At 38.7% G+C, this 288358-nt stretch overlaps 12 protein-coding genes across 21 annotated transcripts in view; 7 read left to right on the forward strand and 5 right to left on the reverse strand.

The window, feature by feature from the left end:
- LOC115412663 (helix-loop-helix protein 2-like) overlaps positions 1 to 1196 on the forward strand; it is a 3480-nt gene extending 2284 nt beyond the window's left edge. The window contains exon 2 of the mRNA XM_030125277.1: positions 1 to 1196. This exon is cut by the window's left edge and continues 562 nt beyond it. The gene's annotated coding sequence lies outside the window, so the exon portion shown is untranslated.
- A 4208-nt stretch (positions 1197 to 5404) lies between these two features.
- LOC115412662 (vang-like protein 1) lies at positions 5405 to 32527 on the forward strand. The gene is made up of 9 exons (XM_030125276.1): positions 5405 to 5602; positions 11338 to 11587; positions 13272 to 13437; positions 22039 to 22467; positions 24217 to 24392; positions 25032 to 25165; positions 26767 to 26923; positions 28038 to 28272; positions 29670 to 32527. The coding sequence occupies exons 2-9, from the start codon at positions 11517 to 11519 to the stop codon at positions 29928 to 29930; spliced, it is 1629 nt and encodes a 542-aa protein (XP_029981136.1). The 5' UTR covers positions 5405 to 5602; positions 11338 to 11516; the 3' UTR covers positions 29931 to 32527.
- Positions 32528 to 67422: 34895 nt separating this feature from the next.
- On the reverse strand, positions 67423 to 73053 carry casq2 (calsequestrin 2). Its single transcript, XM_030124983.1, is given in 11 exon segments — positions 67423 to 67969; positions 68066 to 68140; positions 69493 to 69593; positions 69708 to 69762; positions 69846 to 69891; positions 70058 to 70188; positions 70282 to 70355; positions 70837 to 70948; positions 71052 to 71174; positions 71273 to 71362; positions 72603 to 73053. Coding segments are annotated over 11 exon segments (1341 nt in total). The 5' UTR covers positions 72840 to 73053; the 3' UTR covers positions 67423 to 67672.
- A 2743-nt stretch (positions 73054 to 75796) lies between these two features.
- On the reverse strand, positions 75797 to 79729 carry LOC115411971 (potassium voltage-gated channel subfamily E member 2-like). The gene is made up of 2 exons (XM_030124277.1): positions 79703 to 79729; positions 75797 to 76240 (listed from the first exon to the last, which is right to left on the reverse strand). Exons 1-2 carry the CDS (start codon positions 79727 to 79729, stop codon positions 75908 to 75910), a joined length of 360 nt encoding a protein of 119 aa, XP_029980137.1. The 3' UTR covers positions 75797 to 75907.
- Positions 79730 to 94041: 14312 nt separating this feature from the next.
- On the reverse strand, positions 94042 to 100523 carry slc5a3b (solute carrier family 5 member 3b). 2 transcript variants are annotated; one of them, XM_030124006.1, is made up of 2 exons: positions 100122 to 100523; positions 94042 to 97839 (listed from the first exon to the last, which is right to left on the reverse strand). In XM_030124006.1, the coding sequence occupies exon 2, from the start codon at positions 97573 to 97575 to the stop codon at positions 95440 to 95442; it is 2136 nt and encodes a 711-aa protein (XP_029979866.1). In that variant the 5' UTR covers positions 97576 to 97839; positions 100122 to 100523; the 3' UTR covers positions 94042 to 95439. The 2 variants fall into 2 exon arrangements, with proteins under 2 accessions (XP_029979866.1, XP_029979865.1); XM_030124005.1 differs by having other exon boundaries at positions 100090 to 100523.
- A 15253-nt stretch (positions 100524 to 115776) lies between these two features.
- On the forward strand, positions 115777 to 145289 carry dop1b (DOP1 leucine zipper like protein B). 2 transcript variants are annotated; one of them, XM_030124003.1, is made up of 38 exons: positions 115777 to 116001; positions 119695 to 119868; positions 120584 to 120765; positions 120862 to 121032; positions 121662 to 121851; positions 122009 to 122107; positions 123049 to 123172; positions 123259 to 123368; positions 123601 to 123712; positions 124218 to 124338; positions 124477 to 124596; positions 124967 to 125075; positions 126130 to 126366; positions 127844 to 128154; positions 128968 to 129371; positions 130428 to 130699; positions 130782 to 130934; positions 131607 to 131707; positions 131932 to 132122; positions 132558 to 134139; positions 134735 to 134834; positions 134917 to 135108; positions 135219 to 135341; positions 135438 to 135572; positions 135680 to 135735; positions 135815 to 135919; positions 136136 to 136202; positions 136313 to 136481; positions 137340 to 137422; positions 137527 to 137636; positions 137736 to 137885; positions 141074 to 141135; positions 141298 to 141426; positions 141517 to 141653; positions 141731 to 141786; positions 141879 to 142016; positions 142129 to 142261; positions 144157 to 145289. In XM_030124003.1, the coding sequence occupies exons 2-38, from the start codon at positions 119731 to 119733 to the stop codon at positions 144400 to 144402; spliced, it is 6918 nt and encodes a 2305-aa protein (XP_029979863.1). In that variant the 5' UTR covers positions 115777 to 116001; positions 119695 to 119730; the 3' UTR covers positions 144403 to 145289. The 2 variants fall into 2 exon arrangements, with proteins under 2 accessions (XP_029979863.1, XP_029979864.1); XM_030124004.1 differs by having other exon boundaries at positions 136322 to 136481; positions 144157 to 144402.
- A 5705-nt stretch (positions 145290 to 150994) lies between these two features.
- morc3a (MORC family CW-type zinc finger 3a) lies at positions 150995 to 169840 on the forward strand. 3 transcript variants are annotated; one of them, XM_030124879.1, is made up of 19 exons: positions 150995 to 151038; positions 153347 to 153419; positions 154289 to 154421; positions 154565 to 154788; positions 155720 to 155876; positions 156632 to 156776; positions 156977 to 157105; positions 157282 to 157401; positions 157484 to 157581; positions 158559 to 158663; positions 158763 to 158891; positions 160102 to 160176; positions 164033 to 164075; positions 164269 to 164316; positions 164471 to 164591; positions 166153 to 166225; positions 166307 to 167381; positions 168517 to 168719; positions 168824 to 169840. In XM_030124879.1, the coding sequence occupies exons 1-19, from the start codon at positions 151000 to 151002 to the stop codon at positions 168966 to 168968; spliced, it is 3135 nt and encodes a 1044-aa protein (XP_029980739.1). In that variant the 5' UTR covers positions 150995 to 150999; the 3' UTR covers positions 168969 to 169840. The 3 variants fall into 3 exon arrangements, with proteins under 3 accessions (XP_029980739.1, XP_029980740.1, XP_029980741.1); XM_030124880.1 differs by having other exon boundaries at positions 166310 to 167381; XM_030124881.1 differs by lacking the exon at positions 164269 to 164316.
- Positions 169841 to 174585: 4745 nt separating this feature from the next.
- Positions 174586 to 189744, forward strand: chaf1b (chromatin assembly factor 1, subunit B). Its single transcript, XM_030124882.1, has 14 exons — positions 174586 to 174676; positions 175020 to 175163; positions 176842 to 176974; positions 177084 to 177204; positions 177535 to 177638; positions 177960 to 178056; positions 178219 to 178303; positions 178779 to 178872; positions 178980 to 179049; positions 179724 to 179815; positions 179926 to 180085; positions 182520 to 183047; positions 187516 to 187604; positions 189195 to 189744. The coding sequence occupies exons 2-14, from the start codon at positions 175038 to 175040 to the stop codon at positions 189293 to 189295; spliced, it is 1800 nt and encodes a 599-aa protein (XP_029980742.1). The 5' UTR covers positions 174586 to 174676; positions 175020 to 175037; the 3' UTR covers positions 189296 to 189744.
- Positions 189745 to 200766: 11022 nt separating this feature from the next.
- On the forward strand, positions 200767 to 213193 carry LOC115412199 (uncharacterized). Its single transcript, XM_030124551.1, has 7 exons — positions 200767 to 202206; positions 203114 to 203187; positions 203470 to 203698; positions 206467 to 208460; positions 209444 to 209656; positions 210588 to 210725; positions 212062 to 213193. The coding sequence occupies exons 1-6, from the start codon at positions 201861 to 201863 to the stop codon at positions 210690 to 210692; spliced, it is 2961 nt and encodes a 986-aa protein (XP_029980411.1). The 5' UTR covers positions 200767 to 201860; the 3' UTR covers positions 210693 to 210725; positions 212062 to 213193.
- Positions 213194 to 235920: 22727 nt separating this feature from the next.
- bcl9 (BCL9 transcription coactivator) lies at positions 235921 to 262433 on the forward strand. Of its 2 annotated transcripts, none has more exons than XM_030124201.1 (10): positions 235921 to 236077; positions 237934 to 238099; positions 250895 to 251394; positions 253521 to 253834; positions 254948 to 255055; positions 255201 to 255387; positions 256135 to 256231; positions 256341 to 258525; positions 259574 to 259846; positions 259995 to 262433. In XM_030124201.1, the coding sequence occupies exons 3-10, from the start codon at positions 251108 to 251110 to the stop codon at positions 261032 to 261034; spliced, it is 4491 nt and encodes a 1496-aa protein (XP_029980061.1). In that variant the 5' UTR covers positions 235921 to 236077; positions 237934 to 238099; positions 250895 to 251107; the 3' UTR covers positions 261035 to 262433. The 2 variants fall into 2 exon arrangements, with proteins under 2 accessions (XP_029980061.1, XP_029980060.1); XM_030124200.1 differs by lacking the exon at positions 235921 to 236077 and adding an exon at positions 236171 to 236461 and having other exon boundaries at positions 259995 to 261034.
- Positions 262434 to 262768: 335 nt separating this feature from the next.
- On the reverse strand, positions 262769 to 270124 carry acp6 (acid phosphatase 6, lysophosphatidic). 4 transcript variants are annotated; one of them, XM_030124215.1, is made up of 11 exons: positions 270033 to 270124; positions 269078 to 269303; positions 268794 to 268922; positions 266668 to 266798; positions 266420 to 266499; positions 265743 to 265830; positions 265422 to 265554; positions 264645 to 264745; positions 264455 to 264547; positions 264181 to 264346; positions 262769 to 264090 (listed from the first exon to the last, which is right to left on the reverse strand). In XM_030124215.1, exons 2-11 carry the CDS (start codon positions 269294 to 269296, stop codon positions 263956 to 263958), a joined length of 1275 nt encoding a protein of 424 aa, XP_029980075.1. In that variant the 5' UTR covers positions 269297 to 269303; positions 270033 to 270124; the 3' UTR covers positions 262769 to 263955. The 4 variants fall into 4 exon arrangements, with proteins under 4 accessions (XP_029980075.1, XP_029980077.1, XP_029980076.1 ...); XM_030124217.1 differs by having other exon boundaries at positions 269078 to 269298; positions 270033 to 270117; XM_030124216.1 differs by lacking the exon at positions 270033 to 270124 and adding an exon at positions 269610 to 270018.
- A 3122-nt stretch (positions 270125 to 273246) lies between these two features.
- gja5a (gap junction protein, alpha 5a) overlaps positions 273247 to 288358 on the reverse strand; it is a 16741-nt gene continuing 1629 nt past the window's right edge. Inside the window, exons 1-2 of one of the 2 annotated variants that reach the window (XM_030124222.1) lie at positions 279079 to 279339; positions 273247 to 274703 (exon numbers count right to left, since the gene is read on the reverse strand). In XM_030124222.1, coding sequence (XP_029980082.1) covers positions 273463 to 274614 — 1152 coding nt within the window. In that variant the 5' untranslated portion in view covers positions 274615 to 274703; positions 279079 to 279339 and the 3' untranslated portion in view covers positions 273247 to 273462. Of the gene's footprint in view, positions 274704 to 279078; positions 279340 to 288358 lie in introns of those variants that run through there. The other variant, XM_030124220.1, reaches the window with a different exon arrangement.

Here is a 288358-nt window from a genome sequence, read left to right on the forward strand (position 1 = left end):
AAGCAAGAATTGATTTTTTTTTTTTTTTTTTTTTTTTTTTTAGAGCTGTGGGCTTTATACTGCATCAAAGCTACAAAATCGTTGCAATGACCTTAAATGTGCAGTTTCTCCCCTTCATATATATTTGTGGGATTTTTTTTTTTTTTTTTGTCCTTTTGCACTATGTCCAGAGGAAATACTGGTCACAGTTATTCCTTCAGTACTTGCAATTCTCTTAGTTTTTTCCCTATAGATTAAAATCCAGATTAACTTTATTGATCCCCAGAGGGTAATCCACTTTCTTAATCAACTCAATAAGGGAAAAAAAAAGAATGAATGAGTCATTAGACTGAAGTGTTTAAAAAAATGTTTAATAGTGCCTCATTTATATCACATTTGAGACATTTGGTGAAAATAGAATAACAGACAACATTTATGCTCAAAAGACGGTGTTACATATTTGTATTTTAGACATGTTCTCTGCACTTATGTCAAATTTTATTCATATGTACTTTTGAGAAGCTAAGATGTTGGTAAATTTACAAGCACCAAATTAGTTAATCCATATGACTGAAGGTGTGTTTTCACAAGTGATTTGAAAGTTTTGACAAATCTGACTTCAAACTTTCACAATTTGGGCTCAATTATCTTTCAACAATTTATCTGTACAGGTCTCAAACCTTTACTGAAAAAAGTACATTTTACTTTCAGACCTCAAAACCATTTTTTCCTCTATACAAACTGCACTTTACTGTTTACATCCTTAATATTTGGCATGGGGTCAGAATAAAGTGCATCATATGATTTATATTTTAACCCAGATTGGTGGAATCTGTGGTGTTAGTCTACGTTTATTTATTTATTTACTCACTTACTTATTTACTTATATGATATATACATGTCAAATCCAGAGCTGTGAGCTTACAGTTTTAGTTGTTCTCTTTATGAATAAGACTGGGACACACAGAAATATACATGTGCATCCATATAACATTCAACAAGGTAGAAATACACAAGGGATATTGACCCTGTGAATGTGTTTTTACAAGTGTGATATGCATGGTGAATAACCAAATTGCTGTTTCCACCTACATTTTAGACCAGATTTAGATGTTATGGGTGAAGCATTGTGGTTAAGATTATATCATTTTTCCAGACTTTGTTTCATTAAAGGAGTGATATTTTGCTTTTTTTAATGGAATTATGCATTTTAAAACATTTCCCTGTGGTCTACATAAACTATAAATGCTATGGTTGGGTCTGAATTCTTCATTAATTCAACTCCACAGGTCCATCTTCAATCCTATTTCTGAGTAATGACACCAGAAAGGTAATTTTTAGCGCTGGCCCTTTAAATGCACATGACCCACTTCATGCCCCACCCCCTCCAGGTGATTGGCTGTGCTGCTTTGTCCAGTTCAACCAACAACTGAACATTTTGGGTAATCAGTTCAAAATTTGGACATAATTTCAGTATGGACTACAACCGCTGCTGCTGACAAACAGTTATAGCATACTAAGACAAATGTTCATCAGAAGTCTTGACCTTATATGTGCAAATGTCGTGGTGTAACTAGTTATAGACATAATAAATTAAGCAGGAATAAAAAAGAGTTGTAGAAATCCACTTGATTTTTGCCAAAATGAATATAAAGATAGCTTTGCAACACCTGGAGGGTTCAAATTCAAACTTTTTGAACTATTAGGGTCCAAATACACAAATAAATGTACCAATAAAAGTGGGTTTAGCAAAATAAAACATCCCTATCACCACTGTTTGAGATTGAAACAGATCTACCTTTTCTACATTGTAGTAAATGCCACAAACATGTGTTTTCTGTATTCCACTACATACAGCCCTGTATTTGTACTGAAGGCTGTTTTTTGTATGACAGTGGTTGTGTCCCTTCGCCTGCACCCTCCATTAGTCATAGACTGTCTGTGCTCCTTCTCTGGTCTCTTTATGTGTGTCTCTGTGGTGTAATGTGGCCCAGGGGGCTCATGGTATTGTTCATGTCCACTCCAGCAGTAAGAGTGACATCCCTTTGTCTACACACTGCACATTACACACACTGCACACTCGGGATACACACTGGGTATAATAGGTATGTTGGGGTCTTGAGGAGAGGAGGGCTAGCCTAACATCAAATTTTAAGAAAATGGGGCAGGACTGGAAAAGTTATAAAGAGCATACATAAATGGTTAATAATATTCGATTTCATTTTAGCCAATGTGGGTCAAAAATTCCAACTAGGCTAGAACTGTAGGCTATTAAAGTCTGTGAGCAGCTATGTCAAACATCATGAGACCACGGGGATATGACAAGACTCTAAGACTGAAATGTGTACGTTGGATTTCCAGGCATCGCAGTGGGTCTATAGGTTCATGACCCGTTTTTAAGGCCGTGAACCCTGAAAACATTTCCTTCAGATTAATAATGACCTGTCAAACAGAGACTGTTGTCAAGGAGCAACACTGCCCTCTGATGGCCCCACCCTCTGAGTTTCATACCGGAAAAATAAACTGTAAATACTTTATAGCTTGGTGGTCAGTGTCAACCTATACTTTGTGCCTTTTAGTTAAAAAACAGGCCTTTCCAGCAGACATCAGCCTTAATTTTCTCAAGTGATGTTATGAGAAGCTAAGTGGATCTTGGATTTTGATGCTTTTTTTTTTTTTTTTATTTCCAAGCTCAAATTTGCACTTTTTTGCTCAACATATTACACAATATTGTGTTTTACTGATATTGTCGTTGTTGTGTTCATGCAGTGAATAAATTCCCCAAATGCTTAAATATGTGACTTGTTATCACTATTAACACTTTGTAGTGTTATCTAGTGTTACTTGACTAAATGAGGGTCATGGGCAACAGCACAGCACGAGGGCAAATGACTCTAATGTGTTAAATCAGTTTTAAAAATTATTCATTTTCTGGTACCAGTTGAAGCACAGAACATCCTTAAACACAAAAAATAGTTGTTATCTAAAACTATGAGCGTATATAATAATGACTCATAATGAAAACCAAGCATATTACATTTCTTAAAGCTTGTACGTATTAAATTATTGCAAAAAATGATCTAATTTAGCATCAGTTTGACCAACACCAGGGATGTAAATACACCTGTGTACAAAGGGAAAACTTAAAACAGTACATTAAAAGTGATGTCATTTAATATACAGTACTGTGCAAAAGTGTTAAGTTATAATGACCACATATGCATTTCTCAGTTTCAGTACTAAGAAAAAAAAAATTAACAGCTTCTATAAACCAAAATGGTAGCATTTAGTGTGACCTCCCTTTGTGCTTAACATGGCTTTAACCCTTTTGCTCAGACAATATGATATTTATTGCATTAATTTTCTGGTGTTTTATACCTGATTTCATCAGCACATGTTAGATATTTATAACTATTTGTGCTGCTTCTTGTCATGGGGTCACATTAAATAGTGAGTTTAACTTTCAGAAGTGTGTCTTTCAAGGCTGTACACATATTTCCAGTATTTTCTGGCAGAAGAAAACACAATGAGAAATAAATATGTATGCTCATTTCAACCCTGCAAAACCAACAAAAAAGGCAACCAAAGCTTTTTGCACAGTACTATGTATGTCCTTGAGAAGACAAACTTAACTAGTAAAGGCTTATTCTACTTCAACTTAAAAAAAATACATCTACCTGTACAATTCAGCTGATTGTTTCTTAGTTATTTTCATCACATACAGATAAAGGAGTATTACCAGTTACTGTGTATGCTACTTTCCCTTTACTTTCTGAGTGCATTAGCCTAAATAACTAATCTGATTCAATTCATTTTAATAGACTGAATATGCTCCTGAGACCCAGGAAGATAAGAGTTTTGGCTTTTTTACATTCAAAACTGCCTTGATTGGAAACAGCATGATGCAACAGTTTTCCAGATACATTTTATCTTTTTTTAAAGAATGTCGTTTACTGTGGACAGTATTTTTTTTTTTAACCCTTTCATGCATTAATTATGAGAACCTTAGTCAATATTTTTTTTCTTGAGTGTTTTAATTCATCTTTAAGCATGAAAAAAACAATGCAAATAATTTTTTTCTTATGGACCTATTTTTCGTGGGGTCACAAGAGTCAGCTGGACACCATGCATTTCATTTTTGAAGCAAAGAAACATGTATTTAAAACTCATCATCAGAAAGTGATATACTGTGTGAAAACTATGAAATAAAAACACTTTTAATGCCGCTAATTGCTAAATCGCTAATGTTTTCTCACATTTTATCACACTCTAATATTAGTTATTACTCATTTCATGGAGATAATATCCTCCTGAGACCTAGGAATTTGACCGTTTTAGCTTTTTTACATTAAAAAATTGTCTTGATTGGAAACTGCATAATGCAACAGTTTTTTCAGATACATTTTTAAAATAATTTTTATTTATTTATAGATTTTTTAATGGAATGTCCTTTGTAATGCACAGCTTTTTTTTTTTTAAGTAAAACTGTCAAACTTCTGTCCTCTACAGAGGACAAAATGCATTGCTGGGTCTCAGATGGATATGCAAAAAAAAAAAAAAAGTTGTTTCAGAAAACTGTTAATTACAGTCTAATAACAATTAGCAACTGATTTACACTCAAACATGTTACTGCAGATCAGGTTTATCATGAGCAGCAAAGTTACAATAATTGTATGAACTGTAGTGTCTGGGAGGATGCATAAGCGTCCTCTGTGTTGGCTAGTCATAAGTGTTTGCTCCTGGAGGATTCTGTTGAGTTTCTGTAAATTTGCCTAAAATTTGATTTGATTTGATTTATCTCCCCTTTATGTGAAGCACTATGTAACATGTTGTTTTAAAAAGTGCTATATAAATAAAGCTTTACTTACTTACTTACTTACTTACTTACTTACTTACTTACTTACTTAATATGGAACTAAAACAATAACACCCATGAATATACAAGAGAACAGCTGTGGAATATCTGTCCACTATAGTGACCACTGTGCATGAAAGGGTTAAAGTAAAGCTGCGAAACTCTTGTCCACTAAAGAGGACAAAAATGCATTGCTGGTTCTCAGGAGGAAATGTCCCTGATGTGTTTGTGTGTTTCACTACAGTGCACACTGAGACCTATTATAACTGGGTGCAAAAAGTGCACACTAATTACCCTGTAATGACCTAAAATGTGCCTGTATTTGGTTGGTGTACACATGGCAGTGCAGTGACATCATCTGGCACTGAGACTGTGCTATAAACACACTGGTGTTCAGGAATTACTACGTCCTACAAAGCAGATTAAGTTGATTGTGTTACATTATTAGACATCTTTTTTTTTTTTTTTGCAGGATTTAACAAAGCAACATGAAACACCCTGTCTCTAAAACTGCAGACCACGACCTCTAGCGGGAGCCAAGTGGAAATACTCCTTTTCGTGCACTTGTGGGTGTATTGTACGTACCTCGGTGCCGCTTCCCTCTGTGGTCCTGCTCACCACAATGGCCAGGCTCGTCTGAAGGAGCCTCCTCTGTCAGTACCTCCCGTACAGACAGACGCGCCTTACAGCAGCAGCAGCAGGGGTGGAGGACTGACTGGCACCGAGACGCGCGTCTGAGACTATGACACACATCTGAAGGAAGCAAAGGTAGGTGGATGAATTTATAATCTCGATACAGTGCAGTGTTACATGGGGCTGTACCCTAGTGCCAAATGCCTGAGACACAACACCACACAGGAATTACTGATGAAGTTCAATGCTGGCGTCGTGGAAAATGGTTTCCTTCCCTTTTACGCACAAATGTAATCCATTTCTAGTTTGTATCCAGCATAACCTATATACTATTTAAGGTGTGATTTATTTAGAATTCAAACAGAATACACCAGATCAAGCTTGATTTGTAATTAATTCCAAAGAAAAAACAGCAGAATGCATGATTTCAGCCTCTATCCTTCATCCTCTATCCTCAATGGGGTGACTGAAACGAGATCTATTGTAACCGAAACTGCAGCTGTGTAATAGAGAAGTAACATCACTTGGTCTCGGAGACACAGAAGCGTATAAAATAAAATAAAATATGAGCTGTTTGAGATCCAGCTGCCTCTGAGATGTGATGCGATGTGGTGGTGTACATGTCGCCATCATCACCAGCTGTCTGGAGACACACACTGCGCACAGCTGGATGATGTATTTAATGAATGGAGCAGCCTCAAATGCCACCTCTGACTGTCTTATGTCTGTCAGTATCAGAGCATCACACGCCTGTATTATTTAACAGTACTGATAGGTCGTGTGCAGAGGGGCTGAAGTATGTGAACCTTATAATAGGTGAGTCACCCACCTAGAAGATATCACTCCATAATGTAAATTTTTAATCTAAAGGGGAGTGGAGTGGAAAAATGTTTTTTTTTTTTTTTTAATAAGATTTTCTCATATGGGATTAGAAATTGAGCTGCCTGCATTTTAGGCTTCAAATATAAAAGCAGCACATGTGAAAGTGTCAAGTATCTTTAGTAGGAATGTACTGAGGTGTCTCCTCCACAAACCTCTCAACACCTCACTCCCTCTCCCTCTACTTTTATTTAGTTCCACATGAGCGGATCAGAGTGGACTAAGTTTGCATTCCAGAGAACTGTGTCAGGTCTTAACTTTCTCCTTTTACTGTGTGTGTGTGTGTGTGTGTGTGTGTGTGTGTGTGGGTTTGTGAAAGAGCAGAAGGGTGGGAGTGGCTGAGACCCTATCCAGTCATCCGCAGGTCACAGGTTCGTTTTATCACACATATCTGGAAAAATGCCTCCAATGCCAAATATCACATGTCAGGTCAGGGGGGGTCATCGTTGGACAAGCCTCAGAGGGAAAGATGCTGAAAAGTAGTCGTACTAATGCCAAATTAAAACAGAAATTGTAGTGGTGAGTAGGGGTTGTTATGATTGATTGTCATATAAATGATTTTAAATAATGATTTAATTGTCTTCAGTTTATTTATTTGGTTTATTTGGTTTATTTGATAGGGACAGATACAAAAGACAGGTGTAACACAGCAATCCCACGCATGGATCATAGTGCTTATAGCAAAAGCTTATTTGCAGCATCGGTCCCTAGATGGGCTTTTACGAAAAGTTAAAATACAGAGAGGAATGGAGAGACAATGACCTTTTACATACAAAACTGTGGTATAGGACAGAAAATAATCAGGTTAAAGCAAAGAAACAGATAAACATTATACAAGCATTAAACATGAGTAAACATAAGTATTTGCATACATACCACACACTTAAATAAGAAAAAAGCTATTTGTCACCTTTGTTACACCAGAACACATAAATAAAAGCTCTATTTAGGGCAGATTTGATATAAATGACTTAAACATACACACCTGTAAGTGAAATGTGCAAGTAAATTACTGATTTCACATGTTCTGTTCAATAATTTGAGGATACCATGGCTTCAGCTTTAATGCCAGTTGCTGAACAACAGTTTTTTCAAAACCAGTTTCTCCTTTTGAATAAAGAATATCACAGTACAAGTTACATCTTAAATGTTCCATCTTAAATGCAGCGCGTTTTCTACACAAATGGAACCATACAGTCAAAAAAAACACATCTTAAGTCCGTCTGTTACCAGTAATAGAAATAAAAATGTCACATGATTGATGAAATGCATTAAAGCCATCCCATATTACATATACTGACACCAATGAGATTTCTTAGGTTTTGACATTTAGTATCAAATGATGCTGATCAATATTATTTATTGTTACTAGATTGTATCTAAGTGGTTCAGTCAGTGCTATTAAAGTATCCAATGCCCTGTGCTGCAAATAAAAGATACTTGAGATGAAGGAGGTGGAATATGTATGATAGGCAAATATCAGAAAAATGGTTCAGAAATAGTGATATTTCAGCTCTTTAATACAATTGAATGGAGACAGTCATCGTCATTAGGTTTTGAAATAATTACAATTGGCTCAAACAACTGGATTATGTAAGAATTGTCAGAAGTCCTTGGTTTGGTTTGTGACATAAAATGTTGGTGGTGCATGGGAAATTGGTGCATATTTGGTTGAGTTTGTGTGATCTGAAACAGTCAGTGGTGCAATAATATGCTAATCAGCAGCTGTTCCTCTGGGTTATCTGAAGTCCATGGAGGGATTGGAAATTGCTATCACTATAAATAACACTGGCACGTACTGTTACGCTTTGTTTCATGTCAGAGAGGTTTAACCTATCCTGCTAGTCTCTGTCAGTCATGCACATCTGTCTGCTCATTGCAATTTCTTTATCACTATCAAAAGATGGTCCTGTCTTGCACTGATATTATGTCTGTTGTGTATGCTGCTATGTGATCCTATATTGCTTTTTTCCTGTAAAACAAGTGCTAAAAGAGCTAAACCAGCATAGCAGACTGCCAGCTGCTGCATCTAACAGATTATGGCATAATGCCGGCCAGGCGCATGAAGAAAGGAAGCCATGAGGGCTAATGGGTGTGAGTGAGGGCACAGATGCCATGGTAACCAGGTCTCGGTATGTGCTGCAAATGAGGTATGAGGCTGATCTGGGCCATTTTGGGCACCGGCACTGCATCGGTCACTTTAATAGAATTCTAGATTTGACACCTCTGTCTCTGTCCATGCTTTGAATTCAGATGTCTTAAAGGGAAATGGCCGTGTAGAAGCAGAAGGATATTCTACTCCAATCTCATATTCTCATTTCTGTAATTAATTGGTGGATTGAACCAGAATGGTAATTGGTGTAATTTTTAAAAATGAATTCATAATACCACATCTTAACCCTGAGTCTGATCATTTGTAATTATAGTGGCACCTACTGTGCAGCAGCCAGAATCTACTAAACAAGCCCGTTAATGAGTGTTTGTTTTACATTAGTGTCACTTTCTGCCCTCGTGAATCTCTTCATGGTGCAACCAACCAGAACGATCTGCAGCGATGCAATTACGCTTCAGAGGAGAATTTCCTTCCTATCCGAAGTCTCTCAGAGAGGGCCACGGAATTTCTAGGATAGAGTGACTGTGAGAAGGCAGGCAGCCGCACGTCTGTGATGCACGCTGTTATTTCTGCATGCTTTATTCATAGTTATCTGTTGGTTTGTAACTGATAGTTTTTCTTACCCTGTGGCTGCGATTTTCTACATGGCCTGGTTCACTATGCCTCTTCATGCTCATCTCGTGGATGAGTGACTTCTCAGAAGGATCATCTTGGCCCACATACCACTGCCACGCGTTCAGAGATCAGCACTCAGGGGGTTAACAGCTTTTATTCAAATCACAGTCACATTCATTTAACCATTTGGTGTTGAAAGCCATTGTTTGCTCTTTGTGTCCTCATATTGTGCCGCCCCCACCCTCCCAAATACAGAAACACACACACAAGTGTATAAAACAAATTTACTCTCGGCGGGGGTGATTGATTATTGCAGCTAGATGAGGCCTCCTGCTGCTGTTTCCAAGGCAACAATGGACGCTCCAGATGTGGGTTAGAGATGAGAGATGACTTTGCTCTGTCAAAAATCCTGCTTGTGGTTAAAATTTGATGTTGCAACATCAGCTTTGATGCTGTGATGGGTATGTTCGAGCTATGTTCGAGTACATTATTTATTGAAGTCCTGCATGTATGCAGCACTGCCTTGTGCAAAAATAGATTTCCCCGCTTTAATGGCATATATGACTGCATGCATCACTGGATACTGACATAGATACAGTATTATAGCAGAAAAACACCTCGATGACAGAGTAGTTGATCATTATATAAGCCTGCACTATTATACAAATTTGAAGATCATATGTTCTGTATAATTCCAGAGCAATATCATTACGTAATTCCGATGCATTGTATGATAATCCTTAATACAAAGCTTATGTTGCCTTTTTCATACCAGCCATATAAAGGGTATTTCAAATTGAAGCAGAGAAAATATTAGAAGTCAGCAACATCTTTATGGAAATTAGCGATATTGCAGTGTTTAGTAGTAGCCATCATTTTCAGAGCATGATCTGCATACTACTATGTGGATTCAGAATGCTGAATGGGCTGTTTATATGCATCATTTGGTGGTGAGACAACAAATAGCCTGTAAATGATGTGTGGAGAATACATCCAGTTAGTAAAATGAGACTGGGATGAGGCTGGTGATAGGCAGGCGGTTGTCAGGACAACAGCTGGGAGATAGAGAGGGGAATAAGGCCTGAATGAGAGGTTATGCATGGTGGAGCACTAACTCATCCTCATATATTACAAAGCAGGCATTAGAGCACAGGAAGAGAGTCTGTCTGTCTGAATATACAACTCATAATGATTTAAGTGCAATTAATGAAGATGGATAGCAGCCGTAGTTTTACTCAGTATCTGAGATGGTAAGAGAGAAGACAATTTATCACATATACCACAGAATGAAACTCTTTTTAATAATTATCCCCCTCAGACCTGCTGCAGTTATTTGGTTTATTAATTAGTTTCTAGCTGTTGAATTAATTAGCAACTATTTTGATAATTGAATAATCCGTTTTAGAAAAGAGGTCAAAATTTTCATATTACAGCATCGTATTTTTTAATGTTTTCCCAGTTGTTTCCTCCTCTGTGACAGTAAAGTGAATATCTTTAGTGTGAACCAAACAAAATATTTTCATCTTGGGCTTTGGGAAACACTGGTTATCATTTTATAGACAAAACAGAAAGCAATTATTCAGGAAAATAAACAATAGATTAATTAACAATGAAAATATTCAGTAGTTGTACCCATTACCATTATTTGTGATTCTTGAGAGTATGAGAAAAGGCCTGGATGTTGCATCCAAAAGTGAATAAACACAGAAGCAGCTTCTTTTTTGCTCTTGGTGTGAGTCTCCTGGCTATCCAGTGTCATTGAAAAACCAGCCACTATTTAGTGTCACATATGACCTTTAAGCCATTTCATGCTGCATCTTTCAACAGCCTCAGTAGAAAAACCTCTATTGATGATTATCTGTTGTGTTCCCAGAAGGAGGGTGTGTATATAGATCTCCCAGTGTGTGATATGAAAAGACAGGTTCACTAAATTCAGAATAGACTCTAGGGACAGTGTGGATTATCCATCTGGATGACCTAGAGACAGGAGGAAACATTTCTCAGATGTGGACAGGAATAAACCTGCCTGGCCTATAAATTAATGATCAGATGCATCTATTTGTCCAATGCTTTTACAGGTCAGTTTACTACTTAGATTAAAAAAAGTGTTTTCGAGCAGTTACTGTACGTGGCGTGGTCGTTCTGCTTCCATTAGAACCTCAATTGTAGTTCTTTCTACCTAATGTATTATTTGTTAGTCATACAGTAAAAAGGAAGTACTGAAATAAACCTCTCTTGTTCACTCTATCTCTCCATCTCTCAGGTCAATGTGGCTACCAAAGAAGCTCTCTGGGATTGTTGTCAGTCGTCGTGGATTCCTGAGGCTTGTCTCTATAGCAACCCATTCCTCCTCCTGAGTACTGCTGCCAACTAACCCTGTCTGCCTCACCACCAGTCTCTCCTCGCCCCCCTGGCCAATCGCCGGCTCTGAACTACGTTGGAATGGACACTGAATCGACTCACTCGGGCTACTCCTACCACTCCAGCCGCTCCGGGAGGTCAAACCGCCATGGGTGTGTTTTACTTCTGTTTGTCCATTGCACCCTTCTCAGTTTGTTTCTCCTAAATCACATGCTGGATCCCTCACACACTGGTGCTTGCTGTGGTATTTCAAAACATACATTCAGTGCACATTGAGTTTATTATGTTTGTCCTCAGTATGTGCAGGCCTCATGTCGGTTTTAGCAAAATAAACACAATGAAAGACTAAGAGAGAGACGCACAGGGAACAAGTAAGAGATTGAGACAGGCAGAGCTGGTGGATTAGGGCCGTCACAGCTCAGTGACTCTAACCTATTTCAGTGATTGACTGCAAATAGGAGAATCGTTTTGATTCCCCTCCCATCCTTTTCTGACTCCTGGCTTTATCTGCAAGAATTATTCATTTCTCTTACATTGTATTGTGTGAAAGGTTGTGTTTGAGAGTCTGCTACAGGTTAGCTAACATGTTTGAGCTATTGTGGTAGCTTACTTGCTTTTTGAAAGAAATAAAGGCATCAAACAGTAGTGGTAAACGTTGAGAATATGCAGACTTTTGTCACATGCATATTTTTGTTAAGTCCATTAGAATTTAAGTCTATTTTAAATAATCAAGAAGATAGTCACCTTGGTCAATGTGATTGCTTTTGAATTTGCACTGCTATCATTTTTCAGCTTGGCCTCAATTAATCTCGATCTTTTATTGCATGCAACTAGATATTGTATTTATTTATTAAGTGTAGTGTATGAAAGTTTTTTTTATCTATTCTACCTTCAGCTGTGTCTGCTCTCTTTGCAAGATCACTTTTGAAAAATGATTTTCCTCAATGATTTTACCTGGTTGAATATAGGATATAATATAAAAGTGCTATAAGTAAACAGTCTATGTATGAAATAGTGACTGAAGGCTCAGGGAAAAGCAAAACATCTATATTCCTAACTATTTAACCTACACTACACAAATAAGAAAAAAAAAATTGTAACCCTCAAAATACAAGTTAAGTTTGTGGTGGTATTCTTCCATAACTTAACCCTAACAATGCAAATACATCTCCTTATAATCCTTTTTTTCAGCTTTATAATAATAAACTTAGTCTGGTTCAGTGGAATAACTCTGCAGGAGTGGGGGTGAATATTTCTATTCCGCGGTGGTGGGATTATCATCCTCCTTTCTTCTGCTATCTGTGCAGGATTTTACCCTGAAAGAGCAACAACTTCCAACCTGCAACTACACCCCAGAAATGACACATTTTGACAAGTTCAAGCCTCTATATATGGCGTTTTCATTTGTAGGGATTTAGTCATTTTAATAACATGATGCTTCCACATGTTCCACCAAAACAACTTCTTTCTTGACAGTATTATGCAAATGCACTTTCGCAGTATCCTGTGCTCAGTGCCACCCAAGAACTAGTCACCTTTTATCCCTATTCCACAGCTATAATGGAGGGTACCAGACCAATCTATGGGACTGGCACACTGCTAATGAAGTGTGGAGAAGTCTAGCAATGTGTGACTACACTACAGTAAACTTATAAATGCCTCTGAGATCATTCTTATTCCTCTATGTTGGAAAAACTGTCATATGTTACATGTCATATGAGAAGGTTTGGATTTTTTTTACTATTGAACAGACAAAATCTACAGAGCATAATCTGTTGCAGGCCTTACATTGATGCGTCTGTGTTTCCATTTTGCTCTTTTGCCCATTTTTTCCAGAGATCGAAGCCGTGAGCGACACAAGGCCAGTAGTAAAGACAGCAGCCGCTCAGAAAGGTCTGTCGTCATCAACCCCCCTGACACGCCTTCCCAGGAGTCCCCTGTTCACAATGGAGAACCTCTGCCTGGGGAACCCACACCAGCAGAACATGGAGAAGACACCCAGGTACTGATAAAAAAGTATACAACATTTATGAATATGTTGAAAAGGAGACACACTAGCTTTTCAACAGTCTCTGCATTAACAACACTCTCTTAATCTAAAATATTAGTTAACTCTTCATCATGACCTTATAAACTCTTCGTCACACAGCTGGCAGCCCATTGCCACAGCATAATAGCATAATAACAGTAGTGACGAGGGATCAAATAGGTCAAAGGATTAGCCTCCCTCTCGTAGGCCTGGATGGATTTGTAGAGTCTGTCTGTATGTATGTGTGTGTGTGTGGTGTAACTGTCATGACTGATAGCTTTGAAAGCAGTGCAAATTGGTAGCAGTCATTCTTAAAGCTGATTTTACTCTGCTCTGCAAGCAAAATAGGCATTAAGTAGTCACAGGAGGACAAAATGCTGTAATAATGCAGCTCTGTGGTAGAGTAAATGTAACTAAGTCAGTGTGGGAGGGATTAAAGATGCAGACAAACAGGGTGATTGAATGGAGAGGATCAAGTGCGTTTTGATAAAAACCAGAATGGATAAAAAAAAAAGAAGAAGAGGTTATTGATATTGTTCATCAGTGAAGACTTTGCCTTGGGGTTTTCAGCCTCTCTGACCTACTTGAACCCTAAAGCACACACCGGACACTTTTTCATTGTATTTATGCAATCGGTTTATGTGTGCAAGACCCAGAAAGACAAGTAGTGTGTATATACAAGTTGCAGCTAAAGCACAAGCAGCTACCAAAGTATGTCCTCCCCCAAAACTACTTTATTTAATGTCATTAGGATGTGGTAGACTTTCTGACGATTTCTGAGGTGTGACCTATTTTGCTGTATCTGCTCAGCATCCCCTTCTGGCATGGCAACCACATTCCACGCTGTCATGTGATTGTCAGCTTGTAGCCAGCGTCCATTGTGGGCAGTGTAAGGTAATCTGCCATTGTATTGCATTAGCCCTCCAGACAAACACGTCCAAATAGCACAGGAGCACTGGTATTACCACCACCAACACCAACACCACCACCACGTCCAGGCCAGCCAGTGCTTTTTGGAACGGCTGTAACACTAACAGTCTTTAGAGCAGAGCGACATTTTCACAGACTGAGATTAGCCTTAGCATGCAGCCAAACGCCACTTTGAGGAAAGCTGATATGAATAATCCTCCATGTTTACACGCATGCCTATGACATAAGGATACAGTCTTGGACAACAGCTTCTGTGCCTGTGTGTGTGAGTCAGAGAGAGTGAGCGCCAGTTCTGCTACTGAGACTGTCCATGCTGCTTTGTTAGACTAAGACGCTGTGAGTTTGTGCCAGAAGGCAGCAGCTTCAGTTTACTCCATATGTTAGCACTAGCAACACCAAAGCCTATCTGTGTATCACATGGACAGCACGCACACTCACAGTTTTTCATATGATGTAGCTGAAAAATGCATAGAGGCACAGATAAGCAAGACTATTGTGCATTTAATGACTAAAGCATGTAACCTACAGTACATACCCCAAGGTTTCTCAGAGTGTGTCTGCTGACCTTTAGAGGCCAGCGTTGCATTTTTTTTACACTATCTAATTGTGCATATTATGCCAGAATTGTTCTAATAAAGACACTGTCTTTGTTGCCAGCTGCCTCAGCCATGACCCTGTAACAAAATTTCGCTTTAAGCACCAGGTTGACCAGGGTGACTCCTGCTTAACTCTAGGTGTTGGTAACTATTATAACTGGGTGCTTCTATGAAACTGGGTTCATTTTGGCATCTGGCACTTAGCCAGTTTTTTTTAGACCCAATAATAAAAGAAAAATTGAGACATATTTTCCCCCAGGATGTACCTAATGATGACCTCAGATAAATGCAAAAAAAAAATTATGCTCTTGCTTTGAGCCATCCCAAAATTAATGAGTTTTTAATAAAATATTGGGGCTGAAAATAGGACTAAAATTGGGACAGGAAAAACTACCTAGGTGTCAGTGCATTTGATCCAGAAAACATGGCTTGAAATGGTCTTATATGCCACTACAAATGAAGGCACCATGTTAAATTTGTTGGTGCTAGTGGTTTTTCTAATCCAGATATGTTAGTTTTTTTATGAATTGGCTGTCTCATTCCAGGTTTTGCACTCAACCCACCGTGTCCACCCGCGTTACATGCGGAACCTGCCCATGTAAACACAAATAAGTCATAAGTGATTTTGCAACAGCAGTCACTTTTGTGAAACACTCTGCCTTGCATAAATGGTTCAATTCCCAAAATATACCTGTGAGCGAATAAAAAGATATTTTAAAAAATAGAAGCACGTAATTTTCATGTCTTTTTTACCAGGTTACATGCGGAATCTTGTATAAAAATAGTAGAAAATAATAGAAAAATGTGTTTTATCTGAAAAATAGTTTGTTTTTTTATCTCAGTAAATATTTATTTTTAAAATAGACCCAAAGTGCTTCCAAACTCGATTCATAACATTAGTCTACATCTGGTTTGAATTTTTAGCCCCCATGTCCTGTTTTTAGGGACCAGTTTCAGAAAAGCACCCAACTGAATACTACTACTACTGCTACTACTACTACTACTACTAATAATAATAATAATAATAATAATAATCTTGTAAAACATGCTTAAGTGCAATGTGCATTCCAGACTAGAGGATAAAACTGTAAAACAAAAAATCTGAACAAAATGAAAGCCCCATGTAACCACCCACCAGTGTTTGATCTGTTGATGCAGGTTGTAGTGACTAAAGTCAGCTGGCTCAGATGAAACACCACTCGTCCAAAAATCTTTGCCTGTGATCCTGTTGTAGTGTGCTGTGTATCCATTCTTTCATGTTTTACTTTATTAATAATCCGCAAAGACCTAAACAGCCACTGGTGACCAAAAATGTCTACTGATCTAAAATGCTTGATGACTTTTGATCACAGCATTGAAATTATTCAGGTAAAATGCATTGTCTCAGCTTTTCAGAAGTTCTACAATACTGATTCACTAATAAAATCCATGTAGTTTGACAAATAACGGTGGTGTAGATGCTTGGTTTTATGTTCAGTTAGTAATATATTTGGATTAAAAAATCACTTTTTCCTCTTCAGTTTTTTCTGTTTTGATGTGATAAGCTTTAACTTTACTTTGAGCTTTAATGAACATCTACATGATCAATAAATTAAATATGGGAAAATTCCTAATTTTCACTGAAAATGTTGTTTAGATTAGACTGTAAAAATAGAATAGAATAGAATAGAATAGAGCTATTGTCATTGTTATAATACAATTAGAAACAATTTAACAGCATCTTCCAATAAAATAAAATGCGAATCCATCATGCAATAAATAGACAGTTATAAACAGACAAAACAACAGTAAAAACTGTATATAAAACTGTGCAGTGAAGTAAGGTGTATGGAAATTTTTTATGGTAGAAGCTCCATACACTTCACTGTCTGTGGATACAAAAATAAAATATGATTGATGAATCCTGCCTTTAAGCATCAGAAAAGTGAAGAGTATACTTGATCCCTTGAAATTTGTTTGAGAGTAAATCTGAACTTTCTCTGTGTCTAAAAAAATATATACTTCATTTTTTATAAAAACTGGAAGTTTCATGCTGGAGTCATAAATTGCACAGTACTTTCCATCTTTGAACTCATTAACTTCATTAAAAAATAAAACATGCAGAGCCTATAGGCACTTGAAACTGATGCAGAACTAATTTGTCCTTGTCCCATAGCTGTTATTTTTAGCAACACTAATACCTTCAATGACACATTCACACACGTCTGGAAATGTCATTTTAACCTCCACCAGGCCAGTGAGGCATTGTGTCTAGTAGTTGGCAGACTGTTTCTTATGTTTGTATGTTTGTGTGTGTGAGCGGTGCTAATCAGTGTGTTTGTTATAGTGGAACAGGCCTAGCCATAATCCATATTCATCCTCTGCCAGATACCAGTACTGCCAAGCAGCCAGCAGCTTCAGTACGCCTCACAGTTTGGGTTCAAGTCTCCCTCTGTCTTTGCTCGACTCTATAGACAGATCAGGCCTGGTTACTGAACCATTCATCTCATGGATTATTCCACTGAGAGTTAATGGCTGGATTTAACAATGTATTAGCTCAGTCGGTGGTGAAACTGTTTTATCTCTTACTAAATAAGAATTCTTTGCCTTGGCATCTTAGAGGTTATTAAGAAGAAAGCAATTTTTACACTAAAAACCCCAAAGCTTGTTCAGAGTGTACATTATTGAGATGTGTGTAATACAGATTTGTTAATCTTGGAGTAGCTGAACAACAAAATTGTGTGTCACTTCAACATCTGCTTGGCAGAGGGACAGCCCCTTATTTCTCTGTTAAGTCTCAATTTGTTAAATCTCTGCTCTGCCAACTCCTGATTACTGTGTAGTGTAATGTTAGTGCCAAATTCATGATTAAGTTGCACATTATTTATGCAAATTCCTGTCTTCCTTTAGAGGTTTAATATGTATAATTTGCATGTGCTTGTGTGCTTATATGAAATTTGTGTCAGAATCATTCATTTATTGATGTATACTGACTCTATTTTCTAAGCGTGATGATCCTAGTTGCCTATAGAAATGATAGGCTGGAACTATTTGTTATTTTTCTGGTTGATTAATCTTTCAGTTAGAATCTCAATTGATCTTTTTGTCTAAACAAAAGTCAGAAAATGGAGGAAAAAAGCCCAAGATGTCATCTTTATAGCTTGTGTTTTCTCTACAACTCAAAGATACTCAGTTAAGTATCATAAAAGGGTAAAAAAAAATAAAAAATAAAAAAAAATTCACATTTAAGAAGATGAAATCAGACTTTTTTTTTTTTTTTCTTTAAAATTACTCAACCTGATTAGCAATTATCAAAATCGGGTTGGTTAGTTTATTGATCATTTGTTAAGTATCTGTAGAGGACTTTTTTCTATGAAAATATCATGCTCATTATGAAGTTCTTCAGTGACTTTTCTCTGCTCTTCTACAGCAGCCACATTGTACAACATTAGCTAGCATTAGCTTAGAAATACAGTTCATTAATGTCAACAAGTGACTCCATCCTAGCACAACACAGACTCCAACACAAACTTCACATAAGCACATAGATCCTAGATATCAAACCTTTGACAAGCAAATATAGCACATATTAAGTAGATAGTGTAATCAGTGTGTAGTGATGTGATATGGTTCATTCCCACTGTCCTAATTCTGTCATTTCTAGAAACTGAAACTCTTATTAGGGTTAAATCACTCTGTGCTATAGCCATCCATCCCCAAAACACTGAAAGAAAATCATCTGGGAATGAGGTGAAACCATGAGATGATTTAGTAACTACTACTACAAGACAATTAAATCAGTAATCAGCTATTTGCTACTAACTAGCAGCTATATCTACTAACATGCATCACTCACATTTCATTATTGTCTGATCAGGCTAATCATTATTTTCTAACTGTGCATACAAGTATATCAACTCCAGACAGTGTTTTATGCTGCAGGTTTGGATGAAAAAACATTACTTTGTTATGCACGAAGAGCCAATGATTTCACAAACATACATATCAGGATATTGCTCTCATTATTCCTGCTCACCGTCCTCTGTCACTGAATGAAATCTAGTCTTAACAGATCCTTCTCCTCTTGTCGGGGCCTCATAAAAACAATTGGTTTAACAGAAAAGGGCACAAAAGACGAGAGATGTGAGATTGATGTTGGTTCATTTAGCTGACCTCCAGTCCCTCACATCAGTCTGGCAGACGTATCCAGGATGCAACGCTGCATCTGCGGCCCCTACCATTTCTTTCCCTCCACTCATTTGCCTCAATCTCACATTAAACCCCCCCCCCCCCCTTTCCTCCCGTCCCCCCACTCTAATTTCCCCTCCCTCTTCTCCTAGTGCTCATTCATCTTCTGGCTCCTGTTGGCATCCTCTCCTCCAGCATGGCTGAATTAATTGAATGTGAGCATTAATAGAGGGTGAATCCCATATGCATGCAAAATTTCTCCTCATTGGAAATATTCAGTGTTAAATTTATTTTACATTCTGGAAATAGTACCAGGGTGCAGTTCTTGTGTTAAAATGTTCAGTGTATTTATGTCTCACATGCAGAAGGATACACATACCTGTATATTAAAGCTTATATGGCCTGTGTGTGGTGCTGTACAGTCTTTTTTAATGTATCTACACACATGTGGCACAACAAAGACTTATCTCTTGGGGACAATGAACAGCTAATGACACAAATTAATGACAGGCCTGCACACAAAAACATGCCTCTTTAGACTTGTCATTTATTTATTCTCCCATTGTCTCTTTGTTGGGAAGATTCATGCTTAAAATGACCCTGTCATCGATGAAGAAAAAAAAATAACTCTAATTTGCAATGATGGGTCTTCAGCTTTTGTTGTTATGATTCAGATGCAGTTTCGTGTGTGTAAATTCATGTGCCAATGTGTACTTCTTCCCGCCGATGTGAACGTTACTGCACATCCCCTCCTGTCATCCTATATTATGTGAGTGGGGCTTTGAAAGCCTGTCATAATGAGGCAAAACTCCCAGAAAAGCAAACATCTCTGAATAGCGCAAGGGATGTTTTGTTTGTGGTGCATAAAATCTGTGGCTCATGCAAAGACTGCAGTAAAGTAGGATAATGGCCGCATTGTTGTCTGTCTCAAGTCAGATTTAGAAGAATGCGCTTTATTTCCCCAGTGGAGCCCCCAGTGTATTTTCTGTTAAGTATATATTTCTCCAATATTTCCTTTTCTATACATACGCAATAGAGGTGAACGGAATATTATTTGTATAGTTTTTTAAACATATTCACGTCAACAGTCAGAGGTGAAAAAAGTACACAAATACATATACATACTTGGAGTATTGTAATATTCTATATTCTGGATTACTGAAAAAAAAACTATAAGTAAATGGTACCTTGTCAAATATTATATTCAGTAGCCAGAGAATGAGCTCGAAGCAGGAAAAGACATCACACAACTCCATTTTTAGCATCATTTCATTGTGTCACTGAGGGTTGATTTTAATATGATTTTATTTATGTTTAAGGCTCATATATTTAGCGCATATATATATATATATATATATATATATATATATATATATATATATATATATATATATATATATATATATATATATATATATATATATATATAAGATTACTTATGTGAGTGTTTTCATTCCTCATAGCCTTAGTGCAAGCTGGCTGAATGTTGCTAAAATAAATTAAAAACAATGTGTGGTAAAGCAGCTTTCTATTTTTCTGCACCACAGGTTTGGAATTAACTCCCACTACAAATTACCTGAACTTTAGTTGACAATTTTAACAAAGAGCATAGTTTACATGACCTTAGTTTATTTTAGCCTTTTCACACTATTTTTTATTTGGTAAATTTCTATCTTTCATTTTAAGATTTTTAATTCCAAAGCCCTTGTTTTTATTATCTGCAGATATGGCAGCATGATTTGGCTCCCTCACAGTACAGTTAAAAAGTAGGGTGAAAAACTTGGCTAAAACAGTGATGATGATGATGAAGATGATAGGGAGAAAGAATATTGCTCACTTCAATCCCTCCACGAAGAGGTTGTGGTCAGAAAAGCACAAAGACTCCAAAAGGATCCTTCACACGTCGCATATCATGAGTAAGAACTATTGCCCTCCGGCAAACGTTTAAGAGCCAGTAAATGCAAAAAAAAAAATCTGTTCAGGTTTTCCTTTGTCCCCACTTCTGTAACTCGACTTAACAGCTTAAGTCTGAGGTAATGATAGGTTTCTACTCTGGTGTTTTTATGTATTCTTTCACATTCCTAGTCTTCGTATTCTCTTATGTCCTGGATCTGTATATTTATGCATATTTATGTGATTCTATATTGTACATACAATCAAAATTGTACTTAAATTATTGTGTATATTTATGTGATTTTATACTGTCTCTTATGTTTAATGCCCACTGACATTGGGCTCAGATGACAGTGTTATGTTTGCATCATAACTGTATTATTTGTGATTACCATCATAACTGTAATATGGCAATATTACCCGGGACAAATTTCCCTGTTGGGATATACCTTAATAAGAACTTTGAGCTAAATTTTATCCATAAAATGTACTGTATGAATAAAGTTAATATTTGTACTATTATGAAAAAGTCTTGATAAAGTTAAATGTATGTGTAAAATGAAAATCTCGACCTTTGAAGGACATCTCTAGATAATTATAAGTTTCCTGTTAATCTAAAATGACAGTTATTTAAACATTCAAATTAGATGAAAAAATTCAGAAAATACGTATTAACTATCATTAGTACCAGTAATAATTTCATATAGTGTACAAATCAGTTTTCAATATAAGCAACTGAACTTAAAACATTATGATACACTAGCATTGACCTGTAGGGTTAGGGTTAGACCTTCCAGTATTATGATATAGATTTTTTCCTCTCTTTTTTGCTTGTTTTATCTCATTACATCCTTTATATCTTTATCCTCTTGTTGGTTCGTCTATGTTATCCTCTTACAGTTATCAAGATTTTATGTTTAGACATTTTATATGTTAAAATGTAGGAAGTTTGGGAATGATGAAAAAGTAAACTCTTTTCTCCTTGTAGGATGACAACTGGGGGGAAACTACCACAGCTGTGACCGGCACCTCAGAGCTCAGTATTTCCCAGGAGGAGGTGGTCGGTTTGGGGAAAGGGATCCAAGACCGGACCCAAGACTTTCGCCGTTACCTCCCCCTGGCCGTGGGCGTGTTTGTGGGGCTGCTGATGGTGGCCACGCCGCTGGTCTTCCTGCTTCTCCCCGCTGTAATGTGGCCGGACAGACTACAGGCTTGTGGCGCTGCTTGTGAAGGCCTCTTCCTCTCCATCGCGTTCAAGCTCCTCATCTTACTGCTGGCCATCTGGGCTCTGTTTCTTCGACCAGGCCGAGCCAGTCTGCCCAGAGTGTGTGTGTACCGTGCCTTTCTCACCACCCTCACACTCCTGCTCACCATGTCCTACTGGCTCTTCTATGGGGTTCGAATCCTGGATGCACAGGTGGGTTTAATAGATGGTGTCCTTTTTATGCATAAAAGAATTAAAGTTATACAGAATTGAAGTTTATACACATCCAAAAATAAGTCTGTAATTTAATATTTCTGATTTTAGCTTTAATTATAACACCCATTCACTGTGGTGTCACTTCAGTAAGCTAACTCCAGATCATAACATTGCCCCTACATGCTTCCACTGTAGGCACTAGGCATGATGGGTAATCACTTCATCTGCCTGTCCTCTCACTCTGATGTGCCCATCACTCTGAAGCAGGGTCAGTCTAGATTCATCAGATCACATGACCTTTTCCAGTGAAGCACACCCCAATCTTTGTGCTCTGTATTGAACTTATGACTGTTCAGGAAGTCCGAATCTCCTGACTGCATCAGTTAAAAGATTAAAGAACTTGCTGCAGCTTAAACATGCTGATCACTACGGTAATAATTAATAACTGATGGAAGGATCTTACATGTATGAATAGGTAAATCCAGGCTGTGTATTTACATATTTTAATAGTACTAATAAGTTTCAGAGGCTTATTTAACCACATTTTGCTTTGGAGTCGTTTAATTATCTGACATAATATGTATATATGATTAAATCTTTGAAAAGCACAGTTTAAAGTTTCATTATCTTGCAGTGAAAAGATCCAATTTCAACTTGTTTGTCTTATAAGCAAATTTAATCATTATTGATTTCTTAATTTGCAACATATTTGTGTAATGTTTTTAATATGGATTTACTGTTATTGGTGTTTATGTTGCGCAGACTGAAGTAATCCATTTTGCAACTTGAAATAATTTGCAGACAGTTGACTATGTTTTATTTCTAGTTGTTGTTGCATTGATCTGCCACTGTTGCCCCATAAAGTTGGAATAAAATACCTATACCTCTTTTCATGAAATGATTGAGACAATCCGATGTATTATTGATGGATAAAGTGTGACTGGGACTCATTGTACCTAGTCACAGGTGATTACGGATGCATGTAAATAGGAATAAAACGAGGGATATGTGAACAGAATATTATTGGTATAGTTTTTTTAAACATATTCACATCAACATTCAATAATACATATTTGTGTAATGTCTTTAACATAGATTTACTATTATTGGTGTTTATGTTGAACAGACTAAAGTAATCCATTTTGCAACTTGAAAGAATTTGCTGATGGTTGAGAATATTTTACTTCTGGTTAATATTGCATTGGTCTACTAATGTGCATTATACACTGTTGCCCCTTAAAGTTGGAACAAAACATCTTTAGCTCTTTTCATGAAATGATTCTTACAATGCCATGCATTATTGATGGATAAGGTATGACTCATTGGACCTAGTCACAGGTGATTATTGATGTGTGTAAATAGGAATTTTTTTAATTTATTTTTTCATTTTACCTTTATTTAGCCAGGAAGTCCCATTGAGATTAGGAATCTCTTTTACAAGGAAGACCTGGCCAAGGTAGCAGCTATATAAAGTCCAAAAAACATAAAACACATACATGATACACATAGAACAATAAAATGAGGGGTGTGTCTGAAAAAAACAGTTATTCCAACTTTATGGGCAACAGCATATAAGGAGGTGCAGATATTTTGCTCACTATTGTTCATTTTATTTTTCTTATTATATGTAATTTTCTTGGTTATGTTAAAAATGAAGCTCGCACCTCAATGTATTCTGGTCAAAACGAAGGTTAACTGAGTGAATGAATGTTTTTATTAATGAAACCTGTGATGCGGTCTCAACAGGATGAGGACTACCATGGTATTGTCCAGTTTGCCGTCTCCCTGGTGGACTCCCAGCTCTTCGTCCACTACCTGGCTGTGGTGCTGCTGGAGCTCCGCCACCTCCAGCCCTGCTACAGCGTATGCGTCATTCGTTCCACAGACGGAGAAACACGCCATTACAACATAGGACAGCTCAGGTATGCGTGCTCACTCCCTTTAGTTGCCTCCTCTTCGTGCTTTACATGCATATTTTCTGCAGAGGACTTTATATAAATCTATACATAAATCTATAAAACGACCTCTCACACACACAGTGGTTGCAGTCATTAAACTCTACCATGGTGAAGTATGCAAGTAATTGGAGGCTCATGTCCGGAGGGAACAAAGACAGTGGCAATAATTGAGTTACTCATCAGTCTTCTTGTCTAGTTGGCTCACGGCGTACTGTTCCAGGAGTTTGGGGGGTGGGGGGGTGGGAATGTGCCAAACACAGACAGTGGTCCTACGGCTGTCTTACTTTGTTTCTTTTCTGATCAAGTGTATGACTGTGACGGTGCTAAGAGACATCGGTGGTAATATGATAGTGGTTTGTGTGGCTAAAAAAACCTGGTGGCTCATAAATCCAGAATTTACTGGAAGGGAAAAACCCACAAAGCATGAGTTCCTTTGAATAAATCAAATTCAGCTTTATTATGGCTCTAAACAATGTGATGGGTGTTCATTGGATTCAGGTGCATTGTTCAGTTATTCAGTCTACTGCTGTAAATCATTCTTGATGTAAATTATATTCCTACTGTTTCTGATTTTTCTGTCTTCATCTCTCTCAACTAACACAGCATTCAGAGGGCTGCTCTGTCCATTTTGGAATATTACTACCGAGATTTTCCTCTGCATAACCCAGCACTCCTGTCTGCCTCAAAACACCGTGCTGCCAAACACCTGGCCGGGTTAAAGGTGTACAACGTAGATGGTCAGTCACGTCATTTAATCCAATCATGTCTCTTTTTGTAATATTACTTCCGGTGTCCTTCTCATTGTTCCTTCTGCTTCCCTTGAATTTCTCCTTTCTTGTTGTGATATTTTCCTCTCCATCTCCATTTCCTCCACGAGCAGCTTTTAAAAACAAACTCAGAGCATACCTTTTGGACAGTAAGTACAGATAAAAATCTTCTCCATCACGCTGCACAGCACTTTATCACAGGAAGCCATTAATCTCACGGTTCAGTTAACTCCGCTGCCTCCATCCCTGACATAATGTATATATTGTATCCCTGGCAAGCACTCTGCACTCATATACGAGTTAACTGTGCCTCTACAGTGCCCTTGATATATTGCCTCCTTGCACCCACTTACACCCGTGTTGCAACGCCACATATCGCACTCTGTCTTGCAGATAAAAGGTTCCTCGGCTCACCTCCCTGCATCACCGCACATCAATCCCAATGAAGCTCACAACAGATTTGATGATCTGTAACAGGGATGCAGTATGGGATATGCTGTCCTCATAGTACCTCCTTCCCACCCCCACCCCCTTTACTATCAAAGTGCAGCGGAAAGACCTCTAGGGGACTGTGGAATTTCAGTCCTTAAATAATTCATCAGCTCATTCCTCACATTCTCTCACATACCTCCTTCTTCCCGTTAAGCTTGTCTCCAGCTCAACTTGCTTTTTTCCCTCATTATTTATTTCATTTTTCACTTCAACCCCCACTCACCCTCCTCTGTCTTATTCGCAGTCATTCAATAGTCCGTCTTCTCATTACATGAATGTAGGCCAGGAACTCAAAGAGCCTACTGTCTATGCTATCGGTAGAATGCAATTACTGCTTTCTGTGCAAATGATTTGTTTAACAGGGTTTTGCATTAAGATTTCATCTATGTTTTATCACCTGCTTGCACACGCTCACACTATCTACAAACATATGCATATCAGATAATTAATATTAATCTAGATCCTTACCTGACCTGCAGGGTTTACTCTCTAATTGTGCTGATCTTCGTGAATATAGACCAGATCCTGCTCCTGCAAAGGCCCAAGAACTTTCAGTACAAGCTCCCATAGCTATGGATTTGACACAAACCAGTAAAGTCACACATCACATTAAAACTATGGCCTTTGAAGTGCAAAAAGATGAATATTTAATCCACCAACCAATAAAACTGTTTCTAAATCATGCTGTCTGAGGAGAAATGTAGATACTTCCAATGGAAATTACCTCTTTTCTGTGTGCTATAATTAACATTTTCTGTGACTGAGACACATGATCTGGCAGGATGCCCCAGATAAGTAATAAGAATATGAACAGTTATTCCAAGTCTTAAAACTTAAGGAAGTTAGAAGTGAGTAAATTGGATGAAATACTGACCAGTGTCACTGATTTACAGTGGTTTGTAGCAGTAGAATCATCGCAGTGATGTGCATGAACTGGACTCCCCTCTGACGTCCTCACGCCCTTCCATGATTCTGATTGAGATACAGCCCATTAATCAGAGTCTGGAAGGGGTCAGGGGCCACTTCCTCCAGATCCTGCTGATATTACCAATTTGCCTTTGTCTTGTCCCTGTGTTCAGCTGCAGCCCCGGGGAACACAGCAGGGGCACAGCCCAGTAATGGGAATCAGTCACGGGCAATGGTTGCAGCTGCCAACAAACGCAAAGACAGCGCCCATAATGAGCTGTACTACGAAGAGGCTGACTACGAGAGAAGAGTCCGCAAACGCAGAGCCAGGTGAGAAAATATACATACACAAATGTAATACATGAGCATACAGTGGTGGCCATAATTATTAGAACACTAGGTATATTTAAGAGATGTCAGCTGTTTTTGTTTATTATCTACAAAGTCATCATTATGCTCTATAAACCATGGAATAGATCCTTATATAATCATGCATGATATACTTATAAATGTAAATATTAAAGTTAAAACTGGACAAAAACAGTAGGGTTCACTTTATGATATAAAATCATGTTTTTAGGCAAAAACAGGTCAATATTTTCAGATCTGTCAGGTGTGCTAATAATTTTGGTCCCCACTGTATATTGAAAGTACATATCTGAACTATACGCACATTTTAAGTAAAAAAAATACATAAACCTTCTACAGGAATATGACTAGTCCATTTAACTTGAATGTGCGAGAACGGCTTCAAAAATTAATGAGGAGAAGCAGTTATTCAGAAAGAAATCAATTTATGTACATATGATTGTGAAGGAAAAGTGATTTTAATGAGCAACCACTGTAAACTAGTATCACTGTACCAAGTATCAATTATAAATTTAAATGAAGTTGTTGTTAGGCTTGTTTTGGTGTGACACTAAATTGTGCACCAACTAAATAATCCTCATTTATTTATTATCGGTTGTTGTCAGTAATGAAATGTGTGTACATCTTGTTTCATTTGTTTGTTTGTTGCACTTATGTTACTTATGGTTTTTAATTTATTGTTGGTTGTTGTCAGTGATCTTTGAATTCTTTGCTTGTTTTTTGTGGATTTCAATAGTTAATGAGGATCCTAAGAAAATAAATAAAATAAACAAAATATATGGTAAATTCATACATGTTATACTGTTAATCTTCATATGTTCATGGTATGTATGTATTAGAAAGCTTCCTCATGATATGGGTGATACAGATTACTAGTTATCCTCTTAAAAATGTAATCACATACATTCATCTACACACTTAGAATTGATGAAAATAGGGCAGCTACTGACTTAATGTCTGCACTTGTTCATTATTCATTGCAATCACTGTGCATTATTCATGTTCCATGTTGCTTAATGCCAGTCTATGGAGATGACAGTGAGCTAATCATCATGTGTAAACTACCTCTTATCAGGCTTGTGGTGGCTGTGGAGGAAGCATTCACTCATGTCCGGCGCATGAAGAAGGAGGATGAGCGTGCCACCCCGTCTGACATCATGGATGTGCGCGAAGCCGCTCTGGCTGTATTTCCTTCTATGGCGCGTGCCTTGCAGAAATACCTCCGAACCACTAGGAGGCAGCACTGCCATAGCATGGAGAGCATCCAGAAGCACCTGGCCTTCTGCCTGGTCAACAATATGAGCCCAAAGGTAACTATATACATTTACTCACTTTACTTTGTACTTAATAAATGCACTGCATACATACAAGTATTGTACTTTTACCTCCACTGCAGCTTTAGTTACTTTTTAGATTACAATTCTTCATCCCCTTCCTGCCCAAAAACCATGATCAGAAACACGTATCTGAAAATTTGATGATTCTGAAAGTGATAATTGAACAGTGAGGTATTATGATGATTCTCCCCCTTGTTAAGCTAAATAAACAATTAAAATCATTTTGGATTGGCTGGTACATATAGTCACAAAACTAAAAAATGGTTGTTTTTCTGAGTTCATGCAAAGCTGACTTTGTAGAAATAAAAGAAACAGTGTTTTCTTTGGACCACAACACTTGAAAACATATGATGATCTTATGGAATATGGGGCCTGAGAGTACATTAACCCTTTCATGCATGAATTATGAGAACCTTAATCAAGATTTTTTTTCCTGAGTGGTTTTATTCCTCTTTAGGCATGAAAAAAACAATATGATTGAAAATTTTCTTATGAACCTTTTTTTTTTCTGAGTTCTACTCAGCTGGACACCATGCGTTTAATTTTTGAAGCAAAGAAATATATATTTATTGACATACTGTGAGAAAACTATGAAATAAAAACATTTTTAATGCTGCTAATCAGATGTTTTCTCACATTTTAACATACTCTAATACTAGTCAGTGCTCACTTCATGGAGATATAATATGCAAAAAAACAAAAACAAAAAAAACCCTTTTTGTTTTAAAAAAAAAAATAAAATAATTACAGTCTAATAATAACAAGCAACCGATTTACAGTGAAACATGTTACTGCAGATCAGGTTTATCAAGAACAGCAAAGTTACAGAAATGGTATGAATTGCAGTGTATTATGGGATGGTGCATAAGCGTCCACTGTTTTGGCTGATACGGAACTAAAACAACAAACCTATGAATATACAAGGGAACAGCTGTAGAATAGCTGTCCACTTTTTATTTTTATTTATTTAATTACAAACTAATAATAATAATAATAATTAATAAATAAATAAATAAATAAATAAATAAATAAATTCTAAATAATAAAAAAAATAATAATAATAAAAACTGTCCACTGTAGTGACCACTATGTATGAAAGGGTTAAACTACCATCAGTATATAAAGTGGTTAAAATGAACTCAGCATTAAATATATACAGCAGTAAAATATAAACAGCATATTAATGCAGCAGTAAAATTAATCTAAATATATTGTATTTTACAGCAAAACACTAATGATAAGACCTTTTAAAAAAACATAACTTTTACTAAAGTGGAGTCTGAATCTGGGTCTGAATACTTCTTCCACAGTATAAAGAAGACAAACTACACACAACTTTTCAGTAACAGTGTGCGTTTGTGTGTCCCCAGGCCTTCCTCGAGGCCTACCTGTCCCCTGGTCCGACCCTGCAGTACGGCTCTGAGCGCTGGATGGCCGACCAGTGGACTTTAGTGAGCGAGGCGTCCGTCACCAGCGGCATTAAGCAGGGGACAGAGTTCCTCCTGCGGTGTCTTGACTTTAGCCTCGCGGTCACCGTCAAGGGCATCCCTTACATCCGCCTGACTGAGGAATACATCGACCCCAAGTCTCACAAGTTTATACTGCTGCTCCAGTCGGAAACCTCCGTTTAACACACCCACTGTGGACTTACAGGACTGTTACAAATATACGACGGATTTTTTCCAAAAAAAAAAAGCTTTTTGTACTGTTTTTTTATACCTATTTTGATGTTGTTTTGTCACTGACAGTATCTGAGTGTTTCTTTGTCTTTGTCCTGGGAGACATGAAGTACAACAAGCTTAAAGTAAAGGACAAAAAGCCGAGATAATATGCTTGGATTTCTCAGCCCTGACATTTCCAGAGCACAGTTCAGGTATTCCTCTATGCACTACAGACCTTCACTCAGTTTGTTCTTTCTTCTTTCATTTGCATGTGCCAGTGGGTGCCTGCTGGGGTTTTTAACTGAAAGACTTCATGATTTAGGAAATGAGTGGTTCAGGATGTGATGTACAAGTGTATTAACACGTTTAAGTTTGTGAGTCTGTGTGTACTGAACATCCGGGGTCTGTCTCAGCCTGTCTCCTCTTTTTTTTTTTTAAGTGTCATCTCGTTGACCTAAACATTTCCCAAAAGCCTTGTTGCAAAGTGATAAAAACTAAACCCTTTGCACCAAAACTGCCCCTTTTCACTCTTAGCAAGGATTATTTAACTCATTTATTACAAATGTATGTACAGTATTTATATGTGAATATACTTTATCATTTAATACTTTTTATATCAAAATGTGCATTTGCTTGAATGATTTTTGCAGCAGTGTAGTTTTTTTTTTTTTTACCTTGTCTGTGTGCGCTGTATTTGTGGAGATAACTGGACTGTAAATAGCAGAAAACTTTGCGTTTTAATTGTCAGACAAATCACTGTAATTCCTCAGACTGAATGCCAACCACAGGACTGCAGAATACAGATGTCATAGCCAACAAAAACATCATTATGTTTGTACAGTTCAGTGGGGTCAGTGCGCACTGATCTCCTTTTCAGCCAACAGTGAAAAAGACTGCACAGTTAGGTCATATCTGAAGGAGTTTTAGGATCAGGAGGTTGACTTTTACACAATGTAAAATGACAAAACTGTCAACTTTGAGCTGTTTCTTTTTAGAACATAAACCCCTTGATTTTTTTTTTTTACTTTAATTCCTTACAAATAAGGTCATGACATAAACTTATGCATAAAACTTCCAGATGAATCAGACAAAGCATAAAATAAGCAGTTCAGAACAAGTTATGGCCCACAGTAATTAAGTGTTGGAAGTTTCACAAAATGTAATGAAATTATTTAAATTTTGTTATTGCGGTGAGGGAGAATGGATCTTATCTTTTTCTTTATTTTGATCCACAACTTCTCATTCACTATATGGACAAAAATATTGGGACACAACGCATCTACATCTTGTAACACTTCCCATTCCAATTGACCTGAATGATTAAAAAAATTACATGTATATATGCATTTTTCCTAAGTTTAATGGTTGGTTTCCTGAGTGACAGTTGCAGAAACCAGATGGTTAGTTGTTGGTTAAAATGATTATTTATGGTCAGAACATGATAAATATCCCTCCACAAATATTTAGCAGTAGAACATAAACATATTTCATTAAAAAAAAGAGAAAATCAGTGTAGAATAGAATGAAGTAAAAACAACTATGAAGCATTTTGAAAGTGCAGATGACAATGTCACCAAAATTAATCCTAAGTACAAAATAAAAATACTTCTTTCAATGATATTCATTGCCATGTAAAGTTATATTATGACACTTATCATTACTGTGTTTAAATCCATTCTCCTTCCCAATACATTTGTTCATATAGTATGACATTAAGCAAATAAAACAACACTGAAATAATAATTTTTATGTCAGTTGATGTTTAACTAATAAACTACAAAGATCCCAGTTTGGATGTGACTGAAAGGTATCGACACAGAACTAAATATTTGCAGCCAGCATTTCATGAAATATTTATGTTGCAAAAAGTGGGCCTAATCTTTTTTGATTAGTTCTAAGAGTATTTGGTTAGATATAAAATACTTCAAATAAGAGCAGCTTTACTTAAATCCTGCAAGGATTCTGTGTCATGAAAAAAAATCTGTGTTGTAAATCAGTTCACTCAAGCCAGCAAATCTTTAAATAAGTGTTAAAACTCAGAGGTTAGTGTGAATTAACTCAACCATATGGTCAGTATTTCTGCATCAGTATTTCATGAATATCACTTTGCTGCCCCCTGTCTTTAAATATTGGAACAGAGACTTGATTTGACTATCACCGCCTGTGTATCTGTTCTTTTGTCGGTTTATATTTACAGCGTTACTATCGTCATTGGCAGTGCAGTTTGTTTGGGACTTAAAGAGCGCTGATGGTTGTAAATAGTTTTTCTTCTCAGCTACACATGTGCCTCAGTTATACATGTTTAGGATGTGCTCAGCATACATGTGCATTTTTAACCTTCACTGTGTGTATGTGTGTGAGAGAGAGACAGAGATGGGTGGGGAGGGGAGGGGGTCGTAGTGGGAAAAAAGAAAGAAAGTAAGAAAGGGAACATTTAGAAGAAAAAGTTCATTTCCCAGTGGTCATGAAGGCTGTATGTGGTTTTTTATTTTATTTTATTTTATACAGTCAAACATGTAAAATGAATGCGTCTGTGTCATTTGTACAAAATAAATATTTGTATTGACCTTAGTGAGTCATTGGTGTATTATAAAATTAGGTAAAGGTTATTCAATAGTACAGTAATAGTCAGAGTGGTTGTGAATTGTAATTAAACGGTATTTAACCCATAAAGACCCAAACAACCAAAAGCATCTACTGATCTAAAATGTTTAATAACTTCTAAATCAATAATCCCATCAATCCATGTAAATAATTGGTGTAAAATACAGTTTGTCATCTTTTCATGGTCATCAGATATGATCCATTTTGGACGTTCAGAGGCTCCGTAGTGAACATGGAAACAGCGTCATCTTCTACAACACTGATTCACCAGTAAAATCATGGAGTTAGATCAATGGCAGCGGATGGACGCACTGGGTTTATGTTCTGTTAATGATAGATTTTGCTGAAGAAGTCACTTTTTCTGCAGTTTTTTCTGTTTTGATACAATAACCCTCAACTTTAATCTGAGCTTTTATGAACATATACACAATCAGTGAAATAAATAAAGGAAAATGCATGATTTTCATTGGAAAAAAATGCTAAATACAGTGGATAATAGTGTAATAAACGGTAAAAAAAAAAAAAAATATATATATATATATATATATATATATATATATATATATATATATATATATATATATATATATATATATTTTTTTTTTTTTTTTTTTTTTTTTTTTTTTTTTTTTGGGAACAACCACAAAAGTAGCTCCGGGTCTTTATGGGTTAAATACTTAATGCAAGTTGAATATAAATTTCAGTAGAAAAGTTAAGTGAGAAGATTCAAACATTTGAAGCATTTTGTTAGATTTAGTACTTTTATTTTCCCACAATGAAAGGACATTTTCTGTGTTTCATAGCACATATTCTTCATTTACTGCGTCTAACATCTTATTTTGAAAACCGGAAGTCAGACTGCCTGTTCGCCGGTTCGGGACCGTTTGAATGCATTTACTGTAATGCTTAGGATGCGCGGGTACGCTCATTTAGTGTCCGCTGCTTTGACCACGGAAAAACGAACGTCCGCTGGCTTGACCGCAGTCTGATGGGAGCATGCGCACAATTCTTACAGGGTACAAAAAATTATGTCACACCGGACTACACCCTCCGCTAGCTGGGATAACACCATCGGTAGCCGAGCTACAACCACAGCTAACCGGGACAGCACCGCACCTAGCCGGGCGATAATCACAGCTAGCTGGGGTAACACCACCGCCAGCCGGGTTATAAACACCGCAAGCCGGGAATACATCGCCGTTAGCCGGGATTGAACCATTGCTAGCCGGGACAACATCACCGCCAGCCGGGCTACAACCACAGCTAGTGTTAGCTAAAATACCCCCGAAGAATAGAGCAGAAGCCCACCTGTGGATGAGTCTGTATCACTGGCACAGGTAAGTGGACTGCTTCAAAAGTAAAAGGAAATGTTTGATCAACTGCTAACACAAAAGAAAGACATTTTTCAGGGATTTATCAGTACAGTTATGGGTAAAGCAAACACTACAACGGATAACTTACAAGGGAGCTGCAACAGTTAAAAATAGGACCAATGGCCCTGTAGCTTATCGGCCAAATTAAAAACTTTGGGAAATGTATCCAGATGCCATTTATTATCACCCAGTTCTGTGTATTTATTATATTACAGAAATAGCCCATGCTTTGCTCATATTCCAATCAGATCTGTAAAAAATTCAAATTCCAATTTGATATCATTGAAACTTACTGATTTATTGTATTAATCCACTTCCTATCTGTTATAACGGGAAAATTTTTCAAAGTCGCACCAAATCCAGAATCAGATCTGGATCGAAATAATTTCAATACCTTGTGCTGACATCATCATACAGAAGCTGTATACCAAGTTTGAAGTCAATCAGAACTGTAGTTTGGGAGAAGAAGACGATTGAAATGTTTTCCCCTTAAGAGCCCATGTTAAATTTTCCGTAAGCTCCCGGATCCAGAAGAAGATCCTGATCAGCATGTGGACATTATGTTTTGGTCATCTCCCCATCAGGGCTGGACTGGAGAAATTTACACTGGATATCGTTTATATTTACTGAGTTATTGCATCGATCCACTTCCTATCTCTTATAATGGGGAAATTTTTCAAAGTCGCACCAAATCCAGAATCAGATCCGGATCCAAATAATTTCACTTAGGGCTGCTCGATTATAGAAAAAAAAATAATCACGATTATTTTAGCAATAATTGAAATCACGATTATTAAAAACGATTATTTGTTAACCTTAAAGTTGTTTATTTTTTTCTTGCAAAGCAATGTAAAATATACTCTTTAAACATAAATAAAGCTTTCAACCACTAAAACAAAGTATGTTCCCTTTTGTATGAAACAAAAAAATCTTTGAATGCAAATAAGTGTACTGTAAATTCAAGTATGTTTCCTTTTGTAAGTAAATAGTGCACTGGAATTAAACTGCTATAGACTTGCCATAGAACTGTAGCAATAAAAAAAAAAAAAAAAAAACTCACGTAAAGTGCAAATTATAAATTCAAGTATGTTCAATGTAGTATGAAACATAGTAAATTCAGTGGCATGCCGTGAGGTTTCAGTTAAGGCCTTCTGTATACATCAGCCATCTAGAATACGCACGTTAGGGTTATACGGGTTAGGGTTAGGTTAATACGGGAGTTGCAGCGTAAAGAGATTTGGAGACTAAAGATTGCATTGCGGACGAAGTTGTTTTTATGCATTTTAGTTTTTCATAAGATTATGATAAAGGTGGCGGTGGTTAAACTTTAGATGGTTACAAAGGTTTGTTGTGTTACCATTCGGTGCGGACACAACTACGAAACACTTTTTGCACGTGATGTGTTTTTGCTCTTCGTCTTCTTCATCAAACCCAAAGTGATTCCATACAATTGAATTTGACTTGCCTTTTTTGTTTACCAAGCACTTCTGCTGGGATTCTCCTGCCATTTTTCCAGACCGCTGGGTACAACTTTCCTCTTGGGGTGGACCTGCCGGCTAGCTGGCAGCTGTAGCTTCGAGGGGGGTGGGGCAGAGCAGCTCATGGTAGCTTGCGTGCGCGTGAATTAAAACAACTCAAAATTAATAATCGTTTTTTTCTCGATTACATAATTTTTGTAATCGTTGCGTGTAATAATCGAAATGGTAACTGAATTTCGATTAATTGCACAGCCCTAATTTCACTAGCTTTTGTTGACATCATCATAAAGAAGCTGTATACCAAGTTTGAAGTCAATTGGAATTGTAGTTTTGGAGAAGAAGATGATTGAAATTTTTGTAACTGTCGACAGACGATGGACACCCCATGACGACAACAGTTTACGGCCTGTCGGCCGGTAAGCTAAGAATCGGTCTGCAATTTACACAGAAGGAAGTGGATGATACAAAGACGCAGTTGGGCAATCCAAAACAACAGAATAACACCATCCAGACAGACTTGTTCAAGGTATGTGACAGTATGCTGGTTGTGTCTGATAAAATAGAGTATCTGGAGTCTCAGTCCAGGAGAAACAACCTGATAGATGGCGTTACAGAGTCACCTGGAGAAAGCTGGACGGACACAGAACTAAAAGTGAAAAAGCTTTGAAGTGAGAAGTTCCAGTTCCAGAAGGATGTTGAGATGGAGAGGGCTCACCGTGCTGGAAAACCTAAAGGAGACAGACCAAGGCCCGTTGTAGTCTGACTTCAGAAGTTCAAGGATAAATCCGAGATACTACAGAGAGCCAAATGCCTCCGAGGTACGAAAATCTATATTAACGAGGACCACACAGATGCTGTTTAGGTAAAAAGAAGAGAACTAATGCCAAAGCCAAAAAAACACTGGCCTACATTGAAACTACAATGGATCCACATCCAGAGATGGATCCTGATAATAACTTTCTTTCTACCATAGCAACGGATTGCAATTGTTTCACCCAAGAGCAGTATGAAAATGATATCAAATCAGTAGATAAGTATTCAATCATATATTTTAACAGCAGAAGTATGTATAAAAATTTTAATTCCATCAAAGAATATTTAAACAACACTCATACATTCAGTTTAATTGTCATTTCAGAAACCTGGTTTAACATTGATAAAGGTATTGACTTTTGTCTAGATGATTATGAATTAAGATATATGAACAGAAAAAAGAAAATGGGGGGTGGGGCCGCGCTATATATTCATAAATCAATAAAATGTATGGTCTTAACAGAAATGACATTAGAAATAGATGAAACAATGGAATATGTGACTGTAGAGATCCACAATGAAAAGAAGAAAAATGTAATTCTAAGCTGTGTATATCGATCACCTGGTTCAAGTATTGAACTTTTCAGTGAATGGATGGAGAAACAATTTTCTCCTGTAAAAGAAACTAAACTAAAAACTATAGATGACTTCTTGGACATAATGTACAGTATGTCCCTTTGTCCATCAATAACTAAACCAAACAGAATAACATCACACAGTGCCACAATTCTAGACAATATCTACTCTCAATATCACTCTGTTTTGACTGTGACATAAAGAAAAGTAAAGAAGACATGAAAATTACCTGTAAACCAATAAGAACTGAATAAACGATCAATGCCTTTAACAACAGTCAAATGCTCCAGGATTGGCGTACAGTCTACAGGGAATCAGACGTGGAGAGTGCATATGGTAATTTCTTAGATGTATTTATTTCTCTGTATAACACACACTGCCCTGCCAAAGAACTCTGCATAAAGAAAAAGAAAATAAAAACACTCATGGCTTATTAATGAATAATAAATGCTTGTAAAAAGAAAAATAGTCTCCATAAATCGTTCATTAAGTTAAAAATTAAAGAAGCAGAACAAAGATATAAGACTTACTGAAATAAATTAACAAACATAATCAGAACTATCAAAAAGCAATATTATAATAAATTATTATATGAAAGTAAGAATAATATAAAAGGAACTTGGGATATATTGAACAACTTAATGAAACAAGGACCTACTAAAGCAACATATTCTGACTACTTTATTGATAAAAATAGTGTAAATCACAGCATGAATAACATAGTCAACCGTTTTAATAGTTTTTTTTGTAAATGTGTGCCTGGAGTTGGCTGCAGATATTCCCAACCAAGGTGATGACCAATGTAATGAAAGCATTAAAAGGAATCCATATTCAATTTTTCTGTGTGCAGCAAATGAGCAGGAGGTGATAAACACTGTCCTAAAGTGCAAGAGTAAGCTATCCACTGACTGTCATGATATTGACATGATTGTTAAAAGAGTCATAAATAACTTTGCAAAACCTCTAACTCATATCTGTAACTTATCATTCCATTCAGCTCATTTCCCAAATAAAATGAAAATAGCAAAAGTCATTCCACTGTACAAAAATGAGAGTAAACACAGCTACACAATGTACACATTTTCCAGGTCATATGAAATCTGGAGTTTGTAGACATTCGTGGAGGGGACATGTCTACGATGTCCAGATTTTGTACAAACCCATCGTTTTTAAGAATCTTTGTGACCTAGGTATTAGCGCTCTTTCCTTGAAAATGACAACATCCGGTCTCAGAAAATGAAGACGACAGGCATTTTTGGTCCATTTTTCCATTTCTGTCAGGTAATAACTTTCTTTTTTGCTACTAGAAAGAGAAAACGAACATCTAAGAAGTAACAATAAATGAACAGCATTATGGTTCTTTGTAGCACCAACACCAGCGCCACCACCTGGAGCTCCTACAGTATAGAGGGGATGCACATACATCACTTCTCCCCCGGGCCGCGCCCCCTAAGTCAGACTGAGTGTCTTAAACCAACCTGCTCAACATGACGGAGTATAGCAGTAAACACAGCCAGAGAAAAGGGAAAATGTGAAATCTGAAATTAAATGGACAATTGGACTGGACATGGATCTGTACGAGCGACCAAAGAACAAGTGGTCCATGAACACTGACATGTGGACAGAAATGGAGTATCTGGACATCCAGGGTGGAGGGGATCGGCTCTATTTTTACATGAAGCAAATATACATGGTTTAATCATTACTGACAACCAGGGTCCAAAACTAGGGCCCAGAACCAGCTGATCCAAAGTGCATTTCCAGTAGACCGTGGACTGACCCCAGTGAATATATGCATGATCTGCTGGGACTGAGGAGATTTACTGAGTCTAGTTCAGATCCAGTACTTTATCCATCACAGATACTACTGCTGTGGACCAGCAGGGCACCACTGGATTCTGGGAAATTAGCAGATTTAAACCACCTGTTTTTAAATTGCGACATTATTCTTGTAATATTATAGTTTTATTGTTGGAATATGACGACTTTAATCTCATAAACGAATGACATTTTTATGAGTTCTTTTTGTAATTACAACTTTATTGTCATAACATTGTGATTTTTTTTTTGTATTCGACTTTATTATCATAAAATTACGGGTTTTGTATCGATGTTTTATGACTTTATACTCGTAGTCACAAGTGTTTTTAATTTCTTATGTGGTCCTAATACTCCGTCATAGCTTTATGCTCCACTACCCCCGTATTTGAAAAACTAGGTTAGCCTCAGTTTTAGTTAGTTTACTAATCATGTAGGAGCACAAGGTTCAGAATCACAAAACGAAGACAAAAACCATGAAAGATCTGATCATGAAACCAAGAGCTTTACTAAGAAGGAACGTTAGCCAAAACAATACGTCATTTAAGGTATAATTTTACCCAAAAATACAGCATAAATTAATGTTAGCTGACACCAAACAGGATCCACAGATCTAGGTTTGGTTTCCTGGATTTGTGGATCTATCTACTTCTCTTTTCTTTGTCTTTCGGTGTCTGTAAAACAATAGCTCCGACTGCTTTTCAAACCTGTTCATACAATCAATCTCACAACAGCTCTTTCCCTATTTTTTATTAAATATTGTTCTTCAGTTTAGACAGGATTGAAGCCAACACTGTCACTCATCTCCTTCTTTCTGCCACTCAGTGGGCGGAACTGTGGTGACTTCCGCCAGTAATGACGTCACGTGCAGACCCTCTATTGTTTGCCACAGAAGTTCAAGCCTTCAGGTAGTGAGTACTCCACTTTACATTTCAGTCAGGAGCTTTGATGTCACTTTTTTTTAACTTCAATCAAGTCACAATCCACCAAATCATCTCATAATGAAGTCCAGTTAAAAGATTGTTGTGTCTGGTGCAGCATTAACCAACAGTATGTGAACCAAGGGAAGCTGGGAGCAGCCAGACTGGGAAGCCACACAACAAAAGAGGTGAGGTGGGAGCTTTGCCACACCGTCACTTGTTTGACATTAACTTTTGATTTCTATGAATAATGCATCTCTTCTTTTCTTCAGTACAAACTGCTTCTGTATCTGAGCCGTCAGAAACAAGTGACCGCTGCCAAGATCCATCCAGGCTTTATGTTAACGGTGAGCACAAACCCAAAAATGTTTTTTTTGGTGTTTTTTTTTTTTTTTTGACACTTTATTTCTAAACATTTTAGTTTTACAAAACAAGAACATGAAATTGAGGTCTAGATATGGCGATTATAGCATCAAACATGCATACAACATCAAATGCTTTTATTAACTAGTACTGTCACTGTTTGTAAAGTCTGTCCATTTTCTCCAGCGCCTTTTTCAGGGCTCCTCCTGGAGCCGCAGGGTAAAAGTCAGGTGTTCCATCAGTCAAATGTTTTCTGCGATAGAAATAAAAAAGCCTGTTGCGGGTGGCTCTTTCTGTAGCCAACATTTTGTTGTGACTCTTTTAGCTGATGTCAACAGAATCTTTAGGAGATAAACATTGTCTGAATCCAGTTTGTCTGGGAAGCAACCAAGATACAGTACAGTAGAGCAACTGATGCGAAACTGATGTTTTGCTGGTTTTGAAATGTACAGACAGATTAGAAACAGCCAGATGAACGAATAGAATAGAATAGAATAGAATAGAATAGCCTTTATTTTCATTGTGTGTACAATGAAATTAGGAAAATTAATATCGTTAGACACTTATGGACTTTCTTTTTTGTTACTAGAAAAAAATGAAAAGTTTATCTGTTTTGACACTGAAAAAGAAAAATACCTTGAAATTCAATTTTAATTTGTCTATTTTAAAATGAAAATCAATTACCCACTAGTTTTTCTTTTGTTTCTGAAAAGAAAATCCAATTACCAAAAGATACACTGACTCGTTTTTAACAAGCACATCAGAATTTCATTGTGTATGCTCTGTGTATACAGTGACAATAAAAGGAATGTTGAATCTTCTCCCTCCGCTCTGTTCTCTGCATGTGTAACGAACTGCCTGTCTAACCCCCCCGCCTCGCTTCATGTCTCTGTTGTCCCTTCTTTTACTGTTCTCTCAGTCTGACTAGGGGAATGGGTGAGGAAAATGGAGAGGGGCCATTTTTCCAGACCACAACTCCTGCCAAACCCCCTGCGCCGGCCAGCGAGTAGGAAGAGAAGGAGGAATTGGTCAGAAACCATCTGTAGAGTCCAGACTGAGCTCTCAGATTTGGTGGGAAACACCGCTTCAAACCCCGACCCCTGCCTTGTGTTCCGTCTTATGTGTTCAGTCAGACAGCGTTGTACCAGATCTTTCCTCATACATCACTCATTTGATTTCTTTTTTCTCTCTTGTTTGTGTTCAAAGCTTGAAGGGGCCTTCTCCACCTGCCCCGTTCAGTGACGACGACAAAGACGATGATCTGGACTGGCTAAACTGACATGACATGCAACCACAATAGTGTCTGGTTTTTTTTTTTTTTGAATGGTCAACACTGTAGTAAGTAAGTAAGTAAGTAAAGCTTTATTTATATAGCACTTTTTAAAACAACATGTTACAAAGTGCTTCACATAAAGGAGACATAGATAAGAAGAAATTGGAAAGACAAGAATAAGAAAACAGTTTCAACATGCTGATACAAACTTTCTGGCACAAGCAACACACACTGAACGAACACCATGGCCACATATGTCACAAACAACCCCTAAGACAGACCCACAACCAACACTGAATACACCAATATACAGACACAATATAGATGGAAACAAACCTCCATACGCAAATATATGCACACACACACTACACTGTCCTGATTTAATGAAATGCTTGTTTATAAAAGTGAGTTTTTAAGAGTCCCTTGAAGGTGTATAAAGAGGAATGTGCTGCTTTCCCATCTGTCTGCGAGGAGAAGCTCATGCTGATGAACTGAAGGAAAAGTCAAACAGATGAACAACTTCTCTGCGGTTTCACATTGACTGAGCTGCTGCCACAGCTTCACGGAGGACAAAACTACAATCCCTGGCTTTTATTCTGGTTAAAATAACAAGCCTGTAATTCACAGAAACTGCTTTTCTTTAGTTGTGTCATATCTTTTGGTGATACAATTTAATATCCAGCTTTTTACACAGCACTGTAGCAGATTATTTAGTTGGATCAGCAGTTACCCTGTTGATGTCTGTGGTTTCAGACTGTATCGTGAAATGGTTTTTAATTATTAGCTCGCTGCTTTAAGAATAACTTTTACACAATTTTGCTAAATTTTGCTTATATTCATTCCTGAATATAAATGAGATGAAACTGTGGCCTTCATTGCCCATCATAATGTTTTCATTCATTCATTCATTTTCTGAACCTGCTTTATCCTCACTAGGGTCACTGGAGTCTATCCCAGCTACATAGGGGCGAAGGCGGGGTTCACCCTGGACAAGTCTCCAGTTCATCGCAGGGCTGAACATATAGAGACAAACAATCACTCTCACATTCACACCTATGGGCAATTTAGATGAACCAATTAACCTATCGGTGCATGTCTTTGGATGGTGGGAGGAAGCCGGAGTACCTGGAGAGAACCCACGCAGACACGGGGAGAACAGGTAAACTCCACACAGAAAGGTCCCACTCCTCCATCGACGGTGTTGGAATCGAACCCAGGACCTTCTTGCTATGAGGCACGAGTGCTAACCACTGCACCACCGTGTCACCCATCATAATGTTTTGTTCATGTTAAATCTGTTTTTGTCTGCCATATTTTTGTTAAGTCCTCTGAAGATGTTATTTTCTCTCCTCCATTTGCTTGTTAATTTATTTCTCTGAATATCCACTGCACATATATTCATGAAACCTGGATGAAGCATAGAGTGTCAGCCATGGATGAACCCAGTAGTTTATGGAGCAGACATGTACAAATTGGATACTACCTTTTTTTTTTTTTCTCATTGCAAGATTTTGATTGAATTAAATGACTTTCTGCAGAGGTATGCCCTACTTTTTTGGTTTTTCACATTGTTTACATCTATTCTATATTTATTGTATAGTTAATTACTTTGGAATCAATGAGCCTGGTGCTTGTGGATCAAATATTTGCCACCAGATACCACTGATTTAATTATTGCCTTAAGCCTTGGGAAGTTTTTGTTGAAATAGTAAACTAATTATTATGTTGGAGTTCAGTCTCATGTTAAACTTCAAAATATGGAAATGAACAATCATACCATTAGATTTAAGTGTCAAAACATGAATTCAAACCCAATCAGATGTTTGTTTTTTTTAAAAAGATGCAATAATATTTCTAATTTGGACTTAAATCTAATGCTGTTTATTGTAATGTAGATAAAAGCCTGAATTATTTAGTTCAAGGCTGTTGTAAATTTGTTTTTCCATTATTGTTGTTTTTTTTATACTGAAAATGTTGAGTTGATGTTGTGACTCCTTTGAGCCAGCAGGGAGAACTTAAGGCCCTCATAAACCGTTATTGTAGCCAAACAGACGCACCGCACCGGTCATGAACTTGGATCAAAGCCCAAACTAATATGAAATATTCGGTTACAGTCATGTAAAAGGTAGGTTTATTCCAGTGGCAGTAGGCTTGGTGTAGGTTTATTAATTAATTGTTGACCTCAAAATGAAAGACACTTTTGTATAATTTTTTTTTTTTTTTGATTTTTCTCCTTTTTTTTCATACTTTACTTACAAAATACCGTATACACAGACCAGAACATGGCATGGAGACAAAAAAACATAATGCTTGAGGTGAGGCAGGAAGAAATTAAATACAATTACATAAATAGGTAAGTAAATTAAATAAAATAAACGTAAAGGAATCAACAAGAAGAGAAAAAAAATAAAATGAAAATAAATAAATTACAACTTAAATTCTTCGCATAAGGCTTTAGTCGTCACAGCTTTAGGGTTAGTGCAAAAGTTAAGTGTGTCTAGATAGGATTTCAAATAAGATTTAAAGACCACAAAGCTGGGTTTCTGACTGGCAAATTTGCTTGTATGTATATGAAATTTAGCTGATAAGGAAATGAGATTAAGAATAAACAATTTCTGAACAGGCAAATCAGTAATAAAGAAACCAAATAAAACATCTTCAATTTTGAAGTTAAAAGAAATATCCAGCTTTCTATTAAAAAAAAAAATTGATATCACACCAAAAAATTTGACAAAAGGCACATTCCCAAAACAAATGAGTTAATGTTTCATCCGAATTATGACAAAATGAGCAAAAAGGGTCGACACTGATCTTCTACTTAATCAGAGCTGAATTAGTTGGATAACACCGATGGAACAGTTTTAAAGATACCTCTGTCACTTTATTGGAAATAAAAAAAAAACTTCCTTGGTAATAACCATACCTTTTCCCATTCCACATCAGAATTTAAATTACTCCAAAAAAAGATGGAAGCTGGCTTACAAATTGTATCCCTTTGAATCACTTCTCTAATGCATTTATTATTAGTTTTTTTACTCAAGAATGGATGTAAATTTCCTGTGTATAATTCTGATTGCGCAATTTGAGGGGTAATGGTTGCTGAAGGACTAATAGTAGAAGATAGCAAAGTTTTTAAACCTGAAGGGACAGCATCAAACACAATTGCATATTCTCTAGGGAGTACCGGAATTTTATATTCTAACAAAAATTCACTATAAGTAAATAACTGACCTTCCTTGTTAAACAACTGACAGACAAGCAGTGTTCCATAATCAACCCAATTCTTTAAAAACAATGACTTACGTTTGAAACATATATTCCATATATAACATTTGTGAGGGGAAAAGTTGTGCTTATATAGCCAAGGACCAACATAAAAGTAAGTGTTGATGAAAATGAGAAAGTTTCTTTTGTCTAAATTTGGTATTTCCTCCTGTTCTGCAAAGACATGAATTTGCACGTACTGCCTTTCTTGCCTCTGATTGGCTAGAAAGGCTCTTCCGTGATTGGCTACTTCAATCTTTATTTATTTTATTTATTTTTTAAAATTTTATTTCTTTTTATTTATTATTATCTTTATTTGACTTGATCTGGGGCGTTTACTCATTTCCAAGGCAGGCTGTCAATAGTTTTTTTTTGTTTTTTTAAGTTTTTTTTTTTTTCAGTTAGAACTTTGGGAGTGGGAGGGGTGGGGGACGTAATTTGACGTAATGACGTAATTTGTATAAGGGTTAAATACAGTACCACGCTGACTATCGGTGGGGCAGCACGTTGGTAAAGTGGTCTAAGCCCATGGCTCACTGAGTGAATGCCGCGGGTTCGCGCCCGGGGTGAGGATGTGTGTGAATGTGAATGGGAACCCCTATGGTTAGACGTACTGGTGGCGTAGTGGTGGGAAAGCCCACTGCGTTACCTGGTCGGCATGGTACCCAGGGTGCGTAATGGAAGTGCATGGGGTCAACGGCTCTATCGAGGTGGTTGGTAGGGTGATAGAGTTGCCTATGTGCGGAAGTACGTATCCATCCCTGGATCCAGTGCTGTGCAGGTCGGGCTGACGTAGCGTGGCCGGTATGTGGGATGCGTGCCAGTACGTCGGCGCCAGGGGCACACGTCGAAGGGGGTGGGGCCAATGGGCCCATGTTGAGGTTGGTTGGTAGGGAGACAAGGGTTCACCCGCCCCTGGAGGCGTGTCGACTCCAAGTAGGGGTTAGTGCGTGCGTGTGTGGGTGGGTGAGTATGGGTGAGGGTCACTGCGCTGGCGTGCTGTCCTTTTGGCTTGGCTGATGTTTAAACCAAATAAATTATATTAAATTCATATTATAATTATTATAATTTATATATAAATTTAAATTTATTTATAATTATATTATATTTATAATTATATTATATTAAATTTGTTATTATATTAAATAATTGTTTTTTATCTTTTTCCTTTTTTTAATAGACATATAACAATATCATAACACATCTACAGCTTGTAGAACTTGACATGTCATGTTATTTGACATATTATAACATTACATATTACATATTATAAATACCAAGTTGTCAATAATTTTTAGGGTAAATATCAAAGCAATATTTCTTATAAGTTTAAGTTTGATTAATTGTGCAGCTCTAGTTTTAGCTCAATCCAAAGTACTCTATTAAACTGGGAAACATTTGCAAAACGGAGGGATACCTTTATTTCATGGATGCACCACCACAGGGATTCACATACTCAGTCATTTTACACTGTTTTGTAGAAGGATCCTCTGTTTGTTTTCTTCATGGAGTGGGCCCTGCAGGTGCCAGCTTATGGAACCGTTGGCAGTGTGCCCAAGGCCACAGACAGTCTACCCGCAGGTGTCCGCACAGCTGTTAGCCCCTGGTTCGCTGTTAGCCGCTGGTTCGCTGTTAGCCCCTGGTTCGCTGTTAGCCGCTGGTTCGCTGTTAGCCCCTGGTTCGCTGTTAGCCCCTGGTTCGCTGTTAGCCGTTGGTCCGCTGTTAGCCCCTGGTTCGCTGTTAGCCGTTGGTCCGCTGTTAGCCCCTGGTTCGCTGTTAGCCGTTGGTCCGCTGTTTGCCGATGGTCCGCTGCTAGCTGCACTACTTAATTGAGAAGAAACAAAAGAAGTGATAAGAAGACCGAAAATGACCTAGTGTGTGTGTATGGAGCAAGTAGGGTAAACAACACAGATGTACCTGACCAAAGATAATTTGAATAAGAAAACAAGAGCTTCTGAATGTAGCGGGTGCAAATTTGCGCTGTCCCTTTAAGGAACGGGAGCCCTCGTGAACGAGGAAGTGGGGCGTGCACGGAGAGAGAGAGAGACGTGATGGAGCGCCGAACGGAGTGGTAGCGATGTGAATGCTACACTGTGCTAAAGTCCGGAGAAAAAATAAGGTTTAATGAGCCGTCTTAGTGGATACCTAAGTGAGAGGTCAGTAAGACTGTTACGTTTAAACCCCGTTTTCTTTGGTAGTTCGGACACTGAAGTGAACAGAGGCTAAGCTATGTGCTGCGACGGCCATGTGGAGTTACAACGGCGGCGCGCTAATGGACTGCAACGATGAGGACATCTGGAAGAGTGTTAAGAAGTGCGTTTAGTGCACGTGTTTGTCGCGTAGACCGCTTGAAATAGTATAAAAGTTTTACTCCGGCGTGATTCCGTTTAGTCAAGTGTGTAATCACTCCGTGGAGCGCTGATAGTGGAATACCGTCTTTCCCTTGGACTGCTACAAGTGGCGTTGTTATCCTGAGTTCCTGTTGTCCCTCCGACCAGTGGAGGAGCTGGCATCTGTTCTGTGAGTCCGGGGTTAAGTCTTTGATGGGGATTACCCTGCCATCCTCCCAACACTCTGGACGTGACTTCGGCAGTTTGTGGGTAACATCAACACGCACACACACACACCACCATTCACACTGACTGATCCATGTGTATTAGTGCAGTCCGAACTGAACTGAACTGAAGCCGCACTAAATACACATTTACATACACACCTTGTTGCGCTGGGATAGACGCTGGACTGCCACCTAGCGCATACACTCACACGTTCACACACGCAGCGCTTGACTGAACTGAACTGAAGCTGCTTACATTCACACACTTACTTACATTTGTGCTTGGAGAAAGGACCAGAACTGCTTTCATGTGCATTCTCCATTTACACACACACACATATTGGACAACAAACCCACTCTGTCATTGTGTTAATTGCTCAGCAGAATGTTATTTTTTTTCCTGTTTGAAAGAGTTTGAACAGAATATGTTTTATCTTTGTTGTTACATGTTTGGTGACATAAGTGAATGTGAATGGAGCTGAATGTTACTTGTCTTAGAGAGATGAGAGCTCACGCGGTGAAATTTATTTTGAAAAGCGATTCAAAGGTTGTTCTAAGTGAACGTAGGGTTGTGTATTGAAACTCTTTGGCTATTTGTGGAAGAGAATATTATTTTTTTATTGTTATTATTATTATTTTTTTTAAAACTGCTTTAGCCTTGTTATTATGGGTTAAAACACTGCTATTATTTTATTCATTACTGTGGTAATAAATGTTACCATTTCTTGTTCATGATATTCTGTCTAACTGGGGGTAGGGGCGCCTCGCCTGTTCAGTTAGATCTTGGAAATAGGGGTGGTGTCAAAGTAGTTCAGCATCCAACTCTCATACACCATACACCCTTCAGGCTGCCACCGGATGTTAGATTTATCCTGAAGCCCTCTTCTCCTCATCTAATCTAAGCTGCGCTAAGGCTAGACTACTGGACAGGATACAACCTGCTCATACTCTTGAGCACTGAGGCTTTAAGTATTGGGTAAGGGGGACCCAGATCCCGCCTCACTCAGTTCTCCCCAGATAGAAATAATTAAATAACCCCTACAAGGTGGCGGTAAAACCCCGACCACTACATGAAGGTGATAAAAATCATTAGATAATTTCTGCCAGTGGAAAAACAGCCCGAACCTTCTAGAAGGATGGGAAAAAGGGTAGAAAAGCTTGTCGGCTCTTCTCCGGAGAACCAACCCGTGTGTTTACTTCATGAAGAAACCCATGGAAAAGGCTGCTGAAGACGGGCTGACTCAACTCTTCTTTTTTGACTCCAAGTGTGAGTTTTTTAACTTCTATTAGGAACAGGACTTAGTATTAAGTTACAGTGAATTAGTATTAGAATATAGTGATTTGGTCTGATCTTGACGGACGGGTTTTCCACGGCAGTTGAACCTCCAGAAGGAAGGAAACAGAAACAAATGTAAACACACTGAAAAAAGGGGAAAGGGAGGGTTGTTCACTTTTCGAATATGTACTTGGCATATACAGCACAATTGAATTCATAACATATACAACACAATTTAATTATATTCTTCCTCCTAACATATGTCAGTCATGTTGACTTCTTAGAAACACTCCTGGGCTCCTGCTTTAGGAGGAAAACCTCATCTGCAGTCGGACATTTTTTCGCTGAGACTGTAAGAATAATGCTGCTTTGGACCACTCTTTACAAGGTAAGGATGAATTCAATCTTATGCAACGTTATTCAGAATTACTTTATGCGCTGTTTTCACAAAGCCAAGCTGTTCTATGCTATTAGCACCGAGCAACATGAATATGTCAGTGTCAATGCTAAGGTTAGCTTAAGTTACCGCTTACGTTAGCTACACGACTGTTGGCGAGTATTATTTTATATGCGGTCATATTTATTGAAATGTACACACGGCGTATGTTTTGTGTCGACTTCATTCTAAAGTGTGTGCTTTCAAGAGGGTTATTGACAACTGAGCTTAGTTTAGTGGGGCAGAGGCAGTTGTAAGCGGTGCAGTGGCTTGGCCTGGCAGAGGAGAGCTTCTCGGTAAACATCGTTCTTTACATTTACATTACGGCTGAAATTTCCTTAGGGGGTCAAATGAGTGGCCATTTTTGTCAAAAGAAAGTTGTAAGAAATGCATAGAACTGTGTTGAAATAATGCTAATCCATTTGTGCACAGACTACTGATATTATTTGACAGTGGAACCTATATTTTCATAAATAGTGGATTTTAATAGCAGGTGTATGTGAAAACTTTTGCTGGTGGACGGACGTGACATTACCCATGATGATCTGGTCAGTACCAGTACTTCATTAGTAATAAACTTACGGACTTACTATTGCTAATTCTCATCTTATTCATAAATGTTAGTATTATGGATCTAAAACAATAACAGCTGACACAAAAACACTAAATGTGTCTAAAAGAATAGAATATTTGTTTTTCAGGTAAATTCAGTTCAAATATAACTTGGCCATTTGTGACATGAAAATATAGGATTAATTGTGATGAAACTGGACATTTTTGAGCTGAAAACATAGTTCATATGACCATCAACATGTCGAACAGAACTGAAATCCTCTGCATTTTGCAGAACTTGCATTTACCAACACAAAGTTCCTTTGGGGATTCACTTATATTGATTTCTTATGCACAAAGACAGAAATAAGACCTCCAAGCAAATTTTAGCCATTTACTGTTAAGCTGGCGGGTCAGTTCTCCGTTTTTCCGGAGGTTAGGTAGCTGTGCCATGACATAGACCAGGGGTCAGCAACCCTGGTCCTAGAGAGCCACTATCCTGCATGTTTTAGATGTGTCCCTCTTCCAACACAGCTGATTCAAATGATAAGCCTATCATCAAGCTCTGCAGAAGCCTGATAACGACTGTCAGGTGTGCTGGAAGAGGGAACCATCTAAAACATGCAGGATAGTGGCTCTGTAGGACCAGGGTTGCTGACCCCTGACATAGACCATTTACTGACAGTGAGAGGACGGACCAGCTGACTGTTAGCATGGAGGAGGAACACTGGGCCCCCTGGATTTTTAACCCTTTCATGCATGAATTATGAGAATTTTAATCAAGATTTTTTTTCCAGAGTGTTTTTATTCTTCTTTAGGCATGAATAAAAAAAAATCAATGTGATTGAATTTTTTTTAATGAACCTACTTTTCATGGAGTTACAAAAATGTCCACTCAGCTGGACACCATGCATTTTTTTTTTTTTCAATTTAACCTTTATTTAACCAGGTAAGCTAGTTGAGAACTGATGCTCATTTACAATAACAACCTGGCCAAGAGGCAGCACACAAACAGAATGAGTAGCAGCACAGGTTATATGTACAAACAACAGAGCAGATTAAAAATTACATTTTTTAAGCAAAGAAACATCCATTTACTGACATACTGTGTGGAAACTATGAAATAAAAACATTTTAATGCTGCTAATCTTATGTGTTCTCACATTTTAACACACTCTAATACTAATTACTCACTCAGATAATATGCAACAAAAAACAACTTGTTAAAAAAAACAACAACTGGTAATTACAGTCTAATAACAATTAGCAAATAATTTACACTCAAATATGTCACTGCAGATCAGGTTTATCAAGAACAGGAAAGGTACAGTAATGGTATGAATGTCAGTGTATGGAATGATGCATAAGTGTCCACTGTGTTGACTGATATGGAACTAAAACAACAAAACCCATGAATATACAAGAGAACAGCTGGAGAAGAACTGTCCACTGTAGTGACCACTATGCATGAAAGGGTTAATCTTTGATTTGGGAGCAGGCTGTGTAGAATGTGTCGATTGTCTTTTATAAAATCTGATTAAAAACAAAGCTGGCAAAAGTGTCCCCAGCTCAGAGAAAGTGAGAGAGAGGGGCGAGCGAGCTGTAGGTTGAATGAGGAGAGAGAGCGCCGGTAACATCAGTAATGCAGTTAATTAGAAGAACAAAACAATGTTTTCTGATTTTGTCACAGGGGTTACGGTGAAAGTACTAAAGCAAGCCTGTGTGAAGCTGCCTCACTGCTGGATACAGTGTGAATTCAGCTGAAGATTACACCTGTCTGTCTGCTGTGTCCATTAACCCTTAAAGACCCAAACCAGCACCGGCAACCAAAATCATCTACCAATGTAACATTTTTAATAACTTCTGATCCAGTAATCCTGTCAATACATGTAAATAATTGGTGTAAAATAATTTGTCATCTTTTCATGGTCATCGAGTATGACCCATTTAGATGTTCAGAGTATCCATAGTTACTGTGGAAACACTGTCATCTTCTTCAATATTGATTCACCAGTAAAACCCATGGAGTTGGATCAATGACAGTGGATAGAGACACTGGGTTCATGTTCAGTTATTGATATCATTGCTGAAAAAGTCAGTTTTTCTTCAGTTTTGTCTGTTTCTGATAAAATAACCCTCAGCTTAAATCTGGGCTTTTATGAACATCTACATGATCGGTGAATTAAATATAAGAAAGTACTGGATTTTCACAGAAAATGTGCAAAATACAGAGAATAATATGACAATAAATAGTGATAAATCGCTTAAGAAAAGTTAAATAGAAAGAAAAATTCATTTAGGAACTGCCACCAAAGTCACACTGGGTCTTTATGGGTTAAGTAGACACACCCACAGACCTGTTGTTTTTGTGTTCTTACTTATTCAATTTTTAATTTCAAGCAGACAATGGACAAACAAATGTTATTTTTCACAGTTCAGTTTATACAGAAAAACAAAATGTAATTCTCTTTTTCGTTTCTCAGGCTAAATTGAATATCTGAAGGAATGGGATATGATTAAGTAATTTAAAAAATATATTTTTCTGTTATTCATTTATTTTTTTAATAGGTATCTGATAGTTGAAAACCAGGTGACCGACCCACTTGCTTTGAGCAGTTTCACGGGTGCTATAGTAATTGGTGAGTATTATTACAAGGATTTTGATGATTTGCGTGATGTGTTTTACTTGATTTAACTATGTTGCTTTTAATTTTTGAAAAGAAAACCCAAAACATTTTGTATTTGCTACAATTGCAATACAATTCAATATTCCTAGCTAAAACTAACACAGTCTAATACAACAGTCCTATAATGATTCCTACCATCATAAAGGTCATAGTATTCATTCACTGTCTGTAATGTATAATATTTTTTTCTGAATAGGTATTTGGTGTTCCTCTTGTTCAGAGACCTGTGACAACTTTGCTTGGTGTACTGTTCCAAAGGCTCTGCAGTAAATGGTGAGTATTCAAATTATTTTGTTTGATTTGATTACACAGACTTTCAAAATTTATGTATATGACAATGTTGCTATCAGTTTGTGAAATATTCACCTAAAGATTTTGTATAGTGTGCTAAAACGCCAAGAATATGCACATTATCCAATTTACTGGATCCACATTTTTAGCTTAGCAAATATAGTCTAATACAACAGGCCTGCAATCAATCCTACCATCATAAAGGCTATTGTGTGATGTTCTTAACAGTTTCAAAGAGGTGTGTCTGATATTAAGAGTGGCTGTCCTAAATGGGAAAAAAGAAGAAATTCCTCTCACAAAACAATTCAACTGCACCACACACTACAGCCTCCAAAATGACCAGCTGAATCAACATCTCACTGTTTTAGCACTGTAACACTGTATATGATAACCTTCATGAAGGTAGAATTATTATTATTTTTTGCAATACTGTTGTATTTGACTGCAGTCGTTTTTGCTTGATAAGTGAGTATGCATTTGAGTAACACAACAAAATAACTATGAAGAAGTGTGGATCTGTTCAGTGAGGAAGCTCTGTTGGCTGTGTTTTAGGTTGGCTTGCCTGTAACACTCTCACTCTCTCTCTCTCTCTCTCTCTCTCTCTCTCTCTCTCTCTCTCTCTCTCTCTCTCTCTCTCTGTCTCTCTCTCTCTCTCGCTCTCTCCCGTGCATGTGGTGGTGTCAGGAGTGTTCAGTAGTCATTCCAAGTACGTTAGAACTACTTAACCATTACAAACTCAAACATCCACATTTTGGACACACCACCCATGTACATATTCCAAATGTCCATGCACATTTAAGACATGGAATGCTTTAATTGTACATTGTGGTGGAAAATTTACTTCTATACTGCTGTCGTGACTGGGTTCGTCTTCTTTACTGCTGTTCATTATTCATGTTATATGTTCTCTGTGTGTGATATTTGCAACTGCATAACACCCTGACCCAGGAAGGGAGTTCTTGCCTTGATTTAAAACCAAAACACCTAAATGTCTAGATGTGTAGATAGATGATGGCGCCTGCACTCGAGATACGATCCCAGCAAGGTTAGAGTGAAGAGGTTACGGTGACCTCTTCATGGAACAGAGAAGGAGCAGTATGGAGTGGTACGATGTACGTAAGGAATGACATCATGGTTTGAGGGGGTTGGATTTGGTTCTATATAATCTTTAGTTTTTCTCTTGTTTAATCAGACTCACTTACAGAGCTTCTCTGTGAATGATTTCTCAAATAAATGATCATTTATTTTAACTCTAACTTCCTCTCCTCTTCTTTGAGTGCATGGTCAGTTGAACATTTCCACAACAATTTGGCGTCACGAACAGGATTCCATGAGTGCTTCGGACGGGGAGCGGATGTTGGTGGACTGATCATCCGACGGGCCAAAAGCGGCTGTAGCCCCATGGTAAAACGGCACCGCAGACGGGGGACCGGCTCCGAGCCCCGCCCGTCTCACCACTGGAATCTGGACTGAGTTCAACACCACTCACAGTGAGAAAGTTACGATTTGGGGTGTGTGGGGCTTTTTCTTTCTGTGTTCCAAACTCACGTCACTGGGGACTACTGTTTGAACCCACAGTAGGGCACAATGTAGGTTCTTAACGAAACTAAGTTGTGTGTAACAATTCAGGTTTTTTTTACAAAAGAAACCTGAGTTGGGTTGCTATTGTATGCAAATACAATAGGGTACAGTTTAAGTTTATAACGAACTTAACTCTTTCGGTGCCAGACAGCTAAGGGGCTAATAAGCCTTAAAAGTGCCACAGATTTTGGCCGTTTTTCAGTATTTCGCGTCGTTTTTATAATATTTGAAGAATCCTGCAGGAAACCGCTCGGTAACATCCGACCAATTGCTAATTAGATTCAAAACGCACCGGACGCAGCCGATTCATTATTGATCGTAATTTGCATAATTCATAATAATAATAATAATAATAATAATAATAATCTTTATTTATATAGCACTTTTCATACATTAAAAACTGTAGCACAAAGTGCTTTACATATCAGTTTAAAAATCAGTACCGCCCCCCACCCACACCCACCCACACCCACCCACACCCACCCACTCACCCGCACACACACACACACACACACACACACACATATATACATGCAAACCCACAAGCTCACACATACTCAAGAAGACTGACTGAGCACGGGTAGACCAGAACAAAAATGTACAAGTAAAAGTAAAACATCAATTTAGGAGGCGCTGTCTCAGGGAGCCATCCGCACCAGGAGGCAGCCGCCGACCCCGGCGACCAGGCACCAGCAACACAGCCCCGCATCCCAACTAGTGGGAGAGGGCCAACTGGGACCCCCACCCACCAGAAAGGAGTGGACCCCAGTGAGAGAAGGCGCCACAGCCCCCGGAGTCCACAGCCGCCCCCCGGCATGGAGGGCTCCCGCTGATGAGACACCGGAGAATAAGAAACATTAAAAAGATATAAAAATATTATTCAGTCGCGTGACCTCAAATTCCCGTCTGATTGGTCTCAAAAGGGGGACACAGAAAGAACGTCATCGAAATGTGAGAAAGAAATGGGGGTGGATGGTTTGTTTGTACACAAATGTGGCGTGTTCTCCAAAGCCGATCTGATCGGCCCGTGGCACTTTAAAGGTTGTATTCGTAAAGCCGATTTAATCGGCCTGTGGCACTGAAAGAGTTAAACTGGGAGCCTCTGTGGAGAAATCCACAGGGGAGGCGTTTTTAAGGAGATTTTTTCGCCTTCAACGAAAAAGAAAAATCGAATAAGGTTGCTACTATATGCAAATACAGTAGGGTACTGTTTAAGTTTATAACGAACTTAAATTGGAAGCCGCTGTGAAGAAATTCAGAGGGGAGGCGTTTTTAAGGACATTTTTTCACCTGCAACCAAAAAGAAAAATAGAAAGGCTTTTTTAGTATTTTGGAAAGGAAAGGAACAAAAACCATTTAGAAGACGTTCTAAGTGTAAAATGGGGAACCGGCCGGGGCACAGTGACGGGGGTGTGGACAGAGAGGCCCCTATTCCAAAACTGATGGGTAAAAAATATGGGGAAATTGTGCTTGAATGTGCTGATTATTGGGTAAATATGGGTATTTTTCCTAAAACGGGAACTTTGAGTGTGCAAAAACTGAATGAGTTAAAGGGGAAATTAGAGGAACAATGGGAGGCTAAGAAAAAGAAAAAGCGGATCAAGGTCAAGGATTTTAAACAATGGGAGACTTGTAACAAATGTTTTGGGACGTGGTTGTAGGAAGCTGAGTGTAGAGATAGGAGGAAAAATGGTAAACTACTGGCAGGAGCAGCAGATGAGAACGGAGCTGTAATAGGTAGAAAAGATAACGGGAGCATACAAGGAGCTTCTGCTCCGCCACTTTACCACACTCTCTGTCCCCCTCCCCCTTGTATTTCTGTGCAGGCAGCAAAATTAATGGATCCAGATTTGGACGTCTGCCCACCGCGACGCTGCGAGAACCCGCTCCCCCTCCAGGACTCCTCAGTCGGTGCCTCACACCCGACCCAGCATCAACAGCCCTCCAGGTCTGTTGACCCCCCATCCTCTCCAGCGCAGGAGCCCGACTCCACACGAAGTGGCCCCTCCCCCGCTGGTGGTGCAGCCGCTGGTGCCCAGCCATCTGTAACTAGAAGCGGAACGGCATACCATCAGGGCGGAGGCCTGGCTTCTGGCATGAAAGCACAAATGCCCATGGTGGAAGTCAGCGGGCCGGACGGTCCCATTGTGGTTTTCAGGGCATGGACATTTGCTGAAATAAAAGAAAATGCCACACATCTACCTAATCCATCTGAGGACGGCACGAAATTCGCCACTGAATTACAGACTTTCTGCCAAGAACACAGACCCACCGGGTCCGAACTCAGGCGGCTTCTGGCTGCAAAGATGACCCCCAGTGACTTTGCAAAGGTACGCGAAAAACTCCCCAATGATGACCGGAGACTTCAACGGCGCAAGTGGGGATATGCGGACAATGTTTCCTACCAGGAGGCGGTAGAAAAATTGTGTAGGTCTCTGCCAGACATTTTTCCCACCTGAGGCTCTCTGTCTGCATTGAGAAACCTGAAACAGTCGAAGATTTCGTATGCAGGGCAGAGGACGTTTTCAACAAACACTCCAGACTAGACTGCCCAAACCCCCTGGGAGACAGCGCTGGCCCGTGGGAGAGACTGCTTTGCCAGACCATGCTGGACGGCTTTCTGAAGGACATTGGGTCCGTCATCCGCGCCCAATACGTGGGCATGAACCACGGCTGTCGTCTGGAAGATCTGGTGCGACACGCACAACATGCTCAAGATGTCATCAGACAGAAACAGAAGGATAAAGATGACAAACAGTCCAAAAATCTCTCTTCTACATTGACTTTACTTGCAATGCCACAAAAAGACAGAGAACAGCGCGGGTGGGGGAAGGGACCGGAGAACAACCGAGGCCTGCCCACAGCCGGAAGGGTCCCACTTTGTGAACGCAGCAGTAACTGAGTTAGGCAATATGCTAGGCTTTGACCTCAAAACACACTGTGCATACCATCCACAATCAGGGGGGCTGTTGAAAGAGAAAATAGCACCCTAAAATCAAACCTGGCTAAGTGCTGCGAGGAAACAGGGCTTAACTGGGTCAAGGCCCTACCTCTGGTTCTCATGCAAATGAGAATGAGACGCAGGAGTCAAAGTGGGCTGAGTCCGTTTGAGATTATGTTTGGGAGACCCCCATATACAGGTCTCCAGGCCCCTCAACCGAGCACCAACTTGACATCGTTGTTGGAGCATGACATGTTGTCTTTTTGCAAAAAACTCTCCTCTGAACTATCTCAAGTGCAGGTATTGGTGAGATCAGCGTTACCGGTTCCTGCAGAGGGGCCGCTTCACCCATTACAGCCGGGGGATTGGATCTTGGTCTGGGACTTCAGACGGAAGCACTGGAAGCAGCGCAGGTGGCAAGGCCCCTTCCAGGTGCTCCTGACAATGCACACAGCGGCCAAGGTTGCCGAATGTGCCACGTGGCTCCACGCGACCCACTGTAAGCGGTTTCTGGGAGAACCGCCGACTGCTGCAGCCGAGGACGGGCCGGACCATCGATCGACAGCGTAGACCCCGGAGCTGGAGACCCTGCATCACACACCCACACTCGCAAGACTCACTGGTTGAAACCTAGCGGTGATAACAACCCCAGTGACGTCTCATACACACTATCCTTTGCCTGGTCACTGGCGAGTGACTGAAGACCCCTGCCCCACACATACACTGATTCGACGACGATGGAGGTGATCAAAGGGTCAGCGGTCATCTTCATGTGTCTGTACATATGGTACAATGGCACATTCTGTCAGGTATCTGATCCTTCTTCAACGCATCACACTCCAGTTGCGCCCTGGTCTGTCGGAAGACAACAAGGGACAGAAGAACCTCGGAGATGTCACGGACGTGACCGCCACATCATTGATCACCACGAATATAATGATAATACGTGGTGGCGGGTGACACGTGATCTGACACGGCGTGTCACTAACCAGTCATGCTATGTGTGCAGTTTGATGCCACACAGCTCACACGAAGGTACTCTGTTTATTCCTTATCCGCTCCCGATCAATCACACTGTATTGACACTGATAAAGTGGACAGTGGGAGACTGGCCGAACATCACATCAATATACCCCTGGCTGGGGTGGAAACCCAACATGACCTTCAGAGACCCAAGAAATTTTTCCAGAGACACTAATACTTCTATGGTACAGAAAAATGTTGTTTTTAGGCTCAGAAATCTCTCTAATCCTTTTTTCATTCCACAGCTGTGCTTCCATTCCCCAGTCACAGAACACACACGGTATCATCTGGGACACACATCAGGGTGTAACATTACTCTTAAGGTAGCCTGCGGGTTAGCAAATTGCGAAAATAGGACTGATAAATTTACCTTTTCTACGACAGAGACATTCTCCCCTTCTCCATTTTTGGTCTTCTATAACATCACTGCATTGCTAGGTACACCATCCCCATTGACACACTTTGATGCTAAAATTAATGTTACTACCACATATAATGCCACCGTAGCTCTCACCCCTTCTGATTATGGGTATGGCTGTCCCACAGATATGGTGTGGACGTGTGGTCAACACTCATATCTGTACCTCCCGGCACGGTGGGCAGGTACGTGTCATCTCTCTTATCTGATTCCTGCTGTTTCCAAATTGACCATTAGTCCATTAATGTCACCACCTCACACCCGTGTTAAACGGGACCAGATTTCAGGAGGCCATGAGTTTGCGATCAGTATCATTCCCCTGTATGGCCCTGCCCGTTTAGCTTGGTATATAGAAGAACTTTCTGTTGAGATGGAAAATCTCACTGCTTCAGTTGAACAAGGGTTTGATACTCTTACGAGTGAGATGAAGGCCCTCCTCACAATCTCTTTACAGAATAGGGCAGAGTCTGAGGAGAAAGGAAAATATTTCTTGCATTGCTTGTATTTCTTGTTTGTTGACTGTAGTTTTCAAACCAATGTTTATGGAACGTTTAAGTCTCATAAGAGTCGCAGACATACACCTCACACCCTAAGTGATTTTAGTCAAAGTCAAGTCAAAGTCAAAGTCATCTTTATTGTCAGTTCTGCCATGTACATTGTATGCAGAGAGAACCGAAATTACTGGACTCTAAGGCCCCACAGTGCAAGTAAACATAAAGTGCAAATAACATAGAAGAGTCTAAAAGGTAAACATAAAAGAGTGCAGTAGAGAGTAACAAAAGAACAACAATACCAAGTATTGTGAAAACAACTAAATTAGCATCACCACCATTGCATGATTCTTTTTCTGATTGCCAGGACGAGGAGTGCGTGGAAGAGGAAGTTTCTGATACATCCCTAGATTCACTCCACTGGCTCCCTATTTTATATCGTTTTCATTTCAAAATTCTGGTGCTAACTTTCTGGGCTCTACATGGCCAGGCCCCTGCATACATTGCTTCCCTGATTCAGCCCTACAGCTGGGCTTGTAGCCTGAGGTCTTCAGAACAGCACCTGCTGACGGTTCCACACACCTGTTTTAGCACACAGGCTGACAGGTCCTTTAAAGCTGTAGCACCACGTCTGTGGAATGACCTGTCTCTACACTTACGGTCCATGGACTCTGTAGAGAGTTTTAAAAAAACACCTCAAAACACTCCTGTTCAAACAGGCTTTTTAATTTCCCAACTGAGTCAGACCACTACAAACTGATTGCACTTTATGTATTCATCATATTTTAAACTGTTTTTAATGGTATTTTATTGTGTTTTACAGGTATTCTAATTGTATTTTATTGGTACTGTTTTATTCATTTTTCGCAATGTAAAGTTGCTGCCCTACAGTGTTACATGCACTCCATGTGTCTCCCCCTACCTCCCCCCTCTCCCCCAGTCTCTCTATATCTCTATTGCTCTCTCTTTTCTCCTCCTTTAAGGCGGCCATACACTGTGCGATTTTAGAGACGATTTCTCACTCGTGCGACTCTTTCTGGGATGGGGCCAGATGTGCCTTTAATGGTGTGTGGGGCTTGGTGCAGTGTACATGGGGTAAGGAGAAGACATTAACACCTCACGACCACCTCACGACCAGCAATCGTGTATTCGCAAGGAAAACGGAGCTGTTTGAAATCCTGCTCGCTCCTCGTGAGGGTATCACACTGTCAAAGCAGTGCCACAAGCCCATGTGCCTCCAATTCTCACACTGTGCATGCGCAAACACAGAAGCGTACAGTAGCGTACAAGCTAACAGTAGCTGCCTATTGGCCTAGTGCAGTTTAGCTTTTGCAGCTTACCTCTAGTTCCCTTTGCTGTAGGATTGACAGCCCATACTGTCCACGTCTGGACAACCAATTCCTGCACCAAACACATCCTCGTCTTTTCTTCTTTTTTGATTCCCCGCAGATAATGGCACATATTGCCAAAGCAGCTCATTGTTTTTTGTTTAGCATTACCATTCATGACTCACGCCAATACACAATCATCTATGCACTTATGGATTCCTTGGTATTTTAACGTTGTATTTCCGGATACAACACTGGAACGTGTGGTGCGTCCTCTGGTGTATGATCCTACAGTGTGAGCAGTCAGGTCACATACGAGCATCGTACAGTGTGAGAACATGAATTGTGAGCCTGACTTGACGATTGATTCGCACAGTTTGAGATGGAGTTGCATGCAATGATCGAAATAATCGCACAGTGTATGGCCGCCTTTACTCTCACTCTTTAACCCCAACTGGTCAAGGCAGACGGCCATCCTTAAGGAGTCTGGGTCTGCTCAAGGTTTCTGCTGTTAAAGGGAAGTTTTTCCTTCCACTGTCACCAGTCACAAGTGTTTGCTCCTGGAGGATTCTGTTGGGTTTCTGTAAATTTGATTTGATTTGATGAAGCACTTTGTGACTCTGTCTGTGAAAAGTGCTCTATAAATAAAATTTACTTACTTACTTATTTAGATTGGAAAGGCCAACACAAGGGACTTCCTGGTGTCATTCAGCAACAGCTAGCAGCAGCCTTGTTAAAGTTGGAATATTTAGTACATGTTCCAGGTGCAGCTATTGATGAATTCTTACAAGAACTTTACTTGATAAACTCTCCATCAGTTCCATTCTCTAGAAGTTTAGTAAGTGATATTCTTGAGCGTCACAATCTCCAGCTTGATGACTGTGTAGTTACAGAAATCACCACATCAGTTTGCTCAGCTAACCCAGTACAAAGGGCAACTGAAAAAGGTGGCCTTCTTAGTACTTCATTTTAGAGTAAACAATATTACAAGGAAAAATTCAGTGTTGTGGAACCAATTACTTACATACTTGATCATAAAAAGAAACACACTTTTCAGTATGTCCCACTGCTTAAATCCTTGCAGCAAATATTGAATTGCAGATTCATTCTTGGTAAGATTGTTGAGAATCATAGAGAACACCAGGATATTAAACTTGACCCTTCTTATGAATTAAGGTCCCCTGAAGATGGTTTGCATTTGAAAGAAAACAGCTTTTTAAATGCTGAGGAATTACGAATATCACTGCGTCTATACGTGGATGATTTTGAGATCTGCAATCCCTTAGGTACCTCTCGTAAAAAACAAGCTTATTTATACCGCAAATTTATACTGTGTATACATTTCTTTAAAATAAATAAACAAGTGATGCTTAGCCTGGTGGGGGGGCAAGAAAAGCCTGGTGGCCTGCCAGGCCTACAATGCACTGGAGTCACTGAACTTTATAAACTTTCTTGGGAGCTACAGGCATTGAAATGCATCTGGCTTTAAAGGGAGAAATTCATATGCGTCTCATCCAATCTTAAATGTACATACACGTGTACATCACCTCAGGTGTGAATGAATTAAGGTACAGACCATAAACTGTTCCAGAATAAAGCCCTGTTAAGAATTTAGGATTCTTACCACTGACAAACTAAGGTAGAGGGCTTTGAAATTGAAACACGTTGTGTTGAATTTGTTTTAACAGCATAATGCAGTAATAAAAGATTAACGCAGGCCAATCACAAAACAAGTTTTCTGACTAAAATTGACCAAGTATTCTACAGCATAATACTTGTAGTCATATATTTATGTGTTTTATTTGATTTAATCTTGTGCCTTTTGTGACTGTTCACTCTGCAGGCTGATGATGAAGCCTTCCAAAGATCCATTGAGGACACCATGGTAGGAATAATACATTGTCAGACTGGGAGATGCCACCAGTAAACCAGAGGACATCAGGGTTGTCCTTGAAGGCCAGATGGTACTGCAGGATCTGGACAATGTTGCAGTGTAGTTGGGCTTAATGTATGCTTTGAACCTCAGCTACCCCACTGAACTGAAGTATACCTTTGAAGTGCTCCAGAAAGTTGTGATGGAGCTCGACAGTGACACTCTCTCTAAGAAAGCCCAAGTTCTCAAAACAAACTGTATCAGTGAGCTGTTGCCAGATATGACATGGGTGAGACAACAGTTCACCATGTTTGCTCCTTGGGATACAGAACATTGTTGCTCTTTGATTGCATTGATGATTCTTTGAGCACTTACAGAACTCACTTGCACTGCCTTTATATTTGCTACATCATGTACTAGTCAACATTTGCTAGGGATCAGTTTTATATTTGCACAATAATTGATGTTGTATAGTATTTTGGGTGACTTCATATATTATGTGTGTACTTTGGCTAGTCATGTGAAGAAAAATGGACCAAAAGGTAAAAAAACATAAATTTTTATTGCACTTTCTGGCAAAAGGGTGATACAACCTTAGAAATTAGAGTTCACAACAATCACTCTTCCAATTTTGTTTTCACTGAAACCACTCAGAATGTTCTGAAACACATACGGTGTGATGTCAATAATGTGTGTGGCCACCATCCGCATCCGCAGGCTGTACTCCACTGGGAAAGTAAATTTTTCAAGTTTCCAGAATTACACCCCCGAATATAGCAAAGTTATAGTCCTGATCCCTAGCAAATGTTGACTAGTGTATTTAGTTTAAAAACGAGGAGCCTTGCGTGGAGCATTGCTTAGCTTTAACACTTCTGAACCCCAGTCTACCATGTTAGTCCGTTGGAATATGGACTATTTATTGCACTAGTACTGGACTGAAATGTTGCAACTCACATATTGCCACACTACTTTCATGTATGTTTTTGGTAATATTTGTTTATTACATGTGCTTACAAATTGGACATCAGAAGTGTTGGTGTTACTCTGTTGTTTTTTTGCTCCACGCTCTTTATAACAATTGTTGACATTGTAAAGGGAAAGAATACTTTGTTGTGATTATTGCCACTTGTTTTTGTCCGCACATACCCCATTGTGGTACATTGTTACCTCCGCCAAGGAGGTTCTGTTTTTGCCGGCGTTGGTTTGTCTGTTTGTCCGTCTGTGTGCAAGATAACTCAAAAAGTTATGGCCGGATTTGGATGAAAATTTCAGGAAATGTTGATACTGGCACAAGGAACAAATGATTAAATTTTGGTGGTGATTGGGGGTGGGGGGGCCATGGGGGCCCACTGATCTGCCTTGGCGGAGGTCTGCGCTTTCCGAGTGCTTTTGTAGTTTATTGATGTTTTGTTTTCAGTAGGAAGCTGGTTTAACGACAGACAGTACTTTGTTGTAATAAGTGGTGTGTCCATACATTCATACATATATTTACACAGACATTCATACTGTTAAAAACTCCACTTCCTGGTTGGGGAGGGGCAGGACCTCACCTCGCCTATCAGGCCACACCCAACCCTTTAAGAGGAAGGATCAGGCCCAGCTCATCCTCTTTTTCCCTTTGTTTGACGTAGAGCATGCGGCCTTAAGAAGAATCACTTAAATGCACAGACTGGATGGATGCATACCTGAGTGAGTTATTTTATGTTATTGTTAGTTGAATGTCCTTGAACATGTTTCAAATTGTTTTAGTAATACAGTTATTGTTTCCCTTTGTTTAAGATTTAAAATCATCTCATCCAAATCATCCTACCCATGTCATCACCTGAACTGTTCCACCTGTAAATAATCTGCTTGAAGAGAAAATAAAGCATTATAAACGGAATCCCTGACCAGTTATCATATCTGACCGTATGCCAATGAAGAAGTTTTAATTATTCCAACACAAATCAGCCCTTCAACCTCAGCCTTCATAGTTTTTATACATACCTTAGATTTTTTTTTCTGTCTCTCATTAGGAAGCTGTTTTAAGGACAGACGCTACTTTGTTTGAATAAGTGATGTGTCTTTATACATTTACATCAGTGGCGATTTCTCATAGACTGCAAGGGAAGCCCGGCTTCCCCTAAAATTACGAAAATTAAATGGTTAAATATGTACGGTTGTGTTGACATTTTATTGACTATAAATGTGTTAGAACACGTTCATCTTAAAGATGAGTTCGTTCAAATCAGCTTTATCACAAATCAACGGACACGATGTTCACTTCTCCTCCATTCCCGTGTCTGTGTTTTCTCATCCATCTCTGCTCAGTGCATTTGTCCGTAGACTGCGGGCATCTCTGGGCTTCAATGGGACTGAATGGAACAGTTTTTTTCATTGCCTCAAAACTGGACGGTAATTGGTTAAATGCCACGATGTTGTCCCGCCCCCGGACGCCGGGCGTCTCTGGGGGTGAATGGAGCTGTGGGCGGAGCTCGGCCGGGCTGGACGCCAGAATCCCACGTGCTGATTGGAGGATCAGTTGAAAGGCTGAATCCCGTTTGATTGACAGCTATTTTCAGATCTCCTCTTTCACTGACACAGTTCAGTTTAATACCGTCGCACATTCTGCTGTGAAATCAAGAGAGAAACCACTACGAAATTACTCGTTCATTTCTTGCACGGTAAATAAAACACTCATTGTACTTCCTTGTTTCAATTTAACATAATTTCAGCGTTTTCTTGTTTCAGTTACATAATTTAATCATTTCTTGTTCGAGTTTAATATGGTTTTGTAGATAGTTAAATCAATCAAACTGTCGGCTAGGTCGGAGTGAAAGGAGCATCTGTAGTTTAAAAAGGCTGAAGTCTTACACCCGCAACACAATGGGCCAAGGCCGTCTAAGCAGAGCGGACACTGGTCCAGTTCCTGGAAAAGACACCTACTTGGTAGGATAAGGTTACTGACCATTTTCTTAAAAAGGAACAGAGGGCCGAATGTATGTTTAAATAACTTGACTTTTTTTTGTTTGTTTGTTTTTTGTTTTGATGTAAGCCGACAATGAGCTTCCCCTGTCTGAAAGACAAGCAGCCGCCACTGGTTTCCACCTGTGCAGCACCCACACAAACTATTAAAAGATGTTCTCGAGTACAAAGGATATAGTGAGTGAAGTCATAAAGTGTTCAGTTAATGATATATTTTAGTGAAAAAGTCCTTATTTCTTCAGTTTTCTTTGTTTCTGATATAATATCCTTTGATTGTGCTCTAAGCTTCAATGAACATCTACATGACCAGTGAATTAAATATAGGAAAAATTCATGATTTACACTGAAAGATGCAAAATACAGAGCATAATATTACAATAAATTATGATAAATCACTTAAGAAAGGTTCAATATAGAGACATATATTTGGGAAGTGCCAATAAAGTAGTAGTGGTTCTTTATGGGTTAATATATTGATTATAGATATATATATTTAAGTCCTGTTTCATTTTATTTGCATTTTAAGCAAAGAACTGTGGATGCTGAAAAGAGTGATGCTCCTTAAAAACAGTAATGTCTATTGATGCTTGTACTGCATTGAAAGTTATCTCCCCTATTGAACACAGACAACTGTTAGCATGATCAAACAGAACTAAACTTCAACTTGAAACGACTTTTCAACCCTGTGCAAAAGAATTTCCAATATGCAGTCTTGTGCAGATAAAAAACCCCATTGATGTTTTCTTTCATTGCAGGTGGAGATACATGTGGAGCAAGCTATGAGACAGAAAGGAAAGAATAATAAAGTAAAAGTGCAGGAATGTGAGAGTGTTAAAGAAACACGGGGTATTAGCATTCAAAGACGCTCTCTGGCATCACTTCAGTGGTGTAATGACTATATTATCTCCCCGTGCAGCCGCTGTTTGTCCTGTTAATGCAGGTGACAAATAAACCTGATGGAGAACAGAGGGAGAAAAGAGAGATGAAACTAGATTTGGTATTGGGAATGGAGACTGTCGGCATGGGGCCTCACAATTTCAAAGCTGCAAACCCCTGGCAAGATCCCCTCCCTTATCTCAGTAAACCAAACATTAAGTCTCGGCTTGTATTGCCCAAAAGAAGGATGTCTGGTGAATGCAAAGTGAAGCACATTTACCACCCAGTTTGGTTTATTGACTCTAAGGGCAATGAGCCACTGCTGCAGCAACATATCTGAAAAGAAATTGCCTTAACAGGCATGTTGCCTCTGGTACTAAATTGTTTAAGTTTACTCACTCTTCTACAGTAGTTTAACCCTTCAAGACCTGGAACTATTTTTGTGGCAACTTCCACAGGAATTTTTCTCTACATCTATATTTTCCTAAGTGGTTTATCACCATTTATTATGATATTAACTTCTATATTTTACATTTTTTTAGTGAAAATCAGGCATTTTCCTATGAGCAGTTGGGGCTCAGGAGGTAGAGTGGGTTGTCCAATAACCAAAGGGCTGGTGGTTTGAATCCCGCTCTGTCCTAGTCATGTGCCCTTGTGTCCTTGGGCAAGACACTTCACCATCCTTGCCTCCAGTGCCGCTACTCACACTAGTATATGAATGTGGATGAATGTGGTGGTGGTCAGAGGGGCCGTTGGCGTGGATTGGCAGCCATGTTTCCATCAGTTTGCCCCGGGGCAGCTGTGTATACATAATTAGTTTACCACCACCAGGGTGTGAATGAGTGAATGAATGAATAATGGATCCATTGTATGTGTTCATAGACAAGTGCTATATAAATCTAATCCATTATTATTATATTTAATTTACAGATCATGTAGATGTTCATCAAAGCTCAGAGTAAAGTAATCTGTCAAAACAGAGAAAACTGAAGAAACAGTGACTTTTTAAGCAAAATATATCATTAACTTAACATGTAAACAAGTGTCTACAACCACTGACATTTGTTACCCTGACCCCCAGAGGGGGATTGTTTTTGGTTCGGTTTCTTTGTTTGTTAACACTCTAGCAGCAAATCTATTGGTTAAATTCACACCTAATTGGGTTTATAGATTGCCAATGACCCAGATGTCATTACATTTTGGGAAAAGTAGGTCAAAGTTTTAATTTTTTATGAATTTGTTTTAAATCTTTTTTTTCTCTCATTTTTCAATAGGTGAAATTTCAAATGTCTATTAAAATATCTTTTTTTTTTTTCAATTTAGTTCAAACTTGGCACATATATAGAGGCAACTGATATGCTGACATCAGCACATGCATAGACATGATGACATCAGCTGGATCGATGCCAAAATGAGCTACACTATGTGCGAGGGGAGGGGTTTGTTGTGCCTGGCACCACTTGTTAAGTTCTTTGTTAAGTTCTTAGGTCATATCTGAAGCCACTGAAATGTTGTGGAACAGCATTTTACCTGAATTATTTACATGCATTAATAGGATTAGTGGTTCAAAAGTTATTAAGCATTTTATATCCGAAGATGCTTTTGGCTGTTTCAGGTCTATGAGGGTTAAAGTTTAGACTCAATCTTGAGGATCAGGCCTTTAAAAGATTAATTTCAATGATATGATGATGTTTCAACCTTTATTATTAACAGTCCTTTAAAGACATTTTCATCACTTTAATCCCATAACCCACTTGAGGTTTGTATACTGTATACATTAAAATGACATTTTTATGTCATTTGTTATTGTTTGTATACAAACATTTGGTACAAAGATGGAATTTTTATTTTACAGTTTTACAGTTTACTGGCAGTTCATGTTCAGCTCAGCCTGAAACTAGTCAGGGACGAAGATTTGATACTCTGAGACTATGATTTATTCATCATCATCGTCGTCGTCATCTTCATCGTCATCATCATCGTCATCATCGTCGTCAGTTTCCTCATCACCATTGTCATCATCATCGTCATCATCGTCATCATCGTCATCATCATCATCTGCGTCCTCGTCATCATCATCATCATCATCATCATCATTGTCATCATCATCTTCATCATCATCATCATCCTCAGTGTTAACTTTGCCTGAGAGCACATCTTCGATCCAGTCTTCCAGTTCCTGTGCGGTGGGCAGGTCCTCTTCATCGTCCATCTCCATCCACACGCTGTCGGCCTGTTCACAGACGTACAGAGATCAGACGGTTTGAAGAAAACCTCAACATGACATTCATACACGGTCTGTCAGACATGTTATCTGTTGTAAACTCACATCCGTAACATTGACGACTCCGATCTGAGGTCTGAACAGGTCCACTTTGAAGGTCTTCTCCCAGTAAGGGATGAGCTGTGAAATGATTGAATAAGATAATGCATAATATCAATAGGTTTATTTGGTGTTTTAGTGACACTTTACATTACAGAGTGCATATTCACCATTGACTAACTGCTTATCATGCATATTAGTAGCATCTTAATCAATAAGTATTGTCAATCCTTCTGCAATAAAACACAAATCTTGTGTTAATTGTATCCAAATAACTCTAAAATAATATTTGTATCCCAGGTTAAGTTTTTCATTCTAAAGTGAGGCTTTGACTGTTTGACACTTTTTTTTTAATTTTGTTGTACATGTTTCATGTTACAATGACAATAAATGACTATTCTATTCTATTCTATTCTATTCTATTCTATTCTATTCTATTCTATTCTATTTCTTTTAGCTAATTCACAATTTTGGAAATTTAGGAGGCTCTAATTACAAAGACTGAATATTACATTCTGTCTGTATACATTGTTTTTACTTTGTGATTGTGATTCCTTTTATTATTTCATTCAATATCTTTGTCATTTAGTATTTAACTGTTATTTTGATTCTCATGCATTTCTGTCTCATATCTTGTGTTTTTTATCATCTTGTTCCCAATTTTTTCCATTTTCTGTTGTTAATTTACTTTCTGAGTTTCTCATTTCTGGTTTGAGTGTCAAAGCACACTGTAAACAGCTGCTGCATGAATGTTCTTCCAACCCTGTTATCATTATGAGTCTGTCTTCACTGCTGTATAATCACCTGAAAATTAGAATGTTTTTTTTTTGTTTGTTTTGTTTTTTTGTTTGTTACTTTATGCCTTAATAGAGTCCTGCATGTTATGCTGTCACTGTGCTGGCCCAAATTTTCTCCCCTTTTTTACATGTTTTTCCAAAGTTAATATCCCCTTTAATTAAATAGTTATGAATGGATAAAATATGCACTAGCACACATGAGATAATGGTGAATATATGGTTTAATGTTAACCTGCAGCTTCGTCGTTAGATGTTACGAAATATTTCACTATCCACTTTCAATTAAGAGTTACTGTTTTTGATCACTATTAAGAAGTTACTACATACAGTTTAGTGTTTTGGTTTCAGGACTTCACACTTTGAGGACCAGTTCCCTAGAATGGGCTCCTGAGTTAAATAAATGGAACAATTCCTTATTAACGTAATCAGAAACACTTATCCTTCACCTCTGAAAAAGGTCTGTGGCCTTAGTGGTCGGCATACTGAATATGTTCATGTAGAAAATAAGGGAAAAATCTGGTGACTAATATTCTATACTTATTCTTATAAACAGCAATGAATATGTGACCTCAAAATAAAGTGTCATCAGTGTTGAATTACTTCATTCCTTGTCTTAAATGTAGCGTTATGGCTCACCAGGGGGAAGTCATCGGGGTCAATCCAAACGATGCTGAGGTCTGGTAGGTGAGTGTTGTCTCGAGCCACCTCCTTCAGGATTTCTAAGAACTCATAGCCATCTGGAAGGAAGCATTATCATGTACCATCTGGATGCAAAAGTTACCACTTACCAATTCTTTCAAAACAGGGCTGCCTAATCTTAATCCCTTAGACAACGTATAACATGTTCTCACCAGGGTCCTCCTCCTCCGCAAAAGCTACAATGTGGATGCCCTCAATATCATCTTCCTGGGTAGAAAGAAGTGAAAATGAACTTAATGTAAATGTCCAACAGGGAAAGTTATCTTTTTTGCCAAGCAATGTGCACTCACCCAGGTCTCGAACATATCCTCCGCACGGAGCTTTCTCAGAGTTGGTCTAAAGGCACAAAGAAAAAAAAACAAAACAAAACAGTGAGCTGTGTGTTTGCATGTCAACTCCATGGATCAGTATGTATGCATGCATAGACCTTAAGATATCCTCCTTTCATGGAGTCATGCAATACCTATGTGATGCAAATCCTGCAGGGTTGCACTTTGTTTACCGTCTGTGTTCAGTTATGAATTCCACCAGCTCCTCCTCAGAGTGTGGCTTGCCTGGGATGGTGACAGGCTCCTCCATGAAGGGCTCATAGAAATCCACTTCGTTTACCTTCAGAGTCAGCTCCTTGGCCACCTGGAGAAACAAAGACATATCACTTTATTCAACAGCACAGTTTCACCTCTATCCATATGTATTTGCTTGATTATTTGCATATTTATTACTTACAGATTTCTCAAATGTGGCAAAGAACTTAATGTAAGGCTGGAACTGCTCTGCAGCCTCTTTGAATGCTTCATAGTCTGAGAATTAAACAGCAACAAAGAAATGTATAAAACAAAGTGTTATTAGACTAACATCCTGTAAAATACAAATACAACATCCAGGGTCAATGCTCTTTTCTCTTAAAATAGCCACTGACACATGTTTCTGTTTCCTTTAGCAGATGTGACATTTGCACATCAGGGAGCAGAAATAGCTGAACTTTGACCTCTGCTCCCACAGTTGGTGAGATGGGATGTAGCTGTAGCTCATCAGCATAAGTGAACTAGTAGACTCAGTTCTTCTACAGCACATGAGAAGAGACCAGGCAGTGACAGCTGTGGGTGTAGTTGAGGTAAAAATGGATCTGTAAATCCATGGAGATGAGGGAGTTAAAAAGCCCTCATGTCATAATAAAGGGCATGAGCTCCATCACAGACCTGTCTATCATAACTAAATGAGATACTGACAGTGTACTGAGTCATCTTCACATGTGCATTTTAATATCTCCATCACACTTACGCTCTGAGTCTTCACTCTTAAAATAACCAACAAGGCGGATATCTTCCTCCATCCTGTCAAAGGCTCTAAGCTCCAGAGCATTGTCTATCAGTTCGACAGGCTCCTCCATCAACTGGAGAAACACACACAGAGGGCAGGAGTGGAGGGTTATAGGGCAAGTTAACCATGAAGCTGATGGTGTCAGCAGCTGAGAATCTGCCCTTAAATCTACTCACATCCAGTAAGAACTCCACCAGAGTGTTTGCAGAGAGAAGGCCGTCAAACTCGATCACCCGATCATCCTTAAAAACATACACACTGCCCTCCTCATCCAGACCTTTGAAGGAAGAGAATCAAAACTCAAACTTGGCACATGGAAATCAGAGGTAATGTGCTAAATATAGATCTTAATAACATTTTCAGTGCTCAAGAAGTGTCAAAGGACATACATGGTTACTCACCCAGTTTTTTTGGCCACTTTCATGTCTTTGTGGGAGTCAACCATTCCAAATCCAATGTCCTTGTCTTCCAAGACCTGAGCTGCAAGCTGCAGGCAAAGACAAAAGCTAATTATAGACTATACAGTAGAAAAGACATGCTTTGAAAAGATGGAAAGCAATGACACATGACAGTTACCATGGGAATAAAAAAAAAACAAAAAACAGTGAGTGCACTTATTAAAGCATGTTGCAAATATACCAAGAGCATATGAATATACTTTACATAACTGAATCTAAAACATTACATATTCTCATAATTCACTTAAACAATGTCTCTATATGTCTTGGCTGTATGACTCAGATGCCTTACAGACACTGTTACATAATCACGCAGACTGCTTTATTCTAAATATAACCAAGGCCACAGTCTATACCACTGGTCTGGCCATAGTTCAGTGTTGTACAGTAGGTACTCTAATGTCACAAATGATCTTCCAGAAAAACGTTTAATACAATTTCTTATAATGAGCTCTTACATAGGAATGAAATCACCTGAAGATGCAGATATTTCTAAATGTTATCCACAGGGCTGTAAATACTCTCCAGTGTACAGTACACAGTGAGAATCCTTTACAGGTTTATCTTTGTACCTGGTCACAGGACTGTTTGCAGTAATGCTATGTAATATCAGGGCTCCACGTCTGGCTCAGATTACCCTGTACAGACCAGAGAGCAGATCGCCCTTTGCCATGTGTAACACGAGATGGAGCACAGTGCATATGACTGTATGGGATGAAAACAGAAATTCCACGGCAGCTACATGCATGACCTTGACTGCACAATATATTCAAAGAGTCTTATTTTTGGTCTGACAAGGTCTCCTAAAACAGGCTGAGGAGGCGGCAAGTATGTCCTTCACATGTTAATTTCAAAGGCATGAGCTTTTGGCCTATTTCTGCCAGCAGAGAAAAAAAAGACTATTACATTTCCTAAGTAAAGGAGTGCTTTACAGAATGCATCTTATTAGATACTGTGCAATGGAAGAAAGTGTGCATGCCTGTGCATTTACCCACAATACAAATCAAATCATTGGTATATGGAGTTTAAACATGGACAGTGGACTATCTGAGCAATAACATGGAGTTACTGTGGAGAACTCTCAATCTTAATATGTCTCTGGATAAATGAAGATTTGGTGTCCTCTCTCTTATAACATGAAGCCTGTCTCGACTTAGTCTCTTTTCTACTTCAGTGACTCTTTTGGTCTATCCCTCCCCTTTAATCTGACACTGCACATACCCTGTGAATGCCTCCAGTTTTGGCATTTTAATCTTCTTCATACTTTACCTCCAAAACCAACTCTGTCATCTGGTGTTGCTTTTGTAGCTCCTTGGTGTCTGGTATGGGTTTATGATAGAACAGGCAAAGCATGCTGTACTTCTTAATGGCTTTCTTGTAGTTCTTGTCATCTATGTCAAGAACGCGGTCTTTTCCATCATACTGAGGGAATTCCAAGCCGTTCTCAGCTGGGGTCACTGGCACCAGGCTCAGGCAGGGAAGTAGGAACAACCACAGGGAAAGCATGGTCCACCACTCACCCTTAAAAGTCAAAGTATGGTTGAAGTTCACGGAAATCAGGCTGTTCAGAAAGAGTAAGTTAATGTAAACAATTCAGCAAGCTGGTTGGTCAGTGGAGGTTCTCAGATGTCCTAAGATGTCCACAAAGATCCAGCTTTTGAAAGCATCTTCTGGACAAAACGTGTCTTTCTCCCACTGCAGTCCTCCCTCACGCCTTCTCTCTAGCAGAAACAAAGGAGGAACAGCAGTACTGTCAAACTTGTAAAGTACTGGAGGATAGATACCATACATAGCAGCCCTGCTCTCCCCTACGCTTGCAGGACAAGCCCATTTTTAGGAGACCAGTTGTTTGAATGCTATAAATAGACAAGCAAGTGAGAAAGAAGATAGCAGAGGACAACATGGGGCTTTAACAGTGAGGTATGATATGTTCGCGCAGCGGTGTTTCTTTGAGGGATTTTGTGATGTGGAGGTGAGTGTTGAGCCCTGGGGATTTGAGGGTTTTTTTGTTGTTGTTTTTTTTTTTTTTGGGGGGGGGGGTCATACCTGGGATGACCAGAAGCAAAGTGGACACTGCGTTGGCTACTGTAGAAGAGAATGGAAAAATGGCAGGATATTTCAAGTAACCACTCAGGAGACAGTTTGCAGGTGTGCACTGAGCTGCTAGAATAATGTCTGTAGCAGTGATTGTTCTGCAGATGTGGTCCCATGAGTCCCAAGCAAAAGATCTGACATCAGGTGTCTGCTGTAATGCATTTATTTCCTGTTTGAGACGTGACACAAATGGAAAATGCCCTTATCAACAGCAGACAGGCGTCAAATAGTTCTCCTTTTTTGCTCTTCATAAACCATTACACAGACGAAATTATCTTTTATTCTGCTGTGTAATCTTTCCTTACACTCTTGTTTCTCTCATGATAAAGTAGCAGCAGCTGCACATCTTTTTTAGTCCTATTTAACTCCTGTCTACCAGGACAGTTTGGAGAGGAGTCTCTGCTGCCATCTGCGGGTCGATTGGATATGTGCCCATGTGTGAAAGGATAAAGATATCTGACAAATAATAACAAAAAGTCCAACAAAACAATAAAATTACAAATAATTCTATAAGTAAGTCTCTCTTTTTTAATTTTACATTTTAATTTAATTTGTTTATTGTTTATATTTGTTTTTTGTTTTGTTTTTGTTTTTGTTTTTTTACAATTTAATCCTTAACTATTAACTAGTTTTCCGGCAGCTTCCAGATGATATTTTACTCTACATTTAACCCTCTAAACCCTAGGCCTAAAATGGCCTGCCTGGACTTTTTTTTCTCATTTTGACTAACTAAAAGGTTAGAAAATATGCTGTGAATAAAACTGTTTGCCCATTTTTTCAGAGCACTTTTTTCCAGATCTTTCAAATTCTAGCAATTTTTTACAGTTTACTGCATGTTATAATACTGCTAAAACAGCATATTCTCAGGCTTCTAGTACAGGCATGAGTGAAATTACTGTAATGATCCAATAAAGCCTATAAAGCACAATGTCTAAGGTTTCAGAAACAGTTGGAATTTTTCCAGTTGCACAAACAGTGAAAGAGTTACAGCCATCCAAACTGCATATGCACAGGGTGTGTCAGCGAGTGAAAATCTGGTATTTTCCTGTATTTAATTTACTAATCATGGAGATGTTCAAAAAGCTCAAACTAAATTCAAAGGTTATTACACCACAAAAAAAAAAGAAGAATAAGTGACATTCAGAAAAGTAAAAACAAGCATCTACAGCCATTTTCATTTGTCAGACTTCATGGGTTTTACTGGTGAATCAATGCTCCAGAAGATGAAAGTGTTTCAATGTTCACTGCAGAACCTCTGAACATCTAAACTGGTGGTATCTGATGCTGCTAAAAAGATGAAAAACTGCATTTTACCTGAATTATTTAAATGTATTGACTGGATTTGAGATTCAAACGTTATTAAATATTTTAGGCCAGTAGATGCTTTTGGCCATTAGATTTTTAGGTCTTTGAAGATTAGAAGCCTTTATATTTACATGAAAACCATATTAAGTCCAATAAACATAGCCTGACATGTTTTAGCTTCATTAGCTGACTGTTCACATACAACACACTGTTCAAAGCATGATCAACACATTGGAGTTTATTAGGTTTATTATGAACATGCAATATTTTGTGTTTTAATTGTTCAAAATGAGTGCCTGGGGGTGTTCTTTAATTATTATTTTTTTAAAATATAAAATTATGTTACAGTCAGCTGTAACACCTTAATCCATAAAGACCCAGCACTACATCTGTGGCAGTTCCCAAATTATTTTTTCTCTATATTTAACCTTTCTGAAGTAATTTATCACCCTTTATTGTAATTTTATCCATTGTATTTTGCGTGTGGGGGGTGGTTTCGGTGGAAAAACTGGTATCTTCCCATATTTAATTCAATGATCATGTAGATGTTCATAAAAGCTCAGATTAACGTTGAGGGTTATTATATCAGAAACAGAGAAAATTGAAGAAAACATGACTTTCAAAGCAAAACATATCATTAACTTAACATAAACCAAGCATGTCCATCTACTGTCATTGATCCAACTCTATGGGTTTTACTGGTGAATCAATGTTGTAGAAGATGGAGGTGTTTCCATGTGCACTACGGAGCCTCTGAACGTCCAAATGGGTCATATCTGAAGACCATGAAAAGACAACAAACTGTATTTTACACCAATTATTTCCATGTATTGATAGGATTAGTGGATCAACAGGTATTAAACAGTTTACATCAGTAGATTGTTTTGGTCGATGGATGTTTGGGTCTTTATGGGTTAATACAACATGGTATTACTTGCTGCAGAATGTAGTGTGTATAAAAGGAGGAAACACAGACAAAAGAAAATGCTTGAAACCACAGTCTTAACACATTACTGACTTCACTGAACCCATCATAGAACTAAACCACAAGTGGGTGCAAAGAATATTGATGTCATTTTATTATTTTGAACACGTTTCAATAAAAAGTTTATCTTTTTTTTTTTAAGAGTTGCACCTGCAGTTGCTGCTGTTTCATCTTATAAGTCGTGTTTGCACTATTTAGCTGCAAAGTTAGCAAAGACGTCACCCTGCTGTATCTGAGCGGTCCAGTCCTCCTTGATGTACTGGTGGTAGGGGTCATTGGAGTGCTCCCTCCGCTTGGATTTGACCGTGCTAACTAGAATGGCCACAACAATAAAGGCAAACATGCCAATCATCACAGCCAGATACCAGATGACATTCTTGAAGTTCTCCTCTGCCAGAGTCTTGTCCAAAGCGTTTGCTGCAGCTGTCACATTATGCCTCCAGTTGTCCAGGTACTGACCCAAAGCACTGGTCAGGGATTTCTCCAGGTGAAAGGTCAGGTTGGACCAGTCAGCTGCAGTTATCTAGTAGAGGTGAGAGAAAACCAAAGACTTCATGGAAGGGTTTTACAACTAATTCTGCCTGTATGAAAAACACATCTTCATGCAAACACAGCTGGGAACAAAAGAACACTTCATTTGTCTTGTCTTTGTTTGACAAGATTATTAGATGAGAAACAAATCCGCAGAAAGGCTGTTGTCACAAGAAGAAAAATGCCAAAGAAGCTTTCAAATCTGATGTCAGAATGATTCCAGCATGTCAGGATTTTGATGCATAAGCCAGTATATGGCCATTAACATGCATATCACATACAGGGTGGGGAAGCAAAATTTACAATGAACATTTAGTTGTTTTTTCTCAGCAGGCACTACGCCAATTGTTTTGAAACCAAACATATATTGATGTCATAATCATACCTAACACTATTATCCATACCTTTTCAGAAACTTTTGCCCATATGAGTAATCAGGAAAGCAAACGTCAAAGAGTGTGTGATTTGCTGAATGCACTCGTCACACCAAAGGAGATTTCAAAAATAGTTGGAGTGTCCATAAAGACTGTTTATAATGGAAAGAAGAGAATGACTATGAGCAAAACTATTACGAGAAAGTCTGGAAGATCCTATTAAAGAAGAATGGGAGAAGTTGTCACCCGAATATTTGAGGAACACTTGCGCAAGTTTCAGGAAGCGTGTGAAGGCAGTTATTGAGAAAGAAGGAGGACACATAGAATAAAAACATTTTCTATTATGTCAGTTTTCTTGTGGCAAATAAATTCTCATGACTTTCAATAAACTAATTGGTCATACACTGTCTTTCAATCCCTGCCTCAAAATATTGTAAATTTTGCTTCCCCACCCTGTAGTTCTATCAATTCTAAATGATCAAAATTCAGATGCTTGTAACATGAGCAAGAATTGGCCCAAGATGATGCAAAGGTGAAAGCTTGAATTTTCATTGGACCTCAGATTGGAGAACTCATTGGTGATCCAAGATTGCCTTCAAAACTCTCTAGAAATATCAGCTTGGTTGTCGTTTGTAAACACTGCAAAACTCAAAACCTTACCAAGTGTGTTTTTGTCATTTCTGGTCAAAATATCTCATCACACTTAAAAAAAAGACATAATCACCTAAAGAGTAATGATATAAGAACTTATTTTTAGACAATAGATCTGGAAAATCTTATTTCAAGAAATCTTACCAAGATAATTTTCACTCGTTCCATTGGCAGATTTTTTTTGCTTAATTCAAGATTTTTTTTTTCTTTGATTCAAGCAAAAAATCTGCCAATGGAACAAGCGAAAATTATCTTGGTAAGATTTCTTGAAATAAGATTTTCAAGATCTATTGTCTAAAAATAAGAACTTATATCTCACTGAAAAGTTACTCTTTATGTGATTATGTCTTATTTTAAGTGTGATAAGATATTTTGACTAGAAATGAGAAAAATACACTTGGTAAGATTTTGATTTTTTGCAGTGAAAGTGTTGCCATTTTTTAGGAAACCATAGAGCTCCAGATTATGATGAACTATTCAAAGACATGACAATAGCATATGAACAGATTGGGTTGTAGAACATCATTAAATATTCATTTCCTCCACTCACACCTTGATTTTTTTCCATTCAGATTTGGTAATATGAGTGATGATTGTAGCCTGGGAATGGAGTTACCACAAAGGACACAATTACTGGGATCTTGCAGCAAAATACTATCATCACTGAGGACAATTTACAATAGTGGACTTCTTATATATAATTCACTTCTTTTGGCAACAGCTCTAACAAAAAAGAATATCATATCAACAAGCCTCCACGAAGTACTTTCAGAATCAATATAGAATTCCTTCAGAAGTGTGCTGTAAAGAAATATAACAAAATACTCTAAAATGAAATATAGCAGAAATATGGAAGCAGACTCCAGCTATGCACAGGAACAAAACAAAGAAAGAGCAAAGTTAATCATTAACCTTCTAAATAACCATGAAATGTCAAATGCATAAGTTTTACAGGCAATTTCACACTTTCACTTTATGGGCAATTTCATTTTGGACACCCTGGCGATTAGCTACATGTACAGGCCGTAAACACAGGCAACTAGTTTATCACATATTTGCTTCTTTTACATGCTCACATACCTCAAAACCTGTCATGCAAGAGAATTTCTGATTTCAAATTTGGAATCATCTGTTTCTCCTCCAGTAGCTGATGAAACATTTTGGAGTTATTATCATGCACAAACTATATTTTATGGTACCTTCATTATATTTAGACTTTTTACTGTATTTCTATCTCTCGACACATGTAAACCACACTTGTGTTAAATAATGGTGATGTTTACATGGCTGCTCCCTCCTCCACCTCAACACATCTTAATGCCATTTGATACACAGTACTGCATTTCGCCACAGGTTATAGTTTCAGTCATTGCATGTTATAGATAGTATACATCACAGGAGTCAAACATATGGCCCGGGGGCCAAATCCGGCCCGCCAGAGGATCCAATCTGGCCTGTAGGATGGATTTTTGAAATATAAAAATTACACTGAAGATATTAACAATCGAGGATGTCAAAATCATTTTAATTCAGATTCCACATACAGACCAATTTAGATATTAAGTGGGTCAGACCAATAAAATAGTATCATATTAAACCTATAAATAATGAAAACAGCAAATTTTATCTTTGTTTTAGTGTAAAAAAGTAAAATTACATGAAAATGTTTATATTAAAAAACTGTTATTTTACAAAAAATGTGAAAAACCGGAAATGTCTTAAGATAAGTGGATGCAATTTTGCCAATATTCTGCCTGTTATTAAATGTTTCGTGCATTTGTAATTGTAGTGTAAGTTGTAATACACACAGAATATTGTTAAAATTGTACTTGTTTTTCTTAAGACATTTCCAGTTATTCATGTTATTCAGATTTTTTGTAGATGCTAATGTTATCATAATTTCATTTTACTTTTTCCACTGTTATTGTTTTACTGGTCCGGCCCACTTGAGATCATATTTGGCTGAATGTGGTCCCTGAACTAAAATGAGTTTGACACCTCTGGTATACATGTTTACCTGTAGGAAAAGCCTGGTTACTGCGACTAATCATGACAATTAAACAAAACACAATGTCAGGTCATAGGACATTTTAACATTAGCTGAACTTCTTGTTTCCACTGATGCTGTATATCAAAATAAAAATAACTAAAAAAAAAAACAAACACTACATTACAACATGAGTATTTATGAGGCTGTACTTATATAGATGTCACACGTGTAAATGTTTTTCTTAATTCTGAAAATATATAATGCAGTTTGTTCATTTGTCCATGTTTTAATATATGATATTTTATGTTATTTTGTTACACAGATACTCATGAGCTCTATTTAAAGGATTAAATAAACACATATAAAAACCAACAGAAAAATACAATCATAACTCTGAACTCAAAGATAATATACCTAAAATTGTCTGTACTGAACCAACCTGTTTCCAAGCTTCTGAAGGCCGCATCTTTTAACTGGTCAGCAAATTAACACGCCGTGCAGAAAGTACAGAACGAAACAGAGAGTATGGCACGTTTTAGTAACCAGCAAAGTCATCATCTGTTCTTTAAAAGGAACACAGTCAACCACTGCTCATATTTTATTTACTTTTTTAATCTTGTTTGCTGGAGGAATAGCGGTGAGAGGTAAAGGCAGTGGTGGCTGACCTTGAATATGTTTCCTTATGAAATATTTTCCTTTCCTGATAAAGAGCTGGAAGTTGGTACAACCTACCGCACTCACAAGTACGTACACATACAAACACTTATTTCCTAAATGAGATGCATGGAGTACAGAGATGTGATATTTACACATTTACAAGGGCTGTTCAATAAGTTCATGGCCTCACCCAGAACAGAACAACACAGACTGATAATTTATATTTTATTTTTCAACATAATCTCCATTTACAGCAATGCACTTGGTCCATCGATGTTCAAGCATCACTATCCCATCACAAAAGAATGTAACATCCTGTATTATAACCAGTATTTCTGGGTGAGGCCATGAACTTATTGAACAGCCCTCGTATGGTTGGAGAGGGTGTGTACATTTACCTGTAATTCCTAATTTTCCCCACAGAGAGGAGCCCAACACAAGGGAAAGTGACCTGCTCACTTCATGACAGGTTCTCTCCAGATGGTGGTGTATTGCAACACACTTAGAGTACATGCACTTTCATCACATAGTAAAATATGTGAATGATTTATCATATTAACATCGTTTTCCTCCCAGTTGCTTTTTGGTTAAGTTTGATTTGTGCTTTTGGGAGGTATTAGTTTCAATCATAGACCAGTCATAAAAGATCCACTGTCTTGCTCAAGGACACTTCAGCGTGGTATTTGATTGCTGACAAGAATGCTTGAAACCACATCTTTGATAAGAGAGACGGCACTTTGTCCCACTCCAACTATTTTTTATCATTTATGTTTTGCTTTCCAGTGTCAGAAGCTGGAATCTGTGCTGACTTTCTGGTCTGTAAAATAAAATGAACTTAAAATAGAGAAAAACTGTGAAAAGAAAAAAGTGCTTCTGAAAACTTTCAGAGTTTCCACTAAATACTAATGCTAGATAGCTAGACGGACGGACGGACGGACGGACGGATGGATAGATAGATAGATAGATAGATAGATAGATAGATAGATAGATAGATAGATAGATAGATAGATAGATAGATAGATAGATAGATAGATAGATAGATAGATAGATAGATAGATAGATAGATTGATTGATTGATTGATTGATTGATTGATTTACTTTATTAATACCCAAAGGGAAATTCAAAGGATCACCGCTCCACAGAAACCTTCATTACCACATCAACAATACATACATACATACATAATAAATAAAAATAAATACAGAGTGATGCTAATGCTAATACTAAGATAATACTAGACTAAATATGAGAGACTATAAAATTATTTTATAATAAAGGAAAAAACTAAAGAGAAATGGAGCTGATAAGGTGGGAAACTTCCATACTCTAAAATGATAAATGGAAAGATGACAGAAGTAGAACAGGTAGAAAGCAGAATGACAGAAATGCCCTGATTTTGGCGTTATGGCATGAATATTGTCTAAATCAGAGGTCTGCACGTACAGCTCCTGAACCAGATGTAACTTCTCTCCAGTGGCAACTTTCTCAAAAAAACTAAAGGAAATTTTTTTAACATTTCAACATTTTGTTATAGCGTTGTTGTAGGCCTAAAGTAATTCTTCTCTTGTGCAACTATTAGACTGTGCAGCAAATACACAGAATAAAGACATTTTAAAAATAAATGTGGGTCATAGGCTACATTAGTGCATGGTGACTTTTTTTTTTTTTTTAATGCCAACCTCAAGAGCACAAACTCACTAGCCCTGCAACTGCATTTCATTTCATCTTTAGTCTGTTTCTAAGTCAACCTACACATGCCAGCATGCACTTCACTTTCGAAAGCATTTTCTTTATCACCACACCAAAGTTAAAGTAAGGTATAGAACTGGTGTAAAATTTAGAGGGAGTTCATTTATTTATTTGGGTTTTTTTTTCTTTTTTCTTTTTTCTTGAAGCTCCAGAGAGATTTCTCTTTCAGGTCAAAAATAACTCTTTGGATTGTAAAACTTGCAGAGTCTTGGTCTAAACAGTTTGCTGTAAAAAAGTATCTGCAAACAGTAAACTCAGATTGTCGCTCATGTTAACATGATAAGCTGGTGCCTTCAAAAAAATGTGCAATTGCATCTGCAAACATGATAAAATGAGATATGTGAGGGAAAAAAAAGTTCAAAATCACACATTTTTCTCTTCAGTCTTGGTGCTTGGTATACTATTTCACTTTATAATATGGCAGTGCTCAGTTATTTCACAACCTAATGTTTTATTAAAGACTGTGGAATTACTCTGTTGGCCCAGTGTGATGAAAAGATGTTACAACACTGTGTCTGTGTTGAAATGAACAGACACCAAGGGACCAGAGTATCACTGAAAACAATAGTGATATTGAATAACACTGAGCAGCTCTCTAATCTTTCCCACATTATTTCCACAGAAAGATTGTGCTGAGCAGCAAGATACAGCAGACACAACTTTTACCATGTCAGGGAAAGTGATAAGGGTTGTTTTTTTGTTTTTTTTTTAAGATTTATTTTGTGTTTGTCCTGTTTTTTCTTCTCTAAGTGATAATAGCAACCATCTGGCTATATGAATTAATACATGCTATTGTGTAATAAGTGGGTATTCATAACAGATTTATCAAGCTGATAGTAATTTATTACATGTTTTTTAAGTGTATGAACCTTTTATGAAGTCTAACAACATAGACATTGATAGGTGCATTCCATATTATTTGTCTGATAGAAACTACGCTTTTACAGCATCATATGAAGAAATATTGAGATGCACAGAAATAGCAGCTGCAAAGTACATCAAATAGTGCTATAATACAGCAGCCTCTGAGTGTAGATCAGCTAAGGACAATGAATATATGAGTGAAATATCCAGAGGCTCTTCAACATCATCGCAAGTATGGCTGGATTAAACACGAGGGGTCAAAAACAGACCAGAACAGCAAAAGAAACCCCAAGGCAAGACTGACATATGCAAAAGAGACTGCAGTGCCACTGAAGCTGGTGAACCATAAACCCCTGGTAGACATGTATGTTACATAAACTATGAAATGAAGGTGTATCCAGAGACACGATAGCACTCATGTATTTATGAGCATATGAGTCTAAAAATGCACTTTTACCTTCCATTATAAGGGTTTGTAATTTAACAGAATGTGCATGTGTGTTTGTGGGGTGTTGGGGTCATGTTTTTGGTAAAGTGTCATGACCCCTAATTGATTTCCTGTCTCACATGAGTGCCTGATTATGTAAGCAAGTCAAAACACAGTTGGGTGCTTCGATGAAACTGGGTACATTTTGGTACCTGCCACTTTAGACATATTTCCCCCGAGGATGTACCTAATGAGGACCTCAGATAAATGCAAAAAAATGATACTCTTGCTCTGAGCCATCCCAAAATAAATGAATTTTTAATAAAATATTGGGGCCAAAAATAGGCCAAAAATTAGAACATGAAAAGCTACCTAGGTGTCAGTGCATTTTATCTGGAAAACATAGCTTGAAATGGTCTTATATACCACTATGAATAATGACGCTGTGTTAAATTTGATGATCCTAGTGGTTTTTCTAATCGAGACAAGTGGGTTTTTCATGAATTGGCAGTCTCATTCCAAGTTTTGTATGTAACCAATCGTGTCCACTTGTGTTACATGCAGAACCTGCCCAGTTAAATGCATATAAATCATCAATGATTTTGCAACAGCAGCCATTTTTGTGAAACACTCTACCTTGCATAATTAGTTCGATTCCTAAAATGTACCTGAGAAAATAAAGAGATATTTTTTAAAAAATTACAATTACATACTAGTATGTAATACTAAAATACCAATACATCATTTTTGTGTACTTTTGACAGTGTTACATGCAGATTTTTGTATTAAATATAATGTAAAATAATATAAAAATTCATTTTATCTGAAAAATAGTGTCTCTTTTATCTCAGTAAATGTTTATTTTTAAAATAAACCCAAAGTGCTTCCAAACCTGCTTCATAACATTAGCCTACTTCTGGTTTGAATTTTTAGTCCCCATGTCCAGTTTTGAGGGACCAGTTTCATAGAAGCACCCAGTTGGCCTGGGCAGAAAAGTAATTCACCTTCTCTTAAATACAGATTTACTGAACTGGTAAAAACCTACCATCAGATAATAGTTTTTTGTACAAGTCACATGTTACAGAAATGGGTCATGCAGTACTTTGTTTTTTTATGTGAGTAATCGTTTAATCATTCATATCTCTTGCTACAGAACAGTTGGGACTTCATCAAGAATACAGCAGTACTTTTCCACAAATGCTCATGGGGTTTCTGGTATCAGTTACCACTCCCTTTTTGTGTTACAGGTGATGATCACTATAAGCTTGTATCATCAAGGTAAACATAACCTAGGTTCATGTGAGGTCTTTTACTGTTAGAAATAAACAGGTGGCATATGAGGTTACGTTAGAAATACAGAGTCTAAAATGTCAAACAGAGATAATTCATTCGGGAAAGAAAACGAAAAATGAAATCAAGACAAGTTAACAAGTTAAAGTTAATGTGTGGACATTAATATAAGGTGCATTTTTAGAGCACTACACAAAAAAAAATACAGACACAACAAACACAGAAATGTAACACTATCAACTTTTGACGTGAACCGAACCTGTCTTACATTTTGTTGTTTTAATTATTTATTTACACTTTGAGTTCATAGTCCATCAGTGGAGCATGTCAATAGGGTAATAAAGATTGCTTATCTCTATATTTCTTTCAACCATTGACAGGATTTTTTTCACACAGTTTTTGAAATGTTTTGGATTTTAATAACTGGTTCAACATCCACAGTAAACTAATTATCAGGCCTTTAAAATATCCCAGCTGTTTGTGTCGCCGATGGTAAATGTTATTGCCCCTGTTGTCGTTGGTTTCACACTGAATGAAAGGGAGAGGCCCACACAGGTGTATGCTTCATTAAATCCCATTCATTATGAGGTCGCCCTAGACACTAGCTTGTCCGCTGTTATTGCTAAGGGTGGTAAATATTTCCTTTTGCCATTGAAGCCCTATTCCATGGATTAATGCCAGAATCCCAGGCATGCCGCCGTAGTTTAGTCAGGGCTATGCACAGGGAATGACAGGAATGTACTGCTTGCCATATATTTAAAAGGTCTCACCACATCCCGTAGATGGATTATTCCGATGTCACCATGAATTTGAAAGACATGTTCAAAGTTTCAGAATGTCCACAGATCTTTTGTTCTTTTAAAACAGAGGTCAGAAAAGGCCCAAAACCCATCAGAATTATCAAATGCTTCACACTCTCCATTCCAGTTTTTTCCTGCTTGACCTGTATAGGCATCATTATACTTTACAATGATTGTTTCACAAAAGCAAAATGCTGAGTTCCAATGAAGTTGTCTAAACTTGAGTTCATATCTGATACTTCTGTGGAGATTGGGAGCCAGGTACTTCGAAATGTAGAGTTAGATGTGGCATTTGAACTTCATCTGAGCTCCCTGACAGCGATTATGATAAAAACACCTGAAGTAGATGGTGGTTAATCTTTAAACTGCAGTTTGTTTACTTTGAGTGAAAGCATAAACATGATTGGTGCATTTAAATACCAGTAGTGAATGGCTTGTGCCAACAAAACTTCACGTCATTAGAGGGCAAAGTGACATTAACTCATGCATGTGGTTGGTATTAACAACACACTTACCATTTAGGTTTAGCATCTCCCTTTAAATCTCAGGATGGGTTCGATAGCAAAATCTTTGTGAGCAAACATCCTGCATCTCAGGTTTCAGGTTTGTGTTTATTCAGTCATCATCCACAATACAGAAAATACAAACAATAAGGCTAATTTTAAGTCAACCAACTGTGAATTATCTTAAGACTGAACAGACTTAGGCAGAAGCTAAAAGGGTATACACCTCACCTACATTCAAATGAAAATCAGTTTTAGGCTACAAATCAAAACAGCAAAAATCATTCCTGCTTGTATCCCTTGAAAATATCTTTCCAAACCAGTGTTTTGAAAACTGATAACAAATTGCACATCTTTAAATTTATATTTATGTTATTCTGTAATTTAACCCCAATAACAGAGATACATCTTTTATACATTTAATGACTTTTTGTACAGTAAACATACTAACACCTCTGAAATCACATGTGCTTTTCAGTATCGAAAAGAACTTTTAAAAAGTTATGCACTAAAAATCCATTATAATGATACAGGTGGCAACAATGCAAATAGGTCTGAAGAATTATCAAAGAAAGAAAGAAATCTGGAGATGAGTACAACCTCTTTTCCAAAAGAAATTAAGATACTGTAAAATACAAATAAAAACAGAATACAACTTCCTAAATGTTCATAAATATATCTAATTCACAGTAGAACATAGAAATATATCAAATGTTTAAAATCAAAGTTCATTTTGGATTTGATGGCAGTAGCAAGTGTCTAGAAAAAAGGCTGGGAAGAAGTATTGCTTAAAAAAAAAAAGCTGGTGGGGCAAATTCAGCTAGATTAATAGGCAACAGAAAAACCTAAAAAGAATGCAAAGATTCTCAGAAGCAATGACGGGCAGAGGATGATGGATAATTGTGGAACAAAGTCAGAAAAGGTCTTCAGTGAATCTGGAGAAATCACTGTGTAGAAAAGACAAAGTCGAAAATTGATATTAAATCTCGGATATTAAATCACTCTGGGGCTGCATTAAAACCAGTCATGCTTCTATGATGGAAGTCACTGCTTGGGCTCTGGATTAATGCAAGTAAGTAAGTAAGTCAAGTGTATTCCTACAGCACCTTACACTTCAAGAATTCACAAAGTGCTTCACAGTAAAATCAGAAAAAAGAATACATAGTATAAAACAAAGCTGCACAGTAATGTAGTGTTAGGGCATGTGAACATCTTCCCATTTAAAATGAACTGAAACAAAATGGAAAGCTGTGGTCGGATGAATCAAAATTTGAAACTGATAAAACCTTGGACATCAGGTCGTCCAGACTAAAGATGAGAGGAAACATCCAGTCTGTTATCAGCACTGCATCTCTGATGGTATGGGGCTGCATTAGTGCCTATGGAATGGGCAGCTTGCACATTACAGGCATCACCTGAAGATGCTATTTGTCTGCCCAATGGCGCTAACTAGGATTTTCCCTTGTGTAAAAACAACTTTAACATGACCTATATTACTGAGTCTTCACTTACTGTATGCCCTGTTGGTAGCGTATGATTGTCTTTTAAGGGTGTTCTTTTCTTGCAGTAGATGAATAACTTCATACTCTGAACCAATCCTTCTGCCTCAGGACCAAGAAGTTCTTTGAATGGAATGTTTGAAAGTGCTGAAAGGCTTATACAGGTTTAAAAGCAGCATATGTATATTTCTTTTTTGGGGGAGGTCTTACATATTTCAGCAAGACACTGCTAAACTGTATCTACAGGGTAGGGAAGCAAAATTTACAATGAACATTTAGTTGTTTTTTCTCAGCAGGCACTACGTCAATTGTTTTGAAACCAAACATATATTGATGTCATAATCATACCTAACACTATTATCCATACCTTTTCAGAAACTTTTGTCCATATGAGTAATCAGGAAAGCAAACGTCAAAGAGTGTGTGATTTGCTGAATGCACTCGTCACACCAAAGGAGATTTCAAAAATAGTTGGAGTGTCCATAAAGACTGTTTATAATGGAAAGAAGAGAATGACTATGAGCAAAACTATTACGAGAAAGTCTGGAAGATACTATTAAAGAAGAATGGGAGAAGTTGTCACCCGAATATTTGAGGAACACTTGCGCAAGTTTCAGGAAGCGTGTGAAGGCAGTTATTGAGAAAGAAGGAGGACACATAGAATAAAAACATTTTCTATTATGTCAATTTTCTTGTGGCAAATAAATTCTCATGACTTTCAATAAACTAATTGGTCATACACTGTCTTTCAATCCCTGCCTCAAAATATTGTCAATTTTGCTTCCTCACCCTGTATAACAACAGCATTTGTAGTGGAAAAGTCCAGGTGTTGAACTGACCTGTCTGTGGTCCAGGCCTTTCACCAGGTAAAAACCTTTGGTGCACTATTTAATGAAAAATTAAAAAAAAAAAAAAAAAAGACAAAGGACTGCTGAGTGGGTAGAATCACTCCTCTCCCAAACCTCCACACTGCAAATTATGTGGTTCTTACCAAGATAAAAAAAAAAAACAAAAACGCTTAGTTTTAGAAGTGTTACATAAGTTCTTGTTTTAAGAATTAATTTGTTATTTTAAGTGTTCATACATCTGTAGACATGTTTATTTCTAGATTTAACAATGTTAATTCAAGAAATGTTGTCAAGTAAAATTGTGTTCCTGCATGGACAGATATTTCACTTGAGTACCTTTTCCTCAGATTTGGTGTTTTTATCTTGTTTGTCGACACCCCTTTTTTGCAGTGCATTCCCAGATGTTTATGGGGTTGTAAACACAATAGTAAATACAACAGATATGCTGCCATCAAATTCAGCTTTGCATGTTACATTACATATTTCTTAAATTATAGATTTTCTTGGTTTAAAAAAATTGGTATTTTTTTATGTTCTATTGTGAATAGAATATAATAAAATATCATTGTAGTCTGCTTTTATTTAGATTTTATATAGATTCCCAACTTTTTTGGAATTTTGTTCGTGCGACTGAGGAAGTGAAATGATCTGCTGTTAATATATGTGTGTTTTTTATTTATTTATTTATTTATTTATTTATTTTTTAACAAAAACATTGGTGTTGCACTCCAAAGCCAGCCCAGATAATCAGACGATACACTCCAGCTTAGGGCCACCACTTGTCTGTGTCTCTGTCTTTAACAGCTGTTGAATGCATGAATGGTGCCTTGGATGTGGCCTCTGTCACACACAGATAAAGTGAAATGCATTCTGCCACTTGAGCCTTGAAAACACAATGTACAATGCATGTGTCCCTCCCTTATCGTCCCAAGATTCAGTGTGTCCCTGGATGTAGCTGCTAGATCACAATGCATCATTCCTAAAACAAACACTCAAAACACACCATGTGACTAAAACAAAGAAGAAGCAGTGACAGAAGTGTGTTCAACCTGAAAATACAGTTGTGTATTTGCAGTACAAACATGCATCAGTACAGGAACAGAAACAAACAGTGCAGTGACGGACGTCCCTCTGCACAGCTATCCTAAATGCCAATAGAAGAGGAAAGAAATACAGTAAAGGGATACTTTGACATATTTCATTTCTTGTTCAGAGTGACTTTGGATGGATTTGTATCTTATGGCAGATTTACCACATTTAATTTACTGCACAGTGGGGTTCCCAAACTTTTTCAGCTCAAAACCCAAAGACTAAATTATAATTAGCCTACAACACAATTACATCACTAAGTATAGCCTACTTCTCTGCAGCAACAGAGAAGAACAAATCAGTGAATAAAAATAGAGCTCACTTCCTTTAATTGAATTGGAAAGAGGTGGGAAAACTACTGAAAACAAAAGTAGAGCCACAGTTATGCAAATATGACAAATAAAACTCCTCAGTTAATGTATTTGCTGAAATACTTCTAAGTATCTTCATTAGACCACCCCTTGTGTTCTTCAATTTCTTGTTCATTTTAATGCCTGGTACAACTAAAGGTACATTTGTTTGGACAAATATAATGATAACAACAAAACTAGCTCATAAGGGTTTAATTTAAGAGCTGATATTTTGCCATTTTCCACATTTTCTTGATAATAACCAAAATCACTTAAGTTCTTACATCAACAGTTATGGCATTGTACTGACAAAACAGGGCTTTTAGGCATTCCATGTTTTCTATTCTGTCTGTTTTAGTCACATGATACACACAGGAGTTAGTGCTTGATTGCATAACCATTGTTTTGATGACTTTTGATGGTCTAATAATTTTTTCCGCATATGATATTATTGCTTTTATTTTTAACAAATGCCTGGATGAACGTTTTAATGTAGTTTAACAATGTGGGGTCATTTAAGATACTGTTTGTACCATTGGATATATTAGTGCATCAAAACATATAAAGCCTATGTAATTGAATTGGCTTTGTGTAAAATGTAATGTAAAGTAATTTTAAGTGACAAATTGTTTCTGAGGAATACAAATATTTCTCCAAATGTAATGGACTAGAAGAATAAAGTAGCTTAAAATGGAAATAATGTGGTAATGTACAAGTGTGTCAAATGTATACTTATGTACTGGAGTTGAATTCTTAAATATAATGTTACATTGCACCATGGAATTAGGGAAATTAATGCACACATCAAGTCTTTTATTTATTTATTTATTTATTTATATTAGTTAATTTGGAAGGGACAATGCAAAGAAGTTTATTATTTAGCACAGTTGCTAATTTCCATCCATGTAGGTATAAGTGTTAGGTGTGTAAGTGTAGGAGAGGTTGTAAGAAATAGTTTGACCTCAAACTACCACTACTGTTAGGCAGTTAAAAAGTAACCTCCTCTTTTGGCAGGGTTAACCTCACCTCGCTCCAACTGTATGATTTCAAACATTCCATTCAAAGAACTTCTTGGTCCTGAGGCAGAAGGATTGGTTCAGAGTATGAAGTTATTCATCTACTGCCAGAAAATAACACCCTTAAAAGACAATCACACACTATCAACAGGGCATACAGTAAGTGAAGACTAAGTAATATAGGTCATGTTAAAGTTGCTTTTACACGAGGGGAAATCCTAGTTAGCGCCATTGGGCAGACAAATAGCATCTTATTGTCCACATGGGACACCAATATGTTATTATGCTAGAAAAGCATTATGCACTGCTTTAATATACTGTATGTGTGTGTTTGTAACTGGGTGTATCGGTTACCTGCTTTGGACAGGTCTCAGTGTTTGGGTTGAATATGAAATCCAGTATAACAAATAACAAATACATGCACTGTAGGAAATGTTTTGACAGCTTTCAAGGCACATAGCTTCATTCACCCGATCTAATAATATCATCATCCCATCGATGTGAAGTCATTTGGAGCATTTGTTTCAGGCTATTGTTCACATTTTCAGTGTCCAAAATAGACAATGAACAAAGCATGACCCGAATGCCAGTAGTTTTCCACAAGGACAATATCATTAGTTTCCTCTTGGGAAAAAGGGAGGGTGTGAGTCGGGTGGGGGCTGGTGGAGGAGTAAGCACAATGAGTAAGAGGTGGAATGATGCGTTTTGAGTAGTTTGAACTGAACAACTGTCAAAGCCAATGTGTGTCTTGAAGAAGTGATGTGAAATAACACCTACAGTAGAGATGATAATGCTATTTGATGGAAATCAGGTTGTTTTGGCAGGTGTTGTGTCTAGAATCCTCTATTATGTGACACTTACACTGCATAGAGCACAGGTGTCAAACATGCGGTCTGCGACCTGTCAAAAGTTCCAATCCGGCCCCTGGGATGAATTTGAAAAGTGTAAAAATTCCACAGTCAAGGCTGTAGAATTTATGTTAGTTCAGGTTCCACATACAGACCAATATGATCTACAGTCAAATATTAACAGCAGAATAACCGACAAAAAAGAATGACTCCATATTTTCTTCTCAGTTTGTTGTGAAAAAAAATATTATATTATGCCTATAAATAATGACAACTTCAGATTTTTGTCTTTGTTTTAGTCCAAAAATAACATTAAATGATGAAAATATTTACAATATTTACAAATTATCCTGTAACAATAAAATGTGAATAACTTGAACAAATATGAACAACCTGAAATGTCTAAGGAAAATTAAGCACAATTTGAACTATTTTCTGCCCGTTCCTCAGTATTTAGTGTCTTTGTAGATCTGATCCATAATGCACATGCAGAAATGATAAGTTGAGGCAGAATATTGTTAAAATTGCACTTATTTTTCTTAAGAAATTTCATTCTTTTCAGATTATTCACATCTTTTTTGTTTGGATAGTTTTGTAAAAGTAAATATTTTCATAATTTAATGTGGGTTTTTTTGCACTTAAACAAAGACAAAATTTTGGAGTTGTTATTATTTATAGGTTATTATGCTATTATTTTACTGGTTCGGCCCACTGGAGATCAAATCTAGCTGAATGTGGCCCCTGAACTAAAATGAGTTTGACACCCCTGGCATAGAGTGACTATTGTAAATAGATATAGTTCTCTTTGAGCTGAGGTCACTAAAGGTCAACCACTTGTACTTTCATTAGTCATTATTTAACACTTATAACTGTGTGAATGATTCATAGATTAATCACATTTTCCTGCACAGGTTATTTTCATCATATTATCACATACCGAGCACCTCCTAGAATCAAGGTCTGACAGTTTGCTCTTTAGAGACAAAGAGGGATTTACATTTAATTTTTCACTCACAGAACTGCTGCACTTGTTTATCAGTTTTGCTTTGCTGAGGCACCTGTCGAAAACCTGTCAGAAAAGTAAGTGTGCTGACATACTCTTTATAGCTGCCCACACACTCCTCTGTGGAAAGCGCATGCTACTTTGCGACTTGTTGCTATGGTGAGACATAGGACATCAGTGAGCTGAGTCAGTGGCTAAATAGGGCGACAGATCATGGCCTCTAAACCTGTGACTAAAAGACATGATTAACTGCATAACGTTGATTCTGTCACTCACAAAAAAAAAAAAAAAAAACATGGTGAATTAGTCAACACATTACCTAACCATACTGACTAGTTTTAGCTTTATTGGAGATGTGCCTCCTGTGCATGAATGGATGTATGGAGCTAAACTGATGGAGAGTTGTTTGCCACAGTTTCTGGCTTTTTGGTTTGTTAAATCTCATGCAAAGAAGCCTGGAATTGCTCAATCCTCTTCTGACTCTGAGCAGATTACAGAACTGTGTAGGGGTTTATGTAATCCTGGTCAACATTATCAGAAATCCCCCCAAATTTATAGTACTGAACAGAATATGTTGACTTTCGTAACGCTTTCTCCTGATCATTTTGTAATGCACCAAATTGTTGCATTATGTTGCTAATATTACAGAAAGTGCACTTAATCAGAATAATCACTGCATGGAATGAATTGAACAGAGTCTGCCACTATTCTGGCGTGAATTAAAGTTGTTTCTTAGTTGGCTTAGTCCTCTCATAACTTGGAATCCCATTCTTTTGGAACCAGATCGAATAAAGAATGCTTCTGTGTTGCAATCAATTTCAGCACACTCTAAGTTACCAAATTTCCTTACACGGTATTAAAAACATATTCCAGTATTTCATTTGATAAAATCAGAGCAACAGAGGTCTTAAATTTTATGAGAAATGTGTTGTAACAGTACATGTACCTCCCCCCCCCCATCTACAGCCTTCCCCCTTCAATTTATCAACAAATATCTAAATTTGTTGTCTATTTTCTCTGTTGTCTGTCTGGTAACAAGTGCATTATATTGTCTCGCATCTGTTAACGGTTGCGTTATCTGATCCTGAAGCGTCTGTTAGTCTTGGTCTGTTTAAAAGTATGTAGTGTTGTTTTGTATCTGTAACAGAAGCATTATTTGAATGTCTGTATTCTTTGTTGTATCTTGGTTGTTTTCCATTTGTCAAATGTCACTTGTTTGCAAATAAATAATAAAAAAAAAAAAAAGTGTCGTAACAGATGTTATATAACAAATACATTAGCCAGACAATCTTAAAGAATGAAATAAACACATCTTGTTGTCTCCACAGACACTTTATTTTCAGTCTCTAAAAATAAAATCCATAAAAATAACAATGTATATACTCTCAGAAAGAAAGTTTTAAAGCTCTTTCCCATACAGCAAACATCTTTCATCAATCCACCTTTTTTATGCATGAAATTAATAAACTTGACCCGTCACATTAAGACACTGGCTTTTTGGCCCGAGGTCGTTCACAACTGTAGTCGAAGTACGTAACAGAATATTAAGTTTCTTCTTTGTTTGAGTATTCTAGGGGTCGGGGTGCCAATGTTTGGACATTTTACACAGTGGGAGCAGTGCAGTAACACAAATGACCACAATCCAGAAAACCAGTGACTTTATGCACCAGGGGGGATTTCCTCAAGTGATGTGCTAATCCTGCCACAAGCATTAAAATGACATTTCTACTTTGGGTGATCATTTTCTGCTGATACACATCTACTGTAACTGAAATATGACAAAAAGTTGATTTATTACATGGCTTGAAACAATACACAATATTTTCAGAACTTTTTTTTTTCTTTTTCTTTTTAGCTTTTGCACACTAAGACACATTTGGTAGGAGGTTTAGAAGAGATGTACTTGAAACAAGATTAAGTGACAGAAAGGTACATTGACACACAGCAGATGCACAAAAAGAGGCTAATATTCAATAAATGTGTAATGTGGGAGATAAACTGAGCCCTGAATTTTATTGTATTTTACATTTTTTTGCAAATGCAACACACTTAACAGTTGTTAACGGTGTGAAATATTACATGAGATATGCATAAAGTTTAAATTAATACAGAACCAAGAGCACTGGTACTTCTGTTATGATACAATAATAGTGCATAAAATGCTGTGTTTTGACATGTAACACTGAACACAGACACAAAAAACTAATCAAAAAGAAGAACACAGTAGTAGAAAACACAATATATTAAGGATTTTAAGTACATTTTCAGATAGGACTCAATTTGGCATCAGCAACAACACCATGAAGAGGCAGTCAAAACAGCTGACAGTCTTACACTGAGATTTTGCCATTTGTTTTCTAGGGATGGTAAAATTTATAACTCTTCACAATGGATCACATTTCTTCACTTGTGCTTTTTTAACATTTACTATTGTGGCAAAATGCATACATATTGTAAATGTGATTTCACGTGTATGCTTGGTAAAAAAAAAAATAAATTCTTTTCAGTTCAGTGCATCTGGTTGACTAGAACAAACCAAGAGAAAAAACATATGAAGTGCTTTTCTAAAAACAAAACAGTCACCTTATAAAAATACATTGATGTAATTTCGACATGTTCTCTCCAGCAAAGAATTGAACTGAACTGACTATTGAGGGCACAGAATATAAGTTATTTTGATGATTAGCTGAACTAAAGTGTCAATAATAATAGAGCGCACAAGAAACAAGTACATGGCCTATTACCTAGCGTATTTTTTTTAAGTTACTACAGACATATATGCTACAGCAGCAACTAAGCCTAGAGTCACTGTCAACAAAAGTAAAAAAAAAAAAAAAAAAAAGAAAAACTTAATTACAGAATACATTTGTTTTTCACTATACAAAAAAAGAGAGACAAGTGCATATGTCAAATAAGGCAAACATTAAATTCACTTAGAGTACAATAATTCTAAAAATCCCAGTTGATATTTTGAATGCAGGATTAACAAGCTCTGTACAAAATAAGCTTCATAGTCATAAAGCAGTATAATATTTATGTGGAGAAGCTTTAATCATTTAAAAACAATGATTAAAATAAGCTTGAATCCCTGTTAGAGAGCTACAAAATACAACTGTAAATATTACAGACAGAGCTTCACAAATCTCTGAAAAATTCAACTGTTTGTTTATAACAGCCCCCACATATCTTCATAAAAGCACATCAGTCCCCTTCAGTTCAGTGCAGGGTTCAACTAAAGTGAGAAATAAACAAACATGAGGATGCCCACAGAGCAGACGAATAGCAGGCCCAAGTTGAGGAGAAGTTTAACTCTAGGTGGCTCGTATAGCATCTCTGCAATGACTCTTGCGTCCTCCTGCACCACTTTTTGCTGAGCATTCTGTGCTTCATCCTTATATCCACAAAACCAGTCCACTAAACGCCGGCACTTGCCAGTCTCCCCATTGCCATGGCAGCCATCCTCTCCTCTGATCGGATCCAGCTTTCTATTGCCAAATTGGTCTGCAGGGGTGGTTGCAGGGGATGCCTCTGTACTAGGAGTTGCTGGGTCATGGTCAGTGGATGGTACCAGGAGTTTGACATCTGCCCCATCCAAACATCTCTGGTTTCTGACATCTGGGGGCATTTCTTTATGGAGGCCTCCAGCGCCATTACAGTGGCTCTTCTCTGTCAGCCTGTACATTTCCTCTCTGTCCTTAGTGGGAACCATTTCAATGTTACGGAGCCCCCAGACTGTTGTGGTGGCTACCTGCTCCTTATCTGGTGGGGCAGTACAGAGACTGACCACTATAGCCACTAGCCCTGAAATCCAGAACAGTCCTGCAGCCACATACATGTAGTGCACATGTACGATGAAGGCGGGCCTTGTGTCAGGCTGGTCACAGCGAGGCTGGCGATAGATAAATGCAAGGATCAGTCGCAGGGTGCCTAAGGTGAAACCTGTCATGCCTCCCCAAAATGCACCTTTTTCATTACAGCGTTTCCAGAAAACACCTAACAGGAAGAGGGCTGCAATTGGTGGAGTTAGGTAGCCAGCAACTTCCTGGATATAGAGATATGTCTGTCCACCTTGCATTTCAATAATAACAGGGACCCAAGCAATACTAATTCCCACCATGACCACAACAAACATACGGCCCACAATAAGCAGCTCACGCTGGGATGCCTTCCTCCGAATGGTTTGGTAGATGTCCAAGGTGAAGATGGTGCTTGCACTGTTGAAGATTGAGTCAAGATCACTCATCAGGGCAGCAATCATGACGGCCATCATCAGACCCCTGAGTCCCACGGGCATCACAGCCATAACCAGGCGAGGATAGGCAATATTTGAGCAGCCTGCCTGAGAACCACAGACAGCCATGCAGTGCTCGGGCCCAATGCAGGCTATTTCATCTGCAAACATAATGCGAGAGATCATACCTGGAATGACTATAACAAACATGGGCAGGATCTTGAGAAACCCAGCCATGAGTGTTGAGCCTTTGGCATGGGCTAAATTCTTTGCTGCCAGTACTCTCTGAACAATGACCTGGTCAGCACACCAGTACCAGATTGATGCAGGAGTTTGGCCAAAAATAAAACCTGGCCATGGGATGTCTTCATCCAGAGGGCCGCGAAGGATGCGTAGAGAATTAGGCTTGGGATGAATGCGACAAGAAGGAGAATAGGAGAAGTTTCCAGTGGCCATTATAGCAGTAACATTAGGAACTGCCTGCATGTACTTAGTTCTGACACCCTCCAGCCCACCAACTTTGACAAGGCTCATGATAGTTAAAGTCAGTGCTCCACCTATCATTAGCACTGCCTGAAGTGCATCTGTGTACAATACTGCCACCAGTCCACCAGTGACAGTGAGGAGTGCAGTCATACTAATGAGCAGGAAAATAGACAGATAAAGGTTCCATCCCAGTGACTCTTGAATAAAGAGGGCTCCAGCATACAAGTCCACAGACAGCTTTGTGAAAATGTAAAGTAAAACAGACAAAAAAGCAAAGTAGACCTTTAGCCTGTTGCCTCCATAGCGTTTCGAAAGGTACTCGGGCATGGTGTAAACTCCTGAATGGATATAAACAGGGATGAACACCCAGCCAAGCAGCTGCAGAAGAAGAAGTGCGTTAAACTCCCATGCTCCCACCGCAAAGCCACTTGCTGCTCCCGACCCAGCCAGGCCTATGAAATGTTCACTGCCAATGTTACTGACGAACAGCGATGCACCTATGACTATCCATGTCATGGAGCGTCCAGCCAGGAAGTAGCCGCTAACAGTACTGCGGTTGGCTTTCCACATGGCCAAAAACCCAATGAATAGCACCAGGACAAAATACAGTGCTACCACAGCTATGTCAGGTGCTTCCATTCCAGGACCCATTTTTACAGATTGTACAAAACAACTCTCTTGGGAATAAAGTTCACAGCAGTACAAGTCAGTGCTACAGGTTTAATAATAAAAAGAGCAATGAAGATGCTCTGCTTTGGTTTGCTGTCTGGATGGAAGCTGTTGAATCCACCGTCAGGTCAAATTCACTAGATGTGCTTCGGGGGGGGGGGGGTTATCCACCGGCACTGAGGTCGTTCTAGTTTTAGAGGAGGATGGTGTAGGCCTCTGGTCTAGAAAAGCCTAAAGTTTACATTCCTGCAAGACAGCAAAGACAAAGAAAAGACCTCATTAGAGCCTTTATGTACAAGTGAATAACACCTATCTAAGACAAGATTTGTCTGAAACAGTCAGAAACAGTAAGTAGTCACACTGAACATCACATCACTGTCCACAACATCCTATAAAACTGTAATGGAACTCCAGAAACCACATGAAGATTAGTAAGACTTTATTTAAATCTGTGTTTCAACTTTAGTATTTTCCAGTGCCAGTCCTTGGGTTTACCCTGTCTGACTTCCCAGTTTAATCTTGTTAATACAAATGAACTCAAGCCAAGCTACTCCAAAACATCAAAGAAAATGTAAGAACATTATGTAAGAAATCAAGATGAGTCAAGAAGGAACAAAAGCATACATCAAAAGATTAAGCACTTATTGAATTCATAATTACACCCATGGCTGCCTGTGTGGAACCTAATACAGCAAAGAAAAATGATAGGACAAACACACTATGCATACACCACTAACAAAACTGTGTGAATCCGGTTGATGACTGAGTACACACAAGCAAACACATTTTTACCTATGCACACATCAGGAGCATGATGTCATTTATAACATCTATACAGTGCACACATGTATAGATTAGTTACATTGACTCAACTGCCAAACTACAACCTACAAGTGGATACATAGCACTAGACTTGATAATTTGCTTGTTAACATTTTTTTTTTTTTTTTTACAAATTTTAAGAGCCAAGTGTGCATTCTGCTCATATTAAAGTTCTATTACAACTAAGAATAGCGTGCATGTTGATATGTGAGCACATCTGTTTTGCTTCAGTCTCATACACACACACATTTGGATGCGTTACCCCTCATGAGGTTTTCAGCCTGCCATGCATGGTAGAAAATAACCCAGTGGCTCAGTCTTCACAACCAGGTGTTAAGCATAACTGTCCTCAACAAAAGACGTCTTTGTTTTCATTTTACCATCTCATCATCATCAGAGACTGCAGGCCATGTGTCCACCATAAACTACACAAGAGCCCAGGGCTCAGAAATACAGCAACATTCATACAATTTATTTGAAAAGTTACATAATAGGGGATTTAATCACAACCATATTAGTGTGCCAGGACCTACTTTTAGAGCTGACACTTAAATATCCAAAGTAAAAATAAAATACACTGCGATCACAATCCATGGCCGAGTCATGTTTTCCTAATGATTTTAATAAATACAACAGGTGCAATTCCTCTATCCTATAATATGGGATTCAATCTTTACCATATTAGTGTGCCAGGACCTACTTTTACAGCTGACACTTAAATATCCAAAGTAAAAATAAAATACACTGCGATCACAATACGTTGCTGAGTCATGTTTTCCTAATAATCTTAATAAATACAACAGGTGCAATTCCTCTACCCTTTCACTTCCGGAATGTGTGGCCAACATTAATCAAAGACAGGGATCTAATCACAGCTGCTCATGTTCTGTTATTAGTGAATTCAATATAAAAGGGTGTGACACATCTATGAAAGATATTTCCTCTGGAGAGATGCATCAGCCCAGACATGCACAAACCACAAGGATGCCAGTTCCTTACTTGGAGCTATACTGACAGTAAGATAAACTAATATCAATGAAGGGTGTTAAGGAAATGATAGGGGATTTGCACTCCTGACTCAAAAGGAGACAGTGAATGCAGCATGTAACAGTGGAGGCTAAATTAGGCTGCAGGTAAAGCCACGACGAAGCAGTGGCAAATGGGGAATAGTTTACATAACAATGCCGCTTTAATTAATTGCCAGATGCTACTGCCAGACTGAGCTTGCATGGTGAATACAAAGGAGATTAGATGGATAGACATGTAGTATTAAAGTCCCAAAGTGCACCTATGAGGACTAAGGAAATTTCTAGAACGGACACTCATTCATCCGAAAGCCGGATCTGCGCATCCTCAAAAAACTTCCGACAGCCTTCTGAACTATACGTATGTCTATGATGATGCACAGCTGGATTTACATCTGTATCTTTAAATTCTGCCATACATTAAATTTCAGGTGTTTTTTTTTTTGTTTGTTTGTTTTATAAATAGGAAGCGTTTCTCCAAGCTGACGTCAGCTGTTACAAAGCTAGCATTATGTTTTAACACTCAAAGCCACTTGAGACATTTGACACACATAACCACAAAATAAACAATAAAGCCAAACTAGTGTGACACAGGACTACATAATGTAAAACGATACACTTTTCAGGTGAGGTTCACACACAAACTCACCGGCTCCACTGACATGAACGCTAAACATGTACCTTGTTAGCAAGTACTAGCAGATGCGCTAAAGATGCTAAAACGACTCCACGCCCCGCAGAGAAGACCGAGATGTGGATGTCAAGCGTGTCTTCCTCTTCCTATTCTTCTTCTGCTTGAAGTCTTGCCCCCCTCCCCGGGTCTGTCACTCCTTCCCAGCAGCACACAGGGGTCCTCAGATGATGTGATGCTCTCACACTTTACCTTCTTGACTTCTACTGGAGTCCGTTTAGCTGCCCCTCAGACACTGCTGCTGCTTCTTCTTATAGACACCAGTTCGATTCCACGCCCCACACGTGAAGCACACCCGTGACGTTTCGGTGCTTCTGGTAATTATTCCAACTAATTAACCTCCAGTTTTACACTGACCTACATGTTTACATAAAATAATAATAATAATAAAGGCAAGAGACGTTAAAACCTGAGGCAAATATCACACAGAAAGAAGCTGTCATTGAACGCACCTCCCCTACCTGAGGTGAAAAAAATATGTGATCTATATTAATGGAACTGAGTAATAGCAGCTCAGATGACACATGCAAACTACAGATTATTATCGTACTTGTTGGCAAATCCTATCCAAAAGATGCCACAAACACAAAAAAAAAAAACAGGTGTGACATCATGCAAGAACAACACACCTGAGTTTGAGAGCTGTTGCAAATCTTAGAAACTACTAGAGTTTCTAATCTGATTACGAATTGGCAAATTTATAATCAGGTTTTAAAGGTGCCATAATCTGGAACAATCTATAAACTGCTACCTGCCACCTCTTAAATTAAGAAAAAAACTTTCTTTTGCTGAGTGGTTTTTATCCACTCTGTAATAAATGTAAATGTATGAATGCTCAAGTGTTTTATTAGTAATTCGTGTTTACTTTTACAAGTGACCTGGCCCAGATCTTTGCAAAACATCAGGGAAGTGATCCAGAGGAAATGTTTGTCACTGTAGAGCAGTGGGAGGAAACACTTCATTCATCTCTGACCGCAACTTTTTCCACTGAAGAAACTGTGCCATCATCAAATATTAATGACAGGACACTTGTACTCAGACACTTGTATACAGTAAAAAATAAATAAATAAATGTTATCAGCTTAGTGAAAGATTTGAGAAAGTGCAAAGCTGAATGTGGTTAATTTTATTTCAGGTGAATATGAAAATGAATATTTCAGTTTGTGTGATGGTGTATAACACAGCCTAGTGTTGCATGCTTTCCTGCTGTGTGTTATGTATTTAATTTGTGATAGTTGATAATAATAATAATAATAATCATGATTATAACAATAGACAAGTATGTTCATTATGAAACCCAGTGGCCATAGGCGTTGTCAGCCTTGTTATTCTCATAGCAATATTCTCATAATTCAAACTGTAACACTAAACAGACTCTGCTATTGGATGAGAATAAGATTAATAGAATGGTTGACTTACAACAAAACATCCTGCGAGGCAGGACAGCTCTGCATATTACAGTGGGAGGGAAACAGAGTAAATTTCCACTCACTACTACTGAATATAACGTGGAAATTTCCATTTCACCAGTAACTACATTTCCCAGCGAACTTTGCGCGCCTATGTGGCGTGTTTCTTGAGCGACAGGACGGATAGATAAATGATAACGCTTCGGAAGAAAAACAATAAGATACTTTTATTTCTTTTTTCACTCTATGGCACTCGTGTTTTTATTTCTTTTTTATTTAGAGCTCACTTGATTTGACCAAATTTTACCAAATTTATTCCCGTGACATGTTTTTGTGCGTCTTTCTTCCAGTGATCACATTCATTTTATTTTATATGAGGGATTGTGACTTGTTTTTCCGTTTTTATTCGGTATTATCAAAGACTTATTCACTAAACACGAAAAGAAATGCTTCAACTGGGAATGATTGGTCATTGTAAAACAGTGCTTTTTTTTTTTTTTTTTTTTACAAAAATAGAATTAATTAAGGCCTGCTTAAGTTGCAGCCATATAATAATGAAATATTGATATAGATATTACTTTATGAATATTCTGTTATGTCAATATAGTTTTAAAGGACAGTGTAAGCTTTTAAGGGGGAAAAAATTAATATGAATTTTTTTTTTTTATTGTTTTGCCAGTTAAAAATCAGAAATAACAAATATCCAGTGATTTTGTTAATTTTGAACACCATCATAATAGGCCACATGAAGTATGGAAAACAGTGCTACTGAACATTTTTACTTCTCAACTAAAGGAACGCCTGTAGTTTCTCACCATAAATTAAGGTTATACAGCAAGTGAAGAGCCATGGTGGTGCCTGACTCTGAAAACTGCAGCCAATTTAATCTCCTGAGACCATTGTTGCCCATTTCATGGTGACTCCAAAGACCAGTATGCATTGTGCAACGAGTGATTGATTATGACCAGATCTGGTTCTTCTCCAAAAGGCCTAATCATTTGTAAAGACACCATTTCAGTCTTCTTCAGCAAGGCTGCTACGTCATTATCCCGGTCATGAGACAAGTGTGTCTGATCAGCCACTGTGTATAATGTTGGTTTACACTGATTCAACACATTAAAATTTGCTTTAAGCTTTTTAAGTCTTGTTTTAAGTTACTGTATTGCAGACTCCTTAGGCCAAATGCTGTTTTAAGTTGAGTAAAGATAAGGTGATTTCTAGTCTTCCCTGTGCAGTGATATTTTAAGACTCATGAATTAGGAGCTAATACATAAAAAATAAAGATTAAACACCTAATTTTCTCACATATCAACACTATTTCACCAACAAGCAAAAGGTTTGGTTAAAAGTTTACTCAAAAATGTGTTTTAGAAGCCCACCATCCTTAGTCAATTACATAATGCCAATATTGTGAGCCCTGATAATGCAGGGTATCTACGTAGTTACATATACTGATTGATGAAGTTTTGTCAGATTGGAATCTAGTGTTTCTAGTACATCATTCTTATGGATTTTACTGTCATTCATATTGTATGTCATTCATATGTCATACATTGTTAGTTTATTTGTTTACTCAAACAAATACACTAAATGTATGCGCAAGTTCTGAGCAAAAATATTGGATTGAAGTGTTCCATGAAGACCCACATAGTGCAGATGCACACACAAATTTCAACACACCATACAACACATTTCAGTTGCAATCTATAAAGAGTTTTCTGAGATTTGTTTCAATCCAACAGACAAACAGACTGATTGACAAATGGGAGGAAAACAACCCTTTGGCAGAGGTAACAATACTACTATTGTTTTTCCCTCCCTCGTGTCCAGCTTGGTTTTGGCTGATTGGACACAGTAGTGTGTTGTCAGACAGTGTGTACAGTATATGCTTATGATCTAAGCTCTGCCTGACTCCCACCCTCTGTGTCATAAAGCTAGTCATACATAGCTGGGGTATTTAGCAAATCTGGAATGGCTGGATTGACTAGATTCAATTAAACTAAGACCCTGAGCTTCCATTCTCTTGATTAGTACAGTATGTAAATTTGACTCTCACAATAGTTATGTTCCTTATTAGCAAATGAACTGTTTCATTGACATTTGTAACATTCCAGTCAACCGCATTCAAGAACAGATTATATGTTATGGAAATATAGTAGAATTATGTAGCTCAAATAATTCATTCATTCAGACTATTTCTCTGAGGAAACCAAATCCTGGGAATTAAATTAAATTGCACAGAGATGAAACAGTTTAATTTAAATATAAGTGAATTTTAAGTAATACAAGGTTAGAACTGTTTTTGTCAAATAAAAGTGGCCAGCGGTTGACCATTCAACTCTGAATTTTATACAGTGTTAACACTAAAACGATCTTATCACTGTCCCATTCTTAGAGCGCAGTTGGCTGGTAGTTTCCAGTACTTTGGGGGTTTGTTTACTTTTTGTACCTACCTGGTCCACTGTCATAGACTTACTCAGAAATAGTTCAATTTTTGATTCCAAGAAGGATCCATCTTATGATGCCATATATTGATATTCTACAACTATCTAAACCTCCAGATGCTGCTACAGCTAAAGTCACCCTTGTTTATCATCCCTTTGCACTAGCAATATTTCCTAAAAATCACATCAAAGCTCTTATGCAATTTTATCAACTTATATACCATTCATGCAAATAATACTTCAATAGTACCTTTAATATGTATCCAGCGCCATATGATGACCAAACACAACCTTTGACCTGAACTCATTTGAATATCATGTTGGAAAATACAGCAAAATCATTAGGTTTGACTTTTTAAATCTAAAATAACATTCTTGCCCACCTTGTAGATTCTATTGTTTGAAATATGTAAAACACACTATATTTATACATAAAATATATCAGGCTTTAGAACCTACAAGGAAGGTATGATGTTCAATTTTAAAGGAAACTAAGAAGATTTAAAAATTGTACATTATATGCAGAAGTGAATGTAACATCCCAACTGATCACCTAACATGTTTTATTTACAAATGTTTGTTATTATGATCATAAGTATTTGTTGCTTTAACAGAACTTCTTTCCATTTGAGTAAATAATGTTGCTATGAATACAATACATGCTCTTATTTCTCAGAACTTACAGACATTATCAGGCTGAAAAGGATCAGTTTTGGAGATGCTTGATATTGCTACTTTGCTTCAGAAACTGAGTCATGCATCACTGAACATGGGCCAAAATGATTTTCTACACATAATTATGCATTTTACAGAGCCAGACACACCTATTTTTAAAATAAATCCAAAGCAGGTAAAACAGATAGGATGCCAGAACATGTCCTTTCTCATTAGGTCTATATATAGATTTTCTATTAATAGAAATACTTTCCAACAGCAAATAGTGTATTGTCATCGTGTCTATAAAAAGACTCAATATTCTCTGCTGCCACATGGATAAAATGAGTGCAACAGACCAAAGTGATCCACGAGATTCTACACAATAAAATATCAGCACAAGTGACAAGTTTATTTACAGTATATAATGGTATATAGACACTGTAACAGTATCCTCATTCCATCTACTGTGAACTGATTTCCAACACAGATGATGTGATGATTGCTTTTGTCTGTCTGTCTGTCTGTCTGCATAATTGCAGAAAGCCCCTACACCCATGGGGAGAGGAATTAGAAAATATTTTTGTTATGAGCCTGAGAAAGAAGTGAATACACAAAGAGTGAAGAGTTACAGCTCAGTCCTTTAGTTCTTGATTGACTGCAACCATTCAACCATGGCTCATGATCTTCCCTGTTGAAACCCATATTTATTATAATGGTGCATGTTATTTATCTGTGGATATTTTGATGTCTGTAAAAGCAAAAAGTCACTCAGCCAAAAGAAACAACTGGGACCGTAATATTCTATACAATATTATAGATTTAGATGCTGTATATTCTACAACACAGCCTGTGCTTGTTTTTGGATTGTTGCTCTAAGCATTAGTTACTCTGACCGATCACAATATCGGACAGTTAGTTTGCAAGTTGTTGGTAGATCAGTTCAGAAATGCATGCAGAGTCCAGGAGCTCCATCTACAGACACAATCTTGTACTTGCTGGTGTTGACACAAAACCTATTGTATAAAACAAAGGCTCTGAAAGGACAGGCATCTTTTTTCAGGAACATCAGAATTCAATACATTACATTCTGAAACTGGTGAGATTGTATAATTTTTCTTGATATACGCTGTAAGCCTGGTAAATGCAATACAAGCCTCAGGATATTTTCCTCTGCTTGTTTCCATCCTGACTTGTTCTTCATTCAGATTCAGATTCAAAATACTTCATTAATTCCAAATGAAACTGTTGTGTGTTACAGTTGCAGTTGCTCCATTCAAGTGTAACACACACACATGCATACACACACACACACACACATGCACATATATAAAGCTCTAAATTGACACATATTGCTCTAAATATATGTACACAAAAATACATATATTAACCCATAAAGACCCACTGCTACTTTGTGTCGGTTCCCAGATGAATTTTTCTTCTATTTAACCTTTCTTAAATAATCTATTACCATTTATTATGATATTATCCTCTATATTTTGCATTTTCACTATAAATCATATATGTTCCTATATTTAATTTCCTATATTTGATTTATATGTTCATGAAAACTTTGAGTAAATTCAAAGGTTATTACATCAAAACAGAAAAAAACTGAAGAAAAAGATTTTTTTCTGCAAAACATCTTTTTTTTTTTCCACAAAATATATCATTAACTGATAATAGAGTAAGTGTCTCCATCCACTGTCATTGATCAAACTCCATGGGTTTTACTGGTGAATCAATGTTGTAGAAGATATCAGTGTTTATACGGTAACTACAGAGCCTCTGACTGTCCAATGGGTCATATCTGATGACCGTGAAAAGATGACAAACTGTATTTGACACCGATTATTTGCATGTATTGATAGCATTAGTGGATCAACAGGTATTAAACAGTCTAAATCAGTGAATGATTTTGGTTACCAGTGGATGTTTGGGTCTTTATGGGTTAAAACACTCTATTAAAACACAATTAGAACAGGAATTTGTATAATATGTACCAGACCAATATTATCAATATGATAAGTAAAATAAATATACAAGAATGTGTACAAAATATTGTTGTTTGTAATTCTAATTATGTGGTTATAAAGATGAATTAAACAGTACTAGTGACATTGTACCCGTGGTGCCATTGTGTGTGAAAAGTGCCCATACATGACTGTAAATGGACACAGCAAGAGCAGCAGCAATTTTGTAAAAAAATTGTTGTGATGTTATTTGTTCACATTATTTGGGAGTGGATATTTAAGGAATATTTTCAAGACACAATCATGCATTTAGGCAGTTTGCTTATTTCAGCATCATCAGTTTATAGTATTGGCCTGTCAAGCATAATTAAATTCATACAGCGGTAGTGAACTGCAGCCTTCACATTGTAGCAGTAGAAATTTCATGAATGGCAGCGTAACCACCTCCAAAAATGGTGTATGGCGGCAGGGATGACGAATTCAAAGTAGAGAGAGGCTAAAATCACCCAACATACCTCACAACATTTGAATATGGACATAAAATTGTGCCTAGTTGTGCCTAGTAGATAAACAGGTAATGTTACTATTCATTTGGCGATCAGGCCTGTGAAGGCTGAGGAAAATCCACACAAACGCGCTCCTGTGCTGCAACATCAATGGGACACAGAACGTGTATTATATAGTAGGATGATGGCCAAAGGCAGGAAAGATTTTGTGCATCGTTCAGTGGTGCATTTGGGTGGAATCAGTCTCTCACTGAACGTGTTCCTATGTGTGACGGAGCATCCCCTTTATTGAGTGCAGACAGTGCGCACTCACACACACTACACGATGCACATGTACATGCCACACGCACACACAATACACGCCACGCACACACAATACGTGTCACACAGGTACACGCCACACACATCCACACAAGTACACGTTGCGCACACACACACATACAGTAGTTCGCACAAGGGTGCACACTTGTTTGTTCTACACATCAACATATGCACACATTTGACATTCAGGCTGTACACTCACCACATGCGCTGCTTCCTGCAGACTGGCCAAACAGGGGCGTAGCTAGTGCCGTCGTTTAATAAAGGGGGCGTCGGGCGGGAAAATGGTCACCTGACCATTTAACTAGTGGTTTCCACTTATTAAGGTTATTTCTCTCTGATAGAGAGTGGTAAATGATAAAACTAGAGTGGAAAGGTTAAAGGGGGTATTTTTCTTTATTTCTCTTGTGTTTTGAGGTTTCGTCGTATTGTGATTTTCTGAGGAAAAATGTTTGTTTAATTGATTGCTGTGGGTCATGCCCAGTGGGAGGGGCCTTTCCCTATATATGTCGGCCATTTTGGCTTTGTTGGGTGTCTGAAAAAAGCTGACGACACATTGTGGGTGTTTTGTCAGTCTGCAAAGAGATTTTTTTTTAGTTATTTCTTTTTCATTTTTCCTGTTAATATTCTGTAAATAGCTGTCACTGGGTTTGGGAAGACTGGAATAAAAAAAACCCTTAAAAGGAAGACCTTCAATTCTTTTTGTTTTTTTTCCGACTAGCCACATTATTAACTGTACAAAGTTGAGCCATGCTACACTATGATTGGCCAGTTTGTCATGAAGAGGGTGAGAGGAATTGTCCAGTACTGACAACATTGGCCACTCGGACACCACTGAGTCCAGCTCCATCCCCACAACATCACTGGCCTTATGGATCAGCTTGTTGAGTCTGTCGGTATCAGCAGCCCCCGGCCTGTATACCTCACACTCAACTTGATATGATGATTGATTTTGGCAATCTGTCGGCAGAATTGAAAACATAAAAAATAAAAAAAAATATGGCCATTGTTATAGAACCTATAAATGACTTTTCTTTTACAATGTGAATCTGTTTCAGTGGTCTGCTTCTGCTGTTATTAGGGTACTATTCAGTGTGGAAAAGAAAACTGAAAAACAATTTAGGCCAGTTATGATTTGAAAATAAGGTAAAATCTTCTACTACGACCCAGAGGATGAAGTAAACAAGCAGAAAGTCAAGAGGCTTTTAAAACTTTAGGCAGTATTGACAGAATAATATGATATTGTAATGAAGACCCTCTTTATTCCTATTTTTACCCTCAGCCATCGGCAGTATGGGTATTGTCATACACTGCGGCGTCCATTTGTGTTTCTGTCTGTCAGTGTCAACGGGATTACTGTTCATCAAATCACCCAATGTCTGTTACATTTGGTATTTAGGTGCAACTTGGAAGAATTCTTTGAGCATCGATCTTCACCATCATTCTCCAGATCAAACTGGGGTTGACAGGTCAAATTTGGACTGTAAAGTTAACCTATATTTTTCATGTCTGTCGGGGTCAGTGCATGGTCATGATGGCAGATTGGAGAAGCAAGCACAGATGACGTGAAGGGATAGTGATATTGGCAGGGGAGCAGGTAGCAACGGGTGTAGGTGCAGGACAGTCCTCTAAGCAGGGCTGGACTGAGACTCATTTTCAGCCCTGGAGTTTCATACCTCAGACCGGCCCACTTTAGATCACGACCGATTATTTTTAAAATCATGCAATTCTAACCTTACATGTTAGGTCTACACACTGTTCTGCAAAGCCTTCTAATTCAGTGTATTTTCTAAAATATTTCCAATTCAGCGCAAGTAAAGGTTGCTTCACAATGTGGATTTATTTCAACAGTGAGTGCACATTGACATCTCCAACATTATTATTCCTCACAACACAACAATAACAAAATCTATATTTTTTTTCTTATAAGTGTTAACATTTTTCAAACCTTTAAAATGTTTGAAATGAAATTAAAGTATAAAAATATTAAAAATTAAAAAAATAAATAAATAAATTAAGCTTGCTGCACTTTCTAATAACTATTATTTTGGTATCCTCTGCAACAAAAGATTTCCATCACAACTTACTTGCGGTTTGTTCCATCGATGCTATTGAAAACTTTTGGTACAGTGATATTAGGGGTTTGATGAGGATGATAAGAAAAAAATGTGTATCCTGTGACTGAGGGTGAGCAAAGCAATCAAAGCTAACAACAGACTCATCTTCATCTGTCTCCTTTGTGCCTAGTGGTTCAGGGTTGTGCTGCTGAGCTGCTCCTCTGTCATCAGCAGACTCTGCTCTCCCTTTCACTCTTCCTCCAGTTTCTCTAGACTCGCCTGCACCTGGATCACAATAAAAAATAATATCTACAGACATTTTGACTTACTGAACCAGTTCAGATCTTTACACTGGCTAAATATGCAGGCTTATTTAATATGACTTTATACTATTGCCTTTCAGTTGTGGGCTTTGTGTATTTACTGTCTCACTTTTAATAATAAAAATTAAAATAGGTCAGGACTATGGTTTGGGTATAGAAAGTGGTTTTAGTGGAACTAATGCTTGTTCACACAGTCTGTTCCAACAGCTCACCTTTTCCTTCCATCCTGACAGGAACAATCCCCTCATCACTACTGGCTCTGCTTCTGACACTAAAGCACAGTTTAAAAATGCTCAGAATTGTCAGCACAAATCTTCTGTTTTCAAAGCCTTGGTGTCAGTTTCATTCATGTAGTGCTGAATCCTGGAGCATCTCAGAGCACCTTTCATACTGAACAGGCCTACACCATACTCTTCATTGGAGCCTATTTCTTCTAATCCTCTTCCCTCTCTGAGCAGTCCTACCTGCCCACTCTGGACTTGTGGGCTCATGGCAGGTGCTGGATCTGGTTTCTGAATCTGAGGAGCTACAAGACAAAGTTTCCCAATTACGTGGCGTCGCATCATACTATTATTTAAATGACATAACGTTATGTTCCACGTCACAATGCCACACAATTCACTGACTCGATAATTAACTAACTTGAAAGGTGGTTTACCCGGTTCATCGTCCTTATTAGTTGTTTCCAACCGGGAAGTCGTTTTTGTGAAAAAGTTGCAGATTTTGTCACATTTGGCTGCGTTTGCTTCCAGAGCTTTCCTCTTTGTAATTCTTGCCTTCTCCACACCACCCTTGCTCTTTCTATTATCCATGTTTCAAACAGCAAACACAGCTGACCATCCACAGCCTACAGAGCACAGATCGTAAAAGCTCCACAGCTACAGTTCAGAGCTACTAACCGTATGCAAGGACATGTTACGCCAGGTCACGGTGTGTCCGCAAAAAAAAAAAAAACAGGAAGAAAACAAACAGTTTACTAGTAGAGGGGGTGGGGCCCAGGAACAGCAGCTGCAGATTACGTGGTCAACTCAGTGCTATGACTGAACACCGGCCCCCAAAAAATAAATAAATAAAATATTCAATACATATTTAAAGTGAACCCTCGCGGCCCAAATATTATACCGGCCCACCGGGAATTGTCCCGGTCCTCCCGATTAGCCAGTCCGGGTCTGCCTCTAAGTCAAAATGGGCCAAGGAGTCATTACAATGTTCAATGTTGAATGTGTTTTAATAGCAATACTAATCATCTTGTGGTTTTATTTTACATGTATTATAATAAGAGATGGTTACCTGCAAGTAAGGTGAAGAATGTGACTGATAAAGTGAATAACCCATAAAGACCCAGTGGCAATTTTGCAGCAGTTACGAATTTTTTTTTTTTTTTTTTCTCTAGATTTAACCTTTCTTAAATGATTTATCACCATTTATTACAATATTATCCTCTGTATTTTGCTTTTTTTTCTGTGAAAATCACGCATTTTCCTATATTTGACACATTGATCATGTAGATGTTCATTAATGCACCAGAGTAAAGCTGAGGGTTATTGTATCAAAACAGAAAAAACTGCAGACAAAGGGACATTTTCTGAATAATATATCATTAACTGAACATAAACCAAGTATCTCTATCTATTGTCATTGATCCAACTCTATAGGTTTTACTGGTGAATCAATGTTGTAGAAGATGACAGTGTTTCCATGTGTATTATGCAGCATCTGAACGTCCAAATGGGTCATATCTGATGACCATGAAAAGATGACAAACTGCATTATACACCAATTATTTACACGGATTGATGGAATTAGTGGATCACCAGATATTAAACATTTAACATCAGTAGATGATTTTGGTTGCTGGTGGCTGTTTGGGTCTTTATGGGTTAAGATCTAGTTGTATGTAAAACAACTGGTTAATTACATAAAATATTTAAATAAAAAGTAACTGGTTAACCAAAATGTGAAATTAATAAATGATGGTGCAGAACGTAAAGTGATGAGGAAACTTCTTTTGCCTGACAGTGGTTGCGGCCAAGAGAAACCCCATCTTTTTCTTCTTCTTCTTTGGATTGTTCATACAGCTTGCATCCTCGCTGCTGCCTTATCATCTTCAGAAATCACTTGGCTACTGCTGTGTCCAGGTTATCAGGATCAGCCATCAGTCATATTTGTTCTCCATTCTGCAGTGGTTTCCCTTTGTCCTTGTTTGTTTATATCTGTTTATTGAGCCCTGCCACCCAAAAAAAACGGACCAGTCCTCTTCTGCCCGGCCTACTCCAATATACTTTTGACATTATTCTCTGTCCTTCCCTCTTCCTGCAACATGACACTCATCATTTGACAAGTCTAAGTGAATTTAGTGTAGATTATGAGAACAGGTTCTACTCTCTCCCTTCCCTAAAAATAGTCACAGAAGCCAGGCGGATGTTTGTCTAGTATGTACATTGTATAAGGTTGTTGTGTCCAAACCTTAACTTGCTTATTATCACCTGCTCTCTTCTCTATGTTCCCCTTTTGTTGGTTATTCGACCTTCGTTGCTTTTAAGAGAATGCAAATGTCTCTCTTTTTTTGCAGTGTCCTAAAGAATTTATCATTGCTGGTGAAACTAGGTTTTCCCCTCTGATACTGGTGTCTGTGTTTCCATTTTTGACTGTTTCTTCTTTAATTTATCTGCTTGCTTGTTGCCAAGGATACCCACATGAATGTGACCACACTCCTTTGTCTACGTAACCTTGAGTTTAGCACTAATATTTTATATATCAGATCTAGGATTGAAGTGCCATCAATATTGCATACAGCAACAGGTTACCCATTAAAACAAGAATCAATTTCAAAATCCTGCTCCTGGTTTACAAAGCACTACACGGCCTTGCACCTCAGTACATCACAGATATGCTCATCATTTACACCCCAGCAAGAATACTTTGGTCAACAGGCAGTGGCAACTTACTTGTCCTTCACACCAGATCCAAGAAAAAGGAGGCAGTGTCTAGTGTATATGCCCCACACAAATGAAACACCCTGACTGATACAGTCAGGAATGTCACAACAGTAGCCATTTTTAAAACAGATTAAAAACATGTTTTTTTCATTTTTTCAACAGCGTTCTGTTGAGTTTTGTGTGTGTGCATGTGTGGGTATGTGTGCATGTGCAAGATTAAGTGTGTGTATGATTGTTTACGTGCACTTGCACTGTCTTTTTTATGATTGTTTTTTACTGTAGCTATATTATATACCTGTTGTGAAGCACATTGAGTCTGCCTTGTGCATTAAATTGCACTTTATAAATAAAGATGAATTAAGTTGAATTGAATTTAATCCCTGTTGCATCCTTTTGTGGATCCACTGATCCATCTGTAAGTGAGCACTGTCTTTGTACTCTCTGGGTCTCTGGGTCAGTACCAATTGTACAGAGTCCTGTGGAAACCAAAGAAGTGAAGTTGGAGGGTGCCAAGAGTGTGTTTAGGAAAAGAGGAATCAACATACTTTGTTTGCAAAAAGATATTTAAAGGATGAGGGTAATTTACCATTGAAAATGTGTCTGTTATTTTTGGTTAGTGTATGAAATTTATTTAGTTGATATATTTGAGGGTGAGGTAGTAGACTTTGGTATGCTCTATTACGGTCGCCATTTACAGTCGGATGTTCAAAATATACTCCTATAAAACATATATATTATCTTCAGTGTGCAAATTTTCAACATGCGGCTAACACAGTCCACTACTATTAACTGGCTACTACAGATGAAGTTAAAATATGGTTAAAAGGTTGTAGAAAGTTATGATGAGTGAAGACTGACATCAGGCTCTTGTTTGATTTCAGTCAAGACTTACAACTTAAGGCAATATTTACAATATAACATGGTATATAGACCATTTAATATTATTCATGTCATGTCTACTGTAGCTATTGGTATTTTTCCACCATGGATGTTGTGTAACTAGTCTGTCTGTTAGTCAGATTGCACAAAAACTTCAGTCGTGACAAAATTTGATATGAGAGTTGGGGATGGGCAAAGGATGGGAAGTATTCCAACAATGAGCCTGAGAAACAAGTGAAGTAATAAATTAATCATCATAACTTAACCCCTTGGCAATCACTTGATTTCAGCTGTGACCCACAATTTTACTCACAAAATTAATGTCCCGCAAAAGGAAAACACATTGGGGTAAAAGAATTAGAAATAGTTCTTTGCCCATGCCACACATTGTCTATTGTCCCATAAATTGTGCACTGATATAAATCCTTACATTGCTATGATTTAGTAAAATTAAGTTTCGATAGTTTAATTTTGTTGTTGTCTGTGGCAAATTGATGGAAAACTATAAATTCTTTATAGACAAACTATAGATTCTTTTCTGTCGCCCATATGTTTTGTTTTGTTTTTAATTACAGAACCCTGAATAAAAATAAATAAATAAATAGGTGAAGACTCTGTGACACTGTTTTTATGATGTATCAAAATTATTCTACAAGCTGAAACTTCAGTTTCATCAGGAATGTAAACATGAGTGAAGATGGGAAATATACACAACACCTACACCAAGCAAAGGCAGCATCACAACAGATATTTTAATTTATCATAACAAGTGTCCTGGCTTGCTATGTCGGGAGTCATTCTCTCATAAATATCATCAGTCACACTTGGAGTGTTCTCTTGCTGACATTTTCAAATGTCTACAGGACATCAAACAGACCATAACAATAAGACAATACAAAAATGGGGTTAAACTCCAGACTCTTATCCCAAAAATAATTAGGCCACTAGCCCTAAAGGTGGATAAAAACTGGGTCTACTGTTGTGACAAGTGTTCTCTAATTAATGACATGATAGAGATGCCTTAGCTCCACAATTTAGAAAAGCTTTCAGCTAACTCTACATGAAAATAATGAAAATGCATCATTCTCATGTATAATATCTATTCCAAAAATGAGTTTACCAGTGGGTGACTGTTACAGCTACTGGTTTTATGTATTGTCCTAGTTGTCCACCAGAGGGAGTTGTAAGAGGAGACAATAATTAGAACTGATGGAGGAAAAACAAGAGCTTCCACAAAATACTGATTTTTCTTCTTCTTCCTCTTTTTTTTTTTTTTTTTTAACAAAGAGATAGCAAAGTTATCTCTCTCAACAGGAACTGAAAAAAAAAACAAACACAATAAACTGATCTTGCCAAAAATGCAAAATCAAAGATAGTGATCCTTATCAAAAATTTTCAAGAGAGATTTTATTAAGGTTTGAGTGAACAGCTTTGGAAATAATCATGAACCACCTGTGATTCTCTGTAGAAATTCAGTATAACAGCCCCTCAATGTGACCTTTTTATATTCTATTCTTGGAATATACTGAATTGTTTTTTGACATCAGATGGTCTTCCAATGATTTTACTTGTTACTTATTATTTTATTTGTTATAAAACTGTTAATATGGAAATCTCTAAATTGTAACAACATTTCATGTGTTTTTCCAGATTTTTGCCTCACGTTTGTACACAATGTTACCCTGACAGTCACACCTTTGTCCCAATGGTCTAATGATTTCCAAAACTGTTAGACATAATGTATGTATTAGTAATATGTTTCTATGCTCATATATCAACATTAATATATGCGGAAAATTACAGATATGATGTCAAAATGTCTGCTGTTGCACGGTTGTGGATGTTCAGCTCCAGCTTTCTTTGCCCAAATATCTGACAGAGAGGTGAGAGGTTTGTAAACACTGCACATCCTGGACCGTACCATAGTGGGAGGGGAGCTAGCTTACATTAACACCTCATATTTATCTTAAAACCGCACGCACAGAAAATATTTATGTTTTTATTATGGTTAAATTTACTTAAAAATCTTACGTGTACTGGCCATTTTATTCATTCACACAGACAATTGTCTCCATTAAACATTTCGCACATCCGCACCCCACCCCTTCGGTATCAGGAAGTCAAACGTCTGTCAGCTCGGCACTGAATCAGCTGAGTTTGAGGATCCCACCCCGATAGGACTGTGAACCCGTACCCTAAGGATGATTACACATCCTTTAGGACAAACAACATGCTTCTTACACCTTTACTCTGATACACACTAGCGTCAGAGAAGCATTATGAGGCCAAGTTTGTCGCTTTTTTGAGTCTGACAGTCTTTGAGGCGAGTGTTCATTGGCGCATCCTGGGTTTGTTTTCGCTGTTGGTGAGTCATTGATGCACCTGATAGCTAGCTAATTTTGTTAACTGCTATCGTGGTTTTCTTCTGAATGCAACTTACTACCAAATTACCTTTTATTTTCTCATAAAATGTACAAAACAAAACCTTAAAATACTGGTAAAGTTATGATGATTTAACCACTAGCTAGCTATATCTTCAAATTTAATTATTTAATCAAGTATTGACATAAATTTGAGTTAGCTAGCAGCACTCAAACACATCTGACTTGCGCAAAAATGTATTTTTCTTCTTTGCAATCCGTCGGTGACTTTATGATGTTTGTTATCCTGTTTGTCGCTCAGTTACATAACACTCTCAGCAGCTTCTCTACCACGGATGCTACATATTATTCACAGGCCAGATGCTGCAATACCCGACTGTCATTTGTCTGCACTTTATGATCCTGTATCCAGTCTTGTCATGGCTAAAGTGGTTTTATATTCTACTATATTAAGCCTGTCGTGGTGGTGTTAGTCAGGTGACACAGTCAGTGCGTCTTGTGTACCATGCAGTGCGTCCACCCTCAAAGCACACACATTTCCTTGACTGACACTATCAATATCTAGAAATTCAAGGTTTTATCACACTTGCTGTTCAACTAGCCACAAACTTTACAGTGAGGAAGTAACAATGTACATTTAGTTCTGCAAGAGCTCGCACAATATGGTTATCTAGGCTATAGGTATCACTTATGATTAAGCTCCCTCTGTGCATCATCATCATTTGCAAAAGTACAAGCATTCTGTTCTGAAGTAGAAGTGCAGATACTGTAGGAAAGTAAAAGTAGAACTTGTTTACTGCATTAAAAGTAAAACCAGGATTTTGGAGGACATTTCTTCCAGCTGTTACGTGAAAACTATTGAACAATTCTGACTTCTGACAATATATTAAAATTGATGAATATTAATCCTGCTACAATGTCCAGATCAGTAACTGAGCTTGAAACATTATGACTCCTTTGCTCTGTCTCCTGTTTTGTCTTGTTTGTCATGTTTGATATGGGCTACTATATTCATGAACAGATCATCTTTTCAATGTGTTAATGTTCATCCATTTACTCTGAAACTGTGTCTGATGTTTAGAAGTTGCACAGAGGTGCAAAATAAAAGTCATTGATAATTATCCTGAAATGCATTGCAACTAGAGAATCTGTTTTTAAAAATGTAAGGGGGAGAATATATAGGTAATTATATTAAACTGTGGGGAGTAAAAGTAAAAAGTTGTCAGAAACAAAGACAATACAGTAAAGTAACAGTAACATCCACAGCTGTTAATGATTGTACACCCTTCATTTTCCCATAAACATTTGAATAATTAATGCAGGATATTGATGCATGTGGAAAGCCTTGTTTTTGTACTTCGCCCTCATAAACACTTGAATTTAAGGATGTCATATTTTTTATTCTGTAGTGACAGGGCTTTGTGCAGGATTTTATGCGTACATTGTGTGCTAGATGCAGTTTTCAAGCCTGGTTGTTCTGTTAACTGCAAATACAGTATTTTATTTATGAACATATGTTGCTGGTGACTAACATTATCAAGTAGAAAAGAGCCATGATGCTGCTAGTAATTGATAAATGAATAGTCACTGGTTACTCTCTGTTTTAAAATACCGAAACATTATATAAAAGATTATTATAAGTTTGCTTTTCAGGATTTTCTTACTTTTGATTTTTTTTTCTTAGGTAACATTGTAATTATTGTAAACATCATTGCAATTTGAGTCTCTTTTCATGGTTATTAAAGAAAATGTACAGATTTAAGTGAATTTTTGAATATGTGGGCCTGGCAACCTAAACATACAAAACTACATACAACAAAGTGTAAAAATGCAGAAATTTAATTCATATAAAATATAATTAAAACATACTGGGCCTTTAAAGTGCAGTCATTTGTAAATGGCACAGGTTGACACTGAGATGAGATTAATTATAATGCTGTAATTTTATACAATCAGTAGTTGCTATCAGGTGCATAGTGTCATATTTGGCACACCCTTAGGTCACAATTTAATAGATTATTACCATGCATTAAGGTATTAAACAAACAAACAGCTAAAAAGTATTAAATAATTACTCCTGGAATTGGCCTCAGAAGACCAGTGTTGGTCAGCTCTAGTATAACAGCATAATGGTGGGAATATTGAGAATCTCTCTTGAGTTTCTGTACTGACGGTTTATGAAGCAAAGACTAACATTTCTGTATCCATATTTATAAGTTTTTCCCAATATTTGTTGCTTACTTCTTTCCTGTCTACTTTATTGTGGCTTGTTGAGTGTTTTTCACATGAGACAAACCCACCCCTTCGTCTTTTATTCCCATGGGTCAAGAACTGGTTTACACTTTTTTCCATAAAGAAGTTCTGCTGTAGGCATTTAGTTACTGCAATTAATTATTTTCATTTGTTATTGACCCAGAGATTTTTTTTTTCATGAGTATTATTTTCTAAAGCTGTGGTATGTCATTTAACAGCACTGGCAGAATATTTGCATATTTAGAAAAAATTCCATGAGACTCAAAAAGATATGCATAAAATGTTGGCATTTTTAAGCTACAACCATCTTAAATGGCTTAAACCTATCATGGCTTAAACCTATCATAGGACCTTAAAAATTTCATTGATGTATTTTTTTTTTTTTTTCATTGATCACTTTTCTGTGAGTCAGGCAATCGTTTCACCACTAATGCGGCGTCATCCTAAACACGTGTTGTCAGGCTTGTAGTCGACGGTAAAGCCCCTCTTCAGCTCTTCAGCTCAGGCACCGTCCAGATGTCTGACCTTCTCTAATCCTGCCTTCATGTTTCTCCACCCATATCTGTTTAGCTTTTTTCAGATAAACCACATGCACATGCACACATTTGTACACCATTGCATTTGCCATGTGCTTTTGATGCTATGTAAAAAAATAAATAAATTTAAAAAAAAAGAACAACTAATAATGCAGCTTCTTTCTGAATAGTATAGTGTATACTCTTTTGTCACTGTAGTTTCATCTTTATTGCCAGTTTATTCAAATACTTAATGTAGTAGGAAAAAAGTCATCCCTGGCTGCATATTTGGGTTCTCTCTCCCAGCTGTCATCAACCTTGTTTGCAGTTGTACCAGGCATTGGCACAAAAAAAAAAAAAAAAAAAAAAAAAAAAAGATGTCACAGACCTCATTTTGTGACTGCAAAACAAAGCTAAAAGGAGGTTGGATTATAGTGTTGTCCCTGCAGGATTCATAAATGGGTCACTATTAGGTAACTCAACTTTAAATCTTGCCCTTAAATGACCAAAAAAATCACTGATTTTCTAAAACTCCAATATACAGAGAAGATAGATGCAATAGTTACCCCTGAGTGTGTTTGTGGCTTGTCTATATCTTGTTTTCTCATAGATGTGCGTGTAGGGCCCCTGAATTTATGCTGGAAGAACTCCTCCTTCTCCAGACTGAGGGTTAGGTCAATCAGACAAACACTGACCAGCCATGAATGAGAACATTTGTCTGCATTGCCCCAGCTTGTGCATGTCAGTGAACACAGCTAATTGGCTAATTTTATTTGCTATAAACAATCCTCAGAGGCAGAGGGATACCCATCAGTTTGCAGACAAATAAACACTGCCTTTTTTTTTTTTAGTCACATAGACCAGCTGTTTCTCATCTTAAAGCCTCCTATTTGCTCACCTCTTTTCCAGACTGTGCTGAACATGCTGGAATCTGACTGATCTATCATGGATCCTGAAGAGTTAGAACTGCAGAATGACTACCGTTACAGGAGCTATGCAGCGGTCATTGAAAAGGCGCTGCGAAACTTTGAGTCGTCCACCGAGTGGGCAGATCTCATCTCCTCCTTGGGCAAGCTCAATAAGGTAAGACGAGATAAAATGATGTCAAAGAATTTTCCAGACATTGCATCATTATCAAATGGCATGCCCATAGTGTCTTGGACAAAATGAACCATCAGTGTACCCTAATTCATTAGAACATTTGTAATTTGCATTTTGTGGTTATTTTTTTTAGTGTTGTCACTGCTGTTTTCTGTGTCTCAGTTCTGTATAGTTATGAGGAAGTCCTTGTTTCATTTCATATCATTTAGAGACTGCTACACAGCACTATTTATTCAAGTCTTAAAGCTCTTCACTTTGAGCAATAAATATGCCACTTCTTTTCTTATGCAGAGCAAATGTTTACTTTGGAGTGTCTGTGTGTTAGTGAATCAGGCTGCAAGGCAGAGGAAAAAGCTAATTTGCTCAATATGAAAATATACAAAACTCTTCACATTGTCTTGTTTTTAATACTTTGTCAAAGGTATTTTTATTGGGCAGTAGAGGAGCAGATGTTATTATGTCATTGGTCATTTTCATTTGTGAGTTACAATAACCATGACCGTACTCAAATGAAAAGTATTTCAGTGATAAATATATTTTTTAAAAAAAGAGATGGAGATAAATCTAAATCTGAACAGTGATGGAGCTATGACAGTCTGGTCTGGTAAATCAGTGTCCATGTGTAGTGGTTTATTTGCAGACCTTGTGGATAATAGTTAACCCAGTCTCTTTATTTTTCTCTCTCTTTTCCCATCAGGCCCTTCAGAGTAACCTTCGCTACTCCCTCCTTCCCAGGCGACTGATCATAGGAAAGCGTCTAGCCCAGTGCCTGCACCCGGCCCTGCCCAGTGGAGTGCACCTAAAGGCTCTGGAGACCTATGAGGTTATCTTTAAAATTATCGGAACCAAATGGCTGGCCAAGGATCTGTTCATTTACAGGTGAAGAGATTCATTAGTTGCTTCACAGAGGATAGGGGCCAGATCATATGTTCAGCTTTTAATTACTTAACACATGTGTCTGTCCTTGGTTTTCAGCTCTGGCTTGTTCCCACTGTTGGGCCATGCAGCCATGGCAGTCAAGCCTGTCCTACTGACTTTGTATGAGCGTTACTATCTCCCACTGCAAAGAGCTTTACTTCCCAGCCTTCAGGCCTTCATAACTGGTTTGCTGCCTGGGCTAGAGGAGGGCCTGGAGGTCTATGACAGGTAAATAAAGGAGAGAAACAAAATTGTATTCTCTCTTTGATGTTAAAGTTATAATTCACAACATTAATAATATTATAACCATTTTAGACTAAGTCAAGGTGTATAGATCTTGATTTCAAAACATTTAGAAAATTGCAATCCATAGATCCAAAACCCAGGAAGGATAGCCACAGATTTTTTTTTTTTTTTAATAAAACTTGTATGTATGTCTAGTGCTGTATCTTTTCTTGGGTTTGTAAAATATATGCCAGCCTTAGTGCTCAGATCTGATCTTTTTCTGTGGCTTTTTATGTTGTCCTCTGATATTTCTTCTAAAATACTTCCAAACACGAACCAGTTATGAAACATCCCCTAAAGTTTTGCAGGAATGAAACCTCAGAATAACTGTCCTTCCACTGGCTGTCTCCATCACATCTTTCTTCTATGTTTGTATTTACAATATTACTCTCACCAGTGCAGATCTGTGACAAATATTGGTCTAGTGACGTAAAAGTTGCTAATATGGCTGTTCAGACTGAAGTTCCATATGTGGTTTTAAATCCTGTATCCGAGTTTAGTTCCCAATAACAAAAACATTTGAGCCGTGTGTGCCGTGCAGTGTGACCATATGTGTCTTCCATGTCTGACAGGACTGATGCTTTGCTGTTGAAGTTGTCACTGCTGGTGGGTCAGCAGGTCTTCTACGGAGCCCTGTGGGGCAGCATGTTGGTCAGTCCAATGGTTCGTCTGCCAGCCTCGGTCTTTATAGTCACACACTTTGACCGCATGGTGCCCCTGAATCAGCAGAGACATATGCTGGGCTATGACCACCACCTGGTGGTAAGTGTGATTGTTTGTAGCGTATACACTATACACCACATTTACATATGAAAATGTTGACTTATGTTAATGTGTTCCTGTCATGTTTTAGTGAAATTTTTCCTCTGCTTCACTGTCAGCATACATTCACTTGTCAACTCTTGGGTAATGTCCTTAGGTGAAGTCAGTATGTCTGTCTCTGCAAGACTCTAATGTTCTGGTTCAGAGGAACATGTTGGAAATCCTGCTCTACTTCTTCCCCTTTGCTACATGCCAGGTGGGTACACACAGACACCAGGTCTTACCTTGACATGTTTGGCCACAATGTTCTTCTGTTATTAAAGCATGTGAACATAAGCAGTTGGACAGTCACAGAAGCTGTAAACAAATTAAACACCCAGTTAGCTGGAGATTTCTGGCAAATGTTCCAAATCATTCATTGTAAATGGCTGTAGCTTTTAGCATTTAACTTTGGTCCTTTCAATACTTATCAACAGTGATTTGACTTTTTTAGTTATTGAATTAAAATTACTGAATTGAAGTAGTAATTTCTGCCAAACAACATTTTTCAGCTATATGACCAAACTAGAAGCACTCGGAGAGCACAGACCTCCGCCAAGGCTGATCAGTGGCCCCCCCCGTGGGCCCCCCCACCCCCAATCACCACCAAAATTTAATCATTCCTTCCTTATCCCATTTCCAACAAACCCTGAAAATTTCATCCAAATCTGTCCATAACTTTTTGAGTTATGTTGCACACTAACGATCAGTGGCCCCCCCTGTGGGCCCCCCCACCCCCGATCACCACCAAAATTTAATCATTTCTTCCTTTTCCCATTTCCAACAAACCCTGAAAATTTCATCCAAATCTGTCCATAACTTTTTGAGTTATGTTGCACACTAACGGACAGACAAACAAACCCTGGCAAAAACATAACCTCCTTGGCGGAGGTAATAATCAGATTGGATGAAATGCCACAACAACTAAAACAAACTGTTTAGGCAAATAACATTATCTGGGGACACTTATGGCTATGGCCGCTACAGATATGTTTCTGTACCAGGGGATATTTCCTGTTATACAGAAACATGTAATTATTAGTTTTATATTCATCAATTTTTTCACACTTACATCAAATGTAAGTTTGTATCCATATTACTTTGTAACATATTGTCTCCACATGGTTCTCGATCATTACTGTGACTTCGTTGGTTTAGGACCCAGCAGAGGCCAGTATTCCGATGAGTGCTGAAGACATGATAACAGTGGTGTCGGCAGCGTTGCTCACACTTCTCCGCAGAGATATGTCCCTTAACAGACGCCTCTATGCCTGGCTCCTAGGTATTAATCATTATTATTAATCATCATACTGTACTGGCAACTCAAGGTTGTAAACTTGATGTTGACTGACGTGTGTGTGTTTTCAGGTACAGATATAAAAGGGGAAATGGTTGCACCTCACCCCACTCTCTCCACCACTAAAGAGGATCATACAACTTTCTACTTCAACACCTACTCAAAAGATTACCTTGTAAAGGTAAATCATGTCAACCTTAAAGTACATAATCACATTATTACGTTTACTTAGTGGAAGTTTATTTATAGTCGAACATGTAAAATACAAACTGAATGCAGCACAGTAAATTAAAGAAAGTATTTATATGGAACGAGTTTAGATAACCTTTTATCAGGGGTGTTTAAACAGTGTATTAGTGTATATTTCTTGTTTTTCCTAATTCGTATCTGTTCCTATTTGTTTCTGACTTCAGGCTCTGACTAACATCATCAAACAGAAGGATATGGAAAGTGACCCAGAAAATGTGATTGGATACCTGAGACCATTTCGCATCATCATAAGTCTGCTGGATAAACCAGAGATAGGTATCCAATGCTGAGAACACAAAACATACAGTATACATCATGTCAAAACACTGAAATTTACTTATTCCACTTAGCTTGACCTTGACCCCAAAATGTGTTGAGTTCATCTTTGTGTATATTTGGAAAAAGATCAGCTTTTTTGTTCATAAGTTGATATTTTGTATATAAAATGTCATCATGTCATTGTTTTATCCAATTACACATTTGTGTGAAATTGTCTTCTGGCCTATTTAGAATTGAGTTTTGTCTAAACGTCCATTTTTGGAGCTAACAGTAACCTTGACCTTTGACTTTTATCTGCCAAAATCCGTTCGGCTCATCCTTGAATCCAAGCAAATGTTTGAGCGAACTTGTAAGAGTTTTTGTCAAGCTAATCTTCAGATACTGTATGTTTTCATAATGGGGATAATAATGGGGACCAACAGATGAACAAACCTTTTTTGAGATGTCTGGATGCATCCAATAAGCTTTGGTTTGCTTTACTAATAATTCTATTTTTGCTCAGGTCCAGTGGTCTTGAACAGTGTGTTGTTAGAGGTGGTCCGAGCCTTCTACAGCTACTGTCGAGAGATGCTGGGTGAAGAAAACATCAGCAGCTCAGGACTCTCAGGCAATCAGTTAACCAGGTGAGAAGGACAAAATTATGAAATAAATTATGATTCTCATGGTTGAATTAATATGTTTTACTAACATTTTTTTAGCATTACATCTGACAAAATAAAGCATTGATACAGTTACTTGTTTTCTCATGTTTTCCTTAACAGTAAGATAAAAGAGAACAAGAACGCATCGGAGATTATAAAGACGATGAATATGCTTGTGAGCTCCATGAACAGTGAATACTTGTGGGAATACATGACCCAATGCTTCTGTACCTCTTTCAGGTATGATGTTATTGAATGATTATGACAGAGCCTTGAATTATACAGAATAAATCTGCATGTTAACCTTCAAAACAATTTAACATGCAGACTTATCAAATACCGGGTGTGTATATATAGATAATGCAGCAACTTAGAAAGATGCAGAAACAAGAGTCACTGTAGTAAGAAAATTGTTGTAAAATGATAAATTAACATTTTAATAACAGAATACAAAAACAACATTGAAATTTACTAGAAATACAAATTTGGCATAATTTGGGTAAAACTTGCCATATAATTCCATTGGCACTCCAGGAAGGTCAAAGGCTATGTAATGTGTGCACGATTTATCAAACTCAACCCACGACTTAAAATGTCATTTAATCTGCAGTTACAAGGACGACCCTTCAACTCCTCCTCAGGAGAACCATGGTCACCCTGCTCCCTCTGTCACAGAGATGTCCCATCTCATTATTTTCCTGCTTGATGTTATACCTTTGGTAAATATAACACATTCCAGATCTTTCATTCCAATACACAGGGTTGAGACCCACAGGTTGGTAAACGGAGATTTTTTTTAATTCACCAGATAAATTTGCATTTTGACAATTTCAGCAACAAGAAGACCCTTTGACATCCACCTTAAAGCACATATATTTTATATTTCTATTAAAAATTTCTGTATGACTTATGTATGTGATCGAACATATCTCTTCGAATAGCTGCTGTACCTGTTCAAGACAAGTAATATCTGATACTGACTTTTTTTTTTATCAACCGTGTCATTAATAAGGAAATGACAGTGATGGTAAAGTGCATGTTTTATGCCCAGATTCACTCTTTGCACTTAGAGTCATAGATTAGCTCAAAAATGGTCATTTTTACGTGGGTTCCTAGAAAAAAAATGGCTTGGATAACACTGCTTTAAATAACTGATAATTATTGCACAAAAACCCTTAAATAGGGCTGAACATCATTGAATTAATGTGATTAATCAAGGTTTACTTTCAAAACATTGTGGGAAATTCAAATGCTCATGTATTCCTTAGAGGTACAACCTGTTTGCTTCTTGTAATACCTGAGTAGTGGATATCTTTCTCCAGTTGTAATAGCATAAAGTTTTAGTCAAGAGAGTATTTTTCAATCATGTTTTGCTTCAGTTCTTTTAAACTGAATTAAATAAATCAGCCATAACATTGAAATAAATGGATATTACATTTTTGGCCATATTGATCATCTCTACCTTAAAATTGTACCAACTCTAAAGAAAAGTAGTTAAAAGGGTAATTACAATCCAGAATATATGTTTGCAAATAATTCTAATAAATTTGCTACAGAACAAGATAACTTGCCTTTAACTCAATCTTTTAAATTCCACCAATATTAAAAATGCAGATAACTACAAACCAAAACAGTAAAACTGACAAGAAGACATGTCAAAGACGTGTTCCTGCACCTGGGAAATAGTTCGGTTCAAACAAATATTGACTAGACAGACTTGTTCATATCCCTGCACAAAACCGTCATGCTCTCTATGTTTGTCTTTCCTCACAGGAGCTTCACGCTGATATTCAGTCCCAGTTTCTCCCTGAAATGCTGGGCACCATGCTGCGGACTTTGCGCAGCTACCTATCCTCCGTCAGCCTTGAAAACATCACACAGGGCCTGAGAGCCTCCTTCAAGGTCCTGAGTAAGATCCAGATGCCTGTGGCTTATATGGATGTTGAGGCAGGAGTAAACACACATGAGATGGATTCACAAACACAAGAAGAGGAACGCAAACACACCCAGGTTAGGCAATTTACTGTTTGCTGAACATATTGATATTCATACGTAGTGTTGGGAAGGTTCCTTTTGAAATGCAATAGGTCATTGATTACTAGTTATCCACTTGAATGTAATGAATAATTCAGCTGTTTTAGATTTTTCAGACTTTTCTAACAAAATTAGGATGCACTGCTGTGGCTGTGGCTGATATTTGTGTTCATTAAAAGAAAATGTAAAGAAGAGTTGAAAGAAACAGCTTAGTTAACTTGTTTTTGTACAGAACCTGGCCAAAACAATGCTCTACACTTTTATATTTCATTGAATCACTTTTAGCTTTAATTATAGAACACATTTAATGTGGCATCATTTTGATAAACTCATGTAACATGTATTTCTTTCATTTTATGGATACAAAACATTGCTGACCCTAGACTTATCCAATCCAATCCATCCAATCCAATTTTATTTATAAAGCACTTTAAAACAACCACAGTGGGCCAAAATGCTGTACAGAAGAATAAAAGCGCAATACAAATTAATAAAAGCATTAAAAAAACATTAAAATCAGACCACCCTGAAGCTACCCCAGATCATAACACTATCCCCACAGGCTTGTGCTGTAGGCCTGATGGGTAATCACTTCATCCATCCTTCTTCACACCCTGATGAGTCCATCACTCTGGAACAGGGTCAATGTGGACTCATCAGACCACATGACCTTCTCCCAGAGAAACCCGTTCCAGTCTTTATGCTCTCTATCAGACTGATGGTTTGAGAATCTACTCCCTGCATCAATTAGGAGAATAGAATAGAATAGAATAGAATAGAATAGAATAGAATAGAATAGAATAGAATAGAATAGATCTTTATTGTCACAGGAACAATGAAGATTCATTTAGCAGCTCTCTTCTGCTTAGCAGCAAGAACAATTAGTGCAAAAATGACTGTATAAAATATCACACAAAATACTGAAAAATGTAAGCAATGTATGAAAATTACAAGATAAAATATTAAATATACTTGAGAACTTCTTGTTGCTGAAATACATTACTTAAGTAACTGTCCAGTAGAAGGCTCTTATCTTTTTGCTTTGTTAAATTAATATGTGATGCATTCTTATTGAAACACAAGCTGAAAAGTCCTAGAAATGTAGATTCAAAGCAACACGGTGCAGCAATGGTGGAAACTTCTATTGATTTCAGAGGGAAAATATTGTTTCCAGCTCTGAAAGCTGTCCAACATGGCCACTGCCTTTGTGTGACTAGCTGTTCTACATATAGACTTTTAACCATAAAGTGTATGCTTTGATGCAACCAATTCGTTGTCACAGATTGTCTAGTGACTGTAATTTGATTATATGCTTTTTCTCAATAACTGTAACTGATTAGCTACATTTACATTTATATTGTAAAACCACTACATCTTGCTAGTTATTCACAACTGATTGTGATAATATAGCATGTTTGACTTGACTGCGTTGTTGCTTTTATGCTTTACCCAGGATATCACTGAAGACAGAGAACAAGATGGCCGTGTTGCTCAGGTTAATGGTTACCATAGAGATGAAGAGACAAACAGAGATGGGGTAGAGGAGGCGGAGCCTGCAGATGGCATGTACCCACCCCTCAGGTCTGAGGACAGTGGACTGGGCATCAGTGCTTCTCCGTCAGAGCAGCATCTCCCACCCCTGATGGGGCTGGGGGCTGAGGGGAGTGAAATCAACCGAGAAGGTGAAGGAGTGTGGAGGAGAGGAGGGAGTGTGGACACCATGACCCAGTGTCTGCAGGACATCCTGGCCTTCATAACCACAAGGTAAACTGCAGTAGACTTTTTATTTTTCAGCCTTTCATAGTAATTTGTAATTTTCTAACATTTCAGTTTATTTTATATGTGCATACATGTTTTTAGTTTGAGGAATCGACCAGTTGTAATACAGTTATGTTTGGTTTATTGTTGGTTTTAAAGCAGTATGAGAAACTAGTGCGTTGACCCGTGGGGATCTACGGGTTCGAGATGTTGTTATGCTGTTGCGTATTCATGCATGTTGTACCGCATTTGTCCAGCAGTCGCCGCCAAAGCATTCTGGGCATAGGATATTGTTTTCCAAAATTGCTAATATCTCCCAAAATATTGGTCCTATCAACTTGCCATTTTCACTACTGTCTTCCTTGACCAAAAATACATATTTATGCCAAACTGCCAGCAGTCAGCTCTTTCCGGATTTTGTGTGATTCCTGAGACACACGCGCATGCATGCACACAGAGGCCACTTGGCTTTTATAATATAGATGCCTTGATTCATAAAAGCTGAAAAAGTTAGTTTGAATGAATGTATCAAATATGATTGACAGAATTATTGTTTATTAGGGGTTTCAAAGCATGACTTTTTTTTTTTATTTTTGTGGATCATGAACCTTTAGCATTGCATGACCCATATCAGTGCTGAGTGATTACCACCCAGAGCTAATTGATTAACCCATTTCCAAAACTGCAAGAAAAATATAATGAATATTGAAAAAAGTTTTTGTCTAGAGTTAAATATCTTAAAATATCTTAATCTGTTTTTGCGTAAATGAGACTAGAATAACCCTCTATTAATATTTTTTTACTCCTGTGATGTTTCAGATTCTTGCTGGTGCAGGTGGAAGATGTCAGTAGACAGGAGGAGGTTCATCAGCCTCCCCTCAACCCTGGCTCCGTGGATCAAAAGAATCTGCTGGCAAGCAAAGCTGGAAAGGAAATAAAAGACAAGCTGACTGAGCTTTTCTCTCCTAACAAACTAAAATCCCAGCCCACTTCTGACACTCCTGTCCCAGCAGTCTTTAGTGAGAGGAAAAAGGAGCGTGGGCGTTCAGGGTGTCTGGACTGGGCGGGTGGGTACATGCCCCGTGGGAAGGCAGAGATCTCAGAGGCCTGTCGTCAGGCTTTCACCGCCACCTGCCACCTCCTGCTGGAGTGCACCACCTTCCCTATCTACCTAAGCGAAGAGGAGACGCTGACTCTACACACAGACATGTTTGGTCAATCAGGTACATGCAGCTGAAGTTGTTCTCCCCATATATCATATTCTAGTAATTCAGGACTGAACTTCTACATAGAATGGAAGGCATGAAATTCAAAAGGTCAAAGTTGTTGAAGTGGAAATGTCCTTCCTTTCAGTGCCTATTTTTAGCCTGTTAACATTTCACTTTTAATTTAACTAATTTTAAGCTTCAGCTCCAGCTAGATAAAAACATTGTGAGATTATCATGGTTATTCTCTCAACAAACGAAGATTTTCCAGGCCATATTATTCAACTGTTACCAGAAACTCCATAAAACAAGTCAACTGTGGCCCTTTAACAAGTGGTGGAAGAAATATTCAGATAATTTGATAAAGTAAATGTATCTAAGTACTGCCAACAAAATGTATTTTAAAGTATGAAAAGTAATGGTAGTCATTGTGTGCCTTTGGGTTAAGGCAGTAGTGCTCAATAGTTTTAGTATCATTGGGAAGAAAATTCAGTGAGTGCTCCTCAGTATATTGTATTTCAGGTGATCTGAGTGGAAACAAGAACTCCACCTTGTTCTCAGGCTGAAGAAAACTGGCCTGTAGCAGGAGGCTTTAGTCACTCATACGTTGATTCAGACAGATAGGGGCAAAATATGTGACCGACAGCTGTACTTACTGCTCATTGTTCAGATTTGACATTAAAGCTCAGAAAAGCAGCTTTAGTTTATAGGGTGTAAACCTAAACCTAAATGTAAACCTATTTTCCCCCTTCATTTTGTCTCTGGTACTTTTAATAATGTTAATGTGGGTTTTTTTTTACATTGCTGAGTAGTTTAATCTACAGCAATGCATCATATTCTATAACATTGTCATTCACATAGGTTTGTAGTATTGCTATCTTGTGAGAACCAGATATCTTTTCATGGTCATGGACTCAGAAAAACATTAAAACTCAGCATATTTGGAGATTCAAAGTCACATAATATGTAAATATTCAAGTAAAGAACCGGTGCCTCATATTTATGCTTAAGTGCAGTAACTGAGCAGAAGTATTTGCACAGTTAGGTAATCAGAATGTTGTTTTGTTTCTCTAGGCAGTAACGTGGACAGCCTGCCAGTGTGGCTGAGGTCCTTGATGACCCTGTGCTGCCTATCCAGGGACTACAACATCCAGCACACTGCAGTGGCCTCCTTGTTGGAACTCATCAACCACTCCCAGTCCTTAGCACTGGTCATCCAGGACAAACATAAGCGCTACCAGAGCTCTGACTCTAATCCTCTGAGTGGGCGGCTGCAGATGGTCACAGTGCCACCCATCTACCCTGCACTGCTGAGGGCCATAGAAGAGGGCACAGATTTTTATCAGGTTGGCATGCATGAATAAAAATGATGTTCAGCGTCTGTAGTATGAGTGGTGTCTTTACAATGTAGTGTGCTCTGTAATCCAGAGGGTGTCCCAGGTGCTATGGAGCCAACTGGACACAGAGCGAAGAGAGCAGCACATCTCCTGTGTGGAGCTCTTCTACAGGCTTCACTGTCTGGCTCCATCATCATCGATCTGTGAAGACATCATCTGCCGGGCACTACTACACAAAGACAAGGTGAGTAGAGCTATATATGCTGAGCTTAACCCATAAAGACCCAGCACTACTTTTTGTGTCACTTGTCAAATATTTTTTTCTCTCTATTTAAGCTTTCTTAAGTGATTTATCACAATTTATTTTAATATTATCCTCTATGTTTTGCATTTTTTCAGTCAAAGCCAGGTATTTTCCATTATTTAATTTACTAATGATGTAAATGTTCATTAAAGCTCAAATTAAAGTTGAGGGTTATTATATCAAAAACAGAGAAAACTGAAGAAATAGTGACTTTTTCAGTAAAATATATCATCAACTGAACATAAACTCAGTGTGTTCATTCACTGTCATTGATCTAATTCCATGGGTTTTACTGGTGAATCAATATTGTAGAAGATGACAGTGTTTTCACATTCACTATGGAGCCTCTGAACGTCCAAATGGGTCATATCTGATGACCATGAAAAGATGACGAACTGTATTTTACACCAGTTCTTTACATGTATTGGTGGGATTAATGGATCAACAGGTATTAAACAGTTTAGATCAGTAGATGCTTTTGGTCGACAGTGAATGTTTGGGTCTTTATGGGTTAAAACAGCTTTCTTTTCAACAGCACACACAAACATGTTCAAGAAGTCACATGATGAGATGAGCAATAAACAGTGCATGTTTTGTGTCCATTTGCTTCAGGCTACTAGACTGGAGGCACTGCACCGCTTCACGGTTCTTTGGCATCTTACTCGGGAGATTCAGAACAACCGGAGTATGTCCCTTAATCGCTCCTTTGACAGGTTTGTACACAGAAGCAAGTATGACAAAGCCGAATGAGCTGAAATGTATAAGTTGTTTGAAGTTATTTGGGAATGCTGTTCCATTTTTGGGTTTTTATTGCTTTTTATTTTGTTTCAATTCAAATGTCTTTAATGAGTTGCCTTTCTACACATTTTACGTATGACAGATGACTTCTGGACCATATGGACATTTTTCAGACGACTATGCTTTTTGTCTTTTTTAGGTCTTTGTGTGTTGTGGTGGACAGTCTAAGTTGTACAGATGGCTCCATAGCTGCAGCAGCCCAGTGTTGGCTGGTCAGAGCTCTGTCTCTCAATGATGTGATTCGGATCTTGGAGCCAATCCTCTTGTTGCTGCTTCATCCCTCCACTCAGCGATGCTCTATTCAGAGTGTCAAACAGAATTTTACTGCTGGTAAGGCCATTGGTTTTGTGAGATGCCTATGATGTGTTTGAAATTTCGCAAGCAAGAAGTTCCTCTGTGTGGAAATCAAAGTAACTGCTGTGAACAAAGAAAAGAAAAGAAAAGAAGAACAATTTGAATGGACTACTTCGTTAAAACGTTATAGATAGTGTTTAGAATATGTCTTTGTCCATGTATTTCATACATAATCCCAATACTTTGAGTGAAGGTGAAAATCAGCTTACATATTTTTGTGTCATCAATATATTCTTACCTAAAAGTCAGTAGAAATATCCAATATTACAAAAAAAGTAAAATGACAGAAGAATATACATGCAAAGCCACTAAAACACACACTTAAATAAAAAAAAAATAATAATAATAATGAAAATGCAAAGTTATTCTAGCCTCAATTCAATTGTGTCTTACATCTGGTTTGCTTTAAAGGGAACATAAAGGTTCTAAACAGCAGAAGTCGAAGCTCCAAAACATCTGGGACATCTGCAGAGGCCATGGCAACTGAGGTCACCACCTTAAATCTCATGAATATTGTGGACCGAGAATCTCTGTGGGGAGAGTTAGACAACGGTCCAGAGTTGACCAAACCAACAGACATTTTAGTGGCATCAAGGAGTGAGAGTGAAGAGACAGAAGAAGAGGATGATGAAGAGCAGGGGGATGAGGAGGAGGACGGTGAGAGTGAACACACTGAGTCAGCTGACACCAGTGGGGCCCAGGTATCCACAGAGAACTCTAGCTCTGGCTCTGTACCCTACCGCAGCATCGAGGAAGGAGGAATGTTCAATGGCCTGCGCAGGGCCGAGTCTGAACACACGCAGGCGTCTGATTCGCTGTCAAGTGAGGATGAAGAGGATCATGAACTGGAAGCCATGGCCAGGTCTCGCCTGTTGAAACAGGAGCGTGAGAAGAGAGAGGCCATTGACTCCCTGTTCCGCCATGTGCTGCTGTATCCTGTGGCTGGTGGATGGCATCACCTGCTCCAGGGCTTGGCGCTGCTGGACAGCCTTCTGAGGAGCAGCGCTGAGTGTCCTCTGGTTGATGCCCTTTCATCCACTTCTCTAGACACAAGCTCTGCTGCCCATCTGAACCTGGTCTCTAACCTTTTGCAGCGCCACCAACAGGCTCAGGATGGAAAAGGCTTCTATGGCAACCTGCTTTCCCCTTCCTCCTCCCCTTCTGTTCCCCCATCCCTGCTCATTGAATTGCTGGTGTCCTTGTGCCTACGCTTCCTGCGCTCTCATTACCCTTCCTACCTCAGTCTGGGACCCCACGACCTGCAGGGAAACAGGGAAGTTCAGGTGAAGAGTGTGGAGGTGCTTACTCGGATTGTGAACCAGCTTGACTTCATGGCACGCGGAAACAATGGGCCCAGTCTGGAGCTCATCCGCAGGCTCCTCACTGAATGCAAAGTGCAGCAATACGCTCTGCTTACTCTGTCTGCATCCATGTATGTCAGCCAGAGGGGGGTGGAAAAGGGGGTAATCAAGCCAGCTGAGTTCCTGGATGAGCAGGGCAGCCTTCCGGAGGAAAGCCTTGTGAATCTTGGAGTAGGAGGAGGGCAGGAGCAGTACCCCTTACAAATGGAACTACTCAAACTCCTTCAGTCTCTCATCGTCCTGGAATATCACATGTGGCCTGGTGGTGCAGCTGTGTCAGGTGGCACTTCCAGTCAGCCAGGGGAGCCTCGTGAAACTCCCACTGCCAGCACACCTCTTGCTCGTGAGTGGCAGACTGCAGTCCTTTTCCAGCAGTCCATTAAGGCAGCCCAGTACGTACAAAGTCATCCCATCACAGCCCAAGGAATGTTTGTTTCTGCTGCTGCCAGGGCGCTGCAGCCACAGTATGGTTATGCCATGCACCCTCACTGGGTGTCACTGCTGTGCTCCTCTCTGCCCTACCTGGGCCGCTCATTAGGCATCATTGTGGCTCCTTTCATCAATCAGATCTGTAGGAACTTGGATGAGCTAGTCAAGCTTTACGATCATGATGGAGGAAAGACCAATCAGAGGTAAATGGATCACTATTGACAACACACACTAAATGCAGTTGTAGATTTTCACATTTATAACTAGAAGCTAATTCCAGATATTCAAATTATCTTCACACACCTGTATTCATACTCTGATATCCATACTCATTTTTCAACCCATTTACTTCTGGTCATAATTTCCTGAACTATTTGTACAAGACAATCAACCATAACACAAACAACTTAATGCATTCCCATGACTGAAAAACAGCACCTGCCCCATTCTTCATCATAATAATAATATAACATAATAAACACAGATCACATAAGCAGTTCAATAATACTCAAATACAACCATTAATAGTCTTAAGTTGAATATTACTCAGTAATTTCATTTGATATATTTTCAAGTCTATGGTTTCACTGCATGTATTCAAATTCATATCTGCTTCACTGTAGCATGTTCCTATAGAAATTAAATTACAGTCTATGACCCTTGTCATTTAGTCTTAATATATTGATTATTTCTGAACATATTCTCTTTGTAAGTGTGTTCATCATAAAGTTATATCAAATTCACAATGTGAAACACTTGATCTAATTGAGATATCCAATGTCTATTTCTTTTTTTCAGCCTGATTAGCAGGAAGGAGAACATTGCTCCCGATTATCCCCTGACTCTCCTCGAAGGCCTGACCACCATTACACACTTCTGTCTCCTTGACAACAAGAGGGTGTGGAACAAAGCACACACACACAGAAATGTACCACTTACAGCTGTTTGAATAGTAAAGATCATTGTTTTCTCTCTTTCAGTCCCTGGTTGCATGTGATCCTATAGATGTCCGTAATGCACGCAATGCTGTGATCGAGGCGCTACCACACATGCTCAGTAGTATGGCATTGCTGTGGAGTGTGGTGATTAGGGAAGAGTTTCAGCGGCGGGCATCAGACTCTGCCCAGAGTAGCAGACACAGTTCTACATCTGTCTACTTTAAAAGCACCAAGGTGTGTGTTTGAACTGTTTGCGCATGTGTTCTGAATTTTCCTCACCTTGATTTACAGGGTTTATGATGACAGATAATGTATTAACAATGAAAAACGTGTTTATTTTAAAGATTCTTCGGCAGCGGATACTGGAGTTTCTGGTTCCTTTAACGGGCCAGTACGGCGTTCAGCTGATGGCTTCACTGGGAGCAGTGTGGAGCAGCAGGAAGAGTAAAAGGAGACCCAAGAACAAGGTAAGAACATAAGGTTTCCAGAACCAAATAAGGCCCATACTCTGGCCCATACTGCAGTGTCCTAAAGCGCTTTCCTTACCCTCCCTTCTCACTAAGGTTTTACCTGTAGCCAGTGAGGCTCGACTAATTATTGTGGATCTGGTGAAATCATTCAACACATTGCACACAGATACCATCCTGCACCTGGTCAAAGAGGTGGTGAAAAAACCACATCAAATCAAAGGAGAACAAGTATGTAAATGTATATATACATGTACAGAATCCAAAACCTGTCTGACCTACAGTATGACTATAACTTGATCTAACTTCTTTTTAAAAACAATTTCTGTTTCCATCAGAAGTCGACCCTAGTAGATATCCCCATGTTACAGTTCAGCTTCACCTATATCCAGAGGTAAGTAGAAAATCTCAGAGCAAACAGTCCATCTATAGATGTTGACAATTCAAAAAAAAATGAATGGTTTTGTGTTCAGTATTTCAGGTCAAGCGCTGCAAGAAAATGTTGCTCCTCTCCTCACTCTGTTGAGAGAATCGGTTCAGCTAAACCTGGCCCCGCCCGGGCACTTCTTACTTCTGGGGTCAGTTTTTACACACAAAGTCTTTATTGTACTGTTCTTAATAGTGGTAGAAGTTCTCCTTTACTGGATACCTGTCCTTACACATGTAATATCAGAGCATGAAGTACTTAAAACAGCTCATAAATATGATGACAAGAAATTTTGTTGTTTATAGAACAGATTTAATTAAGCAATTTGCTTTTCTTGTGATGTTCATTTATGATATTTGTTTTGCAGAATCCTCAATGATTTTGTCAACAGACTTCCCAACCTGGACAACAAGAAGGATGCTAGAGATCTGCAGGTATATGTTATACTACTAGACTGAGATGAAACAGCTATCACCTTTCAAGTCAATATGAAAGACTTTTATTATTATAGTGGGCAAATGCATGATATACTGTGGTAATATTGATGGTGCAGGAGGTGACCCAGAGGATTCTCGAGGCAGTGGGTGGGATTGCAGGTTCATCTCTGGAACAGACCAGTTGGCTCAGCCGCAGCCTCGAGGTCAAAGTTCAGCCACAAATCTGCCCAGAAGCTGAAGAAGCTGATGACATAGATGTAGATGGTGACAATTATGGTAAGTAACTGACAAGAAATGCATGCATTATCTGTAACCATGGCTATTGTTAATTAACCTAGAGAAGGAAGGTAGGCTTTGTTGGCCAAGACTTGAAGACAATAGAGCACTGCTCTTGTTGTGGAAACACTGCTCTTCGTCTAGAACACTTATCTCAATGCTCATGCTCAACAGTGCATTTTTTAAGAACAAAGCCACTGGGTAAATGTACCACTCCTGTACTGTACTTCGGTACAGATTTGAAGTACTTGTTGCACTTAACTTCATTCATACTGAATATTGTATTTTTTACCCCTCTACGTTTGTCTGACAGTCACTTTCATTTTGCAGATTATAATTCCAAATCTCCTTCCTGTCCAGTGAAAATCATGTATTTTGGATTAAGTATTCCTTTATGGACTCAAAAAATTTCCCTCCTCTCGAATAATTTTGTTGAATTCAGTGGTTTAGGAATTGTCAAATAGGTGAAAACAGAATTTTTTTTTTCTCAACTGAAGATTTTTTTTTTTCATATGTACTAGCGCTACAAACATGATGATCTTATAGAACATGATGCATTACTGTAGATGAAACAACCAGCAGGATGTAAATTTGCTAAATTAGTTTAGCCTTAAACAAATACAAGCGTAAAATGCAACATTCACGCTGATACAGCAGTAATACGAATCCAAAACATCATGTAATATTATATAATAATACACTTCTTTTAATACTTTAAGTACATTTTGCTGATGATATTTATATACTATTAGTTAAATACGTATAGGTATTAATACTTGTAATTAAGAAAAAGAATGGACCTGGTAAAAGCATAAAATAACTGATCTCATTTTGTTTCTCTCCTCATTCTCTGATCAGAGTCAGTGGCTCAGGCTAGTGCCATGGTGTCCTCCTCAGCTCCGTCCGTTTACAGTGTGCAGGCTCTTGTTCTTCTGGCTGAGGTAGGGCTTGGCTTGTTGGGTGTGGTGGTGAATAGGTAATACAAAGGTTGTTTTTGTGTATCATGTAAGATTTTCTCAACACTTTTTTACACTTTTCTGTGTAGATTTTGGCACCGCTTCTGGACATGGTATATCGCAGTGATGAGAAGGAAAAAGCCGTTCCTCTCATCTCTCGGCTCATGTACTATGTTTTCCCCTACCTGAAGAACCACAGGTATCTAGTGCAGATGGCTGAGTAATGTTTACACAAGTACACCATCTTTGTTCTCTTTAGTCATATCACAGTTCCTTTAATAATATGTTCCTCTGGTAGTGCCTACAACATGCCCAGCTTTGAAGCAGGTGCTCAGCTGTTGAGCAGTCTGAGTGGGTATGCCTACACCAAACGGGCCTGGAGGAAGGAGGTCTTTGAGCTCTTCATGGACCCCCTCTTCTTCACCATGGATGCCTCCTGTGCACACAGGTTGGTGTACTTGCCTGTAGCAGAAATTGTCCAGAATTTTACTTCCAGAGTAAATCTTTTAGTGCTTTGAAACTTAAAGTTATAAATGTGAAAGACAAATTAAATATATATTTTTAAAAAGATTATTATAGAGAGTATATGTTATGGATGGGCATTTTAATTACTGTTTGAAGTCATTAGTCGCAACATCATTAACACATGCCCTCTGGCCAAACTAAAACAATCTTAATAAAACAAGAAGTCACCAACTGAAGAGTGGGTGATCTGCAAGTATACCATTTACCACTTCAAACACTTCATCAGGCTTTACTTAACATATGCAGTACTCTGTCAGAAACGGTGCCATAAACATTAGTTTTGCAACTCTGTGAAGTACAACCTAAATCTCCTCCCACCCCAAATTCAAATTCGCCAACTCTTTGAAAAAAAAAAAAAAAAAAAAAAAAGATATAAACTATGCTTACCATTTTGACTAATTGACTAATCACGTGTTCACACTTATCTGTAAGATAAGATGAGACTTTATTCATCCCACCATGGGAAAATTACGCAGCTGACAGCAGCAAACACAAGAATAAAGTGCAGGGAAGACAGAAAACAGAAAATATACACTTATGAAACAACAACTGGAAAAATAAATAAATCTGCTATATAAATATAAATTTAGATTTAAACTTAAATATTATAATCATATTTACAATATATTTGCACATGCACATGGTGTGATATGGGGGAGGGGTTACTGAGAACTGTTATAAAGTCTGATGGCTGTGGGGAGGAATGACCTGCGGTATCACTCCTTCTTGCACTGGGGATGTAAAACTCTGGTGCTGAAGGAGCTGCTCAGGGCCTCTACAGTTTGATGCAGGGGGTGGGAGGGGTTGGCCATGATGGATGTCAGCTTGACCAACATCCTTCTGTCCACTACCTCCTGGATGGAGTCCAGCAGGCAGCCTAAGACAGAGCCGGCTCTCTTAACCAGTTTATTCAGTCTCTGTCTGTACTGCTGACTCCCCAGCACACGATGCCAAATAGTTAGGGGTGTAACGGTACAGAAAAATTTCAGTTCGGTACAGGGGTCTTCAGTTCGATACATTTTCGATATGTTTTTAGTACAGTGAAGGAGACCAATGAAGGGGGGGGTGTAAAGGGGGTGCGCTCCGTAACTACCTGTGGGACACAGGACATTTTTGCAAAATATTGTTCAGTCATTTGTGCATTAACAGGTACCCCATGTTATGTATTTTTGTATTTTTGAATGTTCAATGTTCATTTATGGCAAACACTGTTATTTTTCAGATTGTTTTTGAACGCCTCACAGTATTCCCTGAGGTGCTGTGAATGAGACTTCACACACCACAGCAGAGGCACAGTGTAGGAGAAGAGCAGTAGGTTCACTTGATTTTGCCAACTTGAGTTAAAAAATAAAATCCTTTTTGCTATAAAGGAGCCCATGGACACTTTTGTGCCACAAAGCTGCAACAAACCGAAACCCGAAACTTAATATGCTTTGCATGCCCTACCCAGCTTCTGTGCTTCTGTTATACTCTCTGTTGTCATGTATTGGCTTGTTTTGCAGTGGCGCTGAGAATCGACTGCTGCTGAATGTATATAGAGGAAACCCTGCACATGGGTTCTGCTTGCGGCCACCCTGCTTCCCGAGTATTTTCGTTCTTCATATCAGCTACATGTATTCATTCAGTAGACCTCCGTATTGTATCGAAGGCCCCGAACCGAAACTGTGTGGTACAAATGAGTGCATCGTTATACCCCTACAAATAGTACTACAAAGGCCACCACAATATTGTAAAATGTCTGGAGAAGAGCCCTGCCCACTCCGAAGGACTTCAGTCTCCTCAGCAGGTGGAGGTGACTCTGTCCCTTCTTGAACATGGAGATGTTGGCACATTCTGTGGTCTGTCAGTGAAGTAGCTGATGGTCCATTCAGCCAGATGTGGGTCCACACCTGCTTCCTCCATCTTCCCCCACAGCAGCAACGGCTGGGTGGTGTTGAAAGCACTGGAAAAGTCACAGAACATGACTCTCACTGAGTCTCACAGAGGGTGACAGGTATGTAGTGGTTCAGTTCACTGGGGTGAGCTCTTTAGGGAACCGGAACCACACAGGAGGTCTTCCACAGGACTGGGACTCTGTTCAGACTGAGGCTCAGATTGAACAGATACAGAACCACCTCAGTGAGCTGGTCTGCACATTCCCTAAGCAGCCTGGAGCTGATGCTGTCTGGGTCTGTGGCTTTCCTGGCCTTCATCTTCCAGCGAGCTCCATCCTCACCTGGTCCGTAGTGAGGCAGAGGGGGGTGGGAGGTGACTGACGGGGCTCCTCAGAGAGGGGAGGGCGTAGAGAGGTGTGTGAGAGGCAGAGGTGAAGAAGGCATCAGCAGGGTGGAGGCTGCTGTACCGGAGGGGTGAGTCGAGGGACATGAAAGGGTGAGGGCTTGAGTCAGGACAGAGAAGTGTGAGTGGAGCGGAGGTGTTGATGGCAACAGCAGGAGGAAGGTTTGCACTCTGGAGAGGTGTGAACAGGGACCTGAATGGGTGGGGGCTGGAGTCAGGAAAGAGTCAAACCTGTTAAAATACAAATTTAGCTCAAAGCAGATTGACGTGGTTGTGATCAGAGCGGCCAAGAGGTGGGACGGGGGTGGAGGTATATGCATCTTTTATTGTGTGGCAGTTGACATACTGTGTGAAGTTGGGGAGAGTGGCAGTTAAGGAGGGAGGCATGATTAAACTCCCCAGAGATATGATAAGGGTCTGGGGGGTTTGCGTCTGCAGCTTGGACACTGTGCTCCGTGCATTTGTATGCAGCATCAGCGTTGGCCGAGAGAGGGATGTACACAGCCAAAAATAAAACAGTAGTATTAACGTATAGTATAATGAAATTCTTGAAGGTCAAATATTTATGTTATAATGAAATATTCCAATATTTGAAGACACAATAGTATAATATCTGAAATAATTTATTTTCAGTGAAAGTCCTCAAAATAACAAATAAGAAAATCCAAATGAATTTATGTAGGGAAAATTATTATGCATTAATATCAATGTGATTTACACTTAATTTGTTTTTGTAAGTGGGAGATGGAACAAAATGTACTTATCATTTACACGGTGTAGTTTATTTTTCAAAAATGAATTAAAGCATGTTTAACTGCCTTGTGGTCTTTACAGCTGGAAATCCATCATCGACCACCTGCTTACTCATGAGAAAACCATGTTTAAAGACCTCATGAGTAAGTAGACCTACTATTAAAAGTGTGTGATTCAAGTTTAGTTTTTAGAAGAATTTATCCTGTATTAAAATATTTCAATACACTAAACAAATGACTTTTTTCACAATAAAATTTGTCTTTTTGATGAGATAAAAATATGTCTTTTATTTAATTGTGCTGTAGGCATGCAAAGTAGCTCCTTGAAACTGTTTAATAGTGGGGACCAGAAACCGATGCTGCTGAAGCGACAGGCATTTGCAATGTTCAGTGGAGAACTGGACCAGTACCATCTCTATCTGCCCCTCATCCAAGGTGTGGCATTAGATACTATTATTTATACTAAGTATTGAAACAAACAGTCTCTTAAATGTAATTAACCTTCATTTTTTTTTACTTTTCCAGAGCGTCTCACTGAGGCTCTGCGTATGAATCCAAGCCCTGCTGTTTCAGCTCAAATGTTCTTGATGTTTCGTGTTCTTCTGCTGCGCATCTCATCCCAGCACCTCACATCCCTTTGGCCGATCATGGTGACAGAACTGGTAAGATCTCATCCTCTGGTGTTCCACTCGATGGCCACAAACTGTTTTTAATATTTTAACGAGATGTTGTTTTTCAGATCCGCATATTTGCTCGTCTTGAGAAAACTCTGCAAATAGACAAAGAAGTCTCAAAGTGAGTCAATTATTTTTATGTGTAATGTCTTTTTAGTTGCTGAAACTGTTAGCACTCACTCACTGACTTGTTTTATCTTTGTATTTATTCAGGCTGACCAAAGTGGTTCGTGGTGACAGGAATGGGCCACTGAATTTCTCTCAGCCAGACTTAGACATGTACCTGTCAGCCTGCAAGTTTCTGGACACTTCCCTGGCTTTTCCGCCTGAAAAGATGCCACTCTTTCAGATGTAAGAGCCACACTCAGGAGAAAAAAAACTGAGTTAAGAAATCCTGGCTGTGGCATTGGCTGTGTAGTCTCTGTGTGTTAATGGTGAACTGTTTGATCCACTCCCGTTGCAGGTATCGTTGGGCGTTTGTCCCTGAGGTGGATGTCAACCGTTACAGCGGCCCAGAGACGGCGCTGATTGAGGGCGAGCAGGAGTGCACACCCCATGTTGTCAAAATACTCGAAGGAATTCACCAGCGATACGGGGTAAGATCATATGTACAAACTTAAAGTTACAACTGAGCAATATATTGAATTCATTTGAATAATTAAGTCTTTATTATTGAACAATGTGAAAAATGCCTTAATTCCAAAATCAAATCAGTGCTTCCTCTGGAGATGTGTGTTTTGCATCCTGCTTGTTGTAATATTTCTCTTAATGTCAATATAAATGTTTTTTGTAATAAATAATGTACCCTGACATCCTTGCAAGTAACTGCTTTTTAGTTGTTGTTTGCTGATAATAGACATGATGTGTACTTTTAGTAAAGGTAATTCGTTATTATTTTTGAACAATGTTCTGAGATGTTTTTTGTTGGGGTTTTTTTTTGTCAATTGCTGAGCCCCACCTAATGATAACTATTATCTAAAGTCTGAGCCCATTATTTATTATTGATATTTACCTCCGCCAAGGAGGTTATGTTTTTGCCAGGGTTTGTCTGTCTGTTAGTGTGCAACATAACTCAAAAAGTTAAGGACAGATTTTGATGAAATTTTCAGGGTTTGTTGGAAATGGGATAAGGAAGAAATGATTAAATTTTGGTGGTGATCGGGGGTGGGGGGGCCCACGGGGGGGGCGCAGACCACAAAATTTCATCAAAATCTGTCCATAACTTTTTGAGTTATGTTGCACACTAACGGACAGACAAACAGACAGACAGATAGACAGACAAACAAACAAACCCTGGCAAAAACATAACCTCCTTGGCGTGGGGGGGGCCCACGGGGGGGGGCACTGATCAGCCTTGGCGGAGGTCTGCGCTCTCTGAGTGCTTCTAGTTGCTCCTTGTGACTAAATAGATGTTTATATTTGGATGTAGTTGCTGTTCACATACAGCAGTATATAAAAGTGTTCAGCCACCAGTGGGTTTGTTGTTGTAGTTGGACAGTATGAGAGGTGCTGCTTTTATCATCAGGTTTCATTTAATATGTCAAACAATTCGTAATGTTTGAGCAACTTTTTTTCCAAGGAACGGAAGTAACAGAGGTCACACTAAACACTGACTGCTGCATATCAAAGCCATTTTGTTAATATTTTTGTGAATTTTAAATATTGTGTACTTAATTTCTCTGTACTTACTTTACATATCTTAACTAGAAAAGCACTCGGAGAGCGCAGACCTCCGCCAAGCGCAAAAATTCCCCACATAATCGGTGACACAAATCCTACATTTATTTTTTAAAATAAAATCCGCCTTCTGGATCAGATCCGGATCAGCCTTTGAAATGTGATAGAGGACCCCATTGTCAATTCCTGAGTTAAATTTCATGAGTTTTGGTCAATAATTAAGCGAGATATTGGGAAACGAAAATTTTGGCCCCATTTACCACAATGTTAACGAAAATTTCAAAGTGATCCAGAATCCAGGATTTCTTCCAGATCACCCCCAAAAGTTAATCATTTCTTCCTTATCCCATTTCCAACAAACCCTGAAAATTTCATCCAAATCTGTCCATAACTTTTTGAGTTATGTTGCACACTAACGGACAGACAAACAAACAGACAAACCAACCCTGGCAAAAACATAACCTCCTTGGCGGAAGTAATAAAGGGACAGAGAAATAAATATGTTTGCGCATTACAAACCTTTAAAAACAACATAGCTATACATGGCTGAAGACTTTTGTCCAGTACTGTTTTCTGCATATAAGACATTTGGATCACCGCAAATGGATTTTTAAAACACCATTATTTGTGAACAGGTAATCGTATTGCAGTGACATCTGCAATTCTACAAACACGGGCCAACCACTTAAAATGCAGCCTTTTATTTTATCTGTTGATATTATGAAGATTTCGTTTTTTTCCATGTGACATTAGAATTGTATTTTAGAGTGTGACTGTCACATCTAATTTGTATGATGTCGTTCTGTCCTTCCAGGCATTGAATGGACTGAGCGAGGAGTCATCCACAGAGTATTTGGAGTTCCCCCTCCTCACCCAGCGCTCCCTGACATCCATCACCCAGCTGTTGCCTTTTCTTTGCACCCTCTGCTCTTCCTTCCAGGGTGGGAAACCTATGCCCCACTTCCCAGTAGCAGACTACCCGGCAGCCAGTTCAGACACGGTCCTGAAAAGACTGGAGCGAATAACTGAGGAAGAGTTCCTGGACTCGATGGAGAGTTAGAACTCAAGTGCTAAGCTTTCAAGAACTAAAAACTAAATCCTCTCCTTAAGCTTTGAAAACTTATGGGAATTGCCTGCAGCCATATGAGGGCACAACTGGTGATAATGTTGTATTGTGAACCATGAAAAGGAAAAGTTTTGAATTTCTTATGTTTTAACTTGTTTGAATCAAGTACCTCTGAGGTGTTCTTGCACTGAATCAGTATTTTTAAAAACTAGGTGTTTCCAACTGGTTGCCTCATTATCCTTAAAAAAATAAGTAAAAAGGCAAAAAGTATCCACATTGAGAATTTGTTGTAATGTTAATTCAAGTCCATGATCGTAGAGTCATAAAATATTTCCACATAACAAGTTGTGAAAAACGACTTTAAATTATTAACAGTAAGGTAGCTACTCCATAATTTTGACCTGACAGCAGATTCAGTGTGTAGAACCTCATTAAGTATTGGTAATATGTTCTTGTGACTTTAACTCTTGTTAACTACATTCGCTAATATGTTCGTCTGACTCTGAGAATGTAAAGTTTGTGTCTTGGGCTGCTGTTCAGAGGTATTTTCTCTTTAACTGTTATTAAAAAATGTTTTTTAGCACCTCACAGGCCCTTCTTTAAGATTTATGTTAAGATTTGTATTGTTAAGTTTCTGAATGTAACTCATGTTCAACGGGAAAACTTGTATGTACCTTCTAAAAACACAAACCGGTACTTGCCATTTTGGTGTCCAAGGGAATTCAGCAATTATTTGTTGTTGTTCATAGGTAATTTTTGCAACTGCAATTTGTCTTGTTTCCATACTGCTGAATGTTTAAGTAATTTATTTTGGGAGCTTAAATGATAATCTGTCAAGTTTTAAATTATTAGAAAGAGGACTCAATAAACAACAAGCTTGATTACTGTGTGTGTGTTTGTTACTGAATAAAAATAGCTGTCTGTTCACTGTGCTTGCATTGGTAAAACATTGTTCAGGGACTGAAATATATGAAAATAGTCTGTTTTCTTCAAATTGCTGCATCTTTGACATAGAAGTAAATATCACTCCATTGTAATTCAATTATCAGGACATGTTGGTTGGATTTCTACACACTGTTCCAGTTTACCAATATATGGATAAGCAGCTGAAATTACTCTAGATATGAGACAAAAAGTTGTGGCACAAAATTCACAACTTGTATCAACATGAAGAAAGGTTTTTCTATTGTCACCAATACATTTTATTCTATGATTTCTATATTTGTGTAACAGATCTGACTATTATCACACAAAACACTAAATACCAAAGATTGCAGTTAAAGTTTGCAGTGTATTGAATAGATATTTGTGTCATTAAACTCAGTGGAAGGGTAAGGCATGACCTTCACCCATCACAATTTTGAGCAGAAAAAAAAAAACGGCAGATTAGTTCATTCCCAGGTGAATTTAGAAAATAAATAAGATCATTTCGGTAAAGTTGGAATTGGTATCCGTGTTATTTTAACACTGAAGAGTCCCAGGCTAACTCACCGCCAAACAATGAATATGTAGTAGCAACGAAGGTTTACAGCTTTCAGCCCTACATGGTGAAAAATAAGGTCAGAAACACAGATAGCATTTAACACAATTCAGTCCCTCCAGGACTTCGTGGGATTTTTTTTTTTTTTTTTTTTTTTTTTTTGATTATTGCAGCCTAAAATGCCTGATTTTGCGGCAGCTTTTCAAAAAATCGCGGTGAAAGTTGTAATGATTTGAGGCTTCTTTTATTAAAGTCACAGGAACATGAGCATTTGCAAATTACCTACAACAGTCTTTTTGAAGTTTTTAGTCTTAAAAAGCACCAGGAAGCCATGATTTTAAACAAAACAGGCTTTTTTTTCATTCATTCATTTAATTGTTTTTAGCAGCCAATGAGAGCGGAGCGTCACAGAACATTAGCCAGTTAGAACGTAGCATCACAGAACATTAGTCAATCAGAGCAGAGCGTCACAGAACGTCAACCAATGAAAGCGCAGAATCACAGAACGCCAGCCAATCAGAGCAGAGCGTCACAGAACGTCAACCAATGAAAGCGCAGAATCACAGAACGCCAGCCAATGAGAGCGAAGCGTCACAGAACATTAGCCAGTTAGAGCGTAGCATCACAGAACATTAGTCAATCAGAGCAGATCGTCACAGAACGTCAACCAATGAAAGCGCAGAATCACAGAGCGCCAGCCAATGAGAGTGCAGCGTCACAGAACATCAGCCAATGAGAGCACAGCATCACAGAACGCCAGCCAATGAGAACGCAGCGTCACAGAACGCCAGCCAATGAGAGCGCAGCGTCACAGAACATCAACCAATGAGAGCGCAGCGTCACAGAACGTCAGCCAATGAGAGTGCAGCATCACAGAACATCAACCAATGAGAGCGCAGAGTCACAGAATGTCAGCCAATGAGACTGCAGCGTCACAGAACATCAACCAATGAGAAGAGCAGCGTCACAGAATGTCAGCCAATGAGAGCGCAGCGTCTTAGAACGTCGGCCAATGAGAGCGCAGCGTCACAGATTATCAACCAATCAGAGCGGAGCGTCACAGAACGTCAGCTAATGAGAGCGCAGCGTCACAGAACGCCAGCCAATGAGAGCGCAGCGTCTTAGAACGTCAGCCAATGAGAGCGCAGCGTCACAGATTATCAACCAATGAGAGCGCAGCGTCATAGAACGTCAGCCAATGAGACTGCAGCGTCACAGAACATCAACCAATGACAATGCAGCATCACAGAACGTCAGCCAATGAGAGCGCAGCGTCACAGAATGTCAGCCAATGAGAGCGCAGCATCACAGAACGTCAGCCAGTGACAGTGCAGCATCACAGAACGTCAACCAACCAGAGCGGAGCGTCACAGAACGTCAGCTAATGAGAGCGCAGCGTCACAGAACGCCAGCCAATGGGAGCGCAGCATCAAAGAACGCCAGCCAATGAGAGCGGAATGTCACAGAACGTCAACCAATGAGAGCGCAGCGTCACAGAACGCCAACCAATGGGAGCGCAGCGTCACTAAACGTCAGCCAATGAGAGCACAGCGTCACAGAACGTCAGCCAATGAGAGCGCAGCATCACAGAACGTCAGCCAGTGACAGCGCAGCGTCACAGAACATCAACCAATGAGAGCACAGCATCACAGAACGTCAACCAAGAGGCCCTTTCCCACCGCAGGCACTTTTGCAGGAACTTTCTGTATTACCCTTAACTTTCAAAGTTCCTGGTGCGTTTCCACCGAAAATTACCCTGGTAACTGACCCTCCCCCGGCCCCGAATTTACCCTGAAGAAGTTCCTGGTACAGAGGTAGTACTTTTCAGATTACCAGGAACTTTAAGGGGCGGGGCTGTGTGCTGCAGAAGGCTGAGTGGTGGACTAGACTGGCAGCGTTTCTGCATTCTGTTCACCGCCAATATTTAACTCATTTAATTTCCACAAACTTTGTGTTTTGATAATTCAGAAAATGGACCAAAAGAGAAGTTACAAGTGGACGGACGACGAGGAAGTTCAGACGGACTTTGAATCGCCGACACGAAACAAGTGAAGTTCAAGTAAAAGCTGTTGGAGCCAAATATAAGACACAAGCCTAAAGAAATACGAGAAAAGCCCAAGAAATGTATGCAGGATTAAAACAAACTAAAGAACCACAACGGTCTCAGTGGATCCGACTGTCGAACAAACCAATGGTCTGAATATGACACAAATATTCACTGTTTAGTTGGTTCCATGCTGTAACAGTAGTCAGAGGCATCAGCTGTTTAGTCCAAAGTGAAGTCCAGTTAACCTAATACTAACTGGTCAACAGTCTGACACTAAACCTAAATCTGACAACTGGATGTATTTGTGTTGTCGCTGTGAGCTGAACACTGATTTATTCTGTATGTTTGTGATTTCCACCTGAATTGGACCGGACGGACTCGCCTCTTTTGCTGAACCTATGGCTTGTTTGTGTCCTGGTCCAACATCTACTGGTGTTTACAACAGCCCAGGTCAGACAGGTCACATCACACTGGTAGGAATCTGTCATCATGTGTTCTGTTATTCATTTTAGCATTTTTACTACTTTCCTGTAGGAAAGCGAAAAAGGGACCGGGACCAAGGAGTTCCAGACTGGCTGTCCTGGACCAGCTGGACCAGACCCAGGTCCAAAAGCCTGAACCTTTCACACATGTTTATTTCCCTTTTAATCTCAAGGCACCTTGTTTGTTTGTTTTTTTGTTTTTTTGTTTGTTTTTTTTTTTTTTTGGGGGGGGGGGGGGGGGGTTTGCACGTTTTGTTTTGTTTCAACTTTTAACAAAAAATAATCTCACCTAATACTGTTTGTTCATTTACAAGGCATCAAAATATGAGTATAAGTATTTTTATCAGTAATATGCAGTTGAATTAAATGCAGGCATTTGAGTAAATCTGTCTGACTTTAGGGTTGAACCTGGACTATATCTGTAAAACAATAGAAATGAAACAGAACCATCCATCACACTGAAAGTTAGATGTGATTTAGTTTAAGGAATGAGAAGTTGAAAATACATGTTCTACCATTTTTAAATACAAATTAAGGATATGTAATGATGGTTAACTTCATTTAAAATGTATTCCAGATGGATTAAGCGATTCAACAACCAGTAAAATGTTAAACCCAACCCGTCCCCTTAAAGTACTGTGTTATTTTATTGAACTAGAGGTTAGTTTGTGAATGGACATGAACAGGACTACAGTTTCTGTTACTGCTCCCTCATACATCATCAACCTGATTTGAATAAATTACCCTGAACTTTCAGGTGCGGTGGAAACGCAGTTACCAGGAACTCTTTTACCCCAAAAAGTTCCTGGTAAATAACTTCCTGGTAAATAAATTCCTGGGTCTGGGGAAAGGCCCTAATAACTGTGACTCATGTTTAATCACTCAAATTATTATTTTCCAACAATGAGGCAGAAGACGGTGAGTCGCAGTATCCTCCTCCTGTCACAGAGGCTTCTGTTGCCTCCCCAGCGTTAGCCGGTCCTCCGGTCCAACAGCCAGCTGCTGATGCCCGTCCGACCATCTTGGGTCCGTGCTGACCCGGGTCACAAGAGGACATCATGAGGACAATCGGCGGAGTCAATGAGCGACTGGACCGACTAATAAATGTTGTCACAGACATGAAGACTACATAAAATGCATTTATCACCCAGTGACTTGTGGGTCCTTGTCTCTTTCTATGGTTGTTGCTTAATGTCCTCCCGGGCAGGATTGGCATTGATGAGTCCAGGGTTGGTCTGGTTGGTTCTGGTTCTGGTGGTGGATGTGCTGTTGTGGCAGTAGGATGACGTGCCGGTGTGTTCATTGTTACCTCCGCCAGGAGGTACTGTGATCGCTTTGCTTTGTGTGCGTGCGTGTTTGTTTGTTTCTTTGCGTGTTTGTTTGTTAGCAAGATAACTCAAAAAGTTATGGACGGAACGCCAGCCAATGGGAGCGCAGCGTCACAGAACGCCAGCCAATGAGAGCGCAGCGTCACAGAACGTCAGCCAATGGGAGCGCAGCGTCACAGAACACCAGCCAATGAGAGCGCGCAGTCACAGAACGTCAGCCAATGGGAGCGGAATGTCACAGAACGCCAGCCAATGGGAGCGCAGCGTCACAGAACGCCAGCCAATGAGAGCGGAATGTCACAGAACGTCAACCAATGAGAGCGCAGCGTCACAGAACGCCAGCCAATGGGAGCGCAGTGTCACAGAATGTCAGCCAATGGGAGCGCAGCGTCACAGAACGCCAGCCAATGAGAGCTCAGTGTCACAGAACGTCAACCAATTACAGCGCAGCGTCACAGAACGTCAACCAATTACAGCGCAGCATCACAGAACGTCAGCCAATGAGAGCACAGCGTCACTGAACGTCAGCCAATGAGAGCACAGCGTCACTGAACGTCAGCCAATGAGAGCGCACCGTCACAGAACGTCAGCCAATGAGGTGTCCTTGTCATGGGCTTTGAGTATGGAAGCGCCTCCCCTTTTATGGGCGGAGCTATTAAAAAAGAAATATTTAAAAAGTTCCTCTTCCTTTAGCAAAACTATATTTCTTTAAACTAATGGTTGTAGTAGGAAGAGGGAGGTGTCCTTGTCATGGGCTGTGAGTATGGAAGCTCCTTCCCCTTTGTGGGTGGAGCTATTGAGCAAGAAATAATTAAAATGTCCCTCCTTCAGCAAAAGCTTATTTCCTACTATTTGCGTTTGAGCACTTTGTAGACGGTCCTGCTGGAGAAAGCAATTGCTATTTGATGTAACGAAATGCGGGTCATTTCGGCTGAAATGATGTTGTAGTATGTTGCCAGTATAACCAAGATCACAACAAGGTAACATATGTGCTTTGTGGTCCTTTCGTTTGTTCGCTATTGACGGCCAAAGTCCCAATCTGCCAATCTACTGCCAACTTTATGTTAGTATTTTAATTGACATTAAAATGCATAATTAATAGAAGAAATACAAGTAAAACGTATTTTTAAGAGACTCAAGAGACAAACATATGCTTTTAATGATTAAATAATCATTAAATGTTGGTCAGATCTGACCTGCGCGTGGTTTCATGTTCCGGTACGCTGCTTCCGGGACATTCATATTTATTCAAAGATGGCGGCACCAACTGATCGCGGAGTGCCACTCAGCACAGTAAGTAATATTTTATCTACATTAAGGCTGTTGCAAACGCTTGTAATTTAATTCCAAGTAACAAGAGTGAAGTGATACCAAGATAACGGTTCGACGGTGGTTAAGTGAGCGATATGCGCATGAGAAGTCGAATACAACCAGAAAAACAATGTGTCAGACTGACGAACCTCGATTCTAGAGGCGTTTCTGGGGTCAGGGGAGCCTCCTTTGTCCGTAACTGTATCTGCAGCCCCAAAAAACGGACGTTAAAGCAGTTTTTCGATTAGTGCTGTAGATTGTAGCTTTTAGCATCCTTGTTAACAACACTTTTTCTTGCACAGACACGAAGACTGTCGTATTGTCGCGTGTTTTAGGGGACAAAAATAACGATATTTTGATTGATCATGTCTTTAAAGTATCTGCGAAAATGCGAAAACAGAGTTATAATGAGTTCAGAAGAGAATTGTCTAAACTTTTTGACATTCTTCTTCTGCCTTTCCTTCTTGTATTTCTTCTTCTGTGTCTTCTTATGTCTTCTGCTGCTGTTTCTTATTTTGCTTCATCGTCTTCCTTATCTGCTTCTTCTTCATTACCTTTTCTGTGCTTAAAAGTAAGAGAGCAATGTCTTTTCTTCTTTGTAAATGTGAAGTATCAGCTCTAACAAATGGTTGGATTTGGCAGTTCAGACTGAGGTTTATCTGTTAATAATAGGGATGCACAGATGCATCAGCCAAACACTTGTATCGTCCCATACCAATTTTTTGACTGACAAAGGCAAATAAAATGGTAATGATGGGAGTGGCTGATGTTTATTTGGGATTTTCCATACATTTAAATGATTTCAGGTCATATGTTGAGAACTGTCCTGTTGAAAAAGCGCAGTTTTTTCAGAATGGACATTTCTGCACTTCCCAGACACAGCATGCAGAATAAAAGTCAGGTCAAGGGAACATGCATATCTATGACTGGATTACGTTGCTAACATGTTGCAATTATGTAAATATTTTGTATATAAAATAACTGTGATGTAGAATAAAAATTTATTTAAAATATTTGACTTGTTTTCTAGACACATTGGTCCTTCCATTATAATAGGATCGAGAATTGAAACCGTGTTGCTTTAAATCTGTGTAAATAAGTCCAAAAGTTTCCAACATCTTTTCCTAAATGTTGACATCAGTGTAGCTTAATATGCTATTTAACACATCATAGGCAAATGTAAGTGAATTTCCTGTGGGAACCGCATATGTTAAGCACTTTGGCATAAACCCTGTCAAAATCAGTGACATTTTGATGTAACCGTGTCGCAGAGCACATTTTAAAACATTTTTTTCAAATTTAATTTTATGCATTCAGCATCCTTACTATGTTTAAGTACTTACAAATACCTACTGAAATATGTAACACACATTAATATAGGTTATATATGTACAAAGTTAGAGCCCATTGAACACAAAACATTTAACTGTGTCACCATTTGAACTGACCCTCAAGTAACGATAAAAACAACAGCCAGAATTTCACAATCAGCGGATCCCCCATTTAAAGGAGTGATATTTTGCTTTTTTTTTTTTTTTAAATGGAATTATGCATTTTAAAACATTTGCTGGTTGTCTACATAAACTATAAACGCTATGCTTGGGTCTGAATTCTTCATTAATTAAAATCCACAGGTCCATCTTCAACCCTATCTCAGAGTAATGACACCAGAAAGGTTGTTTTGAGCACTGGCCCTTTAAATGCACATGAGCCACTTCACACCCCACTCCTTCCAGGTTGTTAACTGTGCTGCTCTGTCCTGTTCAACCAACAACTGAACATTTTAGGTAATCGGCTTGAAGTTTGGACATATTTTCAGTATCAGCAACAACTGCTGCTGCTGATAGACAATTATGGCGTACTCAAAGAAATGTTCATCGGACATCTTGACCTTATATGTGCAAATGTCATGACATAACTAGTTATAGATGTAACAAATTAAGCAGGAATTAAAACGGGTTGTAGAAATCTACTCGATTTTTGCCAAAATGAATCTAAAGATAGCTTTGCAGCACCTGGAGGGTTCAAATTCGAACTTTATGAATTATTAGGGTCCCTAAATACACAAATAAATGTACCAAAGACTAATAAAAGTGGGTTTAACAAAATATGACCCCTTTAAGATCATCCTATTCTCTAACCTTAAGACTTACAGTTTATATGTGAGGTGAAAGTCAAGAAAACATAGTTACAGTAGATTTGACCAGAGCTGGACTGAAATCTGTAATGTTTCTTTCAAAAGAAAACCACATGCGTAGCAACTGTATAAATGTTCATTTTGTCTTCACAGTTGTGTCCCAAGTTTCTTCATACTAATTCTACCAGCCACACCTGGCCTTTCAGTGCCATAGCTGAGCTCATAGGTGAGTCATCATCACATGATTTCATATAACCGTTGAAGACCTTAAGTTTCATTTAGTCATTCAGTTTCTAGTTTTGGTTACAATTCCTAAAGCAAATCTGCGTGCTCTACTTGTTTCAATACAAACAAATAACCAATAGAATAGAATAGAAAACCAATAGAAAACAAATGTCAGGATGAGTTTTCTGTGTATTAAAGAACACATAAGCAAAATTTATAACATCTTTGTCGGCTTGAATGTCATACATATTTTAGTGGGTATACACTGTTGCCCATGAAGTTGGTGTAAAATAGTTTTACCTCTTCTAATGAAATGATTGTGACATTGTGATTTATTCTTGATAAAATGTAACTGGGAATCAGTCTATAATCATTGCACCTGGTCAGGTATAAATGGAATGAAAAGAGGAATTTTTTGGAAAGCAACATTATTCCAACTTAATGGCCTACATTGCAGTTTTAATGAAAAGGATACATCTTTTCTCAATAACATGCAAAAGCTTATTAACAGAGATAAAGCCAGACATCATGATAAGCATTGTCTCTTATTTTGTCTTAACTCATTGTACTTTGTAAAAAGTCCTTTTTAATTGAATGGCTAGATTTACCTGAAAAATGCTCTTTCCTCAAGTTCCTTATATTCAGCGATGTGCAAACATTTAGAAATGACACAAAAACTTACCTTTTAGCCTACTTTCCAGCCTGGTGCACCTGTTTGATATGGACACTGCAGGCATCTGGGGCAACCTGCACCTAAAATAAACCTAGTACAAAAGTTTGACTAAATTTGGGTGTCATTGCACTTCTTAAGGGCCTCAAAGATTTCCATGGGGTATTAATGTTTTAAAAATGTTTTTTTTTTCTCTACAGACAATGCCTATGATCCTGATGTCAGTGCCAAACAGTTCTGGATTGATAAAACTTTTGTCAATTCCCAAGAATGTCTCACCTTTATGGATAATGGCAACGGACTGGAATATAAAACTATGCACAAGATGCTCAGGTACAGACACATGGACAGGGAGATTATCTTTTAGACACTGATTTATACATTTTTCTGATGGGCGTTAACCTCTATTTGTTCCGTGGTGGAGGAACTTCAGCTGTGTCTCATACTCACTGATTATTTGCATATTTCCTCTCTAGCTTTGGTTACAGTGACAAGATTGCTGTAAACGGTCTGGAGCCAATTGGTATCTATGGAAACGGATTCAAATCTGGGTCTATGCGTCTTGGCAAAGATGCAATTGTTTTCTCCAAGTCCAAGACTGCCCAGTGCGTTGGGATGCTCTCTCAGACCTACTTGGAAGAGATTGGTGCAACGCAAATTATTGTTCCTATCGTCTGCTTGGAACAGAGAGATGAGACGAATATCCTTTATCTACCATAGTGACACATATGGCATCATGTCCATAGAGTGTTTTCATGTTTGATTGAAATCACAAAAGGTCAAATATAAAAGTTTAAGTGCTTAATTGGCAGTAAGTATATTGTTTTATACATGTAAAGACTGCTTATTGTTTCTTATAATAAGGTTCCTGGCCCTGAATGAAGTTCACTTCTTTGATGGAATGTCTCTGCTTTATTCCTAAGATAAGAGTCTGCTTTTGTAATTGATTGATTATGTTCATCATGTTTTCCATTCCAAAAGCAATGAGAGATTTTCTTGTGATCAGATAAGCAGAATTGAGGAAAGAGGTTTTGTTTTGTTTTTTTCCATCTGATACTTTCGGCTATAGCTTCAGTCTTCATCAGAGCTGTCAATCACTTCCTGGTGTGACGTGCTTAAAATCACATCTGAAAACAGACATGTCACATCAGGAAGTGATTGACAGCTCTGATGAAGACTGAAGCTACAGCCGAAACTGTCAGGTGGAAAAAAAAAAAACAAAACCTCTTTCCTCAATTCTGCTTATCTGATCACAAGAAAATCTCTCATTGCTTTTGTAATTGATTATATCTGATTATTTCCAATAATTCCAATAGTTCTTTGTTATAACCACTTTACATGCAAGGATCAAGACTTTAAACCTGTAGATATTAATCTTTTCACTATATCAGAGATAGACAGTCCAGGGTCCCCATGGGACTGGTTTTGAGCAGCAACAATAAAGATAACTAGTCAGTGGGGTCCACATTTTTACTGTAGTTAAACATTTAAGGTAACTGAAATATGTTCTCCTGATGAATTTGGTGAATTTTGTAATCAGCTCATAAGGCTATTTCATCCCAGATGTAATTGGAGCCTTTCATAAGCATTTGTCCTACTGTGTCCTAAGTTACCCTTGACTTCAGTTTTACTCTATGTAAGTGAGGAGCACAGAGCCAGTCTGCAGGACATCCTCCGTTATTCCCCCTTCAAGACAGAAGCAGCTCTGCTCACCGAGGTCAACACCATTGGTTCTTCCTGGTCCAATGGGAGTACTGGCACACGGATCATCATCTGGAACCTCCGTAGGTCTGTCTCGACTCTTATCCACTATTATTGTTAAATATAAGTAGTATCCTGTGCTTACCCCTGTTTGTACAGTGAAGCAGGATTTATAGCTTTAAAATATTGCCTTAAGTAACAAAGTCTGAACCTTTTGAACCAGTAATCATTAAAGTATTGCAAGGTATGTTTACATGCACATAATAATAGTAATAATAGTAGTAATAATAATAATGTTTAGATTTTTGCCCATATACTGAAAAAAAAAATTACTGTTTACTTGACAGTTAAAAATTTATTTTCCACTAGTTTTCCTGTGTACATACAGCTGTGCATACTCCCATTCAAAGTAGAGTTTTTCTGTTATTCTTCTCCAAAGGGTCAGTTTTTTTATCTTTCCATATATCAACAGGTTTGCGTCCTGTTTAAAAGTGTTTAACCACAGCTGAATTTATCCTTCTGGTCAGAAAAGCGGACTTTTCTTTGGGGTATCCATCTCTGCCATAGAGTATTTATTTGTGTTTATTTCAGCTGAGCATAAAAAGGGCAATGTGTCACAATATGAAGTAAAACACGCAATTTAGCCTAATTTTCAGATTCCACTTTATACTCATCCAAAGAATCCTCATGAAATCACAATATTTCCATTTCCCACATGTCTGAACTGGAAAAGCCTTGAGAATATCCACAGTATGACATTTCCATGACACTTAAATATATCCAATGTGGTCTTTTTCTAGTAAATACAATTTCATTTTAACACTTCATATTCTGTGTAACAGGACAGAAGATCAGCTGGAGTTTGATTTTCAGAGGGACCGTTACGATATCAGAATTCCATCCGATATCTACATGGCATTGAATGACAGTTCTCAACATCCAGAGAGGATCTCATCATATGTCCCTGAGACGGTGTATTCACTGCGGGTAAGGAGGAATGATAATATACATCAATTCAAAAAAGTGTACAGACTTTTTCACTGATTGCAAACATTGTCATATTTGTATCATGCCAGTGTTACAAATTATTTAAGCCAAATCCAGTTCCATTTTCTGTGGGTTTTCTGTATTTACACTTTTTATTTGCACATAGAAATAAATTTACAAATATCTTTTCATGGTTGTAGGCATATTGCAGCATTCTGTACTTGAAGCCACGGATGCAAATCGTGATACGTGGTGTGAAGGTGAAGTCTCAACTCGTGGCTAAGAATCTGGCCTACATACGAAAGGACCACTATAAACCCAATTTCCTTGTATCCTTTAATCACCTGTTCTCTGTCTGCTTTGTCTTATCCCACTGTGTTACTTAGTTATCTTACTGTCTCACTTGCTGTTGTTAAATGTTGAGTGTTTACAAATGTAAGTGAGCATTTAACATGCACAGAAACAAACTGCCCGCCTCTTGAGTTTTCCTTAACCTGTCCATAAGAACAAACGCATTCCCATCATTTTTGGTTATAACACCAAAAGTAAAGACCACTATGGGATTATGATGTATCACAAGAATCGGCTCATCAAAGCCTATGAACGCGTCGGCTGCCAGCTCAAGGTGAGTTTGTGTGGATTTTATTCATGTTTTGTTTATCTTGTGTTTTCAGACTGTATCACCTGATGTCTGTTTCTTGTTGTAGGCAAACAACAAAGGTGTCGGTGTCATAGGGGTCATAGAATGCAACTTCCTGGATCCGACACACAATAAACAGAGCTTTATCGAGACTGATAAGTACAGGTATTTTCTTAACTGTTTCCCCACCAGAGGGTTTTGCTGTCTGTCTCCCTCATCTCCGTGTCTGTCCCGTGTCCCTCTCTTTTCCCGTGGTCATCTCCCTCACCTCCAATTCTTCCTCGCTGTCTCTAAAAAGTTGTTCTGAAGGCTCATCATACATCGAATTGTCGCAGTCTCTGTCTATAATCACCTTTCAAGGCTTCTGAAACTGCATATGTTTTCTGCATGGCCAGCATTTACCAACTGCAAATAGTAAAAGTGAAAGTGAATGGTGCTGTATTCGTTGCTATGGGATACAGGTGATTCACGTTTGAAAACTTTGTAACCGGTCCTTCATTTTTCCGGGAAGAGCAGCTTCTTTGTTTGTTTGTTTATTTCATTTTGGGCTAAGGAGAATAATTCACATGGTCCACAACAGCACTAACCACAGTGTAGCAGTGAAAACGCGGATTGACAGAATATCTTGTCAGTGGCTGGGAAAGAGTTAATTGCTTTGAATTATGTATTTAATCATGTTTTTATCATCATATTATTTACTAAATTGGTAGTAAAGACAATACATTCGGTCAAAAAAAGCCAAATATTCCTGAATATAACCAGATTGTCATTTTATTAAGCAAAAAACATGCCAAGACATTAAGCACATTTTTCTTGGCTTGATTACTTAAAAGTGGAATATAAGTGTAGCCACTGGAAAAATTGCCATAATAGGAAAATATCAACTAAATACATTTTACTGTGCAAATTCAATACAGTTTACTGTGGTAACTTTTTAAATGTAGAAATTGTGTAAGTGATCTCACTCTTAAAATAAGGGGTGTCATCGGCACATCATCCATCCGTCCATCTGTACAAAAACTTTGCCGATGACTGAAGGCCGAGGGTTTTGAAGTGTGTGCATTTTATGTTACTCTTTAAACATTGCAATCAAAGCATTTTAAACAAAAAATGGAAATGTGTAAATGCTTTACTTGTTTCAGAAAAACTATGAACAACCTGGGGATCAAACTGGAGGAGTACTGGAATGAGATCCGCTACCGAAGAAGCACTGAAAATCCACACAGCATACCAGTGGAAGATGACATGTTAGGTTCTACACACACATATCTATATATCATACATGTATTTTTCACTTTTTTCACTCCTGATGTCCACTGATCCAATCACTGTGTGTGTGTCTGCAGAAAACGACCAGATCAGAACTGGGTGCAGTGTGATGACTGTTTGCAGTGGCGCAAACTTCCTGATGGGATCGACGTTAGCAAGCTGCCAGACAAATGGTTCTGCCACTTCAATCCTGATCCACAATTCAGGTAAACAGAAATCAAGTAAAGAAAGTCAAACAAGTAATCGAGTAATCCTCTCTTTAAAGGCAGAAAATTTGCATGTATTTTATTTTTAAATGAACATGATCAAAGTAAATGTAAAATCATCAGGAAAAACAACACAATGAACATGCTAAACACTAAAGCAGGATGCTTGCGCAGGTCTTGAAAGTCTTAAATAGTATGGCATTTTATGTGAAAGTCTAAATAAAGTATGGGAAAAAAGCTTCTCATAGTTGAATTTTAGAATATGCTCAAAGGCACATGATGTTAAGAATAAAAAATACATGAAGAAAGCATTTAAAAAGCTTGATATGATTTCAGTAACCGGTTGGTTCTGGAATGAGTCTAGTGACTTGTTTGTATGATATCCATGCACTTTTGTGATTTTCCTATGTTTTGTAAACATTTCTGTCAGTAAAACATAATTTATTACAAATTATGCATTCATTCATTCATACATTTATTAAAATGAACTTTTCTACTACACACAACAGGTACAATCTCAACCAAAAAAGTAGGCATACAAGTATAAAAGTACATAAAGTCAAGGTCTGGGGTGGGAGTTGGGGGGGAGTAGTAGCAGTTTTGAAAAAGTCTGGAATTTTTTATTTGGATAAAGAGCAAGCACCCTGTAAAGGTAACAGACATTAAGTAAAATGTCTTTGCAACAGGTCAGGCATGATGGAAAACACTACAGAAACATTACTATGTGGATTAACATTAAAACCTGTCACAGAGCTGCACTGTGACGACCCTCTCCATCAGACACGGCTATAGACACTCATCCTCTTCGTTTTATGTGGTGAATGTGACAGAATAACAGCTGGAGGACATGTTTATCTCCTCTCCCTGGCAGTTGATGAATGCCAGTGTGATTAATCCACAATGCAATGTCAAGGGCTTTGTCTAATACAAACCAAAGTGTCCTCATTTTCTACAGTAAACGAACATTAAAGTGATGCGGCAGCTACTAGCACGTCAGGTTAAATTAGCAGATTATGTTGTAAACATCACAGGCTCCTTCCCACACAGCAGCAGTAATCCTAACCGTCGTGAACAGATATCCATCCATTTTCTGCTTCTTGTCCTGGTCCTGATGACAGCAGCCTAGACAGAGAACCCCAGTCCTCCCTCTCAAATAGACCAACCTGATCTAGCTTGGACCTACTTTAATCTTTATTCTTTGCACTTGCAGGAGTTGCAAGGTGGAGCAGGAAGCTGAGGACTCTGATGATGACTTGCCCTCATACAGCAAGACATACAAAAAACAGTAAGTTCCATTTCCTTTGATAACACTGGTATCATTTTAGCCCAGAAAACTCAACAATACTTGAGTTGTTAGAGTAGCAGTTGAAATCTTGAAATAATTTTCTTTTTGTGCACCAGTATGACCTAAAACATGATCACATTTTTCACACAAGTCCTAAAAATTAGATAAAAGGAACCCAATTAAATCATCAAAAGAGTATTAAATAGATGGGTGATAGGATTTCGTGCGTGCAAAAAGATCAGAGCCAGAACAATATCAAGGGCTCCAACCTTGGCTTTGATAAACCTCTCGCTCTCAACCAATGGCTTTTGCTCCCGAGAAGTTCAGTTACAGCTACTAGCCAATCAGTAGTGGAGAGGGGGCGGGTCTTGTGGAGATGAACAAACTGGTTTGGAGACAGCATGTTCAGAATAGCCAACTGTACGTGGTGACACTCATAGAGATGGAAGGCAAACAGATGAAGACGTCCTGCAGGCTGATAGTGGACTGAAAAATAAATGGCGTTGGGTGTGGATAGAGGAGGTGGGAATGGATGGAAAGCCGAACGGCAGTTAGTTCAAATAATTAAGACAAAGGGGTGTTTGTTTGTGTACATTATGCTCGCACACATTAAAATATGCGATGAGCGATAAAAAAGTACTTTCATCGCATGAAGCTGACCCTAGCCATAGAGCTGCTGTGTGTGCGTCAGATGGAGTATTATTACTGCCTTATGATCTGTTGTGATATGTCTGTAGTGATGCGGTTCAGTTGGTTACCCAGAGGACTCTCAATGAATCAAGAGAGGGGCACCGGGGGGAGATGAATCTTAAGAGCAGGGGGGTTGCGGTCCGTGCCGTACCGGAAGTCTAGTACACAAAAACCATACGGCCGTAAAACTGAAGTCTGAAGTGTAATCTGAAGTCTGGCTCTGCCAAAAGACATGTTCAAAAACGGTCTTGCACAATTTAAAAATGTGTTAATTTTGTTCAGAATGGTTCTAGATATAGGGCCTAATTTACTAAAGGTTTGAGCGTGTAAAAACGTGCGCAAACTTGACTGAGCACGCAACAACACGTTTAAGCTTATCTACTAACAGGGCGCACCGAGGTTTGCGCCTCTCAGATGGGCAAAACAGCTCGCGCAACCCATTTAGCGTGTTTGCCCTGATGAATATGCAATATGGGCGTTTCTGCCAGAACGTGCAAAATTATTGGGAGGTGTAAATGCAAATATTTATTTAGCGCGTGCAATGTGATTTACCAAACCTGAAACAGATTGCGGTGGCTGATTTTGCGTCTATATTTAGGACGTCTGAAATCCAGGTTTTAACTTCCCGCAAAATTGACTGCAGTAGTTGTGGTGAGGAGGAGACATAGGCACAACACACAGAACCAATCTGTTCTGATCACATCAACATTTTTGGAATGATGGAAGAAAAAAAAAAAGAAGAATTTGAGACATATGACCCCCACTTTATGGACCTGCCCCCCACGCCCGGTTCCACCAGTGGTACATCACAGTAGGTCAGGACCGACTCCTGAGAAACGTCTCTTTCTCTGTCTCTGTCTCTGCCCCCCCCGCCCCCGTGCGCACACAAGGGAAACCGAACAGGATGGATTCGAGCGCTGCACAACACACAGAAATAAATGTGCATTTAAGATGATATTTAGTCATTTTGTGTTTTATCCTATGAGTTAACATTCAGTTAACAGTCAGTTAACCTCTCCATAGGATGGCAACGCACGCACATCGACACGTCTCCTCTCGTCAGTAAATGATGCTGAGGGATTTACATGCATTTCTATCAGGCCGCACTCTGCGTCGAAATCCAACGCGGAAGGGGTACCCTTTGTGTCAAATAGTGCCGCTATGGGCTCTGACCATGCGTCGATTTGTCACGACTTGGGATGAGACTGTGTTGCACGTGCACACACACACACACAAACAGCAATGTCCACGGTGCTGTGACTGGGCTCCTGAACCGCCTATATAGGCACTGATGTGGAGGGTTTTCTCTCATGCCCACGGACTTAAAAGTTTTCATTCATCATACATTCACCATGCAGAGCAACATAAAGAGAGAAGGTATTTATTTCACTAATAGCACACTTCACCACTGATAAACAACAATAGAGAAATGCCTATTCACCCCTCTGTGTGGAAAAAGAACAACTTCATATTTATGAGTGCTGGCATATCCCAGAGCAGTTTTTACAGCGCACTATCTCCATGATAACAACCAGTAGCGCACGCAAAATCCTCATTTAAATAGGGCGGTCTCCAAGACTTTGCGCCTGTTGTCATTTACGCAGGCAATCTTAGATGATCACCCCTGACACGCAAATCAATAGCACGCACATATTTTAGCATGAGCAAGCACATTTGCGCCCATTATTTGCGATCTTAGTAAATCAGGCCCATAGAGTTAGTTGTCCAATGCGAATTAAACAGCAGTGAAAAAATAAGATTATATGTATTAATGTTCTTTTAATAATATATTTTATTTATAACACACTTTTCATTCAGTGAATCTCAAGACTCCTACAGTAGAAAAGGACACCCCCCCCCAGAAAAAAAAAAAACCCATAAACATAAACAATTATAAGCCTTTTTAAATTGGTATGTTTTCAGTCCAATTTTAAATGAGTCCAGGTTCTGCATTTCTCTCAGTTCCACCGGGAGGCTGTTCCAAAGCTGAGGTGTAACAGAACAGAAGGCTCTGTCCCCCATGGTAGAGCTTGGTTTTGGTTTTGGCCCCAACCTACTTTTTATGGGGAAGTGAAAGCCCACACCAAGCGTTATTACATCACTGTTGAAAGCTCAGCTCATACTTCCTAATGCAGATCCTGTGGTGGATTAATGAGCAGAATTGCATTGTATTTGCACAATACTCAAATAAGTATGTTCCATCTGAAATTGCATGAAAAGGCACTATAGGTGCTATGATTTTCAACAATTTCTCGAGGGAGGGCCCCCCGGACCCCCTTTTACATGATGTGTAGTCCGTGTGAGTTGGGTGGTTAAGGGGCCACCTTATTGCTCAGGAGCCTATGATTTCTTAATTTGCTCCTATGCAGACCTGTGAATTGCTGGATGTAGACCCACCAACAACCCATTCCTCATGATCCAACCTGAAGAAAAATTTTCAGGCTTGAGATTTTTTTTTTTTTTAAATCACCCCTGTGACTGTATTCCTGAATTGTTGTGAAATTATAACCTACATGGTAAAGTTACGTAAGCAGTAACTGATCCGACCTCCTTTTGCTCCTTTTTTGACTTTCAATGACTGCTGAGGGTCATTTTCTCACTCACTGGTCCTCTTTCTCTTAATGGATGAACATCTTGACATTTTCTTGGAAAAGTTTCTAGTACAATTCAGTATTCATACCAACTTCCTACTTGCAGCTTCCTCCTTGTAACAGGCATGTATACCATTGTTGTTCAGTTTTCTACATGCTCAGAGAGGGTTGACTGACTGTGTCCTCCTGGATTATTATGTGCCTTGATCTTGGTGTGACTGTTTTTTGGTTGATAATGCTTGTAAATGGTAATAATTGTGTTCAGTACTCAATCTGTGCACCATTAGACTTCTGAAAATACTTGAAATTTTATACTTTTTACAGTAAATAAATACATAGGTTTAATGTTTATGTCCTGTTAGTTTCATTGGATTCCCAGCATCTAGTTATAGGACTTCCGTGAATATCTTATCATGTTTTAGTCATATCTATGTTGTTAGAGAACAAGTAGACTAATAAAAAATCTGAAAAGTATAAAAGTATTGTAAAGAATATTTCCTAAAAAAAGAAGAAAAAAAACATCCACCCATTAGATTCCTGTTGGTGAATCTTGACGTATTGTTTGTTTTCCACAGGGAGAGGGAAGATAAAAGGAAAGCAGAGAGGATGAGAGCACAGGTGAGGAGCAAGAAACTGAAATCACCTGTTAGAACTCATTTACAGATGTATCATAGAGGTGTCAAACACATGGTCTGCTGGCCAAAACCGGCCTGCCAAAGGTCCAGTCCAGTCCATGAGATGAATTTATGAAATGTTAAAAATTACAGAAATGTTACATCATTGCTCATATCTATTCTACATTCTCCTGCAGGAAGTCAGATGGCAACAGGGAGGTCGAAGACTGCAGCCGCATCAAAGCGTATGAAAAACAGTCATATTAACCAATGATTGTAACAATTACTAATCTTTTTATGTGTTGATAGCTTCCTGACATATTAATAAATACATTACAGAATAGCTTAGGAATACTATTAGAGAAAAGGCAGGTGTATTTATGTTTTCTTTTCCATCAGACGGTGTGTTCCCCTTCCACCCCCACCACCCCAAGAAGCGGGTTTAACAGAAATTCAGTACAAGGAGGTGCTGCAAGGGCTGAATCCTCTGCACTGAGTTCATCCACCATTTCACAAGCTGGTAAGATGCCAATTCACCCAGAATTCAGAACTATTCATGTGAAAAATGCTGCATACATGACCTTGGAAAATCCAAAAGCTCTACTCCAAGTACTTCTGTATTTGGACAGGGTGGAAATTTCTACTGGACATCTAATAAAGAATAATTTGCAGCATATATTCATGTGGACAGGTGCTGCTGAATATTTTACAATAATTAGATGGATAAAAAAAAACATACTTTTTTTATCCAATTGAAGAATCTTAAATTTTTAAAACTGTATAAATCCAGTTTTTTTTCACTTTCTTCTAACCCAATTTTAACCAGTATTTTTTACTATGTCTTGTAGGACTGATATTACATGATAAAAAAGTTTGCTTGTTCTCTAATTATCCTGATAAATTTCAAATCAATTATTCTGTTATGGTTAAAGGCTGATTTCTCTGTGAGCTTTGAAGAAATCAGATTGGTTACCTGTGTTTTTAAATGATTATTTATGGTCAGAATGTGACAAACGTTTCAGAAATCTACAGGAAGAAGATTTAAAACAACCATAATGATAAAAAATTATTTAAACCTTGAGTAAAATGAAGTGAATGAATGGATTTTTTTTCTTTTTTCAGTTATATTCATTTACTGAACACAGACCATTTCAACAAACATTTTTCTGACAATCAGTAACTGAAAAAAGAATAAGCTGAGGCCAAAGGCTTATTTACAAACCTTGAAGTAACCAGAATACCAAAAGAGATTCATGAACATACATAAGTCAAAATAACCCTCAATTATGTTGCATTTAAATCATTCATTGCATCGTAATCCTTAAGTTTTTTACATTTTAATGCTGTTTTGAAATTCAACAGAGAGCTACACAATTTCAACTCATCACTATGTTCATTCCATAAAAACACATCTATATTTTATATTTACATTCTTAAGGTTAAAAACCTTTTTATGTAATCAGGAAGTTTTTTGTTCTTAATTCAAAAGTATTTTCAGTGTTTTTAAATATATTATGGCGAGAAATTTCAGGGTACAGGATCCTACAAAGAGTTGATTAGTGTGCTCTTACTCGCCAGCTTTATTTATTATTCTACCTGCTTTTTTTATTTATTTTTTTAAGTTTAATTATAAAGTCTGTTTGTTGCATAAACATTTACCCAAATTTATTACACAGTATGACATATATGGCATTAAATCAAGCAGTACAGTAAGTGTAGATATTTTTAAGTAAATACAAAGCCTAAGTGTAAAATTAACCCTAAAGATGAAACATAAATGTTATTCCAATGACATTTATACCAATATAAAATATGCTAGTGGTCATTACTGTTTTGCTCAAATCAGTGTGTCCCAATACTTTTGTCCATATAGTGGATTTTGCAACTCAACCTTTAGGGTTTCTTGGATGCTCAATAAAAAAAATTTCAACTGAACCCAAAATGTAAGCAGTTGGTGAAGTTTATAATGCAGACAAAGAAAATGATTTAGCCTTGAGGGTCAAACAAAATTCTACACTAAAAAAGTACTTGGGGCTTTAAAATTGTGAGTTGTGATTAAAAACAGTCATTCCTCTTTCCAGCCTGCAGTCCCTCCAGCAGTGATGGTCTTCCAATTATTTCTAATGTCTGCTCTCTGAGGATAGACCCACAGAGGTATGAGTGTGTATTGTTTGCTTAACTAAAACCATTGTTTTTTCGTTGCAAACCATATTAACAGTGCCTTTGTGTCCCCAGCAGAGTTAAAAGACCCCAACCTGTTACTCCACAAAGTACACCCAAAAGGCCCCGAGTAAGCTGGCTGAGCAGAGACATCTCAAATGCATCATCTGTGGATGTGAGCCCTGTGAGCACTGCTTCAGTGCCTTTAGACAGCGACGATGATACCGATGATGACCTTTTCATTGTGGAGAGTGGCAGTACCCTCAAGCCGAAGCAGACTGGCTTCAGTTTGGCTAAAGTGAAGCAGGAACCAACACAAAATGAGACTGCTGTTAATTTGTTGTTGGAGTGCAGCGATGATGCTGCTGTGGACCCCCCCTCGGAGACAAACAAGGCAGGAACTAGCTCCTCAGGGACAGCAAATGTGAGAACATCTCCTCTAACAGTGTGCAGCACCACCACTCAGACAGAAGTAAGAGGAAAAATAAAGGAGGAAAAAGATGATGGGGGGAAGGCAGGGCAAAGTCTGGACAAGAATCAAACCGTAGGGGAAGAGAGAGTAGTAGCAGGTACATCTTCAGATGTGGGCACCGTCTGTGATATCAAGGAAGAGAACCACAGTGCAACTCAGAGTGAAAAGCAGACCTTCCAGAATGGGGCGCCACAGCGTCAGGATAATGACGAAGACTTTGTACATTCCCGTGCAGATCCCTCCCCATCACTACTTCAGCACCCCACTGTGTCAGAGATACAGCAACAACAAGACCAGCTTTTGGAGCTCATGCAGGCCACAGCCCAGGAGAGAGACTCTTTAAAAGAACAGGTCAATCAGCTCAGCTCCCAGCTACAAGAAACGCAGAGCAAACTGCAAGAGCTGTCTGAAATCAATGTAAAGAAGGAGGCTTCTCACCAACACACCCAGACAGAGGAAACGCAGGATGGGAAGGACTACAAAAGTCTGTTTGAGAAAGCCAGGCAGAAAGTCAATGACCTGATTAAGGACAAAGTGGATTTACTGGCAGCTGCTGAGGCCAAACCCAGCACTGTCCAAGGTGAGGAAAAGGACATTGAGGAGATTTCACTGCAAGTTGGCTGTCTTCTCCAAGAGCTGGAGCAAAGAAACAAGGAGAGGGACGAGCTGCGATCACAGGTTTGTATTCCAGCTTTGCATTGAGTTTTAATGGCTGGAGGTTTTCCAGCTTCTTCACCCTGTGCATGGTCGTTCAGTCTGCTACATACTCGACGAGAACAGAACATTTTCTTCTTGCTCCTGGGGCTGAGAGCAACAAGACGTCATTTTATTCCAGTTTTTCTGTTCATCTTGTTCTTGACACACCGTCCGGGCAGAACTTTGTTCTCCTGCGTTGTGCGAGAAGTATTGCGCGATTGGTCAGATATTCAAAGTGGGCGTGGTTAATGCAGAAAAGTGGAGGACCCCCGGCAAGTTCGGCACTTGAATTTCTTGTGACGTATGAAGTGTCTTGGCCAGAACAAACTTTGTTTTTGCCACCTCAAGAAAATGAACAAATTTCTCTGTTCTTGCAGAGTATGTAGCACGCCTTAGACTGAAGTACATCCACTGACCAGAAATAAAGTACAGCAAATGATTATTGTGTTTTTTATCAATATTAGGGAGGCTCTGATTGTGACAATATTGATTCCAATGTTCTTTTGTTTTTTATTATTATTTATTACCCCCTTTGTGCCAAGGAAACAAAGAAACCTTCATCATAAAAATAACTCAACTATTGTCTTTGAATGAGAACAACTTCAATCATCAAATTTATGCAACAACCTTTAATATAACACAACAGACAAACATAAGCCACTGTTATTAGAAAGTGTTGTCTTCTTGGCCGATACTGATGTTTGATCATTACATCTGTGGTAGGTTTTGGAAAATAATGCAGCCTTATGGCACAATAAAATGTCCCACTTTGGTAACACATTAAACACTAAAATAATTTCATAGCAGGTTCACAAAGGTAAAATTACCATTGGAATTCTCCTTTAAAACATTTGACTAATTCTGAAAGATGAACCACAATCAACCTTGAACACTGAATTTCATACTTCCCATTTGAACACACAATAATTTCAGCTCAGATGTTCCAGCTTTTTGTATCCTTCAATTTCATGTTGTGTGGAAAAAACTATCAGGAACCAGATTGGTACCCCACAAGACCATTAAACAAATCTCTTCAGTTTACTAAATATAAATGTATGTGGTTGTTTATTTATGCTCCTCATTGTTTTTTTCTTTTCACTGTCTACTATGCCACCAGTTGGACGGTCTGGAGGAGGAAAGGGCAAATCTGGCGTCCAAGTGTGAGGAGCTCACGTTGCGTTTGCAGCAGCAGAGGGAAAACACAGGGGAGGGAAGTAGAGCTCAACACCAAGCCAATGATTCATCTGCACCAACAGATCCAGAAGAGGCAGGGGGCAGCGCTGACTCTGGCCCAGCTTCAAGTTCGGATGCATGCAGAAGGTACCTATTGGACAACGCCATACATGAGCATCCAACCACCAACAAAAATCAGTAATGTTTATTTGAATTGTCTTTTTATTTGTCCCTCTGTTTACCCTTTTCAGTTTGGTTGAGCTTCGGCACAACGTCGGACGCCTTCTCGTGACCTACATGCCTGCTCTGGAACTGGATCAAGTGAATTATGATTGTAACGTCATTGATGAGATCTTAGAACAGTATCTGAATAGTCACGAACAACCAGCAGTGTAGGTAACAGGGTTCAGAACTTATGCTCCATGTGCAATTCACACATTGTAAATACTTCATACTGATTGTTTTTTGGGGTTTTTTATGAGTAATTTAAGAGATATTTATATGCAGTCTTACAGATAATCTCTTTGTATCTGTTTCAAACATGCAGTGCTTTTAACATAAATTGATTTGTTTTCATGTTACCAATGCAAAATGTCTGAGGTTACTCCTGAAGAAAAAGCAATATAAATGGTATAATCACAGGAAGCATAAATTAATGCACTAATACATGTATTTTTTCTTTTATGTCATCCTCTGCTTTCCCTTGTGTGTTGAAACCATTATTTATACAGTATGTATATGTAGACTTACAAGATTAGAAAAAGGTTTGTCAAATATATTTTTGTATTTCCTTCTGTTTTCTGTCTTTTCTTCATTTTATCAATGCAAAAGTCACACGCTGGGGAAAATTAAGGAACAAAATTTCAATTATTCAGTGTTACTTTATAAAATATTTTAAATTACGCAACTAAAAATAATAACAGTGATGTGCGAGTGTCATGTACTTGGTTTAGTAGGACCTCAGTGGTTCTTCAGAGTCCATAATAATGCTGCCCTATAATGCACACAAGCCTGTTAATGCCTCCCCTTTTGCACTGCACAAAGGTCAAGTAAGTGGTGGAGGCTGGTCAGGATGACAGCAGAGGTCAAAGGAGCTTTCGTTAACAGTAAAGAAGCAGTGGAAGAGGAATTAATGACAGGATTTACCCTTAGGCTTGGGAAAGTACTTAGGTTACAGTAGGTCACAGTGTTTTCTGTAATTTTGTGGAAGAATTGGGCGTACAGGGTGAGGAGTTTAGAACCTTTCCCACAATGAAGGTTCTGTCTTTCAAAAAACATTTCACGTTTGTTTTCGACGATTATTATTGTAATGATCTCTCAATGTAAAAGTCTTTTCTAGAGCAAATTGTAATTAACATAAAAAACCCAAATTGTAACATGTTAATGAAGTACACTGAGAAACAACAAACATACCCATGGGAGGTTATTTTGTTGAGTTTACATTAATGTGGATTAAGTGGCTAAATATTATAAGGGTAAGGAAACCTCTGAATAAATAATTCAACTTTATTCTCTTACGTAACCTTAGGCCTTAGGCTATATGCTGGAATATTTCCCTTTTTTTATGTTCATTAATATGCATTGTTCCTCCTTTTCTTAAACAAATAACTACCTTGGACAGACAAGAAATTGTAGGATTCCACTCATACAAGAATGAAAAATGTACACTCCAGTATGTAATACTCTATAAATTCATTTAAAAAGCTATAACACATATAACGGGCAGTAAAAACCTCAGTGTATAAATAAGTAAGATGAAACATCTACAGTCAGATGCTCATGTCACTAAATCATCTAACACCACACTGAAAGCGTCCATTGAGACCAGTTCCCGACAGTTTCAGGTCCTTTTGCAGATTGTGCTGAACACAGGGTATAGACCTGTGGTTTCAGCTGGAAACCCAAAAAGACAATTTCATGTCTCTAGGGTCATGATATAAAAAAAAAAAAGTCATGAATTGCCACTGTCTACATTTTTATAGCCTCTTTCACTGTAAAACTATCAATTAAATGCACTTTTTCCTCTTGTGTTTTTACAAAATTTTCATCAAGTTATGTATTATAATCTTGTTACCTCTTTTTATTTTCTTTACATATTAAGTTATTTTCATTAACATCTTTATTTTTTTTTACATTGCTTTTGTCTTGTTACATTTTTATGTCATTTTCATCTTATTGTGCTTTTTACTTGGTTTTAATCATGTTATATCTTTCTTAATGTAATTTTTCATCTTGTGACGTCTTCATGACTGGTTTCACATGTCTTTGTTGAGGTTTCTCTTCCTCTGTTTTAATTATGGAATTAAATTCATATATCATGTACTCTACTATTATCATGTGTTTTACTCAGATACTCGATGACCCAATAAAACCAGTTCCATGACCAAATTTGGGTCCTAACCTCAAGTCTGGGAAGGCCATTTTCTGATGACAGAATAAATCCAAGTCTGTAACTACTTTTACCTAATGCCAGATGTAGAGCTGTGGGTGTGATGGAAGCAGAAATAAAATATATTTATGAATAACAACATGCCAGTATTTCTGTGTGTGGAAAGGCAGAGCACCAGAATGACTGCTAATATGAATGAGGTTAAACTACAGGCAAACTGCTGCAGGATGATATTAAACCATTAGTTTAACCCTCTAAGACCTTAACAGCCACAGGCGACTGAAATCATCTACTTATATAAAATGTGTAATAACTTTTGCTCCACTGATCCTCTCAGTACATTGAAATAATTCAGGCATAATGCAGTTTCTTAACTTGTCAGTGACATCAGATTTGACCCATTTGGACATTCAGAGGCTCTGCAATGAACACCGTCAACTTTTACAACCTTGATTCACCAATGAAACTCGTAGTTTAAAAAATGACAGTGGTCGTAGACACCTGTTTTACCAACATCCGGTAAATCAAATATAGGAAAATCCCTGTTTTTACATGAAGAATGCAAAATGAAGAGGAGAATGTTATGATAGCTGGTGATGAATCAGTTAGGAAAGATTAAATATACACAGAAAATCTTGAAAGTGGCCACAAAAATAGTTTTTGGTCTTTATAACTAACTACCTTAAATGTAGTTATCAATGGAAGTAAGTCGGTTTTTCACTATTTCTTCATTTACCTTTTTAGGAAAAAACTGAATCATTCTTTCTCTTTCAAAACATATATCTGATTGTATAAACATATGTGTATTAATGTGTGGTGTATTTACTAAGAACAGCAAGTCACCTGTTTTTATTAAATTATTATCATTATTATTATTATTTTTTTCAGAACTTTATTTCGAAGAATACAGTTAAGGAATAACTAACATACAATCGACAAGGTTGCATGAACTTACAACAGTCTTAACATAAAAAACAAAACAAATATATACAAAGGGATCCTTTAACATTAGTTCTCTGTAAAAAGTTCTTCATGTAGTTTGACAGTCTTGTCACATTTGGGGGAGTCTATAAGCTTAATACTGCATTTGTAATGTTCACATTCAGCCAGGAGTCTGTGTAAACTGGGGGTCACTGTCAGCACTCTGCATTTATGAACATGGAATTTACCAAATAATATTAACAGATAAAGACCCAGAGCTATTTTTGTGTCAGTTCCCAAATGATTTTTTCTCTATTTTTTTTTTACTTTACTGAAGTGATTTATTCTAAAATTATGCTCAGTATTTTGCATTCTTAAGTGAAAGTCAGATATTTTCCTATATTTAATTCACTGATCATGTAGATGTTCATTAAACCTCAGATTAAAGTAGAGGGTTGTTATATCAAAAACAGAGAAAACAGAAGAAAAAGTGTCTTTTTCAGTCCAATCTCTTATTAATTGGTCATAAACCCAGTGTGTCCGTCCACTGTCATTGATCCAACTCCATGGGTTTTACTAGTGACTCAATGTTGAAGAAGATGATGGTGTTTCCATGGTAACTACAGAGCCTCTGAACATCCAAATGGGTCATATCTGATGATCATGAAAAGATGAATAACTGTATTTTACACCAATTATTGACATGGATTGATAGGATTAGTGGCTCAACAGGTATTAAACAGTTTAGATCAGTAGATGGTTTTGGTCGCCAGTGGATGTTTAGGTCTTTATAGGTTAAAAAGTTAACAATGTACTCAATGCTGCTCTCTTGGTGAGTTAAATATGTAATAACAGACTTACAATCAATTACAATGGGGTGTCTGTCTTTACACTATATGTCTTACCAATTTAGTCCAGTGGATAATAGAGTGGTTGCATTGACAGGATAAGTGTATTAAAGTTTCAGGCTCATTAGTATGGAAGATATATTTATTTTCGACAACTAAAATTTTAGAAAGATTTGCATTAGTGGTTTATATACTATGTGAAATCTTGATGTGAATCTCTCTTATCTTATCAAATGAAAACACACTGTCCCAAAAACCCTTCCCTCTGGGGGTTATTTTCCTTCTTCATAGAATGTGTTTCTTATATGTTTATTCTTGCATTTAGAATCCAAAATGTTAATACCATTAATCATTAAACGAGACTCTATTCTTATCATTTCTTGAAACTGGAGATGACTTTTCATAAGAAAGACCATGAGGGTTAGCTTTTATTATCTGACTGAATTCTCTATTTGTTACAGGAAAAGATTTAGTAAGAAGAAAATGTTCATAACGAAGCATTAAACCATTTTTTTTTTTTTTTTTAAATCAAACTTGTGAAAAAAATACAAACTCTCAATGAGGACAATAACATAGTAATACAAATGAACATAAAATAAAGCACAACAATCATGGGGATATGTAAGGCAAGAACAAAAAAAAAACAACAACATTCAAATACAATACAGTGTAAATAATCAGGCAAATTAAATTAAAGTAAAGGAGCAGAGATGCAACAGAGAAAACTTTATTAAATTAAAATAATAAGTAACGATCAGTGTTCTGGTTTATTTATCATTGCAATTTTGTTTTTTTCCCAATTTTCTTAGGGCAAAGACAAACATTTTAAATTCATTTGTAAAACCAGAAAAGGAGGGCTTATTTTTCCATTTTGCACAGTGGATATGATATTTACCTAATAATAAAATTATATTAATAATATCTGAAACAGATGAGTCCAAATTACCCATATAAAAAATAATATGATATAATTCAAAACATGGAATACCATTAATTTTTATTGAAATCCATTTTTTTTTTTATGTCTGACCAAAAGCCGTGTGATGCAGGACATAAGAAAAATAAGTGTTCTAAGGTTTCATCACTACTATTGCAGAAGGAGCACTAATCCACCTCAAACTTAAATCTTTTCTTAAGGAACTCTGCTACAGGATAAATCCTGTTTATGATTTTAAAGTGAGTTTCTTTAACCTTTGGCAAGATTGGCCATTTCATAAATTTAGAGTGTGCTTAGTTCAATGTACAAGATGTTAGTGAGGTGGGCTTCTGCCATCTGATCTCTCTGCAATAATCATGATACAACCTTGACTTCAAAACAGTACTAATGAATCTATTTAAGCATTAAACCATCGATGTATAAATTCATTATTACTTTTTTTTTATACATAATAGTATACAACAACAAGGATAGAAAGTTCTATAATTCACACAATCTTTTACATTATATAGAGAAATACATGTAAGTAAAAACATTAGGAAAATAAATAAATAAATAAAAATCATAAAATAAATAAATTTAAAAAAATGTAATAAAAAAAATTGCTCGAGGAATAAATAGAAATTATACAAATTGAATAAGATTATACATTTGACATATTTTTTTGTTTTATTTGCTTTAGAATTCTGTTTGAATACTGTTTCTCAAATTGTCCACGTAATTGGCAAAAAGGGCTTTGAAAACAGTGATGTTTGGACGTTGATGTGCAAATTTGCAGCAATGATTGTGAAATTTGGCAAAAATAATGAAAAGGTCGATAATATATCTTTTTTCTGAAGTTATTTAAAATTCATTTTACATGCAGTCGTAGAGGGAAGATGCAAAAAGTCACAATTAAGCACCGCCTCTTCCGCATTTTCAGCCAATCAGCGGCGTGCCGTCCCCCGGAAGTTTTGAATGAAGGGTACGCGGGAAAGACTGACGATAGCAGCTTAACAGCAGGACAGAGGTAACTCCACAATTATACATTATAGTAGTTTTTAATGTCTCAAGTTGAATAAACAGTCGTGAATAAATGTCGCTAAATGTTAGCAAACTGTAAAGTAAAATACTGTGTGATTTAATGTGTTGTGGACTAAACTTTAACCTAGCTACAAATCGGTGTTAGCTTTCTGCATTTTCCAGTTCAAGTAACTGTGTCAAAGTAGCTATTTTAGCAATTTGTTGTGTGAATTTATATAAACAAACATGGTTCACGTTTGCTAGCATTATGAAATAACTGTAAGTCGTTACATGGATTTAAAATTTTAAAACAGAGTGGTAAACTTACACGGTTTTCTTTTTTCATGAAGTCGGTGTTGGATGTAAAAATGAAGGTGGTGACTTGTGAGATTGCATGGCACAACAAAGAACCAGTCTACAGTCTGGACTTCCAACACAGCTCAGATGGACGGATTCATCGGCTGGCTACAGCTGGAGTGGATACTACAGTCAGAGTAAGTGCACATGGTCCAACAGAAGGTGATGATAATGGGTTTTTAATTGTGATTAAGAGATTTTTGGTTAAAATGTATGCTGTGATTCAGACTTTCACAAAAGTACCAAAATACTCAAGATGTATTATGCATTTTGTCGGTGGTTATAAGTAGGTTTTGTGATCTTTAATCTAAGACATGGAAGTCAAACTCATTCTAGTTTAGGGGCCAAATTCAGCCAAATTTGGTCTGAAGTGGGCCGGACCAGAAAAATAATGACATAATTACATATAAATAATATCAACTCCAAACTTTCCTTACATAGTGAAAATGTCTACATCCACAAATGTGCCTTTAAAACAATGTAAATAAAAGAAACAACCTAATATTTCTTAAGAAAAATGACAGCAATTTTAACAATATTATGCTTCAGTTTATTATCTACACATGTTCATTACAACTTACAGATCACAGTGGATCTACAGATACACAAAACATTAATTAAAAGGTAGAATATTGTTAAAATTACACTGACTCCTTTTAAGACATTTCAGGTTGTTCATATTTGTTCAGGATATTTACGTTTTTTGTGATATGATAGTTTGTTTTGGTGTAAATACAGGAAAATTACATGAAAATGTTTACATTTCCAAAGAGAAAATTTTTGAGTTGTGACTATAGGTTATTATAATATTTTACTGATCTGTAAGTCGAAACTGAACTAAAATTTTTGTGAATATCTTAATTGTAATTTTTGCATTTCACAAATTCATCTCATGGGTCAGATTGGAACCTTTGGAGATCGCATTTGGCCCTCGGGCCACATCTTTGGCACCCCTGATCTAAGACAATTGCTGATTTATTGGACTGGGCAATTTTGTAAATAAGTCATTCTGGGCAGTATTGTGATATCAATTTGAGTCTACTTGCTTGGTTATAAAGAAAATTCATAATTACATATATACTAGTATTAAACCAAGCATACACTCTTAAATTAGCATTAGCAAATCCAAATATTTATTATAAATATATATCTAATAATGTTGTTTTGACTTACACTTATTGTCATTAAATCAAAATCAAAAAATACCACCAAACAGAGATTGTGTTTTTTTTTTGTTTTTTTGTTTTTCACTCGAATAACCCTGAAGTCTCCTAAATCTGGACCCTTAAACTACAGATGTGTATAATTACAGAATTAAAGGTTTATATTGCAATTGTGATTTGATTAATTGTGCAGCCACACAGCTGTAATATACAGGGGTTGGACAAAATAATGGAAACACCTTAAAAAATCAACAAAATATAATTTAATATGGAGTAGGTCCGCCTTTTGCGGCGATTACAGGCTCAATTCTCCGAGGTATTGATTCATACAACTTGTGAATTGTTTCCAAAGGAATTTTAAGCCATTCTTCAGTTAGAATACCCTCCAACTCTTTTAGAGACGATGGCGGTCTTACTTGAATCTCTAAAACTGACCATAAATGCTCAATAATGTTGAGGTCTGGGGACTGTGCCGGCCATACGAGATGCTCAACTTCATTAGAATGTTCCTCATGCCATTCTTTAACAATTGTAGCTGTATGGATTGGGGCATTATCATCTTGAGGTGAAGGTGTTTCCATTATTTTGTCCAACCCCTGTATGTAGTTAAAGCTGTATATAACAACAACCTTCTGCTCTGATCCTGGTGCAGCTGTGGCGGGTAGATCTGGGCCCGGACGGTAAGGCTGTGGTGGAGTTTCTGTCTAATCTGGCCAGACACACCAAAGCTGTGAACGTGGTGCGGTTTAGCCCCAGTGGAGAGTTTCTGGCATCAGGCGGTGATGGTATGACTCATACAATCCCTGTCATGTTTTCAGAATCAGTGCAAAAGCACATGTTGTCATAGACACAGAGCCAGTGTCGCCTTTAGTAATTGTATGTTATTTATTTCAGATTCAGCTATTTTGCTGTGGAAGCTCAATGACAGTAAGGAGCCTGAGCAGACCCCTGTCTTCCAGGAAGATGAAGACGCTCAGCTCAACAAGGAGAGCTGGTCTGTGGTCAAAACGCTGAGGTAAAAGCAGCAAGCACCTCATTCATCTAACTTTCAATATTTTCTTTCACCTTTCTAAGGCAGTCATGGGCACTGCATTAAAAAGTGGTGAAACCTTCCCATTTCTGCTACTCACTACAGTTGACCCAAAGGAGAAGAGCAGTAATTATTATTTACCTGAGACAGTTTCAACAGAAATTTTAGATTTTCTGACATTACTTTTTATTAAGTGTTTATGATTATGTATTTGTCGTGATTGTGTTATGATTGGGACGTTAGATTGCATTTAAGCTTCAAGACTATGATGACTACTGTCAATTTTAGCAACTTTACTTTTGATGCACCTTTTAGGGGCCACATAGAGGATGTGTACGACATCTGCTGGACCCGGGATGGAAACTTCATAGTGTCAGGGTCGGTCGACAATACTGCGATTATGTGGGACATCAACAAAGGTTGGTTTACATCCATAAATACAAAGTATCTGTTTAATACAATAAATAAAAGATGAGTAGATAAAAAATATAGTAAATGGCAAACCAATGTCTAAAACAGACTAGAAATGCATTCATGCATCATAGGAGATGTTTGAGATGTCTAAGCTGTGTGTTAGACAAAGCAACAAATAGAGGTTTAAAGTAAAGACTGAAGCCTTTGTGACTATTCAGTAGTAACACACACTTTAAGTAGATTTTTGAGTCTTAGTCAGATCTGTTCATGAGGGAGTATGTTATTTTGGCTCTTTTTTGTTATGTCTAAACCTTTTCTGTATTTAGGACAGAAGCTGTGCATCTTAAATGACCATAAGAGCTACGTTCAGGGCGTGGCCTGGGATCCTCTGGGCCAATATGTTGCCACCCTAAGCTGTGACAGGTACAACATAATTTTCAGACTGATGTCTCACAGCACTCTTTGTCTTCCTGTGTCTAATATTTATCACATTATGGTGTTGGCTGTTGCTTAGCAACTCAGTGGTTAGTCACAACTGAATGGTTTTCAGCAGCTTGATACTGAAAAGTTTTTCTTTTCTTTCAGAGTGATGCGTGTGTACAGTACTCACACAAAAAAGAAGGCCTTCTGTATCAGTAAAATGAGCTCTGGGCCTCTTGCAGAGGGAGAGGTCAGTGAAATTATGATTCATAGCTGAGGCATTACATTGTATGAGTTTTGTCCTAATGTTTGTATGCAGTAAAATCAATGGGTGTGTCAAACCAAACCCCTCTAATCTCATTGATACTTGTGTTTTAGCTCCTTCTTGACAAAAACAAGTGTATAACGATTCTGTAAATTAATGAAAGAATCCTCAGATCATACAGATCCTCAACTTACTTAATTCCACATGAACATTTTTGCGAAACTATTAAATGTCTCCTCAAGTGATAATCATGTCTACAAACTATAAAACTTGCTCAGATTTTTAAAATTTATTTATCGAGAATCCCTAAGGATATTCTTGCACAGACAACAGAATCATCCTTGAATTTTATAGCTGCAAAAATGACCCTGTAATCTTCAGAGATCTTGTGTCTGTGTTGCGTGTTGACTGAGATGTGTTTCACCCACCTCACACTTGCACCTTTTTTGTGACTTGGCAGGTCAAGCAATACAGAATGTTTCACGATGACAGCATGAGGTCATTCTTTCGACGCCTTTCGTTCACACCAGATGGGTCTTTCCTGCTTGTTCCAGGTACACATGTGTACAAAATATAATGTTGAACTGTGATGGAAAGTGTTGCAGTATCCTTATGATGCTCATCATCTTGTTTCGTTGTCGATCTTATTTTTTGACCCCAGCCGGATGTGTCGAGATAGGAGAAAACATCATGAATACAACATATATCTTTTCCAGAAAGGGCCTCAAAAGGTAAGTTTTACTGTCATAGATCTTCAGGGTTCCCACGCATCCTGGAAAACCTGGAAAATGATTGACCTTTTTTCTAGTCATGGAAAACATAGAAAATGAGAAAAAAGGTCAAATGTCCTGGAAACGGTTAAGTTATTCTGGAAAGTTATTTATCTTCCTCCTTACTTGTGACCTTGGGCATCTGAACTGTGATGAAACAAAGGAAATTGTTTTTCAGTGATTTATTGAAAATATACAAATATTTTTAGAGGAGGTGCAGGAGAGAAAGTAAGAGAGGAGAGAACGTTGATTTGGGAGTTGCCCAATAAATCATGTTTGTCATGCTAATGAAGTGCTACGCTGTAATCTGTGGGTGTGTTTGAATTATTCAATGATATATTTGTCATAATTATTTTTCTTAGATAAATTATAGCCATAGACTGCACATCAAATGTCTGAGTAATAAACATAGAAACAATCTGGGTAAATGCAAGTTACAACTGTAGAAAAAAACACTTCCAAAGAATGAGGGGGGATGGATTAGTGTATGACATGATAACTTGTCTCTGTAGTGACTGAAAATGTCCTGGAAAATAATTTCAGGGAAAGAGTGGGAACCCTGATCATGGAATTTACAAACATCAGACTCATGTTAACAATAGTAACTGATGCCCGTGTTTTTCTCTGTCTTTTAGGCCAATCGCTCACTTGCCATGTCCGACTAAGGCTACACTGGCTGTGCGTTGCTGCCCTGTCTACTTTGAACTAAGGACCAAGGAAGGAGAAGGCAAGGACATGTACCTGCATAATTATAGGATGAAGAAACCCTTCTTTCTGCTCTTCATGTTGTCCATGTCTGCGTATTTTTTTCACTTTTCCTACATTGCTGATCCACAGATGGATCTATCCAGACTCTTCCAAATGTGTTCGAGTTGCCTTATCGTATGGTGTTTGCTGTTGCATCTGAGGACTCCATCTTCTTGTACGACACACAGCAGACCCTTCCCTTCGGTCTAGTGTCCAACATCCACTACCACACTCTCAGTGATCTCACATGGTAAATTAGCACTCTCCACTGCTGTGCTCTTTTATAAACCTTTGATTAATGAATCACTGTATTGACTGACATTTGACAGCCCTGCACCTTAGTACAAAATCAGACTCAATTTCCACATGATGAAAATAGTCCACTGCAAGTCAAAAAAAACACATAATTACTCTAAGTATGAAACATATGTTCAGTTTTTGCTTATATAAAATCACACAAAAGTAAATTATCTCAAAGCTCTTAATATAGAAAGGACAATAACATACACTATTATATAACACTTAAAATTGTCTCTGAAGTAAAAAAAAAAAAGAATTATAATATATAGTTACATAATACTTGTTCTGTGTCCTGTAGTCCTGGTCAACAAGTTGTTTTTAACTGTATTTAGTTCATTTCTGTGTGAATATGTTCACTTCCTGGTCATGAGGTACTGGTAAAATGAGTGGCCTCTTCTCATTTCCTTATTTTTATGCTCGATGGTGAAATTGATCTCAGTCTCAATTCCCTTGAATACAAATTGAGGACTGAGGGTCGAGGACCAAGGCGGTTGGCTGGAGGAGCTTCTTCCGTTAAAACAGATGGCAGCTGGTCATCAAGAGGTTAGGTTGCAGGTTTGCCAGGCAGAGTATAGGAGTTTGAGTCCTGCAAGTAATGGGGCTTTATTTCACTGAAATTCAGACGTTAGTGAAACATTAAAATCAAAGGCTCATGATGAGCATTATCAGCTGATTCAAAAATTATACATTTGCCTCTGCAGACAGTTTCAGAGCTGGTTTATTCATATTTTTTTGAGTCCTCTTTAGCACTAGCCACCAATGTTTTACAGAGAAAAATCCAACAAATCCCATGAGAGCAATGTCTTGGTGACAGTAGGAAAGAAAAACTCAATTTAATAGAAGAAACCACTGGTAGAACTTGGTTCAGTGTTGGCAGCGATCTGCCTTGGCTGGTTGGAGTGAGTGGAAAAGGGGGAGAGAGACAAAAAAACATGGAGACACTGCAACAGACCTTGTACAACACAGTGAAACATTAGGCAGTTTACAGACCTGTAACTCCACATCAGAAACATACAGCCCATAGATGTGTGTTTAAGAGTAGAAGGAGAGAGAGGAGGAAGAGTACAAACTACCGGAGAGGGAAGACACAGATGGTGAAATATAATAGTAAGATCTATAAATACATGGATAAAGAAAGAGGAGGAGAGGTGGTGTTCAGTGCATCACAGTTCCCCCTGCAGCCAAGGACTATGCAGCAGGACTATGGGATGGTTCAGGGTCACCTGAGCCAGCACTAACTATACAGTCTGAAAAAGGAAGGTCTAAACTGGAAAATAGAGAGGCTGTCTGCCTCCCAGACCAGGAACTGGATCCCACCAGTGTGAACCTGGTAACTGAAGGCTCTGTTTTAGAAAGTCTAGGAACTACTAATACACCTGCACTTTAACAGTAAAGTAGTCAGTTGGGATAATATTCTACTGAGGCTTTTAATATGGATTTTATTATAAAGGGAGTTTTTTATGTCAGGACAAGGATTTTAAAACCATTAACAGCATGTTAATGAAGAGAAGCTACTATTAGAGAAATATGATCTCTTTCTGGTCTCCGTTAGTACTCATGATGGAAAATTCTGGGTTAATTTGAGGCTCTTCAGGGAGCTATTTGAACATCCTGAATGTAACAAGTTCATTTATGTGTTTTACAGCATTGCTTTGACAGAAACAGTGAATTTTCAGCTATATTAGTTGCAGTAAGTACTTTAGATGATTGAAGTTAGAAATTTTTGGACTCGTGTTACCAGTGTTTTATTGAGTGTGATGCGATGTACTGGATGTGTTTTAAGTTGAGGTCCTATTGAGATACTAAGTTAAGCTGAGGTACTATTTAACATATTTCTATATACTGTTGAGTGGTTTAATGTACAGTGGAGTATTATATTCTATAAAATCATCATTTTCCTGTGAGAACCATGTATTTTTAAAAGGACAGCTTGGCACAAGATCAGAGCCTAATCCAAGAGTAATTTAAAGAGTTTATTTAGCCTTAGACAGGAAGAGAAGTTTTCTCAGCCCATAAAAGAGCATTTCATCCTTCAGTTTAGAACCAACAATCTAAAAGAAACCTTTGGAAATGTGTGATTTTCACTGGACCGAAATGAGATTTAAAAACTAATCAGAAAAGTAACATATCTGAAGATGTTAGATAAATGTAGTTCAGTAAAAAGGAAATATTTGCCACAGAGATGCTGAGTAGGAATAGAAAATTGTGTGAAATGGAGATGCTCATGTAAAGTACAAGTACCTCAGATTTGTGCTGAAGTACTCAACTGCACCGTTGTTCAATTAGCCTGATGTTATAGCCACTCTTCATTGCAGACCTGGTTTGACATTTCAAGTCCGGCTTTTTCATTTCCTGACCTATGGATTCTGTCACACTTTGTTTAGGTCACGTGATGGGTCCTTCCTGGCTGTATCTTCCACAGACGGATACTGCTCCTTCCTGTCGTTCTCTCCTGGTGAGTTAGGAACACCACTGAAGGAGCCCCCCACCTTGGAGGTCATCACCCCAAACAGTGGTGTTGAGAAAAAGCGAAAGAAGTCCAGCAAGACCTCATCTCCAGTTTCCCAGCCGTCAAATTCTGCCCAGACCCCCACATCTCAAACCAGCCTGGGTAAAGATACTCCTGTCGCACCCCCATCTTCCGTCCCTACATCAGAGGAGAAGAAGACCACTCCCACTGCCAAGTCTAAACCTCAGCCACGCAGGATCACCCTGAACACCCTTGAGGGCTGGGGAAAGCCCTCCACCCCTAAAGCTACAGCTTCATCGCCTGGAAGCACAAGTGCACCTTCGACCCCTCAGCCTCGCCTTACCCCACTCAAACCCTCCACCCCTAAAGCCCTCAACACTGCTAACACCCCCGGGCCCACTACTCCTAAGGCTCCAACCACTCCAAAGGGACCGACACCAAGGTCAGTACATGAAGGGATGTCATGCTTACATGCACGCAGACATGTGCTGCATCTAGGGCTGAAAGATCATATATTGATGTTTTTTAGGAAAAATCACAATCCACAATCTGAATCACAATTTTCTCTAAATTTGTGGAAAATTGTAACAAAACAAAAATGCAAAAAGTTTTCATCTGGTTTTCTTTGGTTTCTAGAGGCTAAGGTTGTATATGATTGACTTTTGTTGTTGTATCTGTATGGAACCTCTGTGTTTTTGCATAATTTTGGACTGACATTAACAGAATATTGACAATATCTACATCAGGGGTGTCAATCAGCCTGCAACAGGGTCCCGTGGGATGAATTTGTGAAATGCAAAAATTACACTGAAGAAATTAGCAATCAAGGGTGTCAAAATCATTTTAGATCAGGGGTCACATACAGACCAATTCAATCTCAAGTGGGTAATGACAACTGCAAATATTTATCTTTGTTTTAATGTACAAAAGTAAAATCAGTGAAAATGCTTATATTTACAAACTATCATTTCACAAAAAATGTTAATAACCTGAACAAATATGAACAACTTGAAATGTCTTACGAGAAGTGCAGTTTTAACAATAATATGCCTGTTACTGAGTGTTTTCTTCCACCGAGATCTGTAAGTTGTGAAGCACATATGTAAATGAGAGGCTGAGGCATAATATTGTTCAATTTGCATCGATATTTCTTAAGAAATTTCAGGTTGCTCAGGGGTCATATTATTAATGTTTTTGTAAGAGATACTTTGTAGATGTAAACATTTTCATAGCGTAATTACAATTTTTTTGAGGTTATTTTGCTGGTCTGACCCACTTAAGATCAAATCTTACGAGTGGCCCCTGAACTAAAATGAGTTTGCCACTGCTGATCTAGATGACGTAAACACAAGACATTTTCCTGTACATATACCTGCAGTGTGTCTATCAGTTACCTAGACTGTGGTGTGCTTATTTGTTCTGCTTGAGTTTTAGAATGAGTCACAACCTTTTCACGCTAATGACGCTCTTAAGCAACTGTGTACATCGAAGTCATTACACATTGGTCTTCAAAAACTGGAGGTTATTTCTTTAATAGCATCAAAACAACCAATACAAACTGGAACATAATGTGGACTGAATCCAGACACTTTAGTGCACTTATCCACTTAAGTGTTGCTATACACAAACTGACCTAAACTTATAAATAAACTATCCTAGCAACCTGTACTAGTGACATCAGTGCTACAAACCTGTGCAACGCTGTCTGTAAAATACTGCTGTTCCATTAGTATATGGGCCAATAATACAACAAATGTTACCCGAGTAGGAAAATGCTGTTATTTATTTCTTGACTGACAAGACCTGTATGATCCCTCTAGAAAACAGATCTTATGGAAAAATAAGATCAATGCCTACCTCCATCACATTTTCATTAGTTTTATCAGCAGTGAGACATAAGATATTTTTGTGTCTTGAGCAGGCCTGAGCAATAAGGGCCAAAAGTCATGTCTCATTACAGTTTGCCTGAGTGGTGATATACATACCTACATTTGGATATTTTTCTGTAGTGGATTTTCAGTTGTAACCCAGAACAGCAAAATATTTAATTTTTTTTTTTACAAATTGTCGGTTAATGTGTGGTAAAATGGTGAGATGAACCAAGAAATTCACTGTATTGATCATTTGTTTATTACTGTATATAAAATCAAATCTTGTATATCTTTTCTTAGCTAACCACGGCACTAAAAGTGTTCATTTTTCCACAGACATGAATGGTAACTGTGTTTTTTATTTGTTTTGCAGGAATGTCAACCAATCAATCAATCTAATCTCAAGTAATGGTGCAAATTCCCAATGTTTCAGGGGTCGTGCTGACGTGGAACAGTCTAGATGTTATTTCACAAAGTCAGATATTGTGGGTTATCAAATGTTCACACAAAAGAAACTTGATCAACTGGTTTAAGATCAGTTGTGTGGACAGTACTAAAAATAACACCAGTAGCTCTCAGCCACTTTCATTTTGTCAAGTTAGCTCAGTTGTAAACCTCTGATCTGGCCTGAAGATTTAAGCCAGTGACAAATCTTTTTGGTTAGAGGCTATTGAAAAAAAAGAAAAGGATGACTGATGAGTGTAAAAACTATTCACTGTCACCACTCTGTCATGGGCAGACCTTGGCCCTATGGCAGCTCCTGCCTGTGATATTTAGGCTTCACAGGTATTAAATTTGATATGTTAGGTCTTAAGTTATGTTGACATAAACTTGTTGGCTGTGTTGTGTTTAAATGTGTCTTTTGAATGTCCAAGCTGCAAAGAAAGTAACGTTAGTTGACTCAGTTCCACCCGTTCCAACCTGACAATTTATATTGGCATTAGGAAGAAATTATCACTAACTTTCCAGCCCTCGGTGAGTCTCAGAACAGTGGGTATCAAAGCGCTAGAGAAAATAAATTAATTTTCCTAAATTCTAGGGACTCACAAGTTTTTGCCAGTATGAAAATGAAATGAGCTGTGAAATGGGCATTAAAGGGATCATATTTTGCTAAACCCACTTTTATTAGTCTTTGGTGCATTGATTTGTGTTTTTTAGGGACCCTAACAGTTCAAAAAGCTTGAATTTGAACCCTCCAGGTGCTGCAAACCTATCTTTATATTCATTTTGGCAGAAACCGAGTGGATTTCTACAGCCCCTTTTTAATTCCTGGTTAATTTGTTACATTTTATAACTACTTACGTCACAACATTTGCACATATAAGGTCAAGACTTCCAACAAACATTTCTCCAAGTACGCCATAATTGTTTGTCAGCAGCAGCGGTTGTAGTAAAAACTGAAAATATGTCTAAACTTTGAGATTACCTAAAATGTTCAGTTGTTGGTTGTATTAACGAACACAAGTGGCTGAACGGGACAGAGCAGCGCAGCCAACAACCTGGAGGGGGTGGGGCATGAAGTGGCTAATTTGCATTTAAAGGGCCAGCGCTCAAAACAGCCTGTCTCGTGTCATTACTCAGAAATAGGGTTGAAGATGGGCCTGTGGAGTTGAATTAATGAAGAATTCAGACCCAAGCATAGCATTTACAGTTTATGTAGACCACAGGGAAGTGTTTTAAAATGCATAATTCTATTTAAAAAAAAAAAAAAAAAAGCAAAATATCACTCCTTTAAATTCTGTTTTAAGTAGTCTTAAAAAGTCTTAAACTTAACTTGTAGAAACCTGTAGGAACCCTGTTCATGTTCCCCAAACTTTTTTTTCTGTGGACCCAAAGCAAACCATCATGACCTAATTCACAGTAGGCTGTTTGTGCATAAATGAGCGCTCATGACGACATGTGCCACTGTTACTTCATCACCTTATGATAATATCTTGAATACATAAACCAGCCTAAGGATATAGGCAAGACTTAATGAATCACAACATCTTTTTATACATATTTAATAGATAATACACATGTTAAATATTTTATAAATGAAATCTAATAAATATATTTAGGCAGAGGTAATGAGCACTAAAGCAGGGTAAACGAATTATTTTATGGATGCATGTTAGTCTTTATGCTTGATTCAATGACCTGAATAATACGAATATTCACTACTGTCAAAAACTTGCTTATGATCAAAAGTTCTTTGAAATGCAAACTTGTCAGGTGATTAAAACAAACTCTCCTGCCACCCACCTGTGGGTTCTGACCCAAACTTTGGAAATGGATGCGCTTCTGTATCTTTATTTACCGACTAGTTAAGATAGAGGGGCTGTGTATTTTGTATATTTTGTATATTTTCTGCTTGGGGTTTTTCCTGGTTTCTGCCCTCTGTAGCTTTAATTATTCACTAAGGGTAAATAATGCTCCACTTAGATGAACTCTAGATGGTGTAAAGGTGCAGGAGAGCACCCTCATACAGGAAGATGCATGGTAATTTATGGAAATCTTCAATATCCAAATGTGTTTTGACTGGAATCAGACAGAGGAAGTCACTACACACAGAGCATACGGCCGCCGCCTCCCCCTGCACAGTTTAATGATTAAAGTAGCTAAGCTGATTATCCTGCAAAAATACATTTAACAGAGTTGTATACTAAAAGTACATGGATGCTGTGCACTTTATAATGTGTGAAATGCATTTTAATACCCACAATAAACTCCCTGTGGGTCATATGAAATGTAATGGTCTTGTTGATTAAAATGTGCTCAGCTCTGGCACTGAGAACAAAGCCCTGTCTGGTATGAGGGGTTCGTTGGACCCCCCACTGACTATAAAATAATAATCACTCCGAAGGACTCCTCCAAAACAATGGCAGGCTTTTGTGTTTGCTCTATATCTGTAACTTAAGATGTCTTTGTTGACTAGTTTTACTCGAAGGCTGTGACTACATCAGAACAAACAACAGTATAAATGCAGTGCCTGTTTTCTGTTGGTCTCATGCTTGAACTCTAAACAACCGACTCTTTTTTTTTCCTGCTTGTTTCCAGGCGAGTGTCTTTGACTCCAGTTGCTACTCGTTCTCCAGCCGTCAGTTTGCTCTTCACCACTCCCTCATCCACTGAGAAAGCCAAACATGGTCAGTGAAGACGAGTAACTGTAGAGCGATCAATTTATGCGGCAAATTCAAATTCTGTAACATTCTCCTAATGTGGTGTTTCTATATGGGGTGTATCAGGAAAAAAGTAGACTCAAAAAAACAACATAAAACCAAAATGCAAAGACATTTTGAAAATCTGGTCACATGTGTTTATTGACCATGTAATTCTTGATTCCTTGATTGACACCAGTGTCCTGGGTCAGTTTTCATGCTTCAGTGAACAACGCTAATTTGAATTGTGCAAAATGAATATCTTTTGCGCATGGAAGTGTTAGGGTTAATATGAAATCTGTTGCCATGGATAACAAGTTTCATTGGTCTTTTACTTGCATGCATAAAACAGGGAAATAAAATAACATGTTAACCCCCTAGCATGTTATGATTTTTTATATTCCAGTTGTATCATAATGCAGAGATTGAGAAATGCATATGTATGGTTGTTTACCTTTATAAAACAACAAGCTTAATGGTGGCCTTAGACTTTAGCACATTACTTTGATTTATCTTTAAAATGCTTGATTAAAGTAAAGTTTAAAATGTGTCTTGGGCACAGTGTTACTACAGTCTGGTGCATTACATTAAACAGGGTTCCTGCAGGGTCTTAAAAAGTCTTAAAAGTCTTGAATTTACAAATCTGCATCTAATACCTTAAAGTCTTTAAAAGGTATTAAATTTGATATGGTAGGTCTTAAGTTATGATGTCATAAACTTGTTGGCTGTGTTGTGTTAAAATGTGTCTGTTAAATGTCCAATGTTCTACTCGGTTCCACCCGTTCCAACCTGACAATTTATATTGAAATTACGAACCAATTATCACTGACTTTGCAGCCCATGGTCAGAAATGACTCAGAACAGTGGGAATCAAAGCATTGGAGTAAATAAATACATTTTCTTAAATTCTAGGAGTGACAAATTTTTGCCAGTATGGCTGTGAAATGGGCATTAAATTCTGTTCTAAGTAGTCTTAAAAAGTCTTATTGTAGAAACCTGTAGGAACCCAGATTAAAAAAACTGCACACCAATATTTGACAACGCAGTTCTAATATCAGAACATCAGCATACATTCATATAAATATGTAAGTGCTTCAGTGCTTGTGTACAAATCAGTCGTAAAGGAATTTGATTTGCACTTTGGGACCATCAGTCTTCTACCTGATGGCAGCAGGTCATCTTAAAATGACATGGGACGTTCAGGGTCTGCTATGATTTTTGATGCCTGCTTTCTGACACAGGCTTTATTAAGACTCATAATTCTTCAGTCCTTTGTCATTTGCATGCTGGCTGACCTGTTCTTCAGCTCCACTGTACGTTTTTTACTTTCTTTTCATATGATTATTTCTTGTGTGAATATTTCAAAACCACAAAAAACACCTGTCTTCCTCAACTTTCACTCAGGACCAAATTATGTTTTGACTTTTACTATGATAATTATCAATACTGACTGATATGGACACTTTTGTCTTCAAGCTTTTCCTCTATTGCATGTAGATTTGTAGCTGCTTATGCTCAGATGAGTATTGTCACTGTGTCTGTGCTTTTATAAATGTTCTCTTCTTCTTATTTCTGTAGAACGTCCCTCCCCTCCTTCTGATCCAGTGTGCCAGCCTCCAGAGTCCAAACGGTCCAAGACCAGTGACCCTGCAGAGAAGACCAGTGTCACCCAGGCTTAGTGTTTGTGGAAACCGTGCAGTGCTGTGATATCAGACTGGAGCACATGTACAGCAGAGCGTGACAGTTAAAGACGCTCTGGTACAAAACCACAAAGCTGTGGATGTACAACTGAACTGTATCTACAGTACAGGATAGACACGATCAAGTGTTTGTGATGTAACTGGATGCAACTGCTCACAGTCATTTATCTTGAAATAATTTTTCTTTTAGTGATGTGTTTTTGTATCATACAGTTTATTAGGTAAGTGTATTATTTGATGTGTGGGATATTTAGATGCATCAGTGTTTGCAGTTCAGACCTGAATGACCAAAAGCACTTCAGGAGGTTTGTGAACTGTATGAGCTGCAAACGTGAATGAACTGAGATTGAAACAAGAAATTATAAAAAAAAAAAAAAAGTCTGGAAATTGTCATTGCATTTAAAGCCATTATCTGAGTGTCAAATAAAGTTTTCCATATACAACTCTTGTATCTGTGTGGTTTGTATAAAATACTGTGGGATGACTGAGGAAATGACTGAATGCGCTAATTGTGAAATTGTTGGCCAACACTCATATTTAACCCATAAAGACCCAAATAACCACTGGTGAACTAAAACATCTACTGATCTAAAATGTTTAATACCTGTTGATCCACTAACCCTATCAAAACATGTAGATAATTCTTTTAAAATGCAGCTTTTCAAAAGTATCATGTCTTTTTTGGATGTTAAGAGGCTCCGTAGTAAATGTGGAAACCCCGTCATCTTCTACAGCATTGATTCGCCGGTAAAACCCATGGAGTTGGATCAATGCCACTTGGTTTATATGCAGTTAATGATAGATTTTACTGAAAAAGTCACTTTTTCTTCAGTTTTCTCTATTTTTGTTTATAATAACCCCCAATTTTAATCTGAGCTTTTATGAACACCTACATGATCAGTAAATTCTGTACCGGAAATATATGATTTTCACTGAAAAAATTAAAAATATAGAGAATATTATAATCAATGGTGATAAATCACTTAAAGGTTAAATTGACAAATTCAATTGGGAACAGTCACAAGAGTAACACTGGGTCTTCATGAGTTAACTGGAGATAATCTTATCTGACTATCTGGAGCTGGACTACACCTCAAACACTCCTGTCAATCATCTCCTACTTGACCCGAGTCGTCACCCTGATCATCATTCCAAACATCCATTTGTAACTCAGGGTTCATATGAGTGTTTGAAATCATTGAAAATGCTTGAATTTTAATGTGTGTTCAAGGTCTGAAAAGTGCTTGAATTTTAGTTGAAGTGCTTGAAAATGTTTGCAATTATAACCCTGTGATGTTAATTATTTATTAATTTTTAATATTAACTCTGCCAGGTTAGATGGAAAGCCAATTCTAAGTACAGAGAGGTGATACATTTTGAAAAATAAAACTTTTTATGTCTTTATGTACATTTTTATCTTAATCTTTGTCTTGGTGTGAGTGTGCCCAAAGAATGCCAAGTGGCTTCCCTTTTTTTTTGGGATAAAACCTTGTGTTCTCCTTTCATTTTGAAACTTGTTGCTATTATGAAACATAATTTTAAGTGTTTGTAGCATGATACAATGTACATCTTTATGAAAAGAAGTGAAAAAAACAGTCATGAGTATATGTATTCCTGTAGATATGTGTTTTACCCCAGTGATAAGGTGCTGTGATGGAAACATTTGAAAAAAACCCTTAAAAGTACTTGAATATAACCTTGAACAATGTGTACAAACCCTGGTAACTGCCATAAATAAACACTAATCTCATCCATTTGAGGTTGTGGTCCTTGCCCATGTGGCTGATAACAATGTTACTCTGTGTTTCTTTTTGTTTTTCTTGTTGTTTATCCCCCATTAACAAAGGAATCTTCACTATGAATACAAAAAATAGTTTCCAATTTTCAGTCATTCAGAGGTCTGGGGGAGTCTAGGCCTCAGGTCAGAGCTGGTTTGTGGAAAAAGGGGAACCTACACAATATTAGACAGGTGGTAATAATGTTCTGATCCCATAGGTGTTTGATTGGTTCAGATCTGGCTGTTCTTCAGATACTTTTGGTTGGTATGAACCATGTTGCACTGGGAATGAACAACAAAATCTGGAGATGCTCTGACCCTGTGAATTGACCAACACAAGTTCTCCCTTGTCAAAGTTGCTCAGATCCCCACTCCTTCACATTTTGCTGTCTCTGACACATTAACTCTGTTGAGCTGCTGTCTAATATATCCCACCTACTGACAGGTCCCACTGGAATGGGATCATCTAAATTAATACCACTTTGCCTGTCAGTTTTCAGAATATTCTGGCAGATCAGTGTATGATTTTCTTGATCATTACCTGCGTATTTAACCCTTTCATGCATAGTGGTCACTACAGTGGACAGCTGTTCAGAGGTGTTCTCTTGTATATTCATGGGTTTTGTTGTTTTAGTTCCATATCAACCAACACAGTGGACGCTTATGCAGCATCCCATGCACTGAAATTCATACTATTACTGTAACTTTGCTGTTCTAGATAAACCTGATCTGCAGTAACATGTTTGAGTGTAAAAAAAAAAAAGGCAATTGATATTAGACTGTAACTAACAGTTTTGTTTTCTGTTTTTCAAACAAAAAGGTTTTTTTTGCATATTATCTCCATGCAGGTATGTTAAAATGTGAGAAAATGTCAGATTAGCAGCATTAAAAGTGTTTTTATTTCATAGTTTTCTCACTGTATATCAGTAAATGCATGTTTCTTTGCTTCTAAAATGAAATGCATGGTGTTCAGCTGAGGGGACATTTTTGTAACTCCATGAAAAATAGGTTCATTAAAAAAAAATCAGTCAAACTGTTTTTTTTTCCATGCCTAAAAATGAATAAAAACAGTCAGGAAAAAAAATCTTGATTAAGGTTCTCTAATTCATGCATGAAAGGGTTAATACATTACATATCAGACATTATTTGTCCTGATACTGGAGCCTGAACAAACCTTAGTGTAACAGTACTGAAGCAGACTAAATTTAACCCAATAGCCTCAAGTAATAAAAAGGACAATTCAGTCATGGTCCACTACAGGTATGTGTTTCCACCCTTAGGTTTTTGTTGGGTCACTTTGAGAAGTCAGACATTCTCACCTCTCATATTATTAATATTCCATTGTATTAGAGGTTTTAAGGTCTTCCATGAGTCCTGGTAATAATGATCAGAGTCTAATGACAACAATATTCATATGCAACTGGACATTACATAAAATCCAGCCTCCTCCTCCTGCAGATTTTCATATTGCCAAGTTTTCACCCCACACGTGTAAGAATAAAAATGCGTAAAACGTGTCTGTGTGGAAGAACGTTTTTACAAGTTACGTGACAGAGAGGAATCTGGGCTCAGCTCCTGACAGAAATAGGAATGAGTCATACATGTAAGTTTGGAGTTTTACCCTTTCATGCGTTGAATGTTGAGTATCTGTGACGAAAATCAAGCAAGTCAAATCTAGTCACTACTAAAAAAAAAGTTAAGCAAGACAAGTTCAGTCATCGTTCAGACCAGGCAAGTGATGAGTGGATTCAGAGGAACTTCAGAAGATCCGTCTTGCATGAAAAGTTGCGCCATCAATCCATCACAAGCCTCTCAAATAAACAAAAACACAGACTGGAGCCAAAATAAATATATAAGCCTATAGGTTTAAAAGGGAAAACATAAGTCACACAAAACTTAAATAAGTCGAATAGTAGCCTAAAACTAGTACGTTAATGGTAGAATGCATTTAATTACTTTAATTACAGACCTTCTGTACTTATTTGAGGGCTTTATACTTTATTGTATTTCCTTTACCTTACTCATCTACATCTCAGAGTAATTAAAATGGTCGGTCGGTACTTATATAGCGCTTTTCCACACTTTTATGGTGCCCAAAGCGCTTTACAAAGCCAAAATTAACAAATTACAAATTAACTTACTTTTTACTGCACTGCATTTGTCACACTGACAGTTTTTAATCTTGTCAAGTGAAGACCCCAAAACTGCAGACATGTTTATTTTGACTGTAACAAAATATGGGATGTAGTTCTTCCTCTGTGAATTGAGCGGAGCTTAATAAACTATTTAAATAGAGTCTTGTTTTTTTAGGGGGGAAATGCGTCAACACAGAGCTGAAAACAGGCCTCTTTTCTGAGCTCATGAAAAGCTGTGTGGTTCTCACAGGACAGAAACGACCACGATGATCTTATAGAATATGACGCAGTGATGTAGATTAAAGTAGCAACAGCACAGAAATACAAAATAGTTCAGCCTTAAACATCTAGAAGAGTAAAATGAATTAAAAACATCATATACAGGAATGGTTGTTTGACTATATGTTGGTTCCGTGATGAACAAATCCAGAGTGTTCCCCACTTTAGCCTGTTGAGGATGAAGCAGTTCAGAAAATTCCAAATAAATGAATGAATGAATGAATGAATGAACAGCATAGTACAGTAATCTACAACCTGAACATCAATCAACATCTTTATCATCATTTAAAAAGCATCTGAAAAGGACTCTAATTTATGAAAAAAATGTAAGGCTGTATATCATTTGATTTGTATTTGATGATTTTTTGTAATTTGATTTGTATTTCTATTGTTCTTACTTTAGATTATTATTATTTCAGTTATATCATATTTTTAATTCTTTTTTTTCTCTTTTCTTCTTCCTGTGTATTGTTTATTTTAAGGGAGGTATTCACATAAGCCTTTTTTGGCTTCTGTCCTCTCCTGTACAATGATGTTACTTATCTGAATGCTTTTTTTTGTTTTGTTTTGTTTTGTTTTAAATTTTTCTCTTGCTGTTTATGATGTGCAAATAAATAAAATTAAATAAAATTAAATAATATAATATAATAGTACAATAATAACAGGGTCCATTCTAATGCACATAGACTACTTTTACGTGTGTTGAAGTATTCAGTGTCATATCAATACATTTACATAAGTACCTAACCTGAATACTTTTACCACTACTATTGTCATTATTCCATCCAACCATGAAATTGTAGCCCAAAATGTCAGGTACTTTTAGCGTCAGTAAATATGATAGTAGTATCAGTATTAATAATGCTATTTCTGACAATAAGAAGCGACTGTATTCTTCATTCCTTCCTGCTTCTCATTTCAACTTAGGGCTGATTAAGTTGGTTGACACACATTACATCAGAAATCACCAAATCACATGTCGAAACTTAAATAATAATAATAATAATAATAATAATAATAATAATAATACATCACACTTATATAGCATTTATTTGGACTCTCAAAGATGCTTCACAAACAAACAAAACAAAAGAACAAAATGCAAGTTTGAACAGGTGAGTTTTGAGTAGTGATTTGAAGTTTTGTATTGAGTCCGAGTTCCTGATGTTTTATGGGAGTGAGTTTCATAGGGTGGGGGCGGCTGCAGCGAAGACTCTGTCCCCCAAGGTCCGGTGCTTTGTCCTAGTGATGGGAGTGAGGAGGTTGGTGTTGGCTGATCTGAGGCGGTGGGTGGGGCAGTGCTGCTGAAGGAGATTGGTGAGATAGGGAGGGGTCAGGTTACAGAGGGACTTGTAGGTGAGGAGGAGGACCTTGTGTTGGATGCGGTGTGGTACAGGGACCCAGTGGAGCTGTTTGAGAATGGGGGTGATGTGGTCTCTGGAGCAGGCTAGATTAGATGAGACTTCATTGATCCCACAACAGTGAAATTCACTTGTCAAAGCAGTAACAGAATAAAGTGCAACAAAAAATGTGCATGCTTAAAGATAGTGCAAAAGACAAATAATATTAAAAATAATAATGGCAGTGGGAAGTAATGAATCTCTAAAGCAGGGGTCTCAAACTCATTTTCTTTCAGGGGCCACATTCAGCCCGATTTGATCTCAAGTGGGCCGGACCAGTTAAATAATAGCATTATAACTTAAAAATAATGACAACTCCAAATTTTTGTCTTTGTGTTAGTGCAAAAAAAAAACATTAAATTATTAAAATACTTACTTTTATAAACTATGCAAATAAAAAAGATGTGAATAACCTGAAAAAAATGAAATTTCCTAAAAAAAAAAAAAAAAAGTGCAATTTTAACAATATTATGCCTCAACTACAGCTATAAAAACACTGAACACTTACCAACAGGCAGAAAATTGTTAAAATTGTGCTTAATTTTCAATAAACATTTCAGGTTGTTCATATTTGTTCAGGTTATCTACATTTTATTACAGGATAGTTTGTAAATGTAAATATTTTCATAATTTAATGTTATTTTTTGCACTAAAAACAAGACAAAAAATTCAAGTTGTCATTATTTACAGACATAATGAAATACAGTTTGTTTGTTTTTTTCACATCAAACCAAGAAGAAAATATAGTTATTTTTTGTAGATTATTATGCTATTATTATTTTACTTGAGATCCTATTGGTCTGTATATGGAACCTGAACTTAAATGAGTTTGACATGAATTTTTGCACTTTGCAAATTCATCCCATGGGCCGGATTGGAACCTTTGGGGGGCCACATTTGGCCCCCGGGCCGCATGTTTGAGACCCCTGCTCTAAAGGCTATATACATTTTTACAACAGTGGACAGATGAGACACAAACACATCAGAGCTACATGGTTGTGTTTTGTAGTCTAACAGCGGTAGGGATGAACAACCTGCAGTAGTGCTCCTGTATATATTATTATATTAATGATGTAATTGTGACCTTTCACTGTGATCTAGTCAAGTGAAGTCTGGTGGATACCAAGTCAAATCTATTGTAAGTGTTTGTCTGTGTTTCCAGTCCTAAACACTGTGACTCAAGCCAAGACGCATGACTAAAGGCTCCCCACCTGTGGCCCCTGATGGTTAAAGCGTCAGCCAACACCCTAGGGTGGTATCTACAGAAGGCAAAGGGTGGGGGAAATGGTTTTGTAAATGCAGTACAGTGACTATGACCATGACAACGACAGTATCAGTCAGCATGTTCATGCCAACAGGGCCGTTCAGGTGGATTGTTCTGAGGAGTGGAGAGAGAGACACCCACCTACTAATCCCTAAAAGATTAGGAGGTGGCTGTCCAGATTTTAACCTCTAAGGGGGGGTAGCAGGATAAAGTAAATTCTGCCCAGTTTCAGTGGGCCAGATAAACTAGATTTCTGGACAGCCTTAAGGTTGAGAGATAGAGTCTGTCTGATACAGATATTTAAAAAAAAAAAAAATGTAATTACTGTATAACAGGGGTAGATAAATTAATCAGTTTGGCTGATTAATTAAATATCAGCAGAATCTGGAACAGAGAGTGGAAGATATCTTATGTCAGACTTCTCAACTGAAAATACTGATTTTGAGGGAAAAATCATAGCTTAAAAGATCACTCCTACCTATAACCCCATATAACTAAGCTATAACTATAACTATATAACTAGGGCAGCCATTTTTCAGATGGTAGAGCAAGTTGTCCAATAACCAAAGGGTTGGCGGTTCAAATCCCGCTCTATCCATGTGCTGTTGTGTCCTTGGGCAAGACACTTCACCCTCTTTGCCTCCAGTGCTGCGACTCACACTGGTGTATGAATGCGTGTGAATGTTTGGTGGTGATGGGAGGGGCCACAGGCACAAACTGGCAGCCACTCTTCCATCAGTCTGCCCCAGGGCAACTGTGGCTACAAATGTAGTTTACCACCACCAGAGGGGGAATGTGAGAGTGAATGAATAATGGATCCTCTGTACGCGCTTTGAGTATGCATTCAGAGAAAAGCGCTACATAAATCTAATCCATTAGATTACATGGGATTATTATGAACTAAAAATACTTTAAAACAGTATGGAAGTGTTTTTTTTCAATTGTAGACTTTATGAATACCACATTTACTATGTCAGCTTGATATTGTTTGTAAATTGATATTTCTTCATCAAATTGAGGCTGCAATACATTCAACAAAATCTGGAATGCGGCCAATTTAAGGCTATAATGACTTAAAGGCTTCGTATTTTGCTAAACCCACTTTTATTAGTCTTTAGTATATTTATTTGTGTATTTGGACCCTAATAGTTCAAAAAGTTTGAATTTGAACCCTCCAGGTGCTGCAAAGCTATCTTTATATTCATTTTGGCAAAAATTGTGTGGATTTCTCAAAGCCATTTTAATTCCTGCTTAATTTGTTGCATCTATAACTAGTTACGACATTTGCACATATAAAGTCAAGACTTCCAACAAACATTTCTTTGAGTACGCCATAATGGTTTGTCAGCTGCAGCGGTTGTAGTCCATACGAAAAATTTATGTCCAAACTTCGAGCCGATTACCTAAAATGTTTAGTTGTTGGTTGTATGAACAAACATAAATGGTTGAACGAGACAGAGCAGCACGGTCAAAAAGTGGCTCATTTGCATTTAAAGGGCCAGTGCTCAAAACGACCTTTTTGGTGTCATAACTCAGAAATAGGGTTGAAGATGGACCTGTGGAATTTAATTAATGAAGAATTCAGACCCAAGCAAAGCATTTACAGTTTATGTAGACCACAGGGAAATGTTTTAAAATGCATAATTCCATTTAAAAAAGCAAAATATCACTCCTTTAAAATAGTTGAAGAAGGTGAAGTGAACAGGCGATGGTGATCATGACTTCATGAAAAGCAAGCTAGTTAGCCCTGTCCTGTAGGAACAAAGATGGATGAAGGATCAACCTGTTCATCACCATATGAGTGAGACAGGATCTAGGAAGGAATGTGAATAGTTTACAATTGCCAGACAAAACAGGATGCACCTGAAGGTGTGTATCGACATAGGATAATTTTGATAAACCTATGCAATGTCATAACATTTACTTCCATCTGTAGCTGCTTGAATGTTTGGCCAAGATCTTGTACTGATGATGTGAAAATAGGATCGCTGCACAAGGTCAGGTCGGGTGGCCAGTCCATGTGGCATGATGGGTAATCACCTCACCCACCTCTCTTTTCACCCTGATGCATCCATCACTCTATAAGAGGTTCAATCTGGACTCATCAGACCACATGACCTTTTTCCACTGAAACCCAGACCAATCTTTATGTTCTCTAGCAAGTAACACCCCCCCCCCCTTAATTATCCTCACTGGTAAGTGGTTTTAAGTCCACAAAACTGTTTGGTCTCTATTCCTTCAGTTCTCTTCACATTGCGCTTGTGGGAATGCTCCTAATTTCACCATTAAACATAGCCAACTTCTAATGTTGATTTTTTTTTTTTAACAATTTGATTTCACCAAACAACTTTTTATAAACCATACTGATACTTTACTTAGTTTTAATAATGCAGTTTTTATCCCAGTTTTTAGTGATAACAGCAATTTCATTTGCTGTTTTCTGAGCTTGATGTGGCTCTAATTTGACCCTCCTGTAACAGTTACATCTTCTTCACAATCATGGGATATGTCTTCTGACGTGGTTTAAGAAATGTCAGGAACTCACTTGTTGCCAGTTGAATTATTATCCAATTTTATCCAGTGGAAGGATCTTACCTATTTGCATAAACAAATCCATGTTGGGACTTTTTTTGGTCCTGTTTGTCTAAATGTCTCCATTCTGTCTACAAAGAAATACAAGTAAAAGTCCATTTAAATATCACTGCTTTCATTTTAAAATAACATTTTCCATACCGTCAACTTTTTCTTCTTTGGGATTGTGCATTTTTTGCATTTAGTTTGACCTTCAATTTCTTATTCACTGATGAATTACTTTGAGTTTTGTGTTAATGTATCTGGGTCTATTCATTGAAGTAGGCCATTTATTACCTAGAATGAAAAGTTCAGCTCAGCAGCACCCTAGTTTCTAATAAAGTGAAAGTTAAGTGAATAAAGTGAATGTTCATTTTAGAGATTTGTCAGGATGGAGAAGAGGGGACGACAACAACTGATCAACTTTTTTGCCCCAAATTAATTAATTGTTCGGCCTTAAAAATCCACAAGTGGTTGATCTCTGCTGTATAACATATCATGTTTAGGACAGGGAATAAAGTATATACAACATGTAATCCAGTTTGCCCTTATGTTTAACTTGGAAGGCAGTAAGATTGAATGTGCATGTTAGTTACAGTCTGTCTCACAAAACTAAATCCAGATGTATTTACTCTCGAATAATTTTGGGTTATTGTAGAGAAATGACCAGTAGACCACTCAATCAGGCAGTCATATTTGTCTGTAAGTGACAAATAGAATCAAACATGCATTTGCAGTATGGCCATTACAGTTATTAAAAACATATATTATCTGTCAAGGTACAATACATAATTTAACCCTTTTTGTATTTTTCCCCCTCTGAGAGTAAAATAGGTAACACAGCTGACATCAACTCAAAGCTTCATGCACACATGACAAAAGACAAAGACTATTTTCTTTAGCCTCAAGAAATATAAAATATTACCTACAGTACTATGCAAAAGTCTTAGACCACCATTGGGTTTGTTGTTGTAGCAAGGTTATAATAGCCACAAATATGCATTTCTCCATTTCTGTATCATGATAACATCCAGCAATATACATGAAATATATAACAATATTAAAAACACAATCTCTGGGAAAAAATAGTGTCAGGTATTTACTCTGACCTCCCTTTGCACTTAACACCTTCCACTCTTTTGTTCTTTTGCTCTTTTGTTCTTTTGTTTTGAGATTTATGATTTCATTCAGCATCTGTGAAAGATTTCTCATTGTTTTGTCAGGGGAACAGAGGTAACACTAAATACGGACTTTTGGCTGTAGGCATAGTTTAACTTTGTTTTGTTTTTCATGTTTTTCATGTTGCTTTTAACACCTTAATAAGGAGACTGACAAATAAATATGAATAGTCATAACAACTCTGGAAAAAACAGCACTACTAAAGGTGGCCTTAGACTGTACTTTTGACAGTAAGACATGTTTATTTCAGGACTACATATGGGATCACTAGACAATATTTATTTGGGATTTTATTTTGCCATTCACTGCATGGTATATTTAATAGTTAGGTCTATAATAGTGCAATTCAAATAGTATAAAAACATTTTTTGACCTGGAAGAGAGAGTAATTGTTCATATAACATTTCATTTCATTTAAAATATGAATAAAATGTATGTTTAAAGTTTATTTTCAATGTAACTGTAAATGCTGGGGGCAGAAAATTGACGTTTTCATTGGATAATCCTTTTTACATCCATGTCACTTGATCCCGGAGATTCCCAGCACTGCTTATTTTTCCATCAGCATCTACGATTCTTTCCGTGTCAGGGGTCTTTAAAAGAATTCGATAGCCATTTCTTGATTTATATCAACGTTCGGTCATGGTCAGGACTCAAATATAAACGATTAATATTCTTCACAGGGTGTATGATATCAACTTAACTGTGCAGCAAGTGAGGCAAATACTAGTACCCTGGTGTCGTGTTGGAACAACCAGCCTTGATGCTAGTGGACGAAAACTATCTTTGAGTGACAGCTCTATTAGCCAATCACATTTCTTCTCAGTAAGGCTCTTTAAAGCATCTGCTAATGGTCTTTGTCTGAAGGCGGGGAAGAGTTGGATCAGTTAGGCTGCTGATTAGCAACAAACAGAAGGTTACGAGTTTAAAAAATTGGATTGTTTGGCCGTCATACTGGATTTATGTCAGCGAGAGTGGTACGAACTATGTCGGATGTGTAAACTGAGCTTGTTGGTTCGCTTTTAAGGGGACACGGAGGTGATTTATAACATTTGTGCTGATCGCCGAGACAACCTCGCTTTTAGGTCGTTGAAGTGGCGATGCTGAGCTGAGAGCTGCGTCATCATGTTGCTTCCGACTCGAGTTGGCGAAAAGAAATCTCAAGTTAACGCCAGAGGTGAAGCTGTCTGCCGTCATCCAGCTCCGGAGACCACTCCCGACTCCTGAAATAGATGGAAGACGGGCTGCCCATGCAAGGTTGGCGGTCAAGCCTGTTTCCGTGGTCGCAGTTAAAGTGGTGACTTTACATCAGTGGTCTCGGTGCTGTTGGCGCGATATTCTCCTGCTGCATTTATTATCTACACTTGGATGGACAGTCAAAGATTTAATGTCAATACCGCATGACATTACTGCCAGAATTGTCCAGGAATTAACCAAATATTTCTAGTTAGAACCTGCAGCTGTAGTAATATATCAGAGATGTGAACTACAGTTGTTTAGATAGCAAGAAGTGATGCGTTCACTGACACCGAGGATGCAAAGATAGATCCTTCCGTGAAATGTTATTGACTCATCTAATGGTCAATTTATTCTTTAGCGCCAATCACAAAACGAGTTTTTCCAAGTCATAATGAGGGGCGTTACGGTAAACTTCCATCTATCGAGTCTGTAGCTTTCCCGTGATAAAGTCTGACCGTTTGAGTGCCAAAATAATGGTTGTTGTGACTTATTGTTAGGTCGGTGGTCTGTTGTCTCCTGTCACCGCATCCACGTGGACTTTGTTTCAGGACGGTGGGTAAAGTTTGGCTGGTAGCTCCCCGCCGTGACGCGCAGGGGCCGACGGTCCACGAACAGGGCTGAGTGTGTGGGTAAAACACAGACACTGCCTTGCTTCTCAGACAAGAGAAAGTAAGATACTTTGAATACAAAGCCGGTTAAAATGGCCGGCGACTGCACCCACTCCAACGCGCAGTACGCTCACACGGACACGTTCTGTCCGTCCAAACCCTGGTCGGACCGAGACACGGATAGAACCGGAGAGATGGAGTCAGTGGGGAACTCGAAAGGGCGTGGGCATTCCGCACGGCCGTCGCCAAACTTCGAGGTGATCGATGGGCTACTGTACCGTAAGAAACTGGAGAGGGGTTTTATCAACTACCGGGAGGTTCTGGACGAGGACCGGCGGAGGGAGGCCATCTGCACCTTCCACCGGCGGCGGCCTGGCCAGCGCCATCTCTCCCTGGAGGAGACCTACAAATGCGTGGCTGACAACTACTGGTGGGAAGGTATGAAGTAACCATCACTGCATGTCATTCATCTGACTGTGTAGGACAGGAGGGGGGGTGATGCTGAAGGCAGATTTTTCCAATGATCCATGTCAAACTACAAGATTTATCCATTTTCTATTGTAAGGAAGTGTTGGCACATTACAGTCACTTACTAATGATTTAATGTCTAATCAAGCCTGTTGATGTGATATACTTGGACTCAGATAAGCATGATGGTTGTAAAGCATTTAACTATGGATGAGTAAAGTTCTTCGTGACTCAACCATAGTTATTCAAATGTTACTGGAGTTTAATCCTAGATAGAAGGATATGTTAGACAGAGGTCTTAACTTGGGTTTTAGAAAGGAAATAATTTTAGCTTCATCCTCTCATCATGTTGTGTGTTTAGTTTCTGCCTGTCTACTTTTGCAGTATCTGACATGTTGCTGTGAGTGAAGTCTTTTGTTTTATTGTGAGGAGCCCTCAGGTTACTGATTACATTAGCAAGTAAATCTGAAGTGAAACCTGTTTTACTCCAGCAGGCCAGAGTTCAGCTCATCTTCTTGGTTTGCAAACCTAATTAAGAAGACTGGTCTCATTCCTTGAAACAATGGGTATTGAGCTGATGCAAATCCATTCAATCAGGTGGCTGAGGTGTTGTGAGGTTCGCCTCCTCAGACGGCCTCCCCCAGGGCAGAATACACTTCTTGATCGTTCCAGTCATGTGAGATGGGTTGGGCTAATCTTTTGTTCCAGCCTGTTGCTCCATGTAGAAGTGTATATATTAACTGTCCACAAATTAACTTGAGATAGTCTTGTCTCCACTGCTCATCTTAACCGGCCACAGTTTGGGCCTGGAAGAAGTTTTTATTGCTCCAGATTTTTAGAATAACTTCTAATGTTGACATACTTATTTCCATCACAGGAATGTACTTTGAGATCCGGGACTTTGTCCTAGGCTGCTCAGAGTGTCAGACCCAGCACACTAAGAAAAAAGAGGTAAGAACTGTCTGCATCAGAAGTCAACTGTGTAGCAGCTCATCAGAGGAGGAAAGTTCTGTTCTAATTTTCTTCTTTCTCTTATCAAACTCTCAGCTCTTCTCAGTTTTTTTTTTATCAGTGCCTCATTCTTTTCCATGTCACACATTTTAATTCACACTTGCTCACTCTCACTCGATCTTGCTCTCACACTGAGGTGTCTTCTACAAGTTTTCTATGCTCACACATGATAGCTGTATAATGAAGGCCCTCTGCCTTTCTCTTGCTGTCTTTGCCCCTCAGGAGATGGTTAGCAGAGGATGCCTCACAAAGACCATGGCGTCACACAGTGCTGACATGCTGAACAAGTTGAGGAGTCAGCGAGAGGCAGGGTTGTTCTGTGACATTACTCTGCGGACAAATGGCCGATCTTACTCTGCCCACCGAGCTGTCTTGGCGGCTGTCAGCGATCACTTCCAGGAAATCTTCACAGACATGGACTACAGCATGAAGGAAGACATAGATCTCACTGGTAAGATCACATACCTACAGTCAAAAAATAATGTTACTAGTGCTGAAGTTTTGACTCACAGAGCCTCAGAGACACCCATACTCTGTATTTTAAGGTGGTTTTCCCATTATTTATATCTATATTTTTTGTGTATTTTGAAACATATTAGATATTACAGATTACTGCCTTTAAATATACACATAGTACACAAGATGATAAGATAGTCTTTGTGTGCGGTACCACCAATTTCTATCCAAGGGTTTCTGCAGGTGCCTAAAAAAATCTAAAATTCAATAATCTGAATTTTAGACCTTAAAATGTCTGAATAAAATCATGTATTTCTCTGAATTTGAGCATTATAGTGCACATGGTAGAATTACTCCCACAAGTCTATGTTAGAACTACACAAGTTTTTGTGTTATACTTATAGTTGTTAAAAGTTTGTTTGTTGGAGTTAAAATAAAAACCACATTTCAAAAATAATCTCACCAATGTGTGTATTTTCCTTGTAACAAAATAAATAGCCCGAAATTGCAGTAATGTCCACTAAAATCTCAAAAACTTTTTCCCTTGACTCAGCTCGACTCGGCCTTTTTGCGTTTCCATAATGTAAAAGAACCTGGAATCTGGTACCTGGTACTGCTTTTTGGTATCTGCTCGGCCGAGGTTCCGAAACAGGTGAAGAAATACTAAAATGTGATGTGTAAACACTGCAGACAACTGATTGGTCTGAGAGAGAGAGTTGTCTCTGTGTCATTGCATCATCATTGTGCAACCCGCCATTTAAAAAAAAAAAAAACAGATTCGGAAGTTTACAGTAAATCAGCCCACAAAACTACACCATGATTGGTTGAAGAGGTTCAGACATTTCTGTCCTTGGTGGCTGACGAAAAAACTCAGCGTGAGCTTGACAGGGCAACACACAACAAGCAAGTTTATCAGCAACTCTCTGAGCAGACGTCATGGAAGTTACACACTGCGTCGCTTTGACTTCTAGGTACTCTAAAGTCGGTAGTATCCTGTAATGGAAACGGTCTCCAGGAATAGTACCTGGTACCTAATGCCGCGTTTCCGCTACACAGAACTGGCTCAACTCGACTCGGGTACCAGATACTATTCCTGGAGACGGTTTCCATTACAGGATACTATCGACTTTACAGTACCTGGATGTCCTAGCGATGTGGTGCGTTACTTCCGTGTCGTCTGCTCAGAGAGTTGCTAATAAACTTGCTCGTTGCGTGTTGTCTCGTCAAGCTCATGCTGAATTTTTACATCGGCCACCAAAGACTGAATCTCAACAGACTGTGGTGTAGTTTTGCGGGCTGTCATCATGTGGATTAACCTACCGCTATATTTACTGTAAACTTCCGCATCTGTTTTTTGTAAAACGGCGGGTCACAGAAACAACTCTCTAACCAATCAGTGGTCTGCAGTGCTTACACGTCGTTTTAGTATCTGGTCCCCAGTCTTGGAGGTGATACCAAAAGACTAGTACCGGGTACCAGATTCTAGGTCCTTTTTCGTAATGGAAACTCAAAAAGGCCGAGTCGAGTCGAGCCGGTACCACACAGTGGAAACGCGGCATAAGTTGGGTCGAGCCAGTTCCACATAGTGGAAACATGGCATTAGGATAGGTGACAGTCAAATAGCATGTTGAAAGTTTTTTTTTTTAATTTTCTTTGATTGTACTGGCTCCTAAGAACAAGCATTAGAGAAGTGTGATTTTGACCCCATTACTTGATTCACCACAGGTTGGGTAAAGTGCAGAAAAAAAGTCTGCAGGACATTGAGAGGGGTTCTAAGTGAGTGAGGGGCTCTAAGTAAAGAGTGGTTCACAGGAAAGAGATTCCAGCATTTTTGCATAGGGTTTTTGTACTGCTGCACTGACTAAAAAGGAGCCACTGAAAAAGATGTGTCAGTTTAAATGTGTACTTTTATTTATTAACCAGTGAGTTGTTGTAGATTAGTTGAAGTTTGACAGACTCTATTTGACAGGAAGGTGGGACACACACCTCAGATTGCAGGGCATTAATTATTTTTATTTGTTCAGGAATTTTATGCTGTGGACTCATCTGAAAAAGTGGACTTTACATCATCAGCGTCTTTGTAGGAGTGTTAAGGATGATTATGAAATGAGTGCTCATTTTTTCACCTGTAACATGCATTTTTAAAATGATTTACCTAAGCATCAATGTGCAGTCATCACAGTACAGTCATATAATTCCATTTACAGCTCAAAAAGATGTTCCAGTGTTTAGTACCTCTTCGAAGTCTGGCTGCACTTGATTGTGTAGAAGTTGATGTTGGCTGCATTATCAGTTATAACCACGTGGAGTCACAGTAATAAGATGTTTTCCGGAAAAGCATCAACTGTGTAATAATGTTTCATAAAACTATAGTTTTCAAGAAAGCTGCAAAAGTTATAAAAAGTTGTATCCTCCAAAGTTACACAAAAATCTTTGTTCAAAAAGCATTTGTAAGACTTTTTTAGTTACTGGACCAGCTTGTTGATTTCAGTCCAGAAATCCAGATCTGGAAGTTCCAGACCCTGAACAGAGGCACAGCCATAGCCTGTCTTTTCATTTTCTTATGTCTTTGATGATGAGGCTGAAGTGGCCCTGATTAAAGCAGTTCTATTGTCTTTTAGTCTCAGCTGTCATGTTTACGCTTTGCTCCCACTCTTCCTGCTGTCTCTGATCCTCTGTTTACACAGTCTCTTTCATCTCATGTATCTCTCACTGATTGACCGTGGTTTGGCATATCTAATTAAAGGCTCCTCTTTTCTTTAGGTTTCAGTGAGGACAGTCTTCTGTCTCTGCTGGATTTCTCCTACTCCTCTACTCTGTGCGTTCGGCAGGAGAACCTTCCTGAAGTCATCACTATGGCCCGCCACCTGGGCATGTGGCCTGCAGTGGAAGCCTGCACCGCTCTTATGAAAGAGCAGGAACAGCAGTCATTGCCATGCTCTACACTTCATTCTGGCAAGCGCTTGTCGTCAGCCTGTGGTAGCCCATGCCGTCAGCACCAGCAGAGGGAGAACCAAAGGAAAAGGTCTTTGGGATCAGGGGACAGTCCAAATGACAGATTCAAGCTAACACTGGATTTGTCAGATGAGTCTTTAGAATCAAGTCCTAGACGCAATTTACGCAGAACACCAAACCCTCAAGGCCATAACGGTCTCCCTCTGAGTCCCTCAAACAGGATGAAACTCATGGACTTTAAATCTCCCTCATTTAAGAAACCCAGTTCACCACAAAAGGCCATTTCTGTACAGTCACGAAATTATTCACCTGTACCTCCATCAAGCACCCGCCTTCTCCGCTCCACTCCTGGAGCTGCCAAAGAGGTTCAGAGATATCTGCCCATGCCCGAAAGCCCTCGACAACACCGAAAATCTCACACTCAGCTCTCCAGCACTTCCAGTACGAGGCCCAGTGCTGTTACTAGCCCTGTTAGAATTAAGCAGGAAGTAGAGAGCATTGGAGAGGATGAAGAGGATTATGAAAGAGCACAGGAAAAATACAAGCTCATGAGTGTTCTTGGGCTACAGAGGACAGCCCTCCTTCCCAGACCAGAGGACCTCATCGGCTGGAGACAAAAGAAACGACTAAGGAAGCTTAAGGCTAACAACTATTCACTGACCAAGAGGCGGAAACCTCGATCGACATCCCCAGCACTACCATATGGAGGTGTGACACTGTCTCTTCCCCTCTGTATCCCAGTTAACACTCACCTGCTTAACAAGTCGGTGAAAAACAAGTCTGAAAGTAAAGTCAGCCGAGTTGAAATTGCAGTAAAAAGACCAAAAAACACCCAACAACATGTCCCTCCAAGTGACCGGAGCATGCGAAGTAAAGTAGTGTTACCAGACTTGTTCAGGCTTGCGTCCGGGTCTTCCTATGGGGGTAGGGAGCTGAGACGGTCAGTGAGAACAGGTGATAGTACTCACCTTCGTCCTCAGCAGCCTCTGCGACGCAGCGCCATCAAACCTCCAGTTCGGAGCACAGTCAGGATCAAAGCAGAACCAGCTGAACGCCCAATCTCAGGTCACTCTCTTAAATCAAAACCTCGCTGTAGCCATACACCTCTCAGATCTCCGCCTTCACAGAGGACACAAGCCAGAAGTAAGGTCAACGTCGAAGCTGTCAAATCCCCACGTTATAACAGCAGCCGACCTGCCCCGAAAGCCAAGCTCAGACGGGACTCCACAAGGGAGGCAGAGAAGTCAAAGTGTAAACTTAGAGTGGTGGGTAGGAAGTTGGGGAACCAGGCGTTGAGGGGGGTCATGGACACCACACTGAGAATGAAGGGTAATGAACCTGGTATGCTTCAGATATCTGAACACGCACCTCCTCCATCCATCTACAACCACCCTCTGTACAAAGTGATTAAAGAGGAACCTGCAGAACCTGTGCCAATAGGGGGGTCCTTCTGTGATCCTCCCTCACCGGACCTGGGCAAGCGCCAGAGCAAGCCCCCCATCAAGCTACTGGACTCCGGCTTTCTCTTCAGCTTTTGTCGGCAACCTGGAGGACCCATAGCAGGACTGAAGAAAGAAGAGGAGAGCGTTGATATCTGCTTAACACGATCTGTGTCACAAGTTGGGGAGAAATTTGGAACAGAAGAGTCCCACCACAGGGCGTTGAGAGCCAGAGGGCCGGCCTCCCTACCTGTGGTGGAGAGGAGTGTGAAGAAGATTCAGAGACCCAGGTCAAATGTCCAAAACAACACTCTTCGGCCACCCAAATCTACAGGGTTAACAGCCACACGGACCATGCCAAAGGTAGATACACCAAATGAATTGTTGCCTTGTGGAAAATCAGTCTTGAATAAAACTGCAGATGATTAGGATGACTGAAATGTGTATTTTTTTTTTTTTTTTTCAGAGCAGTAGCCCCTTTTACACCAACATTCCCAGGAACTTTCATTACCAGGAATTCCTTTACCCGGGTAAAAGAATTCCTGGTAATTTAAGTGGTTTGTTTGCACCACAACTCAGAGTTCTAGGAAATTTATTCAGATCAGACATGGTTCACGACTTGAAGTCCTGCTGAATTTCTTTTGAGTGTATCTGTCAAATGCGTTCAGTGAGGTCCGAGCTTATTATTCAGAGCATATTTAGATGGATAGACAGATTATTGCAGTGAACTTATTGGAGCAAGCCGAATACACTCAAAAGCTCAGGGGAGTGAATTCGGCAAATGCACATCATCCTCTGTCCACTTCTCATGGCCACTCTTCTTTGCTCTATTTTCTAAATTATCCAAACACAAATGAAGTGAAGTTTATAGAAATGGAATAACCAGGTGTGCAGCCATACACTGGTTTAAACGTTGTGGGTGTAGAATGCTGTGTGTTCCACCAATCAGTGTTCAGCACACAGCCCAACCCCTCAAGAATTCAGAGGAATCTGAAAAGTCTTATCCCCCTACTAGGAACCCTTTTCAGGGAAAGTTTGGGGTTGAGGGCAAATATTTTACCTGGTTGATTTCATTGGAAACACGCTGAGGTTTTCAAAGTTCTTGGTAAAGTTCCTGTGGTGGAAAAGGTGCGATTATGATACCAATTATTTGTGCTAGTTGAAGTGTCTGATAATTTATGTTAGTCGTGACATATAACTCTCAGATGAGCTACACACCGGTCAAGGAGAATGCATTGTATCAGAGCCAGCGTGATACATTTTTGTTGCTGTATGTTTTTTCATTTACAAAATGTAATTACATCCGTATTTTCTTCTCCTGACCTTCTCTTCTTTTCCTCCAACAGAAAGGAAAAGTCCCTCTGAGCGGTAGGAGATGTGTCATGTTGGACGCTGTGCGTAGGGCAAGGCTAAAGCAGCTCCGGGGCCCACGAAGTCAAGCCCCCAAAGTCCCAAAGGCGGCTCATGCCTGTCTGCAGTGCCCAGCCTCCTATAAGGACTGTGACGCTTTGATGATGCATCAGCTCAGACATGTTGAAGGCAAACACTGGCCATGTCCGGTAAGCAGTGATTTATAGCTACATTTGCAAATGTGTCCACAATTCATTCCCAACAACTCAGAAGGATTTGAATGAAATAAAATTGCATAGCAGATGGTGAGACAGAATGACTGTAGTGGATCTTTTTGTCAGTATAGTGTTTAATTGTTGTAAAAACAGTTTCTTGTGTACATTTAGAAATAGTGATTGCAATAATTCATGTACAAGAATAGTTGTATAAATTTATTAATTAGGAACCACTCAAAAGAAGTCTCAGTTTACAGTTTCATCACTTATTGCACACCCAATCAGTCCCTCATTCTAGACTGATGGATAGATCCTTGTCATGGCAGATAAAGGTATAAATACAAACCAAATACACTTCAAGTATAAAAATATAAATATATAAATAAGTAAAGGTAAATTAGGAATATATGAAAAATATGGAAATGTGCAGAGAAAAGGACAGAATGTCTGTAGCTGAAGGTGTGAAAGTGCAGAGTGCGGTCACAGCTCAGACTTGAGCAAAGCTTTTACAGCCCTGGGGAAGAAGCTGTTTTTTAGTCTTTCTGTCCTTGACCTTATGACCCCAAGCCTGCTGGATGGGAGGGAGTCAAAAACATGCTGTCCAGGGTGTGTACAGTCCAACTTGATCTTCTGGGCTCTGTTTCTCATCTGGGTGGTGTATATGTGGTCAAGGGATGGTAAAGGGACACCAGTGTTCCAAATGCTCCGAATGTAACCCCACGATTCCTGTTCCACCTGTTGTTCTTTACATGAATATTAGCCCTCATTGTGATATTTAGTGTCATGTAATCTTAAAAATGTTTGAGGATCAGGGTTTTCCAATTCAGAACAACCAGGCCCACATCCAACATCATATACATTTTACTTTACTTTATGTGCTAATAGCAGTTTTTTTTTCTTTTCTTCTGTGATTGTTTCCATGTAGCTTTGCAGTAAGACCTTCTTCAGACTGAGTAATGTCCGGAACCACATTCGCACCCATGACCCGAAGTTGTACAAATGTAGAAGCTGCATTGTCGCTGGTTCCTGAGACGGTTTCACTTGCTGGAAGAGAATGATAAAGGTGGGTGAAAGTGGCCTTAGTTAAATTAAATCTGTATTAGCCTGATCGTTTGTATGTACATTTGTATTAGTGTTACTGCAGATCCTTTAAAAAGACTGAAATGCAATAATCTGAACTTAAGGCTCTAGAATGTGTAAAATACAAATTGGTCTTGCTTTTGTGTTGTCTTGTGTTTTTTGTAAAAAAAAAAAAAAAAGTTAATTCATCCTGTTACAAAACTTAAAAACAAACAGGGAAAATAACCACCAATGCAAATTGGTCACAATGGGGGTGCAGATGGCCTTTTTAATCATGATGTGGTGTTTTGGCTATAGGCTTCTCTTCTCTATCTAAGAAATAGCTGCACCTTTTAGAGGTAATATGTTAAAACTCTTTCTGGCAGCATTCTTTTCAATATGTGTAAAGGCAAGTTAAAATGACATCTGGCTCATGTGCAGCACATTTCATGCCTGCTGAAAATAATATATTTGCTACAAGAAGATGCTTAAATTAGCATTTTGGGGTGAAGCATCTATAGCTGCCTATACAGTTCAATGTTTGCATCAGCAGTTTCATCAGTTAGGCAGCAATTCTTCCTGTTTTCAAATTGTTTTTGCCTGTTATTGATGTGAAATAGATCTTCAATTGTGCTGTCTATTCGTGACTGCTGAACCCAAATGTTGTCTTTTACTCCATCCACTGACTCCACTCATTCTTTAAAGCAATCCTGGTGGACTGTATAATTTTATGTTGTAGCGATCTGGCTTGTTTTCATGCTGAATCTGTGAGAAACCACTTTTGCTTGGTTGCTGCGTGGAATTCCCATTCCCACAATGCACTTCACAACAAAATTTCTGAAAAGGCCAGAGTGACGTTTTGGTTTGTTATGTAAACAATAGAATAGAATGGAATGCCCTTTATTGTCATCATACTGAATGTACAACAAGATTGGAGAGCTTCTCCTTTTTCAGAGCAAACAGGTAAATATAGATGAAATGTATAAAAAAAAGTCCTAGTCCAAGCGGACTGTGTTTATGATGGAGTCATCTTTGAAGTTGTTCACCGTGAGGGAAGTGATTCAGGTGTGTAAGCACAGCAAGACCAATGGATTGGTGATAATTAGGCTATTAGGCTAGCTTTGAGAAGTCCAAATTTATACTGAACATTTAGAAATCTGCAGAAAAGTTGTCGTATGGTTTCAGTTTTTGAAAAAGGAGCTTTCTGTCGCTAGTAAAACATCTTCTTTCAGCAGCATCTGTACTCTAAAGTGCACTGTGATCACACATCCATACATCTGAATTGATTAGTCTCTAGTGTACGTCGTCTGGTTCTAACCAGTTGTGTTTCTATTTTTCAGGATGAAGGCTGTCAGACACCAGCGAGAAGTATGAAGAGAGAAAGAGGCACATGATCGATCTGCAGCGTGTACATAATGCATCCGTCACACACAAGCACAACGGTCTATGGGCAGGCATAATTACTCTGATTCTAATCATTGCCGTTGTCGATGATCGCTAATGTTATTTAACTAAATAACCAAACCAAGGTTGCTGTTCCTGTTTGCGTTTCCGTAGCTACAGAAGGTTAAACTTGAACATTTCACTCAGGGGGCGGGGAATGTGATGCCACGGTATAAACATCACAGCTGTGTATAAAATGAAATGTAAAGTGATTGTTATAACTATTACTGCTTATTGTTATCATTATTTTTGTATGTATAGATGAATTTTGGGTGCACTTATATCATAGCTTATGTTGTAAACCTAAGAAGTGGTAATGAAATTGAAGGCTTGGAGTCCAGGGTGGGTTTTACTTGAAGTGATGCAAGAACTGGGGGGAATACTTGAAGTCAGAGGATGTTTTAGGAGTGAGACTGTCCATAGGGTGTTTCAGTGGCTCCGTGTCCTTTCGGTGTGTTCAGTTTTAAATATCTCGACTGGCCTCTCCCTCTTTTCGTACTGATCTTTTAGACTCATCGTCCATGAGTTGGGGAGGGGGATTAAAGTGGGGCTCATGGTAACACCACTGCATGTGTATTTGTAGACCATTTGTCGTCCACTGTCTTTTCAGAGGCTGACAGTTTTTAAAAAGGGAATCTTGTCTAATTTTTAATGTGAATTTCTGAGATATTAATCAACGCAACAGTGTCATTACAATTTATTGATCTCCCTTTTCACTTTAAGATGATACGCTCATCATCTTGTTCTACTTTGAATTCCCCTTCTACTGAATAAATGCAATGTGTGCACATAGAGATGTTTTATGTTTCACAAATTGATTTTAGAAATAAATGAGCCGTCTCTTGCTATCTGTCAAAAAAAAAACGGAATAAATTTTTGCCTTTTATATACTGTTATTTTTGCTTTAATCACTTCTTTCATACTGCATTGTACATTGTAACTGAAATGAACAAATGGCAAATTAAGAATTATATGCATTTAAACTATTAACACGTTCTTTCTGAAATAAATGTAGCAGTGAAACAAAAGTTGAAGTACGGATTGATTCGCTTATTCTCATTTTTTAACTAGATGCTTTGAAATTTCATGATCCTTATCAAAACTTATCACCCTGGAAATGTCATATAATTTTAAAATCTCATTTTCCAGGCATGAAAAAGTAATGGAATTTAATTGTGTTTGGATTAAAATTCCAAAGACAAGGGCAAACTTGTCAGATCTAGTGAAAAAATGCAGACCTGGTGTATAAACTACGGTTCAGGCTAATATTTGCTTTTTTTCTATCTCATTAGTGACCTCTCTGACTATAAAACATTTTCTCTTTTTAACAATTTATACCTGTAGTTTGCAAAATGTGTTCTACAAGTGATGGTATAATCAGAGGAAAGTCTTTCTAATAGAGTGAATTGAAAAGCCACTAAAAGTTGTGAAATTTAGTTTGTGAAAATGTTTGGGAACTCTTCATCTATAGTATCCGTCCGTAAAGACCCACAACAGTAGCAGGCAGCACCAGATTTAGTTCCAGTCCCCAAATTTCAATTTCAAACATTTCTAAAAGGCTTTCAACAAGAACAATGTTTCTGATAGCTTCCTGAACTCTTCAGTATTGTTCTATCAAGTCTAATCCCAGCACTTAATCTCATATGAAAGAATAAAAGGTTAAAGGTTAACTTGATATATTACCCCTGTAGGGAAATTCTGTCTGCATTTTACCCATCCTAATACACACACAGTACCTAGCATTAGCTTTAGCACATAGCTCACACATTTGGAGAAGTGAGCTGCCATTGAAGATGCTCTGGGACCAACTCCAGATCTTTATTTGTACCTTGGTCAAGGGCACTGACTGAGCATTAACCTATATACGTACCTGTTTTTAATGGCATATCAAGTATTAATTGTATAAGTAATAGTAGGAGTAGAAAATCTGGTTTATTTGGCTGATGAGAGGAAAAAAACAACTTGTTACCAGTTACCTATGCCTCAGTGTGAGTATAAGTACACTGCTGTGCAGGAATCCTATGCCACCCTTAGATACGTTGTTTTCACATGATTGTAATGAGCATATTATCTATTTCTCAGTCTCTTTATTAAAATAAAACAAAAATAGAGGGGAATATTGTATACAGCATTAAACACTCACAAACTAAACTGCCTGACTTCTGCAGGATATGTATTTACAGTAGTATGATCAGACATCTGTTCCCTTCACAAAAAGTAGCTGAAACATTAAGGAACACTGGCCATGTGTTCAATGAAACCTGTTATAAAACACTAGATTAGTTCAGTAAATCTCAGCCTAATGTCTGTGCAGAAGCATTCAAGACATGTTAAGTACAACTAAATATTGGACACTTCAGTCAGTTTTTTTCTGAAATTCTTGCTTCTGTGCTGTTCTATATATCAGTTGTATTGTGTAAAGACTGATAAATGTGTATGTACATCATAATATATAATAATATCTTACCTAAACCAACAAACCTACTGGTGGGCTGAAACTTTTGTGCAGAACTCTCTACGTTTCCAACAAGTGGAACCAGGCACAATAAATCCCACCCCTCGCACGTATTGTAGCTTATTTTGGCATCAGTCCAGCTGATGTCATGTCTATGCATGTGGTGATGTCAGCATATCAATTGCCTTTATATACGTACCGAGTTTGAAGTAAATTGAAACGAAATTGATATTTTTATAGACATTTGAAATGTCACCCATTATAAGTAAATACGAGAAGAAAAAAGATTTAAACTAGTGTTCAGAGAATGCAAACCTCCGCCAAGCACCCCGAAAGGTGTGCATGTGTGGATCGACTATTTCTTTTTAAATTAAACAGTTTCAAGATTGTTCCATACAGCAGAAAAAGTTGAAGCTTGGTACCAGTCATGTGTATGTCAAATTCTATTAAAGTCCAATCAATATTTCTTGAGTTTTAATGAAAAATGTGTCATAAATGGGATTTTAATGTTAAATTGAAATGTCCACAGAGCCCACATTCCACAGTGGATGTGGACAATTTTGTGCCAGACACAAGATATTGTTATAAGCTACGGGTGTATGAAATTGGAGACTAATCGGAGTCGTTTTTAATTTTTTATGAATTGTTGAAAACTTCTCAATGATGAGAGATAGGAAAATTTGAAATTTTGTGACCTTGAACTTTGGCCTACTTGGCCCAAAATTTAATGGGTTTGTCTCAGTGCCTGGCCTATCTGTGGGTAAAATTTGGTAAAGATGGTTATAATAGTTTTCCTATAAAGTTACTAACAAACAAACAAACACACACAAATAAACAAACACACAAAGCAAAGTGATCACAATACCTCCTGTTGGAGGTAAAAATGCATAAAAAATTTGAACTTCAACCTACTTTTCCCAAAATGCAACCACATCTATTCTGGGTCTCTGGGAATCTATAAACCCAATTTGGTATGAATTCAATCAATAGTTTTGCTGCTACAGACATGTGAAATTTCGCTTATTTTAAGTAAATGGGGGGAAAAAATGATTAGAAAAATTCCTAAAAAATTTTAATTTTGACCTACTTCTCCCATAATGTAATTAAATGTATTCTGGGTCTCTGGCAATCTAAAATCCCAATTTGGTATGAATTCAATGAATAGTTTTCCTGCTAGAGTGTTAACAAACAAACAAATTGAACCAAAACCAATACCCCTTGCCTCCCCTTTGGGGGGCGGGGTAATAATACACTGATAAAATGAAGTTGTGATTGTCAAACATATCTCACTGAAGTGGCTGCCTCACCATGTCTCGATTATGAAGTGCTTAAACTGCAGTAAAAATGCTCAGGGATGTTCATTCATGTACAAGTGTCTCTTCTCACTATTTATAAATAAGCAAAGGTTTGTCATTTGTATAAAGTTGGTTCTAAGAAAAGGTTTTGGAAACACCAGTGTAGAACGCAAACATGACAGATCAGGAAGATTATTTATCTGAAGGGGAAATATATCCATGCTGTGACCTGCTAAATGTATTTGCATTTGTTTCAGTGATGTATTCATCTTGTCGTGACGATGAGGTATTTGTGATCCTGAAGAAACGAGGAAGAGCTTTAGACATGAATCACTTCTTTGCATCCTTTTTGACTGACTCATCTGTAGCATGAATGAAGGGCTTTGTGTTATCACTAAACAAAGATGAAGTACAGCATCGTGCAGATTTTCTCCATGGTGAAATGTTGACAGTTCCTGTAGTTTGGTCGTTAAAGCAAAAAATTGAGGTATAACTTATACAGCAATGGCAGACAAATAAATAAGAGTATGTGATAGGTGATCCAGTCGGTGCAGTTCAAGACATACAAGCAGAATTAATCCAAGAATTTGAGAGTGTTGCAGCAGTGGAGGTAATAATGTATAATGGATGCCTAGGGCAGTGCATGTGGGTGTTCAGCACACATTCTAAAATTATTGATAGTGTGTCAATTACATCTACAAAGAATTTAGTTATATGTGTAAATACACCATAGCATTTAGAGTTCATTTGCACTAAAATAACGTAAAGATACCAAGGATAGAAGAGGTGTATACAGAGGGATGGTAATAATAATTAAAATATTCATGTTAGTATAAAAATAGTGTAAATAGTGCTTCTGAAGTACCCAAGATACAAACATGAACACTGGAAAATTAATTGTGGAGATCACGGTTGGCTTTATGAGCATCTCCAGGAGGTTGAAGATACTACATACAGCAGAGTAGAAGTTCATGACAAAGGCCAGGAGGTGTTTTCTGAGATGAACTCAAGGTAGATCTCCTCCTGCTCTGTCTCTGCTCTCAGTAAAACCAGTGCCATTTGTTTAACCCACTTGGTTTTATGGACAGAAATATATCTCAGTGCTATCAGTATATAAAGTAAGTGTAAAATACAGTTCATTATTGCTGCACTCTGTTCTTTGCAGCTGCAACTGAGTTTTATTTGACACTTCAATAAATCAAGTCTTCATCAGGTACAGAAAGATCCAGGGAAGTCAACACAGTTCACCACAGCAGTGCACTGAAATGAATGTGGAAGTGTCGGAATCTGTAGTTTGTTTGTTTTTTTTTTTTGTTCCTGTGACTTTCTGTTTAATGTCACAATGTAATTTCAGTTCATTCTAGACAGACAGACAGACAGACAGACAGATAGATAGATAGACAGACAAATGTGCAGTCTATTTTGTATTGTATTTTGTAAATATACAGTATGTAACCTGTTTTAGGCTGTGATGCCTGCAACATATAAAAAAGGGGGAAACAGTAGAATGAAAAAATTATAGAACAAGTGGCACCGGGCACAACAAACCCCGCCCCTCACATGTCTTGTAGTTTATTTTAGCTTCGATCCACCTGATGTCATCATGTCTATACGTGTGCTGATGTCAGTATATCAATTGCTTCTATATATGTGCCAAGTTTGAAGAAAATTGAAACAAAACTGATATTTTTATAGACATATGAAATTTCGCCCATTACAAGTAAATGGGCGAAAAAAAAAGATTTTAAAAATTCATAAAAAATGTTAACTTTGACCTACTTTTCCCAAAATGTAATCAGATCTACTCTGGATCACTGGCAACGAAATTTGGTCTGAATTCAACCAATAGTTTTGCTGCCAGAGTGTTTACAACGAAAGAAAGAAAGAAACATATAAACCGAACCAAAAAAAATACCCCTTGCCTCCCCTTCAGGGGGTGGGGTAATAAGTAGAATACACAGGCTGGCCAAAAATAAGCTCCTTCTATTGGATAATTACTGCAGTGAATAATATATCTCAGCTTCAGTGAGTTCTTTAACTCTGAATGATGTAATGAGTAGGTTGTCATTTCTTTAACAACCATCAGTTAAATAGAGAGCATAAAGACTGGACTGGGTTTCAGTGGAAAAGTTCATGTGGTCTCATGAGTCCCGATTGACCTGGTCCCAGAGTGATGGGCACATCAGGGTGACAAGAGAGGTGGATGAAGTAATTACCCATCATGCCTTGTGCCTACAGTACAAGCCTGTGGGGACAGTGTTATGATCTGGGATTCATTCAGTTGGTGGGGTCAGGATTAACCAATATTGACAGCTGAATACTGATTATGATCAAATATTGATAGAATGAGCATTGTGATGTTGCACAAGCTTGAAATGATGCCCCTGCAAATGTGTGCCATAATAGAAACTAAAGGGGGTCTAACAAAATAAAAGTATGGACTTTTTGGGGGGGCAGGTTGTGCACATTCATAATAATGTTGTTTTGCTTTCATATTTGCTGCACAAGATTTTATTTTTTGTAATGAACAAGCTTAAAAGGAAGACTCTTACACACTGGACCGTTAACTTGGAGTGACACTAACATTAATTGGCTGCTACTTCGACATACGTCAGGCAAACTGTATCTGTAGCTCCTTTGATGATCAGACTGTTACCATTTACCTGTGCTTCAACCTCATTGTTAACCCTTTCATGCATGAATTATTAGAACCTTTGTCGAGATCTTTTCTTGAGTGTTTTTATTCCTCATTAGGGATTAAAAAACAATGCAACTGACTTTTTTTTTTCACAGATTTACAAAAATATCCACTTGGCTACACCATGCATTTTATTCTTGAAGCACAGAAACATGTATTTAAAACTCAATATCAGAAAGTGATATGAAAACAATGAAATGAAAACATTTTTAATGCTGCTAATCTGATGTTTTCTCACACTTTAACATACCCTAATATTAGTTATGACTCACTTGATTGATTGATTTGATTGATTGATGTATTTATTTCGATTATGAATGTCAAAACAGAAGAAAATAAATAAACAAAACACTTAAACATAAGACATAAGACATATAATACATATTCAAAAAGGAGTGAGAAGAAGCATAACTTATAAAATCCCACCCCTTCTCCTTAAATAATTAATAACAGTAATAATCTTCCGAGTTCATTGAGATAATATGCAAAGAAAAAAAAAAAGTTAATTACAGTCTAACAATTAACAATTGATTTACACTAAAACATGTTTCTGCAGATCAGGTTTATCAAGAACAGCAAAGTTACAGTAATGGTATGAATGTCAGTGTATTATGAGATGGTGCGTAAGTGTCCACGGTGTCGGCTGGTTATGCGACTAAAACAACAAAACCTGTGAATATACAAGAGAACAGCTGTAGAATAACTGTCCACTGGAGTGACCATTATGCATGAAAGGGTTAAAATCACCCAAAATGTTTCTGCAGAATCAGTGCTATGACAGGAGGTTTTATCTGATAAAACTTATAAGACCCTGCACGTCCACAAGCTGTAGATTTACCAGTGTTCTGTAAGATTCCACACGTAGGAGATTAATTGGTAGCCAGTGAGGGGATCATGATTGGGCGAAAAAGAAGCACACATAAAAGACTCAGCCTCCACAAGGATGGGTCATGATTCAGCTCTTTGTGCCAAACCACATGAAAAAAAGTAGTTTGTTAGAGAAGAATATGTCTTAATGCAAAATTTAGAATTGAACTCTCTCACCATCTTCAGTGCATAAAATAGGGAAAAGATTCAGGGTAAGGCCAAGGGCAGAGATGATGAATGTGGGTGATCTTTAAGCCCTCAGGCCGCACTGAATGAGAAACCATCATATTACAATGATGAATATAGTCACATGGGCTCAGGAGGACTGTTGTCATTAAACACAGCCCAACGCTGCATCCAGAAATGCAACCTGAAACTATCACCTGAGGATAGAGCCCTGGACTGTATCACATTTGTGCGGAAATGCCTTTGAGTTCTTTGAGCCTGAGCTTGTCTCAGGTGGACCGAAAGACAGCAGGAAAGAGTGCTGTGGTTAGATGAGCCTGTGTTTCAGCTGGTTTTCAGGAAGAAAAAAAAAGCAGACTTTGAGTCTTAACAACACTGGAACACTGGGGGTCCTGCCTGCAGCCCACATCTGTGTCCTATTGAAAATGTATGGACATCATGAAGAACAGAATGAGACTATAGCAAAGGTGAACTGAGAACAGATATTGTCAACAGCAAGAATGTGCAATAATAAGTATTTTCAGTTCTCAAATGATTTTAGTTTAGAAGAGTTTAGATTTTTGTTGTTCTAGAAAATGACATTTATATGCACAGAAGATATTTCTAAATTAAATGCTATTAGACATACAGAATCATTTACAGCACACATACAGAGCTGGGAAAAATGTAATGAACCACTGCTAATTCTCAGACATCAAATCACATGACATCAAATAAAGTGGATTTGCTTGAATTTTTGTGCCAGGATGATATAAAGCATCTGATATCAGAGTTAAAGAGTAACGTAGAGTATGCCAAAACATGAAATTCGTTATTGAAAATCAGGGTTATTTCACCATATACTGATTTCTGAATTGTTCCTGGTATAAAACATTAGAATTGTGTTGTCTAAAAATGAAGACTAAACCGGTTATGTGTCCTTGTATGATGAAAACACTCCAGTTATGTTCTAACCATTTCTAAAAGTCTCTAAATGAATGTTGAAATGATAAATAGTACAACCAGTGGTGTCTTTTTTTTCCTGAGCTGTTTATGGAATACTAGAGATTTATTTGTGATTAAGAAGATTCATTTAACAAATCAATGGTCAGACTGATTATGTTATGTAAATATTTGTACATGTGAATAATGTGATCATCTCTGTGACTGAAATTACAATTTCTCCTCTTTCTCCTCTTACCATACAAAAATACCATACCTCAGACTTTGCATAAATGTATTCTATTCTAATTCTATTCTATTCTAACTTGAACTGTTCTACAGCTGACTATGTGTGTGTTTGTTAAATTAGAAAGACCAGAAAAAGCAAAGGCTGTTCACACTGCTACACACATGCAAAAAGCAACACAATTTACATTCATTAGAGTCCCAATTCGCATTTCTTTGATTGCGCAGGTTCATCCACTATCAGTATGTCCACCAACAAAAACAATATTTTTTTTTTTTAGGAAAAAAAACATGCATTCACAAAGAACACAGTACCAAAATCTGACACTAGATGACAGTGTACACTAGTAGATGACAATGACTGCTCTATAACAATAAGACCACAATGCAAAATGGTTCCAGCCATATCAACCCCTGCCTCTGGAAACCTCCACACATCTCTGAAGTGAGATAAACTGAGAGGACAGAGAAATATTACTATGTGATTGTTGGAGTAAAAACAATCTTGATGCAAGAAACCAAAACATTAGTCACCTTTGTGACGATTACACTGAAGTACCCACTAAAGTATGCATTACAATGATAACTATAGGAAATGGTTTGGATGATGATTATGGTTCAAGTACTGTACGGATTAACAGGTCAGGTCTGAGTGACCCTGTCGGTTGTGGTGTTGAATAAACGGTATTTGACTGAGCAAATGCCACACAAAGGTCTGATTCTGCTCAAGCATGGTGGAGACCTTACTTAATAGTAATACTGGCATTATGGTGTTTTCGGTACTAGATTAAAAAGGCCAAAAAAGAAATACTGATGAACGCCCCACAGTACCATTGGTAGTGCTTTTACGCTGCAGCAATATTTGGGGGCCTTGGTGTACTTTTTCAGACTCATAACCAACAGGGCTTACTTGGGTTACCCTTGTCCCACCAGCAACTGCATATGTAGGCTTATGTGTGTTTAGGGAGCCATGGAGAGTACGCCCAGGAACAGCTGACAATTTATGCTAGTGGGGCCCCCACATTCTCAGAGAGAGAGAGAGAGGGAGAGAGAGAAAGAGAGAGAGAGAGAAGGGGGGAGGAATGGGTGAGAAGGAAAGGACAGAGGAGAGGTGGGAAAAGAAGGGGCGATGGAGAGGGTAGAAAGGGTTAAGGAGTGAGGATGCATGGAAGCACAGCAGACCTGGGTTGTAGGGGTGAGAGGGAGAGAGAAAGAGAGAAAAGAAAGAGGGAGAGAGGGAAAAGGAGGCTGTCTTGTTTGTAGCTTGTCAGCAATTGCTTGAGACAAGCTTCCCCTCCATGTGTGAAAGCTACTTGGCAGGAATGCTTGGACTGTACCAAGTGCAGATAGGCAAGAGGGGGGTTCCACAAGAGGCACAGACCCGGATTGAGGAGCCAGTGTGTGGCTGAAGTAATCCTTGGCGTTGTCGGCTCTTTGATGTTGTATCTTTGTGGATGTGTGTATGTGTATGTGTGAGTGTGTGTGTATGTGTGTATGTGTGTGTGTGTGTGTGTGTGTGTGTGTGTGTGTGTGTGGTGGAGGGGGGGTGGTGGTGTGTGGGTGTGAATGGGGCTGGAGAGAGCGTTCTGTATGGATATGTGCTCTCTCTCCCCAGCAGCAACAAAAGAGAGGGAATAAGACACCCCCCTGCTCCCCCTCCCCAGCTCTCAAGAGAAAGAAAGCAAAAAAAAAAAAAGGAAAAGAAGATGATGAAACCTGAAGTGGTCCTGCAGTGTGAATCGTGTGTGTGCGTGTGTACACACAGGGATGCTCATATCTGCATCTGCATATGTGTCTGCGTCTTGGTGAAAGTGTGCCTCTGCATGCATGCCAGTGTGAATAGCTTCTCCAATTTAATCTGTTTACTAACAGTCTGTGTGTATCCTGTTTGTGCTATTTATATGTGTATTTCCAGCCCGTCTGTGTGTGGGTTTCTGCATGCAATTGTCTCTGTGTGTTTAAGTGTTCCCATGTTATGTGTCCTCTCCCCAGTAGGGGCTGTTATTGTCTTAAGAATGTGTGTGTGTGTGTGTGTGTGTGTGTGTGTGTGTGTGTGTGTGTGTGTGTGTGTGTGTGTGTGTTCACGTGCACGGGGTCAATCTCCAGTAGCCTGTTGCTTTCTGCCTCTGACTGCTCTCAACTCAACATCAGGAGGAATGCAGACCGAGACGGATTCCTGCAGGATTCCTCTTCTCTGGTTTCATTATTCCCACTGCTGCTCTTGAACAAATAAACACACACACAAAACGCTCACAAACACACAAGCACACACAAACGCACACACACACATACACGCACGTCTGCTGTTTGCTGACACAATCAGTCGACTATCCTGCAACCTAAACGAATTCTGGTCTTACTCATGAAAGCTCAACAAGCAGCTCACTTCTGTTCTTGCAAAACTTGAACAACTCTGCACGCATAGTAACTGTATGCACTCTGAAATTCTTTCAACTCTCCTCCCCATCTCCTCCCATTTTTTTCTTTTACTGCCCTATCTCTCTCTCTCACACACACACACACACACACACACACACACACACACACTCATATTCTCACCAATGCAAACACACTCTGCTGTAAGTCACAGGGTTTTATTTCCACACTAATACTTTGTGTGTGCATGCTGGGTTTCTCTCTCTCTCTCTCTCTCTCTCTCTCTCTGTGTGTGTGTGTGTGTGTGTGTGTGTGTGTGTGTGTGAAAAAGCAGTAAAGTTTGAGAGCGTCCAGTCAGCATTAGGCTAAAGAAGAGCAGCAGCAGTCTGCCACTCTTATACACAAGGAACTGAAAGCTCCTCTCAGCCCTTCACCCCCGCTCATCATCTGTTTCCAGGGCTTGTGGTAAAAAATAAAAAATGAAAGCGGCCAAGAAATAGGATGCAATTTTGAATGAATTAGGCCGTGAATAATTTTCAGGATGTCAAAATGTATTGGGGTGAAGGCGTTTATGTAATTGGAGCACTTGGTTCACTGGTATACAGCTTAAGAGAAGAAATTCTTCATTAGGACTGCAACACACTTAGCCATGCACTCGTAATGAATATACATGCAAATGTATAGCTTTACATGTTAAAATTGTGCATATATGTCCTAGTGCACACCTACACTCACACCTGAGTGATGCAGATGATGTGCTCAACTGTGATGACCTCATTTACATGTCCTCTTGAGGAGGTGTACTGTAAAGAACAGAGGGGACAAGGCAGCAGCAAGGAGATGAGAGGACAGCACAAGGAGACGAGAGGAGAGGGTGAATTTTTAGTGAAGAGGTGATGATGAAAAGACGATGAGTTGTGCAATGTAAAATGAGGTAAAAATGAAGGGGAGGAAAGGCTAAAGGAAGAGGGAGGGAAGGATGAGCAAATAAGGCAGGGATGAGGAAGAGAGGGAGGGAGTTTGGGGAGGAGAAAGAGATGGGGTGTTAAAGGGGTAGATGAAAGAGAGGAAAGTTGAAAGGTAAAGAAGGCGGAGAAATGAATGAAGGCTGTGGCGGAGGAAGGCAGGGATGGAGGAAGGGAGAGAGGGAGGCTGGCGGAGGAAGGAGGAAGGGAGGGAGGGAGGGATGGGATGGGATGGAGGGAGCGAAGGGAAAGGGAGGAGGGTTGATCTCTGGGGTTTGAAGCACATTAGTATTCATGGGGAAGAGGAGGCCACAGACAGCAGAGAAACAGAGGGACCGGACTCAGAGCAACATACCACACACACATACATAATACACTCACACTGACGCACAAGTGTAACCAAGCGCTCACACATCTCTGGGTGTACGTGCCCACACACACATATGCATTATGTGGATTTAGATGCTACAGAGGGCCTAAACGGTTGTTGAGCTGATATATACACAAAACACGAAACAGCGTGTGGGCTAAAAGGCAGCCAAGACAATTGCGAACCATCTTTTCTAATATCACCAGGTTGCACACATTAATGTGCACGCAGGCCCCGAAAATCCTCCCCAGAGATGATTTAGTGGTTGAGGCCTCTGAAACCGCACGCACCCCTGCTGGCCTCGGATCGAATCCCGCTTCAGAAGGATCTCTCCTGTGTTTTCACCGCTTTGCATCCCTTTTCCTCCCTACTACTCTGTCAATAAGGCAGAACATACCGGAGGGCTGTATATGACGTCTGCCTGCTTTCCGTTTAAAGAAGACCTTAACAGCTATTGTATATCTACAGAGAGGTGCATTGGAGTGCAGGTGACTCATTTACTGAGCCAGAGAAGGGCTGGGCTGAGCTCAGGGGAGAGGGTGGAAGACAAAAAAATATTCCTATCGTGTTGGAGGCCACTTGCAAAGCACCACTGATGGTGGCAGGAGGAGAGCAGAGAGAGAGAAGAGGAGGTGGAGGGAGAAACGGCAACGCTCTCAGGGTATTCTATTCTTAGTCACTCTCCTCAGACTTTGGGTGTATGTATGTGTGTATGTGTGTGTGTATGAGACCATGTGTGGGCGGGCAGGTGGTGTACAGCTGACAGTTGATTTGCTGTGACACCAGACACACTGGCTGCCTTGGACTCCCATGGCCTAGATATCAGAGTCTCCTGGAACCCCCTCACACTCTATTTCACACACACACAGTCACGCACAAACACACACGGTCACGCACAAACACACACACTTAATCACATGTACACACTCATCTGTGTCTTTCTTTCTTTTTGCCATTCTCACTCAGACCTACATATCATTTTCTGATTGGCAAGCAGGTGGTCTCTAATGACTGTCCTTAAGGCTGTGGCGGAATAAAAAAAAAAAAAAAAAAAAAAAATCTAAGCAAAGATAACACCAGAAGTAAAGAAGCCCGGATTGCCGGAAGAAAGAAAGAAAGAAAGAAAGAAAGAAAGAAAAGGGAGCTGGAAACAGAAGAGCTGCAAAATGGTGATGGTAGACAGAGCAAGAGAGAGACAAATAGAGTGAGAAACAGGGAGAAAACAGAAAGAGAGAGTGATAGAGTGCAGGAAGCCAAAAGAGAAAGATGGAGTGAGAGCAAAGAAGGGAGAGAGATCCCATCATGTAAACAGTCTGAAGCACCGCATAGAGATGGAGGAGGCTGTTGCCATGGCGGCAGAGGCTGCATCCTTTTGTTAAAGATGTCACTCAGGGGGAATCAGGGCTAATGAGGAAGGACTTTGCGCCTGCGTGTGCATGTGTGTGTGCGTGTGTTTACTCAATGTGATTCTCAGCAACACGGTCTGCTGGTATTCTTGAGTATTTGTGGTTTAATGGTTTCTCTTCACGAAATAAAGGGAAAAGCGTGAAGGATGATACTGAAAATGCAGTTAAGAGCAGAGGGCTGAGTGGGAAATTAAAAATAGAGGAGAGCTAAAGTCAAGCAAGGGTTACGCAGTCCATGTAGGGAAATGTCAATGTCATTGGTGAGAAGGGCGCAAAGCAGTGAACTACAGATGAATGTAACTGTGAGTGTTTGTGTGTGTCAACGTGCCCAAGTGAACTCCATTGAGACTTAGGGAAGTGGTGTGTGTGGTTCGGTGTGGTATGGTGTGGTGCTGCGTAGGTGGTTTGTTCTCAGTACTCTTCATCTCACTGCAAATTAGTGAAGAATCAAAGGGAAACAGGTTTCATTTAATCCTACCCTCTGTGTCTCTCTCCGTCTCTTTCTTTCTTTTTCTCTTTTGCTCTCTGTCTTTTCGTCCTCAGCAAACAGCCTTGAGCCTCCCACAGAGTGAATGCAGACATCTGCCTGCACTTTCTCTCTCTCTCTCTCTCTCTCCGTCTCTCTGTCTTAGAACCAACACACAAACATGCGCTCACACATGCACATGGAGCATTTGTTTCGCTGTCAGCACCATCATCAAAGAGAGTGAGAGAGGTCTTCGCGCCATTCTTCCATTTTACTCCATTTCCCTCTCCTGACTCGTTTTTCCCTCCTGTTCTCTTCTACCAGCACCCTTTCTCCTGATCTTTCTTCCTCTTCCTCTGCTTTTATAGACAGGGATAAATAATTTGATCTGGAGGGTTTTGAAATTCCACCACTCTGAGAGGCGTGACGTTAATCTTTTATTATCTGCTCTCTCATTCTTCCTCTCCCTTTCTCTTCCATTCCTTTTTCTCCTTATCTCCCTTGCAGACCCTCCCTCCCTCTGTCCCCCCCCTCTCCTGCCTTTCCCCAACCCGTCCTTGCAGTATTCTAATGATTCATATTTCACATCCACTGCCTTTTCATTTAGCCTGTCTACACCGCTTCAGGGACAGCTACTCACGATCTTAATTGACTGAGGAGATAGAGGGGCTGGGTAGGTGGCAGAGGTAGAACCACCATCCAACCCCCACTGAAGGATATGTAATAAACAAATGTATATATGAGTGTGAAGCAGGGAGAGGTGCACACACATGCTCCCCTCTGCATCCACATGTGTTAACAGAAACGCATCAATGTATGGACGGGCATGCAGATTTGCATGCTGCTGATAATTAAGCAGTTGATTTTTCTTAGGGTCAAGGGAGTGACGCAGAAGAGCAGAGCAGAAATGATGATGTCAAGGAAAGGATGCTCAGATGAGGAGAAATGAGAGGGCTCTCTCCCTCCCTTTTCACTTCTCTCTCCATCTCTGCCTCTCTCTGTCTCTGTATCCCCCCTCACCCACCCATCTCTCTGTCTGTCTGTGCCTCTCTTTGATCTCAGCCTCTGTCCCACACTGCATATTAAGATGCCCGGGCCCTGTTTGGTATTCTGAGGCGGGCACCAGGATGCCAGTCTCCATATCCTCTCCTCGCTTCTCTCTGAAAGAGAGCAAAAACCCCTCTGTCTGTCTCAAGATGCTTATCCCGCTAAATGGGTCTGAAATAGCTGGAGAACAGGGCGGGGGAGTGGTGGTGGTGGCAGGGTAGAGAAGAGAGATGCACGGAGGTGGGGGGGAAGAGGGTGGTAGGAGGAAGTAGACACACCACAGACGGGTGGTGGGGGAGGAGGAAGAGGAGGAGGAGGAGGGGGGGGGGGGTAGTGGGAAGGGAAGCGGAGTAGAGGAAGAGAAGGAGTGATGGGGCTGATTTTAGCTGAGAGGATAATTAAACGCTATTATCACAATAGGCCAGTAATACAGCCAGCCTGTACATCGAGAAGCCCGCCCTCCCATGTTTGGCTGGCAAAAGAAGGGAGGAAGGAATGAGGGACGAGGGAGAGGAGAAGGAAACACAGATTAATAGGTGGAGGAAGCGCAAGAGAAACAGAGAAAGAAAGACAGAGACACAGACAGAAGGAAAGAGAGATGTAAAATAGGCAAACAGAATTAGAACGGGGGAGTGAGTGGGAGAGTTTAGTGGTGGGGTGATTGCTCAGTGTTTGGGATTAGCATGACTCTCCCTCTCACCCACACTCTTCCTCTCTGTATCTCCCTCTTTCTTTCTCTCCCTCTCCTTCTATAAGCCCTGGGGATGGCACAGCTTTAGTTAAACTGCTCTATTAAACGGCGCCTGCTGAGAAAATCAAATTATAACTTCCTTTAATCAGCGAGTATCAGTGGCCCACACAGGAGCAGCCGGCTCTGACAGCAGAGAGAGAGAGAGAGAGGGAAGGAGACTGTGACTGGAGACCTGAGGGAGGCCGATATGAACCTGTCTCCCGTCTGCTTTGGTTCCCATGGCAACAAGATAGAGTGAGGGGGAATATGGGTTGTGGAATGTCTGCATCTATCGTTTCCTCTCGGTAAGCATTCATACACAAAGATAGGAGGGGGGAAGAGAATACACTCAGTGAGTCAGGGTGATCTTATATTTGGGTGGTGTTTCGAGGCGGGTGCACTCACAATCCTTGTCTGCCAGCCAGACCCCAGCTCGGTTACTGCCATCACTGTAAGGCCTCAACAGTATAAGCATAATAGACTCCCACAATCATAAATCCTTCCCTTTAGGAGGCGATCTAATCACTCTCGCCTCTGATTAGTCATTAACGGTCCAGTTAGTGAAATGGTGAGATGCAGGTGGGTGGGCAACAGCTTAGATCTCGGGGGTCTCCCTCGACTCGTTAATGATCGGTTAATTAACATTGTTTCAGTCCTCTAGCTTGTTTACACTCTTTTGCCACAGGGAAGAGTCTGAAAACACTGCTGCAGGGGACAGTAAACAAGTAGGGGGAGTGAGGTCATGCAGAAGAGAAGCAAATGAGATACAATGATTTTTAAACTTATAATTAAATTCATGAAAACACACAGACCAACATCTAAGTTTTACTTCAGGAACAGCCAGAAGAGAGGAGAAGAAAAGAGGAGAGGAGAGGAGAGGAGAGGAGAGGAGAGGAGAGGAGAGGAGAGGAGAGGAGAGGAGAGGAGAGGAGAGGAGAGGAGAGGAGAGGAGAGAAGAGAAGAGAAGAGAAGAGAAGAGGAAGAGGAAGAGAAGAGAAGAGAAGAGAAGAGAAGAGAAGAGAAGAGAAGAGAAGAGAAGAGAAGAGAAGAGAAGAGAAGAGAAGAGAAGAGGCCAAATAGCCACATCCCAGTGAAACAGCCATCATTAAGGATCCGTGAGGCAGTGCTTGTCTCTGTTACTCATAGCAACACTGCATACATGATAATAGGCTGACTGATGATTGGTCAGGCCGCCACACTCCGGTAAGTGACCTCACCACTGTGTGAGTGTGAGCTCACTGTCTTACTATTTTGATAACCCAGCCAATCCCGCCTTTCTTCTCAACACCAAACCTGTTAATGAACAAAACCCAACCATAAGCCTCTTCAGCTACAGGCCAGTGCCTGAACCCCAAAGATACACACACTCCTATTCGTCTAACTGTCTGTCTTTACGCTGTAGCTAGTGTGTGTCTGACGGCTTAAAAGCTGCTTGGCGTATAGTCTTCTCTTCAGGCAATTTTTTTGTTTCATCATATTCTCTATATAGATTTTCCAACTTATTATATGAATAAAATGTAGATATTGCTTCTCCTAGCCGCCGCCTCATCTTTCCTCTCTGTGTCAGCAGTGCGTCTCTGCAGCATAAGACTGGTTATTGAAGGTTTAAATAATGCAAATGGTAATATGATAAGTGAACAGTCAATGTTGGTGTCCTGCTTAAACACACAAACACACAGATAGATGATGCACACACACAGTTGTTTCACGATCCCTGTGAGGACACTCATTGAGATAATGCATTCCCTATCTCCTTACCTTAGGCTTAATCATCACAACTGAATGCCTAACCCCAAAGCCAAGTCTTAACCCTAGAAAGCAGCTCTACCCATGGGGAATTTTTGTCACCACTTGAATCCCTATGGGTCACTGTGCATTCAGGTCAAAGTCCCTCCCAGAGTAGAACAACAAAACACATACAAAGCCTCCACAGTGAAATGAATATGATTAAAATTTTCCAATTGTTTCAGTGTAAGACTGAGTTGAATCTGAATTTTGTTTTCCAGTTTCCAAAGTATTCTGGGTTAGTCATGCCAGGGAGCTACATTGCTGGAGAGCCAGAACATCGACCTGAAGAGCTTTGCTGGTGTGCATGTCTAATGCAACCCAGTCTGGGAATACTGCCAGTCTACTGTTACTCCACCAGTGGGGTTTATCATACACACACCCACACACTTACACACACATTTATACACTTAGGCCTACACGTATACACACACACAGCAAGGGAGGGAGTATATGTTTGTGTGCGTGAGCGCAAGACTGAGAGAAAGAAAGACAGAGCTTTGTGGTGTGTCACTGATCTCTGCTAGCATGCACAAACATGTCCAACGAAGCCATGGCCTGCTTGTCAAAAGTCACAAATATGCAGCTCTCATCCCATGATTTTGTGTCCTATACGGTGTCATCCCACAATGCTTATTACTGTAAAAGGTTTCAACATAGCTGATGCTCTACAGTCATGTACTCTAAATACAGAGCGAATAAGTATGTTAACAAACCCAAGTAAAGAAAGAAAGAAAGAAAGAAAGAAAGAAAGAAAGAAAGAAAGAAAGAAAGAAAGAAAGAAAAAGAAAGAGTTGTATTTTCAGACATAAAAATCCCTATAAGTTTGTACTGACTAAACATTGCATACGTTTTTAAGCTATACCTACTTTTTATGTGTAAACTTTCAAATCCGCTGTTATCGTGGCCTATTTTCTGTCTGTTTTTGCACTACAAATATTGTGAGCAGCAATAGCTCTGCTGCTACCTCAAATCCAGTGATTGAACTCTTAAAAGCTCAAAAGATATAATACACTTACATTTCTGTCCTTGCACATTTAAACACATAAATGCCTCTAGCCCTCAAACAGCCTCTTGAAGCAATGGCGAATGAATGAACAGAATGTCTACAGTTTGCAAAAACATCCTCACTTTGAAATCAGTTCATACAAAGACAGAAGCACACACACACACACACACATGCACATACACATACATACACACACATTCAGACCCGCTAATAATGTCTACACTTAAACAGCAATTCATTCAATCCCCAGTTGCCGTGATTATACATTTGGGTTAGATTTGAAATGTATCTTGATTAAATATTGAGTAGGACCACTCTCACATTTCATGTCCTTAATGTTTCACTCTTCCTCTGAGGCTTGCGATAGTCACTCACTGATCACTGTGTATGTATGTGGGTTATGTGTGTGTACTGCAGCTGGATATAATGTTATTTATGAAATGGCATCGGCCTGTTTTTAATGTCATTACTTATGTTGCTCACCGTGAAAAGCATTAAAACTTCACCCAAATAACCCCTGCTTAAGAAATGAAATGATGGGTCATATATACTGTAAGTACCATTAGTCAGTGAAAGAAGAAAAATAACTACATATCCTAGAAGAAAAAAGGATTGATGGGTTCAATAAACACTGAAATTATGAGTGTGATCCAGCTTTTTACAATTTTTTCTTCTAGTGTAAAATCCTAGCTGATTTTGCTGATTTCTACTAGAGGATGTGCAGAGAACCTTATTCAGCTAAATATCCTTATTATAATGTATGGCCAAAACCATAGATGGTTACCTGCAATTGATTATCTAATTATAAAGACAGACTGGTAAATGTAACAAAAACAGCATATTGACAGTGTTAAATCTCCTTTGTGTTCAAGTCCTCAGTCCTAGCTGAAATGCACCTGATTTTGCTGATTTGTGCTGGAAGATGCACAGAGAACCTTATTCAGCTAAATATCTCATCCAAAACCATGGGGTGGTTAGTGGCCATGGAATCCTTAACTCATAAAGAACCAGTGTTACTTTTGTGGCGGTTCCAAAATGAACTTTTCTCTATTTTTAACCTTTCTGAATGGATTTCTCACCTTTTATTCTAATATTATGCTCTGTATTTAGCATTTTTAAGTATAAATCAGATATCGTCCTATATTTCATTTACTGATCATGTAGATGTTCATAAAAGCTCAGATTAAAGTTGAGGGTTATTATATCAAAAACTGAGAAAACTGAAGAAAATGGGACTTTTTTAGTAAAACATATCATTAACTGTACCAACTCCATAGGTTTTACTGGTGAATCAATGTTGTAGAACAGAGGTTTCAAACTCATTTTCTTTCAGGGGCCACATTCAACCCGATTTGATATTAAGTGGGCCAGACCAGTAAAATAATAACATAATAACCTATAAATAATGACAACTCCAAATTTTTGTCTTTGTTTTAGTGCAAAAAAACCCCAATTAAATTATGAAAATACTTACTTTTATAAACTATCCGAAGAAAAAAGATGTGAATAATGGAAAAAAAAAGACATTTGAAAGAAAAATAAGTGCAATTTTAACAATATTATGCCTCAACTTATCACTTATACACGTGCATTATGATTTGGATCGTCACTTATCACTTATACATGTGCATTATGATTTGGATCTACATAGACATTAAACACTTAAGTAAGAGGCAGAAAATTGTTAAAATTGTGCTTAATTTTCTTTAGACATTTCCGGTTGTTCATATTTGTTCAGGTTATTCCCATTTTATTGTTACAGAATAGTTTGTGAATGTAAATATTTTCATAATTCAATGTTATTTTTTGCACTAAAACAAAGACAGAAATTTGAAGTTGTCATTATTTATAGGCATAGTGTATTTTGTTTTTTTCACATCAAACTGAGAAGAAAATATGGAACCATTATTTTTTGAAGGTAATACGCTGTTATTTTATTGGAGATCATATTGGTCTGTATGAGGAACCTGAACTAAAATAAGTTTGACAGTCTTGACTGTGGAATTTTTGCACTTTGCAAATTCATCCCACGGGCCGGATTGGAACCTTTGGTGGGCCGCATTTGGCCCCCGGGCCGAATGTTTGAGACCCCTGTTGAAGAAGAGGACCCATAACTACAGAGCCTCTGAACATTCAAATGGGTCATATCTGATGACCATGAAAAGATGATAAACAGTATTTTACACCAATTATTTACATGTATTGATAGATTTAGTGAGTCAACAGTTATTAAACATTTTAGATCAGTAGATGGTTTTGGTTATCATGGATGTTTGGGTCTTTATAGGTTAAACACAAAGACAAACTGGTTATCTGTTACAAAAACAATATATTGAAATTGAATGGGAAAAGAACATTCATTTATATATCACTGCTTATTTTTCAGGTCACTGTGAAAGCTCAGAAGACACCAGCTAATACTGAAAGTTTGTATTTTGTTTGTCAGATTATAGAGTTTTGTGTGGCAGTTAATCTAAAAGTTGACACCAAGACTTAAGTTTTTACAACAAATGTGCACTATATCAGTTCCAGCTATCAGTTACGGATCATACGGATTTGTATGTTGTTGACTATATTATTATAGTTGGTGTTGGTATATTTTTACTGTATATACAGTACTGTGTAAAAACCTTGGGCCAACATAAGGTTTGTTGGTTTAGTAAAGTTCTAATTTCTCAGTCTGTGTATTAAGATATAATCTGATAAAGGGACATATGTACAGCAGTAAAAACAAAGGTTTCAGGTACAAACCATCTTAGATAAATCAAAGTATTTACTGTGACATCCCTTTGCACTTAACATGTTTTTAATTTATTCAGACAAATACAAGATTTATGGCATTATTTTTCTGATGTTTTATACCAAGTTGCATTCAACACATGTTAGATGTTTCTAACTGTTTGTGCTGATTCTTGTCAAGGGGACAGGAGTCATACTAAATAGTGACTTTAACGTTTAGAACCCATTTAGTTCAGTTTTTGTGTCTTTTAAGACTGTGCACATTTTCCCTCTATTTTCTTATTATATCTGACGAAAGAGAATGAGAAATAAATACATATACTCATTTCAACCCTGCAAAAACAACAAACCTAGAGATGGCCTTTTGCACAGTACTGTACATGTTAATATTTTGTAAACCATACAGACTATGCTGTGCAAAAGTCTCAGGCTACTATTAGATTTGTTGTTTTAGCAAAAATATAACTATACATATGCCTTTCTCAGCATTAATATACAACTAGGATATACAGGAAATATCTACAGCATTAAAAACAAACATTCCAGGAAACAAACAGCCTCTATAAATCCACATGGCACGTATTTAGTGTGACCTCCATTTGCACTTACCTTCACATAATATGAAATTTACTGCTTTAGGTTTTATTCAACAAATGTCAAATATTTCCTATTTTTCAGGCTGGTAAATACTAACTTTAGTCTGTAAATGCCATTTAATAATGACTTTTCTATATTTTTAATAGTGTGCATATATTTCCTATATGGAGATAAGAAAGTGAAAAATAAATTACAACCCTGCAAAAATGACAAACTCGGAGGTGGTTTAAGACTTTTGTACAATATTGTAATTGAAAAAATAAAATAAAAAATATGTATATTATATACAATTTGAGTGGAATATGCTAAGACAAATTCATCTACATGTGCAAAATGTGTTTGCATATTTATTATTCTAAAACAGGGGTGTCAATCTAGCCCACAGGATGAATTTTTGAGGTGCAAAAATGACACTGAGTCAAGGGTGTCAAACTCATTTTAGTTCAGGTGCCACATACAGGCCAATTTGATCTGAAATGGATCAGACAAGTAAAATAATACCTGATCACCTATAAATGATACCAACTCAAAAGATTTTTCTCTTCATTTGTGAAAAACAGTAAAATTATATGATGAAAATGATTATATTTACTAATAAATGTGACTATTCTAAATAACCATGAACAACCTGAAATTATAGAAGAAAGGGAAGAATAGAAGAAGAGAGATCAGGAGAGGAGAAGAAGAGAAAAATAAGTGGAATTTTAACAATATTATACTTGTTACTAAATGTTTTGTACCTTTGTAGATCCACTGCAATCTGTCACTGGTAATGTACATGTGTAAATGAGAAGCTGAGGCATGATATTGTTAAAATTTTACTTTTTTGCACTAAAACAACAAAAAGATGTTATTTATAGGTTCTTTTGCTATTATTTTACTAGTCCTGTCTGCTGCACGTATATTAGTGTATATGTATATATATTTATATAATACCTTTTTCTCTTTTTCACTTCTGAAGACAAACACTTCTGATTTTCTATATTCTTATTAATATTTTTTAGTTTTGATATCTGCTTCTTTTAACTGTTTGCACCAACAGAACCAAGACAAGTTCCTTGTAATGTAAAAATTACTTGGTAATAAATCTGATTCTGATTGAGATCAAATTGGGCTGCACTAAAGTGAGATTGACACCCCTGTTGTAAAAGCTACAGGTTATTGTAAGTTTAAGCCTCACAAAAAGTGAGAAGTTGAGGTGACATGTTGTTATATTTCATAGAATTCTGCGGATGCCGATACAGAAAGTGGTTGCTGCTGACTTTTCCGTTCTGATCTACCAGTTGATATCCATCTAACAGATGCAGTGGGAGAACTTCAACACATGGGTTGAGGTTTTTTTTTTTTTTTTTTTAGATGCCATTATTGAGGTGAGGGTCTATCTCCTGGTTCAGATTAGAGGTGCAGTTCGGTGTGTCTGGCCCTTGTGGACACCTTCACACCTCCGCTGTGTTGGACTGGGCTGGACATTGGTGTCTGTCGGTTGTCCGACAGTAACATCCTCACTGGCACACAGACCTGACCTAGAATTGCTACTTAGAATTCGGACTGAACCATCTCGCTGGAACGGAGGGGGGGGAGAGACGACAGGAAATCTTGACTGGGATGTAATGGAGTAGGACCACTGGAAAGCTCGGGCGAGAGGGGGGAGGCATATTTCTATTTTATAATGTTACCGTGATAATGCTGTGATTTGATAAGCGTGCGGCGTTTAATCGTCGTCCGAAGAAGACGGGAGTTAAGTCAACATTCCAGGTGAGTGCACTTTTATCCCCAAATACAGGTGGAAAGTGTCGGTACCGCGGCTCGCCTCCTGGCAACGGGCACACGCGGGTCCTCCTACCCGGGGACATCTCACTCCGGTATCCGTTCTTCTCTGCCTCTGTCCCCGAAGGCTGGCTAGCAAACCCACGTCGTGTCTGGCCTGGCAGACAGTGAGCACCTTTTAGGCGTAAATGCCGATTTTTCCAGCGCGACAAAAGCGGATTATTCACGATGTTTTCGGCATGGTATAAAACCCGCGGAGAAATATTGGTTTTTAGCCCATTCTACTGGAGGACCGCCCGTGCTTCGTGAAAATGAAAAAAGGATACAATGCAGCACGCATGTTCTGCATTCTTCAGGAGTACCAGACTATTGGTATTGTATTTCCTTGATATAATATGTGTTTGGTGTAAATTATAAACGTCTATTGAGATTATAGGCCTCGTCTAGTGATTGTTTCGACCAGCCCTATCATCTACCGAGCGATTTAATTGTTACATTGTTAACGGAGCTAGCATAACTTCAACATGAACGTTTCACTAACAATGCCCTAATTTGCTTTATTACAAACCGAAGCCGTGTGTGAATCTCATTTTGTGTGCGGTTTTATGTGTTTGGGGTCGACGTCGTTGTTCTCGCTCGTAGCCGCCGTCCAGTGCCTCCCTCTTCGGGGAAGACTTTGTTTGCGCTGGCCGAGGCTCCATGAATGCAAGTGCTGAAGTCCTCCCTTCCCCCCCAGTTCTCTGGCGAAACAGGAACAACTTCTTTTAGGAAAAAGAAAAAAAAAGTTCCTGGAGTTTCAAGCGCCATGGAATTACTTTGTCCGCCAAGAGTTGTCCAGTGAGGCGCTGAGATTTGAGGGGGAAGTCTGGTGTGTGTAGTTGTTCTGTGCTTTACGTTTATTTGCAGAGTTTTAGCTTTGAAGATGTCTGTGTATATTTTAGGACGACTTCCTCGAGTAGGCCTGTGAGTAACTTGTGTGGCATTGTGTTGTCTTACCTTGCCAGGACCAGATAGCTACACATTCCAAAGAATGTTTTCAGGCTTGTCGTTCTCTAATCTTTTCCTGACATGACTTTTGACTGAAAAATATCCACAGGTACTACAGAGGAAATGTGTTTTAGTGAAAGGTTCGTCTAGCTGCGTGGGGAGGATTTCTGAGCAAAGTTACTTCACCTAACCTAACCAAGTGTCCCAAAGTGGATTATTTTCCTTTATTAGACATTTCACATGGGCTCAGATATACTACAAATGCCTTCACATTCTGATTTGAGCTCATGTTGTAGTTGAAAAATGAGGACTTAAGCTGCTTTGTGTGTTATTGCTGTTGACATTTTTGTGCATTACCTGATGCTGTTGTCCAGAGTGACTTCTGAGTTAGGGTTGTAGTTTCTCTTTCAAGTAGCTGGGATTGGACTGTACACCTTCCTTTACAGGACTTGGGTCTCCTCAATTGCTAGGCAACGCTGCTGTCTGCCATTGAACATGTGTCTGCATAGACTTCAGGCAGATACATATTTCTCCTTTCCATTGTCACCTCTTTGCATAGCCTTGGTCTGAGAAAAGTCAAATTTTCTCTTCCACAGTTGATATTCAGACAAAGGAGGACATCCTCAAGGGTACTCTTTTTAGAGTATCATACTTTTCTTTTATAGTCCCTTAAGTGTACACTGGTCGATGACTGAACTCTAAGCGAGTGTCTGGGGTTACTGTAGTTCCTAATGACTGAAGCTTTGTACTAGTCACTGTTTGCTACTTCTGGAGGTCTGCTCAACACAAGTGTTCCTCTGTATTTTACTTGTTTGTCTGTTTCACTTGATGAGCGAAGTTCTCTCCCTGTGTTTCAGGTGTGAATGACTTGTGGCTGTAGCGTGTCGTGAGTGGGCCAGGTTCCTGCACAGCCTCCGTGGCTGACTGGGAGGAGTCTAGAGGAGAGCAGACATCAGTGCCCAGGGGACCTGAGGCCTGGTTCTCCATATGAGGCCCTGCTGAAAGGGCAGGGGGGCTTCTGAGGTAACCCCGATCAGCTCGTTCTCTCTTCCTTTGTATATCAATTTGTCACGTTACAGTTTCTAACACACACTCATCTTATCAAAAATCCACATTTTTTGACAAACTGCATATAAGTAATGTTCTATCCTCCTAAATTTCTTTGCTTTACTTTTCACCTTACATCTCAGAATGCCAGTAAACAAATAAAATAAATAAGAACCCATTATGTTGCAGCAGTATTGTAGTATTTGGTTTCATTGAAATTAGGCTCAAGTAGTGTAAAACGAGAAATAAAGATGTGCATGCTTTCTATGGACTAGCATTTCATGTGTTTTCCTCCTGGCAGTTTTATTTGTGTTTTTTTTAAACTCTAACTTTTGTGGAATCATCAATTCACAAGCATTTCTTTTTTGTGCTGAAGAGTAGCTCATGCCATACTGCGAAAGCTAAATGGGATTCTGTTGTGACATTACTAAAGAAGGCACTGGTTCTTTCTTATATCTGTCACTATCTCTTTGACATTTATCTATGGATTTACATACAGTGAGTGCTGGGTTGTGATTCGAGTGGCCTTGAATTGTAGAGCAGTTACCCATCACACAGTGCCTTAAGGAAAGACCCGCAGAGCTGAACTGCTCTGGACTATCATTGCAGTGTTTGGTCTCAGTCTCTGATCTGTACATGCTGAGGACACAACACGTTTAGGGCGCTCATCTTCTGAACACTGTCCACACAGTTTATTTATCTGCTATCTAATCCGAAGAGTGTTAACCAAAAACCACAGTGAGGTGAAGGATGCGGAGAAATGGATATTGATGTAAAGTGGCAAAGGATTTATTTTCTCCTCTGTGTATAAGCCTCTCATGTTTCTATGCATTTGTGTGCTTCATGGGTTTCCTAATTAAAACTTGCATGGCTTGTTATGTGATCGAGTGATGTGTTTGAGGGCCTGTTTGTCTTGAAGCATGTGGCAGGGGGCTCTCCTCTCCATTAACTGAGTAGGTTTGGCTTAAGTCTCTGTATTTTTATTTTGTCAGCCTCTAGGTTCACTCTCATCTCTTATTTTGTTGTGGTTCGCCAATAAATGATAGTGTTTTGAAATTGTTGCATTTTCGTCAGTTTAACATTAATGCACCTGGTGTTCTAAGACATTCAGTCACAATTAATTAAGGAATTCAAGTTCAACTGCATAATGACTCCTAATGCCGCAATAGTACAGTAATTATGTTGTGTTCCCCAAGGAGCAAGGAAAAAAATTGTATTTAGTATATGTGAGAGCAATTATTTAGCATGGATGTACAGTCATAGTCCTCTTGCAGATTACATACAGTGTCTTTGGAAGGTGAAATTGTTGAATTGTTAGTTATAAGTTATAATTATAAGTGCTTTAAATACAAAAACTATAAGATGTAAGCATAAATCTTCATCTGGACAAGCATCTTTTTCTCTTCACGTGGAACTCGTCATCTTCAGAAATCCAATTAGATCCTGATTGAAATAATTATAAACTAAATCAATAGCAGTTGTTAAAAAGGGACCAGTTGTCTCATCATGAATAACTTGCTGCTTCTTGCTCTGAGTATTTGCTGTATTCCAGTTAATCTGTGCGTTGTGTCTTGTGCGTTGTCCTACCTAAATTGTCTTGCTTGATTTTGTATTTTGTACAGTCCGTATGTATGTCTTGTCTGGTTTTGTGTTACAAAAGCCCAGGGACAATCATTGAAAATTAGCTCAGGATATAAATGGCATCAATCTATACCACATGCAAATACCTATACAAATAAAAACCACACTGAGGCAAATTTCAAGAATATAGCAAATGAAATTGTTGTGTGCCTTTGCATTTTCCTTTCAGAGCATAATATCAAATTTTACAAACAACATTTATATGGAATGTTTTCACTCCTGGGTAGATATGCTGTTGTTTGAGATTTAAGATATTATTTAACAACTATAGTCAGCCTGTTATTTGTAAAATTTCTAAAATAAATCCTATCCAGTTAGAGCTATAAATATGAATGCTGTTCTAGTAGCTGCAGTTCTTGTCTTTCTGGTGTAGAACGTCTCAGTGATTTGGTGAGTTTGTATGTGTAATTGAGTAGGTGGGGATGCTGCCCGTACAGGATCCTCAGGGATATATGTGGCTGAGTCAGAATGTACCTATCAATCTGTTTTCATGTTTCACTGCTATGATTGACAGTTATGGCACAAGCAGACTGATCCTCCTGCCCTGAAAGGGTCCTCTCTAACAGAGCCGTTCTGAGGCAGAAGCTGGGGGCTGCGATGACCTGCAGTCACCCCCAGATAAATGCTGCCAGGCTGAAGCCCTCTCCAGCTACTAGAGTGATTTTTGTCACTGTTTGTTGCCTAATTTAACATGGAACAATGACACAGTCTAACCATCATAGCTTTAAAAGCGACCGCGTTTTAAAATCGGTTTTTACAAGCCACTAGACTAGACACAAGCAGCAGAGGGTGATGGCACTCAGAAATAATCCAAAAAAGTACACTGCACTCAGGCACAAGTGTTAAGTTGAGGTTTCGGACACTAAACTTAATGGGATTTTTTTCTCACAGTTTTCATAGTCGAGGATGAGATTCCTGATATTTTTCACTGAGCCAATTTACCATTAAAGTTGGTGCATGTGATGCATTTCACAGGGCGTGGTTTTAATTTGAAATCAGTTTGCTAATTTTACGATCCAGTGATAAGCATCCATCAGCTGCGTCAAATCGTCTTTATCAGATGTGCTTTGACTACACTCAAGTGTAAATGAGAGTAATTGTATTCAAAAGCTTCTGGTATGTCACATCCTTTATTCTCCAAGATGGCTCTGCTCTAGTGTCAGTTTGTTGCCCGAGACTCTGTAACTGTCGTGTTCTGTGCTTTCTGTTTTAGCTTGCGTATTTCTTTCACCTCAAAAACTCTGTACTCACCCTTCCTTTTTGCAATGAATGGAATTGTCTGTCTTTTTGTGGCACTGACAATGTCACTTTTAAGCTAATATGACAAATTTGTTAGTAGACAGTTGCTTATGTACACTTCCAGCTGTTATGGAGAGCTGGAGCTCAGTTTGTGGTCTATGCTGACTCCCTGAGGGGAATATCTGGCTTTAGCTGACAGACACAGTTAGTGACTAGCTGCTATGTTTATCATAACCCAGTAGTCACTAACTGTGGCTGTCATGCTGTTGACTTAATTAGGATGATCTTTAATCCAATCAGCTTTTATCAGAATGTTTGATAAGGTATTTCAGAAGGTAAATCAACAGGTTTCTTCCCCAATATTTAACTTGAATCACCCTCAGTCGGACACACCCACATGTTGGTGATTTTCCGGGAGAAGTTCATTTTGTTTACCAATATTTGTAGTCTGATCAAGTTTTGTGACACCCGAAGTAGAACCACACCTTGAACTCAAACAGCTTGAATCCCCTTTTGCACATTTCACCCTGGTGTGTCTGTATTTGCCTACTGTCTTTTAGTATGACGGCTTGCTCATTTACCTATTAAAATAAAGAAGCAAATGTTTTGTCCCAAAATTAATCAGTTTGACTTTCTTTTGGGTTAATGAAGACAAAATGTAAAACACAGCAGCAATATACTGTATGCTTTGAACATTTTACCTTGTTAGGAGCAGTAAGATGAACCTCTCTTTGTGGAGACTATTCATTGTTTTGGGACCTTAACAGAGACTCAGAGAGAAAAGTACACAAGTGAGCAAGCTTTGTCTCATGGGAACAAGAAATGCTATAAATGTGTAGCTCAGTTTTCAGTGCATTGAAGACACCGGTAAGACAACTAATCACTATTGCATGTGATTATGTCCACGTGCAATGGTATGAGTATGTGCGTGTATATTGCTCTGTGCCTGTATATTTAATTGGGCAGGTCTTAGCCAGTGTGTTTAAAATTCCATGGTAATGACACACCAGTGCAGGCTGGGGTAATTTAGGGACAAAATCAGGCTCTTATTCTTTTCAGAGTGCTAATTTTGTTGCGTGATAATGGAGAGGAGATGGCACATGTATTGTATATTTAATGTTTGTGTGGGCTTCTTGGAGTAAAATAGCCTTTTTGTTTTTATGCCAGGTTCACAGAGATGCTTGAGCTGTGTCACATGACAGGTAATATGGTCATATTCTGATAAGCAGCTTGCAAGAAGAGCCTTTTTTGACCAGCGAGCGAGCGTGAGTCTCCTTTACGCTTTACGTCAGTGGTCTGTACGGTTTCTAAAAGGGCCTGGCCGTTGGGATTTCCCACAATGCTTGTGGCTACAGGGAGACGTCCTCCCAGCATGAGCAAGGGAGGAATGTGGCCAGAGTGTGGGAGCGACTGTAGGGATGGAGGGAGGGAGTCACGGACCAGAGAGCACAGTCAAGGGAAGGGAGGAAAGAAGGGGTCTACACAGAGGGCAGCAGAGTTTCTCTTAAGCAAATGGAGTTTCTGTTATGCTTGTCATTTGAGCTACAAATGTCCGCCACGAGAGAAACACACATTACACTGTGTTTGAAGTAGGAATGTGCCAGTACAGTGGGTTTACTATACACTGGGGTGAAAATTAATAATGGTCGGGGTGTCTCTGTGGCTTAGTTTTTAAAGTACAGACCATTAACGGCAACGTCTCCAGGTTTAGTCCACTGTAGAGACGTTTTGTCCTCATCTGTGTGTCCGTATCACCCACATAATATCACTAATAAATGTATAAAATCACACACTCGTACAGAAAACATGTGACACTAATTACACTTGCAGTCACATTTCTGAATAGCATAGCACGTTTGTTTTGCAGTCTCTATTTTCAGTCTTTAATTCACTTTTGGGTGAGGGGAGGAAAAAAATATATAAAGAGATGGATATTCTTAATTATTACAGCATTAGGTTATTGGATGCTGTATAGATTCTTAGTGGTTTACTTGTAAAGATTAGTGGCAGAGTCTTTTTTTCCCCACTGATAATGGCTCGTGTTAATTCTTTTAATCAGATTAGACTAGAGATGGACCAATTAATCAGGTTGGATGTTTTACAAACTATTGGTATCAATAGACCAGAGAAAAATAACGACTGCAAAAAAATTAAATTGCACCTAGAATCAAATTTTAACAGATATTTCACCTCAGAATTTTTTATTAATTACTTTGAGGCTGATTTTCACTGATCCAGAATTATTGATTTATTGATGATTTAGGTGGATTTTGTCCCAACTAAGATATTCAGTTGAGCTGTTATCTAGTCAAAAATGGTACATTCCCATGTACAGGTTGCACTTCTCTACCTATGGGAAGCTTATTCAGTCAGTATTGGCCACCTTTTCATTATCTGTGCATTACTGTTTACAAAGTCCCCATTCTTCTGTGAAGCGACAACCTCCACACTCTATCTACACATAGGGAATGACATGTTTTTTTGACAGTCGTATGTATTTTTTATGGCACGTTTTCTTGTGGGGAACTTTACTAATTTTAATACCACATGCATTTCTCCTCAATATGCAAATGTTCCAGTAAAACAAGTTCTTCCTATTTTGCAAAGGCGCTGTTGCTGCATCGTGCACTGTGCTGGCCAAGACGGCTGTGATTCATTTAAAGAAAAACAAGCCAAACGATTCGCTGAGCATTTCCCACCTGATTCCAGAACGATGGTGAATAATGTCAGATCTGAACTTATTTAGTTATTTTACTAAAATTGTATGTATTTGGTGGTGTGTTCTTCATGCTGTGGCAGTTTTGCTACAAATAGATAAAAAAATACAATATATAACCTTTCACATATTGCAGTATATATCAGTGTATTGAATCAAAACCCCTGTATCATGATACATATTATTAGGTTTTTGCCCTGTCTTTTTATAGCCTCCCTCCTGTATTTATGCTATTCTTTAGGTTTTATGTTGATGCATTTTGTTGAAAAGGTTAGGATACATACAGGCCTTTGTTTAGTGTTTGGCATAAATTGATCTATTTCAGGAAATTGTGACACATCTTGGTAGTAATGGGCTATATTTTAATCATATTGTGAAATGTTGATGCCAACACACCCATAATCTACTCCCACATTTGTGCTGTCAGAGAAATAAAAGATTATTGCCAGTTTACCAGTTCCTTTGTCTTGCATTGAGTAAGAAGATGAATGTCTGTAAAGAAGACACACCCACTTTGCTAAAGAAGCAGAGACAGAGGGCAGATGGACAGAGATGGAAGTGCAGGGTGAAGTGTGTGAGACAGAGATCAGAGCAGGCTTAAGTGCTGAGTGCCAGTCCTGCTGCTGGAACTGGCCGCCACACATGGCATTATGCCCAGGCTACGCCAGCAGATGTGTCACTAGTGAGTCAGCTCTGTGCGTGTGTGTGCATGTTTATATGCGTGTCTGAGACAGAGACACCCACTCTGTGAAGAGACTGACTTGTGTAATAACCCCCTCCTCCTACGGGTAAATGTGTATCACACCCCGTTTCCTTTTCCCCTGTTTTCATTGCCACTTCCATCAATGTGATGGACACGGCGAGACTTCTGTCAGGGCAATATGATATGACAAAATATGACATTACACACATGTCGCCTCCCTGGGGATGGAAGGGCATCGTCTGCTGACCAGACCAAAGGATGGGGGAGTGATGAGGGTTGTTGTAGACGTGCAGGAAACAGCTGAGGCTGTGGGTTAAAGACTTAAACAGACTAAGGTGAGAGTAAGAGACAACCTTGGTAGAGAAGGATGGAGATATGCAGACAGTCTACTTTTGGAGCAGCTGAACGTTTGGAGAACATGGAAAAGTTTCAAAGTTCATTGTAAATATTTGCACGTCTTGGTTGCAGGAGAAATAAGAGCTCGGTCATACTTCTGTGAGTGCTCTTATTCCTGTCGTGGTAGGTGTATTATGTCAAATGTTACATCTGTGGCGTCACAGGTCTATCTTTAGTGACACTCGGCATTCCTTACATTCTGTGTGTGCTGAGTTTAAGTCATGAATGCTGGGGTGGGGTGTGGCATGCTGGAAAACTGTTCTTAGGAACTCACCTCAACAGGTGAGAGTATAGGTGTTTTACAGCCGGGTTTGGATGTCCAGTAGATGTATTTCTTTAAGCAAGAGTAAAAGTTGGCTATTTGTAATTTATTTTAAATAAACCTTATGCTATTGTTTCTATTTTCATATGTACAAAGGAATAATTACCTACAAAGGGAGTTTAGTCTGATTGCAGACCTGATACTGGATTAATAGGATCATTGTACTGGGCATTTACTGATATATTGCAAAAATAAATGGAAGAAGAAATGGCCATACGTAAGACAAAAGTATGCTTAAGGCATTTGTTTGGGCTTTAAAGGTTAGTAAGTTAAACTAAATCTTGTAATGTAAAAGTTTGAAGTAATTTTTTAAGCATTGAAGTACATATCTTCGGTATAATACACAGTAGAGTTATTTTAAGATGTAGCAATTTAATCTGGTTTTGTCACGAGTAAAATTTGATTCATTTCAACACCATGGGTGACCTCAGTGTGAGATTTTTAGAAAAAAATATTAACTTCCTTTTGCAGTGATACACCTTGAGTTGTGGCTGCAAAGCGTTGACATACACTTTGTACAGTATAATTTGATTTGAATGACTTTAGGTGCGTGTAAATTTTATCCTTGTGTAGGAGAGGGAAAGGCTTTTTTTGTTTGGAAGAGCTGGCTTCTCCTTTCGACTACCTCACTGTTTGCAGATGGCTTCGCATGTATTTTCATGCAAAAAACTGTGAGGAGAGGTGGAAATAATGTTTCTGATATTGCCCTAAACAAATAATGGTCTAAAGAAATTCTTGAGATGGAGGTCGAGCAGACGGAGAGCGAGTACGGGAGCCAGAGAGCGAGAGTGAGAGAGAAATACTCTATTGTGACGGAACTGCAAAATGGGATTTGCATAAATAAGGCTGAAACATCAGCAGGGCCTTTTACAGCCAACAGCAGGGCTGAGATGAGGGAACTGTGTGTGTGTGTGTGTGTGTGTTTGCACCTTTCATATAATTCCTTTGTAGAACTGTTGCGTTAAAATTTAGGCTAGTTGAATTGGTTGGCAGTAAGGTCAAGATTTCTCTCCTGATGCAGATTCAACACCTTTAACCCCCCCACCCCCAACTTCTCTTTGGAGACCCTACTGGCATAAAGCATCCTATCTCCCCTTCAGAGAAATTTAGTTGACGTAGCTGGGAAGGGTCTTCTCTCTACACTGTGCCCAGCCAGCGTACGATGACTGTTACATAAGCATGAAATGAAATGCTCCCTTTTAGTGCCACCCGCATTGGAAAACCCAAATCTAATTGAATTGAACTATTTTCTGCAGTCTTTTCATGTGGAACCTCATATTTATATCGGAGGCAAAAAGCTCATTTTTAGAACCTCATTATACTGCTTCCCCATTAACTTGCATGCACTGCAGCTCCTCTTGTGTGCTGTGATAGACAGTTCAGCATCTTTACTGGAGATAGAGGAAGAAAAATCTCTGTGATTACCTTTATGTTGCTTTGTTGTGTGTGTGTGCAGTGGGCTGCAATGTGTCTTCTTATGTGTGTGTGTGTGTGTGTGTGTGTTTGTGTGTCAGTGCTTTCCTTATGACAATCATGTCAGCAAGCTCCCCAATTAGAGTCTCATTAGTGTGCGATTGGAGGTAACAGGTGATTGACAGGTCCCACTGTTTGTTTGTGCATGTGCATGTACTCACATTCTGTGTGCTTGTGTTCTTGTGTGTTTGGGGTTTGGGTTTAGATGACGCCCCTTCAGGGCATACCTACTAGTTAGAGCTGAATGTGGTAGGAGGCTGATTCTTTTATAAGGAAAAATGAAATTTCTCTGCCAACTAACAGGTTTTTTAAGCAGAAGGTAGTTTTTTCTGATTGATTAGCTGTTCATCCTTCAGGGGCTCCTGTGGTCACTCAACTCCTGGTAAAGGCTCTTCTCCATTTTGGCCTTACAGCGGTGGCATGAACTCCTTTCTAAAGTTAGGACACCAGAGCTATCCTCGGTCTTCAGCTGTAGCTGGAAGCAGTTTTCCAATTCATCCTTTGTGAAATTCGTCAAAGAAAAGCGTGTCAAGTTGTGAACAGCTTTAAACCACTTCCATATGCAGTTTTCTGATACTAAAAAGATGAGGCTCTGTGTGGCAATTTATACAATTTTCTGAAACCAACAATCATTAAATATGGCTGCAATGTGCTGCAGTTGGCTAGGTATTTAGGTAAGATCATGAACCTGGTTCAAACTTCTCTCTAATATAGCTATTTGTGTTCTTACCCAGAAAATATTGTCTGATTTGTCAATTATTCACACTTGAATGTTTATTTCAACATACTCCCTTCTGACAGCAGGCTTTTTGCCCAAACTTTGAGTGTGACTCTTAACAGGGATCTAAAAAGTATGGCTCACTTCTTAACTGATATCTTATTTAAAACCAACAAACCAATTTTAAGCACTTGCACTGTAGCACTGAATCTTGTCTTAGTTGGTTTGGCAGGTGTTAGCATTTCCACTCCTTCCTTTTAACAAAAATATTCAGCTTTATAAAGAAAATCATCCTACGTTTGTCCCTAGAAAGGTTTAAAATTTACCTAAATATTGTTTATATGATGCTATTCACTGTGGCAGCACCAAGGGGCAACAATTATTACCTTTAAGTGTCAATCAGTACAGTTACATGCATGCCATAGTCAAGCTTTGACTGTACCTTAACTAAGCCATTTAATTGGACTGTTGTCTCTGTTCCAGTGTACATGCACTGGAGTGTAATAGATTTTATTGTTAAAATCATGTCGCCTCTATTTCAGCTTGTTAACCTATGCTGTTAGAGACCACAGTAGTCAGTAGCCAGTTACCAAGTAATCAACCCAGAGGTAAACTGCCATGAAAATGAACAATTTAGCAAATTTATAAATATACTATTGTATATGTACTTTTTGAGCAGATGAAATGCGTGATGCTCATCTTCCAGGTCAGAATTTGGCGCAGATATCTTGTGCATGTGTAGAAGACCTGGTCCTGCTCCAGTCTGACTGGTCTATATACATGTTATAGCAGATCGACTTTCATTCACATTATCTACGTGTGTTAGTCTGACTATTAAAATTTCAGTTGAGCTAACATACTAACGGGCACTTCTAAAGTTCAGTTTTAGTCAGACTTAGTGTCTTATAAACCCACTGAATGACGACTGCTCTGCACTGGGTGAGAATAGACCAGATTTTACATTGAACCTGTCTTTAAACACTAGACTAAAATGCTATGACACTAATCTTATTTGTTTCATTTTGATCCTCTAATAAGTGATCTGGGGCTCCTTCTTTAAATATATTTTTTGTGTAAGATCTCACAGTGAATAGACAGCGTTGATGTGTGCAGTGTGAAAACCTGTATTTTCAGTATTTACAGCTACTATATAGTTGTGGTTAATAGGTTACATTAACAAAGCTTGAAAATGACTTTGTTATGCCGCGCATGATATAGTTTACAATTTCAGTTGCTAAGCTAGCATTTAGCATTAGCTCACCCATGAGTCTTCAAAGATGCCTCCAACCACTCACACTCTTACAACTCTGCCTCTTTTGTCCAAATATGGTAACTTCTGGCTCAGTCTATGGATACATTGATTTGATGAACAGTGTCAACCACAGCTTTGCCTAAGATTCTTGCAAACCTTTTCTTCTCTGTTTTCCAAACCATGCACTAAAAAGTCTGAACAGAAGGTTCATATGTAGAAAATAATCTGCTTATACTGTATAATTACAAAGACAAAATATAAACTGACGATTTATACTGGATCCGTAGTTTGAGCAAAAACTCTTCTGTGAAATCTCAGCTACTTTACTTGCTCTTTGCTGCACATTAAGACTGCAGGATTACTACTGTTTAAGAGTGTCTTGTGGTCCTTGTTTCCACAGTTATACATCAAAAGCTTGCGTGGTAAAATGGAAAGATGTCATTTCACTGAAAGAAGGGTTCTTTTATGCAATTTACTTGTAAATATTGTGAAATCACAAGTTCATCAGGCAGTAATGGGCTTGCTCCTTCTCTAAAAAGCCTCCACTTTGTGTCACAATGTGTATTTTTTGTTAAAAGGTTAGTCTAATTGTGTAATTTGGAGATACAAGACTCCTCTGTGCTTCCCCCTTCTTAACCCTCACGGAGAAGCAAACCTCTGCCTGTGTGCGTCTAATGGTTGTAAATCACATTTCTGTAGACCAGTGAGAGACGAGTGTTGCTGCAGTAGCAGGACTTGGTGTATTGGTCTGGGTCTCAGTGACACTAACCCCCCTCCACCACCTCCTCCTCCTCGGGGGAACTCTGGAGCCAGTTACAATGTTGAGTGTTTTGGAAGTGCTCCTAAATATTTTCAGGATGACAGTGTAATTTGACTGACTGAGCTGCTCTTTCAAACAGAATTCTCATGCAATTCTCATTAATCACAAAAAGAAGAGGGGGAAAAAAAGAAATGCACAAGAGTTGGTATAGATGGCAACTGTACACTGTCAAATATAATCTAACTCAAATTGAAACGGTCATTTTACGGAACTAGTAGAGTGAAGATAAACAAATTCTTATCTGAAAATCAAGTATTATGTAAGAGGTTAAAAACTGTGGGTCGCTCTAGGCTTACAAAAAAAAAAAATCAGCTGTTTTATCATAGTTCAGACAATTAGATAATTGCACTGTTTCTGTTTATAGCTCTTGTTGTTGGCTGTTGACATCACTTGATGCCCTTTACTTGAGTTGCAAATTGAAGCCACCAGATTTTACTTGGACGTGCAAAGCATACTGGTGGCTGTTGCTTTATTCTTTTTAAGTGGTATCTAGGGCTGGGTGTCACCAAAGATGTACTGATTTGATATTGATTTGCTAAGGGGTATCTCACTTATTGTAGTATATGTAAAGTAATTAGAAATAATAAAGCATGGGTGCAAAAATTTTTCATTTCAGCCCTTTTTCAAAGTGTCAAATTAAGGCAGATAAGGAAGATGAACTCTTACCTGCTGTTTGTAGTTGTGTAAGGCAGTAAACAAACAAGCTTGAACCCCATTCAGCTTTCTAAATCCACTCTCATTTGCTAGTTTTTGAGAATACTGTTGCTTATGATTTTTTCCAATTTAGTTCTTTAAGACTATAAGAAAAATTCCAATTCACCAGATTCACTCAACTACAGTGAGTCCACTGGTGTGAGGCTGTGACAGCACAGCAGACTGTCAGCCAGGGACAGTAACGGTGCATGGATAAAAAGTTTAGTCAGTGTTGCTAATATTTAGTTCTGGAGTTGAGAGTTAGTGCAGCTGACAGCCCTGTTTGCTCCATCCCCCCTTACCGGAGAGGAGGGGCTGTACAGTTTGTGTTTGGACCGGAGAGGGAATCGATTTGCTCTGCGCACCTCTACAGTTACCAAAAAAAAAAAAAGTATATTGGACCACTTGCACAAAAGGTGCAAAGTTTTTCCTTTCATGGTCTGGAAAAATGGTCCCACATCGAACGCGATACCTATACAGGATATTAAAAAATGGATCTCAGGATTTAATCAATCCGTACTGGGTCTTTTATTGAGTCAAATCTGAAAGCTGAACTTCAGTAGTTTGTGAAGTTTTAAGAACATTTTTATTCTTCACATTGTGAAAACTTGTCATTCAAGCTGATAGTAGCTACTGTTGAAGTGGAGGAAGTTACTGACTCTTAACAGTCACCTTACATTTATATGCACATGAGCTGGTGGATACAAAAAGGCATTCTGGGTGGAGTATCACTTTAAGTTCAGTCAGACTGCGCCCCTTTTTGCTAACTGTCCCTTTTCCTCTTTTCTCTTTCAACAGTGTGCCCAAGGGCCGTTGAAAGCCCCCTTGGGGGAGTTTCATAAATACACACAGAACAAGACAAGCCTCCTGCACTATTGTTGTACTTTTTAAACACCTCTCACACACACACACACACACACACACACACACACACACATACACACACACACACACACACACATACACACACGCACGCACACAAACACCCACACAAACAAGGACATAGAGAGAATGTTGGAGGTCCAAGAGGAGAGGCCAGCGGCGGCAGGTTCAGCAGCAACACATTTCAACAAGAAGGAAAGAGGGAAGAAAGAGCGAGAGGAGGCCAAGGACAGTCGGGGAAACCTCTCAAATATTGGAAATCCTGTTCCTGGCTCCAGGAACGTGCGCGCAAAAGCGCCGCTCTCACACACAGGCAGTCCTCACCAGCTCATTACTCCACCCTGTTCTGTAGTCCTGGGAGCCCCATCAATGCACTCCAATAGGCTTAAGAACTCCCCGTCCACCAACACACAAAGGTGAGTGGAGTTTATAATGCTCTAATGGTGATAATAAGCAAACACTGACTTGTGTGTTTGTGTATTAGGTAGAGATCCTTACAATAGTTTAACAGCCCAATCAGCCAAACACTGATATGAATATTAATAAAAATTTTATGCTTAATTTAGACTTTCAGTGACCAAAACGGTACAGCAGAACAGAGAAGGAAGTCAGCACTGCATTTAACATACGTCAATGTAATGTGCTCAATAAGTGAAATAAAGTGGGTACCATAGGCATTAAGAGTATCATGAAATAATTGAAATTTTTAGGGGCATCTTCTCACATCAGTAAATGATTAGTTGTCTTTACTGAAAGCATTGTCCAGTACATTAGCCTGTTTAAAATAATGAAATCACACAATATCACAAATGAATAAACATGAGCTGTCAGTGTTTATTTACACTTATGAGGAGAGAAAAACAAACTCTCAAAACCCTCTGTTAAGAATTGGTGGTGAAAGCATATCTTTGTCTTTAAGTGTGTGTGTTTTCTGTTAAAATAAAAACCATGTGCAATTCTGCAAACTAAGTCGCTTGCAGTTTAAGCAATGTTGTCTAATGTGATGGGTTTGAGTGATCACTGCATCTCTTATTCCTGTGCTTGTAAAACTCTGATTTGACCAGTTGCTAATGCATAATGTGTTAATTTGTGATTTTTAAAATTTATTTATTTATTTTTTTATTATAAGCACGTGTACAAGACTTTAACTACTTCCTTTGCACAGCATTTTTTCCTCATACGTATCACATTTTTTGACATTTGACTCATGCCAACTTCTTGCCCACAGTGGTTAACATTACAGTGATGATATTTTTATGGAAAAACGTAAATTTTTTGGAAGTGAATGTGCCACATGCACACATAAGGACAAAACTTAGACCTTCATTTTCATGGTTTTAATGAAGACTGTTGTAGCTGTGGTTGCTGCCCTGGCAAATGAATCTAAACCATATGCATGTCATGTGATCAGTAGTGAAACTTGGCCCCAGTGATCAAGTGGATAACAAACCTGAGCTTATCACTCCGGTTCACCCTGTAAAGGTTAGAAAGCAAGTGTAGGTCAAATGTGATGCAGATCTGAGATCAGCTGCTGCTTCCCTTTTTTTTTTTAGCTGAAACACCGTGATGTGTGATCCAAAGCTGTTCTGAGGTCAGAGAGTACGCTATGCTTGGAAGTTTTCCCTGCTGACTCATGGTTCTGGAGACTCTGGAAATGACCGTCTTGACTGCCAAAATTCTGGCTTTTCCTTCTTTTTCTACTCTCTGTGTGTCTGTGTGTATGAACATACAGTATGCTAGGCTGCGGCTCTGCTTTCTGGACATGTTGGCATTTGTTTCATGCTACTTGTGCAAGTGTGTATGAGAGGGAGAAAGACATGGGGAACAAGATTAGGGTGTGGTGATAGTGTTCCCTGCCAATTGGATGTGTCCTGCTTGCCTGAACTGAACTGCTCTCATAACTAGTAGGCAACAGTCATTTCTAGATTGTCCATTTCTCTGCAGTCTGTTCCTTTTATGCTGAACTGTGTGCGTGAAATCACCAGTACCAATAACTTAACATTGTGTCAAAGGCCTCTATACCAACTGCCACTTATAATGGCATTGTCTATTGTGACTTAAGACAAAAAAGCAGAAAGAGCAATCGTATTTTCCTTTTGGTCTTCTTTACCACTTTTCTGGAGTGAAACATTGGAGAACAAGATTACTGTAGAATGGTAGTTATAATGGGGAGCTGAGGGATTTTGGACCTCAAGGATAGTCAGCCATCTGACTTTGCAGCAGTCATTGGTTTGTGTCCAATTCCAGAGCACAACTACTGGGTAACCCAACTTTAAGCCCCTAGGCTTTGGCTTTTTACTTAATATGCTCCATTTCTTCTTGCTGTCAGTGTTTCACACGTAGACCCTAGGACAGCCAAATATATGTAAGAAGTCAAAATAAATAGTCATGTAAAAATTGTTGTTTTGGGCAGGGTTGAGTGGCTAATTAACTTCAATTTGTAATTTTTAATGCAAGACTTAAAAATACTTTAAGATGTTAAAAGTTTTTTTTTTTAAGTAACAATTTTGCTGCATGTTTTTCTCTTTCTTCTGTCTGACAGCCCTAAACCGAAGACGGAGGTCATGGTGCGATCACCTCCTGTCATGTCACCCTCCACTGCCGTCCAGATGGACTCAAAAATACCCAATCAGGGCAAACCAGGGAGCACTGGCAGCCAATCGCAGCCCTCACCCTGCGACCCCAAGACACTGGGTGCCAAAGGGGCACAGAGTGTGGCAGGGGGCATGGGGCTTAAAAACGGCCAGGGTCTCACCTCTGGACCCAGCTCCAAAGTTAAAGTGAAAAGGGAGAGAAGCACCTCAGTGGAGTCGTTTGAGCAGCCAGAGAGTGGCACACCCACCAGTGAGGAGAAAGGTAATAACACTGTTCAGCAGGTACCTCAGGCTCAGAAATGGGGAAGTACTTATGTGAAGTGCCACAGCAAATGAAAAAATGTGATAGTAGATCTTTTAAGAAATGTTTTTTTATTTTAATGACTTGACATGGGTGGGAGTTACCCACCCAGGTCAAAATGGCTCCTCCTCTGGAAACTTTTAAATCTTGGCTTAAAGGTCACTTTTTTTCCTTGCCGTTTAACCCGGCAAGAGAATTATGTGGTCTTGGTTCTGTCTTCTAGTGTGTTTTTTTTGTTTTTTTCTATTGTACAGCACTTTGGCACCCTTGTGTTTTTTTAAATGTGCTATATAAATATAGTGGATTGGATAATGAGACTGTTCATTAGGGGCATAAGAGTATGAGCATGCTGTATGGATGACACTGGTGTCTGATGACCCCGAAAATCTCTGATATCCTGTGGTCTGAGTTTTAGGTCTTAAAATGCCTGGTTTTAGATGAGTCTTAAAATTTGATAGTATTCTGTTTTAGCAGGTTGAACATCACAGAGTTGGAGCCTTTTGTGTTCAGCAGGTGCCTTGTTTTCTAATTTTTGTATAGAGGCAATAGGGTTATGGTTCCCCAGAAATCTTCCACCAGTAAATATTGCTAAGCATTTACATCTGACCCATCACTGAAGTACAGCCACAACTTGGTGAGATGTGAAATGGATTCATAACAATCTTTAAAAGTCTCAAATTTAACAGTTAGGTATGGTTATATATAAATAATGCAATAACATTAACTGCTCAGTATAGATACATAATATAGTGCTTAAACAAACATTGTCTGTATATAGTGATTGGTCTTTTGCAGTATTCCCTGTAGAGCCTGTTATCAAATTTATTCAGCTCTTGAAGAAAACAACACATTTTTTCCCTAATTACGGCCCAGGGTTGATTTGTTATGTTCTTTTTATCTCGCACCTCTGCATAACTGCTTAGAAAAGTGCTGTATGTATGGTTATTTATTTTATTTTGGGTATGCAACACAATCTGCCTAAAGAAGGCAACAGTCTAAAAATGTACTATTTTGTCCCTTGCTGTCACTTGCATTGATAAACTTAAGTCCATTGGTGCTTGTGTGCCTGTACAGACAGTAGCAGGGTGAAGAGGATGTGTGTGGCGGAAAGGAGGCAGCCATACAGTGGAGCTGACTGGTGCTCTGGGGGAGAGAGTGATGAAGATGACAAAGGATTCTTCAGTAAGTGTTGTAAAGTGTGCATCCAAGCATGTACAACAGTCCTTCAGCTGATCAACTTGACTTATAATAGCTCCTCTGTAGAACTACATTCCCATAAGCCTGTGCTGGTCCTAAAGCTATAGTCTTTCCTGTTGTCTCCCTGTAGACTGTAACTCCAGTGACGTGAAGCCCCAAGACTCTGTCACCCATTCTACCTCCAATACTGGACTCAGTCGTTCCTCCACACCCTCCCACAATTCAATGGGAGGCCAGGGCTCCACAACAGAACCTGTTAGTGGCCAGAAACAAGGCTCAAAACTTGTTTATGTCTTCACCACAGAGATGGCCAACAAGTAAGGAGCCTGAGAGTTTTAGCTAATCTTCTATACTGTATTAATTAAAAAATGTGCTTCAAGCTGTATTTTATCATACTTGAATTGAATTTGTAGTACATGAAGATGTGTGTTTCTATTTAATTTTGATTATACACACACATATATATGTGTATATATATATATATATATATATATATATATATATATATATAGCTAATCGCTGTTACATTTGTGTTCAGACAAGCTAATTAAATCAACATATCAATACTTGTCCTTATTTACATGAGTACAACATACACCCACAATGAAACCCTTTGCAAATTGCACTTCAAAATTAAATGGAATTACTAACAGTGTCAATTGCCTGAAGTGCATCATTGTGCCCCTGTCATTAGTAGCTGGTGTTGTCTTTGATGTTTGTTGCAGCTGTTTATGTGTATGGCACGAAGATGCTTGGCGTTCTACCATTCTCCTCCTACCCCCAACTTTCCCACTTTTAGCCTAAATCCATTGGGTGTTTCTACACAAGCATATATGTTTGTCAGTAGGAGTATACACTTGGCATAGATTAACACTCTGGGAATTAATTGGAAATCAAAGATGTTCTGTGGAATATGTGCCTGTACAATAGTTTGTGTGGTCTGTTAACCTTGGCATTACCTTGATGGCCCCATCTAAGACTAATTCATCTTGTTCACTGTCACTCAAATGTGCACACACATATATTGTATTGTGTCTGATGACCGTCTGTCTTTTTGTCCTCAGGGCAGCTGATTCAGTTCTAACAGGCCATACAGAAAACATTATTGCCTTCCACATGAAAAACATCTCCAACAGCAAGGATAAAGCTCACCTCCTCCTGGTAAGCACAAATATGATCAACATATTAAAAAAATTGTATACCATAACAGATAGTGTTTTGGGTGTGACTCATGACTTGATGTTTCTTTTCCTGTTCCTCTCTATTGAAGAACAATGCAGCAAGCTCCCTTCGAAATGACTCCAAGCCTCCCCAGCAACCACCTGCCCATGCCCAAGATCAGAGTCACCAGCCTGGATCCAAACCGTCCTTACCTGGCATGGCAGAGCCAACCCCACCCCAGCCTTCAAACCAAGGAAGCCAACCTGGTGTTCTTCCACAGGAAGGATCATCCTCGTCAGGCATGGACTCCAAAAATATTCCTGGCGGTAGTCCCAGTAACACTACAGTTGCGGTTGACCAGGCTCCTGTCACCCAGAGTGAGGCAGGCCTCAACCCTCCTACAGCAGGTGAAGGAGGTCAGGGTGGAGGTTCTAGTGGAACAGTTTTGACACCGCAGCAGCAGCAACAACAGCAGCAGCAGTTGGCTCAGGAGCTGTTAAACATGGAAGCCAACACAGAGGGATTGTCTCAAGAGCAGCTGGAGCATCGTCAGCGTTCCTTGCAGACCTTGCGAGACATTCAACGCATGCTTTTCCCTGATGACCGTGATGCCCCACCAGCTGGGCCCCCACAAGCCCATGGTGGACCACATGATGGAGGCCCCGATGGTGCACCCCGGAGGTCTGAGCAGGGCCCTCTACAAGCAATGATTGCACAGTCTCAGAGCCTTGGACCACCTGGTGGGCCAGGAGGACCTCGCCCACAAGGGCCACCTTTTGGGCCGCCACATGGTCCCAGGGATATGCCTCCATTTCCACAGGATGAAATGGGTGCACACATGGGGGGGCCAGGGAGCTGTGGAGAAGGTGATCAGATGACCCCTGAGCAGGTGGCATGGCTGAAGCTGCAGCAGGAATTTTATGAAGAGAAGAGAAAGAAACAAGAAATGCAGCACCGGCCAATTCCACCTGATATGATGATGCACCCTCATGGTCCACGAGGCATGATGAGAGGACCCCCGCCTCCCTACCAAATGGGCCCAGGAGAGATGTGGGGAGGACCAGGTGGACCACCAGATCACTATCAAGAGCGCATGAGTATGGGTCCTGGCCCAAGGGGAATGCCCCCACATATGCAGAGGATGCCTGGCTTCTCTGGTATGATGAATCCTGAAATGGAGGGACCACCAAGACCTGGAATGGGGTGGCCTGACGACATCCCTGCCCGGATGGGAGATGGACGAGGGTTCCCTGGTGGACCAGGGGGGATGTTTGCTGGTCCAGGAGGTCGAGGAGAGCGCTTCCCAAATCCCCAGTCTGTCCAGGAAGCAATGTTCCACCAAGGTATGGGTGGAGAAAAGGGTCTTCCTCCTGGGATGATGATGGACATGCAGAGGATGATGGGACACCAGAGAGGTGGAATGGAACCTGGTAATGGTATGGGTATGTTTCCCAGAATGCCTGGTGATGGTCCTATGAGTCCTTCCTCTAGGCTTCAGGGAATGGGAGGCAGAGACATGGGGCCTGAGTTTGGCATGGGCCCTGGACCTGGGCCAGGACCCCATATGCACCCTTCCAAGCTACGAGACCCTCCCATGAATATGAGTCCAGATGAGATGATGAGGATGAGAGGAGGTGGAGGACCTCCAATGGAGAACATGGGTCCGCAAGGCAGGCCCATGCAGGGGCCACCCTTTCCTGAGCAGTCACAGCCTGGAGACTTTCCCATGGGACCAGGGCGGCCCTTCCCAGGGGGTCCTGGAGGAATGAGGGGTCCACATGGAGACCAAGCCTTTGGTCCAGAGCACAGATCTACACCAACGGGAGGTAATGGCCGTATTAACCACCTACCCTCTGCTCCTGGCCCTTCACAGGGTCAAAGGAGCCGCAAGCCAGCAGACCTGAATGTCCAAGCAGGAGGCGGGAACTCCCCCAGCGTCAACCCACTCAAGTCCCCTCCTCTGAGACAGGTACAGTCCCCCATGATGGGATCCCCCTCTGGAAACCTCAAATCCCCACAGACTCCGTCCCAGCTGGCTGGCATGCTCACTGGTCCAACAGGTCCCACTGCTCCTCCAGCTCCACCAACCTCAGCACCGATGAAGTCCCCTCACTCTATGATGGGATCAGCAGGAGCCTCTCCTGTTCATATGAGGTCTCCTTCTCTTCCCAACCCTTCTCCAGGATGGGCCTCCTCACCAAAACCGCCCATGCAGAGTCCTGGTGTGCCACCTCAGGGTGGCAAGCCTCCCCTCAGTATTACCTCACCAAACATGATGGGCAACATGGAACAAGGTATATAAATCTGTATTTCTGTCTCTGCATCTCAATCTCTGCCTATTCTGCAACACTGTAGTTTAACTTTAACTCTTTGAGAGTAGAAAAAAAAATACAAATGTTTTACTAATCTTTTTTCTTTATTTCATTCTATTAGGGTTTGTTTGGTTGAACTTTTAGGTGACAGATAAGTTGGACTTTAAATACTCAAAAGCAATAAATGAATAAATATATTAAAATGCAATTATTAAGATGTCAATATAAAGGTGTTTTAGTAGGTCTTTTTTACAAACTCTAAAATCGAAATTGATCTCAATTTAGGCCTTAAAATTTCTTGATTTTTCAGCGGTTATTTTAATTAGTCTTATCAAGTTGCTTTAACTTCAGTCTTTTCCATTTGTTTCTAGTAAAGAACAATGCAATTGATCATTCTGTAACAAAACTACAAAACAGACCAACATGGAAACAATAACCACTGAGTATCCTGTCCAAACTTTGTAGGAGCACATCCAGCTAGTGCGTCATGATGCCCTCTGTGGACTAATGTTTCTCCTATCAGTTAAAAAAAAAAAGCCAATTTTAGAAGTGATAAGGTGAATGTTTGTTTGATTTGAATGCATTTCTTTACTTTGGGACTGTAATATCTTAAATGTCCAGAGTTTTTTCCCCAGTCTGGGTGTGAAATAGGTCTTCAAAATCCTGCAGAAATCCTGTAGTCGACTGAGACCTTTCTCCTGTTGATCTTAGATAAATGTGGTCTTGTTTTTGTTTTTGGTGTCTGAATTATCCTACAAAACTGAGAAAAGATGTTGAGACTACAAAGTTGGAGGTTACATGTAGTACTCTTGTGAAAACATCTGTATGGAAGGTTGGGTGGGGTGGGTGATGGTCCAGTGGCTCCCTCTAGTGGCCATACAGCTGGAACCACACAATTTGTAAAGTGGTGTTGCTTTTGCTAATCTTGCAGATATATTGTCTCTGTGTAGAGTGTAAAACAATCTAAATCTTGGATAATTGCTGACTTTTATCATCTGTCTGATCCCCCTCTCATCCTGTCATTGTTTAGGTGGTAACGGTCCTCCCTCAGCCCCTCCTTCATCAGGGGCTCCATCTGGTTCCATGTCTCTCCCAGGCAACGTCCCGTCTGGCAGTCCGTACACCATACCCCCTGAGCCAACACTATCTCAGAACCCGCTCTCTATCATGATGTCACGCATGTCTAAGTTTGCGATGCCCAGCTCCACCCCACTCTACCACGATGCCATAAAGACTGTTGCCAGCTCTGATGATGACTCCCCTCCAGCTCGTTCCCCCAACTTGCCTTCAGTGAACAATAATGGTAATTTACGGCTACTTTTTGTGTTTTACTTTGTAGTTTTAATTCCATTCGGGTTATTTTCGTAATAATGTGGCTTGGTTTATAAAGGTCACTCATGTGATTGTAAAGCATCCATTTAATTTTTCCCGTCTCTGTCTTGCATATGCAGGTATGGCAATGAATCACCAAGGAAATCCTCGGATGATGGGACCTGGAAATTCAGGTCCTATGCCTGCCCTCAGTCCTCTGGGTATGAATCCGATGGGATCCCAGCCCCTGTCCCACGGCATGCCCCCACAGATGCCGTCTCCCAATGCTCCTAATATGGGCCCAGGCATGATGCCTCATAGTATGATGATACCACCAAATCCCCAAGACCCTGGTATGGCAAACCCTCAGATGATACCCCAGGGACGCATGGGTTACCCCCACCGAAACCAGGGATATCCCCTCACTCAGTCTCCCTCCCAGCAAGGACCTTTCTCCCCGCACAATGGTCCTGGTCCTCAAGGTTTCCCTGGCCATCCGATGGGTTTCCAAGGAGATGGAGGACCTATGGGAGGGCGGATGGGGAACATGCCTCATGGAGGAGGGAGTGATGGAGGCATGTGTAAACCTAACACCCCTGGAGGGCCAGAGTTCAACAACATGCAAGGTGGATTCAGCGATGCAGACCTTCATGAAGTAATGCGGCCGGGAGCATCCGGCATTCCCGAATTTGACCTGTCCAGGATAATCCCATCAGAGAAGCCCAGCCAGACTCTGTCTTACTTTCCCAGAGGTGGAGGAGACAATCCTGGGGGCAAACCACCACACCCCTCTGGCTTCCCCATGCAGGGCATGATGGGTGATGGTCCGCTGAGGATGGGAATGTCCATGCAGGGAATGGGGGGGATGCCAGGGGGGCCAGGTGGGGGAATGGGCCCCCAAGACATGCCAATGGGCAACCCTGGCCACAACTCAATGCGGCCACCAGGATTCATGGGCCAGGGCATGATGGGCCCCCAGCATCGGATGATGTCCCCTGGGGGTCCAGGTGGGATGATGCAGGGGAGACAAATGGCCCACCCAGGCCCTGGCGGCTCACCCAACATGATGATGTCGCTGCAGGGCATGGGCGGTCCCCCACAGCAGACAATGATGATGGGGGGTCAGATGAGGCCCCGTGACATGGACATGGGGTTCAGTCCAGGCCCTGGAATGTTCTAATCCAACAGAAACCTTGTATCTAGAATGTTCTTGGACAATACACAAGGCCAGAGTAAAGATGGCGGTATGTTGATGGTGTTTGGAAAATCTGATGGACTCAGAAGTATAATATGAGAGGATTTACCCAGAAATGAACAGAGTGGAGCAAAGCAGTAATGTCCTCTGTGGGAATTATTCCATTGGAGACTTGGACAGGCCCAGATTGGAGTACTTTTGCCACAAGAACATTTAATTTTGACTCATGAACTTCAGAATGTATGGGATTGTTGTGCATCAATTTCGAAAAACTGTTCTTGTGTTTTTTGATTATCTGACTGTAAAGATGACTTCAACATCAAAGAGGAATCAACCTAACTAAAAGTCAGCGTGGAGATGCTACAGTATATGTCTACTTTTGCAAATTTTAAAAAAAAAAACAAATTTGTCCTGAAAGTGGTATGGAACAAGAGAAAGGAATAAGAAGAATTTGTGCTTTGTGAAGAATTTAGTGGAACTCCATCTTGTCTCTCGCTCCATTGTTTTGACTGTTTCTGTACAGTATATACGTGTGAGTGCGTGTGCGTGGGCTTCACAGACTGTATGTTTGTGTGGTATGTATGTATGTATGTATGTATGTATGTGTCTGTCTGTATGTATAGGCATTCTATCAGTGACCTCTCAACTCCTCTTACCCAACTTTCATTGGGGGAGGAATGCCCCCTAAAAATACTGTACTGTTTACCATTGGTGGGCTATTCGAATTTTAGTCTATTTTAATTTCCTTTGTAACTCCAGTGTATAACAAACCAAACTATGACCTCATTAAGATAATAGTATTATTAAAAAAGCACAAACATGGACCGTCTGCAGAAAGCGTCTTTTTTCTCTATTTTTATCATTAAGAGCAACACATTAAATGTGAGGATCCTGGCAGCTTTGCAGCACAATGATCTCCAGTCCATTTCAAGTTGTGGATGACATTTGACTTGGTGCTCCAAAACTTTCAGGACTCAACTTTCGCCAGCGTGAATAATACTGCTAATACCCAGATGTGCTATGTGTGTTTTTCTTGTTCCTGTTGTGTTCCTGTTTTGTTTTGACTCTCTTGTTGACTCTGGGTAATAATCATTCCCACAGCAATAATCCCCCAATGGTCTGCAGAATGAGACAGGATTGCTGAATGCCACAGCAGGTATCATAGAACTAGAGCTAGGTAGATCTGGTTAAATTTAGAATGGCAGATATGGTGTCAAGAGTGAGACACAGAAATGTAAACACATACTGCTTACCATCCAGTTGACTTCCTCTCTTTTCTCTATTGTATAAGCTTGTCATGTGTTTCTCCATTGGCTTTGGTGCAGAATAGCCTGCCAGGGCTGTGGTGATGGACTACAAATAAAAGATATTGTTTTGGTATATACATGTTGTCTGGTGTGTGTGTGTGTGCGTGTGCGCGCGCGCATGTGTCCATGTGAGCTGCGCAGGCAATGTGTTGTCTTTGTCAGTCTACATGTCAAACCAGCTAACCAGCATTCAGCTAGAACTTGGAGAGCGGGTTATACCAAGAAGCAGTATTGGTAGAAGCTGACAGTTTATCATGAAGCACTTGAGTGCTATTTTTAGAGGACAGAGCACTTCCCAAATAGTTGCAAGAATGTTGATGCATTTCAACTTTAATGATGTGCTTTCCAAAGTTTTGATGTAAATTTAATTTCCTGTCACTGCAAGTGACATGAAAAAAAAATAAACACAAACGGTGAACAAAATCTTTATTTGTGCCTCAGTCAGACTAATATTTAAAGCAGCAGGTCAAGGGAAAAGTCCCGTTGATGAGGTACAATGTGTTAACACAATGACACTCAAGTTCATATGGTGGATAAATATTTATACTTTAATCTGTAATCTAATGCTGCTAACAAGAAGGCAACAAGATGTTTCACTCTTTAAAAATACTATATCAGCATAAATATTTTTCTGCAGGTTCTACCTGATTATGAAGACATTCACCTGCACATTAATGTACATTTCACTTGTGTAAGAAGCATTCTGCACCCTGTTAGTAATTATTAGATACAGTACATGAAGCATGATGCTTAATATACCCCTGAGGAACAAAATGACGGAATATGTAAGATTTGGTTGTGGAAACAACCAAACTGGCTTGTGACTTAGCAATCATTCAGGCTCTAACAATGCCATTTTGTCCATTTGTTATCCCTAATTCAGTGAGAAGTGTAATTGTTGCAATAGGTTGAATTCACGTGGGTAAGACTGCTGAAATTCTTCCCATTCCTTTAGAATCCAATGAAAAGACCAAAGCCATCAGTGACTTTATCAGTTATAAGTAACTACCTCTAGCAAAGTGATTTTTAAATGTGAAATTACATGTGATCTGTTAGTTACATTTTCAGCAGGAATAAATGGGTTTCAGGCTGTTTATGGATGAGCTGAAAAGGTCTTAAAGTAGATAGGACTTGGTACTGTTGGTTTTGGTCTTTTTCTGGATTTATCAAGACTGAAAAATAATGAATTAAGTCTGCCTTAATCTTATGCCAAATATTAAATACAAACAGATCTCTATGCGCCAAGCATGTGAGAGCAAAATTAAATAAAGTCCTTTCATCTTATACACCATTGGTGTCAAACCAATTCATTTATCAAAACTAAATATGAGGATAAGGAGAATATGAAGAAAAATATGAAGGATAATGAGATTAAGGAGAAATAGCATAAAAATGTGATGAAAAGTCAAATATTTCCAACTAATGACTAATGCACAACTTGCTGAGGACTGTTTGTGCTGATGTAGTCAGAAGATGAGGGATAATGACCGATGGTAGCTGGATGGAATGAAGACTGAGGACAAAGGCATGATGCATGGTGACTCTGGGAGTGTGGGCACTGGGAAGCACGGTGTTCAGATTTGACGGTCTGTCGACGGTTCAGGGTTCAGTCAAGCGATCTGTGCTTTCACAAAGTGACTGGTAGAGTTCAGAGCTCAGTGAATACGCTGAAAGGGCCTGTTTGAACTCCTGCAGGGGGCAGTAGACTCCACTGCATCCAGGTAGAAGCTGATCCTGCACAAAAAAAAAAACCCAAGCAACTTTTGACTAAATGTAATTGTTAGCAACGCAAAAGCCTATAGAATAAAGCAGACAGCGTCTCACCTGGCCTATGTACGACACTTTAACAAAAGCCTCATTGGTCTGCTGGTGTTTGTGGAGCTCCACAGTGATATCAGCGGCATATGGTGGCCATCTCATGTCAAAAATCCCCAGGGCCATGAGGCAGGGGATCAACGTGGTGTCATGTGCAGAGTACAAAAACAATTTCCTGGATGAGAGAGAGGGGGTGAGAAAATTTTAAATTGTGGTTTGATGTCCAAACGCAGTCCCAGTGTGGTACAAGAGCAGGCTTCACTACTGTGGAGTGGAGCCCAACCTGTTTGGTTCTGATGAGGTTTCCTGCAGTTTCTGGTCAATGTTGTCCAACAGTGTGTGCAGGAGGGGACCCACACACAGCTGCAAGTTCTCCCTGCCATGAATAAAGCAGGAAATATTAAAAATGGCAACTCTTAACTAGCGATTATTAAAACTTTTCCATGAGGCCCCCTCTGTTGAGTTTTTCTAACCTTTTACTAGGATCATAGATGTGATAAATCATATCGACTGCTCTCTGCTCCACTTTATTCCTCCAGGTGTCCAGCACTGGCGGGCAGGGAAGGCCATGAGTCTGATCACACGCAAAAACATCATCATTATCAGCTGCTGTACAACTCAAATCACAGAGGAACATCTCTATCTTAACTGAGGCTTTTAGACATTACAAAGCACTCCTTATTCAGTCCTGCAATATATTTAATTTACCAAGTAGAGCAAGTCATTTAAAAGCAACCATAAAATCTACTGGGGGGTTACTTAATGTTTGAACATGGATTATTTTCACAACTGCATTCATCTGTTAGTGAATTTATTAGTCATAAGTAATAACACATGATCAGAATTAAGACAAGAAAAATAAAAAAAAAAAACATATTATTCCCAACTGTGTTTCCAAATATGATAAAACGTTTAAAATCTACAAATAGATTCATGTCTTGTGCTGTTGACTGAATTACAAGTCTTATAAGAATGGCCATCTATGTAATTATTAATCTACTAATAGTGAAAATGAGCCCAGCATATTTGGTTAAAACTGATCCCAAATGCCAATCAATATTCCAGTTCAAAACGTCCTGTCACTGCTCGTTTTCCCAGGTTAAAATTTTTTAGAAAGTTAAAACTCTAAACTGTGTCTTATATAACTAGTCGTTCGCTGGGCTACAGCCTCAGTCTTAATAATCACATGTATTATGATAGCTTGTGGAAAGACCTAATAAAAGTCATGAATCATGATGTGGCAGTGTCACCTCTCTGGCAACCATGTCGTCCCTAATGAGGATGAAGTCGACGTGCTGGTGAGCAGCGATGCCCAACGCATTCTGGATGCTCTGCAGGTCTGCTGCGATGTCTGGCAGAGTGGACGACTCTGCCCAGCGGTGGCTGCACAGAACACACACATTGTCAGCCGCAAAACGTAGATACGCGATGACAACCTGTCAGAGGCATCTCAGCTCTACTTATAATTTTGCACAACACATTATTCAAGATTTCATTTTTGGGTAGAGAGTGCATAGAATGTTCTAGGTTTGGTGTGACTCCTGACTGGTATGAAATTATACTGCACATACCCGCCAAGGGTTTTGAGTAGCTTGCATCCGTGGTAGTTGGGGTACAGGATTTCAGATTCTGCCTCTGTTGTTACTATAGGCACGACTTCTTCAAGTAGAGGCAGAAAAGAAAATGAGAAAAACAGATGAAATCCACTAGATCAGGGTGTCCAACTCATTTTAGGTCAGGGGCCACATTCAGCCCAATTTGAACTCAAGTGGATTGGACCAGAAAAATAATAACATAATAACCTAGAAATGATGACAGTTCTATTTTTAAAAATCTTTTTAGCGTGAAAAAGTAAAATTAGACGATGAAAATGTTTACATTTACAAATTATCCTTTCACATAAAATGTGAATAATCTAAATAATCATGAACCTGAAATTTTTTATGAAAAAAAAGTAGAATTTTAACAAAATATTATGCCTATTGCTGAATGTTTTGTGTCTTCGTAGATCCACTGTGATCTATAAGTTTTAATGCACATGTGTAAATAAGAGGCTTCGGCATAATATTGTCAACGTTGCACTAAAAACAGAAAAATTTCAGTAACTATTTATAGGTTATTATTTTATTGGTCCGGCCTGTTTGAGATCAGATTGGGCTGAATGTGGCCCCTGAATTCAAAGGAGTTCCACACCCCTGCAGCAGATAATAGATAGCACCACATATATACACATTTATTTGTAGCCTACCTTTTTGTTTTTGCTGGAAGAGCCCTGCTACCAGACACTTGGCAGATTCAATGGTCCTCACAATGTTAGTGGAACGAACACTAAAAATGGAAAAAAAAAAATAGGTCATGGAAAGCAGCCAACTTGAAAATAGTAAAACATTTAGGTTGATATCCTTTGTAGAGGACCCACAAGCTCAATGTATCATAACTGGACAGTATAGAAAAGTGTTTGGGCTCTTGTTACATCTAGTGATGAACGACACTTACTAGACCTCAGGTGGGCTAAATGTGGGGCTGAGGAAGGCACTCTCCTCGATGTACCTCCTCCTGAGCCTCTTGCCCAGCTCGTACAGCTGCTGCATGCCCACGGAGGTCAGCTGACCAGGGTAGGTGCCACCCTGCCGAAAGTGACAAACAGTCAAGTTCTGATCACAGATGTATCCTAATAGACACACACTTGCAGGTAGGTGTGAGGAAACTGAAAGGAATGCGGTGCACCAATGGCAGGGGTCCACACTGCAGGATTTAGTCGTCTAATCTAAATCCAGAACGGTAAACCTCTTTAGTAGCAAAAACAGCACATGCAACAAACATTTCCATGGACACAGATGCTGGCAGATGGAGTACAGTATCTCACTGGGAGGCTCCACGCACAGTTGAGCTGTATTACAGAGAGGATGTGAATGAATGAACCTGGGTCAGTGTTGACGTGCCATTAAATGACCACTAGAGGGAGTTTGGCTAAATGAATAATCCACCCACTGCATCATTCTGAAAGTTACTACAAACTCGTAAACTGTATGATAGTGTGGGGATCAGTGTCTGAACATCCAGGTGAGTAATAAAAAGTGTAGTTTAGGGACAGCCAGATGACAGAAACACACATGGTATTGGCAGGTTTGAGAAAGTCAAATTTACTACTTTTTAAGGCGTCTTTCAAGGCATCTTCGGCCAAATTTAAGACCTTACATTCACAAAAATAACTATACATCAGGCCTCAAATTTATTGCCTTGAACCAGTCGTAAAAATTTTGCAATTGAGCTAACGTTCCATTTCTCCATGACTAATGTTTCCACAGACACTGAGGCTGCTACAGCTCATACCTGAACCCCTCCACCCATGAATAATTGTTGGAGGGTCCACTCATTCCCATCTCTGTTATGATCATATGCTAAACACTAATCACACATCATTCATTTATTGTGTCTGGATTTTTTAAGAGCTTTGTGTCTCAGATTTAAGGATTAATTATCAGTTTTATGGATAATTAAGACCTTAGTTTAGGATAATCAAATTTAAGACTTTCGAAGGATCCATGGACTCCCTGATAACAACAACTATGGGACTCTGAAAAGGTTAGATTGAGTTTTTGTCCTGATTTTAGCACCTGAGAAAGGCCTCCAAAAAAGTCAATATTTGTTTAAGTGTGAACTATATCTAGAATATTTTTACAGCTTTGTCTTGCCCTCATAGTCATTTTCCATAGGGAACTGAAACGTTTTATACCTATCAGAATTCACACAAAGAAAGAGAAATTCTGCAGCCTCTATTGTTGTGTTACTGTGTTTTTTAATATATTACTTAAGATTCAAACTAACAACTGATCATGGTAAAGGTTTTATTTGGTAAAATCACTGCCTTTTTGTAAATCTGAAGGATCAGAACAGATGACAACAGGACTTCAGGTTGACATGTCAGAAGATGAATGAGGTTTGTCAGAATTTGACAGAAGGACAGGTTGACTGAACACTTCTGCCTGGAGGCAGTACTATTGACTTGAACAAGTTTGATGAAGTAAAGTTGTACTCTACATCAGTACATCATCATCAATGTGGGAAAGCCCAAGAAGGTTTTCAAACAGGAAGTGGCAAGTTGAGCGGTTTTTACCAATAAAATGCCGCACTGACGCATTTCATCACAGTTGGGTCATGTAATGCAGTTTACAGTATTCAGTATTTAACATCACTTACCACACACAAATCTGTGTTAATAAAAAGATGGACATTTTCCACTTTAACTAATGCTTTAACCCGACTTTACTGAAGCAGCACAAATACAAATGTATAACAAATACTGCCCTGTTACAAGTCTAAATATGGTAAGTAAACATACACAAAATCAAGGACCTTGTAATGACATATCTGCTTTTTTTTCCCTAAATATACACTGTTGAAAGGAGCCTATTACCTCAGCCTGTTATTTTTTGTCTTAAATTTTTAATATTCATTAAAATTTGCAAAATTGGATTTAATACAAACATTAAAAGACAGAATAAATACAATAGTTACACGACTGTTCACATACAGATACATGTGACTGAAGGCCACACCCCATCATAACTTGTTCCTTCAGCCATTATCTTCATACAACACCACAAAACACACCTACTCACGGTCAATACGTTTTTACGATAGCTGTCTTCTACAGGTGCTGGAGGCCTCGGGCCCCCATGAAGATCTGTCACAGTATAGTTGATGTCGGTGTGTGCTGGAGGCTCCAGGAGGTTCGGCACCCACTGAGCCTTTAATAAGTCCAGACAAAAAAATTGTGGATAGTTGTAATTAACAGACAAATATAGCAGAACATAGAATATATTACTGTTATTTTAAATGACTGGTCACCACTTTAAAGACCAAGTATTCAGTGAGTTGATGAAAAACTGAAAGGGTATTTTACCTCCATCACATCAGGTATGGACTTCAGTGGTGTCCGAGCACCATGTCGGAACACGACTTGAACCAGTTTAAGTTCATAGGGAGAAGTGGGCTTTGTGTCAGAGTTGGAACCAGTGTCAACCTGATCCAAATCAGTCTTCTTCTTCTCTGACCACCAAAGTGAGCCAAAAGCCACTGACACCGAACCAAAAACACCAGCCTTGGTTAAAAGTTTCGTCATGGCTTTGCTGTTGGTAAAAACAGGGGAAGGTTGACAATCAAATTCACAGGAAAAAAAAAAAACAGAGACATTTGTGGTGATAAAAATACTCACACTGTCAGTTACTGATGAATACTGTTTTAAAAACCTACAGATAAAACATCACCCAAGAAGAAATAAATAACAGCAAAGATCAGAATGTGAGAAGCTGGAACTTAAGTATTTTCTCCTCGTTCTGTCTTAAATTTCATTACCACCATGATTTAATTATCATCCAAATGATGGGCTTAATTCCCTTAATTCTTCTTATGTATAATATAGAAATAGGCCTTACCAAGTGATAAAATGAAACGTCCTGGACAATCCAATAAAGTCAAGGGTGAAAATTGTTAGGATGCCTGTAGCTGAAGATATGTTCCGTTAACTAGAGGGCTGTTGTTACTACAGCTGTGGTTATAGGTTAACTTCAGCATTATGACACCGGCTTTTCCATTTCCTCCTTCCTGAAATATTCACTTTTTTATAGCCTTATTGATACCGCACGGATGAAGCTTTTGTTTCGGATAACAGACAAACGTTGCTTCACTTTTTTCTATACAAACCTGAAGCACGTTATCACATTACCGGCACGAAGCTAGCATTAACTCTTTGAATACTCGCTACATAACAGAAAACAGTGTCAATTCCATCTGTTTTACAACTAAACGTCACTAAGACAATAACACCGACTTTTATCACAAGTGAAACATTGACTTACCTTTTAAAGAGGAGACAAACCGACCCGAAAACAATAAATTCACTAGTTCTTTGGTAACTCACTCCTGTGACCAGTTCACGCCGCAAGACATGTCGGGAAATGTAGGATTGAAACGGCAGCGAGACGGTTAAAGTGATCCTGATGGCAGTGGAAATAAGACTACAATTCCCAGCACGAGAGAAATATGTGTACCTTTACTCTTCTTTGATCGTATATTCTGTGGATAAAATAAATTAAAACTCTCTGCTGCCCCCCACAGGACGTAAGTATATCTGCTTTAGTACACCACAGTAGATGTAAACAATTGGTCATTATGTTGTTAAGATGTTAAATGTTTGGAAATAATTAGACCATATCTGATTTGTAAAAAAAATAAAATAATAATAATAATAATAATATTCCTGTTATTTGAAAACTTGCTAGATTGTTTTAACCATCAGATCTTCTTAATCTTTACCGTACTTGTTGATTCCTTTAAATACAGCTTATTGGTTGATTATTAGGGCTGTGTATCGGCAATAATCTGGTGATACAATACAAATCACAATACAAGGATCATGATACGATGTATCACGATATATCATGATACTGTTAAAAAGGCTTTTTTTTTTTTTTTTTTTTTTAATTATTTCCTGAAATAATTGAATTACACCAGAAATATGCACAAATACTAAACACATTTTTATTTGATCAGAACAGGATCTAATACTATATCACAAAATTTTTCAAATTCTCCTAGTTTCCAAAGGAACTAACATCTGCCACTCTCAGTAAAAACAGTAAATAGTGCTTTTAGGATGCTTCAAATAACCATTATTTAATAAAACAGGGTTAAATAATAATAAACAAGATATAAACAATAAAGAAAAATAAAAAATGAAAATGAAAATCCACCATATCTGCATTTGAATAAATACCTAAAAATATGGATACAGTATTTTTTAATATCGATACAGTATTGTGAAATGAAATATCGCGATATATTGCAGAACCAATATTTTCTAACTCCCCTATTGATTATATTGTATTTGTGTCTTTTTGTCATGTTTTTGACTCACATTTACCAACATGAAAACCCTGAAGTCACCTGTGTTGACTTTTCATTAGTTTGCCACAGTCGGGCAATGACTATTTACAGAAACGTTGGAAAGTAACCACATATCTGACACACTCATACTTGAGTATTTCTGTTGTTTTCCTTCCACTACATGTAAGAAGCAAATATTAATTTTGCATTATTGTATTTGTCACTGCATTTTTGTCCTGTACTTTATATGATACTATGGCACTTATGTAAATATAGTATTTTTTACACCATCCTGTGGGGTATTTTTCCATGTTACTTTTCATTTTGAGAACTTCTGCCACAAATAATTAATGGTTTCTAACTATCAAGTAATTTTTCAGATATGCAGAAGGCTAAATCAAGAAAGAAACTGAAATTTGAGAGGTAAACGTCCTTTTAATATCGATATCAAGGACATTTTCAGTTACTTATTTATTTAACCCCAGGCACCCTTTCCAAGTGGAGTAGCTGTTTACAAAAAAAGGGAGTCATCCTCATGGTAATGTTCAACAGAAACAGAGATGATGATATCAGTTAATTAATTGACCAAAGATAACTCATGTCTGAAGCAAATTAATGAAACAAGCAAATTCAGACTTGATTTAAACGTCTCATATATTTTTAGAAAACATTTCTGTAAGTTAATACACTACTAAATTATTAATAGCATATGCACATATTTTAGTATTTTGATTACATTTGCCCTTAAACAACAAAACAAAAAACACATACCTGAGAACACTATAAATAATTGAAGGTGTTTAAATGAAGCACAGGCCTTGAGAACAAAAGGGCAGGTTGTACAGCTGATCTTTTATTATTGATTTGTTATGGATTTGTTGTGACAGGTCAATGCGGGAAAAAAATGCAGAGAATGCACAGAAGATTTACTACAGATATTTGATGCTCAGGTACAACTCAAACCCACAGCTGCAAAGGATGTACATAAAGACATAACAAACATAAAGACATATGTAGCATTTAGGACACATGAAATCTAAATGATGAGAAAAATATTTAAAAACATCAACTGAATTATAAATTGCATGGAAACAAAATTACTATTTACATAACGGCTTTAGGACAGAAACTGATAAGAGTAAGTGCAATGTTGCCACCTAGTGGCCAGATCTCTTCATAATCAGCATCCGTGCAGGACCTCCTCTTAGTAAATCTCAAAAGAATATTTCTGAAACTGGCTACATTCTTTCATCACTTCTGCATATAATGTTCATATCATTATGTGTCCAATGAATATGATTTTACTCACATACTTTTTCATTCTTTGTTGAGCTGCAGGTACAATACAATCACATTAACAATTCAACAGATGGCCTATTTATTTCCTATTTTAGGAAATAATTATTTAAACATATTATAGGGAACTCCATTCTTATTAAGGCACATAATCTTAAATTCTTAAAATTGTAAATCTACTATGAAAGATCACTTTATATAATTGTAAGTTTCACAGTTTATTGCATGATGAATCTATATCTTTTTTACAAATCAAAATACATGTTAAAACTACATTTGTCTGTGCTATTTACAAACAATCTGATCTATAATTCATTGAAGAAGTGAGATGTCATGATTCGCTTAACAATACAACTCTTCCCTGTTTGTGCTCTCATGTCAAAAACACACATCAGATCATTCTCACTCAACAGTAGAGCTGCAACCGATTAATTGAATCAAAGTGATCCAAAAAAATCATTCAACCACAGTTCTCCTGAATCAAAGCTTTGTTTCCATCATTTCTCTGCTGTTAAACATTGGTTCCACTGTTGTGTTTCTCACGGACGCTTATTGTGACGCACAAAGAAGCTTCAATTCAGGAAAACTGCAATAGAAGATCTCCCTCCAATCAATTCGAGTCGATTAATCGAATCGGGACTTTTTGCATTGACTTCAAGCACCTAGTCGATTAATCGGTTGCAGTTCTACTCAACAGTCTTGCTCTAAAATTTTGCTTTTACTATTTAACTAAAATACAAAATGTGCAAGTGTCAGGTATCACACCTGTTACCCTGTTCGGATCTTAAAATAACTTTGCAGTTTGATTGTCGGTTTTTCAAGCTTTGGGACAGATTGGTTCACAAAGACACTGAATTCATTGGTATCAAGTTTACATGTTTTTCTTTTTTCTTTTCACAGATCTCAGTCTCTTTTTGTCTTGGACATTTACAGTAGTCAATCCTCAACAGTCAAGTCTCCAGCAGCGAAGCCAGAGTTTGCATAGTTAACCTGTGCTCACGTTCAACACCTTCATTCAGAAAAAAGTCTTGTTCAGTCTCAGGTTTTTGTCCTCTTAAACTGAGCTGTCCCTTATTTGACTCTCATGTCCCCCCTTAGACCAGAGTCTTACACTGCCAGGTCATCTTGTCGGGCCCGGCTGCTGGTCCCGCTGGTCTTGCTCAGGCGCCGTTTGTCCCTCATGTAGCTGGAGTGCATCAGAGGTGAAGGCGAGCAGCTGTTGGGCAGCTCTGTAGGTGCCTGCTCATACCTCATCCTCAGAAAGTCTTCGTCATCCTCCACGTTGTCGCAGCTGTGATGGCGCTCCGTGGCCAGGTTGACCGAGTTCTGCTGCAGCGCCATCCTGTTGTTGAAGGGGTGAGAGGCCATGGAGGTCATGGGGTTCATGGAGGTGCGGTCTGCCAGGCACTGACTGAAGTCTGGAGGTGGGGTGCAGGAGATCGAGGGCCGCGGTGGACTGTTGGGCTCCAAAGCTGCGGACACGGACACTGTCACGGCTCTGTGGCTGTTCCTCTGCATCACCTTGTTGCGTACACACTTCTTAATGCTCTTCCAGCCCAAGTGGTAGAGCTCCAACACGGACAGCAACAGAGACACCCCGGCCACCACCAGCATGAAGACGATGAAGACGTTCTTCTCGGTGGGACGGGACATGTAGCAGTTGACAGGGTTAGGGCAGGGCCAGGACTTGCAGAGGTACAACGCCTTGAGGAAAACCCCATAAATCAGGTACTGCACCACAACGAACGTCACCTCCATCACAGTTCGGATCATGATGCTCAGGATGTACGTCTGCAGCAGCGCCCCTTTGAGGCGAATCCGACCTGGCACTTCAGATAAAACGTCCTTCCCACTCTCCCTCTGTTGGAGATACTCCTTCTCCCCCTCCAGGTCTCCACCTCCCTCTCCTCTTTCCTCTCTTTCCTCCTGCTCTCGCCGTCGTCGCTTCTCCTCCCTGCGCACCGTGTGCATGGCGTGACCCATGTAGATGAGGGAGGGCGTGGAGACGAAGACGATCTGCAGCACCCAGTAGCGGATGTGGGCGATGGGGAAGGCGCTGTCATAACACACGTTGGTACAACCGGGCTGCTGGGTGTCGCAGAGGAAGTCACTCTGCTCGTCCCCCCAGGAGGACTCGGCCGCTGTACCCAGAACCAGGATCCGGAAGATGAAGAGCACGGTGAGCCAGACCTTCCCGACTGATGTAGAGTGTTCCTGGACCTCCTCTAAGAAATTCCCCAGGAGGCTCCAGTCCCCCATCACTGCTCAAAGGCCGAACACACACCTGTGACAGAGACTAGAGAGGGAGCCCAGAGAGGAGGTGCAGAGGAGGTGAAAAGGTCAAGTAACTGAGGTGAAGATGTAGAAAACAGAAGGAAAAAAAGAAAAGAGATGAGAGGACAGTCAGTCATTATCAACAAATATAAACAGGCACTTTCAAGAGGGTTCAATTTGTTAACATTTTTTGATGCAACACTTGATTTGGTTTTTATTCACCATTCCCATTAATACAAATCTGAATAATAAGAACAAGAAAACACATGAAAAGTAGCTGCTTTGCATCTTCATGCATGACAGAGGCGAGGATGATAATTGCAGTACATTTTACTGCTGATAGAAAATATGCCTAATAAAAAAAAAATATATATTTTTTGTTTCACAAAGGCAAGAGGGAAAATGAATGAATATGGATGAGAAATAGCTGTTCATTTGTGGATTTTGAAAGAAAAAACAAATCAGACCCTATTTTCATTCCTGCTCTAAAAAAAAAACACACATTAGACACATTTATGCTTGTTATTTATTTACTTATTTATTACTAATTATTTAGCTTTTATTGGTGATTACTTGCATAAACAAGAGTCACATGTGACTCATACATCAGCGGCACTCTAATTTCATGTCTAATTCATGATGATGCAGATACATAAAAATAGTAACTATGGGGGAAAGAATAGGATATTAGAAATATTTTAAAGTTCTCCTAAAGTTCAGGGGAACTCATAACTTATTAAGAGCTCCTGCCAGTTTCCCTGTACTCTGAACTAATACTTAGTCACTAAATAAACATTACATTTACTTAACAAAACAATATAAAAGTAGCGCAATCAAACACAAAGTGAAATTAAACATATTCATATGAGCTATTGATTGAATTTTAAGCAAGTAGGAAAAATCGAATCATATAATACTTTGAAACTTTTAACTATGAAAAAGTAAATACATTTATTTACTCTTGTTTTCTCTGTTTAATTATTAAAAAGTTATTATTATGATTATGATTTTTATTGTTTGTGGTGTTTCTATAAATCTTGCAAACAAGGATGTTCATGAGTAAAATTATTAGAATTAATTTCTTGAAAAATCATTAAAGTACAAAAAGATGATTTTGGGTCAATCTAACAAAACTTTATCTAAAGCATGGACGTCAGATTCATTTTAGTTCAGGGGCCACATACAGCAGAATGTGACCTCAAGCAGGTCAGACCAGGAAAAGAATAACATAATAACCTTTAAATAATGACCTTAAATTTTGATCTTTGTTTTAGTGCAAAACTAAAATTACAATTTTAAAATGTTTACATTTAGAAGCCACCCTGTCACAAAACATATGAATAACATGAACATCCTTGAACAACCTGAAATTTCTTTAGAAAAATAAGTTCAATTTTAACAGAACTATGCCTCAGTTTATCATTTACACGTGTGCTTTACAACTTTCAGAACACAGTGGATCTACAAAGACACAAAACATTTAGTAACAGGCACCTGGAACAGAAAAATATAGCATTTAATTTTATGATCAAAACAACTTGTTAAGACTCAGTGACACCTTTGACCGTTAATGTCTGTAATTTTTGTACTTTGTAAATTCATCCTCTGGCCCACAGTGAACCCTTCAGGTGGCTGCAGACCTTTGACAGTTGTGGAAAAAGTTACTAGATCACCCTTGTTTTCTTCAGTTTCTTGTTCATTTTAATGCCTGGTACAATTAAAGGTACATTTGTTTGGACAAATATAATGATAACGATAAAAATAGCTCATAAGAGTTTAATTTCAGAGCTGATATCTAGACTTTTTCCATAGTTTTCTTGATAATAACCAAAATCACTTCAGTTCTTCCATCAAAAGCTGTGGCATTGTACTGACAAAAACAATGCTTTTAGGCATTCCATGTTTTCTTTTCTGTCTGTTTTTGTCACATGATACACACAGGAGTTAGTGCTTGATTGCATAACCAGAGTTTTTGATGACTTTTGATGGTCTAATATTTTTTTCCGCGACTGTATGTACAAATAGGTCTTAACTAGAGGCTATTTGTTTTCATTAATCATTCTGTGTTATGTAAGTAACAGTACAAAGCACAAAGGGACAACTTCAATCACCCACAGTGTGTCATAGTGTCACCCCGACCTAAAACTTTAGTGGATCTATAATCAAAAGAAGTCTCTGTCAAACATTTAGTTAATCTAACAGATTTCTGACTAATATTTAACAAGGTTGAATCTTCTTTTCTTTGGTTTCATTAAATATGTCTGTTGCATTAAAAAACACTTGAGTGACTCACATTGTGTGTCGTGTCGTGTTGTTGCCTTTTTAAGCAGAGCATGCTTCACACCCTGACGGTAGGACTTCTATACTGTATATTCCTGGCAATGAAATGACCTGCCTGTTTGAGTGGCATCGTATGCATAAAAATAGTGTCTGTGCCTGTGAATTGCTTGAGGACTGGACTCTGTGGCATGAGAACATCCATTTTCCCATTAGAGAGAGAGAGACAAGGCACAGAGACGGAGGCAGAGGAAGTTCATGAGTCATGTAAAAGTAAATACTGAAGTTGTTTTAAGAAAAATGATTCACTTTTACACTATGTGTGCTTACATTCCCTCCATTTCTCAAATTATGCATGGCGGACAGACAGGGTAAAGGGCCACCACGGGGCAAGTCAAAGCTAGGAGACTGTGTCCTTTTCATGCTCTGTGACCCGGCGTGGGCTGCGTGGACTCCATCGCTCATGGCAGATCATCAGCAGACTCCACTCACAACAACACCGCGGCAGCTGGATGTCTGCCGTCCTGAAATGCAACCCTCCTACATGCTGCTATCTCAGACTGTCACTCAGATTGACACCATCTACGGCTTCGTTCACACTACAGGAAAACACGGATGTCTGATATTTTCACTCGTGTGACTCAGATCTGTTTTTTCATGACGATGTAAACAGCGCAAAACACATGGAGTTTGGTCTTTTTAAGTTTGCTCTGAGCTACTTCATCTGTATTTAGACTGATTTACACCTCAGGTCTATTTTTTTGTGTTTTTTCCACAGTCCTGAAGTGAGCCACATGCACAAAAATAGTGGAGTTAAATGTGTTCAGATCATTGTCTTTAGTAAAACGACACAGTTAACATCCTCCACTACATGTAAAAGTTGTGCATTCACTCAAAAAAGCATTACTTTGCAACCTAAATAAAAGTATTACTGATACTCTTTGTGCAGTAAAAAGGTCCATGTCAGTGTTTTATTAATATATATGATGTTTTGGATTAATTTTACTGCTACATTCACTTGCATTAATTCATTTGAACTACTTTATAGCCTGTGAGTTACTCCTTCCAGTGCAGAGTCATGATTAATCTACTTTTAACTTGATGTTGAGGTCACATTAAAATAGAATTAGATCTATATCTGATTAAGGACTACATATGGAAGGCTATATTTACATTGATAGCCTAAGTGAACCAAATCTGATATTTTCACTCATACGTGACTCAGATCTGTTCTATTGCGACTGTGTGAACCCAACAAATTACATAGAATCTGGTCATTTCAAGTTTGAAACGAGCCGTCTTCATACATGGTACAGATCAGCTCATTTTCAGTGTCAATAATCAGAATTCATCTGACTTTTATGTCACTTTAAATGGACATTTTTCACCATCTGCGCTGGAGCCTGTCACTCACATGCTATAAAGTAAAATGTAACGTACAGGACACATGAATGCAGCTGTAAAATGAATCCAAAACATCATAAATAATCGTAAAAACACTAATTATTACATATATTATATTAAATGTAAAGTTTAATATGCACAACTTATACACACCTGTGCTCCGACAGTGACGACGCATTAAAAAATAACGAATAAAAAATCAGATGTGAGCGATAAATCAGAGTTGAGGTCTATGGCTGACTGTGTGGACGCAGCCTAAGTGTGTGTGCAGACACTTTGACCTCAGCGTTAGTGAGAGTTTGGGTGAGACCCAAACATGGCAGTGTCAGCCTGGTGCGTCTCAGTCCAGAATGACCCTATAAGGCATTTCACTGGACAGCTTTATGAGTGCCATAAACGACCCCCATCATTGAGAGGTCAAGAAAACCAATCAAACTCCACTGACGGGCGACCTCCGACTCTTCGATGCTGTAGGGCCTATGTACGTTCGTCTACTTCCTGCTCTTACCTCACCATTAGAGATCAAAGCAGGATGAAATACTACATAAGAGGACTGGAAATAACAACGTGACAGGTTTTTCCAACACGTCACACATCTGGACTTATTGCCCTACTTGGGTAAATTGTTAAAAACGTATACATTCTTCAAAAAGTGGAGACAAATTGTTAATTTAATGGTCTGAAAAGTATCTGCATATACAGCAGAATATCACCTTTACAATCCCAGAGCGTAAATAAGCCAAACAGGGACTTAATATTGTATCTTACCACCTGTCATCTCTTGCTGAGTGTAATCCATAAGTGGCTGCTTCCATTCCTTATAGAGATAATTTGAGTGTGCTCTGAGCTGCTCCTTGGTTCTGAGGCTGAGAGAGAATGATCTACATGACCATGACCATCTGTCCCCTCGTCTGTCTCTCCCTCCCACTCCTTCTCTGTGAGGTATATATATGGTAATAAAAGTGAAAATTACATGATAGCGCTCTTTACTTAACTGTATTAATCATGGAGAGGCGGGAAAACACCCAAATGAGAAATGTGGGAGAGCAAATGTTCAGCATTTATCCACGCCCAAGGCTGATCCACATGGCTGAGGAAAGTTTGTGATGTGACACTTGTTTTCCAGAATTAACCTAATACCCTGTAACGTCATACTGGTCACAGTTGGGGACCAGCTGGATCATTGGTCAGCGAAGCTTGTCCACTCAGGAAACTGGCTCCGAGCCTTCCACGGATAAAGCTCATGATCTTTACTGGAAGTAAATCACAACCAGGCTGAAAGTTTGAGGAAGGGACTGAGAGTTCAGAACCGCACAATAACAGGAGGTAGAGAACAAATTAAAGTGACCATGTTCTTATCAGCTCAAAGTGACAACAGGCTTTCCTCACCTGTGCTAACAATACATCTCCCCCTGGACTCATTTGAAAGGAACCTTTGTGTGGGTCTGTGATTTAACCTCAGACCATGACAGTAATTATTAAACCACCAGTGCAGTTGGTGTCATAAATTAAGATGCAAGAAAAAAAAAAAAAAACGTTAGTTATGTGCTTCAAATATCCCAAAAAAGGTTTATTGTTTTCTAGTAAATGAAGTCAGCTTTTTAAAGTAGGTTCCATTACATGAAGACTGTCAAGGTTTTGTGTGAATAATACTCTATCCCTATTATTAAAGAGGCTGTATGTAATATTTTTACATTAAATATGCAATATTTCCCTTTTGATATTTGACTTTTGATGTTATATCAAACATTTAGACAGAGCCAAAGTGTTAAATAGATAGAAGATAGAAGCACTGCCATTGTTTTCACCACCGTCCAGAACTCTAAATTAAAAGAAGGAAGTTTGATGCTGAAACGGTAGCATTTCTTCTCCATTACTGATTTAATCATGATGCTTATGAAGTTATAAATTTACCATCTTATGTTATTATGTTATTGCTGTTTGTTGATCTTGTTTGGATGGTGCAAAGTGGATCTTAAGTGCAGCTATTAACCATAAACCGTATGGAAACCTGAGGCTATTTGTGGTTTTACTGTGGCTGTTTCCTGTCTAAAAACAGAGCTAAGCTAACTTTAATGTAAACTATCAACCGATGTAGCATGCTATTACTCCTAGAGCTTGGTCTTTTAATGTTGAATATTCTATATTTACTTTGGACTGCTTGAGTCTTAGTCTGAACTCTATATTTTCCTTGTCAGATGCAGTAGAACAGGGCTGTCAAACTCACTTTGGTTCAGGGGCCATATTTAGCCCAATCTGATCTCAAGCGGGCCAGACCAGTAAAATAATGACTTAATAACCGATAAATAATGACAAATCCAAGTTTTTCATTTTATTTTAGTACAAAAAACCCCCACTTAAATTATGAAAATATTTACATTTTACAAAAAAGATGTGAATAACCTGAAAAAACAGAAATTTCATTTGAAAAATTAGTGCAATTTTAGCAATAGTATGCCTCGACTTATTATTTATTCATGTGCATTACACACAATGTTACATAAACATTTGGTAACAGGCATAAAATTGTTAAAATTTTGGAGTTTGGAACTAAAATTTGAACAATTTCTACAGTATTACATCTCTTATTATAAACACAACTACAGATCACAGCAGATCTACAAATGCACAAAACATTTAGTAACAGGGAGAATATTGTTAAAATTGCATACTTCGGGTTGTTCATCTTTGTTTTTATTTATGTATTTATTTGCATTGTATTTTGAAAGAATAGTTTTGTAAATGTAAATATTTTCACAGTGTAATGTTATTTTTTCACTTAAATTTTTCCCACATCATTTTTCACAAAGAAAATTTGTAGTTGTCAATAATTAGGGGTATTGTGTTGTTATTTTTACTTGATATCACATTGGTCTGTATGTGGAACCTGAACCAAAATGATTTTGACAACCTCTGACTGTTCAGGTTCATTTTTGCACTTTCATCCTGCGGGCCGGAATGGAACCTTTGGTGGGTCAGATTTGACCCCCGGGCCGCATGTTTGACACCTGTGCAGTAGAAGGTACAAACATCTATGTTGTTGTATTAATATCACTTGTTAGCTCATAAACAGTGGATAAAGCTAGTATTATTTAGCTCTAATGGTTGACATGGGCATCTATTCCACGAAATTGTAACATAACACAACACCTAATGACCTCTGAACCTGCTGCACAATGACCCACATCACAGACAGGTTTCCTATAATATAACCTTTGAAGGGAAAAAACTAATCTGATAACAATGTGGCGTTGATAAGACATAAGTGTTATTTTAACCGACTGTCTGAATTTGGGATTGAAAGAGAAAACTTGAAGTTACCACAATTAATCCACTGTAGCTTCAGTTAAAAAAACAATTACGAGAAAAATTATAAATGTGCGCACTTATGGTAAGTGGGTTACACTATTTAACATTCACAGTGTACAGTTGTGTAATATGTAGTTTAACAGGCTCATTTCTGTGCACACTATGCTGCTTGGCAAGTTTCCAGAACAAGGCGGATAATTCAGAAAGAACAAGGAAAGTCAATGATCTTAGTCTCTGTCTCCTTCCTTTGCTACGTCTTCCTGTTCATGGATTCTCAGAGGAAGTCATCTCAAACAAAATGATTTCCGAAAGAACAAAAGAAACAGGGTATTAAAAGGAGTTGGCGTTGGGGGGTGGGGGGGGGTGGGGGGGTAGTGAGCGTCCTTGCTGTAAAAGCCCTTCTGTCATTACTTTCACCTGTGCTCATGTTTCTGGACGCTTGGCACTAACCAGGGATTTACTATGATACATTGTGCCCTTTGCTGGGCTGTCTGGTTTGCCTGTAGACCGTCATGGCTGTCATATTTGTTTATAATCTCTATGGCAGAGTAATGAAGAAGTAATGGACAATCTGGTTATGAGGTATTCCGAACAGTCAACTGCGCAAATAGGGTATTACGCACCCGTGGTTTATTTCCCTTTGACATTTACCAAAGCGTTGGATGTGATCTCTGAGTCTGTGCATGTCTTTGTATCTGTGTGTCCATGCTGTTCTGACATTATAGTGACACAAACCTGATTACTCGTTCCCATTAGGGGGATATTTAATATAAATTGTTAAATATGGTTGAGAAATGTCAGGGTTTAGGTCTGGGTTGGGGTTAGTTTTACACAAATAGTTATAATATTTAACCTATAAGGACCCAGTGTGACTTTTGTGGCAGTTCCTAAATGATTTTTTTTCTCCATGTAAATTTTTCCCAAGTGATTTATCACCATTCATTTGTTATGATATTTTACTCTGAATTTTGCATTTTTTCCAGTGAAAGTCATCTATTTTCCTATGTTTAATTGACTGATCATGTAGATGTTCATAAAAGCTCAGAGAAAAGTCAAAGGTTATTATATCAAAACAGAAAAAAAACTGATGAATAAGTGACTTTTTCAGTAAAATATATCATTAACTGAACATAAACCAAGTGTGTCCATCCACTGTCATTTATTAAACGCCATGGGGTTTACTGGTGAAAAAATATCATAGAAGATGAGAGTGTTTCCACCTTCACTATGGAGCCTCTGAGCAGGTCATGAAAAGACAACAAACTGTATTTTACACCAATTATTTACATGTATTGATAGGATTAGTTTAGTTTAGTTTATTGTTTATTTGACAGGGACATTGTGCAGTCACATGATTGCACCAGAGTTAGGTAAGAGCTAATTTGCAACTGTAGTCCTTGGGTAGGTAAACAGACAACAGTTAATACTAGGGATGCACAGATACCACTTTTTTCCAGACCGAGTACGAGTACGAGTACTTACATTTGAGTACTTGCCGATACCGAGTGCCGATACGAGTACTTAATAATCCCATTGCAGTTGTTGGTTCCTTTTGTAAATGCGCTTTATTGTCGTTGTCATTAGCCTGACTGGTAAAAAAAAGTGCTGCTACTGACATTTAATGTGTTGGAATGAGCGTTTGTCAATTAGTCCACCAGGGGGCGCCGTTCTGAATTAACCATACTGGACAAATACCACGAAGAAGAGTAAAGTTTTTTGAGAAGAAGAAGGAGAAAGTCAGTAAAAACAAACATGGAGACGACAGAGGTAACACTAATGTGATACTAATGTTGCAGTGTTTTCACTGGTAAGGTTTGACAGCTTAGCTTCAGCAGGTAGAGAAAAGAGAAATGAGTGATAGGTTTTATTTTCACTTCCGCTGGCGGCGGTTCGCACCGCTCCGTACTCCTGCTGGTATTCTCCAACTGGGTACGCATCCGCCAACACCTGGAAAATGGATGGAATGTACGCAAAGGACGGACAGAACGCTGTGTCCGTATCTGTTTGTGTCTGTAACGTTACTTGCAGTCAGCGTTACTTTTATCACCGTCATTTATTTTGAAAAATCTCCACACTCTTCACACTCCCCACACATTATTCCTCCTACCTGCTGCACTGAAGTGTGAATGTCACACAGCCGTAAGTGGTATCGGTGCATTTGTATCGGATTACTTTTACGAGTACGAGTACACACACTGAGTATTGGAGCCGATGCCCGATACTCGTATTGGTATCGGAGCATCCCTAGTTAATACAGAATATAAAAACAAGACATTACATAAAACAGTTAACAGATCATTTAAAAATGAAGCATAGATAAAAATATGACAATATAATATAAAGCTTTAAATAGAATAATAACAATGTATTCTAAAAAATATAATCTGCACAAAGCTTAAACAGCGAATATAAATAGTTTTAAAAGGCCCTACTGTAGTTATAGCAGCTTCTTTAAAAAGATTAAGCCCTGAGTGTAATTCAATAGTGAAAAAATAAATAAGCTATGGCACCTTATTATGGTTACAGTTTTGTGTTGATTTTAGCCAAAGTTTAAATCACTGGATTAAGGATTAGTGGATGAACAGTTTAAATCAGTAGATGTTTTTGGTCAACGGTGGATGTTTGGGTCTTTATGGGTTAATGTTGAGGTTCATCTCCAGTTTACAGTTCCACAAATGCATGTGTGCCTTTATAAAGTGTTAGCAAGCGAAAAGCAATCCACGGAAACAAAGTCTAGGTGTTGGAGAGTTATTATGATAAACTAAGAGAGAAAATTCTGCATGAACCGCAGCCAAAAGCTACAGTCACTCCATCACTTCAGTGTCGGCTCAGGCTGGATGAACTGCACAAGGTTGTATTTGACTTTCCAGGCAGAGGTTCATGAACAACACTGTGCTGGTTTGGACAGCAGTCAGTTCGCTCAAAAAAGGTAAAGAGAGCAACTAGTGAGCTGCGTTATTGTCCTGAATAAACGCTCTCCTCTGCAACTTAACATCTATAAATTCTCTGTGGAGCAGGATCTGCACTTGCTTAGATGGCAGTGAAAGCCTCATGATGGAACCAGTTAGATGTTTTATTGGATCATCAGTGTTTTATTGTCTTAAGGTGGCACCGCGAGCAATGATTTCAGATTTACGTCTTCTCATATGACCGCTGAATGTGACTTAAACGTCTTAAAACAACAGTGTGGAGCTCAGTTTTACTCCCTGTAATACCCTTAAGCTGTAACCCTGAGTTGTTGACATTCATATCAGAAAACAGCCGCAAGTTTAGAACTGGCTCATGAGTTTGTCAAAGCTCTGTGCCAGCCTTTTTCCATTATCCCCTTGTACTGGGCTCTCTCATTCTGTTGTGTGTCCGCTGACCAGGAACAACAGGGGGCAGGGTTGATTTAAACATTCCTCTGGTGATCTGCACCTCTCAGCATTAAGCCATGATGGACAGAGTCTGGATCCTCATTGAGGATGAGGATCCACTACCTGCTCTGCACCGTCCTCATAAACACACGTTCAGTTACATTTTTATTCTCTTTTATATTCTTATATTCTTTTATATTCTCTTTTGAAACTCTGTACTGCAACTCTTACTTTAATATGTGTGTGTTTTTATTTTTATTTTATTTTATTTTATTCTTTTTTTTTTTTTTTTTTTTAATTTATGTGTTGTTTTCTTACTTGCTGTTTTTAATCACCTTTTACATGTTTCTTTTATAATGTTTTAAATGTGTTTCTATTTGTTTCTTTTATTTCAATGTCCTGTGTGAAGCACCTTGAATTGCCTTGTTGCTGAAATGTGCTATACAAATAAACTTGCCTTGCTTTGCCTAGATGGGAGGTACATATGTCTTTGGCTGGGTTCCTTTTAATGGGACATGTTTAGACTACATCAGTGGGAGAAAAGTCTTTACACGGTGCTGTGCATTAAGTGCAGTGGTCTGAGAGGAAGATAACTTACATTTACTGGTAATCTCACATTGGATCTCAACACAGTGGCTTTAAACTGCATCACTTGAAAGTAATGTATTGGAGGGAAAACGCATTTATTTTCTAGAAAAAAATGTTAGCATTATTTGACAGATTCTAGAGGGAGCAATCTGACCACACAGGGTCACATCAGTGGGTCCTAATGTACACAGTGAAGAGCCCAGTATGAGCCACATTACATGGATATATGTCAAATATTTGGACTGTTTGACTGTATTTTGGAAACTTCACACAGTAAATTCCCGTCACAATAATTCAATAGTCTGCTGTGTTTTTGCCAAAGTCAAGATGACCTAGTACGTCAAGTGTGTGATCCCGGCTTACGTCAATTTGTCAAAACTGAAGCAAAAACTACTTAAAGGTTTAAATGCAACTAAATTTTCCGCGGAACAGAAACCTCAGTGGTTTAGTGCATGAGCTTTGATTGGATTATGTTCATGTTTTCTCCTGACAACTGAGATGTAAACCGTCGAACTGCACTGAGAAAAGCTCAGTTTGTTGTATGCTCACAACAGTTGTATCAGCAGGTGGACGTTCTTTACCGTAACTTTAAACATAGCTTCAACTTGATCATAAATGAAAAGTTGTATTAACAGTGGATTATGGTTTTATTACATTTATCACTTGATATCAGAGATGTCAAATTAAATACAGGACAGAGAATAGAAATAATTATTTAACTTTTAATATTAGTAGAGGTCACTGATCTATTATTTGGCATTGGGAGGTGGGAAGTTATAAATATAAACAGTTCTTCTGTAATTAAGCAGAGTTTTCTTGTATCTGGACTTAATTATTCACTTTTCTGAAAACCTTTACTCTGTAGATGGTAACGCAAATATCAGTACTTTCTGATCTTTCTGGGCTCATAGCTTTTTAGTTTTCAAAAAATATTAGTATTATTGCGTGCTTTCACAACATCTACACTGATTTCAGTCTAAATGATAGAAAAGATGATCCTGTGGTTTTTTCTTTGATGCTCATCAGGCACATAAAACTAAAAAGATGCAAGTTGAGGACGTAACACCACAAAAAACACACGAACAAGTAAAAAGATGGTAATGCAAAAGATGAAATATATTATTTTTGTACTTTTCTGAGCCTTTACTTATTCATTTTTACAAAAATAAAGAGGTTCAATCAGTTCTTCTTTTACCAGTCTTCCGTTCCACACATATATCTCGGTGTTTTGTCACATTTGCTGTCTCTTAAGCTACAATTGGCATTGCGCTACACTTTTCCCTGTGGAAATGCTGTTGCTTATTTAAACATATATTTTTTACGACTCTTGTGAATGTTTTTCCTAAATCTGTTTGTGGCACGTGATCGTTATCAAATAGTACCAGAAGTTCTGTAACCCAAGTAGCAGTTCGCTCTGTGAGGTTGTGTGGTGACAGCTCCGCATCGTTTAGTACAACAGCGGCACATGACAAATATGTCACAGCAACCACACAACTGTTCTGCTGTCATACATTCATATACAAGTTTCATCAGTCACTTCATACAGGATGCCATACATACTCCAGTTCAGTGATGTTATTTTTACACTATGGGTGATTGAAGTTGTCCCTTTGTGCTTTATGCTATTACTTACATAACACGGAATGATTAATGAAAACAAATGGCCTCTAGTTAAGACGTATCTGTACATACAGTCGCGGAAAAAATTATCAGACCATCAAAAGTCATCAAAAACTCTGGTTATGCAATCAAGCACTAACTCCTGTGTGTATCATGTGACTAAAACAGACAGAAAAGAAAATATGGAATGTCTAAAAGCACTGTTTTTGTCAGTACAATGCCATAGATATTGATGTAAGAACTGAAGTGATTTTGGTTATTATCAAGAAAACATGGAAAATGGCTAGATATCAGCTCAGAAATTAAACTCTTATGAGCTATTTTTGTTGTTATCATTATATTTGTCCAAACAAATGTACCTTTAGTTGTACCAGGCACTAAAATGAACAAGACAATAAAGAAAACAAGGGTGGTCTAATAATTTTTTCCATGACTGTATGTGTCTAAGTTTAAGAGGCATGACTTTCGTATGTCAACTATTAACATTAATATGTGGAGGGTGCGTCTCAGACTGCAACAGCTGGACCGCATGGGTGGCGTGCATATCTCTCCCATGAGTGCCAGGATTACAATCAAGGATGAGCATGTTTAAGTTTAGCCGTATTGGCCTTGTGCAGGGGTGAGTTCAGGATAGTATGACTGACAAAGTGGATCTGATTCAGGATTATTTCCCATTCAAATAAGTCACCTGTTGCTACCACTTACTGGCCAGTGTGGATCTCTGCCTCCATATATCAGTCACGGCGGTAGAAGCCAGCGGACCGATGTGCTGCCTGCTACCTTACATGGCTGTCTGGCTCTTCATCTGCCCACTACTGTACACAGACCCACAGGCCTGTTATGATCTATTGTTTAGCTGCATATGGCATTACACTGGAACTCTGCACACATAGCTGCAAGGTGTTTCAGGGAGGAAAATTCTAACCAATAGACTCCAAAATAAAAAGGCTGCTATTTTTGAGGTTGCATGTTTTGCTGGTTTGGTGTATTTTAATAGCTTTTGTGGATCTTTGTTATTGTAAAATAGTCATAGATTAATTTAATTTTCACCAACACTGACATACTAATGTGAACAGTCAGTCTAACTTTTTCCTGTTCCTGTGAGGTATCTTTTCATGTTTAGTTTAATGTTTAATGTTTAGTTTAGACATGTTACATCGTTTTTATGACTGTGC

The sequence above is a fragment of the Sphaeramia orbicularis genome, chromosome 21 (assembly GCF_902148855.1).
Source record: "Sphaeramia orbicularis chromosome 21, fSphaOr1.1, whole genome shotgun sequence".
Classification (NCBI taxonomy): domain Eukaryota; kingdom Metazoa; phylum Chordata; class Actinopteri; order Kurtiformes; family Apogonidae; genus Sphaeramia; species Sphaeramia orbicularis.

What these genes read in the sequence shown, in the direction of transcription:
- LOC115412662 (XM_030125276.1), top strand. Translation starts at nt 11,517, where the DNA reads ATGGACACTGAATCGACTCACTCGGGCTACTCCTACCACTCCAGCCGC. An exon ending in AAAGGTGTACAACGTAGATG is followed by an intron (nt 25,166 to 26,766) that starts GTCAGTCACGTC and finishes CCCTGTGTTCAG; the next exon opens with CTGCAGCCCCGGGGAACACA. An exon ending in GTCCGCAAACGCAGAGCCAG is followed by an intron (nt 26,924 to 28,037) that starts GTGAGAAAATAT and finishes ACCTCTTATCAG; the next exon opens with GCTTGTGGTGGCTGTGGAGG.
- LOC115411971 (XM_030124277.1), bottom strand. Translation starts at nt 79,729, where the DNA reads ATGCGGCCTTCAGAAGCTTGGAAACAG. An exon ending in CTTCAGAAGCTTGGAAACAG is followed by an intron (nt 76,241 to 79,702) that starts GTTGGTTCAGTA and finishes CACCTCTACTAG; the next exon opens with ATAACTGCAGCTGACTGGTC.
- slc5a3b (XM_030124006.1), bottom strand. Translation starts at nt 97,575, where the DNA reads ATGGGTCCTGGAATGGAAGCACCTGACATAGCTGTGGTAGCACTGTAT.
- dop1b (XM_030124003.1), top strand. Translation starts at nt 119,731, where the DNA reads ATGGATCCTGAAGAGTTAGAACTGCAGAATGACTACCGTTACAGGAGC. An exon ending in GGAGGAAAGACCAATCAGAG is followed by an intron (nt 134,140 to 134,734) that starts GTAAATGGATCA and finishes TCTTTTTTTCAG; the next exon opens with CCTGATTAGCAGGAAGGAGA. An exon ending in GTCTCCTTGACAACAAGAGG is followed by an intron (nt 134,835 to 134,916) that starts GTGTGGAACAAA and finishes TCTCTCTTTCAG; the next exon opens with TCCCTGGTTGCATGTGATCC.
- morc3a (XM_030124879.1), top strand. Translation starts at nt 151,000, where the DNA reads ATGGCGGCACCAACTGATCGCGGAGTGCCACTCAGCACA. An exon ending in GGAACAGAGAGATGAGACGA is followed by an intron (nt 154,789 to 155,719) that starts ATATCCTTTATC and finishes CTTCAGTTTTAC; the next exon opens with TCTATGTAAGTGAGGAGCAC. An exon ending in ATACCAGTGGAAGATGACAT is followed by an intron (nt 158,664 to 158,762) that starts GTTAGGTTCTAC and finishes GTGTGTCTGCAG; the next exon opens with AAAACGACCAGATCAGAACT.
- chaf1b (XM_030124882.1), top strand. Translation starts at nt 175,038, where the DNA reads ATGAAGGTGGTGACTTGTGAGATTGCATGGCACAACAAAGAACCAGTC. An exon ending in TATGTGGGACATCAACAAAG is followed by an intron (nt 177,639 to 177,959) that starts GTTGGTTTACAT and finishes TTCTGTATTTAG; the next exon opens with GACAGAAGCTGTGCATCTTA. An exon ending in TCCAGAAAGGGCCTCAAAAG is followed by an intron (nt 179,050 to 179,723) that starts GTAAGTTTTACT and finishes TCTGTCTTTTAG; the next exon opens with GCCAATCGCTCACTTGCCAT.
- LOC115412199 (XM_030124551.1), top strand. Translation starts at nt 201,861, where the DNA reads ATGGCCGGCGACTGCACCCACTCCAACGCGCAGTACGCTCACACGGAC. An exon ending in TGACAACTACTGGTGGGAAG is followed by an intron (nt 202,207 to 203,113) that starts GTATGAAGTAAC and finishes TTTCCATCACAG; the next exon opens with GAATGTACTTTGAGATCCGG. An exon ending in CCACACGGACCATGCCAAAG is followed by an intron (nt 208,461 to 209,443) that starts GTAGATACACCA and finishes TTCCTCCAACAG; the next exon opens with AAAGGAAAAGTCCCTCTGAG.
- bcl9 (XM_030124201.1), top strand. Translation starts at nt 251,108, where the DNA reads ATGTTGGAGGTCCAAGAGGAGAGGCCAGCGGCGGCAGGTTCAGCAGCA. An exon ending in ATAAAGCTCACCTCCTCCTG is followed by an intron (nt 256,232 to 256,340) that starts GTAAGCACAAAT and finishes TCTCTATTGAAG; the next exon opens with AACAATGCAGCAAGCTCCCT. An exon ending in GCCTTCAGTGAACAATAATG is followed by an intron (nt 259,847 to 259,994) that starts GTAATTTACGGC and finishes TTGCATATGCAG; the next exon opens with GTATGGCAATGAATCACCAA.
- acp6 (XM_030124215.1), bottom strand. Translation starts at nt 269,296, where the DNA reads ATGACGAAACTTTTAACCAAGGCTGGTGTTTTTGGTTCGGTGTCAGTG. An exon ending in TTTAGCCCACCTGAGGTCTA is followed by an intron (nt 266,500 to 266,667) that starts GTAAGTGTCGTT and finishes TTCCATTTTTAG; the next exon opens with TGTTCGTTCCACTAACATTG. An exon ending in ACCTCATCAGAACCAAACAG is followed by an intron (nt 264,347 to 264,454) that starts GTTGGGCTCCAC and finishes TCTCTCATCCAG; the next exon opens with GAAATTGTTTTTGTACTCTG.